This window comes from Accipiter gentilis, chromosome Z (assembly GCF_929443795.1).
Source record: "Accipiter gentilis chromosome Z, bAccGen1.1, whole genome shotgun sequence".
In the NCBI taxonomy this organism is placed as follows: domain Eukaryota; kingdom Metazoa; phylum Chordata; class Aves; order Accipitriformes; family Accipitridae; genus Astur; species Astur gentilis.
Window position 1 is genome coordinate 62,589,736 of NC_064919.1, and position 278,735 is coordinate 62,868,470.

General features: G+C 38.9%; 4 protein-coding genes across 7 annotated transcripts; 2 read left to right on the forward strand and 2 right to left on the reverse strand.

Annotated features, from left to right (window-relative positions):
* Nucleotides 1–26,437: 26,437 nt before the first annotated feature.
* On the reverse strand, nt 26,438–93,921 carry ARSB (arylsulfatase B). 2 transcript variants are annotated; one of them, XM_049794422.1, is made up of 8 exons: nt 93,624–93,921; nt 90,722–90,908; nt 88,082–88,272; nt 87,342–87,549; nt 60,603–60,846; nt 52,402–52,472; nt 27,609–27,737; nt 26,438–27,040 (listed from the first exon to the last, which is right to left on the reverse strand). In XM_049794422.1, the coding sequence occupies exons 1-8, from the start codon at nt 93,906–93,908 to the stop codon at nt 26,775–26,777; spliced, it is 1,581 nt and encodes a 526-aa protein (XP_049650379.1). In that variant the 5' UTR covers nt 93,909–93,921; the 3' UTR covers nt 26,438–26,774. The 2 variants fall into 2 exon arrangements, with proteins under 2 accessions (XP_049650379.1, XP_049650380.1); XM_049794423.1 differs by lacking the exon at nt 93,624–93,921 and adding an exon at nt 91,240–92,082 and having other exon boundaries at nt 26,439–27,040.
* Nucleotides 93,922–98,795: 4,874 nt separating this feature from the next.
* DMGDH (dimethylglycine dehydrogenase) lies at nt 98,796–143,469 on the reverse strand. Its single transcript, XM_049794408.1, has 16 exons — nt 143,348–143,469; nt 141,402–141,567; nt 134,251–134,349; nt 132,833–132,997; nt 132,169–132,373; nt 126,057–126,305; nt 124,591–124,789; nt 119,671–119,840; nt 119,363–119,516; nt 118,435–118,600; nt 115,690–115,820; nt 114,033–114,250; nt 112,969–113,126; nt 111,792–111,851; nt 100,240–100,374; nt 98,796–99,560 (listed from the first exon to the last, which is right to left on the reverse strand). Exons 1-16 carry the CDS (start codon nt 143,467–143,469, stop codon nt 99,345–99,347), a joined length of 2,613 nt encoding a protein of 870 aa, XP_049650365.1. The 3' UTR covers nt 98,796–99,344.
* A 409-nt stretch (nt 143,470–143,878) lies between these two features.
* Nucleotides 143,879–163,681, forward strand: LOC126035668 (betaine--homocysteine S-methyltransferase 1). Its single transcript, XM_049794433.1, has 8 exons — nt 143,879–143,972; nt 148,050–148,182; nt 152,922–153,040; nt 155,034–155,225; nt 155,819–155,966; nt 156,846–157,028; nt 162,004–162,232; nt 162,745–163,681. Exons 1-8 carry the CDS (start codon nt 143,934–143,936, stop codon nt 162,917–162,919), a joined length of 1,218 nt encoding a protein of 405 aa, XP_049650390.1. The 5' UTR covers nt 143,879–143,933; the 3' UTR covers nt 162,920–163,681.
* A 29,875-nt stretch (nt 163,682–193,556) lies between these two features.
* On the forward strand, nt 193,557–266,819 carry JMY (junction mediating and regulatory protein, p53 cofactor). Of its 3 annotated transcripts, XM_049794407.1 has the most exons (11): nt 193,557–194,483; nt 216,862–217,035; nt 232,490–232,640; nt 234,858–235,027; nt 241,581–241,746; nt 245,284–245,471; nt 251,901–251,987; nt 254,577–254,672; nt 255,960–256,512; nt 258,889–259,199; nt 262,571–266,819. In XM_049794407.1, exons 1-10 carry the CDS (start codon nt 193,596–193,598, stop codon nt 259,194–259,196), a joined length of 2,781 nt encoding a protein of 926 aa, XP_049650364.1. In that variant the 5' UTR covers nt 193,557–193,595; the 3' UTR covers nt 259,197–259,199; nt 262,571–266,819. The 3 variants fall into 3 exon arrangements, with proteins under 3 accessions (XP_049650364.1, XP_049650362.1, XP_049650363.1); XM_049794405.1 differs by lacking the exon at nt 262,571–266,819 and having other exon boundaries at nt 193,582–194,483; nt 258,889–259,497; XM_049794406.1 differs by lacking the exons at nt 232,490–232,640; nt 234,858–235,027 and having other exon boundaries at nt 193,582–194,483.
* The last annotated feature ends 11,916 nt before the right edge of the window (nt 266,820–278,735 follow it).

The window sequence follows — 278,735 nt, forward strand, 5'->3', positions numbered from 1 at the left end:
ACCATGCACCGAGGGAGGAGGAATTGGATCCCGGCGAGCGCCGACCCGGCCGCCCCCAGCCGGAGGGAGGGAGCCGCGGCGAGGGGCGGGGAGGGACGGGACGGGACGCGGCGCGGCCGCCCTGCCCTGCCCAGGACCGGCCCCCCTCACACGGACGTCCCCTGCTGCCACACCGGCGGCCGCGATGAGGTGCCCGCGCCCGGGGAGGGGGGCGTCCGGAGCGGGGCCGGGCGGGAGCCGAGCGAGGGGAGGGAGGCCCCGCCCGGGCGGCTCTGGGCCCTACCGGCAGCCGCGGCGGCGGGGCGGGCACCCGGCACCTCGGGCGCGGGCGGCCCGGTGTGCCCCAGGGTCAGTGTCGCAGCCCTGACCCTGCGGGCTGGCCAAGCGGGAGAGTCTCTGGAAACAGTCCAAACGAACGGTGGCCCGCCGTCCCGGCGGTTTAGGCAAGCGGCGGTCCGTCGTCTGCCTCCTCCGACAGGCCCGGCCAAGAACTGGCACCGGCCTGCACGACGGGCAGTGTCAGGCCCGGCAGGAAGAACGGTCGCGCTTCTCGTCACAGTTAATCTGGCCCGTCGGACCCGGTCGTGCAGGATGCACTGAATGCACAGCGGCGATGGTAAACAGCAACTCCCCCCCCCCCCCCCCCGTCTACCCTCCTCCCCCTCCGTTTCCAAACATTCCTCTTAGTCTAGACCTTCTGAAAAAATGCAGCTAATACTTGGACAATTTACATGGCAAGAAAGTATCTTGCGAATTGTCTGCAAAGCTTCTGTTTTCGAACCTATTCCCCTCAGAACAAATAATTTCCCACCAGTGTCCCTTTAAAATCTCAGTTAACACTCTTCCAGTTTCAAAGCAGCACTCTGATGACTCAGGCTTTTCAAGAACTTTGTAATTTTTAAAGTGTCTTAAGATGTCTAATGCTAAGCACATTTGAATCTACTAGCGGCAGTACTCATTTAAAGCATCTGCAGAGAAAATTATGGTTTAGGCTCGGACATGTCTCTTCATGCCTCTGCTATTCCCTGCTGTTGTGCCCTCATGTAATACGCTGATCATTGCAAGTGTATGACAGGTGTCTAACTTCATACAGCTTTTCTCAATGTCAGCTTCACTTGCTAGATTGGAACTGGCTGTTGCAATAGATAAAACCAGCTGCTAAGTGGGTCAATAAAATAAATCACTCTGGGTATCTCAGAGACATAAATGAAGTGCTACACTAGTGCAAATCTTGATTTGCTGCAGCTAAAGCTTTTCTCCTCCTGGGAAAAACTAAGGAGTTCTCTTTTCACAGCTATCAGAATGGTATCTCTCACAAACACTTCTTTTACTTGTAGCCATGACTTGGGGCTGAATTACTCTTTTACTCTGATGTAAATCAGAGGGAAATCAAGAGGGATCAATGCAGGCTGGCCCTGTTGACTGCTTGGGACTCCAAAGTCTTCACCTGTGCAAAGGCACACTCCAACTGACTGGGTCTGGTTGCTGGATCTGTGCCTTTTTAATTAGTGTCTGCTGCTCAGAAAACCAAAAGTCAGTTAATGTTTTCCTATGTATGTACGTTTAGGAGGAAGAAACAAGCACAAAACCCCAAGAATTATGTTCCTGTGGCAGAAACATTAAAAACATACTCAGCTATCCACACTTACTGGAAACAGAGCACATGTGTTCATGTCTGATTATTGTCCAAACTTGTACCCTTATGTTACTTTTCCCCCTTCTTTCTGGACAAGTCATCAGATGAAGCATTCTAAAAAAGTATTATTAGAGACATTTTTGTTTATTCCCATTAAAGTCTCTGAAAATTCATTTTCTACAAAATAAGGGTGTCTTTGTAAAGCTGAACTCTCTGTGACCTCCAAGAGCTGCTACTTATAACATACAATAGGAGACAACTCAAAAGGCCTGTTCAAAAATAAACATCTATTTAAAGAATATTTTAACCCTAGAGACTTCACACAAATAGAGTAGTCACAATGTTACTTGATAATACAAAATTAACGTAATAGACATATTAATTTTCAAAAAGCTATGAGACCTTTTGCATTCCATTTTTGAATGTACTTTGAGCTAGTCTCCATAATAGATGGCTCTGCTACTTTTGGATCAGTGTTTTCCGAAACAGATAAATGCCCCATGCCATTTCAAAAGGATGTGTTAGAATTATCACCATCAATAACCTGAAACTAAAAAGTATAAAACCTGCACTGCAAATATTCTTGTAGCAAAGATCAGTTTTCCCACTGATCATCTACTAATTTGTAAAGCAACAAAGTGCCGATTGATTTAATAAAGCTTACCTAGAATGAAATTAAATAATTATTAATGCATCCCTGCTATATTAATTTATTAAATTTGCTTCTAAACATAGACACCCATGTGTGTCCAAATCACATATAAAGTCTCACTGCAATTAACAGATGGGATAAAGAATGATGTTGTGATAGTTGCTGTGGTGGTGGATACAGTGGCAGCAGCACCCTCTTCTTCCTCCTCCATTAATTGTTTAAAAATTGTTTGCTGTTTAAAAAGACACAGCAGGAACAGTTATGCAGGAACAGCTACACAGTTGTGCTATCAGTTAGCGCTTTTGTGCACCCTTAGCCACTGGATAAAGTAATTACTAATGGGATTGATAACACGGGATAATAAGAAAATGATAACCCACAGAACACTGTGATAATATTTTTGAGAAACTGATTACAGACTCACATTATTGCATGTAATATAAAGGGCAGCCATGGCTTAGAACGTTTTAATTTGGGCTATCGGGTAGTCCGACCCCATCAGGTGCTGCCTGATCCTCAGCACAGATTGTTACAGATACTTTTTACCACACTATCCTGGATGCAGAAACTCAGCGCATCAGGTTGTGGGGCTGAATGAGTATGCAGGTTAGAAAAAGAGTCACGAGCTGGCAGTTTTTACTAGGAGGTAGGAAGCATCACTCTGAAATCCCCTGATTTGGCCCTGAAGGCCAAGGATTGGGACCCAGACAGATCTAAGCAGAGCATATAATTTTCTTAATTTGAAATGCTTATGTATTTGGAATTGGTGTGAGGAACTTGGTATTTCCGTCTATCAAAGCAGTGAGTTTTTAATGCTAACTAATTATGATATTGGCTTTGATGCACAGCTCTAAACATTTTTATTTTGATTATCTGAAACCCAACTACACAAACAAATAACTCATCACCAGAGCTTAGCACATATGTATTATCCAAACAGGAAACGGAGATGTCAAACAAGCACAGTTTGGATTAAGTAATATATGAGATGGAAAAGATGATACAATGGTTTTTCCTCTTGCTCATAGATCATCCCAAGTATTAACTTCAGAGGCCTTCATTTGTTTAGACAGTTTTCCTCCCTAAACATTGGTTTACTTATAACCCCAGATAGTAATACCTGACATCATTTTGATTGATCTATTTAAATTCTCCACGGACTGTTAGAATGAAGGATTATTTTACCCTGAAATTTCCTGAAGTTCACCTGAACAAATACAGCCTTGGATGTGGCCCAAAAAACATTCTCTGAAGGTTATAAGAATAGAATATAGGCAAGGCAGACAAAACAGGATAGCAGAAAGTACAACCAAAGAAGCTACGACATCCAACTAACTAGAAAATAACATATAGGTTGGAAAGCAGAACAGACACTACTTGGCTCAAAATGAAGCTCTTGCTTAGTCTGTGAATAGCCACTGGAAACTATTAAAAATATTGGAGAAGATAGAGAAATGTCTGTATGGTGCCTGCAAAAAAAGCTACAAGTGAACAAAGGGAATATCATGTACGGATACTGCAATTAGAAGTAGTTAGACTAAGCAGCAAATCAATCTCAACTTTGTAAGCTTCAGATATATTCATATTAGATTTGTTCCCTGAATGTATTTACTTTCCTGTTTTGTTTGGGTTTTTGGGGGTGGGGTGGGGTGGGGTGGTTAAGTGGCTGCTGTTCCAAAACCTTCTTACTGTGGAAGATTTAAGTAAATTTCAATATTCTGTTGAAATGAATGGTCTGACTACAGAAACACAAAGGGAAGAATTTTATTGGAGAAAAATAATGTTGGAAAAACAATGCTAAAATTGGAACTTGTCCTAAGAACCCCAATGAAAATGGGAAGAGACAAGTTAAGGAGACAGAAAATGGTGGGAAATACACAAGAGAGAGGACTAAATGCTGGAAGAGTTGGAGGGAATTGAGTGAGGGCATGGGTGTTATTTTATTGTGGTTTGTTCTTCTACCCCAAAGAAAAGTAAGATGTAAAACATCAACTGTGGGAGACCTCCAGGAAAATGTATCTTTCTCATGTAATGCTTGTTTTTGTTTACAGCTTCAGAAATCTCAGTTCCTGTAAGCACTTAGTTATGACATTTAATTTTTCAGACGTTCATTCCTCTAGTGTCAACCAGCATGTGGTGTTACAGAAAAGAATCTGATCCTTCTACTCTGTAGCCAGTGATGATACGGACAAAAAAATAAAAACAACAAAAAAAGACAGATGTGAAGAATGGGGAAACCCATCTGTTACAACTTGTTTTACCATAGCTTGTAGGAACCTTGGTCAAGGGTCATACTCACACTGTACTATAAACACAGAGTAAAATGAGGGCATCCTGGCCAGAAACATCTTACACTCTAAGCAAATCAGACAAACATGCAAATGCCTAGGACAGACAAGCAGAAGGATGCTGAGAACTAAATAAAAATAACAAATACTGATCAGCATTTTTGGCAAAAGTATCATTTAAAACAAAAGCCCCAAATTGATCATCATGGATTTTTTGTAATATAATGGACACTTTGGTAGCAAATAAGAGATAAGATGAGGCTGTTGTTAAGCTGAAAAGGACATTCAAAATTAGAACCTTGTGTTGTAGATAATAAAAAAAATCCCGAGCGGATAACAGCAGTATCATATTGAATCTGTCAAGTTCAGAGAAAAGGAATTTTATAGTTCAGACCCAAAATAAAGTTTATATGAGAGTTTTAGACATGGATAGGCAGAAAACATACTATCTTAAAGTTATTATGTACAGAATCAATGTACAGTATCCAGACTATCTGCATGTGGGGACCTAGGGAGAGATCAGTGCTTAGTGGCAGAAAGCATGGAGATGTCTGCTGAGAGAAAGGAAATGGGAGGAAGGTTTGGAAGGAAAGGCTGGGAGATGTCTTCAACCATACTGAACTTGAATTGATTGCTTAATTCCAAAATATCCAGAGAGATATCTTGAGATTTTCATCTCTACAGAAGAAAGGAGTCTAGGGTGACTCAGGAAAGTTAGTTTAATAACATGCAGATTATTTTGATACTAGGAACAAGTAAAGGAGACAAAGGACAGAGCAGCTTAGAGCTTCCATGGGAAGGTGATGAAGAAAAGAGTCTTCCAGACATTTAGACCAATGCAAGGCAGCAGCATGCATTCATCAAAGTAAAAACAAATGGAAAAAATAAGGTCAGTTAAAACAGAGTATCTCATAGACTGAGACCTTTAAAAAGAAGGCAACATGAGAAGCAACAAAGGCCTTTGATGGGTGTCAAGAGATATCTATTGACAGTGGTTGAGTATTCTGAGGTCTCACAGTCCAGCTCTGAACCAAGCTCAGTGTTTTGGGGACAGTAATTGTTAAACTAATTTGGGACTCAGCCAGTGTGGTACAAGCAGGAATCCACCACTGTATTTTAAGGCAGCTGTAATTGAATGCAGACACTCAGGCTCACTGAAGGGATCCAGATTTATCACTGTGTCTAATCTGTATTTTTGAAACACATATTATTGTAACTAGTATGAAAAAAAGCTGTCTAGCCAAATAATGTTGCCTGACACAACAGCAGTAACAGCTGTTTTATCTCCTTTCCCATAATTTGGGGGTCTAGGACAGAGAATATTTGTAAGTGCACTTTGAGGCAGTAATTCATGGGAATTTAAATTAGCAGTACCCTTTCTACTGAACAAACCGAGACATCCATTAGGTATAAATAATTAAAGAGGCCAGGTTCTAAATATGACATTCATCTATTGAAATTCCCACATTAATACTCAGCTATGCTAATCTATTTCTCCTCTAATGTCTTAGAATTTCTTTTCATGTCCTAAGGAGTGCTAAGAGAAAACATATACAGTCGAATGATTTAATGAGCTTAAGCAGAATACTATGCATATAAAATTTGAAATTACTCTGTCAACTCATATATCCAGTTGAAAAAAGCAACTCCAATACATTCTTCAACTACTAGTTTATTTATCACAAATAAGGCATTTTCTAGGACTTTGCCCAAAATATCCTACAGTTCTACTGGCTGTGTTACAAATTATAAAAGGAAATAGTCTAGTGATATTTCTAGGAATTATATATCTCAAAATTATTTTGTATTTTTCATTCGTCAGTGCTAACGTCATTAGAAATAGGACAATCTCAAAGATTATAACACTGCCAAGTTTTTCAAAGCAATTTAAAACTTCCAGAAATTGCTAAAGAATTGGGAAGAGTCAAACTATCCAAAGAAATTCAGTGAAACAGGCTTCTTACTCCATAATTCCAGTTCTAGAATAACTGCTTGAATCATTTTTCAGAATTAAAATGGGCGTCCCAATGAGCAATCCTGCCTAAGGTATAACTCAACCATGATTACACTAAGGCTTCCAAAGCTCCATGTGGAGTGTCAGTGAGACGCAGAGCAACACAAATAAGCACAGTCACAGACACTGACTACTCCCACTGGCAGTTTGTGCTGCTTTTGAGCTAATTTCCACACATTCCCCACATTCAAGGATGGGAAGTGGATTCCTAGCATGTTTCATGCTTATTTGGAGGCTCAGGATTGTACACACCAACCATGGCATTGCCAGGATGGAAAAGGAGGAAAAAATGATGATGCAGATTGTTTTTTGTTGGATTCCCCTTCTTTGTTTAGTTTGTCCTGTAGACTATTGCATTTCCACACCCTGTACTCTAATAAAACTGTTCTTACAGAAGATATAATGATACCTTCCAGCCCAGAAGTCCATATTAGTAGTCTATCCTCATCTTCTTTACTTGTCAGCCATCTGTCATACAGTACTTCAGGATGTTTTTTAAATCCTTTCCCTTTCGTGTGTCTTGTGTCTCTAGTTTTACTCTATTTTCCTCTCCTGCTTTTATCACAAATGTATTGGAACCCTTCCTACTTCTGAATATGGTTAACAGGAAATTATCGCATCCATCTCCAAAGTGCAATTATATAACAGGCTCACTCTATCAGCTTTTTATTTCCAGACTTTGTAAAAGAAGGATGGAATTCTCATTTACATGTATACAGTTAGCTATACTGTCTTGAATCACACTTTCACCTTGATCTTTGTTTCTCCCTCAGAAGCATTTACTTCTGTTTTGAAGCTTATTGACTGTAAAGCCAAATTGGAAAGCATGCACTCTAGAGATTTTGCCAACACTATCTATTTTGGCTAAACCAGAACTCTGAAAATAAACAAAAAAAAAACCACAAGAAGAGTTGTTCGGTGTTTTAATTTGAGCTTCCTGAGAGGTAACTCTTCTTCCATCTGCTTGGCCCTTGCCACAAACTATACCAATACAATTAAGATTCAAAAAAATCAGCCTTTGGTGGACATACAGTACAAACCATCTTAGTTAAGAAAATTAGTTTTATTTTTCCAGAAGGCAGTTAGCACATAATACATAATTTAAAAAAATTAACAGTTTTAGATGTAAAATACCTGCAACAACCATCAAATATGACTTAAAAATAATATTACAGGTTAGAGCAACTCCTTCAAAAAAAGCCTGCAATAGCATTAATGCATCCTTCACATCCTGTGAGGCTACATCATGTTCATGTTTATGGCCTCACTACAGTACTAATCTGACAAGTGTCAGATTAAAAAGATTCAGATGTCCTAGGCAGCCTAGGGGCACACAACAGCATGTCTCTTCCAAAGAACGAAAGATATGCATAGTACATACTGACATTAATTTGGGGATGATCTTTTAATGTGGAGGATCAAATACAGTCTATATGACTTGGAAGAACCTGGATCTTGCTAAAAGATAAGATTTGTAAACTAATAGGTAAAATGCCTTTTAAGCTTGAATTCTGTATTTTTGTTGTGGCCTGTCTACTGACTCCAGCACTGGCTCACACCAGGAGGCTTTTCCCTGTCAATCACTAATCACAATTAAGTAGTAACAGTTACAATGTAGCAATTGCCTTGTTAACTGTGCTGACTACAGAGTATTACAATATTAGCTTCCTTGGAACACAGCCAGGGTTCTGAATTTTAACAGAAAAAATAATGTAAGAACTACAAAGAGGTTTACGCTTGATACTTTAAAAATTCAAAAGATTTTGAAATGAGATTTCATTGTGCAGTGCAGCATACAACACTAAATTTAAGACAGTCGGCCAAAACATTAGATGCTTTTAAGGGGCATATACTGAATAAACTTGGAAGAGTGAGCAACTGTTTGCTTAAAACTAGCAAAAAAAAACTTGCTAAATTTACATTATTTTGAAGAAAACATATAACCTCAGAAGTTGTTCAGAGAGCTTGACTGAGAGTGTAGGAAAAAAAAAAAAAAAAGCAAAACAAATTTACAGAACATTTACGATTGTTCTGGTACCTAAAGCTGTTAATGACAAACTAATGGAATTCTTTTTTTGCATAATAATGTAAAGCCAAGTGGATGCAATGAACTTTTATTTCTTACATCATAACACAATAAAGTGGTTGTTTTCACACAGAGCACAGTGCTGCTTGAAGCTTCTTTGAAAATATTGTGCCTTTTCATTTAAAAATGACATTTCTGTAAAGTAATACTCTAACTTTGTATTTCAGCTTAATAATAGCTTGTATTTATTATTATGCCACAAAACATTAATTGAGTGTTTTGGTTTAAAATTCCATGTAATTGAGCTTACTGGTTTTTAGCAATAAAATGTTGTGCTGACCAGAATGCCTGCTAAAACAAACTTCAAAAACAAGTTTAGTGACTGAGAAAACCCTGCTGAAGGAGCCTGATAATTAGGATTTATGGCATTTCCCTATAGAGAGCATTGTCCTTCTCCAGTTATTTACTGCAAGCTGAATCTGTCACTTTGTTTGATATGGTATCTCTTTATTGACTTTAAAAGAACATGAAAATCAGCCTCAATATAAATAGATGAGATGTAAATAGGAGCTTTTGCTGGTCTAGAGGTCAAGGATTCTGGACCACAGGCTGCTAAACTCTTTTAGGGATCCAGCGTATGCTAAAATACATATTTCTCACTACCTTTGGCTTTCCTTTAAAATAAAGATAGGCATTTTCGTAACACTTCCTTTCACCTTTTTGCTTATTTACCCCTCAGGTGCATATCTGTGTATGTTAGCATGGGAGATCTGTTGGGATTTTTTAACTGAGGCTTCTTCTTGCCACATTATAAAACATTAATATTTGAATCCTTGTCTTAAAATAGGTTGATGGCTCTCATGGAAAAAAGTCTGGTTTTTCACAGCTCTTAAAATTACCTACACTGTAAACACTACTGCACCACCTCACTACAAGGAATGTAAATGTCTTTTTGAGGCCATTCGTTTGAATTTGTGTATGTTCACTAGTAACCCTGTTGTCATGGTTTAAGCACAGCCAGGAACTAGGCACCACGCAGCTGCTCACTCACTGCACCCCACTCCCAGTGGGATGGGGAGGAGAATCTGAAAAAGAAGGTAAAACTTGTGGGTTTATTAAATTAAATTTAATAATTAATGTAAAATAAAATGTAATACTAACAATAATAATAATAAAATATAATAATAGGATTATAATTTAAATAAATAAAACAAAACAAACAAAAAAACAACCAAGAAAAGACATGTGATGCACAGTGAAATTGCTCACCACCCGCTGACCAATGCCTGAGCAGTGATTGGCCCCTCCCGGCCAACTACTGTCCAGTTTCTATACTGAATATCCCTCTGGCTAGTTCGGGTCAACTGTCCTGGCTGTGTTCCCTCCCAGCTTCTTGTACACCTGCTTGCTGGCAGAGCATGGGAAACTGAAAAATCCTTAACTTAGAATAAGCACTACTTAACAACAACTAAAACATCAGTCTGTTATCAACATTATTCTCACACTAAATCCAAAACACACTGTACCAGCTACTAAGAAGAAAATTAACTTTGCCCTAGTTGAAATGAGGACACCTGTCTTCTGATAAGTCAGTTCCCTCATCTCTGTGAAATAATCACATAATCTTATTCCCATTTTATGGTCAGTTCTGACTGCAGGATATACCTATTTTCTGCAATAGCTATCCTTGTTAAAAACAGTTAATTCATGATCTCTTGGATCACACACTTAAAAGCACTAAAACAGCCTTTTATTGGTCAAAGATTCTCTCACATGCTAAATGAGTGTTGGCAAGTCACACTGCATCTTTTAACTATGTTGTGTGTAAGTAGAAAACTTTAAATTGGATTTTTCTGTTTTTCATCTCTGTAAGAATTAAATTAGCTTTCCAAGAAGTGATGAATGATCTACGTTAAAACACAAATGAAAATGCCTAGCTGGAGATAATATTAATGAAACACTACAGTGATTAGTCCTAGAAATCTGTACTTTCATTATTTGAACAGATAAGATGGAATCAAAATAATAGCTTGGAAACCCAGTACTTCCATTTAGCTGCAGATGGTACTGATATTGCAAGGACACTGTAATTATTGAGAATAATATAGAAAAAGAAAAAAGAAATGAGAATTAAAATACCACAACTGATTAAAAGTAAACATCATTAATGATGATGACTGTAGGGCTAATAAACTCAAAAGGAAAGAGAAAGGAAGAAACTAATTACCGAGAAAAATAAGGCACATATTGACCAAGAGTAAGTTGCATAGTCATTAGTGCATGTTTTTCCCACAGTACCAAAACATCCGTAAAGAGCTGGAGTGAATAAAGAAAATTCTGACATACAAAGCCAAAGTAATAGAAATAGCAGTTTCATTGTATAATGATCTTACTTAGCTATTACCTACACCTTAGGGCATGGCATCATAGCCCAATTCAATAATTATACAGTACATCAGCTGTAGCTCACAAAATAATACCATGCTGGCCACCCCACACTAATAAACCTGGCTAACTATCCCACTGAAACCTTTAAAACACATGTTTTCACTAGGTGAATTAGTTTTAACAAAATGGCAAATTTCAGCTAGTACTTTCCAGCCTTTTCTTATTTGGTAGTTGGGGGATGGTTACACCACAAAGTGGTAGGCACATTTGCAAAGTCACTGAATGACAAGTAAGCAAAAGTCGTACCTTAGCATCAAGACTAATTCAGTTGATGATCTTTCCTGGGAGTCACATTTGGTTATGAGTCGTTGAGACAGCACTTGGAGAAATTCCTCAAAAAGAAAATTCTAAGTATAATTTAGTAAACTAAGAAGAATTAGACCTCTTTGCTCCAATAAAGGGAAGCATCATGTTTTGTCTGGGAATTCACAGTGTGGCAGGGACATGCTCAGTATGCATGGTCATTCTGAGCACTGCAGGAAGACAGGAGATGGTGCAAGGTCATTAAGAAATGGTTCCATGCAGCAGTTTCAGACCAAGTACTACACAGTGAAAATTTGGATAAAAGCCACTATTAGTATACAGAATACATACTCTGGCTTTGGAAGAGCAAACAAAGAAAACCAACCTTGTATGGCAAAGTGTACATGGTTTCCCAATGATGTAACAGCAGCAAAATTAACAAAACCCTAAGCTAAGTGTACAGCAGAAGCATTTATGGATGTCCTCTACTTACTGTGTGTATGCCAGTCTTGTGGACTCATATTTCTGGAACAGTCACCATTTCTAACAAGTTAGATTCTTGTGGTTTTGGCTATCTGATTTCAATTAAAACATCTGACTTGGAGCCAAATCATGGTCTTCCCGAAACTGATTGTAGGCCAAGTAGACTTCAGGAAGCCCAGATAGAGTATATGCAGTAAAACAAATAAGGGTCCTATTCCTCTCTCATCTTTCAAATTAATTAAAGAACTATAATGCCCCTGACCACCCTTTAGTGCTATTATAATCAGAATAAATTAACAAACAGTAAACAGGATTTAATTCTTAACAGTCTGGTCATGGAAAATAAAATCCAATGAATAAATATTTTGCAGCTTATAGGTCTACTAGATTATTTGAATGACAGGCATCTTCCATTTTCTTATGTAAATACAGAGAAAGAAGAATTGTAGAGTAACTCATGAGAATAAAAATCAAGATTTTCTCCCTGTACATGGGGAAACCCTGTTTATTACCAGAGAAATGGATGGTCCGTGCCAGACTTTGAACAAGTGATAATCATGGCTTGAGGCAGAGATCCAAAAACTGAATAAATATGAAGAGGTTACACATTCAGGCATTTTATGAATCATCTGCAATGTCCTTTGCCCCAAAAATAAGTTTACAATGGAATTATTCTGCACTTTGAAACTGTTAAAGAAAAACAACCATATTAGAGTGTTCAGCTAAAATAACTTGTAAACTATTGAATAAGTAAATCAAAGACTTGGGGTAACATGGTTGTACAGTAAGTGGAACTACAATCAGCATCTTTATATTGCTTTATTTTTCTCTTAATGTTCAAATTAATAAAAATGGAAGATGTCTTTTTTAGCCCATTAATACACCATTAAAATTCAGTTTCACCAATTGTAATTCACCATCTATTTTTTTCTCCAGTAATTTTATTTTAGCTATGTAATTAGGATTTCCTGTTGGTTTTTCCGTTCAGTTTTTCTGATTACAGTCTTTCTTTGTTTAAATACAGCAGGCATTTATCTCTCTAACATCTTCCAGAACAGTACCAAAAAAAATCCTATCAGAGACAGCAAAGAATGCATAAATGAGTGACCCTTAGACTCATAAGTCAATAGAGAAAGTTGATATAATCCACCCTCAGCAACAACAGCACATTCTGTCAACTCAGCTAAAGTTGCCAATATAATCACATTTGCGATAGAGATACAATTAAGGCTAGAAGATTCCCACAGCCCTGCCAGATTCCTCAAGGGGATTAGCACTTGTCTGATTGCAGTACACAACAAAGACATTGTTAAAATATCAGTGTATCAATCAGGAGGAATTTGGAGACTTTGAAGTTTAAAAAAATAAAACAACAGTGTAGGAAAAAGAAGCAGTTACAACAGTTAGGGGCAGTTACGTTCATCTGATTTAGTTAAATGACACACTGTGATGAGAGTTTTATTCTTAATTTGTCAGCAACAAACTTAGAAATAATTTTTAAAAATATTCATTAATTAATATCAACAGTTATTTGAAAGTACTTCAGGTTTATGTGATCTTTTCCCAAAAGCAAAATATAAAGGAACATTAATCACCATTAACCATGAGTCTCAGGCTCCTAATTAACAGAATGCAGAGCCCGAGAGTGCATTTCCCTACACTATTGCCAGTGTTCCTTCCTCCCAGCAGCTGATTTCAGAAGGTGGTGTAGAAAGTCTAAGGTGGTGGACCTATTAAGAACAGGGTGTGGTAATTGCCAATACATTCTCTTCTTAATCCCTCTCTGCTTTATAGGCAATACATAAATTTCAGCTGTATAACATGCACTGATAAGAGTGACAATGAACAATACCCACATCATTTCCTATGAGCATAAAGTCGTTGTCCTGGAATTTACTGTTGCGACCTCCTTATAATAAACATACAGAAATGTGCAGGCTTCTATTTTGCTAACTTACGTGAATAGTTTCTGTCACTGTTTGGGTACGGATCCAACTAAATGTCATCTACCAAAGGTGTCAACTATAGGGATGTACTCGAACTCAAGGTGTAAGAATTCACCAAAACCTTGCTAGGATTTCCCAAGAAATTTGTACTAGCTGCAAGAGTGGACTTCTCAGAACTTCTTGTGCAAGTCCAGCAAATATCACAGCTTTAAGAAATGTTCCAAAAATCAATATCTATTTAAAAGCATCTCTAACAGATTAGTCACCGAAGTGACTAAGGATGCATAAATTCAATAAATGTAGATGAAGTGCAGCACATACATTGAAAGCACAGAGAACAGCAACCAGAGATTTCCTAATATTGCTCTCCTTACTACCTTTGTTCTTACTACAAACAAATCTTACGGAAGTTTACACGGTTCCAACTGAGTTTGCAGCTTGTGCCATGCTTGATAATTCTTTCATTGCAAATAATCTGATTTTTTTCAAAGAGCACTGAGGTCTTCCAATGAAGTCAGAGGGCATGCTGACACCAGCATGAACTTGAACAAATCTTAAATGAGAACAAGCAGCCAAAGCAACTGGATAACTTTCTTAGTCCAGAGTCCACAGGCTTTGCAATGACCACTGTAAAAATATATATGCATCATTCATGGTACCACAGAAAGATGAATAAATAGAAATGATAGCAGCAAGTAAAACTGTATGGCAAACTGCTTGCTCTATCCAGTGTGTTACAACCACATTCTACAACCGATGCAACCAGTGGTCATCAGATGAGCAGGCTTATGCGCTGTTAGGACAGAAGTGTGCTTGGATAGACATACTGGGCTCACAAAAAAATTGTCTGTTTTTAAATTGTATAGCTGGCCTTAACCATCACCATGTCATCAGCAGAGAAATAACGAGTCTGTCAGAAAGAAATTACAGACTGACTAGAGTTGAGTTACTCACTCTGAGCATGAAAAGATCCAATTGTTACTGTGACATAAATATGCAGAAGCATGCCACTGCAACATGCATGCTAGAGACCAGAAATAAAAAAAAAAAAGTAGAAAAAAGGGACTAATAACTTTCTAGTAACTGCATAGTACTTATTGGTAAAAACTAGCATACCTCATTTGGCTACAGTAAAGTTATATCAGCCTCAAAACATGAAGATTTTGACTCTTCTATGACTCTTATTATTCCTCAAGAGTTTGGAACAATAGGCCTGAAATCAGAGAAACATAAAAGCATGAATTCTCAGTGAAACATGCATAACTAGATGATGTGATGAGAGCTGGAACTGACAAGAGAGAGGCCAGGTCATGCAGCTTTCAGTTTGTAAATGCCAACAAATCATTAAAGGTGTGTGAGGATTTGCAAATGCTACATGATTTGAAAATCTGTTCTGCCTTTAATTTTTTGGTTTACTGCCTTTGAGATGAGAGGAATGAAGAGTGTCAGATTACAAAGTTGAATTCCTACTGCTGACCAGAAAACATTGGATCTCCTTGTTCGGACCCTAAGGGAAAGAACAGTAAGCACTGTTAGGGCTTTTTGGAACTCGATTTCTAACCAGTAATATAAAGCTAAATGTGGGCCTGTTTTAGAACTATAGAGATCTACCCGATTTACTGGGCTCTCTGTCTGTATGGGCTTATTATGGATCTACCAAAAGCAAATTCTATCCTAAACATATTTTTTCTTTCTAGAGTTTGTGAGCAGAAGGATGAGGAAATGGAGATTATAACATTTTCAAGGCAGTAAATTTTGTTAATGATAGTTCCTAGTATTAGCAGGCCTGTTTTGAAACTGAAGTTCTCTGAATAAATATATGTTTGATACCTTTCTCTGGAGTCATATTTAGCTAACCCTTATTTTAAAGAGAATCACACAATGAAAAAAAGAAAATAACATTAAACAAGAATAGAGAGTTTGTAATATGCATAGATTTAAAAACTGGGAGAGTTATTAACTGAGAGAGTGATTTCTCTTCTTTCACCACTGACATAGGACAACAGTTGTCAGCACATCACATCTTCAGATTACTGTTCAAAATAACCCCATGATTCCACAATAAATATCTTTATCAGTGAACAAGAATCAAAGAGTTTTCCCTGAACTGAGAACATGATGCCAGTTTATATTATAAGCGGGAATCTTTAATTCTGCTGTACAACTGGACTGGGCCAGTTCATAAAATAAGCTGGAACCACGACTGCACTCGGGTTGAGTGACTGATATCCATTTTTTCCAAAAGGCACCATTTTTGGCACAGCCCTGTCTCTATTTCTCACAATATCCTCCCCTCTCCCTCTTGTCATATGGGCAACTAAACCGCAATTAATTAATTAATCATTAATTAATTCAGAATCTTCTGAGAACAACTCATGGGCAAAGATCTTTCATGAACACTGCATTTTCTTGAAGCTGTGGTTTTGAGTGGAATTACTCTGACATTCACTTTGATGGTACAGAGGGATCTATGCAGTAATCAGCTCCTAAGACAGCAGTGGAAGGAAACAACACTTTGAGAGCACTGCAGCTGTGTGTGCATTTTGGGCTGAGAGTTATGGAGCTAAACAATGCCAGATCTCTGCTACATCTAGAGTTTTGACGATTATCAGTGTGTTATTATCACTTACAGCCTGGCTAATGTTTAGGATGAAACCAAGTGTTCTTAAAACATTTTCTTTTATTCTAATGCACATCAGTACTACATTTATGCAAAGCACAATGAAAATAAATTAAAGATAAAACCAGCATTTACATATAAAAAGAGGCCAGCCATTACTTTATTTGAACATGCCATCAAACAAATGTCATTAAATCATATTAAGTAAAAGAATGGATAGTGGCTGCTATTAAAAAGTCAGCTTTTGCTAGCAGCTCATGATGCTTACAAATAGATTCTTATAGGACATGAGAAGAATGGCTCTTAAACGATGTTATAACAGGGTCTCAGCATCATCCCTGTTTCTGAAAAAATAGATGCTAATGCACCGAGTAACTTCATCTTAATATTTAGAAACAGAGACCCAAATTGTGAAATTTAGAAATACAACAATCTTAGATAAAGTAGAAGCTTGCTTTGGTTGGATTTGTGTTTTTGATTGTGTTCATACACATTTTATGTCACAAGTTAAACATAAAATGCATAATTCATTGAACAGTACAAAAATCCTCAATAGTATTTGTGGGTTAATAATTAGACTTGCCTCTTAATGCTACACTCAGTCTTTACAGCCAGAAACATGGCTTCTTGCCATTTTATTTAATTTTAAGTATTGTAAGAAGATGCTCTCCCTTTTCTAGTGGTGGAATAATAATTAAAGAAAATTTTGGTTTTAGCTATTTTTTTACTATACCATGGCCTTTTCTTTATTACAAATACAGAGAAAAGGTGAATTCTAAAAATTTCTCCATGTAAAACAATGTGCATTAAATCCCTGTGTATTGTGGGGAGAAATAATTACCAAAAAATCCTATTGTTAACAAGCAATTGTAACTCAGAGGAATTTCAGACACCTTATACCTGGTGCCTGTAGGAGACAATCTCTCAATCATTCACTTCTGTAAATATTTCTTCAGAGTGGGCTACTTTCTAGGGCAAATATAAACAGAAATGCAATTGTTCTACTCTATTCCCTCCTACGTTTTTCAAAATCCAGCTGGAATATTTTCATAAGTCTTTTATATGATAAATGTGCCTGTTTTTTACTCAGCCAAAGGCTGTGTCATTTCAGCTCTTCGGGATTTTTTTTTTAAGGCTGAATTTACGGCAAAAAAACCCTATCAGCAAATTCTTAGCCAGGCTTCTCCACTTTGTTAGCCTTGGAGCTTTAGCTAGAAGCAGAATAATGGTAGTGTATATATTGCTCTCATCCAGTTGTTTAATATAACATGACCATGCTTTCTTCATTGTAGAGTAAAGCCAAAACAGAACTGAAAGGCAGGAAAATTACTTTGTTTCTGCAACATGTCACTGCTGGGGCAAAGGGGTGTGATCAGACCAGACTCATAGCTATTTTGGGATTATTTCAGACTGTTTTATCAACCAAGTATGACTTGTGGAACAGAATATTTGAAAACAAAGCAAAGGGGACAAGAATTAAAGGGAAAATTCAGTGTATCTATAAAGGCCACCTACAGGGCAGCAGTGTTTGCATGGTTCTTGGGATGGCAGTTATGATTTTCACAGCCTTTTAAAAAGGCTTCTCTTACCACTGATACACAGGGCAGAGTGGAAAAAATGATGATCCTCCAGAAATGTACTGTTCTCAGGGATGACCCCACACTGGTGAGCAACATCAAGAAAACAGTTTGGAGTCACAGAACTGCCATGACTATATCTAGAGAGGAAAAAAAAAAAGGTATTTGTTAAAGTGAGTTAAATAGAGTAAAGCTGGAACTGAGAGTATGTCTGCTAGAAGTGAAGTCAAACCTCTGACTTAATGCTCTCAACATTCATCTTCTCATTGTCCAGAGACACCCATTAAACTTTTTTTCCCAGTGAGGCAGGATAAATGTAAGCGTAACTTAAGGGCTCAGATGTCCTTGAATAAGCCAGTTCAGAGCTTTCTATCCAATAAAAATTGATGACTCCTACTTCATGAGTGTGCTGGGAGAATGTACACAATGAAGAAAGGCTCCAACATCCCTGGTTAATAGGGCCATCAAGTGATGTTCCCGGCAGAATTGCACATCCCATGAAATGATTTGGGCAGGCCACAGATGTCCTGATCAAAGTTTTCCATTCATTACCATGGGCTCTATGCCCAAAACTACTCAACAAGCATTGCTGAATACTGAACACAGCTTACTTTGTTTGTACGTGTATTCACTGCATTCTAACTCCTTGTTTGCTTGAAGAAATCACAAGAATGCATGGCATAAAGCAAGACAGAGCTCTTTTATTTTTATCACTGTCCTGAATGCCAGAATCTGGCAGCCCAGAACTGTGGCTTTGGTGTAGTACCTTGTTGTGGCTTTTGAAGACTCGTCCAAATAAGCACTGCATTCCTCAGATCCAAATCTAGCGATTCTGACTGTACTTTTTTCTAACTATAGTCCTGAAGACAAAATATAGCTGCCTTTGTTGCTATTGAGTTTAGCCAGAATTAGGAGATCAACATCCAATAGCTGCTTTGATGATGGCAGCCAGTAGTCACTTTTTTGAAACTTGGCAGCAGATATATCACCAATCTTTCCAATATCTCTCCACTCCACCCTGCAAAAATAACACTCTCAGGAGGGAACACAACGAGAACTTAATGCACCATCCTCCTTGCCTCTGCTAACCACAGTATGCAATTATCACAAGGGCCGTCACTGAACCCATCCATGGTTGGATGGCTGACTCACTCTGCCTGATCTGTGCCAAAATGTTTTTACTGTTACTTGCAGCAGTTCTGCTCGATGTAGATGAGCTCATACACGCATTGTACGGCACTGGAAGAAGACATGTGAGAGCACAGGAATCAGAAAAAGCAGCTTGGGACCCCAGAGAACTCTCTACACCATATATTGAGCCAGGATCTTCCCATATAACAACCCAACTTGAAACTGAATCAAAACCACTGCCTGCAGCTGACAAAGACAGTATGCTGAAAGAGTTAAAACACTCAGCTGGAAACCTGCTGGCAAAAAATTTGCTCAAACTTAGAATTGGTGGGGGTTTTTTCCCCTTCTCTTAGCAAAAGCACTAGTTTCCTCCATTACCTTGGCTTATTTATAGCTAGAGAGACATGAAACCTATGGGTCCACTTAGGGTGGGGCTGCAAAGGGGCTGCCAAGGGAAGGGCTTGGCTGTAGAAAGGGTCCTCTGACCCCTCCATCATGTCAGAGATAAGGTTAATGTTATGAGAGACACAGCCTCAGGGTCCAGCTGGAGGGGGGCCTGTGGTGGGCTGCCAAAGGAGCAGGTAGGCATGAAAATGAATTCTCCCTTGACAACTGCTACATGTTGGAAATGGTTTGGTGTTTCCAGGCTAAGCACAGCCCACACATGGTTAGATTCTGTATCACCATGTATTGCTTGACATACATTTTTAATTTGTCAAGTTTTCTTTCATTTAGACTGTTTGACTTCTGTGTTTTGTGATTCACTTGCCTATTTCTCATTTGGGTTTCCCTGGCCCTAGGATTACAAACATGGCTACACATACAGACTGCATGTCCTTGTGTGCCAGACTCCATCACACATGCTGTATCAGTGGCTCTGTCACTATGACCCCTTCCATCAGGACTCTTTGGTAAGGGTGGCACAGGTCTAATAGGATTCTCTGTGTAACCTCAAGCTCATTTACTGCTTCTTAAAGAAAACATGGAAGAACTTTGGGAATAACCCCAGTAGCCTTACTACCATTAAACCACTTAGTCAAGTAAGATGAGAGGCAAATTCACAGAGGCCAACAGGGACTGCTAGTGGAGCTTCAAATCCACACAGACTACATGGGTTTAAACCCTGGGTTCTTCTGTTCAGAGATTATGAAGAGGATTAAACTCAGAGTTTCATCCAAGACCCATTTATCAAATTTAGGAAAGTTGGACAACTTATTTTCGGGCTGAATATAGGGCCTTTGACTCAAGAACAGGTCCAGATCTTCTGTTTTGCTTAGAAAATCATCCCTTCCTTGTTTCTGTCCATCTTCTTGTAAATAGGCAATGCAAAATGAGTAGCCAGTGTAAGCATTCTTCCTAAACTTGGTTACTTTTCTGAAGCTTAAATCATTTCTACAATATAAAAATGAAGACTTTTGAATTCAAGATCCTCAGATGTTTGCTAGATTAAGAATGAATCTTAACTTGGAAAGGGATGAAATGAAGTTTTATTTAGAAAGTTCAGAATGCTTGCATTTTTGAATGTTACTCAAATAACCACAAAATATATAAAGAATTCTTTATTTCCCAATTTGAAACAACTGAACAATATACAACTCTTTGCAGATGCCAACCTAAATGTGTCAGCCAGATGGTTTTTTTCCCTAACCCATTTCAATTAAAATATTTTATGAAGGACCACCCATGGAAAATAATTAGGAAGTCAAATAAATAATTATGTGTACTGTAGCTGAGAAAATAATGAATCCTTGGATATTAAAATATAACAAGAGGAAATAGAGGGTGAATTTGATACCTATAGAAGACAGTGACATGCTACAGTCTCTCCCTAGTAGGTGAATTATATGAACTAGAATATCAACAAGATATTAGAGTGCAGATTATAGAACACAGAGAAAAGAGAACATAAAAGCTCTTTTACCTCTGAAATTAAAATTAGACATACCTTAATCTTTTCTAACTTTAGCCAAGGACCTGACATTGATGGGATACTCAAACACATTAATTACTTGAGCTTTTACAAATTAGCTGATGTTTCTTTCTTTTCCATGAAATTGGATATCAGCATAAAAAGACCAGTACCTGTATTAAAAATATCATTAACAAAAGTTCCCACTTTTGTGGGTAAGCTAACACCTTTCCTCATGTAATATGAGTGCTGAATACTAAAAGACAGACAGGAATGTACAGCAGGAATTCCCCCTGCCCCAGAGTCCAGTCCCTTGTTATTGTGGGAACCACATCCTGTAATTGCTACTATAAACTAAAATGTTATATGTGGGTATTGACTGAGAGCAGTTAGATTTCTAGTCTTACGTGTCCGCTTGTGTAGATAGAGTGCTAAATAAATATGTGCTATGAAAAAAACAGCCAACTCTTTCAAGAGCGAGAATAATGTAAATTCATTGGATCTATTTGCCTTATATACTGGTAGATGGCTGTCAACTTCTCCATCTGCATTTTGATTGCAAGAATAAATTCATCAACACAGTCTGAACAAACAAGGAATGGAGTACTAAACATATGGAACCTCTGATATTTGGATGATTTATTTCAAAAAGGCATTTGAAGGCCAACCTGTATCATTAATGCATAACATACATAAATAGTAAATCTAAAAATTGCACAAGGTGATTTGACAGCTTATTCATAGCACTCACATGGCAAGTCCAGGACAAGCAGGGGATCAGGCCCAGTCAGCATGGGTTTACGAAAGGCAGGTCCTGCCTGGCCAACCTGATCTCCTTCTATGACCAGGTGACCCGCCTAGTGGATGAGGGGAAGGCTGTGGATGTTGTCTACCTGGACTTCAGCAAGGCCTTTGACACTGTCTCTCATGGCATACTCCTTGAGAAACTGGCATCTCGTGGCCTGGATAAGTGTACTCTTCACTGGGTGAAAAACTGGCTGGATGGCCGGGCCCAGAGGGTTGTGGTGAATGGGGTGAAATCCAGTTGGCGGCAGGTCACAAGTGGTGTTCCCCAGGGCTCGGTGTTGGGCCCTGTTCTGTTTAATATCTTTATCAATGATTTGGATGAGGGGATCGAGTGCACCCTCAGCAAGTCTGCAGACGACACCAAGTTGGGAGGCAGGGTCGATCTGCTGGAGGGTAGGGAGGCTCTGCAAAGAGATCTGGACAGGCTGTATCGATGGGCTGAGGCCAATTGTATGAGGTTCAACAAGGCCAAGTGCCAGGTCCTGCACTTCGGTCATGGCAACCCCATGCAGTGCTACGGGCTTGGGGAAGAGTGGCTAGAAAGCTGCCCGGCAGAGAAAGACCTGGGTGTGCTGGTCGACAGCCGGCTGAATATGAGCCAGCAGTGTGCCCAGGTGGCCAGGAAGGCTAATGGCATCCTGGCCTGTATCAGAAATAGTGAGGCCAGCAGGAGCAGGGAGGGGATTGTCCCCCTGTACTGGGCACTGGTGAGGCCGCACCTCGAGTCCTGTGTTCAGTTTTGGGCCCCTCACTACAGGAACGACGTTGAGGTGCTGGAGCGTGTCCAGAGAAGGGCAACAAAGCTGGTGAGGGGCCTGGAGCACAAGTCTTGTGAGGAGCGGCTGAGGGAACTGGGGCTGTTTAGTCTGGAGAAAAGGAGGCTGAGGGGAGACCTTATCACTGTCTACAACTGCCTGAAAGGAGGCTGTAGTGAGGTGGGTGTTGGTCTCTTCCGTCAGGTGGCTGGAGACAGGACAAGAGGAAATGGCCTCAAGTTGGGGCAAGGGAGATTTAGGTTAGATATTAGGAAAAATTTTTTTACTGAGAGCGTTGTCAGACATTGGAATAGGCCACCCAGGGAAGTGGTTGAGTCACCATCCCTGGAGGTATTCAAAAAGCAAGTAGACAGGATACTTCAGGACATGGTTTAGTGGGCATGGTTAATGGTTGGACTTGATGATCTTGAAAGACTTTTCCAACCTAAATGATTCTATGATTCTATGATTCTTTCAGAATCCCATATTCCAAACCATATTACTAACTGTACGCTACAGAAAATTAGGATATGAACCTGAAGCTGCAGTAAACAGGTAAGTTATAAACTAGCATAAATCATTTTATTGGTATAAAATAAAGAAACTGCAGTAGTTAGGGAAGGGAACTGCAATAAAGGTTTTTCTAGAGCTACTAAAGGAAGATGTGAGCTTTGCTGAGGTGATGCAATAGCTTGTAAAAAGGTTTTGTTGCTTACATTTTCCATCCCTTGCTGTGGTCAGCAAGTAACAGAGCCTGACCCTCAGTTATCTTAAAGAATCTTCAAACGCAAAAGTGAAATGCTGCTGTGCTCTGAAGCCAAGATTGTCACAGTCCGTTTGGATCTCTCAAATTTACAGGACAACATACTTTGTAAATTATTTTGTGAGCTCATTAGGAAAGAAAACAAACATACACACCAAACAAGGGCTCAATGTCCTTCATGTAGACTAGTCTAACATGTGAATTCACTAATTCATCCTTTAATTCATGAGGTTTCTAACTCACAAGTTGTCTTCATTTGTAACTTGCAACTCAAGCAAAATACTTACCTAGCCAATGATGAGCATGCTCATCCTTTCTCCTCCGTCACCCTGCAGGAATCCCCTGTATCACACTGGGAAGCATGAAAGCCTGAGCAGTCTGGCTGCTGTTGGATACGCTTCAAAAGCCTTTTGAGTAAGGTGATGTATTTATACCTTCCAGCTTGGTAGTCTGGTCTATACCATTTCCATTAAGTTAGTGGATTCTGAAGGAACTGCCAGACAATCAATAGCAAGGATTACGGCTGAGGGAGCCTGCAAGCTGCAGGTGATAACGGCTGTATAATGACCTATAGGCCTTCCTGTGGGCTGCCTACATGTTGCTCTCGCTTTGACTTAACAGCGCTGCTCCCAACACACATCGGGCCTTTACATGAGCTGTGTTAGCTAAAATCTGAGCAGGACTTAAATGAACAGTCACACATGATAGAAAGAAAAGCTTAAATGTGTTTTGTGAAATGGAAGGAGATGTGATCAGGTATCAGTTTGGAGACTACCTTTGCAGAACATATTAATTCTTTTTGATATTTTAAAGATATTGGTTAATATGAAAGGTGCTAAATGTAGTATAGTAACAGTTTCTGTCACAGCATATGTATTTTACCAGTGAAAATACAAATTACCTGGAAGCAGGTCACAAACAAACACATGATTCTTCGCACAGCGTCTAGTTAGGCTGTGGAAACATGCAATTGTGTGAATACCAACAGTTTAGAAGGTATTGTAAGGCTGTGCACTATGCCAAAGGACCCCAATGGAAAGTTTGTGCAACCTCATGGAAGAGAAAAAAAAAATCACTGAAAGCAACTGAACACACAGAAGTTAAATCTCTGAGGCTCTGAGTGATCATTTAGAATGTGAGGGACAATCTGAAGAGCTTATCACATATGCTTGCCCTGGTCATATCCTGCTGCAGCCATCTGCTTTCATCCACTGAGGGATGAATGGAAAAGGATACTGAACTTTGGTCTGAAACAGGGTTCCAGAACATATCCAGCCAAACCACAGAGAATATATGTTTGCCCACTATAAGAGAATTATTTCCTCCCAAACTATTTTCCTTCTTTCCCTACCTTCAAGGCTGATGAGACTGAAAGAAACAGCATAGGTAAAACACTGAAATAAAGGAGCAGAAGTGACAAAGGAGAGAGAGAGAAACAGGAGGCTCTCTGGGAAAAAGACAAACAGCTCAACAGGCTTCTGGAGAGCTTTGGCTTCACTTCCACTTGCACGAAAACGTCAAAGGTGGAAAAGCCAAGCTAGATGTAAGACAATGCAATGGAGAATCAGCTGTATCAGAAAGCAGGAAATTCTGTTAATTTTTATATGCATTTTTAGTTTTCTTAAGTGTCACCTTTTCCATGCTTTATCTTTCTATTTTTAAAAATGCACAAATTCTGTCAAGTCTGTCTCTTCATGCATCTGTTTGCTAACAATTAGCACAAGTCTCCTGAGGGAAAACTGGGAAAAGGTGTGCAAAATTTTAATGCAATTTATAGGAGTTGGTCCTGGAGCCAGAATATAGGCAATAAGATCCCTACTTTCTGGAGAGGATGACAGCTAGAGCTCTGCAGCCTGAGAACTTGGCTAAGGACACTGAGAAGCAATACAAAAACTCTGGCCGGACTCCAGAGGTTTGAGACATTAAGAGAGCTGGTGGGTTGATCTTGCATCAATTTGATGAGTAACCAAGAAATGTTGCTTGGCCCGGTTTCTTCATGGCTCAGAGCCCACTTCAGGATGAAAACCATCACTACTATGGTGTAACAAAACAAAATCTGAGAAGAAAGGGTACTCATCAGGCAGGCAATAAAAGTAAGGTTTTGTTGATCACAGACTCACTGAACAATTCATGCAGAAAGGTCCCTTTGGAGGTCACCTCATTGTTCCTCACAACTCCCACCAAAGCAGCGCCAACTTCAAATTCAATCCAACTTCAGGGACAGATCACATTGCTCAGGGTCTTCTCCAACCATGGACTGAACATCTCCAAGGACAGGGATGCCATAGCCTTGTAGTTCCTATATTTGACTAACTTCACAGTGTGATTTATTTTTTTTTTCTTATGTTGAATTTGAACTCCACATGTTCCCTGTGTGCTTCTCATCTTTGTGCACCTCTGAGAAGTGTCTGCCTTCATCTTCTCTATGCCCTTGCATTAGGTAGCTGAAGATAGTAATTTCCCCTTTCTCTTTCTTCTCTAGCCTAAACTAACCCATTTCTTTAGCTTCCCCATTATCATCTTCATGGTGCTCCACTGGACTCACTCCAATTTGTCAATACTTGTACAGGGAAGGCCCAATGTGATGCTATGCTCCAGTGCTGAATAGAGGGGTATAAACACTTCCCCCGAAGTGCTGGCTACATTCTTGCATATATGGACCAACATGTGGTTGGTCTGCTTCACCAACAGAGCACACAGCAACTCTTGTTCTATTTATTGTCCAGCAAGACATCTAGATTTTTTTTCCCAACAAAAATGCTTTCTATCCAGTCATAGCCCAGTGTGTACTCCTGCACAGGGCTACCCCACCCCAAATGCAGGACTCTGCCTTTGTTGAACTTCATGTAGTCTTTGTTCATTTCTTTAGGCTGTCAAGATCCCTCTGCCTGACAGCCCTGCACTCCAGTTGACCACCACTCTCTACTCCAGTTTGATACATTAACAGTGAACAAGGGTTAGGGATTTTCCTGTATTCTGGGAGGTTTGGGTGTTTTTACTGTGGGAGATTTCTGTCTGTTCCCTTTTCTGGATGGAGATGCATGTTAAAGGCAAAAATTATGCTAACTTGTATTTTGTTGTTGTTATTTACAGATACGTAACAACTTCCAATAGAATTTGTCTTCTGGATAAACACGAAACCAAAAATCAGTTTATTCCACAAGATGGATGCATTCTGGATATCCTTGCTGCCATGATTCAAGGAGGGAGGCAATGTTTTACCTTCTGCATTAAAAGCATATTCTGGACAAAGAATATTTTCACAATAGATTTATAATTTTACCAACATTTCACATAAAATTGTAGGGAAGGGAGGAGTGGGAAAAGACTGAAATAAGATCCCCAACATATTTTCAAGGAATGAGCTCACCATTAGCAATAGTTTAATAAACAAGGTAAGAAATATATGACTAGGACCCTGAGTCCATAAACCAGACTCCACTACAGGATTGTTTTGCAGGATGCAGTGCTGTGCACTATGCCCAAGGACCCCAAGCTCCAGTTGCTGCTGGATCACAGCTGGGATCCTCATCAGGGTAAAACACGGGCACTGAATGTTTATAATAATACTGAAGCCGTGACAGCAGTTTTTCTACCACATGAGGATATTTTTCAGACAAATCATTTTTTTCTTCAGGATCATGAACAATATCAAATAGCCAGAGTCTCTTTGTTGGTGGATCAGATGATTGAATCTCTGACTCATTGAACAAAGATGGTGGAGGGAACCAATGACTGCAGCCTGCAGAAACAGGAATAGTCCAAGGGTTACTTCTCAGACACAGAGCAGCAGTGTGGAAACAAAGAGTTATACTGTAATGGACAAATTCACTAGGTGCCTTGACAAGCCACTGGCCAGTGACTGTTGCTGCATTCCTTAACTCTAGCCCAGCACCAGAGTCTGTCTAGTCCAGGGCTATCTATACAGGAGTCCTATTTATACAAAAAAGCTGCACCACTGGGATTCAAACTTCCCTGTCACTTAATTTCACATAAATTAATTTCATGGATTTTCTTCTTGGATGCAATGATCCTTATGGGTTCCTTTCATCTTGAGATATTCTATGATTCTATGATAGTTTTTCCACTACTGTGAAAGTCATTTGTATACAAAATATTTGCAAAATGAAAGAATATTTGCAAAATGAAAGGGATTTTAGAAGTCCCCCTTCTAGATTTTTGCATGTGATCAAAAACCTGAGAAGTTAGCAAATGACTAAAAGCAATGAAAATACATTAAACAGAATTAAACTGTGTTTGGGGTGGGTGGGAGATACAACACACTGCACAAAAAGGAGTTACTTTGTTACCTGGATATCCAGTTAGTAACTTCCATTTTCCGTGTCGGATTGCTGCATGCATGGATATATTGAAAAGTGTATCATCCCATGGAGAAGAATTGCTCTGTGGTAAAGATGTCCTGTTGTCAATGCCAAGACCTTAATGAAACAGTAAACGAAGTTAGGTACATTGCATATGCATGAAGTAATTTTTAGAATTCTGTTGGAAAGCAGAGTGGTATCATCCATTTATTTTTGTGTCTTCGATGAAGAATTTGTTATATATATGTGCAAAGATCTGTGCTATTGATTCAGTGGATGTATTTAATGCAGAACTTGAACTGCACCCCAAAAAATTACCAGTGGAAAGTGTCACACCTGCGTCCAGATAACTGGACTCATTTTGTATACAGATATATATGTGTATCTCATATACCTATACTAAGAATGATCATGACTGGAATTGCTACATTTGCTCATACAAGTGCCTGTACGTTTTGCCACTTAGGAATATAGGATTGAAAGATCTCCTGAATCAATGCTACTACTGTTAATTCTCTTAGATCACACCAGGGACCAAGTCCCAGGTCCTGACTTGTATCTACATGCAGAGAGCTGTCTCTCTGGACTGAGCTGGCTACATTCACACAGATCCATACCTGGCCAGCAAGGTAGAATAATGGAATCTAGAATTGTTTAGGTTGGAAAAGACCTTTAAGATCTTCGAGTCCAACTGTCAACCCAACACCATCATGCCCACTAAACCATGTCCTGAAGTGCCACGTCTATGCGTTTTTTGAACACCTCCAGGGATAGTGACTCCACCACTTCCCTGGGCAGCCTGTTCCAATGCCTGACAACCCTGTCAGTAAAGAATTTTTTTCTAATATCTTCTGTGGCATGACACAGCGTGAAGCATGTCTTCATGCTGTCTTTGGTAGAGCTGCATATGTGACGTGACCCCATATCCAGATACTGCAGAAAACTCTAAAGTGTCAACTACGTGCAAATTCCCTCTCAAAAGGAAACCTGAAGCTCCTTATAGGAGGGAGCTCAGAAAAAAATTAACATGCTACAAGGGATGATCAGGAGACCAGCTCTTTACCGAAACCAGGAGGGAGTCAGACTGGCACTCCAGGAACAACCAAGCCATCTTGCATATCAGCTTTCACAAACAAGACAGGAATTTAAGACATAAAATCTCAGGGGTTTATATTAACTATATCAGCTGATATCTGTTTACAAAAAGACTACCATAAGGCAACTCAATAAGCAGACTAGGAATAAGACGTCAGAAGTTGGAGACAAACCAGTGTTGATTTCTAGCATCTTTCAGAAGATGACTTTCAATCAATTTAGGGAATTTGAAGGACTCAGCTGACAGATTTTTGCCACTGAAATGAAAAAAAGAATCCACAAGATGTACAATAATCATGTGAGATCCAATACTAGAAGCAGAACTACAGGTTTCTAAAAAGAGTAAATTCTGTACATCGCAGTGGGGCAAATATAGATCTGCTAGAAGTAAGAAACAGAAAGTTTGGAAATGAAATTCTGGGACACAGTTTCTCTACTTTTTATGAAGGTCTTGCTAAGTTTCTGGCTTACTACTGGGCTTCACACTTTGAATCAGCTTTTCTTTAATGAGCACTTTTTGTGCATACCCAAGTTCCCTGTTTACATCAGACCTGTCTAACTTTCCCAGGTAAATAAGCCTATACAAGGGGACTACTTGTTTAGAGTATGCATACACAGGATGAGGGGCCCTCAGCTCATCTTAGATCATGAAGCACTGAAGCTGATGGTAAAAAAAAAAACCCAGACCCCTAGCAGAACAAGGAAAACTTCATAAATACCCCCAGAAGTATCTCTTCTGGAAGATGAATGCCCACAGAGCCATGTGATGTCCGTAGCAGATACGAAACAGTTTAAAGATTAATATTCCTTACTCTTCAACATCATTATGCTATGTATTATCCTGTCATCGTGTTTGCTACTGGGAATACTCATCTTTGCCATCTACTTTCTTAAAGAGCACAATGAAAGACATTCAGCAGATCAAAAACCACAACCATGTTTCTTAAACATTACAACTCAAAATCACAATATTAAGGCTTGGTCTAAAGGAAAAACTATGTGCGTCTGCATTTCTGATTTTAAGGTTTAGCATGGAGAAGATGCTTCTGATTGCTGAGGTACAGTATGTGAAGCCATAGTATTACACAAGATAAATTATTTAAAATACTTCAAATAAACACTATGAAAGATTGTATTTTTAGATATACTTTGCAAAATATTCTTAGAATGCCATGCATGAGACTTAAAATAAGATTCAAGACGATAAAACAATTTTTAAAAACACTTATTTGGTCCAGGTAACAAAACCAAAATCCTAAACAAGAAATGCTTTTACCAGAGCTTGTAGTTGAAGTTGTTTGGTGGAATATTACCTTTCAGCAAAATCTCTTGAAAAGAAAAAGATAAATTCCCTCATGTTGAGCTATTATAAACAGAACTCTGTCAGCTGTGTTAACTCACTCATTGCAAGCACTTGTCTTGTGCCAAAGAACTGTACTGTCTATTATTCAGACAAGTGCATTGCTTCCCAGGCAGTATGGGTCAACTTTTATCAGACATATCAGCCATGGAAAACAGACTGATGCTTGTTTGAATGCTCTCTACACAGGATATTTACAGGGCTACCAGTTTATTACATTATACAAGCACCAGATAAGGAAATAAGATAAATAAAAATATTGCTTGATCTGAGTTCTCTTCTTCCCATGATATAATTTTCACCTTAAGTGCGGATATTCCTCCCCCTGCATTTACCTGACTTTGTCCTTCTCTTCAGTCCAGCTGTTAAGTTTCTACCTCTGTCTTCATCCCTCAGCTTCTGCTAGTGCAGCTGAAATGCAAAATGCCTGGGCAGTCTTCTCCCTTGCTGTATGAATTTTTCAGGGATCCCTTTTCCAATTCAGCAGACTAAAGAAGTCACATTCTTTTTGTTTCCTTTGCAAGATAAAAAGTTCATTCCCACAGCATCTAAGCAGTTTTTCTCTGCATCTGTTCTAAATCATTGGGGGGTTTTTTCTTGTTTTTTTTCCATTATGGTTGACCAGACAGTAACAACAGTCTTGTAGACTAATTCAGCAGTCAGAGGACAGATGCCTTTTATTGATCTGTGCAATCCAGCCTGCCTTCACATGCCTGCATATCCTCCTTATAGACATATATAAAAAATGTGATGCTTTTGCTTGTGCAAAGAGGCTAGACATTTTATTTTTCTGCCATTGGATCACCAGTGTATCAGTAGCTAATGAAATACTAAAACTTTGTTTTCACCTTAAAAGAAAAAACCCACAGCCTTTGCCATGAATTTTCTTATTTTCAAACAGCAGCCACTGTTTCCTAAAGCCGAACTTCGGAGCCTCACCAGCTGCTGTATTTCTTTTTAAGTAGTCTCTTGGGAAATGATACAACTTTTATTAGTTAAGAAAGCAGTGAAATTTCATTCAGATATTTAGTTTCAAATATTTAATGTTACAATGAATTGATCTAAATATTTTACTGTTTTGTTTGGAGTTGTAGGTCACCAAAAAGTATTCCTTTGTATCTCTACAGAAAAAACCAAGTCCTTCAGAAAACGTTGCCCTTGGTAAGTGATTTTGGAGTTTGTATCATATTTCAAGACCATCCTTAGTCTTAACAGCCTGAAAAAATGGTTTCAGGATCAGATTTTAAAGGAATTGCGGTGCCCAACTCCCACTACCTGCAAAAAGCATTTTATTACCTAAATAGTTTAAACGCATGGTCCTTTCCCCCTTATGAAAACTTCAGCTTAGTTCTTTTATTTTCATTATCATACATGGTCTCTATAAACAGATATATAGTCCAAGTTAGGATGTAAAAGCCTAAATAATTTTCAAGAGCTAATTTGTATCTTCAAGAGACCTGATTTTTCAGAAGGCCAATGTCATCAACTTGGAAATATCTAGGTGCTCAGAAAGAACAGTCAAAAAAAGTTAGCTGCATTTGCAAAAATAATTGCTATTTTGATAATCTGAATATTCCATAGCATACTGTTCAGGCAGGACATTGAAAAATTTACTTCTGGATAAGAATATAAACAACATCCTGAATGATGACCAGAGAATATGTGGGACTTTTCTAAAAAGTGAACAATCTTTCAACGCATTAAGCCTTGCTAATGCACAAACATGAGTACAACAAAAGGGAAAGTAATGAACATGGGGGAAAAAAGTCAGTCTTCACTTTGCATACACAAAAGAATGTGCTCTGGACAATGTATTGCTATTTAGGGAAGAGTTTGTGAAGTTGTAATGAACAGGTAATGTCCAGCAGCAGTCAAGAAAAGCAAACCCACTACTAGAAGTGGCAAAGAATGGGACACTGTGCCACCACCTAGGTCCTTGTGCCTCACACGGGATACTGTGCGGTTTTGGTCCCCACATCATAAAATGGACACAGAAAAACTATACGAGCTACAAAAAGATATGACAAGGAAGATTAGAACTATGGAACAGCTTCTGTCTGAAGAATGATGAAATAAATAGGACTCTTCATCCTCAAAAATGGATAACTGATGAGGGATAGGACAGAGGTATATGAAATTGTGTGGCCATGTGTGAGAGACCGAGAGACTGTGAGAGACTGGCAACCATTTTGTCTCAACCAACCAAAGAAGCAGGTAGCTGCAAGCAGCCAAAACAGGAGGTGCCCCGCAGTGGTGGGGCAGTGAACTGTTTCTGGGAGGCTTTCTAGCCGTTGTGCCTCAAAGAGGCTTTCTGGCAATTGTCTTTCTGGCAAGTTTTCTAGCAGTTACACTTCGGATGTTTTGTCACAGGTTTGGAGTTCTGCCACGGGCCCTTTGCCACAGCAGTTGTGTAAACAAGTTAAATGGGATAATGGAGCACAGCAGCAGTCCCCCCCATTCCCTCCTCAAGAACTTTAGAGAAAACCCCACAACACATGCGCAAAGGGCTCTCAGATGAGGGTATAAAGCCGGGGGCGAGGGGGGACGGGACGGGACAGACACACACATGACACACACACCAACCCCCAAGGTGTGCACCCACTGCCTGAGGAATCCAGGCAGCTACTACCGAGACTCTTTCTTCTCTGGATCCAAGGGTGGTGATTCTTACCTCTCCTTTTCTCTCTTTCTTCTCTCTCTCTCTTATCTCTTCTCTTCCTCCTACCTTGATGTTAGGATTACCTTGCTACATCTGTTAGGTGTCAAGTTTTTTATCTGAAATATCTGCTACGCCAAATTTAGCCACACTTGTGCTATAAGCTGACATTAAATAAAATGTATTTTGAGCATTTAGGAGCCATTGTTATGACTCTTGCCGTGGGATTTTCCAAGTGAAATGGGATATTGAAATTCTCCCTGTCGCTCCTGAGTCATTGTTGTGACTCCCGTGTGTGGCAATGAACTATCTAAAAGATCACCTCCCCCGAGCCCACTGAGTGGGACAGGACACCATGACAAGCTGAATAAGGAACAACTGGTCTTTCCAAATAGGGCATCAAATAACTTATAGTATATTCATAACATATATTCACGTATTCAAAATAAACAATATATATACTTCCTTATCACAGACCAAACTCAAGTGTGGAATTCCTTTCCAGGGGATGCTGTGGATGCTAGAAGTTTATGCAGGTTGAGTGATAAAAAGGGTTCACAACGTGGAAGAAAAATCCATCAAGGATTCTTATATCCAAAATCACAACCTAAAGATCAGGAGCTTCATTAGCTGTAGGTTGTGGGGGGCACACAAGAAAAGTCTATTTATGTGCTTGCCCTCATACTCCTTCCTACACAACTGCTACTGTCAGAAGCAGAATAATGCGCTAGTCAGACATACACAAGGCTTGTTACCCAATTACTTTCAGTTCAGGACAAGCCAAATATTTTGTTTACAAAAGAAAATGCTATGTCAATGTAGATTTATGCAACCTCTTTTCTATTAATCTCTGTATGTACTGAACTGAAAGCGTCAAAACTTTCACAAAAGGTAAGTATAGAATCATGGAATATTTCAAGTTGGAAGGGACCCGAAGATCATCAAGTCCAACTGCCTGCTCCTCGCAGGATGACCTAGCACTAAACCATGTGACTAAGAGCGTCGTCCAGATGCTCCTTGACTCTGACAGGGTCAGTGCCATGACCACTTCCCTGGGGAGCCTGTTCCAGTGAGCAACCACCCTCTCAGTGAAGAACCTTTCCCTAAAGTCCAGTCTGAACTTCCCCCGACGCAGCTTCATTCCATCTCCTCGTGTCCTATCGCTGGTCACCAGAGAGGTGGAGATCAGCACCTCCCCCTCCGCTGCCCCCCGTGAGGAGGCTGTAAGCTGCGATGGGGTCAGCCCTCAGCCTTCTCTTCTCCAAGATGAACAAGACAAGTGACCACAGTTGTTCCTCCTAAGGATGTATGTCTGTAAGTATGTACGATTCCGATTCAGGTTTAACTGTAGTTTTACAAATGCATGAACACCATCATTCATTTCTAGCATACATTCTAGTTTACTTTCAGTGCTATTCTTAAAAGAGGCGTAGCATAAAGAAACAAGAATATTACTTTGTATTAGCAATGGCTTCTAATGCACAGATCAGTCCGTATCAGTGCAGACAAATCAGTTACTTGCTTAAGGCTGGTTTTTCACTTATACCAGAACATAACTCAAGAGTAAAGTAATTGAAATAATGGATTCACACCAGATTTATACTACTGTGACTGAGATCAGCATCTGATACCTTCATTATTTCCTGCTTTAGTCATACAATTTTAAATTTAGAAAAAGCCCCTACAATATACAGAAATGTTGCAAGATGACAGGTTTTGCCATACTGAAGAAGTTATCTGGTACATTCAATCCAGCAGTGTGTCCCAAGAAGTAATTAATAACTGATGATTCAAAGTAAAACAGAAAACTGCTTACTTTGCCCAGCAATCTGTTCTTTCACTTCACTTTCTAAGCATAGGGAAGATCATAAAAAATGATGCAATGTGCTTAGCCCTGTTTTTTTTTTTCCTCCCAGGCTTTCAAAAAGCTCTTCTGACCTCATTCAGTATCCAATGTGTACTCCTGATTAAATACATCAGTTAGGTTAGGTGAAAAAAATGGACAGGAAAAAACCTGTCTTCCTATGTATTTTTGTGCATACACTTACAACAGTCTTCTGCTTAACTCATTAGTTCACCTATCCAACTGGGGAATGATTTCTGGAGGTGGAAAATAGGAGGAAACACTTCTTTGCATTTCTTCTCTAGTGATCAATGTGTATGCTTGAGAATTGATCATCTATTCCTTGGCTCATATAATCCTAGTTACCTATCAGAAAATTACCTCAAATAAAAAAATGCTAATGTATCTGACCACCATGAAAAAGACCAAAATGCCTGAAAATCCATTTCTTTTCTGTGTAACTCAAAACCTTTTAAATTCTTCTATTACTGCTGCACACCAAAATAACTTTGTGACCCTTTGATGCCTGCAATGCTACATGGTAATAAAAAAAAAGGAGGGTTGATCCAGTTTTACTACATTTTACAGCTTTAGATGTCTTATCAGAAGCTTTCTACTCCTCTTCCTGTGTGGGGCCTATAAATCCAGCTTGTTTATTTCTCTAAGTCTTATGATGTTCACTGATATTCTCTGCAATGTTTAGTATTCAATCAAGAGCAAATACTAAAAAAAAAAAAGTTTTCCTAATGCAAGCAAAATCAAAAAATAGCAAAGACAACAACAAAAAGCACTGCAACACAGTAATTAGTAGGTACACTGGAAAATTCAGATCTGTCAGCACCTTTGTAAATATTTCCCATGATTTCTTTCAATCTTTTGCTTTCTGCTCTGCAAAGCAAATATTTCAAGCACGATGTAACCATAATTTGTAAAAAAAAGATTTAAGGATAGTCAACAACCATATTGTGTAAATTGGCAAGATCAAAAAAAAAAAAAAAGGTACAATCTGAACTTTTTTTTTTAAAGACAGCCTCATACTTTAGATCACTCTAAAAGATAAATTTGTGGAAACATTTTATTAAATGTAATACATTTCTTAAGAGTATATTCCTTTAACCTTCGCTATCTGATTTTTCATCACAAGAAGAAAGAAGATAAACTGCAAATTTTCAGCTGAGATTTTAAAGCAGGAATATATAGGGGAATACATATTGTGTATCAATATATATATGATATTTGCACAGATCAAATAACTATAGGTCAATTATTCTTCTCATTCCTCTAGCTCTCCTTCTTCTTTCTTTCAATGAGACCAACTCAAGCAATTGGTAGAAACCTAAAATCTGGAGATATAAATAGACAGTACATCTAAAAACAAAATATTCTGCCTTCAGCCTATGATTAAGATGATGAAAATGATCCATGTTGAGAAGAAATTTTCTTGGTTGGTAAGAGATCAAAGAGCACACAGTTCTCTCTAACATGCCATTTAGCAAGGTCCGGACCACAAAATTTAAGGGGTCTAAAACGATATTGCTTGAAGCATGCTATATTTCTGTACACTGTGGTCTACAATACTAGTGTGCAGGGAAGCAATGTTGGGTACTACAGAGCAATTTTGGAAAAAGACAAAAGAACATTAATTTATTATTTATTTGGGAGACAGAGCCCTACCCAAAGAGTTAAAGTAAACAGCCTGAGTAACTGTCAGATTGAGCATGCCTCTACAATTTTCCAGTATCCTATACAGTAACAAAAACATTCTTTTATAAGCAGCTATAAATAATCAGTGCCCTGTAGAACAACATAAGCAAATGAAGCTTCTACCTTTGTTTCTTCATCTGCAGAATGAGGATGTTAGAAGTTATCTACCTTTTGCAGTATATTTCCCAAAAGAGAAAGTGAAAAATATCAGCATTCTCTATACTTAAACTTCTATTTATGATAATATAATGTAGCAGCAGATTCAGGATACGTCAGGAAAAATATAATCACGAAAAGCTCCAAGCTTAATTGCAACCTTCTTGATGAAAAAGACTGAAAAGCATGCATTAAGAAAATCCACAAAACCCAGGGTGAATTAAGATTTAGATAGTTAGCTCTCTTTCCAGTGCAAATTAGAAACACATCTGAAACAAATAATAAACAGGTGCTACTGCTCTGCAGGTGTAAAGTACATTTAAGAGCTTTCAGCCAAAGGAGGAATATCTCCAACATTTCCTGTAACACAAGTGTGTGTGCATATTACACTACCTGGACATCTAAATAGTTTGATACCTTGCAGTTTACAATGTATACTGCACAAAAGGATTCCCTAGATACTGTCTTAGTAATTAAAAATTATCTCTGTAGTTCTCAAGACTTCTATTTCAGTATAAATTTTGTGTGGCTATGCAACACCCCCTATCACTTATTTGGTTACTCCAATCCAATATTTACATAATACATAACAGGATCCACGTAGAACAAAAGTTTACTTCTCATACCTGTTGCGTTAAAGGGTAAAGAAGTTTGGCTGAAAATAAACCCCCTTGTATTCCAGCTTATCCTCAGATGTCAGAGGGGCTGCGGGCAGCTAGGTTTAATTTCTGACTAATGTCCAATTCAGTTCTGTAAGTCCGGTTGTGTTCAATATGCTGAACTATCACGATGACAGATACATTTAATAGTGTACTGCGCTGTCAGCTTAGCCACATTCAATGCACGAGAATTACCAGACTTATGGAGTTTGGTTGTGTTAATGAACTATCACAACTACATTAACGAGCAGAGCAGTTTATTTAAAGCAACAGTACAGGTCCTATTGGGTTGCCGGTGATAAATACTCTGTCTGCAAAGCACATGCAAATAATAACAATACAGTCGACTACAAGCACATTAAATTACAAAAAAACTCTGTTGAGATTTCTAAGTTTTTCAGGGAACGCTCGGTATAACCGTGGGTTCAAATCTCACCCAATAGGCGTCCCTATGGCGGGGAGGGGGAAAGAAAGGTTCAGCCCATTGACTGATCCCAGAAGTCAGCGATGTCCTCCCAACTTGTCTATCATGGTGTCTTCCCTAACAGTCTTCCTCTCTTAAGCCCTTTCATATTTTTTTATTTTTTAGGTGGAGCTTGAGTGACTCTAGTCATACATACCTTTACTTTGATTGGTATAAAGTTCTCTCGCTTTGCATTTAAAGGTACGTGCCCAAAAAAATTCAGAGCGCATGCTCAGTGAGGGGTGGTCACACCTCGGAGGCAGGTAGTTTTTGGGATGGAGGTGTGTTTGGTATTATAAGGAGATCATAATGAGCAAAGTTCACCCAGGGAACATGATTTAGCGTGTCACTACTCCAGAACTGGGTACTTAGGATACAATTCAGAAGTAAGGCAATAGCATTGACAGAACTCCCCTTATTTCACCTCCTTGCTTCACTGGATTCAGTGTAGGGACCTTCCATTCTCGTTCCAGTAATTCCAGCTCCCCATCCCTGCAGCGGCATCACAGAGCCTGGACAGTGTTTCCACTCCACTACACCCTCCGCGTTGTTTCTCTTAAGGTCAGCATACCAAGCTCCCCTGGTGTTGCTAACATCTAAGGTTGCAGGTTATGTTGCTTAGGGAATTATTATGGAACAGATTTCTTGCATATCCACTGCATTCCACCCTGCAGGTCCACCTTCCCTTAAGGGGTGTGTGTGTTGGGGGGGTTCTCATACTACTAAGTCATCTAGGTGTGAGTAGGCATTAAAATAAGCAATGATATTTAACTTAGATACAGGTAAAGTGATGCATGTCCGAAACAACAATCCTAAATTCACATATAAAATGATGGCCTGCATGTCACCCATAATTGTCCAAGACTGAAACCTTGGGATCATGACAGATTGAGCTGATGCTTTTTCAGGATTATGTCAGCATTGGTCAAAAAGAAAACTGAGTGCAAGGAATTATTAGAAAAGTACTCATGAACAAAGAAAAAAGCTCTGTGCAACTGGAAAACAGTAGTACTGGTCTTCCCGTCTCAAAAAGAATACAGTACGACTGAAAAGGTTCAGAAACCACTTACAAAGTTGGGTGACATGCAAACCCTCGTGAATTAAAATCCTCTGCTAGATATACATTCTGCTTAATCAAATTTGTATGTTCTGTGGAACTCCAGGGACCAGGCTGCTTCTATACCCTGTATGACCAAAGGAAGGTTCTTCCCATCTTGTGTGATATTGAGCCAAATGCAATCAAATAATCAAAACCTTACTGTTTTAATTGACCGGGGACATAGCAATGTAACACACAGGCCAAATAGTTTGAGTGCTTACTACTCAGACCTCATGAAGTATCTTGACTGAAACCACATCATCTTGGTAGTTAAGTATATTGAGTGCAACTACAGTCTCTACCTGACCTGACTAGACATTGTCTACAATGCCTAATGGCACTACTACACAGCATGTACCCACAGTGAGAAAAACTCAAACATGCTGAAACACTGGATGAGACATAAATTCTTTACCCAGGAAATTCATCATCTGCTTTTGCCAGTAACAGTCATGCTGCAGCTGGACTAGACTACATTCTCTGAAAAAAAGATAACCTTGGCTACATCCTCAAATTCAGTTACATGCCTTTTTTTTTTTTTTCTATCACTGAAGATGTTTCATGGAAAACCTCCATGTTATTCTATCGCTTTGTAAAATCTTCCTTTAATAGCATCCCCGCTTGTTGGTATCAGAACAGCTAGAACACCTCTCTGAGCTTCTGGTCCCCTGCTATCCTTACCCCCCTGTGATAAATGAGATTTCACTTTGTCAGTAGGCACCACATAAGGCACAATTGCCACTAAGACAGCACTGCAATGAAGTCCTGCCTGTTTGCAAAAACTCATGGGAGGATCATTGGGACCATTCATGGTTTCAAACATATCTCTGCTAATTGAGGCTGGAGAGACACATACAGAGCTATAGGTGTGACAAGAGGGACCCATCATGGGATTCTGTCACATATGCCCTCGGAGCAAGGAACACAGCCCTAACAAGGTTGCATCACATAGCCAGAAGGCAAGAAACTACTGAACCGCAGAAAGTAGTGCTTGCAGTAAGGCAGCTTTAGGGAATGAAGTGGCACGTATGCGTACGTCCAAAAAAAGATACTGCATTTAAAATAATTCAGTCTTGTGCATACAGATTGTTAACTTACTGAAGACTTTCTCTCCAGGAACAGAGGCTTTCAAAAGGTAGTGTCACCTAGCAAGGGTGATAAATTTAAGGGGATAAATTAGATGTCCAATTTTTATTATTTTTTTTTAAATTCTGGTGAGATAATACTCTAAAACATTATGAGTAATTCAAAAAAAGTTTCTTTACTTTGTAAAAATGTTTTCATTAGTGAGGAGTGAACAATTCTGTATGTCATGCAGTAGAATTCTGCTTAAGAGTTGAACCAAACACTGGGAAAAAAAACACTCAGGCTACTTCCACTAGAACTTAAAAGCAACAAACAATAACTGGTGTTATTTTCACAGTAAGGCGATCCCTCCCTGCCTCTTGTGATCTGATTAGTAGTCTATAAAAACCACAGAGGAGATCCCCAGACAGAAGTCTAGAACTGGTGAACCAAAACCCACTTACACATGAAACCCAAACAAAAAGACAGTATTTTCTAGTATGTTCATTATCGTCTTTAAAACCAACATACTACTTTAATCATCCAAGAAATCCTTATTGTATTCTCCAGCTTCTATATATTGTCAGAAAAATGGTAATGGTGTCATTCTCCTACTGCTTCCATTAATACCAATCAAAGGTTTTGCACATCACAGCTTCTGTTCTAACGTAAATCATTTGACTCTATTATCAGTATTTACAACATTTACTTACATGGTACCCATTAAATAGAAAAGAAAGAAAACCCAAGCAGTCAAAAAAATCACAGGTGATTACTTTTCTATCAATAGATACTAGACTCCTTCAAATCACCTTAGCCTGTTTTTGTACTACAATAGCAGAAGCAGTAGGTAAAAAAAATCACAGACTTTGTTAAATATTAGGGAACTCCACCTAAAAATTACCCTCATGAAAGCAGTCTTCAACCTCCTGGAAATCTCACCACATGCATAAACACAAAACCTGCATGATTGGCAGGCTCACTGTCCCTTACTAATGCTCAACTATGGAACAGCAGGAGATCTGTTAGGGCTTGAAAAAACCCACACTGAAATGAATGGGAACCTTTCCATTAATTCCAGTGGGCTTTGGTTCAGACTGGTTAAGCATCAGTAGTAACAAACAAGGAATTTACACCCTACCAACTTCTCTTAATGAGACAAATGAAGCTAAATTCCCCTTTATCCATACAGTTCAGTAGACACAGTATGTTTTCCACGAAACCTTTATATGAAAGGCTTCCCCATTTGTATTCACAACAATCATTTCTGGCAACAACACATACGTTTTAACCACCCCCCCAAATTATACCCAAATTAAAGTGATTCTGAAATCAAAACAAAACAAAATTGCCAATACACTATTTGCCAATTCTCAAAAGAAAATGCTTAAGAAAATAAATAGTAAAAAAACCCAAAAACCACAACCAGTAACAGCACACAATCCCATGAATGTTATCAAAAATTGAGGCTTACAGATGAGCAGAGAAAACCGAATCCCAGGGTCATTTTCCCTGCTGTAAAATCCATGTCACTATGCTCAGAAGTTAAGATCTAGAAACTGTTTACTTAAACATATCGCTTGATCTTCCCTGCAGCACTGAAAGTGCAGAATAAAGGCAGACATCAGGTAACAGCCACTGAAACACGTGATTCTTTATAGGAGCATGCAGCCAGAAAGGGAAACACAAACTTGAGAAATGAACCATAACTTCACTGCAGTAAAACTCAGGAAGCCAGCCTATAACTTTTCTTTGTGGTCAGCACTGCTTCCCACAACCACATCTTCCGAACTTTCCTCCGACAGCATTTTTCCAACCGTCCAATAGTTTCCTCCCTAAAGGAAGAAATTTTCAGGTCACACCAAAAGTCCTAGCCAACTGCATGCTATATAAATTATTGTTTGTCCACTAAAGCAATTAGAAACAGATGCCAATTCAAAGCTGTACATATTTAATTTTCAGTAAACTGGAAATAAAGGCTCACACCAATAAAATGTTTAACTTACACACTTTTTTAATAAAAATAAAATTAAACTGAAAACTAAGGGTTAAATTCACATGAGGATGTACCTGACAAAATGAGAAGTTTTCTCCCCCTTCCAAAAAATCTAGACCAACACTGGGGATATGTTTCTGGGTTTGGGGGACCCAAATTCATGCCCTGAGCTATCCTGATTGTTACAAAGGGTTTTGAACTGTGAACTCCCATTTTTCAGAAGAGATTTCTCCCCAATGGACTGTATGAAACTCTAGGGTGGAGGTTTTCTCCATATTTTCCATTTCACATCATATAATACATACAAATATTTTGAATGACAACACAGAAAATAAGCCTTTAACTTGGTGATGGGCTATCCAGATGGTTTTGGGTAATTTTGATTTCTGCTCATACCAAATTTGTACATAAAACTTTGAACTTGTATAAGAAAGTAAGCAAAATTAGTGGGTACACCATTTGGAACAGATTCTTAACTTTTTACTATCTTCTAAATTTTAATTCAATGATCTATGTGTTTTTCTACCATCCATTGATGCAAACTATTCTGTAGACACAGAGTGGTTTTCATTTGCAAGCAGTCTGGTCTATAGTTTGATTTGCAGGCTGTCTACAAATACATCCAAATTAGGGACTTTATATTACACCATAAAAACCAGAACAGTACGTGAAAAAAAATCCAGATTTCCTTTGGTATTTCCTAGCTTGGAAGTACCTGGATCTGGGGAGAACAGACAGAAGGGTGCGGGAAGTATTAATGTGGGAACATAAGAACATATAAATACCTTTCAGTATATACCGTTTCTACTGAAGGCCATTTTAGCAATTGGAAAGCTGTACTCTTCACATTGTCCAGCTGCACACATAATAAAAGTAGTATGAATCTATGGATTGGGTCAGAAGTGACACTGGATTTCCATTCTATTTGAATTTCTTTATGTTTTTGGATTAAGCATCAACATGCTTTACTTTAACATGAGATTTTTTTTTTTTCCTCCTAAACATCAGGGAATAATATATTGAACATGGTTCAAGTTTTTAATATATACACTAGACCACAGTGGTTATAGCATTGAGTGCAGTGAAAGCACTACATTTTTCATTTCCACCGATGAATATTAAATCAAGTCCCTTCTAAACAGTCTGAAAATTGTGACTGTCTCTAATGTAGTAATATAATTTATACAGTCCCTAAAATCTTAAACCAGTCAGATGAATCAACCACTCACCTGAAAGATAAGAGTAAGGCTACCTTTTCAAAGAAAATTTTGTTGAAAAATAAAAAAGCAAAAGAACAAAAGGCATGGTTGATATTTTTGCAATTAGGAGACACACTTAGATCTTATGTGTCTTCTATTTATAAACATAAGATCTTTTCAAATGCCTCATTTGTTTGTCAACAACATGAAAACACATGGCCATTCTCCATACATTTATAAACAGAATTGGAGGGGAAGAAGGAGTATTTCTCTCCCCTATAGCTACAGAAGCATAAAAATTCTTGGATACAAATAGATGAGGATTCCCCAGGCAAAACTATCACTTGCCCATAAGCAGAAAATTTTGCACTGTGTTTCACATAAATGCATTAGAAATTTTGTAGATGGTGTTGTACTGGAAATTTATTATTAGCATTTTATACAATGGAAGCTTCCTGACAAAAATTACCTATTGCTGGACTTGATTCTGTGAAGCAGACTGTTGTTTAGTTTTCACTGAGAAATATAAAAGACAAAGCAAGCTCCAGCAGGAGTTTGAAGAAATTCTCCCTATTGCTCTGGCAAAGTGCATATTGTTATCTTGGCATGAATGAAACTCATGTTTCTGCTGCAACTGATTCAGCTCTGGGATCCAGTGCACACCAGGCAGTCAAGCGGGGTATAATCAGTTCTGGCAAAAAGTGCTGATCTCACGTTCGATCCTTTGCAAATTGTCTTAAGGTCTTTATTGATAACTGCTGAAGTTGCACACGTGTTTGTAGGCCTGATGCCTTAATTAACGTGAGACTCCATTAAAATGTGCCGGAAGGAAGGACAAACTTGCTATAGTCACTTTGTGAAGCGCAGATGGCTCTGTGGGCTAACAAGGCCTTTGCATATATGTACTTTTAACTGATTACTCTTTTTTTTGAACTCTGATGTACAGAGCAATTATTTCACCTCAACAAGGAAACTCTGGAAATGTCAAGGGCTCTTCCAGCCTATACTGTGACAATGAATTACTGAAGAAATAAGGGGGTTTCCTACTTCACTGAGGACAGACATTTTGTGACCTTTTGCTGCTTTACGTCAATAATGAGTTTTCTACAAAACTCCAAGTCTTTCTGTTATTTTATTAAAATAAAAACATTTGAGGAATAGCCGTGACCTTAACCTTGGAAGAATGAATAGAATACTGATCTTGAAGAAACAGATGAGCCCTGAGACACTATAACTTCCTTCTGTCATGTTGACAAGGCACAGGGCTGTACCGTAGACAAACTCACCCAGCGAAGCTGACCTATCTTAACTGGCTTAGTTGAATGCTGTGAACATATATATCCACTATTATCCCTTCTAATTTCAGTTTTGTCATAGTAATGTTTGATTCCTTTTTTCCAAAGGAAAGATTTACACTACAACATCATCCTCAGTCTCTTACCTTTCAAAACACATACTCTTCTCAATTTCGACAAGATTAAGCATACAAAAACACTCCCATTCTTGCTTCAGAGTATCCACCTTGATTTTTACAATAGATTGTATCTTTACAAAAAACCCATACCACACAATTGAGTAAAATCCAGAATTACTCATGGCAGAAAAAAATCCCTGTGAACATCAACAAAGTGAAGCATTTATCCAGATTACTACATTCTTATACAATTACAGAATAAAAACTTTAAAGTCATTCTAAAGAAGAGCAAACTTACTAAAACAGGCTACAAGGTCAAACATCACAAAATGAGAGTAAAAGGAAATGCTTGATTTTCACTTTTGACAGAAATATAAGAAAAAAGTAAAAATCTTTTTTTTTCCCCAGGAAACAGATTTGAACTGAATGGAATACTATCTATGAATTACTGAAGACATCAAAGATCATGTTGAGATGGTCTTATATGTGAAACACCCAAAGCCCACTTGCATCACTCTAAGGCAGCAGTGTTCAAGGTAAAGAGAACTGAGCAGTAATACCCTGTGCACAAACTTTAAAACTTTACAGGTTTTCAGCTCAGAGATATTTCATTTGAAAAATCTAATCTAACATTTATGTCAAGACCTGCATAAAAATATAAAATGTTAGTGTTATGGTCAAATAGGTAGAGGATATAATGAAGCATAAAAAAGAAGCAGTACTGAGGGATTTCTGAATTCCAGTCATGATAATGGCATTAGACAGTTTATCAAGTGACTTAACATTTCTAAGTTCTAAAAGAAATTATCTACATCCCAAAGGAAACATGGGGACTAGTATTTATGAGGCTCACCAAATGTGCAATCCCCACACACTTAGTACTGAATACTGCAGTGATGGATGGTTCACGCCAAGATGCAGGCGGGCTAAGAACCAAGGCAATGTATAACCACAGGCCAAACTTCCCGACAGCAAGAGCTACACCCCAGAAACTTCATATAGCCAACAGCCGAAAGAAAAACAACACTTATCTCTGATGTGAATGGCAGCAGAGCTGGCTGGAACAGTGGCCTCCCACTAGGGGAGTGGAGCTGAGCTCTGCCCAAAACTGCCAAACCAGCATGAAAAACACCATGTGAAGTGGTTGAGGGCCATGCACAGCTCCAGGGTCACATGTTGGCAACTCCTGCCTTAGAAACTTACAGGCGGTCATCGCAATTTATGATTTTCTTGTAATGAAAAGAGGACAGAGTCCAGATGGTCAGCATGCATATGTGTAACTTTGCAGAGAAATGGAAATTTGGAGAAGGAAATAACATCTGTCTTCTTCCCCATTCCTGACCATTCTCCCATTCCAGCTGTCACTACGTAAGCTCAGTCAGCTAACCATCTGGTTGGTTTTCTGTACATTTTTGAAGCTGAGAGTGGATTCTGGGTCTTAGCCTGGCACAGACATGGAGTACATTTATCCCATTCGAAGCCCACACAGTACACTCATCCATGCTTACCTACATCTTCTGTTGCTACTGAATAACTTCATTACCAGGGATTGTTCCCCCTCGCCCCCCCCCCCCCTTTTTTTTTTTTTTTAATAATTCTAAACCAGCTAGATCATCAGTAATAAAAGTGGGGAAGAAATCACTTCTGGCCTGTAACGTCTCAGGAATCATCTTTCACCTGGGCAAAATAAGTAATAAATGGGGCCTAAAGGAGTCTAGAGTGTCTATTTCTTAATCAAGATTAATCATTTTGATATAGGTATGGATGTAATATTTAATGCTACAGCCATTTTAATGCAATCTTAATGCCCGTGAATGATACATCAGTCTCAGAACTGAAATGGTTTCTCTATTGTAATATATCATCTGTTCATTCTGCATATAGCAGATGTAGCCCCTTATAAGCAACCATTTATTTTGGCAATTAATAGCACAATATATGAGGTAATGCCTTTTTTCAAATGTCAAGGAGAACGATGTAAAGGTTGATTAATTTTGCTCAAGGCAAATAAAAGTTTGGAGAAAAATCACAAAATGTTTTTACAAGTTCTCTGTCTTGGATGTCTGCCTCTATGAATAGATATCTTCAAAATAAATTGGCTACAATTAGTGGCCTACAATTTTATTATGCCTTTGAAGTTTTAGTCTATGGTTAAGTCTGGAATTTTAAATGAAGGTAAAAGTTTTTTCAGCCTAAAACAGCCCCACCCAACAACATATTTATTTTGAATACATCTTTCTAACTTAAAGAAATCCAAATTCTTTTTGAAGAGAAAGTGATGCCACACGTGCAGTCTACAAGATTTTGTGGAATTCACTAAATTCATTAATAAATTTAGCAAGTCAGATTAAAAAATAATACAGTGTGTACTGACAGATTCTGATTAACAATTCTGAATTAAAGGGTACATTTCCTTTCACCGTGTCATTTAGTCCTGATTCTCAAAATAAAATTGCCTTCTGTGGGATATAAAGTTTCAATACTGCCTCAAGACAGACCATCTAGCAATGACTGTGTGGTCAGAAATATGTTTGGTTTAGCAGTTAGGGGAATTTAGACTTAAATCCAGTTCGTTTTTAATTCAGCTGAATCACCAAAACTTGATGAAATGCCATAAGGCTGTCTAAAGGAAAGCAGATCTTTCACAATGGAAGAGCTGACATCACCGCCACAGCTGCCAAACCATCAACAACTTGGCTTTTTTTTTTTTTTTTTTAAAGACAAAGTCACAAAAATGGGGCAAAACAATTTTGTTTCTTTTTCCTTCCAAGACGGGTAAATCAGATTTCTTATTTATGCAACTTTTAAGTTACTTTATGCATGATATTTGTGCTTTCTTAACCTATACATTACAGAGAAAATGATACTCTGTTTCAGCGTAATTTTAGCTTTCTGTTTTTAATTTTCCTATTTTACTACCAAACTCCCGAAACTAACAGAAAATGTGAACGTTTCAGACCCAAACCTGGAAGACAATAGATCTTTCATACCAATGTCCTGCTTTTACGTAATTGCAAACTCTCCAATAAATTACAAGTCTACACTGAGACCCAGCAATTGAGACATATATTCATGACTTTTGAAAATGATCAACAGGGTGATGAGGAAACAGCCAGAAAGACAAAAGCGACGGCCGTTAGCAGGAGGGAGAGGAGCAACCACCTCCGAGGAGCCTGGGTCCAGCTCCATCCGCAGAGCCCACCGGACCGGTTTAGCACAGCCAGGTCCAACCAGAGGGTGTGTGGTTCCCCACTCCTTCCCCCTGGGGCTCTGGCTCCAGGAGCAGCCAGACAACGCTAGGAGGGTTGGCTCTCCCTCTGCCTCCCCACTGCCAACCACGCAGCCCTATTCGTCCCCGCCTTGCGCTGCCTCTGGCATCCGTCGGCCCCTTCAATGCGCAGATTCAACCTACCTGACAGAGGGAAACCAGGCTAGCGAGTTGGATCCGTCCAGGGAGGTTATCTGAGGAGTGCCAGAACTGATGCAAAATAAGCGTCAAGAGCGTGTGACCAAGAATGGGGAGGGGAGGAAGGAAAGCACATCCCCAGCAGAAGCCTGCTGGATCACTTCATCACATATTATGAAACGGAAACCTCAGGGTTTAATTTCAGACCCAACAGAATCAGTCTCACCTGTCCCCTGAATTTCCTTCTAGTCCCATCCTTTGTGCCAAAATGAGCACTTGGCTATCCAACATACGTCCAAAGGAAAAAAAAAAAGGGGGGGGGGGGGTATTAAAACCTGAACCAACACCCTGACCTGGTTCATAGCCTGGCTCTGTGAGTGGTTTTGGTGACCCACGAGAGACGGGAGCGGTGGTGAGGTGCTGTGGGAGGCAGGATTTCCTCTTTGGCAGCAGCAGCAGCGACCTACCCTAGCTTAAACTTCATGAAACTACTGCCTCTGGCTGAGGTTCCCCAGTGGCCTGAGCTGATCTTAGCTGCTGAGTCCTGCGGCCAGTCCTTCCATCTGCCACCAACCACATATTCCTTGCCCCCCCCCGCACTGCTCCCAGTCATACAGCTACAGGGCAAGTTGATTCAGCTGTCTGATGTGGTAGAAACCTTTCCTCCTCTTTCCCTCTGCCACCCAAAATAGTCTGAAGGCTGATTTGGCAGAAGACTCCTCTCGTTGCCATGTGATTTCCAGATCCAACCCAAGGGGAGGAGGAAAGAATGGGAGAAAGGGAGAGGACAGGCTGGCCATCTCAGCAATAGCTCACCACCAGACTGGCTTCACTAAAGACTAAAACCTACCCACCCCCCCCCCGCTCCTAGTTTTTGAAGATCCCACCCTAGGTTTTCACTCCACCGCCTCCTCCATTACATGACCACAATTGTTGTAGGTCTGCATTGCAAATCAGGTCAGTTCATTGAGAGAAAAACATTGTTTTTAACCCCAACCACTCCACTGGGCTGCCACACGTCAGAGGGAGCCTGCAGGCAAAGTCTGAGGTCAGGGACAGGAACTCCTTTATTAGCACTGAAGACAACAAATGAGGAATGACAGTCTAAAACACTGCAATATGTTTCAGACCACTGGAAAGGTTTGTATTTGAGTGAAGAAAGTCTACCCTCTGAGACAGAAGGTGATTACTTGAAAGAGTCAGTGAAATAAGACTTGTCAGCATTTTTTTGTGAAATGGAACTGCAGACAAACTAGTTTACAGTGTCCTCCCTCTTAATGCTGTTTAGTCTTAATAATAGGACCTAAGTACACTACTTTGATACAAGACTACTTATTTACAACTAGGCATCAGCTCCTGAAAAAAAGGTAAGTAGAAGTTGATCAGTAGCTTCATCAGATCTGCTGGAGTAACCCTGGATGGTGCCCGGAGGTTAGAAACCAGTGCTCAGTCTGAGAACTTGGAAAGTTGTATCATGTTACCCCACGAGTGGTGAACACGCAGGTCAAAGTCAGTTCTAACAGACCACAGCAGCAAAGACGTAGTTAGCTCTGTAATTGAGACAGCATGTCCTACCTTTAACTTAACATTCTGTTGAATACTTGGCTGTAACAGCTGAGTTGACACTAAATTCATTAATGTCTTTTGCACAAATTCTTCCCTGAAGGAATGCTTATTTTGGTGTAAAACATCTGACCAGAACAAAGCTCAGTTTTCCTGTTTCAGTCAAAAAAAAAAATAAAAATCAATGAATCACATGAGACATCCCATCAGTCATGCTACTAAAAATATATAGTACCAGTTTATTCAGACAGAGATGAAGATAAATGCATCCATGAAATAAAAATATTATGCTGAAAGAATGTATATATTATGTGCAAAAGCGCTTAAGAGTTCAGGAGCACTGAACCTGCACTGAGTGGAAGTACAGCAATAACTTAATGCCCTATGTGTGCACAACTACAACAGTACAGTGTCTTCCTTAATAATACTGTGATCAGAACTTGCCTGATTATCCATAACATCCTGAAAGTTTTTTGGTTATGTTTAACAGTATCTTGAGATTTGATTTCCTCTTTGGTCTTCCACAGTACTCTGCAAACCCCGAGATTCAGCTAATCTATATCTTCCAGTCACTATTTTACTTACTAATTCAATTTCTACAAAAAGGAAAGTATTAGTATAATATGACTATTTCACCTGACACAAGATGACTTAGGTGACGTTATTTTTTAAGTTGACTAGGACAAGGGCAAGATGGGCATAAAGAAGGCCAAAGACTACACAGGAGGTGAGAAAGAACCCAGCCAAACATACATATATTTTAGCACCATAGACAAAAGAGTACTCTGATGTCAAAACAGTTTGAACAAGGAAACAATAAACAGTCAAGGAAAGAGCAAGACTCCAGAGTGACACACAGTTTAACACCTTGATAACAGGAATTTAGTATAGGCAGTTTATTTTAAGATGCCTTTTTTTATTTTTTTCAACACAAAGAAAGCCATGATTGCTGAAAATATGAAAGTACTTATATATTCCAAGCTTTGTGACTCCCTAATCTATCTGTAATAGAGACACCAACATCATTTATCTGGATCTTAATTCTAAACTTATTACTCAATTTTCCAAATGAAAAACAGACACTAAGTAGAAATCAGCTGACTTACATACAAATACAGTTACTCCTAATAACTTAGATGGCTAAATAGAAATTCTAATCCTTATATGATAAAGCATAATTTCACTAGCTGGGTCAAAAACAGAATCATAAATAATACAATGACTCATCCTGCAAAGCACAAAACCATTCCAACTTCCAGTTAACTTATAAGAAATTGAGCACATTTCAACAATAGATGAAGTACAAAGAAAGCTGGATTTCTTGTCCCCAGCAGTGGACTATAAATTAGCATGCTCTGTTGCATTAGAAACAGTCCATTAATTAGAAGAACAGTGATCTAAAAAAGCAGTTTAATGTATATTTTGTCATGTATAACAGTGATACATCTTGTCAAACCTATCAGAAATACAATTACTTACGCTCAAATCCTGTAAGAATGGTATCATAAAATCAAAACTGGGAAAAATGTAAGGTATATTAATTTGGAGGTCAACTCTACCTGTTGCTGACCAAAACTGCTATTAAGGGAGAAAGTAAAACAGGTGGCACAAAGTAACTTGCCAAAATTATAGGCCTTTGCTGAGAAGAGACTATATGGCGCATAAGGACACATGGGTGAAGAGTTACGTATTTGTTTTTAATTACTCCAGTTTTGAAAGGTACATAAAAACATTGTAAATTTACAGGCATGCATACTGCTTCCTCTGTTTGTGATGCTTAAAAGTCACATCTCAACCAGCATAAAAGTTCCACTTACTACAGCTTTGGTCCACCTGCCCCTGTCCCTGCCCACATGTCACGCAATGCACAGGAAAAGTAAGGACATGCTATATGTAGCAAACTGTGAAGTACCATCAGAGTATGGCATCATGGAAGCAATACTGGGAAGTATTTCCTGAGCTTAGGCTCCTGAAAACCTCCTCTGCTCATTCCCCTTCTATTTACACCAGGAATTTGTCTACCCAAACACCTCTGCTGAGTTCAATCACCACAGTTCCCACAAGGAAGAGATGGTCCCTGAAGTATGCCTGAGAATACCACATCAGGGTATAACATCATACAGGAATGCTATGGCTCACTGAGCATCCTTTGAAGGGAAATTGGAGTAGCTATACCTTAATTCCATCAGTATGTAGGAATTATCTGCAGGCAGTGCTGTCCAGCCAGCGCTAGATAGGCACAATGTTGCTTCTTCTGAGAAAAGCATCACAGAACCAGATGTGCATTGCAGAAGGCCACCTTACCCCTTTCCATCCAGTTACTACAGCACATGTACATCTCTGTCTTACAGGCAACAGATCACTGTGCCCACTGCACTATTGCCTCTGCCGGGATTTACTTCTTTATTTAACGAAATACAGAAATGCTACAAAAACACTGGAAAGGACCTGTTCCAATGTTCTGTATGAAAAAAATCTCTGCTTGAAAAGTGTGTAGCCCTTAGCAAACTAATAATGTTGAATCATAAAACAGATGGTGCTTAAAGAGCTATAGAATTGGTGAACTTACGCTCCAATTCACGTGATTATGGCATTAAAGATCCAACCCATGTGATTATGGAACAACACAATCACAAGGCTTGGAAATTCTCAGCTTCTTGCAAACTCAAGTTTTCCATTTGCAAGGTCATATTATATCGATGTATCAAGATGCGGCAGGGCAAGCACTTCATTGGGAGCTACCTGCCAACGTGGAGCACTGAAGACAGGGTTTGGTAGGGTTTTTTGGCAGTGTGCCTCCCTGTGCACCTCAGGCACATGACTGCTCCTCAACATTTCCATGTCCCAAAGTACTTAATTCATCACTCAGCAGTGCTTCAAAGCTCTCTGAAATAGGAAGCGTGTGTTGGTCATGATTCAGTAAGTACTTAAAGCACCTGGGGGGTGATGTTTCTGTATTTTAAAGCTATTTCCTTAAAAGCAGAAGGCATCCTACTCTATTTTGTTTCACCCAGAAGGAAATACTTCACTTAAAGAAAACAAGGAGTGTTCAGAAGATGAACTGTATGTTTAATAAGTCATAAAAAATCAGTAGCATACTCACATGGGGAGTCATCCACAAACATAGGGTCGATGTTATGTAGCAGTTCCACTCTGGGGGAAGGTCTTCCTTCACTAGGAAAAATTTCAAAAGGAAATGTTAATTTCCTTCCACAGCTCATTAGGATTCTGCATGTTTTATTTTAAGGTTTTTTGTCATCCTAATACAGAATGAGCTTGTAACTATAAACTAATTGCTATCAACTTTAATCTGAATGCTCTTTTCCAGCCTAGTAGCAACAGCTTTTACCCCATCAGCCTTCCCTGACTTCACTGGTGTTTACTGAAATTATTCATAAGTTTACAGAGTACAGAATTGGCCCTAAAGCAGGGGTTTACAATAATCAACTTTAAAAATCAAATTTCGCAGCGTAAGCTGGCATCGCGCTTGCTATGCTCTCTGCATACCTGAATGAGTGCTGAAAGCATTTTGGCTGGGTGCCTTAAAAAACACTAGAGGCACTGGCTACCCCTCAAAAACCCCACATTTGATTTGTAATTGAGGTCACAAGGATGATTTAGATATCCTATACATAGGGATGGTGTGGAATAAGCCTCTGAACTTACCCATAATTTTTCTGAGTTGAGTAAATCCCAGTCCTAAAAAACTGAGTAAAAGGAATTTACTCCTTATAAATGGCAACATGAGTAGGAAGACATAATTAGAAAGAACCTTGGCTACATCATGCCACAACAATATTTTATTATTTGACAGTGAACCTAAACCCACATCTTTTTAGAAACTTCTGAATAACTTAAATTGTTTTCTTTTTGTTAAGGAGCTTCATTTGAGACTCAAAAATTCAAACAGGGCCCCTAAACCAGTCGACATTAAGAATAAAAAAATCAGGTAACAGAAAAGTCAGTGGAAGCCTCAAAAATGTTATTTTAATGTATAAAATATATAATTAAACAATATTTACCTGTAATTTAAAATTTCCTGTAACAACTAATTAAAATGAATATTGTTCTATACCATTTCTAGATGCTAAATATTTTGAATAAGTACAAAATTAACAAGGAGGATTGGATGAAAGATTAAATGTGTTCAGATAATACAGCCTTGGAATTAATATAGAAGAAGTACAACAATGAACGTAGAATGTTAGTAATTCAGTGTATAAAAACTGCCACAAAAATGTTTTTCCCAAAAAGTATGTGAAAGGTTAACTCTCTCCCACCTCCCCCACCCCCTAATACCTCTAATAGTCACACTCGTAACTGAGGAGTGCCTGGCCTTATTTAACCAAATTTTATCTAAGATTTAATAGACTCTTACTGTCTCTAGATGCTCCAATTATAGCTGCGGTCAAGTGTGCCTTCTGCCATCTGTTCACAGGTAACAGTAACATGAACCAGTTAGCACAAGTTAAACTAGGATGCTAATTTATAGCATGTAAAGGACTCTGCAGTAACTGCTTGGGAAGATACTCTTATTTTGCAGTTTCTGAGCTGTATCTATATTTTTCAGTATCCTTTTAAAAGAAAGCAAACACTAGTTATGCTAAGTAATCTAGTACCTTCCACCAGGGTCAAATAAAGAATAAAGAAGTAACTTACTCCCATATGCTTCTCCTGTTTATACGTCCAATATTCATACAGTACCACAGTAGGCAGAATGTCAGAACTGAGGATATTCATGCTGTTCAAGCAGACTAGTACTACTATCATGTCATTACAGGTGACTTCCTTTATGGCTTTTAATCTAGAGGGTGGACACTGTCCACTAAACATGGCTATGAATGTTACTGCACAGCTGGTAGAACACAAACAATAAAGATTACACCTGCAGGAATTTAAGTTTTTCATGCTGCAGTTGTCATTTTTATTGAATCCATTTTTTTCTGGGATAGAAAATTGGTATTAGTAACTTGGAAATGTGATTTATATATAATCATGAGATACACTCCCTGAAGCTGATGGCATTACTGCAGTAAGCTCTGTAGCACTATTAACTGGTATTGAACTGTTCGTTCAGTTTGGGTGTTACTCCAGTAGTTGTGTTGCACACAACATGGAGGTTTATAACCAGCATACATTATTCACAAAACGATAGCCAGAGAAAAGAAGATGGCATTGTACATTGAAAAAAGTGGCTGGCTGACAGAAAAGGACACCAGGAAAACAGAAACAAGGCACTGGGGACAAGAAGTAGAGAATTTATGCTTGTAGCAGAGCTCCCTTTTTCCTGTGCCTAAATCTGTCCTCCTTCCCATTTATGGAGCTCCATCCTGACCTTAGTCCCCTCAAAAGACACATCCTGAACAACAGATTCATCTTTTGCATTAGGAATACGGTCTAGGCAACAGAGCTAGAATAAGAAAGCAGTAAGATTCTCTAGGGAATCCTGCCTTCATAGTTTAGTAGCTTCCAGTGTAACCATATCCTACAATGCTCTATTTTAGACTATTTATTTTTAGACTCCAATATTCTGATACATTGCTCCTCTCCCTAAAAATAAGGAACTTTTTCTTTTGTCTAGCTATTATTCTACCTTGTCTGACTGACTATTTAATTAAGCAGTTAAAAGGTACTTTTTAAAAAAAAGTCCTCTAAGAGCACTTTAATGAAGGCATACAGACTAACTTCAAAGCTGGTATGAGAATCAGCTAGTTTATGCTGAGAATGTTACTCTACCTTCTGCTTTGCAAAGTTTTTAAAACATAAATATCTATTACTCCTTACTCCTTAGTGAACATGAACAAATATCTACATATGATCTTTCACTTTTGTTGTTGTTGTTGTTAAGTAGGCAGAAGGTGTCCTTGGGAAACAATCCAAGGTTTTTCAGGGCAAATATGTTTATCTTGCTCAAAAACATCCTCAGTGTCACTCAGAAAAATCTGAGCCTTTATAACCTTCCCATATATTATATTTCTCTGGGTCATATCTGTACATGCTTTCTTAGAGTAATTATATTTCAGATATGCTGGGAATAAACATTTCTCTCAGCTTTACATTGCTCTTTCTTCAGCATTAATTCATACCACAACAATGAAATTTTTTTTCAAACAGGTGTTTAATTCCTAAAATGAATGTAGCCATTTGGCACACAAGAATTCAAGCTCATCTTGCTTCATTTACTTCACCCAATCAATTCTGATATTTCCAACATTACAAAAATACAAAACTGAAACTTGCCCTGCCCTTCCAGTAAAACTGGAAAGCCTATGTTTGCTAACAAGCTTTTAAGAAATAGTACTTATTTTGACTGCATTTTATGCCGAATCTCTCAGTGCCTACCATACTGCTTCATGTGCTCTATCATTTGGTCTTCCATTTTTCTGCTAATGCAAAATAAACTCCTTTTTCTAAGCATAGACACACCAGATATTCAGTACCGAAAACCAAAATATATCAAAACAATGTATGAACCAGTGCAAGTTTCTACATAGGGAAAATTATTTTGCCTAGTGTCTTGATTTCAATAGAGTAGCAAGCATCTGGAGAACAGATGTTTTTTAGAAACGCAAGTGGCTTTTCAGATACTTGCAGTACAGTTTCGATTCCTTGACTGGTTGCATTTTAGTATTGTTTTTTATCAGTTGTTCTTGGTTTTCTCAATTACTGTTTTTGTAAAACATATTAGTGATATTATCGTGTTTTCAGAAATAATTTCTAATCTGTACATGGTTTTAGAGGTTCCAGCTATACTGTTGTGTTACCCCTGGTAATCTGAAGTATTAGAAAAGTGCAATCTACTATGATTTATGTAGAAGGTTTATAGCTGAGATTGGAACCATCTGATGGATATCCAAAAATGGGTTGGTACAGTGATGCTATCCCAAGTTATTTTCAAAAAAAAGTTACAGACACTAAAGGGAAAGTTAAATTTCATTCCAAAGGTAGGGGAGGCAAATAAGTTTTGGGAACTACTGGTTTAAAGATATGCTGCCACAAAATTTTGCATGCAAAAGCTTTTTTGGCGGCCTACTGTAGAAAACTAGCAGAAAGGCCAAGATTGGTATGAACAGAGGAAGACTGGGAAGGTCTGCGTGTGGAGACAACAGCATGAACACAGAACAGGGAAAGGGCTCTTGTAACGGCCTGGGTTAACAACTCCCAGGTTAGCAGGTCAGCAAGACCCCAACATGTCTTGGTCAGTTTCACAGGTCAGGGACACCTGGGACAAAACAGTGAGGGCACCTGGTGACTCACAGCGGTGGGACAGGACAGAAAAGCAGCACCAAAAGGGTACAAAAGAGGCATAACCAGAACGTGTGCATGGTTACCAACCTAAGAAGAAGAACACAGAGGATGTTAGAAGGACTTCATAGCTGGTGTCCCTGGACCTCTGCACCATCACAACACAATCCTGGGCCTAACATCTGGTCACAAGCATCATGGTGCCTGGCTGCCCAATGGATGGGTTGAGAAGCCCTGCCCTGGTGCCTGGCTGCTGGGCAGACTTCTTAGACACACACCTTTTGGTAAGTGAGAGCGTCAGACTGTGAGAGTGCAAGTAAAACCTGCTTTACTTCAGTTGTCTCTTTTAAATAAAATCACATTCCTCTTCCATTAGGTCTCTCATTGAGACAGTGTTCCAACAGGATTTCCTACACTAGTAGGTCAGCAGATCAATTTGGAAAGAGCAAACAAGCTTTTGAGTTCAAAGTCCCTGTCAAAGAGCTTTTAAGTAGCATGCAAATTTTTACTAAAGAAAAGAAGTTCAAACAAACAGAACATGAACATTGTGTTTCCTCAGTTTCATGCATTGTATGAAAGAAACTTAAAAGTACAGCTAGCGAAAAAGAATGCCAAAGAACATACTTTTGTCCACAAGAAAAATGTGCTCCTGCACTTCAGCTTTTCATGCCATTTGCTCCTGATCATTAACTTTATTCTGGTTATTCAAGTCAAAATTAAGTAGAGGAGGCATGAAAGGAACAGGTGGATACACGTGTGGTTTTCAGCACTTCTATTTACTATGAGAACTTATGTTAATGCAATTCCTAATTTGGACTGCCAATCATCTTAAAATCATGACAGAAGGTTCGTATTGGTCCAGGATTTTAGAATTTATACTTACAATTTCAAAATTTATATCTAACTTCTATATTATTTATATCATTATCTATATTTAAAATTATATATTAATATCTAGTTATTTTCAATATTATATTATTTATATTTATTAAATCAATATCATATTAAGAACATGTCCTTTAAATACTGATCACTTATAGGCAGACACGGGAATGAGTCCAATATTTCTGTAACTTCTGAGAGTATCTGCATTGCCCATATATTCTTCTGAATGTCTAAATCAAGGTTCCAAATTTATAACCTTTTTCCTTTTGATTACAGACATGTGAAACAGTAGGCTCAGGATTAAAGTCCACCCAAAAAAAAAAAAAAAAAACCAAAACAAACAAAAAAAACCAAAACCACAGGAAGCATATGCAGCTATTTGTATTAGACTGGACTGAAAAAAAATACAGATGTAACACAGTGATTGGCTATTAATTTTCCTTTTTCAAATTAGGTAGAATCTTAGCAAATATTAATTTCACTCATTATGAGCCATCTGGTCCAAGAAACGCAACATATTTGAACTTTTCCATCAGATGTCACCAAAAGGGCACGGTGCTTTCATTGTTTGCTATCCAATAATCAAGTGACCTTTTGAGTTATGATTGTGAAATTTAATACACTCATTTCTCCTTATTACATGGGAAAATCATGTGAAATTTGACATTTTGGCTGCAAGGTCAGCCAAAGAGCAGCCTATCATTTCACAAAAACTGACTTTTTTCTTCTCCAGACAGAGGCCCTCCAGTTGGCACAACTTAAAATATTGGAGGTCATCTATTCCCTAGCAGTGCTAGTAAACATTGAATTCAGCCCCTCCACAAAGAGATTAAGACTGAAGTGCCAGTAGTGTGCAGGGGATGCACAGCTGTACCTTATCTTCCCCACATATAATTTTCCTCCTGAAGTAACCTGATCCGAAAAGATCAGTCCATGACAAAGAATACCTGGTTGAAGCTAAGCCTGAGAGTGCCAGGAATTCTGCTGGTAGCTGGAAGAAAAGCCTATGGTTTAGGAGTACCCCAGAATGTTGCTAAGTTTTCCCACAGTAACACTGGCATTTAAAGCATTTTACTTCCTCCGGCTGGACAGGAGTCTCTATTCCTTCCTGGCAGTTAATGGTCCCTGGCCTCAATCAGGCACATCCTTATCTTCTTTCACTTGGAAAAGAGCCATGCAGTACACCTGGGCACGAGGCCATGAGATCTCCACAAACTCCAGCTAGTACAGAAAACTACCCCATAGCTCCTCACAAACAGAGGTAGCACTAAGAAAGAAATCAAGCTTAGCTGTTTCAAAACAGGTAATCCTACTAAAGGTACCAACAAAACAATTCTGAACTCAAGATATGGGGTTTGGTTTTAGGGGCGGGGGGAGGGGTGTTGGGTTTGGTTTTTACTTCAAGGTCTACATAGAGCTAACCAGGGACAGGTAGATGGGTTCAACTGTGCCTGCTTTACCTCTCAATTTCTCATCTCAATCCCTAAGCCAAACAACACTCCTGTTCATGCTTGTTTAGGAGCCAACTCCTGTAATTCACATTCTAGGATGCAAAAACACACAAAAATCAGTGTTTATCATAATGCACTATGTAGAAAATTGCAGCAAATTCAGCAATTGCTACATAAATAGCTACATTTCTCCTGCAAGCTGGGGTGGGAACAGTGAGAAGGGGACAAAAGGTTATAATAGACATAATATTATGTTGTCTGACTGCTGTTAAAACAGAACAAAGACTATCAAAAAACCCCAAACACTAATTCTCAAATGAATGGCATGTAGGAAATAGAATTGCTAGTCTTTTTGTTCTGTTTTAGCAGTATTAAAATTTCCATCCTAAATGACCTAAAACAATATTCAAAGACCTACTAAAATAAATATAACTTCTAAGAACATAGACAATAGGATTTAGCCCCATCAATGAATACATTACATGCAGCACAAAAGACGAATGAACAAAGGAATTTAAACTAATGTCACCATGCGATTTTTGCAAAACTAAGGGTTGGTCACAGAAGTTTAAATTTCTGCAGACATTCAGGTTTTAAAGACACTGTAATCCATTTTAGTAGAATAAAAGAACATTAGAATAAAAGAAAAGCTTTGAAAGATGAAGGACTGACTGAGTGTGTCTTGATTGAAGATATTGCAGAGGAGCAACACCAGAGTTTCTTTTGATAGTTTGTTCCACTGAAAATATCACCTTTACCAGTCAATGCCCATTTCACTTATCCTTACGGTCCAGTAATAAGCACACATTGAGATGTGACCAGAGCCCCCAGTATTCCGCATTTGTGATATCATTTTTACTATTCTTTTCCAGAGGAAAACTGTATGGGATTTAACTCATTTTTTAATGCACTGAAGACTCTCCATTATCTGAACTAATGGGGGGGTCTGGGACATCCCAGTTAATCCAGACAGCATGAGAGGTGCACGGAGTGAGAGAGAGACCACCAGAAGTCATTAGCTTGGTGTCAGTGTCAACCCAACTGGAGCTAAGCTGCCTCTTTTTTCCAGCCATCTAAGCATGTCCACACTGTGCTCCTGAGTGCTCCAGCTTGCTTAAATCAGGCACAAGATCATAACCGCTCAGAAACCAAGTCAGGTCTATTTTTGTACTCAACCTCACCGGCTTTTTGAGACACCGGTCAGCATGATACGGACCTACTCAAATGGTTACACTTAGAGCCAGCCTGATAGGTCCTGGACTGAGCTAACAAATCATCAAAGTGGAATCCATGCTCAGCGAGTTTAATGTCTGCGTAGATTTCCCACATGTCCAATTTGAGATGCACACTGCAGAGACACCCAACTGGGCTCTGTAGAGGGCAAGGCCGGGTCCATAAAGTTTACTAACTTGGACTTCATGCTGCGCAAAATCAGTCAACGTGCTTCTGGATCACAGAGCTTTCTTGAAAAAGTATACCATGCACTGTTGTGTCCACACTGATAAATTCAACGTACCAAGTTAAAGCTATATGGAGGTTTTGCATTTGTGACCAGGGTTAATTTGGATAATTCTCTCATGGATAGTAAGGCACTTATGCACTCCCTTTGTTTAGGGAAAGGAACATGTAATATTTCCCCCCTCCTGTTCCAGCTCTGTTTTCTGGGCTGATTAAATCCTTCTCATACCACAATGCTGACTCTGTGATTTGACATGCAATTTACCTGATAGCTTTCCAAACATCAAAGCCATCCAAAGGCTTAGTGCCATTAGTATGTCCTCCAGCAAGGTGCACCAGCGTTGGTAGCCAGTCAGAGATATGGATAAGTGCGTGACTCTCTACACCTTTTTGTTTCAGCAAAGGACTTGCAACAAAGCCCACTCCTCTCACTCCTCCTTCCCAGAGGGTCCATTTTCTTCCTCTCAGTGGCCAGTTATTCCCACCTGCCAAAGTCTGTCCTCCATTATCTGGAAAATATGTAATTAAAAGGAATTATTGGTATGAAAGAAACAGAACAATCCTCCCCACAATAGTTATTCATCCATTTGAAAACATATTTTCACAATACAGGCATGTCATGCAAGTACTTGCATAGCGCTGTTAAGTGTTCATACAACATGTTGCATGTTCAGAGCACGTAACAAACATACGTTAATTCTTGCCAGAGTCTTACAAATTACTACAACAAAAAGTAACTGCTAGGCAGAAATGATACCATACTACAACCAAGCAATTTCAAAAGACTTCAAGAGCAACGTCGACATTGATTCTACATATCAATAGACATCCAAAGCTTCCAGAATCAAAGACCTTAAAAACTTAGTTCAAACTACTTTACAAACCACAAGAAGAGTTGCTATCAATGCCATCATTAGTACCGAGAATACACTGTTTTCCAAAGCAGTATGGTATACTTAAAACAGAAAACTGTTATTCCAGTGTCAGGACAATACCCATACTCCCAGTTTAGACCTATTTTTTTCCTAGATTTTTAGGCAGCCAGACTGATTTGTAATGTCACACAAAGCAGACAGTTTCTCAGGCAGGAGGAGAGAGCCCTTACAAAATGAGTTGAAGCTAGTTAAAATAGTTGAAGTGATTTGGAAATATACTGAATTTATTGTGTTTGGCGAGAACAACATATAAGATGGTTACAGAAAAGGTTGAAATGTGACTACAGTAACTCAGAAATACTTACATCAACTAGAGATAGCTCATGAAACTCTTTAACTGTCTCTGACCAAGCTTCCACACTCAGAATAAAATCCAGATCCCTGAAGTTAACAGAATTAACGATTCTTTGAAGTTACTTTTAGTACTGCTGTAGAGTTGTTCTTGTTCAAACCCATTGTAATGATCTTGGAAGAGTCATTGGTGGCAATTCTTTTAAGCATAATTTTTCTGTATTTTAATGAGGTTAAAATTACTTCAAATAGCAGTTGTTGAACTGACACTCAGTGTAATTTAATGTATTTATATTGTATTTTCTGAGTAAAAAACAGGAATTTGAGGGAAGAAAAAAGTATACATCCAACACCTTACAGAAGAACTGTAGCCACAATACAACAAAATTATCTTCCTTCCGTTTCATTAATTAGGGATCAGTGTAAACCCCCACTGTGAACACCTTTCTAGTGCACACAGAAGACCCTTTTTTTTTTCTACTAAGGAATAACCTAGTGCATGTCTCTGTGAAGACTTTAAAAGGTGGAAGCCTAAGCTAAATGAAGCACTTGGAAAAAACAGTATGATTTGAAAAGTGTAGGCCCAAATAGCTGACAGTAGGGCTGTTGTGTGTCCAGCACTCTTGGGATAAAAATAAATAAATAAATATTTTTATTGTCTTCAATATGAAATGCAGGCAACCAAATACTATCTACCAATGTTTCTTACAGAACAATATTGAGCACTGAGAACTGAGAATGTAAGCAGTTGCTGGTTACAAAAGAAAAAAAAATAAAAATCAGTTTTAACAATTCCTTCTACTAATACTGTCAACAGGAATTCCTGTCAGGGATACTCACGGGACAGAGCTTTCAGTAGCTTTTAACCTTTGGTGGCCTTAGAATAAAATGTATCTACACTACATTAGAGCACAATTTAGACATACAGTGGGATCAAATCTTAATTATGTTAAATATCATCTTCGTAGCACAGGCTACTTACTGTCCTTATCAGTTTAATACTAGCACATGAAATTTTTGGGGGTCCTGAATATCAGCAACGAAGTAGCAAGGAAATTATATAAGTAGACTGTCTTTTTGAAAAATAGAGAAAAGTGTGGATTTCCTGGGTTACAGTCAAATCTGTATTATACTTACTCCTTCTTTACTTTCTGTAGTTGAGTTGAAGACATTCATATTGTGCCAGTTTCATTATACAATAAATTCCCTGAGACAAGTAGTCCATCTAACAGATACCCTGTAAAAACTTTGTGTGATATAAGCATTCACACATAGTACACTAAGTTTAAAAAAAGGGGGAGAACAAAAGTTCTTGTTTTGATAGCTTATCTGATATGTGAATGAAAAAACCCGATGTATGAAACAAGGTTCATCCCACTCATTTTGACTTCTCATTTTCACGTTGCTAGAACATTACGGTTTCCTCCTCCCTCAGGAACTCATGTTCAAGAGACCCTTTCTGCTTAGTTTCTTGACTATGAAGACAGTGTTGAAGGAGGGAAAACGATGGTTTCTGTTTTGATTACTGAAGTTTGTTTCCATTCTAGGTAGGCAGAACAGAGCTATTGTATCACTGGCAGTTTATACATAAGTGATACCATTTTTCAAAGTCATAGAGAACTACTTCCATATGGTCTGAAATATTATCAAGGACTTCAAATATCAACAATTTGTTAAAGAGGAGCAAGTTACATAATAATGAAAGATCATAATGGAGTCTGTACTGACGAAATATTAAGCCAACCACTAAATAATAAAGGTGGGGGAGGGAATAAACAAGAAGCCGCTGATGCATAAAGTATAGACATGGCAGAAAGGCAGACATGAACAACCACTCCCAGACTGTAAATGGGGTTCCAGTCACTCTAACCTACGAGCGTAAGTCTAGACAGCAAGAGACAGAATGGGTACCTGCTGTGTGTGTGTTCAGATAACTATTCCATAAGATACTGTTGTGGATGTATACAATTGATGTTAAAAGCTTCATGGGTTCAGAAAGCCATGGGAGAAGTTAAAGATGAAAAAATAATTGATAGTTCTTACATGAAAAGACATCACCTCTGTCTCAGTAATTTCTTCAGCCACAAACTGCTGAAGATTTGAAAGTTTTCACAAAATTTTTGGTGAAAGGCACAAACAGTGAGAGTCCCAATACTCTTTCCTAGGCACATGTTACCAGGCATTGCCATAGCCAGGGAATGCTTGGCTAGATGGATCCTTCATCCGTGGAAGTACAGCCATTGTGATGTTCTCCCAAATAAGCTATTCCTTACTAACTCCTCATGCTATTTTAGCAAAGTATCTTGAATATAGAACAAACGCGAAAGTCTATATGGAAACTCCCAGTAGTTTAAAACGCATACATAATATCCACTGGTAAGAGAGAAATAGGATCATTGTTGCTTCATGTTCTACACTGGCTTCATATCCAATTCTAAATCCACTTCAAAACAATATTTCCTGAATTATTTATCATCCTTTTTTGCAATTTTTCTCTCCATGACTCATCCTAATACCTAATCTCAGCAGACAGTCTCCAGAGCAAAGCTTTTGGAATCAAGATACCTACAACTAAAAGCCCTGGTTTGTAACATTTCTTATTAGTGCAGCTTCTGCCTTGCGACTTCAGCTAAAAACACAAGATTCCGCCAAGCATGATACTTCAATTACCTCTTTCCTGGAGACAAACATCAAATATGATTTTCATTAAAAATAATAATGAAGTAGTCTGGAAAACATAGTGAGCATATTTTTCCTATCTGTAAGAATCATTTTTGTAATTACATCTATATAATTTAGACTTCAGTAGTACCCATAACATATTATGTGCATTAGAAAAATCATAAAACAAACCAGCTCTTGTCCCTAAAGAAAGGATGAAAGGGGGAAGAATAAGGCTATACTTAGAAGTTATTGCACTTGGCATGAGAGTTACCTAGCTAATTTATTCAGTTTTATTTGCTTTCTTAAATGGAAGCATCATACATTTTAAAAGAGCTTTGTTGTTTGCTTGGTTTGTCTTGCTTTGATAAATGTTTAGCTACCTTTATTTTCTCACAGTATTTTTATCACTCCCACCATCCGGTGTAATTTTAAGGAGGGGGTTACTGAGACTTTTTTTCCCATTCTGATGGAATTTTCTTCTACAAGCTGAAATTTGTGATAATGAAAGAAAACATTGGGGAGAGACATTCTCACTGATACAAGAATGGGCTGAAAGAGAGTTTGTAGCAGGCATTACCACCAACAACAAAAAAATGCACAGAAGGCATATGCAAGGTAAATGGCAAAATGACAGAATAAAGGAGAGAAACAGAAGCATCCTAGCTACTTTAAAAGGTATTTTCAATCGAAGTTCTGCACCCTTGAATTAACATCAGCTTTGTTGACTATGGAGAAGTCTGTATAATGTAGTAATTGTATCATAAACATCAATGACATGCTGCAGTGGCCTGGGAAGACATGTCATTGCTCCTATGGAAGAAAAAGCAAAAATCCTAAAAGAAAAGGAAGCATGTTGACAGTTGTAAGCACTGGGGAAGGAGCCTGCAATGGTTAGATATGAGGGAACCATGTAATCATAGACAGAACAGTTTCTTAAGGGCAATAAATATTTCTGAGGGTCAGGAACTGGTCAAAAGAGTCCCTAGGTACAAAAGCTAGGCTCATCTCTAATATTATCATACTCTGCCGATTACATGACTCGAGTAGCATAAATCTCTTTTGTATTGTTCTTCAGCATCCAAGGAGTAGGAATCTGATAGGATCTGAATGTCTCCAAAAAAAAAAAAAAAAGCCACATTGAGTAATTTGATCGGAACTGATACTAACAAAATCAGTAGTTCTAAACCCCCCCCAAAACCAATGCAGTGCTTCCAAACCCAAAACACCACCACATTTTATGTTAGTTTCTCCATATGAGTGTATCTGTGAGACGTGCATCCTGATAAAATAGATTGATATAAAGCTCTCCAGATGGAAAAACTTCTGTCTACAAAATAGTCATGCACAGTACCCTAACCCCTTGAATACTTTTAAAAGTGCTGGTAAAGTTGATCCTCAGTAAATACCATGCATTGCTATAGCAAAAATAAAATTTTGAAGCAAGAACTTCTGTCTTCTGTTTTGATTAAAATATCTGCAAAAAAATGAAATGTTTTTCTTCTAACTCCAGCAACTACCCAAATATGGCTTCAAGAAAAAAAATCATTTCTTATAGGACTATTTCTACATTCTTTCACTCCAATACACCTATTTACATCAAATCACTTTCTCACCCATCTCCAAGTCCATACAATGCTGTTCACATTGAGATGCTTTAATGGAGTGAGTTGAAACAACAAAAATCCATAATACCTTCCTCCCAAAAGATTTTGGATGGAAATAGGACACATTTCCCACACAGAAAATCAGAGAATGTAATCTATTTTCAAAAAGAAGGTGACTGTCTTTCAAACTACTGTGGGGTTTTTGTTAACGGTAATGAAGAAAAAGGGTGCTTTTTAAAAATTTATTTAATAAAATAAAAACCTTTCAACATAAGCAAAGTAAAACCAAAGTAAAGATTGTGCTTCTTCAATACACCTTTAAAAATGAAGGTCAATGTTTTCTTCTCACAGACATCTGCTTTTGTAATTAATATTCATTGTCATATACATGAGAAAGTTTAATTTGTTAAATCTGTAATTTGTAAACTGTAAAAGATGTTTTGCAGTTCTTTAAGGAATCAATAAACAAAACTAAACAGAGACGCCCTTCTGTTTCTCCCAAACACTTCTCTGAAGAGTTGCCAGCTGCCAAACATTTTGACTAGGGCAGTATATATATGCAGTGATGTGGGATGTACGTAACTAGTAAACATTTTAATGACTAAAACCTCTTTGAAGAGCAGTTGGATAATAAAAAACAGCATTAAAACAATTCTGAGAGCAATCACTAATGAAGCATGTATGGATTCATGTGTTCAGATGGACTCACTTTTTTACTGACTTACTCTGGAACTGAAGCAACAGTCTGCTTCGTACTATGAAGATAACCCACATCGACAATAGATATTCACAACTATGGGAAAAGCTTCATTTGGGATTTATAACTCATTAGACAAAAGAAAACAAAAAAGGCAGAAGTGATGACTTAAGAATGAACCCTGACAAATGTCCTTCCCAGGATCATAAATATCTCTCGCCTGTGCACATTCCTTGCTAAGACGAGTCCACAGTGGTTACTGAACTCAGGGGCAATATTAATAGCATTAATAGATTTGTCAAAACTTCATGCATCAGAGCTCACTTCTCTGACAAATTCAGTTTAAATTGATCAACGGGCTCAAAAGTTATTGTTGGGAGAAGAAATTAAATGGAAACAAGTCCTGTAATACTCTATAAGGCCAGTTTTCTAAGAAAGTAAGCTTAATGTCCCCCAGTTGTACACACAAGAATCGTTATTGCCTATGTAGTGGAATGAAAAACTTATTTAAAAAGCTATAAAGAGACCTTTGTGTTTTATTTTTGGATGGTGGGAAAAACACTATAAGAAGAGTTTCCAAAAACCACTTAAGCACAGTATGGCCAACATACTAACTTTCTTCACCGTGTGGACAAGTGGCCCAGGCAACTTCCTTTCTGCGACTTATACTACCTGCACACACTAGCTTAGCAACTTCTGCTCATGATGTTGTCTCACATTAATGCTCTAGAATAGAGGTACTATTTTCTCTGCAAATAGGGCAGAAACTGGTCTTCGCTTTAAGGATTTCCCTCAATGCTTTTTTTGCCAGCTCTTACGTAGGACTTAAGTGGGTAAATTAAAAATGGTAAACAATACATAATATGATTTTGCATTTTTTTCAAAAGCAACAGTGTGCCTTGTTCTATAGCTACTTATTTTCTGCTAGCAGACTAGATCTTGTTTCAATTATACTATAGAAAAGTAACTTTTTTTTTTTAAACAGCATCCTATTTTTTTCTCCTCTGTGACAGCTCAGGTTGCTGCATTCTTCTTACGACCACAGTTGAGCTACACTCTGTAGCCCTGTTGACGTGCCTGGCAAATTATTCTAGACAAGCTCCTTGGAGAGGACTTCCTGGAATTTCTCCACAGATTCATCCAGGACTGTATGTGGTGTTGTTATTAACCACCTTTAACTCCAGTATTTCTTTTCAGTCTTCGTATTTTCTTAGTTCAAATAAGGAGCTACTCATAAGTCTCCTTACAAAAAAAAAAAAAAAAAAAAAAAAAAATCACCCTTGCTGACTACATTTACTGTGCAAATTGTGTTAGACAGTGAGAACACCTCATAAAAATATGCAGGGTTTACATAAACTGACCTTAACTTCTATTTATTCTAAACCTTCCATTCTCATAAGATGATAAAACCAGAGTTTAAGTTTGTGATACGTATTATACAACATTGGTTACAATGGCAGAATTGTCATCCTAAGTATGTGTCCTAGTAATCCTAATTATCATGGCAAGTTTAACAACTGTTTTTGGCATCTGTAGAACAAAGAGTGATCCAAGAATACAGAAAAAACTTATAACAATATCTCTGGGAAACACAGCAGTAATTAATTATCTCCTATAAGAAAAATACCAATCTTAACAGAAAATATAAAACCCCACCTCTTTCAGCACAACAATCCAACAGGATAAGTATTTCTGGACTGCTTTGCATTGTATGTCTCACAGCACAACAAATTCTGCATAAATAAATTTTAGCAATAATTAACAAAAGACCAAAACTGCTTGGTATCACAAAAAAATATTTAACATGCAAAATATTTTATGATAGCGAGGTTAATAAATTTAAACGTGTAACTTCTTTTAGATACCTAGGTTTCTAAAAATAGCCATCCAATAGTTTAACACATCTGTATGTATACAACTCATATATCCACAGAGCAAGAAGTAACCAACCAACATTTAAAGGAAGTATTCAATTAGGAATCAGTTAAAAAAAAAAAAAAAAAAAAAAAAAAAAAAGGGAAAGCTCAAGTGCTGTGTGCCGAGAAAGTCTTTGAATACGCAACCACTTTTTTTATCCTGTTCAGAACACAGCACAAAGAAAGCATTTAAAGTAATACATCTGCAAGCGAAAAGTAAGAAGAAAACTTAACTTTAAGCATCTAGGATCATATAAATACAATTAGATATCACAACTCAATTCATTAATCGTTTATCATGTACTGGTGCTTAATAACTTTAACCAGCCATTAGAGTCTGTGAAGATCAAGCCTAACATTTCCGGCTCCTGGCTACAAACGCCTAGGTCTCCTTTTTTCCTGAAAACAGTTACAAAATACTTCCCAAATACTCTTACTGTATCTACAGTACTTTTCAAATCCAACATGGGCATGCTCCAGCTTTTTTTTTTTTCTGTTTTCCACCTGTGCTTAAGCTCCTACTTTTTTGAATTGATGAATTTCTCTGATGCTGCAAGAGAAAACTCCCATACCCTTTAATTTCTCCTCATGGGCCCCTGCAGTAAGCTGATCTAGCACACATCTGTCTCATACATAAACCATGCCAAGCTCTGTTTGAAAGGCTTGTCTAAAGCCACATGGTATTTTTAAAGTGAGTACAGACCAGAAAAAAAACCCAACTCTGATTTATTTTATAATGCAGATCTGGGCATTTCAATACGTTATCAAATTAAATCATCTTCAAAATAATGAGAAAAAGGAACCTTTTAAGCTCCTGTTACTCCTGAAACTAAAGGCTGCCAACATACTAAAGCCATCAACTGCATGTAATCTAGCATGAAATATGTGCATAAAATGTTTGAAGGGGAAATATGGTCAATAATAATTCCTGGTACTTATTCCAGTTTCTTGCTTCTGATTAATAGATTAACTGCTTTATGAAGATGAGAGTGGAAGTAAGGTGGTTTGTCTTTGCTAAAAAGAACAACAGAGTCCCTTCTATATGCTGCCCTTTCCATTTAAAATAAATAAGTATTGTAAATGTAACTCAGAAGAATGTTTAGTTTCCATGTGCATTCCCCCTCTCTCCCTACCAAACAGAGGAGATGTGTCCATATGGTAGACAGACACTCAATAAATGAAGGAATGGGCAAGACTGACAAATGACCACAAGTATGCTGGGAAGCACTGAATTTCAAGCATTAAATTTTCGAAGTGCAGAGAGTGTCCAATAGCTGGCAACATCTAGGTGTTTTTATTCAGTAAAAGCATTCGGAAGTTTATTTTGAACACATTTGGGCTTCTTCCTCTGCTTCTGGAAGCAGCATGACTCTCTTAGAACAAACCTAGTGTCGTTATCCAAACAACATTATGGATCTAATTAGAAGGCATATTTATAGCAGCTTTTGGAGGAAAAAAAGCAGGAAGTCAGGCCACTGTTATTGTGCTTACGTGTATAATCAGCTATCAGCCAAAACTAACGCATCCATACTCCCAGATGTATGGAAAATACCTGACCTCAGGCCTTCTGGTTTTGTACTTTAGGCTGCAGCTATAAGGTAAGAAAAGAGGATACAATTCCAACTACGAGGACAGGAGCCATCAGGAAACTAGTTTTACATCTATTGCTGATCAGGGTAATGTACAAGAAAAGATGTCTCTGACTTCAGATGCAGCAGAAGTGTTAAGGTGCGCATGGCCTGCAGGGAAGGCTGCCAGCCTTAGGGGATCATTACTTCACTTTTCTCCAGTTTTGTCTTTTGAGGGAGAGGGACAAAATGACTACTATGTCCTAACACCTTTTTTTTCCCTTTAAAAAGAAAAGAAAAAAAACTAACCAAAACAACGAACACAAACCAAAAACCACTTCTAGGGATATGAAGCTGCCAAAACTTAGAATTACATGCAAACAGCAGAGACAAATGATCTAATGTACAGGCATTAAAGCCTCAGGGTTGTGCCCAGAACCCACATTTTCCATCCTAATATCCTGTACCCCCCCTCCCCCCCCCCCCTTGGTGTTTACTTGAGGGGGGACTGCTCTGATTGCCTTCTGTCTCTTCTGTGGCACACAATAAACAAAGCAATCTGGAGCTAATTTAAGCGGTTTAGCACATCAGGATGCAGCTGGGAAAGGTTTCGGAAGAAAGGCTGAGGAGGAAGAAGAGGGCTGTGCATGGTCCAGCTGAGCCTGCGCACAGGAAGGCGGCGCAGATGGGCACCTTCCAACGATACCGCCTGCAGCCAGGGAAAGCTGCCCCATGTCGAAAAGCTCCAACCAGGTCAGGAACAGCAGAAACCTCAATGCAGGGAATTAGGAAGTCTGCTTCTAACAGCAGTCGTGGCAGGGCCACCACTCCGTGTCAGCAGTATTTCAGCAGACCGTTGGTCATCCAGCAGTAACCCAACTCCTCCGGTGCGTCTACAACTTTTATATTTCACCCGCTATAAGCCAGATGTCTTTTTTTTCTTCTTAAGTGTAGGCACATGCATTGGCTTTACACAGTGCAAACTATGACTTGATTCCGGCAATTGGACAGATTTACATCTGTTTTTCACATCGCTTTTGTTTGAGAGGACTGACTCGAGTTTTTAATCACTTGGGGCCCTAGCTATACCCAGAATATATTAGCTCAATTCACTAGCAGAAAGAAACATACGTCTGCTGGCATAAAGACATAAAAATGAAAAAAACTCTTTAGTTATTACTTACCACACCGGACATTTGGAAAAAAAAAAAACCAAAAACAAAAACAAAAAGGGCAGCATGCACCTTAGTAAGAACTATCTGTCCCTCAGCTAACTCTCACACCAAGCACACAAACCACAAAAACTGAAATTCCAACTGACAATTCTCTAAACCAAACACATCAATAAAAGAGTAAAGAAAATAATACTCTTTATAACACTAGTCTTAAACTTCAGGGAACACAAAAAAGGTTAATTGCTTTGTGATCTGTTGCAACTATCCCATCTCCTGTAGGCTGTTTCATTCTCCTAGAGATGACAATGAAATGAAACACCCAACTTTATTCAGCATGCATGGACAAGGTGGAAAACGCATCAGTCTTGTATAGGTACATTCAGCAATGACCAAGCCTCTCCCAACAGCTACCTCGGCTTTTGCTAAATGCAATCAAGCTTCCAGGGTAGGAAAGGGATTATTTGATAAGGTAATATGGTGACACAGAAACACAGGTAATGAAGAGAAATGGAAGTTTACGTAAATAATTTTCTTTCCCTTTAATGACCTAAGCCGCATTTTTAACTAGTTTTCATAAATCTGTTTTTCAGCGATGGATTGTTTTCCAGGTGGGGAAATGGCAGAGAACATACTTGCTGAATGAGTATTTTGGAGTCATTTTTTGCTTGTTATTTATTGCTTTAACATCTTTGCTGGGTCACAGGTAACAATGGCTGAATAACACACTGCTGAATCTAAGAAAAAGGATGTTAAGCTCGATAAAACTGAACCTATTTTCTCCAAATAAACAGAAAAAACCCTAGTGTTTACAGTGTGCCTGATATTCTCCTCCTCAATTTTATCACATCAATGCTACATTCAACTGAGTGACAAGAAGGAGCACTTAATTTTTAATTTAAAAATTATTATTTTATTCCAACTTTGCGTTTTATTTTTTTCCCAGCTACATGACAAAACGTGCCCTCTTCTAATTGCTCCCATGCTTGAATCTCTGCAATACGCCTGCAAGACACCATGGTAGTTCAGCAGTTTCCGCTTGGTGAGATCCAACCTTTCTCCAATGCCATCATCCTTGAACTTTCTGCCACTTTTGATCATATTTCCTGAATCCTGAAGTTGTGAAATCTCTCCTCTTGGCAACTACCTACCTTTACAGACCATATTCAGTCCTCAAATATACATATATAACTTAGTAATTTCAAAGGGGAACCGTTCATATGCACAACAGAAACAACTGTAGACTTCAAAAGCATAGTCCGATTGCATATTTTGCTCTTGGTGGGCGTTTTGGTTTTGATGGTTTTGCGCCTAATGATTATTCCTTAGAAAGTTCATCCTGGAAACTGTATGCTTTACAGGTTAACTGGTTTTCTGTTCCATTCCTGACACTGGGAAAGCAGAAAAATCCATAATGCACTAACAGATTCCTCTGCTCAAAGACAGTATTTCACTATAAACAGAGCTTTAGCCCTGGATGGCCAAGTGTTTCCCAGTACACTCATACTTCAGAAATAAGTTAATCCATTCATTTTCAGAAGACATTTTGCCTTTTTTTTCCTCTGCAAATTCCTTATCTAATGTAGTGATATGAAAGTCATAAAGCACATTCACTTCATGGTTCATCCTGTGCTTGCAAAAGGAGTCTGGCCACTATTGCTTGTCATCACTGATGCCACCAACAGCCAGAATTTATCACTTCATTCATATTATTGACCAATCCTCCCTCAGCCTACTCAGTCCAAACTCGTATTAACAAAGACCTACTGTTTCAGTCACATGGGCAGGGTCACCATAAGCAAGGGTGAGACAAGAGGGAATGGTGGCATCCTGTGCAGTGAGCTCCCCCAGCTTCCACAATTACAGCTGCAGTTTTACCTTCCTTCTAAGGACTTCTGCTCTCCTGAGTAACCACGACCTGACCCATACATGTGAGTCCAGAAGTCCCATCTTCCACCTACACCCACTTTGGCAAAGGAGTTACTAATTCTTCAAAAATCCAACTTCCAGTCTCTCTCAGGATTACAGAGTAAGTGACCCATTAAATTAGTCAAGGTCCTCAGGTCCATGCTTTCCCAAAGCCTCACTCCTCATTTGCCTTAGGCTGCAGCAAGATGTGCTTTTTTAGCTCTGACTAAACTAATTTAAAATGTTAAGCTAACTAAAAGCTCTCAGATTACACAAGAGGTCAACAGTCCCTAAAAAAGGCTGGTATAATTGCACATGTGCTTACTCTTAACACAGTTCCATCAAAATTATCTGGATTAATAAACCAAAACCACTGTAACTATTAAAAATGTTCAAGCTACCCAAGGTCACTTGAAGAGACTCACAGGAACCCACATGCAGTCCCTGAACGCAGATGGGAGACCTCAGGGGCAATCGCCTGTGAAGGGAGGCACGTGTGGGCAGAAAAAGCCCCTAACCTTAGTTCCACTCATCAGCATCACTGTCTACACAGCTACTCTTCCTCCTGAGGCATGGGTTTTTTTGTGGGTTTTTTTTTTTTGCATTTGCATTCTTTCTGCTACCTTTGACTTTCTAACGAACTGTAACTGTTGGCTAGCAGTAGTTTATAACTCCTAGTCAATGTGAAACATTTGTGGTCAGTAAAATGTAATTATTAAACTGTTTTAAACAAAGGCTTTGTTTTTTCAATCAATTGAAATAACTGGAATACAGCTTGATGGCAGTGTAATGTGCCATACATTCAAGTAGGGAGGTATGAATTCATGTAATTTGCAGTCTCAACTGCAACTATGTACAACTTTCATGAGAAAAGTAATGGAAGCCAATTTTTTTTTTAACCCCAGGAAAACAGTAATGGAAGAATACTATTGAAAAAATTCTGACTTGACAGAAAAGCATGCACGGGATGCCAGTCTTAAGATCCGCTTGTTACAAATGCTTGTTTGATTGCAAAATGTGTTACAGTGCTGCCGTGCAAACAGAAAGCAGACTTAAAGAGATTTAACTATTAAAACTGACACTAAGTTTTGCGTATTGTGTCAAAATATTCTATTTCATTGTTAATTTGATAAAATATCTTCTTGCAAGATATCAGAAATAGTGCAGTGCTCCAATACATGCAGTTCTCTGCAGTGACCAGTAATAATCTTTTGCATAGCCTAAACATGTAGATCATATATAATACAAAAAGTTAATAATGAAAAACATGCACTGCAGTTGCTGCATTATTTGTTTTTATATGCAGTTGGTTAAAGCTATTTACTCTAAAATATAAGTGAAACTGCTGCTGCAGATTTCTGGTTCTTCCCAACCAAGTCCCAGTAAATTGGAATCTTAATACAGAATTCAGGGTCAGCTCACTTCCATGTACACAAAGCTCTAGCTATATTTTAACTTCAGAAAATGCAATTAGAGGTCAAACCTAAAGCAGGCAGAGGCAGCATTCCACATGGCAGCAGTGCTCAAAGTTCAGATAAAAAGTGCGGGGGTTTCTTCCTGCTTAAAGAGAAATGTAAAGATAGATGCTGTATAGTAAGAGACATATTCCAGTCATAGCAGACACATGAGGGTATCCAGAGATGCAGAGATATGCAAAGGCCATAAAGACAATCAGTAGGAATGTACAGAGAAAGCAGAGGAAAGATTAAGACTGGCACATAAGGAACTGAAAAATACAAACAAGGATCCTTACAAAAGGAGGGGGAAATAGCTTATTAGTTCCAGCATTAGTAAGAAGAGCTGAAGAACCTGCAACGGACACTGCAGTAAGAGCTCTCCAAGCCAATTTCACCAGACAACACATTTATATGATCTGATACACTCACCCTTGGCCAAATCTTAACTTCCACATGTACGCAGCTACTTTCAAGATCACCATGCTCAACTTCACCAGTTCTGAATGATGATGCACATCTTTCCATCTTCTAGCCTTAGCTATTTTACAGATTTTTTTTCCAACATTAAAACCTTCCATTATAGTTCCCAACCCTGTTTCATCTAAAAAAAATCCTTCTTTTCTGCATACACAGGAGATGGGCCCATCTAAGCTTAAATGGCCCATACACAGGCCCATCTAAGCTTAAATCCTTTCTAAATCTTAGAGAAACAGATGATCAGGAAAATCCATAGGCAAGGGCATAAAACTATGATAGAAAACTTCCCTTCCACTTTTAAAGTCAACCAATTTTTAACTGATACAATATCTTACTAAAATCAATTGTAATTTGGAATAACTAACATGCATTTATGGATTTTGGTGTTTCTTTAGGTTTTTGTAACTCAAAAATCTGTAAAATATATGCCTTCCTTGGCATTCAGCACATTTGTATTCTGACACTCTAAGTAAATTCTGCTGGTTATACCCTCCCATTAATTAAGGCAGAGAGGGAAAATCTTACTCCTTTAGTGCATGCTAAAGTGAAATTGTCCACAAATATAGGTCTGTTATATTCTATGCAAGAATAACATGGAATGATGGAAAGTGAGAGAGAAAAGAATACAAAGGCCAGTTGTGCAGAGCTTTTATTTGGAAGCTCTCCATTTCTTCTGAAGAGTTTAGCCTTCACTCACATGTTTATTTGGAGCATACTTGAATTCTGGAATATTCATAAATATACGAAACAGATGTACTCACCAAACCATAGTTCATATGAGCATATAGGTATGAAAAAAATGAAAAAGCAGAGAAGGAAAACAGATCCAGAACATCTCAGCAGGGATTTGAGTAATCTTTTTCAGATACTACTTATTTGACTAAGGCTATCTTACAACACCTGCAGCTTCTTCCAAATTCTTAACCCAGACCAGACAATATTGTATGTTTCTTTCCCAAGTGAATTAATGATAGATTTTCCCTATGCTTCTACATTGATTCATAGAAGCAAGGGCTGTCCATGACTGACAAACTAAGTCTCTCGAAGAAGCAGTATTTCTAAGTAAATATGAAAGCTTTGTGTAAGACAGTTCTGTGTTGCTCCAAACATTAATCAGTTACAAGGGAAATTTAAAAATTTATGTATATAAAATGTCAAACTACAGTCTGCTTGCATTTGTTCTATTAAACAATTACTAAAGAAATAATGAAATACAAAATTATAAAAAACTAAGTATTTCCATTTTGATCAATTTGTACGATCTTCTATAATATAATGCACTGGTGGAGTTTGTCCTGAGGGACATGGGACAGGCAAAGAGTAAAGTCAGAACCCTGAATTTTAGGAAAGCAAAATTCCAGCTGTTCAAGGAGTTAGTCAATAGGATCCCCTGGGAAACTGCCCTCAGGGGCAAGGGAGCATAACAGAGCTGGCAGATATTTATGGCCACTTTCCATGGAGCATGAGAGTTCTCAATCCCCAGGTTTAAGAAATCAGGAAAGGAAGGCAAGAGATGGGCATGGCTGACTCGAGACCTGCTAGTTGAACTAAATGGCAGAAGGAAATGCACAGGCAGTGGAAGCAGGGACAGGTATCCTGGGAAGAGTATAGGGACGCTGCCCAGTTGTGTAGGGACGGGGTCAGGAAGGCCAAGGCACAGCTGGAGCTAAACTTGGCAAGGGACACAAAGAATAGTAAGAAGGGCTTCTACAGGTATGTCAGCCAGAAAAGGAAGGTCAAAGAAAGCGTACCCCCCTGATGAGCAAGACTGGCAAACTGGTAACAACAGATGAGGAGAAGACTGAGGTACTCAACAATTTTTTTGCCTCAGTCTTCACTGGCAACCTCTCTTCCCACACCTCTCGAGTGGATGGACTGCAAGACAGAGACTGGGGGAGCAAAGCGCCTCCCACTGCAAGAGAAGATCAGTTTTGTGACCACCTGAGGAACCAGCGTATGCATAAGTCTATGGGACCTGATGAGATGCATTCCAGAGACCTGAAGGAATTGGCTGATGAAGTCCCTGGTGACCGGAAAAGGGGAAGCATTGCACCCATTTTTAAAAACTGTAAAGGAGGACCCAGGGAACTTCAACCTGTCAGCCTCACCTCTGTGCCTGGGAAGATCATGGAACAGATCCTTCTAGAAGCCATGTGAAGGCTTATGGAGGACAGGCAGGTGATTCCAGCCAGCCAGCTTGGCACCAAGGACAAGCCTTGCCTGACCAACCTAGTGGCCTTCTATGATGGAGTGACTACATCAGTGGACAAGGGAAGAGCTACGGATGTCATCTATCTGGACTTCTGTAAGGCCTTTGACATTGTACCCCACAACACCGTTCTCTCTAAATTGGAGAGATATGGATTTGATGGATGGAGCACTCGGTGGATACAGAATTGGCTGGATGGTCGCATCCAGAGGGTAGTGGTCAACAGCTCAATGTCTGGATGAAGATCAGAGACAAGCGGTGTCCCTCAGGGGTCCATACTGGGACTGGTACTGTTTAATACCTTCCTCAATGATATTGACAGCAGGGTTGAGTGCACCCTCAGGAAGTTTGCAGATGACACCAAGTTGAGTGATGCAGTTGACACACCTGAGGGACAGGATGCCATTCAAAGGGACCTGGACAAGTTTGAGAAATGGGCCCACGTGAACCTCATGAGGTTCAACAAGGCCAAGTGCAAGATCCTGCACCTGGATACCAGGGCAACCCCTGGTATCAATACAGGCTAGGGGGTGAAGGGATTAAGAGCAGCCCTGTGGAGAAAGACTTGGGGGTACTGGGGGATGAAAAGCTGGACATGAGCCGGCAACCAGCTGCATCAAAAGAAGCATGACCAGCAGGTTGATGGAGGTGATTCTGCCCCTCTACTCTGCTCTGGTGAGACCCCACCTGCAGTACTGTGTCCAGCTCTAGGGTCCTCAGTACAGGAAAGACATGGACCTGTTGGACCGGGTCCAGAGGAGGGCCACAAAAACGATCAGAGGGATGAACATCTCTCCTGTGAGGAAAGGCTGAGAGAGTTGGGGTTGTTCAGCCTGGAGAAGAGAAGGCTCCAGGCAGACCTTGTTGTGGCCTTTCAGTACTTAAAGGGGGCTTATAAGAAAGATGGGGACAGACCTTTTACTAGTGCCTGTAGCGACAAGACAAGGGGTAATGCTTTTAAACTAAAAGAAGGTAGATTCAGACTAGATACAAGGAAGAGATATTTTATGGTGACCGTGGTGAAATGTTGGAACAGCCGGCCCAGAGAGGTGGTAGATGCGCCATCCCTGGAAACACTCAGCCAGCTTGGACAGGGCTCTGAGCAACCTGATCTAGTTAAAGATGTCCCTGCTCATTGCAGTGGGTTTGGACTAGATGACCTTTAAAGGTCCCTTCCAACACAAATCATTCTATGATTCTATAAAATCAAGCTACTTAAGAACACATGATAGCAGATATTAAAAACATTAGTGCTCTATGTGACAGATTAGTATATATCCATTCCGCTGAGTGATTCCTAGTGATACTAAAAGCAGTATATTTTCTTTTCCTTGTATATTCAAAGTTCAAAAGTTGGCTATAGAAGAAATCTAGATTCTAAAAGAATAATGGCAATATACAAAAGAGATGTTGTAGCTATCTCCTTTGTTAATGTTGGTTAAGCAACTATTTGATCAGTAAATAGCATATATTTGGCTGTATCTTAACATTTAGTACCTTTAACAGTATTTGGTAACTTAACAGTACCCAATATATATGTAAATTCATGGTGTTTGTCTAAAACCATGTACAGGACAAGAAAGAAATACTAAAAGTCATGCAAGAAAGAGTCGTGAGGAAAAACTGAGAAAGCTGATTTACTCAAAGTTTTTTCTAAGCTTTTTTGGAATCACCTGTGGTTTTACATTATAAGACAGTCTCCCACAGAAAGGAGAAGGTATTTCACCATTTGGATACCTAAGAAGGGCAATCAGGTAAACAGACAGAAACTCATACTCACCAGGTTCTAGTAAAACAAGGAAGGAGCAAATTCTTTCCCTCTCCTCAAGTTTCTGATGTATCTCCACTGTGCAACACCTGAGCTCAGATTGATGAAAGCTTAAAAACAAACTCAAACTCATATGGTTTGGGGACTTTTTTTGCCTTTTCTTGTTGTGCTACTGCATTAGGAGGTTTCACAAGTTGTAAACAGCAACAACAGAAACACACTTCTAATCCTGAATCTCACAGCATCTAAAGTAACCCTACCACTATGCCACCATCAGCCAGGCAGCACAATTCCCTTAACAGAGGATGAATTACAGGGGATCATGAATGAAGACAGATTTTTCAACCACCTTTGTCTCACTGATCCAAAACAGTATGAACCACTAAACTGGATAACAGAAGGTGCTGCCTCTTTCTCTCCTTTGTGTAATTCTGCCTTTGTTTTCCAATATTGAGTTTTTTATTTTTCTCTCTGATATTGTAATATCACATTTTAAAAATCAAATGCAATTTAACCTTGAATACTAGTGACCTTATAGGTCACTTTAATCCACAACAACTAAATAATAATGGGTGTAACAAGTATACAAAAAGATGGCAGAAATAAGATGGCATATCCAATTCATTCACTGTTTAATTCTGTAAACATTTGTTACACGCTATATATCTAGTGTTCCTTTGAAGGGCTGGGGCTTTATAAGCAATTATGCTCTTATACTTAACCAGAACCATATGGAGGTCAGTGTGAAGGTCCATCCAACTGAAGCAGAACTGGAAAGTGCATTAAAAGGTAACTGTGAAATTATTTCATATGTAGCTTACAGAGTTTAAGAAGCCAATTTAACAATGTTAGTGTCTTGGCATTGTTGAAAACAGGGGATGTCAATGAAGTGACTCACACTACCTATGATATTTCTACAAAGCAGATGCCTGAAGTCTGCAACTAAAAATAAATAAAAGGAGTAACATGCACCATGCAAGCAACCTCAGACAAAGACAAACAGAAGATAGAAAATGGGATGAAACCCATATCTCTCTATCTTTCTTGCTGTTGCCTATTTCTGATGGGGAGACTACAGAAAAGCCAAACCCCAGAATTATTGTTTACATGAAGTGCTGACATCTTTTCCATAATGCAAAACTGGGATTTGTATGATTTTGTTTTAAATACTATTGAAATTATTGAGGCAGTCAATAGTTCATAGTAATAAAAAGCAAAGAAGAGGAACTAAAAGCAACACTGACACAATAGTTTAAAACCCTCACAGTTATTTAGCAGGCATGATGCCACTACATACCATTTAATATGTACTTCTTTAAAAATGAAGTGATGGATATAAGCAGGAGACAAGTCTACATACATAATTCTCATGCACAAAAGTTTGGATGTAATAGTACAATCAGTTGCCAATATCAACAAAACAAGCAGGCAGTTAGTTGTTGCTTTTAAAAAAAAAAACCACCCCAACCTTTTTAATTTTCTGTGTGAGTTTCTTATATATGAAAAGTAATTAAAATAGCATTTACCAGTGCCAGACACAATATGAGCAAGCATCAGACAGCTTCAATGCACAACTCTGTAAATGCATCTCATTTTTGACCTCCAACATTCTTGCTGAAAGTCTAGGTCACAGAACAGGACTTCAGAGCCCTTCCTTTGTGTGATTTAAGCTCATGGTTGTGACTCACAGTTAAACAGAAAGCACTGTCGATAATAGTGGTAAAGGATCACATTTGGGGAAAATGTCTCCCCTCTGATCTTCACAGCATAAATAATGCTTATTCTGTATGTGTTCCAAGTGCGGAACTCCCATTGTGGTTTCATTAAAGACAAGAAAAAAAAAGAGTACAGAATACACAGCAGAGATCTACACTGTGGATAAGAGACTCGCAGCATGAATTAGAGAATAACTTTGCCCTTAATTTGAACTCAGGTTCTTCCCTGCTTCTCCATATTGCATCTGAAATACCCGTTTGTTGCTGCATTTTTCAATCACACTGCAAGTGTGAGAGAAATACAAGCACAGTCCTTCTGATGGCTAATACAAAACATGTATTTCCAGTGAAATGAACCAAGATTATTTGGTTAAGATCAGCTGATGAAAAAACATCTGTTGCATACTTCAGTCTAATGCTGTATACTCTCAGTGGAAAGAATAACCTTGAACGTTCAACATAAGCAGCAGATAAGCCAGTCAAAAAAGTGTCTTTAGAGTGCTGATGCATTATTATGTTTTCAGTGCTTAATACAGATTTTTGTGTGTGTGCTGGAAGAACTAGTGAAAGCCTTTCCATTGGAGGGGCAATAGAAACAGAAAATTACACCTTTACTATAAAATTCTGCTAATGTAATTCTTGTTGTGCCTTAAATACACCCATAGAGCTTTTTGGTTTCCATCAAGGGAACATATTGCCCCTCCTGCATGAGAGCGCCATTTGCTGAACAACTTTACTGAGCATTTACAGAGCAACTTTTACTGGTTTGTGCTCAGATAAATCAACCTCTACAGTTTTTTGCAACTCACCAGAACTGTGTCTTTATTCTCCTGACTTTTCTAAAGGCGGGGGGGGGGGGGGGGGGGGGGGGGGGGGGGGTGTTAGGAATTGATCTCATGGAAAAAAAATGCATTCGATGTACACAAGCTTCCAATAGTTACAAATTTAGCCCTACAAAAGCTGCATGAACAATGTCGGGTTTCATCCTATTGGATTCTTTTTTTTCTTTTTCCCCCTCACAACAGCTTTCATGCTAGCAGCAATCCTAGCACAGACAGTTTCAGGCGACTGCTTTCATTGTAAGCAGTCTCAGTAATTAAACAGGTCTCAGTAGTTACAGACCCTGCTGTGTCATGTCTACGATAGCATTCACGATCACTAAACACAAGAGAAACACAGAAGGAAATTTTAACCTAAAAAAAACAGGAGTAACATGACAAACTGTTCATATGTCTGCAGTAAGCAAGTTAAACAAGACACAGTCCAGAAAACTTTGGACTTCTCCCAGTGACAAAGCACTGAACCTGACCACTGATTTGGGTACAGTTTAATAGTAATCATAGTTTAAGACAACCTTTTGAGAGCTGTAGGAAATTATTAAACATTGTTAACATGTAAAATGAGTTGTTTTCAGCATTCATCTCAGTCTGAGAAAAAATTTGCTAGGATAACTATTAGCATGCTTAAGTCAAAGTTTGTACAAAAAAGGCCAGCTTGCAAGTGGGAAAATTAACTTCTGAGTTTCATTTACAAGTGAACTTCACTTTAAGCACTGTCATGTGCTAAAAACAGGAAGAAAAATTCAAGATTCCACTTATGCTGGAATTTTTAAACACAAAGGGAAAAAAGAAGTGAGTGTCTCTGGCACAAGGTCACCCTCTGTTCAGGAACTCAGGTTTGGAGTGTTAGGTTTTGCATGGAAAAAGCACGGTGGATGATGAGGCGTTAATGCTACAAGGAAAGGAAGATAAATAAATGTTTCCTACAAAACATTTTGGGTTTTCACAGGATTTTAAAATGGGGGTTAGGGGGTGGGTAATGAATGGATTAACTATCAGCATCTTCTCAGTTTTCATTTTGAAGTTAATTTCCATTATAAGATAACATTTCCACCCTTAAGAATATATTATCACAAATCAGTCCAGATGTCTCATTACTATTGTCTGCACCATATGAAGAGAAGATAGTATTTTCTTTCTAAAAAATTTATTCTTACCACTTATACTTTAATGTGGAAAAAGCCTAAAAAGAATAAAAGCCACCATTGGCACATAAAACACTAACCACATGCACCTTTCACTATTTATCACTGACATGCAACAATTCTGACCAATGCAAGTTCACTGCTCAGCCGCAACGTTTGCCTGTATCATATCAAGCTTAGACAATCACAAAACAGAAAAGTAGTATTTGAGAATACATAGATTCAAACAACTAGTCTGAATGAAGGTGCTTGCAGCTAAGGCACCTGTGCTTATTTCCTCTTAGGAAGCAGCAGATGCTCAGGCAGTAGATGCCCAGGCATCTTCCTCACTGGCAATGCACTGAACCTCTCAGAACCTCCTGACAAGACCAATTAAAGCAGGTTTTCAGATCTGTAATTGAGCAGGTTTACCAAAAAAAAAAAATCTGACAACACAACCTTCAAAATTAGCACCTCTGACATCACAGCCAGAGAATAACTACCCTAAGCAATCTGTCCTTCAGCTGGCTTGGACAATTTGCAGTTAAAAGTCTCTCCAAAGTCCTTTACCAGCAAAAGAGAAGGAGCAGAAGTTCATTCAGGAACAAAGACATGAGGGAGAAGATAAAAAACTGCCCTTAGGGAAGCACTGAAAGTCAGATCCCTGGTTTCTACCAAAGTAGGAGCAGGAAATAAGCAAAAAAACCACTGACATTTTATTAGACAAATGCTACAATATGCTGGCTGGAATCAAAAAAAAAAAAAAAAAAAGAAAAAAAAAAGAGACTGAGAAAAAGTCTTTATTAGGGTAATAGGAAATTGGGGGGGGGGGGGGGGGGGGAATGTAGGGGTGTAACAGAGAGACTGTATAAATATCAGTAAGTATGTCCAAAACGATCTGTGCTCTTATTAATCATAATTCTAAAATGATAAAGAGACCCTCTTTTGGAGTGAAAACAGTCATCACTGTCACATGCTCCATTATGGAAAGGATTTATGTGGTTTCCTCTTAGCAATGTAAACCAAGGCTTGAAAAGTTTCACGTATTTTACTGTTCAAAGCCCTCTTATGGCAACTACCAGACACTACAGTGCTAATCCACATTTAAGAATTCACAGACATATTGGAAGAAAGAGCAGTAAGGAGTTTAGCTCCAAAATTATTTAGTATATTGAAAAGCTGAAAGTTAAATAAAACAAAGGATAGTAGCTTTAATACAGAACTGAAATTAGAGGTCAGAATCGTTTGCTCTAGTGCTGGCAAGTTTCCACGAAAACTACCTGTAATAGTTGCAGAAGCTATAAACACATAGTATTTACAGCAAATCCCCACTTCTTACCTCAAATCATAGGTCTACATTTGAAGAAAAAATTTGGACTGTAACCCAGTGTTAATAGTGCTGAGGTAAATTTTTACTACTTGAATGCTTTATATGACCTTTATTTATTTTAAATCAAGGCCCTCTTCAGGAAAGTTGGTAGTTATAGACTCTTATGTTTCCTAAAAAGAAAAATAAACCCTACGTCTCATTCTTTTTGATTTCAAGTGGATAAAAGGCTGTGGGTACGCAAAACAGTGCTGCATTCATTTTTATCTGTTTTGCTTGAACAGGCAATGACTTCAATTTCACCACCGATCTCATTAGCATAGACTTAGTTGTATCTGGAGTACAAAAGGTGCACCATAAAAGCAAATTCTATTTCATATCCCACCAGTCAAGACTTTTCAAGCTACTGCTTGATACACAAATATAACACCACATAGCATTGAACTAGCTCATCTTTTTCATATTTACCTGTAGAAATAGCTTGTGTATCTGTTCAAAAAGACACCAGAGATGTTGATTTACACAACATACTGAGGGAGTCAGACTTTGCTAATGACCAGATTACTTCATTTTTGGCCCGATGTCTCCATCAGGCCACTTTAAAGAGGAACTGGAGTTCTTCTACACATTTTACAAGGCCCTTTTAAAATGTGCAGTACTTCCATTTGCCAACTGGCATGTTTTCAAGGCAATCCTGTTTGAGCCATAACATATACAAATAGGAAGAAACAAGAAAGAGTTTAATAAAAAGAAATCTACCATGAGAGCAAAGATTATATTATGTTCTAGATTATTTTAATGAGCACCCACTAAAACCAAATCTTTAATTTTGGGGTCGACACTTCATAGGGAAGGAATCAACTAAAAGACTGTACATTTGTTGCAATGCTACTTGCTATAGCACAAAATAGCAAAAGATCCTTTGTAAATTATTTGGCCGCAGGGGGGCAGAATTTTGAATCATTGGGAAATGCAAACAGCAAAGTGTGAATTTTGGCTGCAACTACACAGAGAATAGTAATGAATCTAGTAAAAATCTACCCTAAGAGTAGGGTCTTCACTTCTTTTTTCTCTACAGGTTTCCAACACTACAGTTATCAAACCACCCAGGTTTATAACAAAACAGAGAGTGCTTTTATGATCCTGTGTCTTTAACTACTATGCTGAGGAGACACATAGATACTGCTCGTTAAAACGACGGATACACTTTATCCTTCGCTAGGTTCTCCCTTGCCATCTTAAATCCTCAAATTAATTCTTAGCCCCACAACATGGGAAGAACTCTCTTGGAGAGAATTCAGGATCATAGAGGAAAACATGTTTCTCTTGCTGCACCAAGCAAGAGGAGGGTCTCCCAGTCCCAGGAGAGCACTTGGGACAGGGAGAGGGGGCACAGCTTCCTCGAGCAGGAATGCCCTCAAAAGCCGAAGGTACTATGATACTATATATACTCATACTATAGCTACCCCTGCACGTTAAGACTCCTCATTGAAAAGGACTTGAAAGCTGTGCAGAGAAGTATCCCATAGCACAACTCTCTGCACAAGATGCTCAATTGCAGACCCTCTTGTGTTTCTTTTCAACCACATTCTAATGCCCATTTTAAAAAACACACCACCTGCAAAAGTGATAAATATAGAAAAGCTGAATAGATTTCACACTTCTTTCTTTTTGCCCTTTTTTTAATGCTTAATGGTTTCAATTTTTTTATTTTATTTTTTTTTGAAACTGGGTCTTTAATGCATGCAATGTTTTATGCCTGTAAAGAATAGCCGTTTGAAGAGAGAACACTGAAAAAACCCGAATCACTGTCTCCTGGCCTGCTTGATCTAGGCCCGATTTCCCTGCACTTCAATCACACTAAATTCCACTCCCAGCAGGTTAAAATGTCAGTTAACTCAAGATAAGTCCCATTAGATAGGACAGACACTGGATTCTCCTGACTGTTCGACTCTCATTGAAATGTACCTATAATTGCTTGAAAGATAACTCCTGTTAAAATCAGGGTATACTGTCATTGGAATATGTTTGGAAAAAAATTGCTTATAAACAAAAAACAAAATTTTTCTTTTTAATTCAGTCATACCCAACTCAGTAATTCCAACTCAGATGTCTTTAGTTTTATTCCACAACATACTGAACAAACATTACTGAAATAACTCTACCAGAACCCCATCAGTAAAGACTGGATTTTTTCCATATGGAATAAATATTGGTATCATTTTCCATATGGCATTGCTTACCTGCAGTTCTAAATATGAAAACATCACAAAGAGAAACAGGCATAGAAGAGATATCAAATCCTGTTAGAGCCAAAACCTGGACACAAATGTAACACCATAAGGCAAACAGGTCTCGACTCAAAACGAAATTCCAAGTGCTATAGGAAGCAGCTTCTAAAATCAAAACACACCACTGCGTTTTCATCAAACCTTGGGGTTTGGGGGTTTTATTGCTGTCATTGGTTTTTAAAGTGTTCACAGAAAATTCATTTGCCATTTTGACAGCCCCAATATGTAAAGCCTGAGCAAAAAAGCAACTGTAAGCATTGAAAGGCTACTTCCCCACTCCCAATCAAAGAAGAAAAACTATGTTCCTGAAACCCAGCCAAGCAGCTGTATTCCAAAAAGGTTCTGTTTCATTCCTAATTTGGAAACAAAGGAGTCTGCTTTGTAATGTATTATTTGCATTACCCTAATAATCTAGAAACCAGATCATGTGCTAGTGCATACAAAAACTTAGCCTGTAACTTGGCGGCCTAAACTGTATCATCATATATTAAGCTTTTTATTAACAGACCTTTGCTTCACGGGAGTAAGGTGCCAGTGAAATATTTCAAGCAAGACAAAAATTAGTTGTTACGTGAAAATAAGGGAATGAAAAAGTTTTATATTCAAACTGCTTGCTGTCTTGCTGTTCATGCTTCATGCAACATGTGGCAACTTATAGACTGAACAGACAACTACCTATAGCTCAGGACAAATGAATTTGGTAGATTGCTCTCTGTAAGGATTCAATCCTGACAGACACTCAGTAACCGGAGTGGCAAGCAAGATGTCTCCAACTTCAGAGCACTCCTTGGCTTTTACAATGCTGTTTTGTATCCCCCATTTGCACAGATGCTTCTTCAGAGTTGTTTTCATCATGCTTGAGAAAGCCATAAGAGTGGGGACAGAAACTGCTCCTTCTGGTATAAAGTCCTGTTTCACTTTCATTGCTCTTCTGTACTTAGAAAACACACGGAGGAAGGACAGAGGGGCCATATGTCTCTGCAGTCAGCTTGTTAGACACTGTATCAAAGTTATTACTGAAAGAATATTTAAATGAACTTACCAGTAGAGAAAACAAGAACTGTGTTGTCCCAAAGACCGTATCTTTTCAGAGCGTCGGTAAGATTTCCTACAGCTTCATCCATAAGAGTCACCATCCCTGCATAATGGCGCCTCTTTACATCTTTAATGGAAGAATATGGTTTCATATATTCTTCAGGAACCTCAAGAGGTTCATGGACAGACTGAAAAGCGAGGTAGAGAAAGAGGGGCTGGGGTGGAAGGGATAGAATGGAAATTAGTTGAACATAAAGTACTAAATGCAAAAGTTACTGCAGCAAGAGCAGCCCTGATTCATCAATAGCTGCAGGCACTGTGTTTTAATTTCTTCCACACTTCTCTCTCCTAATCCCTAAACATAAACTAATAAAACTTTGATAAAGGACTTTCGCGAAGCTGTGGAAGAACATCAGGTGTATCTTTTCTTCATAGCACACTTGTTAACAGTTTCTTTCAATGAAACTTCTCCCACTAAACTTTCCATTCTCTTTTCAGAAGAGCAAACTACGTGCTAAATCATCTATATAAATTCATTACCTATATTATTAAAAAAGAAATGGAGAAGAGCAGCAGGCAGGGCTGTGCAGTCATTGCTGATTCTGACAGCAGACAAGGCAAGTTTTACCAGCACTATGCACCCTGCTGAATAGCCCCGAATGGAGCTCACTCCATTAATATTTCATTAACATTTTTTTAAACATTCTTTAGTGTTGAGGTTATCAGAGTAACAGCTGCTGACTGTACCTTCTCGGTTTTGTGACTGGCTATGAGATCTATAGCTCTTTCTGTGAATAAATTAGTGGAGTACATGTTTTTAAATGCAGTTGCAACTTCTTCTCCATCTCGAAAGTCCAGAGCGCAACGTGTTACATTCTTTGCTTTGATGAGGACACAACGGTCATGAGAATAATAGTCTTCACTCCCCAGAAGATAGCCTAGAACAGGAAAAGATGTCAAATAAACGGACTAGCATCATATCACATAAACAGATACACTGGAGGGAAAAAAGTCAAAAAGAAATGTTAAAATATTGGTGGGTTTGAACTGAAAAACTCATTGAGCTTTTGACCATCTGTAGTGACAGACTCTGACAGGTGTAAGTAGCTCAATATTTAATACTTCATAGACTTTTCATTGCTAATGCAAGCAGTAATTTCAAAACACACAAAACATTTTGAAAGCAGTTCAATGACTTTATATTTATAACTCGATATCAAACACGTTAGCAGTAAACTAATGCACTGATAGCAAAGGCAGCGACCTATCCATGTACTGCTCTGATTTCTAGCTGGTATGACTTTGTACATTTGTATTTTCACATACGACTTCTCTCTGTATTAGAAATTTTTTTATTTATTTATTCAAAACATCCAAGTATGAAGCATTTTTTTGTGTCAGCTGTAAAGGCATTTCTGAGCCACTGCTGACACCAACTGGTGGAAAAAAAAGACACTATTATTTAAAGATACCGAAAAGAAACAAACTATGCAAACATTCTACAGGTATAGATTTGCTCCTATCAAGGGCTATATTGTTAAGCTTGGAGTACCTTTGCTTTTTCTCAATCAGAAACAAAAGCCTTCAAAATCATTTGAATCTCAGTAATTATTACTTTTGCAATTAAGATTACAGATTTATCCCCCCAATACCCTGAAAAAAGAGACCAATCTGCAAAAATATATTCTTGAGTTCTGCAAAACCAAACTAAAACTGGAGACAAAAATCCAAGAGAGAGGAATTTCTATTCAGCAGCTTCAGCTACAGCTACTTATGCAAAAAAGTATGTGCGGAAAGAATGATTTTGTGTTTTAAATACAGTATAAACTTCTAATACATTTTTAGAAAGAAAAAATGGCTTTTCTTTTAAAGCATAAAGACTGATTTTGTGGGCAGACTGCCTACATCAATGTACTCAGAGCCGCAAGTTGCATTTCTCCATTTTGAATGCCTGCTGGGCAAGACACTGCGTCAAGTATGCCAGAGAATCAAATGCCCTAGTTGCAACCAACACCCACTGGAATTACAAGAACATTATAGTATATTAAACCGCTGCATTCTCTGAAAAATAATGTCACACTGAGCACCCAATGACCATACCCAGAGCCAGCCTGCATTAAGGCTCCTGCATGAAAAGGCTGTTCAGTTCCAGGGTGAGAGTTCATGAGTAGCCCCAGCCTACCTACATCTATGCCATCAAAAAGATCCCAAGCTCCTGCAAAGGGATGGGAAGAGGCGTATACGTTTAAGCAACGAGCCATTATATTGTGATCCATATATATATATTAGCTTAATTTAGTTGTGAAACCACAGCCCCAAGCTCCCCCAAAGAGTCAAACGAGACAAACAATCTAAGGGAACAGTTCTTCCCACCTAAAGTTTGGCCACTGCGTATAAAGGGCAAGTAGCACAGCCCGGCTCTTCATTTAAGTACCGAAGGTTAGACAAGGCTACACAGGCTTCTGCTTAAGTTTCTCTGTATCTTACTTTCTCAGCTGCAGAAGTCAGCAGCAGTACTATCAACAGCTTGCAAAGTTATTTTGAAGACAATTAACTGTTTTGAAACTCTCCATTCAATGAAAGTGTCTTAAAAACAACCAAGTGGAGATGAACCACTTTGCATTCGTACCGTGCAGAATGAGATGTATTGCAGACAGCCTGATTCACATAACATCTGTGACATTTGTGCAAAACTAATAAATATCCAATCAATATTGTGTCAGCAGCCTTAGCAAGAGGAAGAATAAACAGCCTGTAGCTACAAGTCGCTTTGTAAGTAACACATTCACACTTGGACAATCTAATTCTGGCATTTTTAATTTTTTTTTGAAGTCTGAGGGTTTGACTTCGTAACTTGTGAGTTCCTGGAGCAGACCTTTTGGATACCTTTTGGATACCTTCACACCAACTTCCTTGCCACAGGCTCTGGAAAACCAATGCTACCCTATTCACAAAGCATGAACACAGTGTGGTATGATATCTGTTTCTCTCTTTAACATATCAGCTTTTAGAAGTGTAACATTATTTGCAGAGCAAGCCACATCTACTGTCTGATCTAATACAAAATGTTCAGATTAAAGAAAAACAAACCGATCACTACCTTAAACCTTCTAACCATCGTGGAACCAAATTAAATGCAGATCATAAGAGAGAAATACTTTCTTTGGAGCCACTCAATAATTACGAAATTTTCTTCAGTAAGTTGTAAGGCTTGGGCATGCATGTAAGACACTATCTTATTTTAAGCAGTGATACTTGGGAAACATGCACGCCCAGGTATTTATTTACTGACACGCTGATAGTAAATCTGCTATTCTTAGAAGAATGGGGCAGTTTCTCATCATTTTTAACCCCACATTTACTGCCCATGTTAAATCTAACCATTACCAAAGTAAGTATCAAATCCTCTGCGGGTTGGAAGGCATTCTTTTCTGTACATCCCTAAATGCCACTTCCCCACCATGTGAGTCACGTATCCTGCCTCTTTAAGTAGCTCTGGGAGGAGTTTCTCATCCAGTGGCACGCAGCTGGGCTGGCACGGCCAAATTATCTGGTGTTGTAAACCTGTGTGGATCTAGCAGAGAAAAAAAAGAATGAGAGGTTAGTTACAAAGCAGCAATGTGTTCCTGTAGGCTACTTTATCAGCAGCTGCAAAAAGAAACACAGCTAAAACAGAGGCCAGCATTCATTTCAGGGGCTCCTGTTTTTACCGATATAGCACCGAGGAAGATGAGGAAGCTGCAGGTGGAGGGCAGGGGTAGCATAGAGGAAGACAAGGAAATAGCACCGCAGGTGTTAACAAGATCTTCCTTCCCAGGCATAGATCAAGTGCAATAAAAAAAAAAACAAACCCAAACCCAAAGTCTTTCGGGCTTTCATCTAAAAATCTCACAGGTAACAATTACCATCATGGTCTGTTTGAAGGCCAGCGACAACGTCTCAACATGGAGTGAGAGATCTCAAAAGGGGCCGATATGGGCAAAACGGCGCATCTGAAACAGGTGAAGCTACCAAGTTTTGCCTGTATCAGAGAACAGCCACCAGAGGAAAGGATGATAAAAGGCAACAAAGCTACTTTTGCATTACTCTTCTAAATGGAAATTATACATACACATTTATATATTTATTTACATACTTAAAATGAGTGCGAGCACTATAAAAAGCAAAGGCATTTGGATACTGGGGATGATACAAGTTTTAGACACTGCCTAGATCTTACCTTTAGTAGTTCCACATAAGTTTCCAGCCTTAACAAGTGGTGAATTTTCTATCTCTTTACAAAAGCATGACAGATAATGATACTCCAAGTAGTACATTTTGCCTGATGCAAGGAACCACTTCAGTTACCATGTACTACAGTACTACAATACACAGTTGCCTTTTGTCAAGTCCCCTACCTCCTCCAGGAAAGAAAAAGTCAGTACCCTAAACCTAGGCCAGCAAACATATACATACAAGTATTCTTGTTTATTTACTAAATATTTCTCGTAATCCGTCTCTGTCAAAGTGCAAAACCTCCAAGACCCCTAGAGCACAAGACAACAGATTTTTTAACTCCATTACCCGCTCTAGTGTGGCAAACTGCATGACTGATTTTTAAAGCACCACTTTAGCAACACTTTGAACTGACTTTTAAACCAAATAAGCACTGATCTTAGGAAAGTAGGTAAGCAGACTCTTACAAAGGGCCTACTAGTTACTAATTTTCTTTGAAACAGGAGCTGGACAAAATTATTTTTTTTTTTTTTTTTTGTAAATGCAGTATTATAAAAGGTTATTAATATAGTGAAAGATACAAGCTAGCAAAGGATTGTAATTTTTTCCACTGTCTCTAGAAAGCAAGAAAAAGGAGAGGAAAACAATAATAATAGAAAAACCGTCAGCTTTCATAAACCTTTGCTCTTCCTTCTTTAAGGACTGGAAAGTGACTATCAAAATTCCAGCTCCACATAGGACGAGATTTGGGTTACTTTCTCAAATCTCCAAGCAATTGTTAATCATGTCAATGGGTAAACCAAAACAAAATCCCACATATTTGCTACATAATTATTTCCCGCAGAGAACGTCTCCTCAGTTTTACAAAATTTCCACTTTAAAGATCGGATGCGGCAATGTCCCGTTAGCCCTGACCCATTTCCAGGTAAGCATGTTCAGAGTATGAACTGTATTCTAGAAACAGTCACAACGGAGAAATGTTTTAGGTTATTTAACAAAACAATTTAAAGTGTTGGTAAAGCGAACATCAGTTACATCTTCCTATTACTATTGATTCTGGGAGTTTCTAGGAACAGAGCAAGTGCTGCTTGGAAAGAGTATCGCCTAGAACAACCTTCCTGCAACAAGAAGAAGTAACATCCACTAATACAGGACAACATTTATTTTCATTCCAAACAGTTTCTTTGACAAACCACTATGGTTAACGTGCATGTGCAGGACTTTTTGAGAGAGACGGGGAAGTTTCTGAAATATGCTTAACCATTTTTTGTGAGTTTCTTCTTTCCGTCCATGCCGTATTCTTCTCCCCGCCCCCCTCCCGTTTTTGCCAAAATTGCAGTAAGGGAGGGAAGGGGGGAAAGTACAGGTATGATAAAGCCCAATTCTTATACCTGTGCCACCGAAAAACAAACAACAAAAAAAAAAAAGGCGGGGGGGGGGGGGGGAAATAATCAAGCCTATGACTACCAGCAGCTGGACACCAGGCTAGGGGTCAGTCTGGACGCGCTCCACCGAGGGGCGCACAGACGTTTCCACCATCGGTACCGTACGAAGCAGAACGTACAGGTGAGGGTGCACCGCAACGCTGCGCTGGAAAAGCTGCTGCACCAGCCGAACTCCTGGTGCCGATTCGCTTCTGGCTGCGCCTCGACCGCCTGCCCGTCCCGTTCAGAAGCACGTTACAGAAGGGGTCTCGGGCGGGGATATTTTTCGCGACCCGCTGCCACGCCTGTTAAATCAGCCGCAGCAGAGAGAGCCCCTCGGCTCTTCCGAAGCGGCGTTAACTTGCACTAAGCCCACGTTTCGCTCGCCCCCGAGCTAGCGCGGTACGCCTGCACACGGAGGCAACCGGCTTTGGTACGGCAGCCTTCTCCCGAGCGCAGCCCCCCACACACGAGATACGAGAAGGCCACGCCACGCAGGGCGCTGCTAACGGCCAGGAGGGCAGGAGCCCGCCGCCACGCCGCGGAGGGACGGGGGGGGCGCCGGGGGCTCTCCCGCCGGCACCGCCGCGCCGCGGCAACAGCTGCGGGACGGCGCGTCCCCGGGGTGCCCCCCGCGACCCGCGCCCTACCTGGTAGCGGCCGCTGAGGAGCTGGCTGCGGGAGGGGGTGCAGAGCGGCTGGGTGTAGTACCGCTCCAGCCGCACGCCGCCCGCCCCCAGCGCGTCCAGCCGCGGCGTGCGGATGGCCGAGCCGTGCCAGCCCACGTCGCCCCAGCCCAGGTCGTCGGCCAGCACCAGCACCAGGTGCGGGGCGGGCGGCCGCGCCGCCGCCAGCCGCGGCGGGCAGAAGGGCAGGCACAAGAGCAGGCAGAGCGGCGGCAGCAGCGGCGGCCGGACGCCCTCCCGCCGCCCCATCCTCGCCACCAGGAACTGGCGCCGCCGAGACCGCCCCGGGGACGGGCCGCGGCGGCGGCGGCGGCGGCGGCGGCGCCCGGCTCCTCCCGCCGGGCGCGGCCCTCCTCCGGCTCCGCCCGCCCCTCCCCTCCCCTCCCCTCCCGCCCGGCGGGGCCGCCGCCGGCTGCGAGCCTGCGCAGCGCGGAGAGCGGGGCGGCGGCGTCCCTGCTGCGGGTGCGAGCGGCGTAGCTGGGGGCCGGTTGGTTTTGAAAGGGGTTGACGACTGAGACGGTGAAGTTGTTGCGGGCGTTAGCAGAGCATCCGGCTCGGTGGTGGTGCTGGAGACCCCTTCTTACTTTTTCTGTCTTTAATTCCTACATTAACCGTCCGTTTTAAACCACCGAGCCGTTCCCAGGGGAACCCGGGAGCTATCTGCAGGCTTGTGGTTCGCGTCAGCCGTGTTTCCACCGAAGTCAGTGCTCGGAGCGCTGTGTGTACTCTTCTGGTACGGGCCACTGGGCCGTCGTTCACTGCTGTCTTCGCGGGTGCGACCACAGCAGCTCATCCAGACGTGGTACTGCCGGCAGAGTTTGTTCCGTGCATAAGCCAAGTGGGGCAGCTGCAACGCAGCCGCGGCCTTGCTGCCTGCCAGCCTGTGCTACGGCACACTGGGAAAAACAAGTTGCCACCGTCACCGAAGATGCAGCTGCGCTGTGTGAGGTGGCAATTACCCCTGCAGGAGAAAGCGCATGGCCTCTCGCCTGCCGTCACCAGCGGCTGCTCTCATCCCTTCCCCTGTCTGCCCCTTCTGCAAAGTCCTAGGCGACCCGAGTGCTTTTTTTCTCTTCATTTTGTCCATATGGGTGGGAAGCCTTTATCTAGGTCTGGCTGTAAGATGGTGCTCGTGACTGTTACGGTGTAGGAAGGAAGTGAGGCAACCCAGAAGCAGAAATAAAAGCTATGTCAACACGGCTGTTACTTCAAACTGTGTAATCTTCTAAAGCAATACTGTAAACGACCACTACCTCTTGATGTAGAATCTAAGACTGTGAAAGGACAGAAGTAACTGTCAACTGTGATCAATTTTGTTCATCCATGGAATGCATATAAATTTCAGTGTTCAGTTAAAGATCAAATAACCATGTGTTTCACATTTAGCTGGAATGGTACATATAAGCATTCCCAAATTTATATAGCCATTTGGTAACAGCTGAAAGAACAATCCACATTAAAAATCATATTTCTTGGTAAGAAAGCCAAACACTGAGTATGCTAGACTCCTACCTGCTTTCTTTTTGATTGATAAGTCTCCGTAGAAATAAAGTTCCTGCTCCTTATCAATGAAGTCTAGTGGAGAGGCCTATGAAGTTACCAGATATTTTTTTTTTATATAAATCCCAAAGGATTCTCTGCTGGTTTGAAAACAGCAGCAACAATGAGTGACGACAATTTTTTTTTCTACAGTAAGAATGTGCTGTAGTCCACAGCTGGTATTGGAACAAGAAGCAACAATACCGTCCTAAAGTCAGTTTTCCCTGAAGTAAATTCCAGGATTGCTGACAAGCTGGTATGTGACAATGAGTTATATTTTCTTTGTTGAGATGTGATTCATACTGTTCAAAAGGCTGCAAAGTTCCGATTTACCTTGGGTTTAGTTCAGATCCCATCACCAGTCACAGTTGTCTCCCTGAACTAATTTCTCCCATGTCCTTGTAGTAGGTAAAGTTCCATTCAGATGTTAGCAGATTCCCACGGAAACCATTCTTGTTCAACTAAAATAATTACTTTGAAAATCTACACCGTGCTGGTGAAATCAGGAAAGTTGGATGCAAATTTTGCAATAACATTCGTAATAGCTATTCACCTGACATGTTTCCAAAGTTATCATGGTGTTCAAGTGCAGCTGAACCCATATTCCCTTCTAGAGGAGGGTCAGGAGATCCTTGCTAGTTATCCTGCTCCACCAGAATTGAATAACCTGGTTGCCTGAGCTGCCAGAGTGAAAACACTAAATTGAACCATCTGAAACATACACAGCAGATATTTCACAGTCAGTCTGGATGTTGCTGCCTGACATATTTTCTCAGTGGTTTGGGTTTTTTTATTACTAGTTGAGGCATTTGGAATCCCAATCAGAAAATACTATTTATATCAGAGAGTATTGTCTTGAATCAAAACAATAAACCCTGGAAATGGTCTGTGTTCAGTCCCCTATGTTTCAGTCTGCCTTTTCTGAATTTGGGTTTGAATAATTTGGATGCTGCTTTGAGGTCAATGATCAATGACGTCATTAGAATGACACACAAGATTATGGTATCTGTGTTGATTTATCATTCCACATGAAGCATGAACATGGCACTTCTTGCCATAGCACATGAGAACTTGGAACAAAAATTCAAATGGTAATAGTAACGTATGTTACATATGTTTGGTACACTGGTATACCAAAACTCTCTGGAGATGGAAGAAGAATAAAGGAAAATGACAAAAAATGTGTCTGAGAAAACCGCCTTTTGACATGTCCTGATCTCTCTGCGCACAGAAGTTCGAGTATTTCAGAAAATTTCCTGGATGACCAACGGTCATTTTTTCATCTCATTACAGAGTTGTCTCCTCTGGAATTGCGGAAGACTCAAAAGATGTCCCTGCTAGTCTTTCTACCCTGGTATTTCTGTTGGATTGTTTAGAAGCCCTCTTAAAACATGGATGTACTACTTAAACATTTTTGCTGCTATTCACTTCCTCTTGCTGTATCTTGAAACCACAAATTTATGCAACACCATATCACAATGTGTAATGAAAAGCAGTGACGGGAAACTACGAAAGCTGCTGATCACTCCCCCCTCCTCATTTCTTCAGGTTTACCATTTTTCTTTATAACCTTGAAAGATTGACTTATGTGTGTGAACATCTCTGTGGGCATGATTTGTAAAGCTTCATCCCCTTACAGTTTAGTTTATCCATGCTACGCAAAGTGCTGCAATCTTAAGCTGTCCTAACAAATACTCAGCTGACTCAGGTATCAGAGCAGTAAAAAAGAAGCTAGGTCAACAAAGAATCCCGGTCAGACATATGGCTATCATAGCTACAGCACTTCTAATACTCAGCTGTGCTTGCTTAAAACTACCTCCGTTATCTCTGCTCCTGAATGCATTGTTAAACAGAAAGCACAACCAGTCTTAAGAGGTAACAGAGTGCAACAAGCTCGCAGATACTCCATTTGTCGTATATATGGTCAGTGATGAACAGGGAGTTGTTTTGGTCTTACAAGTTGGCTGCAGGAAAGAAACTTGACTTTGCATTGCCTTGTGCCAGAAACAGCACGAGGCCTTTTTTGTATGGTTCCCTGAATCTTGAAACGAAATGAAAACTAACTGGCCAAGGCTCAATCCTCGTGAGACGTGGGTGACAACAGCTGTCAAGGAGAAGCCCACAAGGAAATCTGTGTGTCTGTATAATACTACACTGTAAAATGAGATAGGTAGCTGTCTGCATTAGCTACAAGGAGAAATTAGGGGCTGAGAGGTTACAGCCGGAAATGTGGTACAAGTCCATGGAGGGTACAGTTTTTGAGTTCACTTGACTGTAGGAATTACATCTGTGATACATTTTGCTCAGGCCGCAGAAAGCCTGCCCCTTCTGTACAGTCAGACAGATCTGGTTGACATGTTCATGAACAGCACTTCTTTCTTCCAAGCCAGAAAAGGAGTTACAAACCTGATTCTAACTTTCAGATTGGGATGCGGAAGGCATTGTTGAAACAGAATTTTGGCACAGCAAATCTTACTAGGAAAGTATATGTGAGAGCCTTTCTCAGGATAACTGTTAACTGTACACTCCAGCATGTGGCATCTACTAATTTGTATGCTCTTGGGAAATACTGAATTCAAAACTATGCTCCTAAGAATTGTTCTCCTCCTCCATAGCCTAAATAAAACCATATAGCATTGTGTTGTATTTTAGATTTCTTAAATGCTCAAGGAAACGTAGTGGCCAACTGCCTCATTGCAAATAATGTCACCTTTAGAAAAAGTAACATCTCTGATTGGTTCAGCAAAGCAGAATTAATCACCCATGAAAGCATAACAGAGAATAATTTCAAAATGGATCTCTCTCTCAAGATAGTACTACATGCAGACCTGCCAAGCTTGTATATTTTATTTTGACCTGCTTCTTAAAAGATATTCAGAACAGCACAATGTAATGTCAGCTTACTTTAGCAAGAGTAAGTTTCCATTATTCAAATTCTGTTTCTCCTGATATATTCTGTTTATATATTTGCTTCTTTGCTGAAGATTTAGAGGCACCAACTCCTTTGAAGAAAGTACTTTTTGGACATTATTAATATGTACTTCGAAAATGTTTATTTATAGCCTAAAAGGGAGCGTTACTCTTTGTAAGTTGGAAATTGTGACATTGTTATTCAACAGAATTGTTGAGCATATTACAGAATTCAGAAGACTGTTTTAATAATTTAGTGTGTTCCCATCGTATACGTTATCCCAATCCTGCTTATTCAAGTTATCAAATATTTAGCACTGAATAAAGCTCCTCTGCTGTGGATTTTATTGTATTTTTTCATTGTTAATATTTCTGTGTAACAACATATGGCTCTTACTGCTGTTCAATCTATAATTAACAGGAAAAGGAAGAACTGAATTTCTCTGGTATCATTCTAGCGCTTCAGATTTAGAACAGTAAATCCATGATACAGTACTTTAAGTTCTGTTCAGAAATTGAACAATAACATCCTGTGTGTTTTCAAATATTACATGTAATCTACTAGATGATTCATACAAAATAATGAAGAATGGGCTTCCTATAACTGTTTCATTAAGAACTAGATTTTGATCTTCTGTGAGAACTTCTGCCAGATTGACACATTGGGAAAAAATGTTAACAGTTCAGTTTGCCTTTAATATTGCCTTTATTATTTTTACTGGTTGCTGGGATGTATTTCAATTCCTTAGGAAGCATTTCTGTGGAGAACTAGTGAAATTATTTTAATGATGAGTTTGTGCTGTCACATTGTAAGGAGCCAGGATAAGCTACTTTACCCTGAGGGCAGGCAAAGGAGGAACTGTGAGCATCAAGGAAGAGGAAGAATTTGCTATTGGCCAATACCAAGAGCAACTTTCTTCTCTGCCTTAATTTAGATCTGCTAGCCAATGTGGGAGCAAGCTGAATCAGGGATCTACTCATTCCCTGCCATTTTGTGCTTACAAGTGGTACCAAGAAGGGGAATGCATACTTGTTCAAGCAGTCTGCTCAGATCTCTTATGTGAACAGCCCATAGAAGGAAACAAGAGGGTAACACCATTGAATTTCTCAGTGATGTATGGCAATGAGAATATTGTGTTTAGTAATTTGCAAATCTGAGTAGTTTGATTCTCTTAATTTCATGCATATTAATAGAACTACTTCCTCCTGCACAATTTGCTGTACCCTCATCCGTGTTTATACTTGGGGACTTTCACCCTTTCTCTGAAGGCGCATTCTCGTTGGTTCAGTCAATACCAGTGGCTCTTGTATAACAGTTGCTGGATAATTTTTTCCTAACAGTTCAACCTCCAATTTCTGTCCAACTTTGCTGAGTTCTGTGGGAACATATGCAAAAGCCAGACTCTGCTGAACACTGTAACTGAAACTTCCAGATGTGGTGTTGCCAATAACCTGAAAAAAACCACAAACATGTATCTTTATTTTCAAGATGCAGTGAGTTTTTCTTAAACAAAACAATCAACCAAACAACAACCTAAACAACTACACACCTCATACACTTGTTTTGGTTTATACACTTCAGACATCAGGCAAGTTTCAAGTGTGTCATGCAGTTCATAATGTTCTGTACTGTGGGTGACATCATCTTAAAGTGGGAAGATTTTTCTCCTTGTAAAAATAGTCTATTCCTATTGTGTTCAATTAAGTTTTTCACTGGAACATATACTATACACATGCATATGTTTGTTATATACAATAATTTAACTGCTAGTGAGTGTTTCAACACATAACCTGTGCTGAAGTGTGGAGGCACAAACTTTGCTGTTGTTTTGTTTAAGTGAATAGCAAAAGTGTTGTTAGGACACTGGTGAACTTGCAGAAGAGAATGAATGACAATACTTTAGTGTGTTCCAAATCTAGTTTCTGTGACTTGATGGTATTTCACATTTTCTCTGTAGATATTTGGTTAGCCTTTGCTTCCTGCTTGAAGATTAGAAAGTGTTTATCATAGCTTCAAATTGTTCTGTGCCAGTAAAAAAAAGAAAAAAGCTTTCACACTTCAAACACAAAGTTAGATTCTGTTCGTGGAGAATTAACATTATTTTCTTGTACCATGATCTATAGTCCTTACTTTGCCATTATGCCACACACTTTCATTTCCCTCTGGATCAACATTATCTGTTTCCAGGATGAGATACACCAGTCGTCGTTTGAGCCCGTTTTCTTTAATCTGCTTCAGTGCTTGCTTTCCTGTAAAGTCTGCTGGCTGAAAAAAAATAGAAGATAATTATGATGTATGGTTATTTGGATTCTGCAAAAAGTTTAGAGATATAGGAATTTAAACTTATCTTCATTTCTTTTCCTATCACTTAAGTATTCTGTATGAAATATAGATGAAATCAGATCTTTGACACATATTATACATTGTATCTTGGTATTTTTATATTGGTACATTATATCTTGGTAACTTTATTCAGTATATGAGTTTTTCTAGATGTCAGTCCTTTGAATATCTGTAATTCCAAATGCAGTAGGAATATGTATGTAGTGAGATGTGTGTTACAAGACTGTCTGTCCAGTTAAGGTTGTGAGCCAGAAGACTGTATATCATTTCAGTTTCTATTAAAAAAAAGGAACTCCGATACCCAGATCCTGAAGTCCAGGCCTCCCTCTGTGGACCATCAATCATGATAGTAACTTGTTACTATTCCAGTTTGGTGTCTCTGCCAGGCTGCAGAGCTGGCAGTTTACTCCACACTCTTGTTTTAAGGTATGTATGTTTTTTTCCCCATATCTACCATTTTATGGGACAATGCAGCATGTTAGTTAAAGAATACTACTATCATTTGGCGTTTCCTTTTTCAGCTTGCCTAGAAAGGTACAAGCAGATTCTCATATCTCTGGGAGCAGACTGCATAAATGTGTGACAAGTATGGGGGGAGCCATCAGTAAGTCTCTGAATCACCAAGGGTATATAGGACAATATTTATTGTATGTGATGATGTTGAGCTGATTCCACTGAGCTAGCCTGATTCCATGGACAGGTTCACAGATATGAGCTTATTTTGCCTACCACTAGCTGTGAACCTGACTTGTCTAACACTGTTATCTTCTAACTCAGACAACTTCCTCACTTAGTTGGCTGGGTAGTGGATAAATTGGAAAAAGAAACAATAGAAAAAAGAGTTGTTATAAACTTTGTCATCCTGGACAGAATGCCTCAAGAACCAAGAGAAAGCCCCTTTCAAAGATGCTGACAGTTCCAACAGAGGATAAAACAGTAATCAAGCTGGATATTATTATTTCTAATAACTGTGCACTAAATATTAGGAACAGTGGCTTACAAATTCTGCTTATTCATTTTTTTTCTTTAAAGGTATAGATCAGGCAGAACAAAAGATCTGTATTCAACTAATTTGCCAGATCCACATCAGCCTGCCTCATGGGCAAGAAACATAATAGCAGTTACAAGGTCCTCTAGCTTTCCAGCCTTTGCTGAGAAGATGACTAGCAACAAAAGCTATTTTAAGGCAGTTGATCTTAGGCCTGAAGCAGGAATTATATTCATTTGCTGAGTGGTTAAGAGAAAAGAAGGGAAATATTGTTGAAGATGTCAAAAATACTATTTCTGGTAGTGTTCTTTAATTTCTGTAGAGAATTATTGCACTGTTGGAATTACACGCAACACATATTGTACTTATATATGGAATAGATTACTATGCAGTTAGTTCACATGTTCTTATTTCTGTAGTTCTTGTTCTGGTTCACGCATGTCTATGTGTAGGCTCAAAAGAAATTATTAAAGCAGTGAGGATCTTTTGAACTTTGAAAGATTAGACTCTGTAAGCAGTTGTGGAAAACAGCTTATGAACCAGTTAAGGACCAATTAGTCTGAAAATCAAGGCGGACCAACTGAGGATAAAGCAGATACTGCACATAAAGATCACAGATGGTGGCCTTTAGGGAAAGACAGCATGAAATACAGCTCAGATCAGAAAAACAAAGAAAAACAAAGAACTGTGAGGACTCATTTTAGAATATAACTGTCAAGATGCTGCTGGAAAACATAAAGCAAATATCTCAGACGAGACAACAACCAGCTACTGGTAGTTCCCTCTCACTTTTCATAGAATTACATTTCTACTATGCAGGAACATTTATGAAAGGAAATGCCCACAACTAGAGATGCAGATAAAACCGTATACCATAGCACAACACACAGAGTAAAATGCTTTGCGTGACAGAAAGAAATACCAAGGAAGTAAATATTCTACAGGTATGCTTAGCAATGAATTAACTCCTTCCTATACTTGCTAATGTAATATCTGGTATTTAGGTGCAAGGAATGTAACTGTGGAACTAAACACAAGTATTCAAACACTATGTTATATGCCCTAGGGCCTTCTGACTGGCCTCCAGCTGCTGTTCTGGAAGAGGTATGGTCTCCCTTCAGTCCTGTGTCATATTTGCCAACCCAGTGTGGAGGTTAGTGATATGCTACAACATCTAAAATGGCAGTATGAAAGTCTGTAAATTCCCATCTTTAGATCTCATGATAATAAAAGAGTGGCAACAAGAGAGGGCTCTCTCAGAACCAGCTTCCAACACCGTTCTTCTACTGCGTCCTTCTCAGTTGAGCCCCCATCAAGTTTTGCAGAAGTTTGTAATAGGTGACTTGGGAACGTTGTATCATGCAGCACTGATATAGCTACTGTATACTAAAAGCACGGCTCCTTTTTTTCTGGTGCATTCAGATACTTGCAAGCGCATAGACATAGAGAGAGATTAAAGCCTTATAAAACATTTATCATTTTCATGTTTGGGGCTGTTGTGGGTTTTTTTTTAATCCAATATTTCTGGTTACTTTCTACCTCTATTAGTTCCTCATTTAGAAATGGAAGAACAGTTTCCATAAAGGTTAATGCAGCAATCATAATCAGAGCCTTCAGTATGACCTGCTAACAGATGTGTACTTCTTTAATGGGTCACTTCCAGATTAACTGTATAGATGACAGTTAACTCCTGTTAATACACTAATTACTGGAACCTTGAGTTTCACAGCAAAAATAATTTTTACTTCCATTTCTTAATTACCTTTTAGATATGGAAACCATTACAGCAAGCAGCTAGCAGGCTTTAGAATCTATGTATGTCTGGATCATTTTTTGCCTATTGGTTACAGATACAAAATTAAATTCTTACCCAATTAATTTTAACTTGGCCAGGCTTTTAGCTACCTGGACTAAACCACTACATAGTTCTTCTAAGTGGAGATGGATTTGGGGGATTTCATGTAATGCGTTTTTTCTTTGTTATTTTATGTTCCTTGAAGGTTAAAAATATACTTGTCTTTTTAGAATCATGGCTTGGAAAAATAACCAAGAGGTAACCTAGAATTCAAACTCTGCAAAATATACACAAATATATAAATATATATATGTATATATACACACACCCCCCCCCATCTGAAAAATGTTTATATATGTACATGCATAAACACACACATACATAAATGAACACTATATGAACACGGATAAAAATGTATATGTGAAAATATATGTGCATATATAATGTACAACTGCAAAAAAATATGCGTATATATACATTTTTTAAACATTTAAAGCAACTTCTTAAGAAATTCTAAGCATATGAATCTGACTAGTTCAGTCTTGGTTTTACAGTCCTTAGGTATCCATGTCAATTTTATACTAACATATTTCCACCATTACTCATTTTTGATTTATGAGTGTGTGTGCATGATGTCATTCATTCCAATCAAAACAGCGTTTGGAAACTGATTCATTCAACCTCAGTCTGGCTATTCTTGGTAACAACTGCTTCCTGTTTCTAGGAGAAAAATAGTCAGTTTGGGTATTGCTTATATTTGTTTTAGCTTGTTACACTAAATATAATGCAAGAAAAAAATCCCATTCAAAACAGTATAATTCAATAAATTAGTATTTAGAAAACCAAACAAAAACCAACAAACCCAAAACCAGGAGAAAAAGAGCAGAAACAAAGGAAAACCCTGAAAAATTCTAACCCCAAACAAATATCAAATTTAAAGCTACTCTTATTGTCTCTTAGTTTTAAAAAAATAATCACTTGACATGTAGTAACAATGTAAAACTTTTACTAGTTAGAGTAAGGACAGTCCTAATAAGCTAAGCCTAAAATACAGAAGACTTCCATTGTCTTGGCATGAGGTCCCAAAGCATTAAGCTTTGGCAGATGTAATATTTTTCATATAAAATAAAACCATTCCTTAAATACAAGATAAAGACAGTATCTGCTGCTTAACTTCATATTCTTTAATTTGAGTGCAGCTCACAAGATAAAAACAAAAAGATGGGTTGTGCTTTTTACTTGTGTTACCTAACACACACATCATAATGGAAAATAATATCACAAAGACAAATCAGTTAAGTTTTTAAAATAGCAGATAGCTAAAGGGAGCCTATTGATAATCTCATGTATTAACATATCAGACAGATGTATTTGCCTTGCCCTTCTCCTCAACAGACTTTTACCTTGTGCAAGTTACCAAGTGTTTGCTAGCACAAGATAAAAACACTTTTTTTTTTTGAAAAGCATTCAGAAGACAATAACCAATAAGGTGACTTTTTATATACAGTGATGTACCCTGAAAAGTTTAACTTACTGTGTTTCAAGTGTGCTTGGCTTTTAATGGCATGCAGATCCTAATTCTAATCCTCTAAAAATCTTTTGTGGCTTAAGGGAAGCAAAGGAATATAAATTGTCTATAAAACTTGCATTTTATTTTATTTTTTTTATTTTTTTTTTTTTTTTTTTTAGATTCAGTTTAGCAGAATAAATTCTAGGTATCTAGGAAGAAAAATGTCATATCCATTCAACAAGAACTGTCAGCAAAGATATGCAAATCTCTTAATAATGGAATGTTGTCATTTATTTGGTATGCTACTTATGACTGTGGGCATACAGCCAAATTATCTACACAAAGCCACCCAACTGAGTAAGGCAGCACCAACAGCTGCTGTGATCTGCTATAACCATCGTGTTACAACACACTGGAGACAGCATCAATGCAGTATTTTGAAATTAATTATTCTTAGTTGGATGCTCTTCAATAATTTCAGGGTAACACTCCAAATGATATCCCCCTCACCAGGGTGTTAACTGAAGATCATTTTCCTCTGCAGGTAGCAAATGTTTGGCAAGCTTCTTTTTCTGTAGCAAACCAAAGCTACAGTTTACACTGCACAAAACACTTTTCTAAGGGAGATGTGGACAGTCAGTATGTATGACACCTTCATCACTGCATCTTTAATTCAATCTAAGCCCTTCTTGTATGCAAATGGCCAGCTCTAAGAAATTGATATGATACAAACAACTGATGAATTATTGAACTATTTTGGCTCAAAATTCCTAGGTTAGTGGGTATTTATTGCTTTACATGGCCCAGCAAACACTGGGAGTGACCTAGGTGTGCATGTTATACAGATAACAAAATCATTGCAGATTCTTTCCAATGTGTTTCATATTCTGTGTAAATTTATGGAATAATTCCTCTGTTTTATGACCCTCTCAACATCAAATGAAGTAACCATAGAATATGGTTTCACTCCTAAATTTTAATTTGAACAAGGACAAGATTTAGGTGGAAAAGTACACTTCATAAATATGTTATAGGCATAATAAATGGAGATTGAAAGACAGAGGGAAAAAAGCAGTACCCTTCCCCACTCTCAAATACCTAGTACTCTTCCATCATTCCATCCTTTTTCAGATACCTCTGCTTTCCCCCTGGCAACTTATCCCTTCTTCATTAAAGTCTGTGCTCTTTCTTCTCCCTCCTCCTTCCTTTCTTGTGTGGAATAGAGCTGGCACAAAACACATTATACCAGGTTATGGAGTGGGGTCGGTGTCACTACTGCAGTCATTCCTCTCAGAACAGGAGGAATGCAAGTTGGAGAAGTGAAGGAAGGGCAGACAATGGCAATAAGGGGGAGCTGCAGAAACTCTCGAAGGTCAGCCTGTCCAGTATCAAGTTGGAGCACTACTCCCAGCAGAGCTGGACAACAAGTGTCAGGCATTCCACCCACTAAGCCTGCCCTATACTGGATTTTAGAAGTGAGAAGATTAAAATTAATCATTTGCTATAGTCCTGCAGACACAGGTCCCATTTTAAAGTCAGTAATTTTTTAAGGGGGGGGGGGGGTGGGGAAGAAGAAAAAAACCCAACAAATATTTAAGAAGTGGAAAACATAAGCAACCGGCTACAAGTGGTTGTTTTTCTAGTTGCCTCTACTCACTCCTTGCCTCTATGTTGCTGGAAGTATAGGGTGTTACTAGATCAGAACAGTAGCATTTTACGTGCATGATGATATAAATGATTACATATGCTGCAATGCTGCAGAGACCCAGAGCCAGCATGTGCATCTTTTTTTCTGCCACTTTCTCCGTCCTCTCTCTTCACCTAGTGCTGGGTGGTGTTCATGGCCCAAGCCCTGGAGGCCCACAGCAGGACTGATAATTCTGCTAGTGCTTCCTTTTTTGGAAGGCATGCTCTCTGCAGTTGTGCCACTTCAAACTCGTGGTGCTCTTTCTCCAAACTGCACTATAGAATGACAAAAAAAGCCTTTTCTCTAAAAAGATTTACTGGTTTGCACTTTAATAAATCAGGACATATCACTTTAGATCATGCTGACACAATGAGTTGGACTGACATAACTGAGGGGCAGTTCTGGCAGAGTGGCCAGAAGGGAAACAAATGACTGGAAAGAGGAGGGCATGAAACTGTAAGTTTAAATTTGATACCAAAGGAATAAAAGGGTGGAGGAACAGCCTTACAACTGCTCATCCTAGTTTCCTGCGAGATAACAACTTATGTATAGTTACGTTGGAGGTTAGGTAAATACTCGAGGACTGTAGCTTGTCATTCACCCTCTGTGTGAAGCTGCTGGACATGACACAACTTCTATTCCTAATGAAGCAGTTAAATGCTCATGTGTCTAATAGGTGCAATAGTAGAAGCCACCAAATACCAAAATAAGAAAAAGAGGTAGGACTTGCAGTCTATGAGGCATTTTTTGACACTGAAATTCAGGCAGTCACTAAGTAGGGTTAGTGGAGGTGAGACATAAATAGTGCTAAGCAGACAGGGGAAAGAAGCAGGAAACAAAGGAGAAAGGCAAATGGCAAAAAGAAAAAAGGCAAAAAGAAAAAAGGCAAAAAGAAAAAAAGGCAAAAAGAAAAAAAGGCAAAAGAAAAAAGGCAAAAGAAAAGAAAAGGAAAAAGAAGAAAAGGAAAAAGAAGAAAAGGAAAAAGAAAAGAAAAGGAAAAAGAAAAGAAAAGGACAAACAAAAGAAAAGAAAAAAAAAAGAAAAGAAAAAAAAAGAAAAGAAAAGAGCTGGTAGAGTAGACCTAAGAAAAAGCGAGAGATTCTAGGTATTGTAAAATCTGGAAAGAAGCTTGGAGTGGAGAGCAAAGAAACTGCCCCAGCAAATGAACAGGGCTGCAACAAAGAAACACTGCCTCTGAAAACGGTATTTCCTCCTAGTGGAAACAAACACGAAATCTTAGCTAAGCATTCAGATGCTGGCCTGGAAGAGGGCACTAAAGTAGAGTTCCAAAGAGTTTCCATCATCTGCCGCATTCTCCCAAATCGCAGTGAACTGTTGCTGCAGAGGGAGTGACCAGGAGGTGGCAGTCTTGGATATAGCAAAACAAGTCACAAACCTGCAAACAAGTACCGACTTGTGTAGCTGTACGCTTTTGATGCCTGCTGGCACTAGTGAGCTACTCAAATTGACACGAAGGTTTTATTGGGACTTCTGGTCCATTACACTCAGAGAAAAATAGGCTGTTTTAAGAATACTGAATTAAATAAAAATAATCAACCACTTCAGAAGACCAAAAGGACACATGCTAGCAGGTTCTTGAAGATGTAGACAGCTTCTGAAATAAGGAAATATTTTTTTTGCACATCCATAGTGAACATAATAATCAGTCATAAGTTTAAAGTAGCAAGAAAACATTTTCTAACATAAGGATAGCAAATCACCAGAAGAGGCTTCCCAGGGTGACTGTGGGATCTTCAAGACTGAGAGGTCTTTGTAATTTCACATATGAAATTTTTAAACATACAGCAAGGTAAACACAGGTGTAGTTGATTCTGCCATAGAACAAAGGTCTGGAGTAAACTAACATCTGGTGATTGCTTATCTTTTTCTATGTCAGTATCTGAAAAATCCATGAAGTTTAAACAGGGGTTTGAAAAATAAAAAAGCATTCAGAGGTGATATACTATATCTTTGACCACTTGAACCTGAGAAAGTACAAATGTGTGGCAGAACTAAAACAATATTCTGGGATGTGGAGCAAAAAGAATTGCAACTTTTTCTTCTTTAAAGATATTCTGTGAATTTCCTGCCACAAAACTAGGACTCTAGCAAATATTTAGTAGCTTATTCATGAGATGAGGCTATCTAACAACTTATCTAGCTTACTAAATGTAATTGAACAACCAAAAGAAAGACAACAGGTATTAAAAAAAGTCCCACCCCTAAAATGGACAGATTTTGTTGTGACGTTACGAAGACATCGTATACTCTAAATCAGAAATTAATCCTGTTACTGTCCCTCCACTTCAGTTTAATCACAGTCCATCCTGCTCATCTGTGCAAGGAAGCAACTAACATCAGTATTAGAGAAAAAAGGAGTATCAAGCAGAGTCTGGAGGACACCACCTACAGCGATACCATGTCTTCAGCCTTACTGATAAAATGAAAGTTGCCACAGAAATCATGAGGAAACAGGTTTACTTATTGTCATGCTATAGTTTAATAGACTGTGAGGAAAAAAAAAAATCAGCTTAAGCTTTTAAGAGTCTTCCCTGTTACTCATCACAAAAAAATTACTAGTCTGTATGTACCTGAAGAAAATGCGTACACTAAACTTTGTAAACACAGAAAAATATCAGGATTTTATTGGGAATTTATGTATCTTCATACTTATTCCCCAATTATTTGAATGTCCTCTAATGGAAATGAAAATGCTTTTTTACCTTCACTGGCATTTGGTTTTTCATTCACTTTAATTTGTTTAGAAACTGCTCAAATTTTCCATGACATACCACTCAAGGTTTGCTTATGCTGAAGTTTTTTGCCCATTTTGTAAGCTATTTATCATCTGCTTGTTGCACAGTAAGAAGTGCTCTAGTAATTCATTGAACAGAGCATTTTGGTTCTAATTTACACAGAATCAGCACTTGCCCCAGTTGGGGGTGCATGCTTAAAGGAATAATTCTTCTGAGGAACCCAACAGACCAAGATGTCAAAAAGAAATATTTAAGTATCTATTGTTTGTAGTCTTTATCTTGTTTGTACCTTTTGGGAGGAAAGTCTCCTTAACAATAGGAACAGATGGTAACTGAGTATTTTGCTTGTCTTCAGTCACAGTGGCCTATAAGGAATGCTAAGGTCTATCCCACACCAAATGGACAGCAAAACCAGAGGCATGGAATTGGGACTCACAGCCCCAAACTGCCAAGAAGTAGAGTAAATAATCTCACATTGTGCTTCATGCTACAGTGTTTAGACCACTTCCAATATCTGAGTTTGCTCATGCACCTCTGCAGTGTCAACATACAGTCACAACTGCCCTCATTTGAGTCAATAAATAAACATTGATTATTTCCTTTTTCACACCAGTTCAGCAAAACTGGCAAATGTATTAGGCTGACATCATGCATCTATGCTGGAGATCCATTCCACGCTCATTCATCTACAATGTCAGTATCTGCTCCAGAGAACCGTTCCAACCCTGCATTTCAACCATGCAGACAAGTGTGTAGAGCAATAATCAAGCGCTTCATGCACAATAATGGCTTCATATGCTTTGGATGGGCATCTTGGCAAGCAACACTTGCCCTGCTTATGGCTGCTTTCCTGCTTATACTAAAACAAACAAACAAACCAACCCCAAACAACAAACAGATGTATCAAATAGCAGTGGAAAGAAAAACTATTAATAGTAACATTTCCCTGTAATCCCGCTAATGTTCTTCTCAAGATGGGAAAGTCCTTGATGAGTAAATACAAAATAATTCTGTTCTACAAGATTCTGTATTTCCCTTGCATGTGTCACTCACTCTGATTAGGGCAAAATTACACTACCCAATGGAGACATCTGTAACTCTGCTACCTGCAGGAGCTGCCATTGACAACCCTGGGAGCACCTGGCAGCAGCCTCAATCCTGCATAGGTTGAATAACTTTAACATCTAAAGACAGGTTCAATAGTTGGAGAAGAAAAGCATCTTCCTGGGCTTGTTCCTGTTGTGGTGGGTGCAATTTTCTCACTAAGATAAAAGCACCTTTTTTAGGTTTAACATGCCTTCATAATTCTTGCCTACCCAAAATTTAAGATTTGTTGTTTATTTGGAGCTGTAACTTAAAGTTTGGGATTCCTTTTATCAGTTCCACAGTGTCGCCACATAACAGGGCAAAAAATATCAAGGGCCATTTATTATCTGATTTATCACAATTTCAGGTACAATGGGAACATAAATAAGAACAGAGTTTGTCCCTATATATCGCATTACATCATTGTAAAGATAAGATGTTTCACAAACATTAATATCTCTTCTTGACCTCCCTTGTGTAAAAATGTTGGCACTTTATTTTACAGATGAAAAAACTGAGGCAAAAGATTAAGTCAGAAACAGCCCCTCAGTTAGGGCACCTACCAATGTCTAGGACCCGATTTTTTAAATTAGAAACTTCACATCCACTGTGGAGGTAACTGCTCTTCATGTTGATGGGCTAACTGGTAGCAACAGATGGCATTAGAGCTGCGCAGGAAACAATTTCACCAGGTTTCATGGAAAGGTCCTCAATTTGACAAGAGTTTGGACATTTTGTTTGGGATTCATTTGGACCAGAAAAGATAATTACAACCAATTTCTGTATCTATTAGACTATAAAAGAGTTTGATTTGCTAAAATATTAATACATGAAAATGAAGGTGCTAATAAAAGGAGACAGAGTAACATCTTTTCCTTTTTACTGCCCATTTTAATTCAATTAGCCCCATTCTCTAAACTTCAGATCAGGCAGGAACAAGTTATGAGCAGAGAACTTCTTCAGAAATCCTATGAACAACTAATTATTTTTTTAACCAATATATTAATTTAACTTATATATGACATATCTAAGTTGTCAGTCAGCAGTTCTTCTAAAAAATCTATTGTTTTTTTCAGTAATTGCTGTACTAGAGTTGTAGCCAGGGAAAATGACCCTACAGACATCTCCCTTAACAAGAATAAGCAGGTAAAATATTTTCACAATATGAATAGGCTTGTTCAGCTTGTATATAGATACTATATGCTCACAAAGGCAGATTAATCAAATTTCTCTATGAAAATAAATCACAAAGAGTTATTTTTCATGTAGACAACATTCAGTATTTGCAGCTTCCTGATCTAATGTATAATTTTGTTAGCAAGAAACATGCAAAAATACAAAACATTATTTTAAAGAAATCAGTACTTATAAAGTAATTATTCTTATCATTATTCTTATAGTCGCTCAGTTCATTTTCTAAAACTATTTTATTTTACAGATAATCACATTTTTCTTTTCAAACACTGAAATGAATAACCTTGGACATAATAGAACACTTGGAAAATAATAAGACATACCTTGTTTATCTTTACAAAGTATTCCAGTCCAGCTTCCAAGGGATTAGTGTCACAGTTCATCTGTTAAAATATATAAATTCACCATCCGTACTTGATGGACCATCATAGCTTTTGGGTTGGGAGGGGTTATTTATTCCTTCTATGCATCTTTGTATTAAAGTCAGTGTCTTTCATGTTGCATATGTGCAACTTCCATTTGAATACACTGTAAGCTTCCAATATGTGATTTCAAGAGAATATCTACTATTGTGCCTAATATAAATATGTAAAACATTCATCTAAGTTTAGATATGCAAAGTAAACATGCATTTCGGTAAGAAACAGGATTTTTTGTCAAAGCAGAATGGAACCTGCAGAAGATTGAATAACTGGAATATACACATTAATTGCAATACAGCAGAATGTCTTAGCTGGAGAGGAAAACAAAACACAAAGCCAATTTTATTCACTACCTTCCCATTAGTTGTAGGGGGAATGATTTGTTTGGCAGCATTTGAAGCAAGAATGAAAATAATTATCACAGGGCAAACAAAAAGGACCCCTAAATGCCCACCATTTCATCTTCTTGAGTTCTTTCACTTCCAAAGGAATTAGGAAAAATTTCAGGTAAGCAGAAATTATACTGGTTTTCCCCAAATTCTCTAGGCATCCTTAGTAGTTTTTTATTGTAAGTGAGCAAGTTCAGCAGAAACAAGCTAACGGGAAATGAAAAGGTTCCAAATACATTATGAAGCAAGAATAATTGGCCTCTCATGACATAGTTATTACAGAAATAAAACATTCTCAGAATCTCTCAGCCAAACCTTTGATTTCAAAACACTAGAGCTCAGCAAAATCCCATAATTTTGTTATACACAAGAGGGAAAAACATCAGTGAATCAAAATAAGTGTCTCCTTGCCAGCAGCACAATGGGGTATACAAGTCATTTTTATTTAGAAAACACACTGTTCAGAATTATAGCAGGTTTTCCTGCTCAAGGTAAATTTTCTTTTCATGCTAAATTGAGAAACTGGAATAAATACTATCTGTGCTAACTCTGTCTAAAAGTTGTGTAGTCATAATGAAATTTAAAAAAAAACAAAACCAAAAACAACAACAAGAACAAAACCCCCAAAAAAACCCAAAACAACCACAAAACTAACCAGAAACAATAACAAAGAACTTATATTTCCTGACCTCTGCCCCCCAGGCTCGGAAACCCTTTTCCAGCCTTAAAGCATTCAGAGCATATGTTCCAAAGTTGTCAATTCCCTCTTTTTGGCCAGCTTCCATGATTGCACTGTAAAGAGCTACAGAATCTTCTTTTCTATGATAGAGCTCCCAGCCCAATTCACCTGTTATACAGACAAGATTAATGGTTTCATCAGCTCAACAATGAAACAATCCTTATAAATACAGTCCTATCCTTGGTAAAAAGTGGAGATCAGTGCTGTAAGTGTTAATTCACATTATAGGGTCAATTCTGCTATCATATAGCAAGTCTAATTCCCTGCAAGAACCACCAGAGGATCTATGCCCTAGCTCTTAAGCAGTGGTACTATTATTCTAATTTAAACTGTTAACTGAAATCTGGGGGGAGGGGGGGAAGGGGGCGAATCAGAATAACTGATAAGACAAGGTTATGTAATTAAGCTTCATCTCTCATTGGAACTTCAAGGCATTATAAACAGATGACGACTTGGCAAAAGAACAGCAAATGTAACTGAGTGTAAATAAGCATAAAATTAGTGTGTTGTATCATATTTAGTGCAATAGAAAGAGAATATTAATTACAAGGACTTCAGCTGCGTTAGAATGTTCTGAATTCAGTCTATTGCAGTAGAGATGAACATAAAAAGAAATAAAAAGTAACTGAGAAAAACAAATACTCAGCAGTACAGCGTTACATTTTTAAGGCACATGACAAACACTAATATACGGTAATCCAAAAACAATTCTTGACGTTGGTTTTGCAGCAAATACCACAGAGGTTATCAGAACTGGCCTTTTGTTCTGTAAAATAAATATTTACACTATAGGGTATTCTAGAGAAAAAGGTCTTGGAAAACTCAGCACAGACCCATACCATATCACATTTTAAAATCAATGTACTGTGTTTCCTCACACATTTATATATAAAATTTAATGAACCTATTGCTTATGAATACATGATGAGATTTATTTTTCAACATACTTTTAGTTACACTTACTATTTTATTCATTGTCTCTTTCCATAAGAGTCTGTTTTCTCTATTGCTTACCTGTATACGATATCCTAATTGCAGTAACAGTAATATCAGAAAGTTTCAGATGTCTAGACTGGAGAAACTTAAATGAACCATCACTCAGATCCTCATTTGTCAACTTTTGGAGGACCTGTCGTGCATACGGACCCGCTACACCAAGTACTCCCATCTCATCTGTCATGTTTTCTATTTCAACTTTGTATCCACCTCTCATTACCTTGTCTTCTATCCATCTGCACATAAAACACAACATTGATTTTTTTTTAATGAAAAATAACTGATTTACATAAAATTTAAAAAGGAGTAATTTTTTGTTAGTGCTTATCTTCCCAGCAGCTGCCAGTCCCACACCTTCGCAAAACCAATGAATTATGTGCCACATTATATAGTCAAATCCATCATTGAGGCTAAACAGTATTTTCTGATGGGATACTGATATAGGAACACAGGCATCTGGGATTCATCCAGGAAAGGGGAGAATTTAAATGGGTGGAGTAGTATTTGCAAGATAAGAGAAAAAAGTGATCTCGCAGGACTGAACACAGATTTGCCTTTGGATACAGACTGTTAATAAAAAGTCAACATACAGGAAGAGTAAGCAATAAACACAATGACCATAAGAAATCTCCAAATAAATTCTTGTGTCAACAGAAATGTACAACCAGGTTTCTTTCTTCCTGAATACAGTATTTAAAGTATTGGCAGGAAGTTCAGTTTTGATTTAATCAAAACCATCAGCTATGTATTGCCTTTCAGGAAGCTCATAAAATAAATGAAACGAATGTATTTTAAAAATCTTATGAAGTACTACTTTGTTAAGCAGTGTTAAAAGATCTCAGGCACAGGTGAGTACCAAACAGGACTGTACAAATTTTGTAGAAGTAAATGCATTAGATCTGGTTCTGCCATTTGGTTCCCGAATGTGACAATGGTCCTACTGATTCCCATGGGACTATAATAAAACAGTACATTATTCATTGCACATTGGGGTAGCAAATTTCAGTCTTTTATGTGTTGATTCATTCTGAATAACTGATTTGTCAGCAATCTCCAATAATAAAAAATATTTTTCTTAGTATGTATGTACAGCCACTAATAGCACTAGAAATGTCACTTCCAATGCTCATCTATGAAAAGCATTTTAATGAAGTAATCCTGCAACTGCTTCTACTTCCTTTCTTTCCGTTGTTTTGCTTTGCGATGACAGAGCCCAAACCAGAAGACATTATCACAGTGTCAGGAAGAATGCACTACCCATCTGTATTGGCCAGGTCAGTGCCTCTGGGGTCATCCATGTTTAAAGCCAATTTTCTTCTTTGCGCAAGACAAAACACTAGAAAAGAACAACCATGCTGTGTTCCATCATGCAATGCCAAACACAAACAGGTTCAACAACAAAACAGGAACTACCTCCATTAAAGTATATTGCATAACTATCAGTAAATTCTCCATCTCTTTACATCAGCAATAATCCAATATGCAACTGCTTATACTTCAGGATTCAAGTCAACCATGTTTCTAAGAAACCAAAATCAATAAATAAGTAGAATTCGCGTGAACTTAGTGAAAGGTTTGTTGAGTAATAATTAAGAATTTGGCACTTAGTAAAAAGGTTTCTATATTAATGTCACTGTATATCACTATGTACTTACTGTATCAAAAATAAACTAACCTCAGATCATGGAGTTCTGACCCCGAGCCAGTTACAAGCATAAATTCTCTAGGATACAGTTGAGAGACTGTTAGCTCAGCATAAACTTTTCCTCTCGGTGTTAACATATGGCTTATATTTGTGGAACCCACCTACAGAGTAAAATTTGCAATTATTAAGAATGCAAAATAAAACTTTTGAATTCTTAAACTTTAGGAAATGTATGGAAATGTATCTTCACTAGAAAAAAAAAAATGTTTGTTCTGCTGTGCTGTAATAGGAGTGGACAGATACACAATTGGCCAAACTTAAGTTTTTTGTACAAAAAAAATTGAAAATTTCAAAGATAATGTAAATCCAGACCTTTATAAATATTTAATGATGTATTAGACAAGGCATTCTTATGCAACCTTTGATTTAGGAATGCATTTTCAGTGCAAATTCAATCAATTTTAGTTTGTTCTCTGATCATCAGAATAAAAAATTCTACATATGTTATTGACATAAATATGCTTTTTCAATCATGTAAATAAGGCTTTCAGATCCCAAAAGGATAACATATACTTTGCCCCTTACTTTAAGGAAATAAATACCAAGTTGGCTCATGCTTTTGTGGCCCTGATTTATGTATGCTTTTATATTTTATATAGTTGCTAACTATCAATCTACATCTCTGTACCTTTGAATCAGTTTATGTGTAAAAATGTGATCTCTAGAGCCAAAATTTCAAGTAACAGTTACCTAGCTGTAATCATAAAACATATACATGTTCATATAGATATTATCCATAGAAACAGAAGTATGAATGTGCCATAGCTGTTGTGCTGGTCTGGTTCCAGAGGCAGAATTTAGTCTCTCTTATTTCATTCTGCTTTCATAAGAACCTTGTCAATCAGTCCAGATTCCAGACAACGAATGGAAAAAGGACAAATATTGCAAGTATTAACACTCTTTTGCAAGGTCATATTATATTAATATAGTTACTGGCATATTACAGGCACATAGTTGAATTTTCAGGTTCTGAGGCTAGTCACAGTTGACCTGGTTGTGATACAAGTGTATCTCCAGAAACTTCAATGAATTATTTTATAATGCAGACAAGCATGAATGGTACCAAAAATCAGACAGCTTAAATAACCAACTGTTGTGAATGCTGGGTTTTTAAGTGGATTCATAAGCTTTCTTTTTCCCCTTAGCAACACTGATTGAACTCCATAAAGAGCACTCACTTTGTTCTCATAATTTCTTGTTTAATCTTGCTTTTCCTCTACCACATGAATATATATTCAGCAAGTGTTATCCATGCCCCCTAATGACACAGTTACCCCACCTCTACCCCAAGCTAGAAGGAAGACAAACTTTTAATCTATATTGCGATCACAAAAGTAATACAGTAAAAAAAAAAAAAAATTACTACATGGTAATTCAGGTTTTTCTTTCTCCTAAACCAATAGGATACCATTCTTGCATACAGCCTTCCTATTCAGTTGGCTCTGACCTCTGAGAAGTTATTTACCTTCATAACTATAGTGTCAGTGTACTTACTGTTTTCCTATACTCCCTCCCTCTGATGTCTGAAGCAGCTAAAACCATCACCTACAGCAAAAACTTAATGAAAGCCTGTGCTGAAATGAGCAAACCCGGTGTCTGTAGCACTTCAGAACAGAACAATCTGCTTGCTGGAGGTGTATCAATGAAGTTGAAGACACTACATGAGGGTGGTTGATAAAGGAAGATAAAGGGACTCATGGAGCAGTACCATAAACTGAAGACCAAGAATAAGAAATCGGGGGTAGTTTGTCACAGTATGCCATTTTTGAAAACAGGATCATATTCTGAGGATCTGTGAGAAGCCACACATGTGGAGAAAGGACGGGTGTGAGCTGAAAGCTGAATATCCTAATTATTTGAAACCCTGCCTGCTCCAGGCAGCCAGCTGTAAAACAGAGTCATTATGAGGGGGTGGAAAACAAGCATGGGTCACATTTGAAAAAAAAAACAACCCAAAAACAAAACCAAAACAACAACACCTCCCGCAAACCCCCAAATAACCCACCCCACCCCCCTAACAAAAAAACCAACAAAAAAACCCAAACAAACAAACAAAAAAATGTTTCCTTGGGCATCCAGGAAGAATAAAACATCCAGCTATGGTCAGGCAAGAGCACCTTCCACTGTTCTGCTCTGCTGCCTGAACCTGCCACAGTACAGCACAGTTTTAGGCAGGCAGCTGCCAAGCTATTCTACTATTTACTACTGTAAAAGAATTCCAGGTGAGAATCACTTGGGCCTCTTTAGACAAAGATTTGAAACTAAGGAGGTTCTGCCTGAACATAAGAAACACTATTTTTACTGTAGAGGTGGTTAGGCACAGAAACAGGTTGCCCAGAAAGCTGGTGGATTCTCCATCCTTGGAGATACCCAAAAGCCATCTGGACATAGTCCTAGGCAACGAGCTCCAGGTGACCTGCTTGAGCAGGGTGTTGGACAAGATGACCTCCAGAGGTCCCTTCCAACCTCAACCATTCTATGATTCAATGATCTGTGCCAAAAGGTACTTCTGCTTAGAACTGCTTTAATATAAACTCCACTGTTTGTGCTTTTAACCAAGCGAAAAACATCTACTGACACAGCAATTTCTCCAAAGCATCTGAGTGTTTGGTATCTGAAAGATACGGCAATAATATTATGTTTCATTTTCCATTTCTGAAACAGATCTTGTTTGTCTAAATCCTACATTAAAACAGTCATCACTGTCCCATTTACCTTTGGAACAACATTTGCAAATAGATGATCCAGCAGCTTAACAGAATCTGTGCCTTTTACTTTAAACTTGCCAAATGGTGACAGGTCAATCACACCGACTTTTTCCATAACCTGTTTGTACTCACGACCCACAGGGTCAAACCAATTTGTTCGCCGAAAACTGGGTCTGAAACAGAGCATTTACACACATAAAACACAATTTGGAAATTTTGTGCTCTTTTCAGCAAAAGGTAGTCTTCAGTTTCTTCAGTTTAATAATCATTCAAAAGAGATAGACTTTCCTAATTGTAGGTAGCTTACCCAATATTTTCCTTGGTCTAACATAGCTTAATTATTAAAATCCTTTAACAGAGAAAGATATGGGTGATATTTTATCAACCATTTTGTATGATAAACTGTGAACTGTTCAAATGTTAGAAGAAGTAGTAGTCTGTTGTGTAAATTTACAGCATACTTTGTTGCTGAATCATTTATTTGAGTTTAAGGTGTCAAAGGCTTTATTTCTGAAGAGCAAAGTGTGTCTCTATTCCTTTATGAGCCTCATTTAGATTGGGACTCTAGTATCCCTGTAGAAAACATTTATTTGCTGGATGCACCCTGATGCAAGCAAGTAACTAGGTGGGCAGGCACTAAGAAGTAAAAAAAAAAGAAAGGAGGATTGGACTTCTCCTTTCCTGAGAATTATACGGAGAGGAACGAGCTTTTTGAAATGTTTTGAAATGTCTGCATTATCAGAATGAAATGGATTCTAAACTACGGGAAAAAAAAGAATGGAAAATCTACCTAATAGATACCATTAGCCAAAATGAATAACAAATGTATGCTTCTCATTAAATTTAACTCAGCTGTCCCTTGCTATTATGACAATTTCTCTCGGGGCTGGGGCGGGGGGGGGGGGGGGGGAGGAAGGGTGTAATCTTTCATTTACTTGTATCCAGTCTCATCTCCAGGTTTGTAGAACCAATGAGGTTGCTCCCATCCTGCATGAAAGCCCATTGAACATTTTGACTTCAGCAAATGATACAGACCACTGGTTCTTTCTGTTGGTCTCCCAGCAAATCTTTCTTCTTTAGGGTAACCAACTGAAGGGGGAGGAAAAAAAAACAAACCAAAAACTACAGCATAGTAAGGTCATCACCAAGACAGAACACAGGTATATAGACAGAGAAATCTAGAGGCAGGCTTTGCTGGAGTCCATTTTCAGGATATAAACATATTTAAAAAAAACCTTCTTACCAATGTTATTAAAACCATAAGATTCTCTTGCTTTGGCTGCTGTATATTCTGTGGTGGTCCACTTTCCATAGCGGTTGGGATCTAATTCTATCAGGTCAAATGGAGGTTCCCCCTCAAGGATCCAGTCACTGAGGTACTTTCCTATGCCACCAGCATGTATAATGCCATACCTTAAAAACAGGAAAAAGTCCTGCAGTGCCAAGTCTTTTTTTTTTTTTTTTGTTTTAAAATCAGTAGTAGCATATACTACTAACACAACCCCTAAAGTATTTAAAAATTTTCCCTCCATTTTGTTTGTTTGTTCTATTTTCTCTTGTTTTCCAAGTTTACATACTTTATTGACAGATATTTTTACTGTCCCACTGTCAGCAGCAGAACTACATTGCTAACATACAGCATTTTTGATGCTTGAGATTACAGCAAGCTCTTTCTTTCTCTAAAGCTCAGAATTTAACAATCTTTTCCAGGGACATTAGAACTCTCTAACAATTAATACTAAAGAAAGTTCTCAAACATCTGATATCCATTAAATATACTTTCTAGTCATAGAATACCTCTTCTTTTTCAATCAGGTTTGATTAAACCAGACTCAGATTTGAAAACCAGACTGAAATATTCTAGCAACTACAGTAAGTATTTACATTATAGTGACAAGAGCAACAACAGCAAAAGTCAGGAGACAACATGACCAAGATAGCTTTAAAGAAGTTAAATACCAGCAGTACTTTTTATATTGCTCCACAGAAAATCAGGGAATGTAGAGGGACTGGGGACAAAAATAGAAGACTTGTTTGCAGCGGTGTCAGAGTTTGAGAGCTGCCTTTTCTCACCTGATTTACCTTCTCTGTTCTCCACTACAACTACAAAAAGAACTGGTTCCAGAAAGCTTATGCTAACAGAATAAACGTGTAGAGATTTTCTGCTACCACTCTGTAGGAAAAGCCTGTCCTGAGGCTTTTATGTGAGTGTCCACACTCATATAATGAGTGTGTGAAGGATCAGACTGTAGAGAACTCTTGTTAGAAACCTACATTAAAGGAACCACACTAGACAGCAAAAGTAGATGCTTAAAAAAGTTAGAAAGTGATAGATTTAAGGTTTCCTCACTTAAACACTTTGTACATAATTCTAACTTTCAAAATGCTTAACATCTTGACATCCATAGGGAAAAAGCTGTGTGTGAAATGTGCTGCTGTGAGATACCTGAACTGGACAACTGGGGACAAGGAACTCTGTCGTGCCGCCCCATGTGTATGTCGCTACTCAGTCTACATATGACCAAACAGTACAGTGTAATGCTAAATTACAGGCACCTCAGATTTGACACTGAAATGTTTAATGACAATAATTATTAATACCAAATGATTTAAAACTTTTTTTATTTTAATACCTCTGTGAATTAGTTTGCTATATCTAAAAATAAAATAGTGTCAAAATAGGTTTCTTTCTAGGGAGATGTGAAAATAAACTCTTAATTATTTGTTAAATGCTCCAATAAGCACAACAGAAAAATCCTTGAAGAAATAGTGAGTCTGTCCAAAACCAAGTTTAGATTAGCATTCATCAGTTAAGCCAGACACTCACACTGAATAGTGAAGCTAAAAGAAACCTGAATTGCTGCTCATCAGCTTTGCATTCTGAATACTATGTCCTCAATTAAATAGGCAAGGATCTTATGGAAAAAATAATGATGTGATCATTTAATTCTAATGCATATGCATAAGAAGATTTAATTCAGATTACACAGACAACTTAGTTCTGGCACTTGTAGAATGCCTGACTTTGTACTATTCATTAGATTACTTTGATGTAGTGGGGTTTTATCTGTTATTTATTTATTTATTTATTTTATTTATTTAAATAAATTTATTTAAATAAATTTATACATTTATTTAAATAAATGACAGCTGAGTACATGAAGTAATTCTGCCAAACGCACTCCTTTAGGCTGTTCAGCAGAAATCTTCAGACTCTCAGCACAAGCTTCTATTACCACAGCTGATGCAGTAAGGATGAGTGCTTGTACACTGCTACTCTGCAATCACTGCAGAAGATTTAGCCGTTGCTGGTGCTAATTTAACTGGGCAACTCTTGGTTATTCAGAGGTGTAAGTTTTGTGACCATGGCTACAATGCCTTCAAGAACAGCTCCAGAAGTTTTAGCCAGTTTAAGTCTCCCCACACATTCCCTGTAGCCAAAAGCACCCCGAAACACAGCACAGAGACCACTGCATGACTGGGGGTGGCGACAGACCAAATACAATGAGGTTTTTTAGCTTCAGCTGAAGATTGCTGAGCTGATGGCAGGGCAATCCCGGGAGAAAGACAGCCCAGGAGGCCGCCCTGCGATGTGGAGTTGCTACTCCAGGTACAGGACTGCATCTGGGCTGAGTGGTCTCTGCACAGCTTTGCAGCACTGCCTCTGCGCAACCAGTTGATTTTGGTTCTCCTAGCTGGGCCTACATTATCAGAGATTTTAAATCACACAGGGTGCCCAAATCCCTCATTACCTTAGATAATGGGGAACTGACTGTATTAACACATCTACTACAGTTCTGCTATACAAGAATGAAACACATGCTGTGCAGGGATAGGATATTACAAGTAGCTGTAAAGAGTGGTAAATTCAAGAATCTCAGTCTTCATATGACGATTTAGAGAAAAATTTCCTTAATAAACACAAACTGCCCTCCTCTGTTTTAATTCTCTCCTTCCAGTCTTTGCCAGATTATCTTCCCTATTGCCCCTGTCCTATTCTTGTGTCTTACTTGTTTATGAGTCCTTTCTTCTCATTATTTTTTTACCCATTCCATTCCTTTTTCCTAGGAAATCTGAGTCCCTGCACATCATGCTCCCTTTTCTAGTGTCTTTGTCCCAGGTTTAGTCATTTTTCTATCCCATTTCTGCAGGAAAACTCCTGTTCAGTCTCTGGCTGTGGAATACTACTGTAGATAGAATGCAGGAATCCTAGTGCAAGATATAGTGAGTCTCTATTAAGTGTTTATGAGCTGTAACATTTATAAAAGATTGTGACCAGGCCTCAGCGATAGATTTTGTGAAGAATGACAAAACCACATATCTTTGGGAGAAAGTTCACTTCTGCCAAATGTTAAATTCATCCTCAGAAAACAGGGTGATTACAGATTTTCAAAAGAAAGACTTCACCCTAATAAACTTAACACAGCAAAACAACATACCTTCCAATAATCTCATTTGTTGGAGGTGGTTACACTGCTTTGACTTAAACTTTTCTGATTAAAATTCTAGCCTACTCTTGTTAACATTTTCAAAGCAATAAGTAACTGAAAATGGGAAGCATTGAGCAACCTTAATAATAAACAGTGCTACAAGCTCTGCTAACTATACTTGCTAACTTCTTTGCACATTAAAATGCCTAGCAAGCTGCTAACTTTAGATAATAAAAATCCTCTAAACTAACAGCACTAAGTCCTCTGTCACAATGTCCCTACCAGTTGACTATGAGATAAGGATTTGCCAATGCACACAAAAAATTACAACACTGGTGGAAACACTGCAGTGACCCACAAGCATAGAACAGAGAGTCAAAAGTCCCTGAAAAGCAGAAAAAGCAATCCAATGACAGCAACATAATTGCGACCTGTGTCTAAACATTTAGAGTTTAGTCATATTCCTGAAATCAGTTGTTTAAAGAAACTTAAACATATAACACTGGTCTTCAGTTTTTCCTATATGGAACTTTGATGCTACTGCCATTGACACCAGTGAAGGAATACAGGCTCCAAAGCCAGGCAGCAGACTAATGAACTTAAACAGTCTTTTTGGTGAACAAGGACTAGGCAAAACCACTTTTGTAACTAAGTTTTGCAAATATTACTAAAAGATAATTTTTATTTTTTTTTAAATCCAAGCAGCAAAGGTGAATACCTTTCACAATGAATCATTGCAAAATTACCAACCTTTTTATTTTGAGGACCTCGGAAAGCACGTTAGTGATATTGCCTTATCTTATGATCTGAGGGTTTGTTTGGTTTGGATTGAAAGAAAACTGGAAAAAGCTGAGCTGGATTTTGAACAGCAAATTAGGCAATTGGAAAAACAATGTAAACAGAATGTGTTCAATAACATGTGCCTGGAATTGTATTCAGTTCATTCTATCCATCTTGAATAAATGGTCAAACTAAGACAATTAAAGAGAAATCAGTAAGAGTTTTACCACTGACTTCAGTGCAGCCAGAGTATATAAGATGTAAATCACACTCAGAGAAAATACCATAACGGGCAGGAGAATGACACCAATAAAACCCTCATTCCTGTTGTCACACTGCCCTCTTCATTTGCTTTCCTCTAACACCCAGCAATGTAATTTTTCAGCTCAACCTTCAACAGACAGAATCATTACAGTGTTTGTACCCCTAGAGCAGCCAGTCAACCAGTATGTCAGCAAAGCCTTCTGCTTAGTATGCCTTCAACTCTTCACCCAGAAGTTAATACTTCATATTAAAAGTTCTCTCTGTACGACTCATTCATGTCCAACTTCAGTGACACCCGTTTCTGTGTACGCCAAAAAACTGTTGAACACAATGTAATTCAAAGCAATACATAAAATGAACTGCAAAGTGTATTGTAAAACTCAGCACTTTCATGACTCTAACTTGCTGCAGACAGTACCAAGTACTACCCATTTCTGGCTTCATAAACTGACACCAATATTGCCCTCCAGAATAAGAGGAGGATACAAACTAAAAAACAGTGAGAATTATGAAGAAGAACAAGGATTATTTTCTCTTATGTGGGTAGTGGTAATTAAGACTATTCCCAATTACATTTTACATAAAATATGTGCAAAACAACCCTCAAACCCATAAATATGTGCAAAGCTTGAGCTGACTGCCATTTTAACAGTATGACAGACGAAAGCTGTCACGAAGAATTTACTCACCCGAAACCAATAGCTACCCAGTAATTTCTGACACCCTGATGTGGTCCCACCATAGGAAGAATGTCTGGAGAATAGGTGATAGGACCCGCAATTGTGTTTACGATGTCTGCTTTTTTCAGAACAGGGACCATTTCCATAGCAGCCTCAATATGCTCCATTATTCTGTCTAAATCAGACTCAAAAAGTTCTTTTCCAAAACCTGCACAAATATTTGACTCTTATTATATACTCAATTACACTGAAAATACTTACATTTTAAATACAGTTGTGCAATCTACATATATAAAAGTTATATGGAATTCATCAGTGAGTATGTTCAAGCCTTTGCCATCCTATATGACAAAAATGGCGTGCATAAATCCCTAGTTATCTGCAGAATCAAGTTTATTGTCACTGCAGTTATACTGTCCTTTATACATATTTGTTTAACCCCAAGGTCATGCAAATTCAATAATGAAGTAGAAAGGAAGTAGAGAAACACAGGAACTTCCTTCTGTGTTAAATAAGACCCACTTATTTCTCTCAGTATGCCAACAATTTGGGGAGGGGAAGAAAGATATTGCTTGTGTCAGCTTATGATTTCCATGGTGTTTAGTGAATTCCTGGATATATTTCACTCTTCAGTCTGAACCTTAAGCATTATTGAACATCACTCTGTAGAGGGACTTGATTTCACTCTTCAGTCTGAACCTTAAGCATTATTGAACATCATTCTGTAGAGGGACTTGACACTACTGGAGACAGTTAAGTTCAGGAAGCTGTGACAGTGCAATCCAACAACGCTGATTGCTCTTCCTTAGGAAACATGTTGTGTTTTTTTAAAAACAGCAACACTATTGATTTATTATAACCTTCTGTCTAGAAGTGAATGGAAACCTGGAGCCTAGATATAACACAACATTTTTATTTTTTTTTAATAAGCAGCAGCATGACATAGTTAGGATTTTTTTGTACAAGAATTCTATACAAATCACTGACCCTCTTGCACTTATATCCATGCACACCATTTTGTCCAAGACATTCCTCTCCTATACTTGTGTTCCTATTTGACAACCACATTATCTCTGGGGGAACAGCAAAAATCCAGAGCCCCTGTGAGTATGCTGGAAAGAACTGTAGCTTAGAAAAATCCCTATTCAGTTGCAAAAGGCTACATAACACAGATTTGGTGGCTGCATGTAATCACAACACATGGGCATGTGTTCAGAGAGCCGGGTAAGACTATGTTGTAGATGTGCATTTTGTGCCTATTTCAAATAGGCTTTTTCTTATGTTACATTTTTATTTCTATTCACTCATCATTAGAGTTACAACTATTCTTTGAAAAAAAGTTTGTGCATTGCAATAATGCATGGCAAATATTTTCTATTTTTCATCACATAAGGCAGCATGACAGGCTGGGATTTAGACACATAAAAATGTGTGGTAGTGCTTATCAAGTTTAAAGATTTAACGTTCTTGATTACCTGGCGGGACTCCATTTGTTACCCATGAGTCCTGCAGCTTCATCTTCTCCTCGCTTTCATATGGACCAAATAAAAGACCATCCCTTTCTTGCCTTAGATAATATGATCCTTCTAAGTCACGAATCACCGGCAATTCTGTTTTTAGGGCTTTCACTTCAGGAATAGTTGATGTCACAACATACTGATGATGAACAGGTATGAGAGGGTGCTGCAGGCCAATCATCTTACCTATGTCACGGGCCCAGAAGCCTATAGAAGACAAAAAAAAACCAAAACAGAAATATTCGAATGCTAATTTCAGTGAATGGAAAATAACAGTAAAACATTTGCAAGAAGCACTGAGCTTCATGGAATGTGACAAAGAAATTTTTTTGCTCTAAGCAGCTTGGAATATCCCTCAGCCTCACTCTCCTGACTCTGGATCAGGGAGCAGAGGTCTCAGACGTGGGAATGAAGGGGGAAAAAATCTAATGAAGCAGGAGTGTCAGGGGAGTCTGGGAGTGAGGTTTGGGGGAAGGCAAAATGGGAGAGGAGGAAGACATACCAGGGCCTTCCAAATAAAAAGCTGTGTGCCATATGGCACCCAGGGAAAGAAGGGGGGTCAGCCAGGTTCCTGTGTAACCAGCTGACTCCAAACTGTTTATGAAAAGTATCTCCAGCAAGTTTGGCTACCTAACATAGCTGCTCCTTCCCCTGAGACTTACGCTCATGTTGCCCAGCTTAACATAGAACTTTTCTTCCTTTTTGCTGCCTACTAGTCCTACCCAAATGCTCCTACCTCTCTCTTCAACTCCATGCTCTCCAAGATCTGGTCAAAATTTAGCTCTCAGGGCCCTGAGGGCACTAACAGGCATTCATGATCCTGAACAGCCTCACCTGGGACTTCTACCCACACCCCTGCCCACGGGCCCAGGAGTCCCATTTCAGGTCAGTGCAGGGCCTTCAAACCTGCCTGAGCTGGATTGATTGTAGATGTGCCTGTTTACAGCTCTGTCACAACCATGCCTGTGCCTGGCCATGGACCTCATTGATCCAGACCCTGATCCGTGGACTACTTCCCAGATTGACCTCAGGCCAGTCTTGTCTGTACGGTCCTGCCTGTTGATCCGTGGGCAGTATCTGACCCTGGTTACCATCACAAGGCCTCTTCCTGACCTGTGGATCAACTTCTTGGCTTGGCCTCAGCCTAGCTTCATCACTGTGCGTCTGCCTGTGCCTCAAGCCGCAAGCCTGTCTGGAGACCTGGACAGTGGGCTGGCCCCAGCTGCTGGTTCTGGGCCTGCCCTGCTCCCTCCCTTGTGGCCTGCAGGACGGAGCCCTTGCTCAAGGCTTGGCTCCTGCCCTGCCAGCCTTTTTACCAAGCTTGGCTCCCTGTCCTGCGGGGAGCAGGTGGCGTGTGCTGCTTGCTGACACTGACTTGGGAATACATCTTCTCACCTCTGGCATGGCCTAAAGCCAGGGCAATTAGGAAAGCTGAGTTGGGCTGTGCTGGCCTTGTGCCATTCCCCCACACCAGAAGGGCTGTCAGTCTCTTAATACTACCAACCAGCCTTAGGCTCTTAACACCCACAGTTTTTAAAAATGCAGATTTTCCGAGGAAAATGTCTTCAGTGGTGACTCACTTGACAATTGCTGACAGCCAGCTAAAGCAAGGGAGCAGGAAATCCAGGATCATGGTAGAGAGATCTGTTCAGTTAAAAGTCCCTACCCAGTAAATACTAAAACCCAGTATCTGTTGTTCTGCATTTATCGTACATAAGGCTTTTGCTTCTTAACGGCATCCTCACCACTTGAAGACTCACTGACAGAACACTTGTTAAGTCAGTTAAATTGGCTCAGGGAAGTTCATGCCACAGTCATACAGATCCAAAACATCCTTTAAGGCTACTGAAACCTGATTTATGCTTCCTTATACAAAAAAAAAAAAAAAAAAAAAAAAAAAATTCTAATAAAGTTGAATTAGTACAACTTCTGCAAGGGTTTCCTCCATTACACATGGCAAATACAAATGTGGGTTTAAATGGAGGATAACAATCTTCAGGGAACTTCTTTTCATTTGGGCATTTCCATGTCACCTACAAAGAAAACTATTTTAAGGTAAGGTCAGCTAATGATCCACAGAGGAGAAGGAAAGGTGAAGTAGCAGAAAATTCCATCTCTAGCATCATGCACTGTTTTCCTGCCAAAATTGCTTGGACTTAAAGAAATATTTGGAAAAGAAATAATGCTCTGGGAATGTGCTTCTAATAAATTCACTGTTTAGCTTACTCATTAAAACAGAATCAGTGGGAAAATTTAGAAAGCAAGCATATTCAAGCTCTTCAAAGACAATAAAAATGGTGGACTTAATTTTAGGTCTCTGAAACTTAACTTTGTTTCTTTCAAAACAATATTAAATTTCTTAGCCTTTAAGTTTGCAGAAGTACATTACAAACACAGCTGATTTTAAATTGCTTTTGAATTAAAGGCAAATAGTTTAGGTTTGCTCAAAATAAAATCTTAATTAAATATTGTACTTCTAAAAAAAAGTCACACGATAAGTGCTTATTTAATTGCACAGAATAACAACAGCTGACATTCACTAAATGATAAATATTGCAGTTTCTTTGTCTGAAGTTTTTGAACCATGTGCAAAAGCTATTACAAACACAAAAATGGCAAAAGGAAGAATATGTTCTCTGATACAAAATTCTAATTGGAAGCAGATGTCATGTCCTATCACACATCATAGACATAAAAGAAGGAATGAATTGTATCTCCAGATACATTTGTGAAGATTAAATTGTAGAGATTGCAAATATCTGATGCTGAAACATTTAGTGGTGGTTTTACTTAGCATATCTGCTGAACTATGTAATCTATCTCTTGTTTTTAAAAAAGAAAATCTTCCATCACTGCCTATAATGGTTTCATATAGAGTATGTACATGCCTGCCAGTGTGTGCTTATATACATGCACATACTGTATATATAAACTAAATTAACTATTTTTGCAGACTTTAATTAAACATTCCATTATAAATAGGCTGCAAATCACTTCAGCAGGCTCAGCACCAGTTAGTTCATGTCAGGGATTATTTATTAGGCATCTGCTTTCTTCCCAAATGGAAAGCTCACATAAGGAACAGCTAAAGATTGGTTGAAACTAGTTTGTTCCAGTTCTACAGCAGATGTCAGTTGGGGGACAAAGGGGAAAGAGAATGTAGAGAGCCTTCTGATATATTTTCCTCTGATCATATTGCAACATGAGCCTAAAATATGAGCTCTCAATTATACTAGTCATGATCTGTAGTGGAATGAGGCAAGGCTGCGAAGAAGAATGAATGTTAGCTGAGAGAACATTTATAAGAGATATGTGTTTTACAGTATTGATTTCACATCCTTAGCCAGAACGTTAAGCAGTATGTGCTTCAAACATTCATTTTGGCTGAACAGTTAACTACACAAGAGAATTGACTAAATAGATTGTTGGTTTAATAATTTATTAAATAATTAAAAAAGACTTATGAAAATTTCACAAGGGTGCATTCTAATTTTTGCAAATAAACTTTGAAAAGCATTTTATAGAAAACTGCCTAATGTCAACTTGATACATAAGTCAAAGAAAGATAACTACACTACAAACACATAAGGAAATTACTACATCTGTGATACTTCATCCATATGATGCAAAGCCATTAGTTAGGAATAATGAGTGCATAGAAGTTTGCGGCCTAAATAAGAAGCCTGATTGCCAAAAGAGCTGCCTTTCCATTCCATAATCTTGGACCACTTCCAGACCAATATAACCATACTGTGTAACAAATGACATAAGAATCCTATTAGTAAGAGAGCTTGTGATTTGGTAACTGAATGCTGTCCCATAATTAATGCCTGAAAGCCATGAACTCACAGTCCAAAGTCAATCAAATATTGATGCCTCTCATCTTCTAAGTGCTTGACTTTGTGGTCTAAGTAAATTCTTTTAGTTTGGTTTCCCTGTTTGTGTGGTTGTTTGCTTTCTAAAAAACATACTCTTTCTCTCCAAAATGTCATTATGTGGCACTCATGAGCGTGCTTAAAACCTCAAGGTGAACTTTTTCAGATCCCTGCTATTTTAGCTAGGCTAATCACAACAGCAGGTTATCACCTATGTATGGAAGGCATATGATAAGAAAGCACACTTTTCAATGGGTTTGCCAGTTAGTCTTTACTGAAAGTTTGGAACGATCTAACACAGGACTGTCTACATCCCAGACACTGAAAGAAAGGTCACCCAGTAAAGCTCAGCCTCTCAGAGTTCAGCCCCTTTTACCCCATTTCCTCCAAATTTCTCTCTATCCCAATCTTCTCTCTTCCCCATCCCTGTTTGTCCCATACTTGCTCTTCTTTCCTGCTGTCTCAAACTTCTGAGTCCTTACTCAAAAGGTCCTGACATCCTTCTTCAGCTGTTTTGTCTCTGTGTGCAAGTCAGTCTCTCTCATTTGACAAATCCTATGCCATAGAATCATAGAATCAGTTAGGTTGGAAAAGACCTTTAAGATCATTGAGTCCAACCATCCATTACCTCTGCCAGTCTTTCATGCTCAGACAGCTTCAGTTTTCCAGTCTCAGTTTCACACACAACGATTCCTCAAGTATCCTTCTTCATCTTTTTGTCTGAAAAGCTCCATCTCCCATTCCCTTAATGAAATGTTAGATCCCTTTCCACTATCCTTCTCCATGGTGTCATCCCCACTATTGCCATCTCCACAGTCCCTTCCAGGTTTGAGCAAGTCCTCTAGCACCACATAAGTGTTCCACTTGCTGCCAGTCCTCCCAACCCCCCTGAGGAACCTTTCCCAAGCATTTCACTGTCCCAGTCTAGTCCCCTTCCAGTCCAACTAGCTCATAATTCCAATTGTGAGCCATGGTTATTCTACCCACCAAGAAGAGTCCCTGTTTCACTGAACTTCTTCATTTTATCTGCTTTGCACTAGAAATAGATGCTTTTTTCTTTTCCACTGCACAGATGTAGAAAGGAATTTTAAAGACATATATATCCTTGCTCTCAATTCACTTGTCCCATCTGAGCAAGAAGAGAAAGTCCTCTTGAGCCATCACAGCTTCCTACTGAAGCCTGATTTTTCACTGAGATGTGATGTATGAAAGACTCATGCCCTAAAAATGCAGACATGACTCAGTTTGAGACAGAGTCTGAAAAAATTTCATCCACATGGTAAATATTCAGCGTGTTTTCAAACAACTGAAAACTGAAAGTGTTCTACTAGGAAGCAGAAGACGCATTTCATGTAGGAGGTGCCAACAGTTTCACCAGTAATATATTTTTCTATAACTTCTATAAAGCAGCATAAAAATAGTGAAATTTAGATTGAATACAGGTTTTTAGGCCTATCAACTTTTTTAGGAAAACAAACACAAATCCAAGGGACTCTTGGCCAAAAGCTCTTTGAAGCAGAAACATCAGTTCGGTTTCTTTAACACAATGAAGAATAAAATTGCATATGTAAATACAAGCGCCTTTGAGTTAGGTAATTTTTATTACATAAAAAAATGTATTGTTAAGCCAAGTGCATGTTTAAAATACTACTCAAAGGGCAACAAAAATCTTCTGTTTCAAGGATATGTGGATAGAGTTAAATCTTAGGGAAAGATAATACTGAAATAGGCAGGGATATCTTACTTGCTGCAAATCCTCAGTCTCTTTGAAAAAACAGTGAAGACATTTCTACTTCATTTGTACATCCGATCTCCCTTTCTAAGTAGCTTTCATAAGATTTTAGAGGACAATATGCATAGACAGTAGCCTCTCTTCTACTCATCTCAGAACTAACTGTAGATGAGTAAAGGTCTCTTCTACATATGCCCTAGTTCTTCTGTTACTCTGAGTAGTAACTGCTGGAGACAAACCAGAAAGAACTATTTTTAATGCCTAGTCAAGGACAATTAACATAAGAGCTAAATTTTCACAACACTGTAAAGTAATATGTGCAAAGTACATTTTACCACAAATCAGGTGAATGTTCAAAAACATGTATTACTTATTCCTGTAATCCACACAATTCAGTACAGATGCTCCATGTCAGCTAGTTTGTAAATCTGAAGAATATACAAATGCTTATGTTACATCCTACCTGCAGTATTCACAATTCTGTTTGCTTGAATTATTCCAAGTGGAGTTTCAACTTCCCATGTCCCATCTGATCGGGAGTTCAGATTAGTCACTTGGACGGGGTAATTTAATTGGGCACCGTATTTTCTGGCTCCTGCAGCCAAGGCCATAGTGAGAGAATAGGGATCAATATGACCATCTCCAGGGTTATACAGGCCAGCTAAAACCTAAGTGGAGGCAAAATACCACAAAATGAAAGAAAATAAAATTTATCAAAATTAACTAATTTTTTAAAAACCGCTTTATTTCTTGAATTCAGTAAAACTTAAGGAGCCAAATCACAACAAATTTTCAAAACATAATAATAATATCAAGGCTACAGCTATCCAACTTAACAATGGTCTAAGGAAGTAAAATTGCTCAGTTCTCCCATGCAATCAAAGGTTGCTATGCTTTAATATTATAATATTATATCTCTATTATAATTAATACTATGCACACTGGCATATAGTATGCACTAAAATGCATGTGAGTCTGATTTTAGTTTATAATGCATCTTTTTTTCACTGAAAACAAAGAATTTCTAGTACAATTTGTATAAAGGAAACAGATCTTATGTCTACATATCTGATAGACCACTATTTAAATGCAATGGAAGTTATTTCTCATAAAATTAGGTTCTTTACCGTATCCATGTTCAATAAGGGAAATAGCTCTTGTACTTTCTCAGGCGTGATCAGGTACTGCTCTGTTGGGTGCCAACCAGCACGAGTCATTTGGTATTTGAATTCATCCACCCTAGTAGGAGTTGAAGCAATTCTGATGCTGCCAGGCTGATGAAACCCCACAGCCTAAAACAAAGAGCAGAAGTGAATTACTGAAAGAACCTTTACTTTTCTCCATAAATGAATGTTCCTATGCTATGGGAAGTCTACAGAAATTTTTTAACTAACATGACTGAAAAAAGATTCAAATAAGTTAGGTGCCCTTGAAGGAACAGGACTTAGATGTAAACTCCTACAGAAAATAAAATTTAAAAAAAATTTATCAAATTAACTTCCTAGGTTAATACATACTATCTTCAAAACAGTTGTAAAAAGCTTTTATTGAATGTCATTATAATATTATTTTTATTAAGATTTGATTTATATTTGAATTTATGCACTCATACACTTTCAAATATAGAATCAGGTAAATCTCAAAAATATATAATAGTTTATATAAAAGTCTATCACCTGCATAATTTTCTATTGATATACTGCAGAATATATTTAACTTACTAAGCATCTTTATTGACACAATGAATAACCACCCGACTTTTTTTGCCTTTTTAATAAAGAAATCCTTATATAGCTGGACACTGAATGCTCACTTTCTGGTATGCACTATTTATTTCACCTTTTCTGTGTTACCACACAGGATTTTAATATGGCTGAATAAGTCTTTTAGTGGAACTCACAAGGATAATCTGCTGTAGTATTTTATCTGGCTAAGCAGTAGAAAGAAGAAATTACAATTATTAAGTTTGTAGACTAGTACAGTGAGGATCATGCAATTTCTGCTGCAGCATGAAGCAAGCATGAGCTTAGTAAACAAAATCTATATGGCTGAGTGATGCCGGATAAAAAAAGATGACTCCTGTGTTGCTCTGCATACCCATTCCTTAAGTCACTAAATAAAAACACATCTCTGAAAGGGATGAGAAGAATTGCAGCAATCTTCTCAAGATCAGAGAGCATCATATCATATGATTTTTTAAGTGGACATGTTTAAAGCAGGAATGTATCATAATCAATCCGTTCATTCCAGATCCTTGATGCTATTTTAACTCCTATATCAAGCTAATGTTGCAGGATCTCAGTCTGCTGAGCCTCTGAGATGTTTTATGAAAACCATTTTCTTAAACTTTAGAGGCATCTGGGAAACCATCTAAAATATTTAGTAACTAAGCACCAGACTATGCAGGCAGAAGAATATATTTCAATAAAAAGGGAGCCTTATGATGGTCATGAACACACAACTTGTCAACTCCAAATTTTTCTGTAAGACTATTAGTGAGGTTAGTATTGATCTGAATTAATACTTTAAAGGTTAAGGAGATTACCTGTCCAGTCTCTTCTTCCAGCTTTTCATAGAGTTTGATGCTGTAAGAATGGATTTTCTTCAGGTTTATTCCAGGATGAAAATAAGTAGTTAAACCAGCCTCAAATAAGAAATAGGAACAACAACATAGAGATATGATTAGAAATGCAGTGCCTTCTTTCCCTCCTTCCAACTGTCATTCAAAAAGGATCTGTCAAGATACTGTAAAGAAAAGCAACACATGGATAGAGCCAACTGCTACAAAAATAAAAATAAAATCCTTTCCCTACTTACGGCATTCTTTTTCTCTGCACACATGTTTTTCCACCTGCCTTTTCTCATCAAATTTTTCAACCCATGATACTGCTGCAGTTGTTCGCTCCTATCGTTTCCTTTCTTCCTTAAATTATTCAGTTGTCTGTTTCAAATCTTTTCAAAAAGACACACAACTTCATTCCTGATCAACTAAATCAACTGACTAACTATAAATGTCCTGTAGTAGGATCTTCTCCTTCTTGCAAATGGAGATGGGGGAAACCAAACCTTCACAAAGACCAGATCTTAATAAGAGTAACTATTTCTGTGGGGTATGAACAGCAGGGTGGTGGAAGTCAATATTCTTCTATTTTCAACAGTTGTCTCATGTGGCAGTTAAAGAGCAATTGCTATATTTCAGATGTAGGTTAAGAAATTACTACATGTATTTTGCACATAATTTTATCAGGTCTGACTTTAGAAAGCTGTCAAGCCCTTTTGGGTTCATGCAAAGGTAAAATCAAGACTGTTCTATATTTAAGGAAGCTGTTTACCTGCCTACAATAGAGACAGCTGCATCAATCTAATAACAATCATAACTGCAGACATTTAGCACTTTAAAAAAGCAGAATTAAAGCACTACTGAAGTTAAGCATATGTCTTTATATCTCCTGAGTTTTACATCTCACTAATCCTCCATATAAGACAACAGAAATGCAAAATTACCTTAGGCTTTCAAGTAACTACACTGATTTAAATACTTCACATATATATAGTGCATATTTTGCTAACTAAAATAGAACTTATTCATAGATTAAGGTTGCTTCACTTAAGGGAGCTAGACACCAGAGTCCACCTTTGAGTTCACTGCCATTCTGAGAAAAAAACAGCAGGAAATACAGAGGTGAAAATTAACACATATAGTAGAGTTTTGATATTTTCCTTCTAAGATGCCTAGTATGCATATACATTAACTAGTCTTGATTTTAACTTGCCAACTCTGTTCTGTACTACATATTTTAAGGCTTTAACTTGTAAACCTGGTGGAATAAGTGTATACATATGAATAATAAAAGCAAGATTTAGTGGTCTTTAAAGATGTATTTTAATTCAAATTAATTTAATTATGCTAAAAACCTATTAAACATTACACTACTCTATAATTAATAGCAACATATATTGCATGAATTAGATCACACATCCTCATTTTTTTAAACCATTGCCTCTTCTGACCCATCTTTCTTGGTGCAGCTTCACATTTAAGACTGGATATTTTTCTTCAGAAACAATTAGCTTCAAATTGCTCTTAGCAAATGGCTTACACTCAGATATCATTTCCATCAAAAAACATAAATCATACTCACTGACTGAGATAACAGGTACTCAGTATCTTCAGAGCAAGAGTATGGTAACTCTGTAGCATTACTAATTGTATGTCTTTACACTAGCCATGGTATTGAAAGTTTTTCCTACCTTTCTTTGTGAGGATTTTATCTTTCTGATATCTTAAAGTTTATATATGGTATCATAGTGTACCACATGACTGAAATGCCAAAATAAACCTATGGAAAAAAGTGCAAAAGTAATCATTTACCAGTATTATATTTTTCAGTTGTGCCTGTATTTTATTCATAAATTTGGCTCTATTACCCTATGTTTGGTATTGTTCATTACCTCAACAATCTGCATTTAAAAAGTGATCACACAAATCTGTGGGAGGGAGATAAATCTACGAAAGGCCCCATTAAGCACAAAGAAGACATGCTGGATTCAGAAAGTTCCTGGGCCAAATTGATAGTCTGGAAAAATACTGCTTGTCCTTTTCTTATTATCATATCAGATCATCATTATACTGGACACTGCTGGAGACTAGATATTTGACTAATGCATTTTTTATCTCATTTGATACATGTGCTATTATGTTGTTGTGAACATATTTAATTTAATTGCCTCAAACTAAAACCCAGGGCTGTTTCACTGCAAAATTTGTAATTAAAACTTTTTTCTTAAAAAATTATACCTAAGGGACTTTTTTCTGTGTATACAGAACAAAGAATTAAATTAGGCTTTGAAATGTTTACATTTTTGTAGCCATGTATAATAACCTGTGAGTAATTCATTTACTTGTACCTGCAAATTTTGTCATCTGATATTATTTATACTGTCTTCTTTTATTTTTGTAAACATTTTCTGGTGTTCTGTTGTTTTTCCAAATGTAGTAATGTATTTTCCATATGTAGGAAAATTCCATTTTAGTGGTCACTGTTAGTAAAGTCATTTTGAACCAAATGAACCACAAGTCACTGGTAAGTTAGCTATAAAACCATAGATATTCAAGAGCATTTAATGGCAGGAATTAAATCAAAACTTCTCTCTCTGACATTTTTAAGTGAAGAAAAGAATTGTAAATGCATTTGATGCTTTTTGGCTTCAGATAATGAGTGTTTCTGATTTCAGGAGTGCAGCTGAGAGACAACTATAACCTGACTGGACTATATAAAAATTAAGATCATAGAATCATAAAATAATGACAATAAAACAAACAGATTGAATGGGACCTCAGGAGTTCCTTATCCAATGTCATACTCAAAGCAGGGTCAGCTACAAGATCAGACCAGGTTGCTCAAGATTTTCTCCAGCCTGGTCTTGAAAATCTCCAAGGACAAAGACTGCACTACTTCCCTGGTCAAGTATGGAACTTTGCATTTGTCCTTGTTAAATTTCATAAAGTTCCTGTCCTTCCATCCTTCCAGCCTGTCTGGGTCCCTCAGCGTGACAGCCCTGCCCTTGAGTGCATTGACTGGTCCTCCCAGTTTGGTGTCAGCTGCGACCTTGATAAGCATGTACTTCATCACCTACTCCAGATCATTGATAAAGATATCAAACAGGATGGGTCCCAGGACAGACCCCTGCAACTCTGCTTATTTCCAAGCTTTGGGTAGACTATGACCCATTAACCACTACCCTCTGAGCCCAACCATCCAAACAGTCTTTTAACTATCTAATTGTCCAGCGATACAGACCATAACATTTTCAGCTGAATACATGAATATTATGGGAGACAGTGTCTAAAGTCTTGCTAAATCCTTGTCTACAAACTCGGTCATTTTATCATAGAAGGCAATCAGGTTTGGTCAGACATGATTTACACTTGGCAAATCTATGCTGACTGTCCCCAATCACCTTTTTCCTCCTTTATGGACCCAGATCTAAGACTTGCTCCATGATTTTCCCAAGAACCAAAGTATGACTAGCTGGCTTATAGATCCTCTGCTTGTCCCTTTGGCTTTTTGTAAAGATGCATACATATGCCCTTCTCCAAATGTTGGACACTTCCACCAATCTCCGCAGTCTTTCAAAGGTAATACATCTGTGGCCTTGCAATGCCATCAGCAGCATTCTTGGATGCAGCTCATCTGGTCCAATATGTATGCATGAGTCAAGTTCTTCCAGTAATCCCTGGCTTGATCCTCATCCAGTGCTGGTATTCCTCTTCTCCTTGAACCCTGCCCAGAGCACAGAGGCCTGAGAAACCTTGTCAGTGAAAACTCAGGCAAAGAAGGCATTGAGTACTTCAGCCTTATCAGTGTACACTGTGACTAAATCACGCAGCTCATTCAGCAACAGTCCCGCATTTTCCTTGTTCAGCCTTTTACTACTAATGCAGCAGCAGAACCTCTTCTTGTTGCCTTTAATGTTCCTTACAAGTCTTAACACTAGTTGAGCTTTGGCTTTCCTAACACCCACTTCACATGCCAAGGCAATTTTTCTAAATTGCCCCCTTGCAGCCTTTTACTGCTTCTACCTTCCATATATTGTGATTTTGCTCTGGAATTCAGTCATGAGCTCCCTATCTGGCCCAGCTGGCATCCCAGTGTGTCTACTTGTTTTCCTCAGTTTCAGGGTGAACCACTCTTGTGTTTGAAGGAGATTTGCTCTAGGTTTTGCTCTATTTTTGTAAGACAGAGATTTTGTTATTGTAGGGGAACATCTGTAGGTGAACATGAACAAAGAATGACCAATTTGCTATGACAATTGACACAGAGATTTTAAAGCATTTTTATAGTTGAAAGTTTTATATGTTGAAGTGTTTGTGTACCAGTTTTGTTCTATTCCAGCCTGTTTCAGATTTTATACTAATGCCATTATTAAATTAGCATTCTGGAGGAAAATGGTATTAACACTGTTATACCCTATATTCTCTCTTCTTGCAAATTTGACCAAGTTGTAATAAGTTTTTATTTGTCTTGTGCTGTGCTGTCAGGAGCAAAATCAATTGCATGTTGCAAGAAAAATTATCACATAACAGAATGATACGTTAAACATTTTCTCAGAAAACACCTTTTTAAAAAGTAACAACACAAAAAATCTATTTGCTGAGTGAGTTATATCTGTCTTGTTCAGTCCCTAGGGCTTCAGTAAGATTGCAAATGATCTGACCTGCAGAATAGTACAACTTCAAGAGTTCTTAAAGCCTATGCCTTGACCTAATTTATACACGTATAATAACCACTACTTTGTCATGGTTAGATAGGTATAAAAATGAGCAGTACTTGCTCCGGTAGCTACATCTTCTTACTACCAGTAATATAAATGTACACACTTTCTGTGCTGTTTTAGTAACACACATGAAAGTCAGCCAAATTTATCTCAGACCTGAGAATTGGAAGAGTTTTGGCAGCAACACTAGCAGGAATATGATCTATATGAAATGTGATCCTGAGCTCTGGCAGGACTTACTGGACTGTGAAAGAGGGAAAATGTGGTATAGTACAGTAACATCTGAACCAGACTTCGAACATTTGTGGCTGCAGGCACACTATGCACACTATGTGCCATTTCACGTGCTAACTGTGTGTGTAATTTTCATCTGTATCTAGTACTGTACCACTGTGAGAAAACCACTGATGAACATACAGTACCTACTATAACAAAGAACCCACAGTCACAGTTTTGATCTTTCTCATCATCTGAAACAGACTTATCATTAACTTTTTCATCTTCAGGCACAGCACTCTAATACTGAGTTCAATGAAAAGAGATAGTATACCGTGTAGTTTGCCTAATAGCTATCCATTTTAACTTGTTCCATAACTAGGTGTCTTGCTGTGTTAATCGCATCAAATTTTGTTGCAAGAAGTGCCACAAGGCAGCCCTCTCAGTAGTGGTAGTGCAGGCATTTTCTCTGCTGGGCTCCTTGTCCCTCCCTACCTTTGAAACAGAGTTCCTCACTCAGTGCTCCATTACTGCATTCACTAAGAAGTGAGGGCAAAAATACTGAAGGAGAGGTTGCTTTTACATAGCTATGAGCAATAAGCTACAGTGAGCGAGTATAACAACAAGAACAAAGGAAACATTTAGTAACAACCCCCCATTTATGATCTTGGTTTCTTAATCACTTCTTAATTAGGTGATTTTCATTATTTTTTGCACATATATTGTTCTGTATATGCATTGGGTAAATAGAATTCAGTCTGTGCCTCACTCATGCACTTAAGTCAAAGTATTTGTTTGAGCATTTCATAGTTATGATTCAATACACAAGACGCATGATCTGACACTATGCATGGTGTTGCTCTGTTCACTGAACTGCATCAGCTGCAGTATGACTCTAAAACAGACGTAATTACTGAATTTTGTTTTTCCTAACTCCATACAGTGTGTTTTCTTTTGCTTTGTTTGTTGAAAAGCAAGTAAAATGAAGTATAAACCTACTTATACGTTTCAGGCAGTGATTTTTTTAAATTTCATTTTTGAACTACTGTTCTCTCACCAAGGCCCCAAACACACAAAACATCTGCACTGAGATGAAGCATTTCAAACTTCAGACTTCGTCCCCAGGGAGGAGCATGAGGATGCAAATCAAATATAATTCATCTGAGTCATCCTCCTTAACTTGTTCCTGAAAGGCACTCAGATACTATAGTTACAAGTATTACATAAATGCTCTATTGTATTAACAGAGTAGTTCTAGAGACAGCACACTGTTGGGTTTTTACTGTTTTGTATTGCTATACGCAGGGGTAACATTCTCCCAGCTTCAGCTAAGCATAGATGGAAATGAATGGAAAAAGCATCTATTATTGTGGCAAGCTTTATTTCATTTCATTACACTCCCTATTCCTGACATTGACATAGAAAATACGTAATTACATACATGCATGTTGTGCACCAGTATGTCCATGTGATTAGCATTATTACAGGAGGTGTCCCCACCCTGCCATTATTACATGTATGTCTTTTTAGTTCTTTTCCTCAGAGTACAGACATTCAGCCTTAAAAAAACCCCACAGTGTACAGCTGTTAGCTTTGCTCCTCCAAGATTTTGTGTAATGTCAGCAGTGGCAGGAAATAAAGCTCTTGTCTCTAATAAAAACCAGTTTCTGGGACTGTGATATTCTCTGAGAACTGGGCACTGATGCTGCTTCTTGACCACCTCTTTTTCAGGATGGCACATACATAAAAAATAATTACACATACAATAATGCCAGATTTCACATTTCTGGTTTATGCATGCCAGTGCAACCACTTCCAATGATAAAGACTGCAGTATAAATTAGATTACCTTAGAAATAAAACCTTAAATTTAAAAAGTCCAAGTTAAATCAAAGTTTAAAGTCTAAATCCAGTTAATTGCCAAAAATGTATAATAATACTAACAGTTACCTTATAGTGATTTCAAAATGCAGTATTTGTCTCAATTTTTACAAATGAGAAAAGTGTACTATGGATAGCTGAACCAACCTGTCAAAAACTCATACAGCCAATCTATAAAAAACTCAGTGCTAAAGTTTGTATCTATAAAATAACCAAGATAGTTAATCTCTGGAAAGCCAGGGAATATAAAGGTAATGAAACTTCCACCACCGTTAGATACAAAAACTGCTGTTAATGAGAGATTAACAAAACATTTCTTACTGCATGCCAAGTAGATCCTGCAGTGAGCTCAGATTTTTCTAGCAGAACAACATCCTTCAAGCCAGCCTTAGCCAAGTGATAGGCTAGACTCACACCAACGCAACCACCTCCGATGATCACTGTGTCTGCTCTATCTTTCCCTAAGGAAGGTGATGGTGTTTGTTTCCTGGGGAAGAAAAGTATCACAGTTACAAAAAGACAATTGCACATCTGTCCATCTCTTTTGTTTACTACTCCAATCATACTATAACTGGGTGCCTGCTTGGGAGTCTAGACACACCTGGCTTAAAACCTAACCTGTTTGCTCTTCTTTTAAAGTAAATGCCCTTAAAGGGTTATATACATAGGAAGCAGTAATACAAAAAAAAACCAAAGCAAGTTTAGCTTCCACTCACAACATAAAATCTTTGTTATTTGTCCAATATACCCTTATACATAGATACTATTTCTCAATAAGAAACTGTACCCCTGAAATGAGTGTCAAAGCCTGGCTTTTCAAAAGTGCTATAGTATACGCAACACAAAGAGAAAGTCTTCAAAAAATGTCTGCTTAGTAAGGCTCCTAAATACATTTCTAAAGCCAATGTCAGCAGACTACATCTGTGTATGTATTCATGAACAATGAAACAATATCTATTTTCATGTTCTGTCTATTCTGACATGTTCTACTTTGCTGAAGTCAAAACAAAGAAAGAGGTTTTTGTCAATGGCTCACACCTGCTACTGTATCAGGCTGGATTTTCACAACCACTTTAAGCCAGCATAAACCAGCCCAGCTGCCATAGGCAGCCCTGTTCTCCTCTGTCTCATCTGATCCTCCTCTCAACTGCCCCATCCACTGACAGCCAAGCAGCAAGCCAGATCCAAGAATTTATCCCAAATTTAAAAAAAAAAAACCAAGCCATTTTTCTGGATATGAGACAAGGTAGGAACTCTTAGTACAGTAGCAGTAGAGACTACTGTGAAACCACAGTATCTCTCCCTTCAGGACAGTTAATCAATACTCAATTTTATCTCCCGCCTCCTTGTACATTTGGTTTTGCAACTTCTCTGGCAAAAGGCTTTCTAATGTGTAACTAGCCTTCCACCCATCCTCCACTCAGAAATCAAAGCTATTAGTTGTATTATGAATGGAGTTCTTATAAAATAATATGACATTTTAAATGGAAGTGCAGGAGGAATATGGACCATGCTTATTCACTATGTGGCAACGAATGAAAAGTAAAATAAATAGGAACACTGGGCACCACAGGTTTTCTGTATTTGGTGCACCACACACTTGCATGTGTTCTTTTTTGAGATTACATATTAATTTTTGCAAGTTAACAGCAAGCTGTTTAACAGCCAGATGTCAGACACTTACACCAGCTCCTCCACTGAATTTTGAGGCTCGTGGTCATCAAGGTCAAGCGCAGAAGCTTTTCTTGGGCTTCTTTCATGCCACGAACCTGAGATGTACTCACCTGACCTTCAGCTCCTTTCAAACCTTTTCTTTCAAACCCAGGAGCCTGATAAGAATCCGGGGGGTACCTTCCCCGTGAACTGCACGGTTCACCCAGGCGTTTGCTCGTGCCGTGTGAGAGGCCATTTTCGGCTCGTCGATGAGGCCCAGAAGACAACCGGAGGGATCTCTCCACACCGGGCCAGCTGGGTCTGCTCTTTGACGCAGAAATGCGAGGCGCCGGCGGGGGGGGGGGGGGGGGGAAGATGCGCCTCCTGCCCACAGGGAGAGGCCCGGTGACCCCGACCGGCAGCCGGCGGAGCACCGCAGGCCGGCAGAAGGAGCCCGCTCCCCTCACCACCGTCCCCTCACCGCCCCGGCCAGGCACCTTTAGCCTCGGGGGCCGCGCCTTGAGGCGGTGCGGAGGCCACGCGCCGGCGGCCGCGACCGTTAACGGCTCCTTCTGCCCGCGCCTCCCCACCGCCCCTGCCCGGCCCGCACTCACCGCCCCTGGGCGCCCGCGCCGCCGCCGAGGGGCCGCAGGGCAGCCGCGGCCAGGGGGTCGGGCCGGCCGCCGCGGCGGGGGGGCCGCAGCCGCCGCAGGGCTCCCCGCAGCACCCCGCTCATCCCGCACGCAGCCCGCCGGCAGCAGGGATGGAGAGCGCTGGCTGGCTCCGCGCCTCTCTCGACGCCGTCCCGTACCCGTCGCCGCCGAGGCCAGCCCTCGCGGAGGAGGGCGCCGGCCCGCCCCTTGGCTGAGCGGGCAGCCCGGGGGGGCAACCGGGCACCTCCCGGCCTCGAGCCAGGCTGGGAGTGGGGGGGGGAGAAGCGGGCGGGAAAGGGGCGGCAGCGGGCGGCGGCGGCGGCGGCGGCGGCGGGAGGGCGCGGGGCAGCCCCGGGCCGTGCCGGGGCGCAACCCGCGGGGTCAGGGGCCGGGCCGGCTGGGGGTGTCGCCCGCAGCGCTGCCCACCGCGGCCCGCCTCCTCCTCAGGCTATATAAGAGTGCGGCCTGAGCGCTGGGATGTAAGCTTGAGCTTCGCGCCGAGCACGTCGGGGCAGACGCGGGCAGCCGGCGTCCCAGGGCGAGGAAGATGCTGCCGATCGGGAAGACCACGAAAAAGGGCAAAAGGGTAATTCTCCCACCTCCCTCCCCCGCTCAGCCCCGCTCCCCCGTGGGCCCCGTCCCTCTCCGCTGCCCGGCGTGGGGGTATCGGCGGGCGCTGGGAGAGCCCGCGGCGCTGAGGACCCGTCCGAGGCCGGGACGGCCGCCGTCCCCCTCGCCGCCCGCCGCGGCGCGGGCGCTGCCCCGGCGGGACCGGGCGGGAGGGGAGAGGCAGCCCCGCGCCGGTGCCGCGGGGAGCGGCGGGATCCCCGCAGCGGCGCGGGGCGCGGGGCCGGGCCGCGCCCGGCCGCCTCTCCCGCCCCCGCCCCGGGGTCCTGCCCGGAGGCTCTCCTGGGGAGCTGCGGCTAAACGGGCGCAACCCGCGGACCGCGCTTGTTAACCTCCCAGGAATGCCCCCCTCAGTATCTCTGCAGGTAAGGTCATACTGTGAAAAGCTAAAGTAAAGCCGTAGTAACAACAACTGTACCTATCCGCCATCGAGCCGCTACGGACATTTGGATAGCGTTACGAGATGGGTAGGTTAGGTTGAACCTAATGCTGTAGCGGCTCCTCGAACTTTTATTTCCCTGAACGCATAGACTGGAGCCGGCAGAGTTCAGACCCATTTTGCTTAATACTATTTGATATGCAAACTAAGCTGTGTTCGCAACACATTAAAATTGTAAATGTTTTAAGCATAAACTGTCATTGGATGGGATTTCTGTGTCCAGCATCCTGCCAACTCTATTTAAAAGCCCCAAACTGCTCTTCTCTTGATTTATATGATTGAATACCAACAGTGTTTGCAATCTGAGCGCAGTCTCCAATATAAGCATGCCCTTTGCACCCTCATTTAGCTAAAGAAATAAGCCAGTAAAAAAAGTTATCCAGGTATCAGCCGTTCTGGCCATTAAGGCAAACGTATGAGCAATGTCTAAATCAAACTCTGACATATACCCTGCACTGCTGCTTGGGCAGGTCAGTGGAATCACATATTCTGTCTTCTGTTCACAAGGACACTATTATTAACAGGACACTTCTTACTTGGGACTGGTTTTACTGAGTTTTGTGTGTAGCATCTAAGTCCAGAGTAAGAGAACAGAAGGATATGGGAAGAAGTCTGAGAGCCTACTAGGCCTTTCAGGTAGATCAGTTATAAAGGAAGGAGGTGGGGAGGTTTTTGTTCTGCTCTTCATTTTTTTTGGCACATATTCATGCCATGTAACTTAAGACACCTAGCAGAAGGCAATTGCCACAAGTTCCCCCTACAGGCAATGGGCAGAGATAAGCTTCTCTTGAGGACTCACTTAAGATCCGAATAGTTGTTTTGAGATCTTTTTTTCCTCTCCACTGATGAAAAGGTAGGATATAGGTAGACCAGGTGGGCTTTTCACTTACATGGTTCAGTCACATTCCTAAAGGTGGTTGGGAGAGTATCTTCATACAGACATTTGCGCTCTTTCCATGGATAGATGTGTGGACTATGTGGTGCAACTTCATTCATGGTAGCGAAAGTAAAACAGTGAAAAGATGGCTCAAAAAAGCACTGGTTAGCTTTTTACAGGTACTATTTCTTGTTATTTAATACCAGATCTGTGTACTATCAGACCTGAAGGTATAATTTTGATGTGGATTAGACATGAGCATGCAGCTTAGGTCACCAGGGCAGAAAAAAACCAATGTTGACACTGAATTTATGCTAGCTGTATGCTTGTTGAACCAATGGTATTTTACCAGTATAGATAAAGTAAAAATGGTGTGAAGAGATGATATCTGCCCTATAATAAAGTTTGCAAAAAAGTTATTTCCATTTTAAGTCAATCTGAACTGACAAAGTAAGTTTATATTAAGTACTTTGTGCTTTATAGTTATGTCACCTACTATTAGATGCCCCGATGCTAAGTTTAATATATCACAATTTATTATGTGTCAAGATGCTGTGATCTATTCAGCCATGGCTTACGTTGTTTCTGTGAGTCAAAAGTGGAGATTATTGTAAAATGCAGTGTTTAAAAAGCTAGAACTGTGAAGGAGAAATGCTGTTAAATCCTAGAAGTGACTTCATAAAAGAAAGAAATCTGTTAGTTGTAGTGCATTTAAATAGAATATCTATATTTGGTATCAAAGATATATCTATTATTTAATGTTCAGTTAAGAAGCAACGACTGAGGCTGCTTGACAGTTAAACTTTATTTTTTCTCTGCACTCCTGTTCTCTGCATATTTAACTCCTAAAGCAGACTCTGTCTGTAAAAGATTCCTTGGCAGGCAGAGGAAGCAGGGACTCAACCAGTGATCCCTTGGGTGCCTTTCTTTGGCTCCATTTGAGGCATACTGTTACAACTGCAAATTAGCTAATTGCAAACACAATCTTTACAAAGCCTCCTGACATTAACACTTAGAACAGAATTGCCCTAGCAGACAGGCAAGAGTGGTAAACTCGATGAAAATTACTGAGTTTTGGAGATTGAGTATTGCTGATTGAGTTTTACCCTGGTCCTCCTAAAATAAAGATAAAAGCTTGCACACTTTATTAAAGTTACAAAGTTAATCAGGTCAATATTCTGGGAAGTACACAATGTGCAATGGGATGTGATGCAGAGATTTGCAAGCCAACACTTGGCCAAGCACAGCAGCGCTGTACAAAGCAGTTCTGCCACCTTGCTGCCATGTCAGTGCCTGAGCCAAAAATGCCAACCCTCTCAGCCAGGCTTCGTAGCCTCCAAGCAGCCTTACACTGCTATGCTTGGTACTGGAACTGGCATAGTTGGCACAGTGCTCCTTCTTGTTGGAAAGGCATACTCTCATCCCACCTAAAGGGCGGTGCTGAGACATCATAAGTGTTTGTCTTTCCTGGATGTATGATGTGAGATACTTGAATTAATGAAGGAGACATTATCAGGAAAGATAATCTTCTAAAGGTTGGAGGCTAATTGTTAAAAACCCCTTCCTCTCAGCATGAAAACTACATTCAACTCTATGTCCACAAGGGGTTTTTTTCCCACTCCCTCAGATTTCATCTACTGGCATGCTAGTGTGTCATCAAGAAAAGGTAATTGTGGAGGGAAATTTTAGTCTTACCTTTGATTATTTCTTTTCCTGTACCCACTACCTTTGTTAATGTAATGGGTCTGCATTCATCCACTTTCTAATGTAAATAGAATTATGGCTGTAATCCAATTGCAGAAATTAGTCTTCTTTAGTGTGATAGCAAAGTACTTTATGGAAAATTTGAACAAGCCAAAGAAGCAATGAAAGGAATACAAAAAATAATATATATTAGGTGCAACCAATATATGTTCTCATGTTTTTCAAGTTTACAAAAAAAAAATAAAATTACTGCTTTCCTTGCATTTGCATGGAGTTCAAGGCAGAAGCAAGGTTAATCATGGGGTGCTATAAAGTTTGTAATTGGGCATCTTAAAATATTTCAGGCAGGGCTGTGCAAAACAAGCAGGATTTTCTTTCATTTTGTATGTCTAGTTAAGCAAACCTAGGCCAGGAAAAACTCAGAAAGTAATTTTTCTGTCAGAAAATGGAGGCCAGAATTTTGAGATGTGTCTTATTTGGTAGGAAAATGGTACATGGTACCATTTGGTGGTACAATGGTACTTTTCTGTGATGCCTGTTGTGCCATCTTGTGTCACAAGCTACTTGTGCTGAGGGTCTGTCAAGCTGGCATTCATAGCTAAAGAACAAATAAGCTAATAAAAGAGGTCAGTGATACTAGTGTTTCGTTTTAACAAGTTTCTCATATATTTCACAGGAGAATTTGAGATGGTGTTTTACTTTCACAGGATCAGAACTGGACCATTGACTTCTAGTTCTGGGGACTGTATCTCTGGAATACAATCAAGCTGACCAATTAAAAGTCTTACATAATATATACGCACATATTAAAGCCTTATGTTGCAAAACAGACTATCTACTATTCTTTAAAGAGAATTTAAAGAAGGAAATTTATTACTTTATTATGGCAAAGATGTTTCTGGCAACCCACAAATACTCACATCTGCTTTGCAAACATAGGAAATGGCAACAAAGACAAAGGAAGCCCACAAAACTGAAGAACTATAACTGTTAACCTTTCCTCCTGCTTTCTTCAGGGTATTCTAGAGCGCTTAGATGCTGGAGAAATTGTGATTGGAGATGGAGGATTTGTCTTTGCTCTTGAAAAGAGGGGATATGTAAAAGCTGGGCCTTGGACTCCTGAAGCAACGGTAGAACATCCAGAACCAGGTCAGTTTTACCGGGAAACAGAAATCCTGTAGTGAATGTGAACATGGATGGCTAAAAAATAAATATATAGGAACTTGTAGTAGGTTTTTAAATAGAAGAGTTCCCTGACACTGTAAAATTACACTGCTAAGAACAGCCTAAGAATCTATAGACCAAATGCTCATCTTACTCCTTTTTCTTGCTCTGACACTGGCCAAAAGCAGTTGGGTAGCTGTCGTGGTTTAACCCCAGCCGGCAACTAAGCACCATGCAGCTGCTCACTCACTCCCCCCCAACCCAGTGGGATGGGGGAGAAAATTGGAAAAAGAAGTAAAACTTGTGGGTTGAGATAAGAATGGTTTAATAGAACAGAAAAGAAGAAACTAATAATGATAATGATAACACTAATAAAATGACAACAGTAGTAATAAAAGGATTGGAATGTACAAATGATGCGCAGTGCAATTGTCACCACCTGCTGACCAACACCCAGCTAGTCCCCCAGTGGCGATTACCCCAGACCCCCCTTCCCAGTTCCTAAACTAGGTGGGACGTCCCATGGTATGGAATACACCGTTGGCCAGTTTGGGTCAGCTGCCCTGGCTGTGTCCTGTGCCAGCTTCTTGAGCCCCTCCAGCTTTCTCGCTGGCTGGGCATGAGAAGCTGAAAAACCCTTGACTGTAGTCTAAACACTACTTGGCAACAACTGAAAACATCAGTGTTATCAACATTCTTGCATACTGAACTCAAAACATAGCACTGTACCAGCTACTAGCAAGACAGTTAACTCTATCCCAGCTGAAACCAGGACAGCTGTGTAAGAATATGAATAGTGTAAACGCATAGTGATACCTCTCCAGAATGGTCTCCCAGTCTTCAATGATTTGCAGCCCAGGGACTTTTTGACCCAGACATGGTCTCTCTCATGGATTTGTCCAGACTGTCCTTGAGCTGATATAAAGCTTATCATTTAAAACACCTTGTGAGAAAGAATTCTGCAGTTAACTATATGTTTTGTTGTGTTCTAGTCATTCCAGGACTTTTATATTGTTATAAATTATTATAGTTTGTTTATTAATTCTTTCAGGAAAATAGCAGCTTTTAGTAAACAATGGAATGGAAGAGGAGTATTTAATGTATCTGGCTCCACTGTGAAATGGGGAATGATAAACCTCATAAGAACCTAAGAATTGAAATAAACATTTAAGAGAGTAACTCTCTTAAAGTGGATGGACACAAAATAAGTTATCATTCTATGCCTTCCAGCATAAAGATTATAGTGTTTAGCATAAACAGTGCAAAAGCAGATGCTATTATCTATTTATGTACACTTCATTACAAGAAAGCATTTGCACTAGTAATATGATGTGCAGTTAGTCCCACAGCCTAATTCAGAATATTGGGGGGGGGGGGGCGCAGGGAGGATTTCTTTGTTCTTTATTCATTATTTGCCCTTCCAAATTAGTCTTTTTCCTCTATACAGGGGAAGAAGGAAGGGGAGGGGAAGAAGGAGAGAGATCTTAGCCTTCTCTATTACATTGCTTTGTACACCTTACCTATTTATTCACCCTAATCCTTCTCAGCCTTCAAATGTCACTTTATGTGTAGCACACCTAACTTAGGGTCACAGATAGCCTTAGATAATGCAGAGCTCCAGCAAATATTTAAAGGGCAATGAGTGAATTTGCTGACTCTCATCTCCCCAAAAGACATCCCATTGCCTCTCTCTGTTTCTCTCTACCTCTACATCTGTCTGCCCCTATACATTCCACCTTACAAATCATAGCACTTACCCCGTGCTCCTTATTTCCCCTTTGCTTTCTTGTTTTGCACCTCAAAAGCCCTTGATTATCTCCACATGTCATTTTGGGAAGTGCAGGTCTCAGTCCATGGGGAATGCAAGACATTGCCTTACAGCTGTTGCAGACAGCTTGAATTGACTAAATTGGCACACAGGTTTGCTTTAAATAAGTTATCAATAGTCATAAATTAGAATACAGCCTTCTAAGAATTGCTGCTGATTTGCTAGAACATACTGCTCATGTCTGTAACATAGTTATAAAATTTTTATAAGGCCCTTATAGGCTATTTATAAATAAAGCCTTCACTGGAAATGTGTTAATTTCTTTTCATGTAGTATGCTGCCTCCCCTTCATTACAGCTTTTTGCTCCTGCATGCTCAAGGGTCATGTTACTTTGAAAGCAAGTGTAAAGAACAGAAGGAGCAAGTGCCTGAGCCAGCTGGTGTAAAAACCATACAACTACCAGACCTTCTTATCTCCGTAAAGATGGAGATAAAAGGAGGGAGGTTCTGAGAAAAGCAGTGAGGAAGGGAGGGGGGGAGGGGGGAAGCGTGATTTCAAGACCATTACCTGTTACAAGAGAGGCGAAGGTTTCTTGCCAGACTGACAAGTTTAAAAATGAGACCTAAATATTTCTTCTGAGCCAGATCGGGTATTGCTCTGTAGTCACCAATATGCACAGGCACTTACTGACCCCATCTCCTGTTAGCTCAAGTCTGTGTCTTTTGTGAAATGTCTAGCTCATGGTGGATTGAAATGAAAACTCAGTGTTATACATCTGACTCCTAAAATGCATGAGATTGTTAGTAATTGTTTAGCTTCATATGTGGCTGTTATCCCCATTTCCCAAATGCTGGAGGAAAATACAGCTTCAGTAACATGCTGGAAGTCACACAGGAAGTAAATTACAGAGTGGTTTGGGTTTGTGATAGTGCAGGCTGCTGTGGGCTTGATAATAGTAACAGTGTATTCTACTGGTCAAAACGATTTGCTTGGGATTGAAAGAGATTCAGGCTGATACTTGTAACACTATTCTTTCCCTCAAAATGTAGACCCATTTAAGAGTCTCCTGTTCACCTGATAGTTTCGGATATGAAGTTCCTTATTCATATGTGTTAGATTACATTTCATTTGCCTACCTATGTCACCATCCTTACTCACATAAATCCCAGGCATTCTTCTAGGAATAGAAGAACAATATTTAAAAAGCACTAACCATGGGGATAAACAAATCTTGTTTATTATGGACATGTCATAGAGCATTTGTGAAAATATTTTTAGATTCTTTTTTTGCTTTTCCCATTTCCTGACTAGTTTTCATCAACGATTTGTGATGGGGTGAGAATGGGAAAACAAACTACAGAACACTACAAACATACAGAGACGGCCCTTTTAGTTGGGATCAGTAGCCTATTTTAATGCTATAGGAAAAAGAATACTCCCTGCACTAGGAATGTTTTGACTTTGTGTAAAGGCTGCAAGACTGAAATTTGATCCTGGTAGTTCAGGCAGATTCCAGGGACTTTTTGAACTGTAGCTCTGCTACTATCCATGTTCCTGGATGGGTGTTTGTGACTGCTGGTAAAGAAGCACTGTGTTAAATCACAGTGTGGTTACCCAAGGCTGTAATTAGAAGTTAAATACTGTACTAGTAGAGAAAAGCAAGGGACACTACACTGTTCCTTCAATGAAAGCAGACATGCGTGCATGTATGCAGGTTGACTCTAGCAACTTAAACTGCTGTTTGAGCTTCTTCAGCATAGAAGGCTGTCTTTGTTCAAGTTGAAGGGAGTAATTTTATTCTCACAACACATTCACACATTTCCCTAATGATACAGATCATCTATAGACAATGAGGTACAATAAACCAGGACTTCAGGAAAACTTTTCCAAACATCTACCACAGAAACTGCAGTGTTCTTGTGGCTGTGTACGGTATCTAGGGGAATAAATTATTCCTGTATTTGCTATAAGCCATTGGGCATTTTAATTCTGTTTTACATGATCAGTAGTGTTCTACTGATCTATTATAATTCTTGTTCTCTTATAATTATCGTTCTGTGGGTATACATATAAAATCAATTGACAGCTCCTGCTCTGTTCCTACTATGGTGATTGCAGTGTACTGCTTCCAGTGATGAAGGCAGAACTACCATTACAGAGTCTGGTCCCAAAGTCCTAATTTAGGAAATTTGTCCCTTAAAAGTAATGCCAACCTTTCCCTCAAAAGTAGTGTTGGGTCTGTAGTAAAATCATCATGTGCTGACTTATGGGAAGAGTTAAGTCTGTGTTGTGAATCACTTTTCTGGAGCAACAAATCATCTTTTACGAAATAGAGCTTTGGTTTTTGGCTGACTAGACTCAGCTAGGGTTTTGCAGGGTGAGAAAACGAGAAAATACAAAATAGGTAATGGAACGCTGTGTTCTTCCATATAAATATCATCTTGTCCCTTCATTTGTTGCCATGATACTTTCTTCTGTTTTCTTTTTCATAGTCTAGAAGGTAAGAAAATACTGCTTTTGCATTTGATGATCTTTTTGTCTTGTATTCCCTGTTATGCTTTCATGTTCTTTTGTCAGATGTCTGCTTTCCCTTCCTAAACCACTATGGAGTTCTATAAAACGAAATTGGGAGGTCTGAAGTACTGCAGAAAGTAGAAAATAAGCAAGGTGGCATGGAAAACTGAATCTACTGATAAACTAAATAGAAATCTTCCGTCATTCTTAGCAGAAAATAACTAAGGAGAAAGTTTTCTACATAATGTTCTGAGAGTGAGAAGAAAGAAATTCTATTCTTTCTATGGGGTACTGCTTCTACTGTCTTATAATGGCTCTTCTAGAAAGCACAGTATCACTTATTTTACAGTAACATTACTTCAATAAACATTTCATTTGGGGATAATAACAGTAATAACTGTACCAAACATCTCTTCTTTTTCTCTTTTTAATGCTTTGCAGTTCGTCAGCTTCACCGGGAATTCCTCAGAGCTGGATCCAATGTTTTGCAGACATTCACCTTTTATGCCAGTGAGGACAAGCTAGAGAACAGGGGCAATTATGTAGCTGAGAAAATAAGTGTGAGTAAAACTCTGTTTTGGTGGACATATGAAATAAATGGATTAATTTCAACAGATTTAGTAGAGAGATTATCGAGTGCTTTCACAGTTTATCATAACAGTTTTGGCTATATTTGAGGACCAAAGAATCAGATGATGCAATTTCAGAGTTTGGAATAGCAAGAAAGGCAAGGTTAAAGGATAAAAAAATAACAAAATGGGGCAAAGAGGAAAGAGGATGCCCACATCGTGTTTTTCCCATCTGAGGAGATTAGTGTACTAGGGTTTTGATACAAAGAGTACAGGGAGGACTAAATGCACAGAGAGCAAAATCAATGAAAAAAAAGAAATGCTTTAACATCCAAAGGAGCAAATCAACTGAAAAAATGGTGAAGTATCCTAGAAAATAATGAGAAGCTAATGAGAACTGAATGTTTTTTAGAACCATGTCTTTAATAAAGGAACAACTAAAAAATCCATGGTATAACCTGTGGTCAATATTCCCCTTCTCATGCGTAAGGGTAATCTGTTACAGCCACAGAAGCACCATGTTGGTGTTTTCTTAGCCCCTACACAAAGGAGTTGTAGGATATTGGGTGTGTTCACTAGATGCAGGCGCCAGCTCCACTGGGACTTCTGGCACAAACATTTCTAGATAGTTCCTTTGAGACTAGAAAGTTTGCCATTGGGTGTTTTCTCTGATCCTTTCCCCTTTGGTCCTATTGTTTTTTTCAACCTCTGCAAAATAGCAAAGATTCCTCAGGGGGCAGGGAGGAAGGAATACCTTTGTATCTGGAAGATATCCCAAGTCAGAAATTAGAAAAATCTGGACACTAGGGAAACACTTGAGGGTTAATTAAGAGGTCATACAAAACGCCATACAACCAAATCTGTCTGAAATGCTGTATCTTTACATTCAGTAGATGCAACATTGAAATGTCTGAAGTGGTAGTCCCAGAAACACAGTGCCTCTGGAACAAGCCATGTTGTAATTCTTGCTGCCATGCAAAATTATAAGAAGTACCAGGAGACCACCTGGTATTGGGAATGTGTTACAGCAAAGTTTTCAAGATGATTTGCTGCGAGGTCTGGAAGCAGATTCCTCCAGTCTTCAACTGGTTTTTGGCTCCACCTCCCGGAGTTCCCAAACATGTACCTGAGCACAAGTGAAAATGGAAGACAATCTGTCAGCAACAGCCTTAAAAATCAGCCGGGTCTTTTGAAGCAGCCATAAAAAACTTCAGCTGAGAGAAACCTATGTAGATTCCAAGTAGTCCACGGGCTGCAGAGAAACCTGCTCTAATCAGTTCTTGTTATCTATCCCAAATAATAAGTCTTTTCCCAAAATCTTTTTTTCTCATCTTAACCTTTTTTTTTTCACAAGCTGTTCTAGTTATCCTGATTTAGGTATAGAGGGAATGTCTTTCAGTCTAGGTGATTATTTAATCACATATAGTGATAAGTTTCCCCTTACTGTTCTTAAATGGGTAACTTTAACTTTGGATAATTAATGATATCTTTTTAAAAATGCCTTAAATAACTCTGTATGGATATTATATCTTGAATTTTTAAAATTATCAAAATACTAAAATGTATTTTTAAAAAATGAAAAATAAATTGAAATTACTATATAATTTGTTTTCCACCCATAAAATGTCAGCATAAAAGCATACACTTAGGTGTAACTAACTCATTTTCTAGGAGGCAAAGAAAATCCCACTTCACACCAAATATCTGCTTTTTATAGACTATTTGTGTAAGATGTATTAAAGGTAATGTGTTTTTGTAGTATTTGATAATATGACAACTTAGAGGTGGCAAGAGCTTGTTTCCTGATGTTTATTATTTTTTTGAAAGACGCTGATCTTCCTAGTCAGTATATTAAAGAATTCATTTATATTATAAAAATATGAAGAAGCCATTACAGCTTTTGACTCTTATTGTCCTTTTTGTGCTCTGAAAACATATGCATATCTTTGATCAGGTAAAACTGACACAATCTATATTCATACAGTGCCAGAAAGTGAATGAAGCTGCCTGTGACATTGCAAGAGAAGTGGCTAATGAAGGCGATGCTTTAGTGGCTGGAGGAGTCAGTCAAACACCATCATACTTAAGCTGCAAGGATAAAACAGAGGTTAAAGCAGCTTTTCGAAAGCAACTAGATGTCTTTATGAAGAAGAATGTGGACTTCCTAATTGCAGAGGTAAATATGTGAAAAAAGTACATGTGTTCAACTGGCACAGTGTTAACTTTAAGATGTCTAGTCTACTTTAGGGAGCACAAATATATATTCCTTCCTCCTTTAAAATGTCCTGTTATGCTTTTATTCCAGTAGTATCGGTATTTTTCTAAATGCACAGCAGCATTTGCAAGCATCCTAGAATAGGACCTTGAATCCTAAATTTCTACCTCAGTCACGTCAAATTCTGTATTGGCCCAAAGAGGATAGATTAATGTGATCTTAACTAGCTCCTTTTTCCTCCCGTACACCATAAGCAATCAACCTAAGGTGACTTTTCTAGATGAAAATAGTTCTTTGGGGATAAATCCCTGATTAACCTCCTGTAAGGGCATTCTTATTCTGAAACAAGAGTATCATGAATTTTTATTTGCTTTTACTTACTGACTTTTAAAAACCCTTTCTTAACTGTGTGGTCAGTGAACTCAATTGAATTATGTTAGTGTAAATCAGAAAATAATCAAGTCATTTTATTGCTGGTGAATTTGGGGTCTAGATTAATGTGTTTATGCTTCACCTCCAAGAAACAAAACTAGTCCAGTTTTAATTTCTTCCAGTATTTTGAACATGTTGAAGAGGCTGTCTGGGCAGTTGAAGTGCTAAAAGAATCTGGAAAGCCAGTTGCAGCTACGATGTGCATTGGTCCAGAAGGAGACATGCATGGTGTGCCCCCTGGACAATGTGCTGTCCAACTGGTAAAAGCTGGTAAGAATCTGTTTTAATGTGCCATTTAAAAGTATGGAATAAAATCCTTAAGCATTGAGATAAATGGATGTGTATCTCAAGTAGGTAGCTTTGCAATTATATCTGATAAAAGTTTTGACCCTGTAGTAAAGGTGTGTGTACTTTACTAGAGCAGTCTTGTAAAAAACTTACTAAAATGCAGCTATGAAAGCCTTGATAACCAGGATGGTATTGGAAGCAATAGCCACAGGCAGATGATACTGAACAGAGCAAAATCCTAAACCTACTCACATTTGGTTAGAGCCAACCCCAAATGCTAGAAACATAAGCAGAATCCAAAGACACAATTGATTCTCTGCTCATGTTTTTAGAAATGTATGGAGCACTGTTCAAACCCCAGGTGAGAGAATAAGAGGATGAAAAAATTAATCTTTTTGCCTATCAAAGGCTGTGTTTTCCACAGGACAAGGGGAAGGCCAGAAGAAATTAATCAGGGGCATGACGAATGATGATACAGGGGTTCATTATATCTGTTCTGAACTACTCATTTCCCTTGGAGTTAGAGCTGAAATCCAAAGGCAAAACCTGTGTTAGGATCCTGCTAGCTATTTGCATATGTGGCTGTACATAATCAGTCTTCACTGATTAAGCACTGATAAGAAAAGCAACTGTATGAGGGTGGGAGACATCATTCCTCATCAGGAAGGTAAAGAGGAGTGCAACTGAGATGTAAATGGCATGATTAACCTCAGGAGAGTTGAGGCTGGCTCTAACCCAACCGTCTTGTTTTCATAATGCTGGTGTAAAGATAGACTGCTCTGCTTCTGGAGTGCTCTGGCTAAGAACTTTCACCTCTCACTTCCTAGGAAGATGTGACTTGAAGTTATTTTCCTCCTCTAGGTGCTTCTATTGTTGGAGTCAACTGCCATTTTGATCCAGATACTTCCCTAGAAACTGTGAAACTGATGAAAGAGGGCTTGCAGGCTGCTAAACTGAAAGCCCACCTGATGTCCCAACCACTTGCTTTCCATACGCCTGATTGTGGAAAGCAGGGTTTTATTGATCTTCCAGAATTTCCCTTTGGTAAGACAAGGGTATCTTTTCTCTTTTCCTTTTTTTTTTTTAGTTGCCTGTTCACTGTTTTTTTTCCCAGCTTTTAGTAAAGATGAAGCTGCAAGGTGTCCTTCTATACAGTAAGATGAGTCCCAATTATCCTGTCTGGCATTTTCCACAGAGGGATTGCAGTGTAATATTGGATTAAAGATCATCCACATAGTGAGAGTACTTCAGTAGTATCACAGCATGTGACTGAAAGTGAAATTATGGTGAAAACAGTTAAAGTGCCACAGCCTAAAGTCAGTTAAAAAAATGTAGTTCTTCATAGTGCTATAGAACCTTATTCAGGACAGCTATAAACAGTCCAAAGAAATGAACAAGACCAAATAAACAACCCCGGAATTCTGGGTTGTGACATCTATCCCCAAAGCCCTATAACGTTTACCTGCTTAGGGATTTAATGTACAATGCAGATGCAGAACTAGATATAGGTGCATGATTATTACACTCATAACAGTTCAGTCTTGCAAGTGTGTAACTCTAATATAAGTGAGATCAGAGAGAAACCAGAAGAGGGAATATGTTCTTTGATGTTGTTAGCAAATGGATTAGCAGTTTGGAGATGGATTCATCACATGTATGCTCATGAGAAATTCTACAAAGACTGAAGGATTCAGCCAGTTTATGTGTATATAAGGCTTGTGTATTTAGGGTTTGTTTCCACCTGGGATGTAGAAGATCACATACCTTTAAGACAGGAGGACAAAATCAGCCTAAACATTTTAAAATTGGTTAGAAAAATGTTTTCATTTCCAGGTATCATACACTCTATAAAATAAGGTATTAAAACATTCAAAACTGGAATTTGTAGCAAAAAAATTGAGAGATAGATGTGATTTTTCAGGAAGATATTTTTTTTCTTTTAAATTCCTCTCTTTACATAAACAAAGGAAAAAGAATAAAGCATGTGCCTGAGGCATTCATTAAATGATAATAACATATCTGAGTTCTGAAAATATTCTGGGGTGTTTAAAAGTGTTAGGAACTCATTTATCCTATTCATTCCTTCATGTAACTCCTCTGATTGCAAACAAAAAAAGATAGAACAGATGCAGTAAGTAATCAACTGAATTGAAGGATTGACTCTTTGGTTTGTTATGGTTCTTGGCTTGTATGTTATAAGCAATCTGTATGAGATGTCAGCTTTCAGAAATTTCATGAGTCAATTGGAGAAGGCTAGTATTTGTGAATGTTTTCAGTACCCAGGAGCAACTGATTGCTTGATGGCAGATAAGCAGTTTGGTGAAGTATTGTTAAACAGATCCAGTTAACTCTGTTTTTTGTGGAAGGCAGTACGCACAAAGAGGTATTTAGATATTTGAAGTGTACATAACCTCTGCAAGAGGTTGACCTATAGGCCAACAAGATCTCAGTTTCTAGAAAAGTGTTGGCTACGTTGTATTGGCAAACTCCAGCATCTAGATGCCAGCAGTATTTATTTATCTGTAGAACTTTTTCCAGTTTTCTGTGTTTTCCCTTCTGTGTTATTGCAATTGCTCTGAAATGTCACTAGTTAAGCAAGGACAATGTTTTAGAAAGAAATGTCCCGGTCAGTTAAAGCATACCCAATTATCTCAAGAGTATATATATAGAGGGGCTAAATCTAGGAGCAGGTTACAATCTTCTCACTGAAAGTTGATGAAAATTTCAATCTCTTTTTACTACAAATATTAACTTAAAATGTTAAACTATAGACATTTAATTCTGAATAAAGCCAAGAAAAGAAATGTATTGAATGTTAGTGAATTTTGGGAAGGGGAAAATCCCACGAAGCATGATCTATGTGGCAACTTCTTCTCATAGAATACTGCTTGTTTTCAATCACCATGTTTCACCACATGTATGGCTGGTTCTTATAGCGGGGTCTATACCTGTTTCTTCAGAGAGGTTAAGTTGTTTCTGTCCTTATACTCCTGAAGCACAAGGACCAATTCATAGAATGGTTTGGGTTGGAAGGAACCTTAAAAATCATCTAGTTCCAACCCCCTGCCATTGGCAGGGGCACCTTCCACTAGACCAGGTTGCTCAAAGCCCCATCCAACCTGGCCTTGAACACTTCCAGGGAGGGGGCATCCACAACTTCTCTGGGCAACCTGTTCCAGTGCCTCACCACCCTCATCATATAATATTTCTTTCTAAAATCTAAACTAAATCTACCCTCATTCAGTTTAAAACTGTTACCCTTCACTCCATCACTACACTCCCTGATAAAGACTCCATCCCATCTTTCCTCTAGGCTCCCTTGAAGTACTGGAAGGCCACTATAAGATCTCCCTGGAGCCTTCTCTAGGCTAAACAACCCCATGTCTCAGCCTTTCCTCACAGCAGAGGTGTTCCTTCCCTCTGATTGTTTTTGTGCCCCTCCTCTGGACCTGCTCAAGCAGGTCCATGTCTTTCTTATGCTGGGGGCCTCAGAGCTGAACACAGTACTCCAGGTCAGGTCTCACCAGAGCGGAGTAGAGGGGCAGAATCACCTCCCTCAACCTGCTGGCCATGCTTCTTTTGATGTAGCGCAGGATGCTATTGGCTTTCTGAGCTGTGAGTGCACATTGCTGGCTCATACTCAGTTTTTCGTCCACCAATACCCCCAAGTCCTCCACAGGGCTGCTCTCAATCCACTCATCACCCAGCCTGTATTTATGCTTGGGATTGCCCTGACCCATGTGCAGGACCTTGCACTTGGCCTTTTTGAACTTCATGAGGTTTACATGGGCCCACTTCCTGAGATTGTCTAGGTCCCTCTGAATGGCATGCCATCCCTCAGGCATGTCAACCACACGACTGAGCTTGGTGTCATCTGCAAACTTGATGAGGGTTCACTCAATCCTACTGCCTATGTCATCAATGAAGATACTAAACAGTACTGGTCATAATATGGACCCTTGAGGGACACCACTCATCACTGGTCTCCACTTGGACACTGAGCTGTTGACCGCAACTCTTTGATGTGACCATCCAGCCAATTCTTTATCCACTGAGTGCTCAACCTGTCAAATCCATGTCTCTCCAATTTAGAGACAAGGATGTCATGCACGACAGCGTCAAATGCTTTGCACGAGTCCCAGTAGATAACATCAGTTGCTCTTCCCTTATCCGCCAATGCTGTAGCCCCGTCGTAGAAGGCCACCAAATTTTTCAGGCATGATTTGCCCTTAGTGTAGCCATGTTGGCTGTCACCAGTCACTTCCTTATTTCCCATGTGCCTTAGCATAGTTCCCAGAGGATATGCTCCATGATCTTGCTGGGCAGAGGTGAGACTGACCAGCCTGTAGTTCTCTGGGTCTTCCTTTTTTCCCTTTTCAAAAATGGGGGTTATATTTCCCCTTTTCCAGTCAGTGGGAACTTCACCAGTCTGCTCTGACTTTTCAAATACGATGGATAGTGGGTTAGTAACTTCATCTGCCAGTTTCCTCAGGACCCTCAGATGCATCTCATCAGGTCCCATGGATTGTGACAGGGTGGGTGATGGAGAATACAGGGAAACATTCTATACTGTTCTCCTGGAGTTTAGTTGCTTATACAGGTATAAACTGCATGGAAGATGCTGCATTCTTACTGTTGATAATTTTGTATCTATTTTGCATTAGCTTTTCAAGGATATGAGAGAAGGAAATCATGAATTTGTGCTTTTGATGCTTTCTTTCACATCTGCAGGACTGTACAAAAGCTTACTTTTATTCAAAAGGCTTTCCAAGATAGCTTGATCTGTTTTTCCTTCTAATATTAGACCATCTACTTGTCCTTTGTCCAGTCTTTCCCTCCCGGGCCAATAATATTCTGTTTAAGAACATTTCATTCTTTTCTTTCTGCTTTTTATTTTCTGAGTATGTCTCTTAACTACCCATTGGACTTAGAGTAGATCTGCTTTGTACCACCTGCTTGCATGCTAGGCATTTTTTGGAAAGGACATAGGGAGAGAAGAATCCTACCTCTCTGATGTGTTGATGGAGCCTTACTACCTCACTGCATCTTCTTTGCCCAGCGGAGTGTTCAGTGCACAGACATCATGCTGCACTCGCCTAATAACCATTCTCGTTCATCTCCTGCAGATGTGCATAAAGAAGTGGGAAGATTTTTATTCCCTTACTCCTGTGTTTTTATTCCTTAAAGTTTCTTCTTCAGTCCCTGGTCTTTTCTTTCCAGTTGTGCCTCCAGTTCTCTCTGCTCTTATGCCTCTTTCCCTTTGAGGTGTGCTTTTTCCTTGTTCTTTCTATTCCTTTCCTTCCACAAGTCCTTCCTCTCAGCTCTGTTATCCCCTCACTCTGCTCACCGCAACCTGCAACAGGAAGAAGGGTTCAAAATAAAGATTGCATCCTAACTTAATCTACATATAGAACTTTCTACAAAAAACAAAGTGGTTTGAGGCAGCAAGCTGCTTATGGGTGGGATTATAATTAAGTAAGGGATGGGCTAAGAAACAGCTACAGATCCCTGCTGTCAGTGAAACAATTGGCTGCCACAAGCTGATCATGGAAAAAAGTGTAGTAAACATTCCTGAGGAATAATGCGCAGGCTTATTCCTGTTGCAGGTAGGCTGATACCTTCTTCTTTCACAGCTTTCCCAGATATTGATTGTTTATTAGGAACTCTTTGGGAATGCAGGCGTAACATTGAAAATACTCCAAGACTTCAGCTAAGAACTCTGGCAGAATGGCAAGCATATGATTTTGGACTTGATCAGTCTCAGAAGACATGAGGTGCTGTTTTGCAAGGCCAAAAAAGCTTACAACAAGCATACCTCAGGAGAGCACAGCAGAGTCTGAAAGCTAGACTTCTGAAAGTTTGCATCATTAATTCTAGCTCAGATAGTTCAAACACATACATGTACATCTACAACCAGTTTTGCAAACAGTGTGAAAGTATTTCAACAAAGTGGTTTCTTACCAAAAAAACGTGCTGAAATGGAGTATGGTGGCAACTTAAGATATGAATGTCTTTGCAGGTCTGGAGCCAAGAATTGTAACCAGATGGGATATTCAAAAATATGCAAGAAAGGCATATGACTTAGGAATTCGTTACATTGGAGGTTGCTGTGGATTTGAGCCATATCATGTCCGAGCAATAGCTGAGGAGCTGGCTCCTGAAAGAGGATTTTTGCCAGAAGCTTCTGAGAAACATGGTAGCTGGGGTGATAGCCTGAGCATGCATACCAAGCCCTGGGTCAGAGCAAGGTATGTATACCTGACCTGGAAAGCACAGCAGCATACTCCTTGCAAAGGCTTATATTGATCCATGCAGCAGACTGGCTTAACTGATATGGAGGTCTAAATATCACTGTAAACACTCTTTGTGTTAATAATTTTGAAGGAGTAAACCCGACCTGGGAGTAGGGAAAGGGATGAAGGGACAGTAGGAGACCTCCAGGAATTCTCATCTCTCTTTAAAATGAAGATGTGGTTTGAATTACTGTGAAAGTAATTAATTAAAGTTAAGACCAAAAAATGGTCAGATTGCTGTTAAACAGCTCCTAATAGTGAGTAGCTTACAGTGTTCCTTTCAAGGATGAAAAGATACTTTTTAAGTATGTTGCATTTCATTGCATGCTTTCACTAATACTTCTGTATCTAAATATAAAGTCAAGCTGTGCAATTTAGATGACCCTTTGCAATGGTCATTTAAGCCCCATTTGCTTCAGTATTGTGAGGTGCTGGAAAAAACCCTGAATTTCCTTCTCTTTCTTTAGGGCAAGAAAAGAATACTGGGAGAATCTGAAGCCTGCTTCAGGCAGGCCATATTGTCCTTCAATGTCAAAGCCAGATGGCTGGGGAGTGACCAAAGGAGCCAGGGAGCTGATGCAACAGAAAGAAGCTACAAGTGAACAACAGCTGAAGGAGCTCTTCCAGAAACAGAAGTTCTAATCAAATGCAGCTGTGTAAATGTTAGAAAGATTTATCTACAGACCATCTCATGCTTCACATGAAAATCTGTGAAGATGAGTACCCTGTTGATTTACCAGTTAACATGTAGTGAAAAAGACAAAATGCAGAAAGGATGTGCTTACAGATTAAATATGTCAAACTTTGATAATAAAGTCTTTCTCTGGACAAATAGTTTAGAGAATACACAGTCAGAGGCAGGTTTGGATTCTCATAATAATTGAGCTTCTGTTAGCTAGGTGTCATTAATTGTGTAGACACAGAAATACATGGAAAGTAATAATTGGCTCAACTCATCTGTGAAAAGAGAAAAAGTCATCTATAAATTAGGTATCAATGGATTTCCACTCCCGAGTCAGTTTTCAGTTTGGGATTATGTAGGAGCTTTCTTAGACCTCAAGATTTATTGAGGACTGCTTCAGGGACACACAAGCTGCCAATGCTTCAGACACACAGTTATCTATAGTCACTTTCTTGCCTTTAAGAGAATAAAAGTAAACTGGAAAATATATCTTATAATTAAAATCAAAAGATAAAGAGAATTAGATCTTGCAGGAATTTCTTATATGCAGGAGAAAGGTTCAGAGAACTTTTAGGAAAGAAAAATGACAGGTAAATAACTCACTTTTTTTGTCTTGGGGTTCCATGTACACAAGATTTACTCCTCTGGAGACTAAAAGGCTTAAGAGATTATTCTGAAATTTAAAAAAAATAATCAAATAAATTAAAAGTAATACAATGGAATAGTATTGTATTATCTTCACACCTTAAATCATAAGAGCTCAAACAGAATAACATACTTCCAGTAAACAACTAATTTTCAAGTGATTCAGCTGATTTCTGGGTATCTCATTGGAAACACTTGGTTATCTCAAAATAGCACTCAAAAACTGAAACTTCCTAAAATATAATTCCTCTTTATAAGAGTAGTAGAACATTCCATGATTTTTTTTTAACCCAATTCATTCTAGAATCTTAGCTTTAAGAAGATATGGAAAAAAACTGTTAGGAAATAGATTGATCCACCTATGTTAAGAAAACCCACAGACATTTGTACACTGAATTTTTTGAGAAGGGTATCACTACACCTGGAACCCATAAAGGACCCATTTCCATAGTTTATTTTTATGAAATACCACACAACTTGGAGTTCTCTCTAGAATCTCTTTCCCACACCCATTCTACATTAAAGCCAGTACCTTTAGGAAGATGTCATTCTCAGACCTAGTGTTGAATGTTTTTGTTGGACTACTTTTTATGTGTAAGCTTATTTCATTATTTCTATCCATGTTGATATTCTGCAGTTCAGAAAACATTTAAATATGCAACACTTTAATGGAAGCGTCAGGTATTCTTTTCAGACTGTTATTAGCAGACAGATTTTAGAAAAGGCCACCTGCATTCACCAAGCTTGAAACAGATTGGAATAGTTACTACCTGGAAGTTTTGCCTGAAATCCAAAAATAGACAAGAAATCAGTTATTTTAAAATGTAGATTATTTGGAAAGCATCTATGTAAGTACATATACACTACATTAAACTCCCTTCCTTCCTAAACCCTTCTGGACATTACCCCTGAAGAAAGCAGAATAATGGAAAATCTGTAAAACAAAAAGGGCAGATCTTAGATCACCACCAAAATGCATGCAGCATTAAAGACATATGCATGATAAAGTGGCTTAAAATACAAGTTACAGTTGATAAACAAGTCTTTTGAACAATCATTACCAGGTTAGGGACTCCTGTGGCAAAGGATGCAGCTTCACCATCATACTCTATTATAAGCAGCTGGACACATTTTTTTGAAACTGTCCAAACATGCAAAAATTTGTATTGAAGTGAATGAGTTCACAACACAGAATATTGAAGAACCATAGTATTTAAGAAGATGATAAAATATGATTTTAATAATTTCTTTTTAGATACCAGTTTAACAAGGATGAATTTTAAAAGATACTAACAATGATGAGAAATACTTAAAAGGCTATTTGAAGCCATTCAAAATGAGAGCTGACCCAAGGGGAAGCTATACAATCCCTGATTGATTCATATCACAGGCTGGGCTTAGAAAGGAATTGACAGTGGGATGAAAACACGTTCACAGGGTGCTTTATTGATCATTACAGAACTCCAAACAATCAATCCCCCCTCCCTCCAACATTCCCCCCCCCCCCCCCCCCAAAAAAAACCCTGACCAGCAAAGCAAACAAAGCTTTATTTCCCATTTCTTTCTGTGTAACATCTTAGTGAGGAGTAGGGGAACTGTTGATTTGTTAAAGCTTTCTAAGTGTTTAGTACCTGATTTGTTAAGGAAATAGGACAGGCTGACAGCACAATCCTAGGAAATTTGTTTCCTTAGAAAGCCTGTCTGAAAACTTACAATAGGAAGTGAAAGGGGCTTTAGAAGGTCAACCCCTGTATTTAGCACCCTAAGGCAGGATCAGCTATTCATAGGGGAAGACATTTGTTTAACCTGTTTGGAAACAGATCTAATGATGGAGCTTCTGTGCCAACCTCAGGCAGTCTGGTTACTTCACTATTCTTAACAAATTTTTCCTGATTTGAATATTCCTAGGTGAAATTTAAATTCATTATTTCTTTCCAGCTCATTAAAGACATGAAGAATTTATTCCCTTTATCTTTGCTGAAGTCTTTTATACATTTGAAGATTTACATACACTCCTTGTTTCTCTCTCAGTTGAACAGACCCTGTTCATTCATTGTTTCCCTGTGGCCTCTGAGCCTGTGATTCACCATAGACCCAGAGATCACCTCCATCAGATCTTTCCCAGTGCTTCCTACCTCTATAGTTTTTTTTATCTGCAAGCAGAAGTGAAGTGATCTGAACCTTGGAAGTTCAGATCCAGAAGAGAAAATCCAAAGTCTTTGCTATCTCAAGAAGAAGCCTTTACTCACAAGGCTGAGCGTCAGGACAAGAGGGATCTGAACAAACCATAAACTTCAGAAACTGCAAGCTCTCTGTGCTGCACATCAGAAGATGGCTACATTTTTAGTTAGCTCAGAGGTATTCCAGAACCCAGGCAAAAAAGGGCCTAAACCCCTCCTGTTTCAAGGTCAGAAGTTGGCCTGATTTATCTGTAAACTGCAGGAAACCAAGGAGAGTTTTTTTGCAATGAAGGACATTTTGGAGTAAGGTACAAAATCACGGAAAACCCAGATTTTTTTCCCCTGTTCTTTTGAAAGAGAGTTTTCTAGGATTCCTACCAAATCTGAAATCTCCATGTACTACAAATTTCTTCCTAAAGTGGTTTGTAGCTCATGCTTTCTTTTTCAACTCTATACACAAATGCAGTGGCAGGTTCACTGACATTTTTTAACCTAAGCATTAAAAGAAGTGGATTCATACATCTGTCTTGTTCTACTGCATTGACTTTATAAAATCTCGAACATAAACTAATGTCATTTCATCCTGCACAGCATTAAATTATTTTAGGTATAGACACCATTGAAATAGGATAGCCAGAATATTAGCATAAAATATATTATTTCAGCATCTTACTTTATTACAAAAATTCTTCATTACCTTTTCTTTATGTTTCACTTCATTGAAAGAGGTGGTATCTGGCTTAAGTTTTATACGAGATATCAACCTCCACTACATACAATTTCATGGAATTATGATACTAAATTTGGTCAATGGTATATACAGAGGTATATACACAACTCCTGAGACAGACAGCAATCAATTACATCCTAATGTTAGGAATCCAAAGATGGACTTTCTGTATATTTTTAGTCAACTTCACCTCGGAGCTTCTGTGTCCAGTAGCGTAAAGTTGTAAATCTGAAAAGAAAAGCAAATTTGAGTAACAGGACTTGTGCCAATTATAGTGGAGGGTAGTTGCTAAGAAATTAATTTCAAAGCAGACTGAAGAAATGTATGTTTCGAGTAGGGAGAAGAAGCATGATTCTATCTCACGACCAACAAAACAACAGCAAACATGCATCAATCAAAAAAAGCTTTACAAGCATTACCAGTTATGGGTGATTCAAGAGTGTTTTGTAGCATTCATTTCTAAACATTTGCATGTCATCATTTCAGTGTAATTGAAGAAAGATCAAGTGACAACTGAAACACAGGAGGGAAATGGTCAAAAGCAAATAAGCCCTGCTTTGTAATTTACCTGTTTGCAAATCAAAACAGTGCTAGAAAGAGATCAAACCTGTTCAGCCCAGAAGGCTAGTCTTTGCCTTTTGGCGGACAGGGTAACAAGCTTTATAGTAGGTGTTATGCAAAATCCCTTCATTAATATTTATTTCTAATCAAACAAAAAAAATGTAAGGCAGTTCCACCCAAGAAAAAAACAAGAATAAAAGGACTGTACTATTCTTTGGGTCAAGCAGCAGTGTTCTTCTGCCACATTTGGAAGGGAAGTCTTTTCCTGTAACAGGAAAAGCTTGTATGCAGGAAAGTTTGCATGTTCTTTTCAATTATGTCAGCTGTCCTGCTGGAAGATCCTTATGGCTCTTCCTACAAACCTTTCTGTAAAAAGGCATTTCTTAGTAGTATCACAGTACCACAGCTTCATGGAAAATCAAAGATGTGTCCTATTAATGCAAAAGCTTTTTAAAAATATTGTTTCTTACTATATAATTTCTGCTCAGACTTTTTCTATATGAAATCTCATCAAATTGAACTTTAAAGGCTTGTAGCAATGTGTGCAAATACTGTCTCCTGGCGACTCTTTGATGGCCACAGGACAGGCGAAGGTGGAACCTCAAATGGCTTCTCGGTTTTGTATACACAGACAGAAATCAGAAGAGCACTTAATTTGTATTTAATTTCAGAACAGACTTAATTACACCCGTATTTGTTACTTAACAGGGAAGTGTTTTCTTTACAAGAGCTATCAAAGCTAATTAAATCTCCAGTTGTGCAACGTTTCAGTCTTCTTTTACTGCTACAATAAAATGGCTAGAGCAAAGATTTTCTTTGAATATAGCAAGCTCAGCTCTTATTTTAAGAAATCATATGGCATACAATGCAGACAAATATTTTAAATTATAAGGAATAAGACAATGGAGAAAAAAGCTGGAAGGTAGTTAACAAATGTAAAACTTAAAATATATCTAAACACTACCTTCTCCTTGCCTCCCCTCTAACACTACTCTGAAGTCCCGATGTTATTCAAATGCAGAATTTCCAAAGTTTAATTCTTAGTCGTTAAGAAATTTAACCAGACATCCTTAAAGCTGCCCACTTGTAAGTTTGTCCTACACAGTTTGTAATATAGAGGCAAAGAGACACTGTGTGTAATACTACATGCCATACAATGCTGCATCTACCACATAATATTAGAGCAGAACTTAGCTGATCTGACAGGCATGCAGTGCTGCATCCACTGTAGCCACAGCTTTCTCAGCCAGGTTTCTGTCTGCTATACTGGCAAGATTGCCCCGTAACTGAACAGCAAATTGAGGCTATATTCTTTAAACCTTCTACTGCCTTTCCTGATGCTTTTATTCATATGAGAATTCTTGTCTCAGACAAATCATTGTTATTCCACCCTACTTTCATACTGCTACACCTATGTTTAATGTGACTGGTTCTGCTGGTTCTGCTAGGCAGACAAGACTCTTAAAGATAATTAGTATTTGCACCATTGACCTGAAAGACAATTTGCTGCCTTTTTTTTTTTTTTTTCTGGACCTGAAGCCATATGTGCCTCATTCTATTCACACTGATACAGCAGCACAAAGGGACAAAAACTGGATTAGCTATATTAGCCTGGAACTGAAGCAATCTTTGGGTGGCTTAAAGATGATACGTCTGACTCTTACCCACCAGATTCTACCCACATGTGGGTATATGGAATATTGCAAAGATGTGAGACTGTGGCCAAGACAGCTCACAGTCCAGTTGCCTTTGGCTAGAAAATTAAAATAGTTCATCAGTTTTGTCATGTAAGCCTGTGGTAGGAAGGCTGCATAGGAGTACAAAAGTAAAGAATTATGGTCTGTTCGTGCTTTACATTTATGCTGGACAGAATTGTTATGAACTGCCCAAAGTGTAACAGCATAGCAGCTCAGACCTTTGATTTTTACTTGTAATTTTTACCAGAATATTTAGCTTAGAGAACCCTGAGGTGTTACTGAAAAGCTGTGTCAGGAAGTTGTCCTCAGCTGATGACAGAAAGGAGATAGGACTATGTCCAAATGGTAACTGCCAGCACTTTTCAAACTGTATGCAGAAAACTGTTTGGCCAAACAAGGATTTGGCTCTTGGTTCAAAGCTTCATGCATAAACCATCCAGAAATCCTCTGCAAACCTGATTAGCTATTCTGTTCTCACTAATACACTCAGAAAATCATTAATCTGAACCAGTATTCCCTTGGCTCATTAACAGTCGGGCATATCACACAGGTGAGCATTCAAAGCTGACAGACCAAAGCACTTCACTCCAGACCTCTGGGCTGGTGTGCTTCCCTGCAACGTAGCTGAGTAGCCAGGATCAAGGCAAACGCACAGTCACACAGGGTAGCTAACTACAGCAGAGGCACTAGACGTGAGGATGGACTGCATTCACTATTAGGTATGTCTTCACTGTTCATGGCTCGGTTTAACAGTCTGGCTAGAACAGGATCTGTTTTAATAGGGTGTCTGCTTAACAGTTATTTGTCTGAAGCATAAAGAGATTTCTGAGTAATGTAGCCTATTCCTTTACTCAGCTAGCTAGTTGTAGCTAATCAATCAAAGCTCTTCTCACTCTTTTGTCCTAATATCCTGGCCTCATTTCTAAAAGTAGTGCCTAAATGTGTGTTGTGCATGTGATAGACTTACTTATAAATCCAATCCTATGAGTACCCTACAGCTATAAAAGGTGCTTTGCAGACACAGCTGGTAGGACAGTCTTCATTTTTTTTCTACTCAGAGAGAACACATACATCAAGCTTCCATAAACCAGCAAAAATCACATTCACTTACAGGAGCACACAGTGATATTTTTCTTATAATCTTCAGTGAACTGATGCATGGAATTCATTAAAACAATAGAATGTGTGATACTCACAGCTCAAGATTTCCTTACACATGAAAGACAGTAATATTTTCCACTGCTGCCCCTCAGCGGTTTCTAAAGGAAACAACAGAACAATGCCATCAATCACTGAGAACAATAAGGACCTGCTTAGAATCCAGTGCTTTTGGTTAATAACTAAATTAGCAGTTAATTATTTGGTTAATAACTAAGGAACAGCATGATCACAGAATCATAGAATGGTTTGGGCTGGAAGGGCCTTTGAAGGCGGTCTAGTTCCAACCCCCCTGCCATGGGCAGGGACACCTTCCACTGGACTGGGTTTCTCAAAGCCCCATCCAACCTGGCCTTAAACACTTGAAGGGATGGAAATCAAGGATGTCAAGGAATAGTTTGCAAACAGTGAACTGATGATGATGCCAAGTTGGTCTACCTATTTCCTGAGCCTCCTATGTGTACCTCCTTCCATCCAAACAGCGTTTGTTGTAATTTCCCATAGGGTGACAATGAACTTTGAATTAGTTAGTAGCTATAGGTCACAGTGGATCCTGAAAATGTCAAGGCGGCAGATGCTATAGTAAAGAAGTTCTGAAATTCTTCAGAATTCTTCAGAAAACTCTCCCCAGTGTTTAGAAGCATTCAGTGTTTGCAACTACAGATGGAGCCAATGTGACTCGCAAGCAGTTTGCATGACCAAAACAAAATTCTTCACCAAGTAAAGAAAATAAGACTGGGATTCCTCATCTGAAATAACATCTAGTCTCTGCAACCACTAATAGCATGAATAAACAACAAGGTAGCAGAACGTTATGGTCATGAAAGTGCAATTCATCTGAAGAAGCTTATATAACTGGATTACGTTTATATAACCTCCCTTCTTGCAATATCTCAGTGCTTCACAGTCTTTTAAAGTCTTTAATTTTACAGGAACCCAGTGAGGTATGTAACTACTGACCATCTATGTTACAGCTGGGAAGCCAAAGCAAAAGAATGAACAGGGGCTACATTCAGATTGGTTCGTATAAGTTAGCTTCACTATCATAAATACCTCCTCTACTGATGCCACAGGGTCTTCCAGTCTTGTATAAACAATGCTCTGAATTGCTGAGTGGTACACTCTTAAACCTAGATGCCACAGCAGTTGCAAAACCAAAGGTTTGTACTGATAGTAAGTGGTCTGAATATGGCCCTAAAGAGCTTGTCCATAGTCATGCTGAGTTTGAAGTAGAACAGAAAGTTGACATTGGATGCTTCTCAAGTCCCACAGGTCAGGTGGGAAAAATTTGGGGAAAGCAGGATTTCTGAAAGCAATCCTTTACTGTAATGGCTGTTTTAGGTGAGTCAGAGGAAAGCACAGTCCCCTTACCTAGCTTCGTAAGGTCCTGTAGGAGCTTCTGACAGATGTTCACAAACCCACTTTGCCCTGGGATTCCTTTCTTCCCAACAGCCAGTCTGGCTCCCTCTGCTCTCCATGGGGTTTTTCTCCATTTAAGAGACCAAGAGCCTCATTTTCAATTCAACTGAAGATGATTATAATTGATGTGAATTATGCAAAGCCTTTTGTTGCATTTTCCATTCTGGCTCGTTCAAAGCCCTGGATCTGAAACCCCACTCTGTACTGCTGTTCGAGGTCTGAATCTGTAGAGCAATCCCATTTCTAGTTTCAGAAATCTTTGTCTGGTTGATCATATTAGTAATTATGGTTTGTATGAATATAAGTCACTACATTTAAATCTGAGTCAGTGGACAAATGCCATCAGATGAAACTGTCCTTTGCAAGTAAGTCCTTTGCAATCCATAAATAACTCTGCTGAGAGCATAACAAAGGCCCTTTGTGTTATTCCACAGTGGAGCCAAAAAATGTTCTTGAAGCAAAGTTTGTTTTCAATATAATTACATACAGCTCATACATAAAACAGCCTGTCATACTGAAGCCAAAAATATAGTCCTTTAGATTCTATGAACATCTTCACCTACCTGTATTAACAATAGAAACAAACGTATGGTAAGACCATTTATATTTCACCGGTTCCTTTCTTTTATTCTATTTGATATATTACTTCTTGTCTCAGGACAAGTCCTGCAAGAATCTTACTGCTGGCACAAATGTCTGCCTGTACAAACAGCCTCGCAGCACTGGGAGTTCAGTCAGTGAAGTCAGGACTGTTTTGATATCTTTTGGGATAGTGCCTGTTACTGATCCTGACTGAAGATTTAAAAATATTCAGAAAATGTAGCAAATATATTTCCAAATACTGCAAAAAAAGGCTGAAAACAAAGACTTAGATTTTTTTGATTATTTTTTTTAATTGGGTGTGCTAAGAACAGGAGGATGTATTCAAACTTCCCAGTGAAAGCATCCTGTCAGGATGATCCATTTGGAGACTTCTCAACAATTAAATAATCATTCTGTACTTGAAATAATGTAAACAATTTGGATCCCCCAATGTTGGTGGGAGAACCAGACAATATTCCCTACAAGAAAGTACCATAATTCAGGTTGGAAATTTTGTTCCTTAGTCATTTGTTCTCACATCCCGGCATCCTTCCATTCCACAGTATAATGACTGTAGGGCCAGATGCCAATAATATCCTAATTCTCCATTGTGTTCTTGTATTTCAGCATTTAATACCTTTATTTTGAGAACTCTAATGCAAAAGCAAATGATGATAATCCATAATGCTGTCTCATTTGTCAGTAGCATATGTTTCTCTGCCACTACAACAGCACTATGTTTCTCTGCCCACTGGGTTTCTATGGTTCCAGGAAGAATCACTTTTTACAGAAATCATTTTCCCTGTATAGAAATCTATGGTCAATAAAGGGCTGCTACAGTGACCTATCTCATGCTCATCATTACTGCTAGTGAAAGGACAGGAAGGATATGATGCCTATGCCACAGTGAGAGGTGCAACAGACCAAAGGACAGTGATAGCCGAAATACTTCAGAAATACATAAATCCTGCCCTCCTCTGCTGGGGATGAGTCAAATCCCTGGAGGCCTCAGATCAAAGTAGCCAAGATTTGTGCAGAGCACAGTTTACTTTGCTAAGAAAGCATGAACCAGATGCCACCACTGGAAAATTTCTATTACTGTTTGGTAAAGTCCCCTTCCATCTCAGTTTCTGATTTTTTTTTCCCAAGAAGCAAAAGACAGTTCTGACTGACACAACCTACGCTACTGGACCAGTATAGAATCATAGAATCATTTAGGTTGGAAAAGACCTTTAAGATCATCGAGTCCAACCATCAACCCAACACCACCATGCCCACTAAAACATGTCCTGAAGTGTCACATGTACGTGGTTTTTTAACACCTCCAGGGATGGTGACTCCACCACTTCCCTGGGCAGCCTGTTCCAATGCCTGACAACCCTATCAGTAAAGAAATTTTTTCTAATATGTAGCTGTTATTCCCACCAACAGGCTGGGAACCACATCATCAGAGATCCATAGTCCTCTAATTCTTCCTTTTCACTCCCTTGCCCTACTCTGGGAAAGAAAAAGTATTCTTGCAAGCGTGCCACTTCATTGCTACATAGTCTGGCACCTAAGCAGGGTAGAGCTACTGCTCAAGTACTACCTGCCCCACCTCTTTCAGGAGAAGAGCAGCTTGTGATAGTAAGCAGTGGCTGTAGCTTTGTCCCCTCTGCTACGATCACCTCCATCTGCTTATGCTCCATGCTCTACTCACTCTACCGGTAGCAACAACAGGGAGCAAGGAGGGCATCCAAAAACCTTTTGCATCTCCCACACACACAAGTAGGCCAGACCAGTCTTGTCCTAAATCACAATCTACATAAACACAGCCTGGAAATCATAGAATCATAGAATTGTTTACGTTGGAAGAGACCCTTAAGATCATCAAGTCCAACTGTAAAACCAACACTGCCAAGTCTGTCACTAAACCACATCCCTAAGCACCACATCTACGTGTCTTTTAAATACCTCCAGGGACTGTTGACTCAACCACTTCCCTAGGCAGCCTGCTCCAGTCCTTGATAACCTTTTCCTGAAGAAATTTTTCCTAATATCAAATCTAAACCTCATATTGTCATTTTGTCATATTAACATAACAATGACAATGTAAAATTGTGACACAGGGCATGAAACATATCTCTCGGGGGCTCAGAGGCTTCTGGCTTTGACAGCAATAAGCAAAACTTTGGAACACCTTTTTCAGCGGCACTCAAAGATATAACCTAGGAAGAAATAAGATAAAAGAACATATATTACTAAGGCACATCCAACCTAAAAATCAAAAATTGCCTCTTCGTTACTTTGCAGAAAGCTAAAATGTAAATTCTATAAAAATAAGTGAATAAGTACATAAAATACAAGGTCCCCAAACATATTATAGGTAATATCACTGCGTGGGAAGTATAACTTTGCCCGTTTTATGACAAGGAATATCAGAAGGGAACAGATCGTTTTACTGGTATAAATTAAATAGAGCTCTTCATCAAAAAGAAGTAAGACTTGCTCTAAGGATCGATATGCATTTTATATTTATTGCTAAGTCTCTGGAAATAAAATATTTTAAAAGTTTAAATGACTTGTTTGTCTAAGCAGTTTCAAGTTAGATGATAAGTTGCACTGACAAAAATACTTCTTCATTTGAGAGCCAGAGGAAAACATAAACCCAGCCATGAGGAGTGTTCTGTGGAAGGAAAACTCCCTATGTATATTTCAAATGTATGTCACAGATAAAGACTGGCAGCTACAGGATCCAGCAGAGAAGAACCTACAAGACATCCCTTTTAAATTTAAAATTGCAACAGAAAACAAAATTTAAAAATTAACAAAGGAATTTTGGACTCTTGAAACTTTAAACAATGGGAAGAGTCTGCCAAAGCAGGACTACCTGCAGCAAACTTCAAGGTAATGCTGCACTTCACCATACCATAACCATCCATGTATCTCTAGAAACTAACAACACACTGGCAGTTTGGGCTCTAAACTATCTTTATGCACTCTCTGCCTGCACTTCAATAAAACCTTCAGACTTAAATAATGAAAATAATTATCAAATTCACTAGACACCCAATGAGAAAAGAAAAACATGAAATTTTTACTAAAATATGTCATTAAAATATGTGGCATTTAGGCAACCCAGTGCTCACTGAAGAGCAATCCCAGAAGTAGAACTAAACCGCTGTGTTTTACTCACTTTCCTATGATAGAGCCATAAAGAATATTCTGTATTTCTCCATCAGCTAAGTTCCCAGTGAATAAGTCTTTGATCTGTGGGCAATTGTAACACTTCGCTGAAGTTGCTGGCATGATAATTATCTTCCACTCAGCCTATTTCAGGAAACAATTTAGAGGGACCCCTTTGTTCAGCGACAGCTAAAATTGCAGCAAATCACAAGGACTAAGCCACGCTGAGAGTTGGACAACAGCTGAGCTGTAGGGTCCCATGGGTTCTCCCGGAGTGTGGGAAATAGTGCAGAGGTATGGGATTGATTTGAACGTAGAACTCTGTGTGTGTGTGTGTGTGTGTCTGTGTCTGTGTCTGTGTCTGTGTGTCTGTGTAGGCATTCATATGTATGCATGTTTTTAACAAACAGAGCAGTGAAAAGAAGTTCTGCAGATGCAGACAGACCAGTCAGCAAAAAAGCAAGACACAATCAGCAAAGCAGTGGCAGGAACGTGACCATCAACAAAATTAAAGCAGCTTTTGGGCTGTCTGTGCTGAAAAACGCTTGGGACTGAGAACATAAAAACTTGCTCCTATTACTTGAGTTCAAATATACTCAAAGAAATATGCTCACCCTCTCTAAAAGTGCTGGATTGCATCATAAAATACCTAGCTACATCTTCATTTTCTTCTTTTACTGGAAATACCCTGCAATTCCTTCCAAATTGTTGAATTATTAATGCCAAAATGTAGAAACAATATTAAGGTAGAAAATTTGGGAAGCTGTACAGGAACTGGAACTAAAATCTAAGAGATTATCTGGAATGTTTCTGCAACTAGTTTGATTTCTGGGGTTTGGGTGTATGCTTTTGAAATTGAAATAAGGAATGTCTTCAACTACTTGATTTATGAAGCTTGCACAATGCTATGTCTGTACTTTATGTCTATATAAAACCATTGAATAAAAAAACCCCTAGGTTGGAATTCAGTTTTGATGCAAACGGACCTCCTTAGTGCCTTCTCTAGCAGCCAAAGTGCTACCTCCAGAATGCAGACTGCCGTCTTAGTCTCGCCTGCTCCCTCCTCGTCTCGCCTGTCAAGCAGGAAGCAAACTGAATGCACATACTGACAGCATTAGTAAGAACAGTACAAGTTGTTACTGACTGAAATAACTATATTGGAAAAGAAAATATACCACATATATATTACAAATTAACTACACAATTTGCTTGATTTCCTTTAGCCAAAAAAAAAAGAAAAAAAAAAAAAGTTAAAAAGAAGAAACAATGCAGTGATTTAACAGACCCACATATTAGATTGTATTTCAGGGTATCCGTGCTGCTCCAGACACTACTTTGATTGAGGTACAAACCTATGTACTTGCTGGCAGTGGAATATACTAAGAATATTTTTTTCCTCCCTGTTATTATTGCGAGAGCTTACAAGAGGTTGTAAATTATGCCCCCTTCATAGAGATGACTCCATATTGGAATCAAAAGGCTACAAAATGTCTCACAGGAACATGGAATTGTAGCTAGAAATCAGAAATAACCTCTGCAATTGGCAGTGCCAATTGCAAAATGAAAGAAAACAGAAGTAAAAAGTATGCAGAGAAGAGCTGATCAAAGACAAAGGCAGAAAGACCATTGTTTTGATTTTAATTTTAGTGATTTTTGAAGGAAGAAGGTAAGAAAATAAAATATCTTTATCTCTATAATGTATATACTCATAAGCAAAGGACAAAACAACTTGGAACTTTTAAAAATACTATAGGGACAAAATTTCAATACAGTTTTGTCATGCACAAAAAACATTTTAAGTCAAATTACATTGTATAGGGAAAATGTAGTAGAGAAAAATCCCCCTTTTTAACCCAAAATTGTAGTTAGATTTTAATTGGGGCACTCAAAGAAGGCCAAGCAACAAGAATGCAAGTGATGGAATTAGATAGGAAAGAGGAAAACAATAACCAAATTAGGAAGAAAACAAAAGCAGGGAAAGTAGAACAGGAGGAAGGAGTGAAATAAACTGCTTGCCTCTTGCTGCAGTGCTCTGAAAGCTTTCTGTTTCACTTCTCTTTCACACTTACCATGCCTTCCCCAAGGATCTTGGTGTTTCACAACTGTAGAGGTGCATCGTCATGAAAATGCATTTGCATCACAGCGTATGTTACATTTTTTCAACTGTCCTTTTTCTTGACTTGCTTCACACACCTCCACCATTGACTACAGTCCATTAAAATTATTTAGAGTGCATTTCTGAGCCACTGGTCTGTCTTCAGCAAACTCCTCCCTGCAGATTCCCACCCAGCAGTTATCCTGCCCCTCTACAGCTGCACCTTCCATTTCCCTCCAGGCTGCAACTCCTCCCATTGACAGAGTTCACTGGTCGTAAAATACATGCTTGTGGCTAAATTGGAGAAACTGCTTCTTTCAGGGCAGTGGAAGATCTAATTACAGAACAGTCCTTAACCCTTATTCAGGCACCAATTTATTCCTCCTGGGCCTCAAAACCCTTTTGTCTTGTAGGTCAAAGGCACAATAGCTCCCATTGCTTCTTTGCCCTTTACAAGCCATAGTATTCCAGCTAAATAAATCCCAAACTGCTCAATATTTCACAAGGAAAATGTTTATATTATTTAAGAGATTCCCAAAATTTCTTTTTCATAATGAAATAAAAATGTTTCCCTCTGACCTTTGAGAAAGAAAACAAAATTAAAACAATTTTCTTGCAGTTCTATCTAATGTCACTGAAACGGTTTTTATTTCCAGTCAAAGTGAAGAAGAAATGTGAACAAAATTGAAAAAATACTTGGTTTTCTTCAAATCTTTTCATACAAAATCAGCTGGTTTTGCCTACAAGCTCAAGGGAGTGAAGGGGCCTGGCCTCCCACCAAGGCCCTGGCCAGAGGGGCAGCAACAGGTCCCAGGTTGTCCGAAGCAGAAAAGTCCGTCTCAGTCAGTATGAAGAAGATATGCAGTTAATCCAAATTGTGCAGTAAAGATAGGAACTACTAAGCAGACTTTAAGATGGGAATTATCGTTAAAAGAACTTTTTGCTGCTGGCTGAAGAGAAACACAGGGCTTCAGCTCCAGGGTGGAAGCCCAGTCAGACCAACTGTTTTGAACACCAGGCATCAAAGAAAGGTAGAGAGGTCATTCAGTCCTAAAAGAGACGCAGCAAAACAAATATGAAACAGTCTTTCATGACTTTTTTTACAATGAGGCTGGAGAGACACTGGAACTTGTTGCCCAAGAAGTTGTGGATGCCCCATCCCTGGAAGTGTTCAAGGCCAGGCTGGACGGGGCTTTGAGCAACCTGGTCTAGTGAGAGATGTCCCTGCCATGGCAGGGAGGGGTGAACTAGATGATCTCTAAGGTCCCTTCCAACCCAAACCATTCTACAATTGTCTTATAAAATTAGGTTTTCCTCCCAAGATAGGGAAGAAAATGGTCAGTGAGGGCTAGTTGTTGTTTACCCTGTATCCACTCCAGCTTACATAGAAGTGTAATGGTTCTTTAGTCAGTACATGCTACAGTCAGTAGCATGGCAAACCACAGTATTTGAAGAGTTAGGCACAGCTCTCAAACTATAACAGGAACAGCAGTTCAGATTATCTGATTACCCGATATTCAAAGGCACGTGCCCTGAGAGGAGCCCAGAGAGGCAAAAGACAGCCAGAAAACATCAGTGTTCAGCAGAGCTAGCAGGCTGTAAAACAGTATTATCTATACAAGTCAGAGAAGATTAAAGCTAGAAAGGTCTCCAGGTACACATCCAAGGACCATGAAAAGATTGTGTGGCAAACAAGTAGATCCACTGTGACCTCTCTGCGTCTTCTTTCCTCAGTCCTTAGAAACATCCTGACTAGAGCACTGCCTAGAGGGGTGATACTGACTCTTCCTCCAGCTTCAGCAAATGCAGCTGCTGGAAGACAACTTGCGTTTCTGCTGTCACATATTTTCACTTGTGCCCCTTTTCTTCCCCAACATCATCTTCCTTCTGCTCCTTTTCCTAAGCCTTCAGCTTACGTCTTAGCCAGCTAGATCACTCTTTTTGGCAGCACTGATGCAAGTCTAAAACAGGAAGGCAGAGTATAGCAATGCCTTTAAACAACAGCTCAATGCTTGTAAAAGCCAAATTTTGGAGTCACCATGTGTTATGCTCAGTCTCCTCTAGCAACAATGCTGTAAATTAAAGTCAGGAGCAGAAACAGAAGGTGCATTTTCTAACTTGGCTTTTTTTTTTCCCTTTCCCCTTTTGTGTATGGTTCTCTTAATTTATCATTGAGGAGGCAGATTCAGGCTTTTACCACAACAGTAATAACGGCAGCTCTGGGTCATCATCTTAACTTCTTCATCCAGAAAGAACAGTTATTACCATCTTTAATACCACCTAAAAGGCTGCCAAATACAACAGTTTCCCTTATTATAAGATACAAAACAAACCAAACAGCCACTACTGCAGCTACGGAGAATGCAGAAGGAAAGTAAGAGATGTGGTTAAAATCTCCCTGAATCACTTTCCCTGCTTTTTTCTTTTCTTTGTGGCTAATAAAGGTTTAAACTCCTGCTTTGTTTTTTGAGGGGTTTTTAGATGTGGGTGTTTGTTGCAGGACATTTGTGTGTCTCTGAATGGCCAGACTTAAACTATTCATTATTGTACAGTGGGTCATATAAATAAATACCTTTGACCCTCCTGACTAATTCGTTCCAGTGAAACAGGCTTGAAGCTTCTAATTAATACAGGATGCCACTATCCACCCCCCTCAGATGACTCCATAAACACTGTGCCATTGTTCCTTCATTATTTTCTTATTTCTAGTGCTCTTCCTCTCACTGTTTAGCTGTCATTCCTTGGGTATACCTCCCCATCCTTACTGACTTAGGAGCCCCAGCCATCCCTGCTCTCCACAGCAAAGACCTGCTCTTACCCTGATATCCTTTACTGAAGTGAAAAGCAGTCCTTTATGCTAAAACTCAGAGTCTTTACTTTTGGTTACATAAACCTGAGAAAACACAATTCTTCCAATTATGGCAAGGTGAAGCCTGAGTGCCTTTTCATAGTTCAGACCATTCATATTCTTGCCTCCAAGATTTTGGCCTACAACTATGGTATAATTTGTTACCCCATTGCAGCTTACCCCTCCCTTCTGGCCTCAGCAGCCACTGCAGCATGTCCATTTCTTCCCACTGCATCACTCTGCCCTGTCTTCTGTGTAGCCACTTTCCTTGGAAAGACTCTCTAGGCATGCCAGGCTTCTAGGCATCCATCCTCTCCCAATTTATTATTCCCTGCTAATATCACAGCTTCTAGCCAACACAAGGAAACATCTTCCCATCACAAACAAAACTTGGTGGTGCAATAGTTCTCCTAACACGTCTGAGGTATCCCTGTTGTTACACATATCAGAAAATAGATGGCAGGGACATCTGGCAAGAACAGGTAACCTGCAGTAGATTATGTTCTGGGAGAGTGGATGTTCTGCCTGATCTGCTGAGGTCCTTCCCAAACACAGTTCCTGACTGTGTAATAAAAGTAGCTGTATCTGGCTCCACCTAAGCAAGATAATCTTACCCTGAGTTCTGTTCAAGTGGCCACTTAAAAGCTGTGGTCAAATTACACTGAAGCCAGGCTTTTGGTAATTGGTTAACAAAGGAAGTATGTTGCCACCACCTATGGCCCCATTGCAGGTTGCCCTTTTTATACCAGCCTGTTCCCAGATCCCTTCCCCTACTTCTTAGTGCCTGCTCTGACTGCAAACGTCAAGAGAAATAGCTTATGTGGAATATTTGCCATACTACTTGGAGTGGAAGATGTTCCTTTCAAATCAGTGAGACAATTGGGGATAAGAAGTTAAGCACATACATGTCTGTAAAACATTAGTGTAATAACAATGCAGATTTGAGGGACTGTGGAGACTCACATTCAGATAGCTGTAATAAGGAATTACAAATCAACTACACTGACGTTAAACTTTTGATGACTGAAATGGCATTGAAGCTTTTGCAGTCCCACAAATGGTCCTGCAGTAAAAAATAATTTTAATTGTCATATAAAATAGATTTGGTACCACTTGGAATCCTTGAGAAAATTTTTAAAATTAAAATGAAGGGATGCTAAACAAAGGCACCAGATGGGAGTCCCCTGTTATTAATGAGATCACCAGTGAAACATCCATTCCCAAAAGAAAATTATCAGTATCTCACTGGAGCAAAGGTAAGCAAGATATGAGGCGATAGAAATTTTTGATTCAAGATGTTGAACCCCTCTGACACATCCAGTAAAATCAGAATACCTTGCAGCTGACTTGAATTAATTGCAGCAGGTAAAGATCTTCAGTAGATCCATTTCTATCAGCAGACATATTCAAAACTTTGGCTGAAAATGATCAAAAGAGAGAATAAGTTAAAGTCCGTCAAGTCTTACAGAAAACAGGAAGCCACTAAAATAATGCAGTTGTTAATTAGCGAAGAACCAGTGATATCTTAAATAAGCAGAAATAGAGTAATTAATGCACAAACGACTTTTCTGTGTTGGTAAACAAGCAAGTAATTACCAAGCAAAATAAACAGGGACATCTTTCAGTGCTCAACAAATAGAAAATAACATAAACATTAAGAAAACAAAACTTATACTACCAAAAAGGATCCTGTAAACAGTGTAAAGGAAAAAGAATAGAATTAAACAGCTACTGATAGGATCAATTAACAATATTTAAAGAAAAGCATGTTTTTCCCCCAACCATATTGGTCTAGTAAAAGACATCTCTCCCTTATTTTAAACATTGTTAGTCTTATATTTCTTATAACTGTGGTTATGACAACCTGAATATCTCCAAAAGGAGTAAACATACAGAACATAGCTTTGATACAATTAAACAGAAAGGATTTGCCACAGTATGATGACAAGAAATTACCAACAGGAACTTGAATAACAACTCAGAATTCTTTAGATCTTGCATCAACAGCAAAGAATGTTGAGATGCGTTTGTCATATGGTGCAATTCTAGGAATAAAGACCGGCTGGAAAAGGTGTCAGCTGGTAATTAAGGACAAGCACGTGTGAAATCATTAATAAAAACTATTCCTATGGATGCCAAGCTTCTCTGCAAAAGAGGACAAGACCACAGGCTTAAAGCAAATATACAATACCATAATAAAAATTGGTTTGTCTTATGCATGCTGTATTATGTTAAAACCAAATAGGTGATTGTTAAAATATATGATAATAGCTTATAGTGTCATTAGGTTTCATCTTGGTAACGTCAGGTATGGAAAAAATTTGTTGAACAGATGCTGAAAGTAAACCTTGGTCATGGGAGAAGCAGAGCCTGAGCTAGCCACACTGAAGTGACAGTCTCACAGCCCACTGCTGGGTATGCTACACTAGCCTCATATCCTGAGAAACAAGGCTTACACAACCGCCACCCATCAGCCCGTGTCCCTGACACTCCACACCTAACAATTCAATGTGCTGGCCAATTTTTGCACCGAATTGCAAAATAATTCAGGTTGGATGAGTCCAACTGCTGAGGTATCCAAAGGTAAATTAGTTTTAACAGTGTTGAATCACAGAATGAATCAGATTGGATGAGACCTCAAGAGGTCATCTGGTTCAATTGGTAGTCAATGGTTAAATGCATTTTTTACAAGTTTCAAAAAAGTCTGCCATTACCATACACTTATATACAACACTTATGCTTTGTATCAGCTGACCGACCAACTAAGACACACATACCTGTATTAACATAGCTTTAGGTCAGTCATAGCACATGCTGATGCTTACCCAGATGGGGTGGCACCTTGTGGGGGTGCAAGGTGAGTTAGGACACTGAACTGGGGATATAGAACATAAATCTGTAAGAAAATAGTTTTGAATATTCTATTGCTCATACAATAAATTGTTTGCCTGAGTCATAAATGTAAGAACTGAAAACAGTAAGACTTATTAAATGGGATAGAGAAGAGTCGCATAAAATCTGACACAGGTAACATTCTAATTTCAGTTAAAAAGTTTTATTTCTGCCTACAACTTCATAAAGTAATGATATGGACATTGTTTCTTTGTGCAAAGAGTTTGAGACACTGCTAGAGAGGAAAAATATTTATTTCTAAAAATAAAAGCTGTTCTTTTTTTACAAGCCTGATTCATCAGCAATCACGTGACAGTAATAAACAATCAGAGAAACAACCACTATCTACAATTGCTGGACATTATTTGGATACAGAAACATGTATTATTTCTAACACTACGCCTTCTTCCATCCCACATCCTTGAACTTTGCTACTTCATTGCAGAATGCTTACTTAGAGGCTTGCCAAACAGTAATGTCCAGTGAAATCACAAAAAGAAACAAAACTCATCTTCCCTTCATCACTCTCATTTAAACTACAAATTATAGCTCTGTATGATCTCTCTCAGACTTTGCAACTCCTCAAAAATCCTATCATCTGGATTTAAGGAGGGATTTTATCCATCCACTGGGAAGCATGGAGGCCCCTCAACAGAAGATTTGGACTTCTTTTTATCACAACTCCTTCCCTTCCACAGTGCTGTCAGTGGGATCACATGGCAATTCAGCTGAAGATGGAACCAGATGAAGATACCATCTGTTTCTCCTGTACTAAGTAACTGGATCAGACTCAAGTATGTAGCAGCTTTGGGTGTAGCTACATCTACAGACAGCAGCTGATGCTATGCAGTATTTCTCCAGAACAGTTTAATCAGGATGAGAACTTCTTTTGTAAGTGAAGCTAAATGTCAGGCCTTCTACTGACCTGTAGAGGAGAACACCTTAGATATCCTAGATGTAGGGGTCTCATCTTGACACGCTTCAATATGAACTCTCAGGATGAAGGCTTGCCTGTACCTTCAGCAGCGTTATTGTGACCTTTCACTCCATAAGCTGAGTTTGTGCTGTTGTGTGGACTGTTCCTATAGCACTCTGGAGAATTTTGCTGCAAGACTTTCTCACTAGTGTGCATTTCTTTACCCAGCAGGCTGTCCTCTGTCTTGAACTGTCTCCAATCTCATTGGATCCCCAAATGCTGGAACACACATCTGCCAAACTATTGCTGCTATCAGTAGTTATTTCTGCTCAAAAGCTGGTAAGGCTTTAAACTTTGCTCTAGCCTGCTGACTTGCTCTTCAGTAGGAGACAGAATTTCAAAATGCCTATGAAAATACTCTGTGCTTAGTAAACGTCATACAAATCTAATATTTTTTTATGTTCTACAGTTTGTTAATACTGGTGTTAGTCTGCCTTGTGTTTTAGCTTCTGCCCTAACTCTGCCTCTATCTTAGCATAGTCTGTTGCTGTTGTGCCAATCAAAAATTAATTTTCTAAGATGTTGCTCTTCAAAGGCTTTAAGTATGTCTACACTGCAGCCAGAGCTGTGACTGAATCCTGCACAAATGTATACAAGGCAGCTTTAACATAAGCAGGTTGGGTATTTAGAATACTATAGCTGAAATAGCAGGGAAATTACATACAGGCTGGAGATACAGCTAGTTTCTGTGGTGAGGCTAGCAAGTGACTCAAAATGCACTGGGCATCCTTAAGATAGTGAGCGAATAATAACGAAAATTAGTTAAGTATTCATGGGCTTCCCTGACTTGTATGAAAGGGGCAGAATGATAAATATCAGAATAATTTGGTGAAAAGAAAATTATGACAGTGTTCCTGTGATTATAAATCACAGATACTTAATTTGATAATTGATCATGCCTAGAACCTTAAGCAGTACAGAGAAAGCAATGAGGATTAATTGGACAGCAAAAGCCAAATTTCCTGTCACTCCCTGAAGGCGTTGTCTTGACTGGAGATTGAATTCCTTGTCTGGTAAGAGCTTTGAAAGTAACAAACAATACAGACAAATGCTGATGCTTTCTTGGCTGAGTGCAGGTTTTTGTCACCTTAATAGATTAAATTTATCAGATTCGAGTTAAGACCTCTCAAGTATTGGCTAGAAATGGTACATTTACCCCTTAATCATGTAATTGAGTAATTTAGGTCCATTACTTAATCTATTCTTAGCCTTTTAGAGAATGTATTTAGAAATTTTACCATCCAAACTGTGACCGAAGGACAGCATTGGCTGCACTTACAATATAGTCTGTTAGGCTCATCTCAGCCAGTGTATAATGCAATGACATAAGCCCTGCAGAATCTTGCAGGGGTCAGATGGCCTGGAAACATACTGGAAATATGAGTGACTCATCCAGTGTTCAAAGTTTTCCTCTCTCAGACCAAAGAAACAACAGCTGAAGCTTACATGTTTATGGGAAATGCCAGTATCTCACATTAAAAAGATAAATGGTTGCAGTGGGCTGCCCTTGGCTGCCAGGTGCCCACCAAGCCACTCTATCATTGCCCCTCCTCAGCTGGACAAAGGGGGAAGAAAATACAATGAAAGGCTTGTGGGTCTAGATAAAGAAACGGACAGCAATTACCATCACAAGCAAAACAGACTTGGGGAATTAATTTAATTTATTGCCAATCAAATCCGAGTATGGTAAATGAGAAATAGGAACAAAAGAAAGGCACCTTCCCCGCACCCCTCCCTTCTTCGTGGGCTGAACTTCACTTCTGATTTCTCTACGTCCTCTACCAGAATGGTGCAGAGGTGTGGGGAATGGGGGTTGTGGTCAGTCCGTCACAAGTCATCTTTGCCGCTCCTTCCTCCTCATGCTCTTTCCCTGCTCCAGCGTGTGGTCCCTTCCATGGGAGACAGTCCTTCACGGACTGCTTCCATGTGAGTCCTCCCCATGTGCTGCAGTCCTTTGTGAACTGCTCCAACGTGGGTCCCTCCCATGGGCTGCAGTCTTTCAGGAACAGACTGCTACCAGCATGGGTCCTCCACAGGGTCACAAGTCTGTGAGAGACTGAAAGAGTTAATGTCTCAAACGTTGTGGTGGGCCAAGTTCTGCTTAAAGACTAACCCTGCACAGCAAAGAACCCAGGTGAAAAGCCCATCAGCTCAGGCATCAGCAACAGGAGGGGGAGGGTGTGCTGGAGGGTGCGCAGCTCCCTGTTCTGATAAGCTGTTCTGATACAAAGATCAAACAATGGCCGTGTCTGCAGGGAAGGAGAAGTTACTCCACAAATGACCCCCAAGCCCAAAGGCTCACAAACCACTCATTAACCTGATGAGTTTGGGTGCCCACCTGAAGGAGGGGTGTAGGGTTTAGGGATTAATCCGTGCGGGGCCCGGACGACGGAACACCAATGTGATGATTAAAGTCGCCAGTTTATTGAGCTTAGCTAATCATTTTTATACAATTCTCTAAGTTGTTGAGAGACTTTGGCTACTACATGCAAGCACCTGGTGTCCACACGCACAAGCATAAGCGGTGATTGGTTACATCGGTACTGTCCACGCGCACAAACATAAGACATAATTGGTTGTGTTAATTAGAGCATACAAGACTTGTCTTAGTCCAATTGGTCAAGATAAGCCCCTGAATTGAGGTTGTTTGTGCCAAGTTCCCTTTATCGTGGAATGTGCACCTGTGTTTTCCTAATTGGGATCTTTCTTCTTCTATCTTCTTATTTATTCTGTTCAAGGCCTTCTAAAGGCGCCTGGAACAATCTTGTGACCATGAGCTATTTTCAGGTCCAATAACTAACTTCCATATAACTGAACACTACAGAGGGGCAAGGATGATAAAAGGACACAAACTAAAGCTCCAGTTGTGCAAGCCCCCTGGGACTGGACCCCTCGACTGACTGGACCCCTCAGCTGACTGAACCAATGCTGGACCCAGGACTGGTGAAATCTTTCTCTCTTCCTTTTTCTCTCTCTGTCTTCTTCTCTCTTTCCTTTTCCTTTTCCACAATCCCTACACCTCATCCATTTCAAGATACAAAACGTTGACCAAGTCTGAGACTAAGAGTAGATTCAGCCACCCCTGGGCCCTTCTCCGAGGAGGAGTCTGGAAAGCAAGGGGGTCTGCTCTGAACCTCCTGAACCTAGACTGGACAGACCAGGGAATAGTGTTTAATTTGAAATTCCCTGCGGCTAAATTAAGGTGGCAGGACACCAAACGATCAGTTAAAGATTTTATCCATGACAGAAGCAAACTGAACCGGGGAGGTGTGGTAGTAGGTGTCAGGGTTTCTCACAACAGGAATTGGCATAAGACTACTTCTGTAAATGGTGTATCCCAGGGTAACCATATACATCATCAGGTTAATGAGCGGTTTGTGAGCCTTTGGGCTTGGGGGTCATTTGTGGAGTAACTTCTCCTTCCCTGCAGATGTGGTCATTGTTTGTTCTTTGTATCAGAACAGCTTATCAGAACATGGAGCACCCTCCAGCACACTCTCTCCCTTGCTGTGCAGGCTTTGTCTTTAAGCAGAACTTGCCCAGCCACAATGTTTAAGACATTAACTCTTTCAGCCTCTCACACACTGCCCCTCCCCACCCCCCCCACCCCCCCACCCCCCCCCCCCGCCCCTGCTACGAAAACCCACATAAACTCAATACAGTGGTTGAAAGCTAAGTGGTCTTCAACTCACTCTTTTCACCCAAAAGGCAATCCAGATTTCTTCAGATAGATCTTTTTCCATACACTCAAATTATTTTAGTATAGGCCTTGTGTGATCTTGCAGACAGACCAGGATTGTCAGGCTATCAATCTCTCCATCAGTATATCAGGGAAAGAGAGGGTGGAACTCCAAGATTACTTAAAAACATCTGAACTTTTGCTTGTCATATGTTCCACTGACTAGTCAGAAGGCAGTCTGTATTCACTGCCACAGGAACTAGAATTTCCTTTTTTCGATTCATGTAGGTATTTCATCTATTATAACTCCATGCTTGTTCTGTGGTTTGTGGCTTCCCTGCCTAGTTACAAATGTTCTTGATTGAGTTGAACTGTGGATGTGGCTAAACACATTGCTTCCCCTTTCCTTGAATAATATCTTCCAATGCTTCACTACAGTCTTGATATTGCTGCACAGCTCAGTACACTGTACTCAGAGCCAAGCAGCAATCTCCTTTATAGATCTATATTTTGAGGAATCTCAAAATACTATGACTGGAGTTTTTCACTCTTGTCCTCAAAGAAAATATGACTTTTGTGGAATTGTTTGATAAAAATATCTTTGTTTAATTATGAGATATTAAGCATGACAAAAAGTTTTGTGCGGTTTTTTACATTAGAAATAATTCTTGCATTTTTGCACTTACAACAAAAATCAAGTACTTTTAAAACACTTTATATTTCTCAAAGCTACAAATTGTTCTGTCGTCAGCACCATTCTCCTTATTCCCATGTACTTGGGTGGAGCCCATAAGAATATGGTTTCTGTAAACAAACAAGTTGACGAATTGCTTTGTAAACCACTGAAGAGAGCTGCAAGTACCACCGCTCCCAAATCATCCAGCCTGCAAGACAGGACTGTTGCAATTGTCTCTTTTGTTACATACTGTTTTTTATCTACCACAGAGACTACTGCTAACTTACTTTCATGCAATTTAGTAACACTCTTATTAGTTAAACTTAGAACTTTCCCACTACAATGGCAAGTTTAAATTGGAAACTTACTTTTTTTTATTATCTGAGCTTTCAAAGCAGGATTCTTGAGTATTACCAATGTAATTTTTACTCCATTAAGTTCATTCTGCCTTTCACTTAAACAGACAAACTAACTTTGCCAGTCTACTTGTTTGACTAAAAGGGAGAAGACTAACTTTATGAATGATTCCTTTCAAGGAAAGATTGATTTCTATTTAAAATACTGGGTCCTTTCAGCAGTAAGCGAGAGATTACAGTACATGTTCAGTTTATCACACATTTGTAAAGCTTACTACACAGTAATAACGCCACATGTTCTATAACTGCAATAATACTTGGTTGCGGAAAATTCTTCAGTTTAGAGCCAGCATAAATACCCAAAGTACACAGTTTTCCTCTATAAAATGAATGGCCTATCACATGCACTGTAGCTATACTGGTTCTGCTGTACAACACAATTCCTTGTCCTTGGAAACTACCCCAAATCTCTTACATCAAAGCTGTTAAGGGGAGGCATTTCCAGAACTTCAAGTGCAGATATAACTATAACTATTACTAGAAAGCACACTTTTGGGTGGATGTTTCATTGCTACTAAGCCATCACAAAGTCAACAGTGCTTTCACGCAGCCAGATTCTTGACTCACATCACACAAACAGACTTTCGAAAACACTCTTAAAACTTTTGCCAGAAAAACGACTCCCACTAACAACAAACAGACGTTGCTATTTGGCTTGCCCACATTAAAATTTGAATCATACTATCAACAGAAACCTATTAAAAATGCTTGTCCAGCATAGCTGTGTTAAGCACAATACTTATTAGCAATTTCAGGACACCTAAAAATACTCCTGACACTATGGTACTTTGAAGGATGCTATTGAATATCTTCTCCCCTTCATCTTGACTACTGTAAGGAATTGCGCAGCTGGTTAACTGAGAATACAACAGTCTTGCATTTGGACAGAAGTCATCTTGCAACAGCAGTCATTTGGAATTGATCAAACTTTAAGTCAGGGTTCCCAGGCGAGACCTGGTTTTCTCAGAACCTCTTTGTACTAAGCTAGTTTACCCAAGGTGTTCAAAGATTCAGATCCAGAAGGGTGTAATATCAGTTCAGCCTGCAGCGTGCTGTTTGAGTCACATACTTGGTGCTGGAATGTTTATACACTGAGAAGAGTATTTATGTTCTTGTTCACAACATCAGCATGCAGAAGACAATTGAGGCAGCATTGGGTGAGATCACTTTGCAGTGGTTCAGGTTATTCAATCCACAGAGGACCCAACCTTTTACACCCAGCAATTATTAATCCACCTCATGCGTGCAAGTAAGTACATACATGCAGTTCCAAAGGGTTTCATCCCATCATCAGCCCAGTTCTGCATTTATTACGTACAGATCTGCCTAGGCAAAGATACTTTTTGTGCTGAATTTGGATTCTGTAGTTTCCTTGTTCTCCCAACACTGGCCTGAATTGACTTCATGTCTGAGAACCAGCAGATACAGGCTCAGGGAAATGATACAGTAAGGCAGAAAAAGCACAGAGTAACTCCTGGAAGCTTGCAAACCTACTCTTCACTGGCTTACTAATTCAAGATCTTATTAAATATCACTGATTGGAGACTTCCCAAGGATAGCAATGACTCAAAAGTACTCCCTGCCTTAAAAGTTCTGGCACTTGACCCAATTCTTACAAAAAAAAAAAAAAAAAAAAATAGGACATCAATTGAATTCCTAATCTTACATTTCAGCTCACTAGTGACAGGACGCTTGTGGCTCTCAAAAAGCTTTGGCTCTATAAAACGTAGTAATTCAGCTTGTCAGCTGCTACTTCCAACAGCCCTGTTGGTAAGGTTAACTAGGCCTCTCACTTGTGCAACTTACACAACAGCAATGGGATCCTCATGTACTGAAGTGCCATGTCCTCAGCAGCAGCATGGCGGTAGTTCCCTTGTCTCCAGGCAACTTCGGTTTTCTTCAGAGACACTCCCCAGCAGTACTTTCAGTTGCTGCAAACTTGTCACCTTTTTAAAGTGTGGGAATCAACCACAGGTCAGGCTGATTGGGTGCTACCTAACCCACTTCTGCTTAGTGATGAAGAGTACACCCCATCACAAACCCTGTTCAGAAGGTAATTTAGGTCTTTAAGAATGTATTTTTAATATTTTGCTGGTTCATTTGATAGAAATCAGTGATGTATTTCCTTTAACCACCCTTATGAACAATTCACCAACATCTGAAAAGCCTACCCTTTATATTTTTTGAATGATAAGTTATGCTTGTCCCCTAACACAGAAGTCACTATGAAGGCTATTCAGTGCACCTTGATAATGTGATTTTGAAAAACTGCTATCGCCTTGCAGGTTTTTTCTGGAAGGGTACAATTTTGGCAAAATACAACAGCTGATGGCACAGCTTTTCTGCTGCATGAAAAGAGGCCTATCAGAAACTTGATTGTAGCTGAGTGACTTTCAGACTGGTTTTCAGCCAGCTCCCAAATGTTACATTTACCTAATAATCTGCTTTAAATTGTACCAGCTTGCCCCTCTGCTATCTGAGAACAGCCAGGCTAACACTGCTTCAGAGACCTCAGCCTCTACAGTAATGTGCCTGAAATACTAAGACTCTGATCCTTTGAGTAATGATGAGAAATTTTGAATCCACGTTTAATTCTCTTAAGCCTGGAGATGTATATATTGTTGCATCTTCATGGTTTAAATTTTTCTTTCATGCATTACTACAGACAACACTGGATTGCTGCTTACATTCATTTCCTGAGAATTTGTTTCCGAATACTTAACAGAAAGAGTCTATATTTCCTCCACCAATGTATTCTTTGCTTGCTTTCTTGGCCACTTCTACATGGGGTATAATCAAAATTTCCAGATCATTTCAAAGGTGCTTTGATCTGATTCCTAAATTTATGGTAACAGGAAAGAATGCTGCTCTTTGAGATGTACAGCACACGTCACCCTTAGCTTTAGAACACAGATGTGGTCCTTCTTCTGGCTGCTGAGCCATAATTTCCTTTTTTTCTGGCAGCTGTGACTTGGGGTATTCAAGACGTAACCTTGATTCTCCTGCACACATGAGGGTGCTTTGTTAATGACCAGAGAATGTTTGGATCGCCAGAGGCCCTCCTAAAATACTTCAGCCTCCAGGGACAGGATGCTAGTCAATACAGTAACTTCAGAAAAAAGCTGTGACTCACTCTTACTCCTCTGGCAAATGCGAATGAAAACATTTTATTTCCCTAGTGCTTCCTCCAACTTGGAGCAGGACAACGATATCACAGATGGACCAATGCGTATTGTCTACTGATCTCGTTTTTGATGCAAGTATTTTGGGACTGTTATAGTAAGAAATATTTTTTTTCCATTTATACAAGAGGAGAAATGGAATATCCCGAAGGGCACCAGGGAACCGGCCCTTGGCCTTGGAATCACAGGTGATTAACCATTCATTTCAGGCATGCTTATGAGAGTTCTCTGCCCCGGCTTACGGCTTACTGTAACCTACCCGCTCTGCAATACACTTGGAAACCTTGGAGAGCACTGCAGGCACTACCAATTCTCAAGCAGGACTGGCCAACACGAACGTAAAGCACCACGTCTCAGTGCAGTTAACTTCAAGTTATGAAAATACACAATTGCCCAAGACGCCTATTTCAGAGCATGCCCTCGTCTCCAGGTGTCGTGACAAGACGCCACGCTCTTCTGCAGCCTGACCGCAAGCGCAAACCCCTGCTGCGTAGCATGCCGTTAGCGCTCTTGGTAACAGACCTCTGAAGTATTTTGGTTCAATCTCTAGTCAGACTTAAATCACGCGGCTAAAACAGGCTGCTGAAACACCACGTCCTTTCCCGCAACCACGCAGAAAAACCACGTTTCAGGAGAAGCAGAAACAAGTCCTCCGCAGATACCACTTCCCTGCGAGAGGATTTGTTGCTAGGACGGACCTCCACACTTAAAAACCTCCTGCCACCCTGGGGGCAAGGGCCCTGGAAAGCAGCACTGGCTGCAGGCCACCGGGGAGCGAGCAGGGCACCGGGAGCGCAGGACCGCTGAGGCCAGCGTGCCCCACGGCGCTGGCTGGGAGCTTAACAGCGCGGCCAGAGCCGCGGCAGGCCAAGCCAGCGCTGCCTCAGGAGCTGCCCGGAGCGAAGGCCCTTGCCCCCCAGCCCCTCCCCGGGAGCCACGGTGCCGGCACGGCCGAGCTGCCAGACCTCGCCCCAGAGAGCCCGCTGTCCCCGGCCCGGCCCGGCCCCGCCTCGCCCCTGCCCTCCCTTAGCGGCCGCGGGCCGGCACGTGCCCTCCCCAGCATGCAGCGCGGGCAGCCCGAACGGCCTCGTCCTGCGTCCGAGGGAAGGGGCGGGGCACCGCCCTTCCCCCCGCCCACCACGGGGGCGCCAGGCGGGAGGGAGGGAGAGCGCGAGCGTAGCCGGCGGAGAAGGGGCGGGGCGGGGCGCGAGGCTCCGCCCGCCCTCCTCTGCCGGAGGAAGCGGGGCGGCCAGCCGGCGGGGGAAGGCGGTGCGGGGGGGCGGGGCTTCGGGAGGCCGCGGGGCGGGGCCGCGCCGAGTTGCCGCAGCGCCACCGCCGCTTGTAAACAGATCCTGCCCCACGTGACGCGCGTGAAGTACCTGAGCGGGGGCACCGGGCATTGTCCGCCGCGGCGGCGGGTCGGCGGCCAGAGGCGGCGGGTTCCTCGGCGGCGGGTTCCTCGGCGGCGGGCTCCGAGCAGAGAGGAGGTGATTCCTCTCCGTCCTCCCTCCCCACCCCCAGCCTCCCTCGCCGCTCCGGTGGGGATCCCGCGCATCCTGCCCCCTCAGCGCCTTCCCCGTCCCCCCGCCGCTAAGATGGCTGGTGGTGGGCAGTGAGGCGGCGGGCGGGGCTGCGGGGAGCCGTCGCCGGCCGGCGCGCGGCGGGGCAGGCGGGGGCGGCTGACGGGACGGGAGCGGGGAGGGTGGGGGGTGTGTGTGGGAAGCCGCGCGGCGCCATGTCCGCCTTCGCCCTGGAGGAAACGCTGGAGGCCGACTGGGTGGCCGTCAGGCCTCACGCCTTCCAGGAGCGGGAGAAGCACAAGTTCGTCTTCATCGTGGCCTGGAACGAGATCGAGGGCAAGTTCGCCATCACCTGCCACAACCGCACGGCGCAGCGCCAGCGCAGCGGCTCCCGCGAGCTGCGCCGCGGCGGCCCCGCCGGCCCCGAGGCCAGAGCCGCCGCCAAGGCCGGCAGCCCCGCGGCGCGCCGGGACGCCGGCCTGCCGCGGGGCCCCTCGCGTCCCCGCGCCGAGGCGCGGCTGCGGGGCTGCGAGCGGGGCGCGGCGGCCGAGGCGCTGCCGAAGAGCCCGCTGCGCGCCAGGAGCGGCCCGGCCCGGAGGCCGCAGCGGGGCCCGGAGGCGGCAGGTGCGGCCGAAGAGATAGAAGTGCTGGAGCTGGGGAAGGAGGAGGCGGCCGCCGCGCTGTCGCCGCCGCCCTCGCCGCTGCAGGCAGCCGAGCCGGCCGCTCCCGACGCGGAGCCCGCGGGGGAAGAGTGCAGCTGGGCCGGGCTCTTCTCCTTCCAAGACTTGCGGGCTGTGCACCAGCAGCTGTGCTCGGTGAACTCGGAGCTGGAGCCCTACCTGCCTGCCTTCCCCGAGGAGCCCTCGGGCATGTGGACGGTGCTGTTCGGCGCCCCGGAGCTATCCGAGCAGGAGATGGACGCTCTCTGCTACAAACTGCAAGTTTACCTGGTCCACAGCTTGGATACCTGCGGCTGGAAGATCCTTTCGCAGGTGCTCTTCACGGAGACTGACGACCCCGAAGAGTATTATGAGAGCCTGAGTGAGCTGCGACAGAAGGGGTACGAGGAGGTGCTGCAGCGGGCCCGCAGGCGAATCCAGGAGGTGAGGCTACCATCTCCGCCTCGGTGTTGCCTTTTCCTTGCTTTGTGGCAAAGCTTTGAGAATATTCGTGAGAAAATGAGGCTTAACCTCTCCAAGGTCTCTAGGACCAGGATTTAAGAGGGTGCAGATTTCCCTAGTCATCTAACTGTGGCTCAGTACTTTATTCTGTGCAATCAAACGTACGTGTTTGCGGACAAGTAGCTGATGGATTTGGCAAGGTTTCGCTCCCAGATTTTTGTTCTTGCATTGCTTTGCACCAGGACGTGTTGGGGTCTGAATTGTTCTGTTTAGTGGGAGCAGCAACATGTGGTGTTTATTTTGACAGTACAGTTTAGGCACTTGAGGCCAAAATTTTCTAGGTTCCTACAGGCTCTGGGTGCTGAATCTGGTGTTTCAAGTGAGATGATGTTTTCCAGTGAAACTGGAGTAACTACAGCTTTTGTTCAGCTTGTAAGTTCTTAGAGTGGGGACTTTAAAAAGCAAGCTGTCTGGTCCTCGTGAGTATTTACTGCGTTGCCATTGCTGGTGTCTGGCAAGACTTGGATGTTTCAGGACATGCCATCTCTCTTTCTCATACCATACACTGTTTAGACAAAAGTGGTTGAGGTTATTCTGCTAACTGACTTGTAGCATCAGTGTGTGAGAATTTTTTCACATCTTTGTGGACTGAGGTATAGGAGGACGCAGATTTCCCCAGTGAAAAAGGAGAATTTTATGCTTGTTTTTATGTTTTAGTATGTTGGTCCAGAATGTACCACCAGGATCTATCTAGGTGTGACTATGTGTATGATTCAGGTTATGGAATTTTTTATTTTTGGAAACACCACCTAAATTCCGTTGTATGGGTATAGGTCCAGTTTGGCTGCTTCAGCTGCCTGCATATATCTTACCGATGTTGTGTGCGCAAAAACGTGTGGTGGCAAACATTTTTTCCTTGGTGGAGTATGAGCATTATCTGCTTGCTGTCTGTTTGGATGACATAGTATTGAGTCTTTGTAGGATTCAGGCTGAGCTTTTTCTTGGTGACTGGAGTTACAGAGTATGAGAAAATTGTTTTACCAATGATGAAATCACAAGAGCATCCAAGTGTAGTGTTGTCAGGTAAAAGTTTATTTCCAAACTGTTGTGTTAGGTTATATCGTGATTTTTCTTTTTTTTCTTCATGGCTATTTAAAGGGCTGAATTCATCCTCGCTAGTTTTGGTATACAACTGGTAATTAGTCTAATAGTCCTCCTGCAGTAGTTTTAGTCCAGAGCATATGAAAAGTATGTTGCCTTCTGCTTTTTTGTTTGACTGCATGAATGCTTGGGAGCATGTTCTTGGATTGACTTAGCCTTCAGCTCAGCAGTTCTTATAAGGAGCTGAGCATGACAAGAGAAGGTCCTGTTAAACACGTGGAGTTTGGACGTGGTGTTTGTGAGGAAACACTGATTTGGAATTACTGAGCAAGAGCTATTTGTTTCTTGGAGAATCTCAACTTCTATTTAGTTAGCACCAGTACTACTGGCAAAAACCAAAACCAGTTATCAATAGGCAATGCAAGCTTTATCCATCAAGATCTCTAAACTACGTCATCTCGTTCTCTGTTAATGTTCAGAACTTGGTGGAGACAAAATGGCAGAGCCCATGTGTGTATTTGACTACATACAACCTTCCTTTCCCATGGTAACAAATCCACTAGTGTACCTAAAGTCAGTACAGCTGTACTTCTGTCACTGCCAGTTGTGTAAGTTGATCCTTCTTTAATTAAAGGTAGTTCATCTTTAAGAAAAGAAACCAATAGAATGACCTGCTCTTTCCCTCTTGGCTCTCGGATTTCTCTTTTCCTTACCTGTTAGTCGTTTACTTGGTCCACAGGAAATGTCTGTCTTTTAAGCAAATACTGAAATTGTTTGTCATTGCAATTCTAAGGAAATGAAGCAATGGATGATGGGTGCTGCTTGGTATTTCTGAAGTAAAGGTTTTTCGTACTTTAAAGAAAACCTACTGAATCCATGTTTCATCTCACACTTCAGTTTACTTTTCCACTGTGCTTAAAGTCCTCTGGTCAGCTGATTCTGCCTGTTAGCTGATTGCAGGAATGTTGAATGGCTGCAAGTTTAAACAATTTTGGGGAAGAGGGGAAGTGATTGAGCAGCACTGGTAACTGAAATGGTATCTAAGACCATAATGAATATGGAGGGTCTTCATTAATGTAAAACTGTGCAAAAAACAAGTTTAGAACAGTAAGACCTTGGCTTAACATCTTAAAATACACCTCTACAGTTTATAGTATTTCATATCTCTCTTTTTTCCAGGAGAGATTCCTCTGTGTAGTTAGAATACTACTCGAGAAATGCTTGCAGCTTCTGTTGATTAGATTCTTTGGGGTGGAGAAGCAAAGTGAGCAACAAAACCTCTTGTGTTCGTTGTTTCAGCATCCCCTACCTGGCCATCTGTTGCTTTCCATAAGTTACACACAAGCCAGTTTATTTTCACAGCAGTTAATAATTGTTGCTTTTTGTAATAGTCATTTTTATCTCTGTCTCAATTATAAACCTTTAATAAGCCAGAAGAATGTTGCAAGTAGAAACATATCCAAGATGAGGAAGAAAAATAGTTGTAGAGGAACTGTGTGACCTGGAATTAATTTCTTCTGCATAACTTGCAGTTCTGAAATAGCATATCTTCTATTTTTTTCAGATAAAACTATTAATTCTGGAATAGTTTAGGAATTTAGTTTATGTTAACTTATTTTAAAGTAAAAATTGGTATCTACAGGAACAAATACTGTTCTGCCTCATTTTTGAAAACCTTTTAACACTTGTTTGGAGCCCTTGTTCATTAAGTTTATGCCTGTTTAAAAAATTCCTTGGGTGCTCACTTATAGGTCTAAGCTCCCAAATGGAGATGTGATACAGAATCAGTTAATGCCAGCTAAAAAAGATGTTGTTACTTCAACAGAGAAGATATCACTGAAGCCTTATTTGGGATTCCAGCTTCTTGGCCAGTACTTCCAAAATTTCAAACTTTGCTTATAGAAGGCAGAAGTTTACCTCTGTATGCTCACTCCTGCCAGTTTCCTGTCTATGTTCCTCCTATAATATGGAAGGAGTTTTTCTAGGCTAAGTGTACATGCTTATAAATTTTTGTGAGTATAGTAATATCAAAGATGGTGTCTATCTCTTTGTCAGTGCTGTGTTGGCAAAAGGTTGAATGTAGTCACAGTTTTCCTATGATTAAGAGGGTTTGGTGGTTTAGTCATGCCAACAAACATACTCCATTGTACGCTTATCCTTTTACTTGCTCTTGCATAGCGATTTGTGAGGTTGGGAAGCCTAGCTTTACATTGCATGCCTACCTCTGCATCTTTGAATTAATGGCACCTGTGAACCTCCCTGTCCTTTATAGCTCTTAATTGCTATGGCAGTCTGAAATTTGGTGGATGATAGTCTATAGGACCTTGAATGCCAGTCATAAAACTAGTCAGAGGTTTGCTTTTGTTTTCTTGTTGCTCTATAAAATCTATGAATTCTAGTGTCTGCACACAGACTGTTAAAGACCATTTTGCATCTCTGTTCTGTGTGTGTACTTTTCAATTGCTTTGATACAAAAGTTCAGAACCACTTTTTAGTGCACAGTTAAATTCTGAAGAATTCTGTGGCTATCTGTCCTGGTTTCAGCTGGGATAGAGCTGTCTTCCTAGTAGCTGGTACAGTGCTATGTTTTGAGTTCAGCATGCGAAGAATGTTGATAACACTGATGTTTTCAGTTGTTGCTCAGTATTGTTTAGACTATAGTCAAGGATTTTTCAGCTTCTCATGGCCAGCCAGGGCACAAGAAGTTGGCACAGGACACAACCAAGGCACCTGACCCAAACTGGCCAACGGTTTATTCCATACCATGTGATGTCCCATCTAGTTTAGGAACTGGGAAGGGGGGGGGGGCGGGGGCAGGGAATTGCTGCTTGGGGACTGGCGGGGTGTCGGTCGGCGGGTAGTGAGCTATTGCCCTGTGCATCATTTGTACATTCCAATCCTTTTATTACTACTGTTGTCATTTTATTAGTGTTATCATTATCATTATAGTTTCTTCTTTTCTGCTCTATTAAACCGTTCTTATCTCAACCCAGAAGTTTTACCTTTTTTCCCCGATTTCCTCCCCCATCCCACTGGATGGGGGAAGTGAGTGAGCGGCTGCGTGGTGCTTAGTTGCTGGCTGGAGTTAAACCACGACACTATCTTAAGACTGACTTGAGAGTGAGGACCTACTGCTATTTTTAATCTCCTTCCCCTGTATAGTGGAATATTTTACTAAGCACAAGAATAGCCCTGAAGACTTTTGTGTTGGTTGGCTTAATTTTCTTCTGATTCAAAAGCCTAGAAAGGCTAAGGAAAAATAAGAATCTTTTATCTATTTTGTTACAGTAACAAATTATATGAGAAGAAAATGTAGGGTTTTGGCAGAAAGCTGTATGGTCACTTTGTTTTCTTCTCATATCAGTATGGATACAATTTTTTTTAAATTACTTTTGCACAGCTTTAGTAGGCAAGTTTTTTTGTTTTGAATGAATGAAATATGATTGTCACATCACACAAATTGGTAAGGAATTGATTCAGTTATAAATCATGGAATTTTACATTTGTTGCTTTCCAAGGGTGTTATCACGTATTTCTGTTTACAGAAAAAAGCTAAATAATATCTGCAGGTTGTTCTTTGGTTTTGTTGAATCTGTTCTAATATTTTAGTGAAGAATAATATTCCAGGTCATCTTAGTAACTAGGAGAATTTTATTTCCTTGCATTTGGCCATGTGCGTTCACTTCCAAAATAAATGTGTGTATAGTAGGTAGTGGGGCATTGTACCAAAAATACGAGTTTTCCAATGATAAGGTGACCTTTTGCTGTTCAATGTTCTACCTCTAGGCACAATGTGATTTAAAGAGAGATTCAACATCCAACTTGAAAATAATGCAAAAGTAAATAATACAAAACACTACAAAAAAGTATTAAGTGTTCCAGTAACACAAAAAAATGTTAGCAGTAGTGTTTCTATCAAAACCAATGTGACATCTTTCTATACAAGAAGCAAAGAAAACTGAATCCTGTACATTAACTGCAATATATAGATTTAGAAGATACATAAGGTGTCTGGGGAAGGAAGGGAACACTGGTTCAGATTTAACTTTGGGAGCACAGAGGGTTAAAATAAGATATATTGTGGATTTTTTTTCCTGTTGGCATGAACAGAGCCGAGCTAAGACTAATGCTGAGCATTCTGGAAATCCAAGCTATTTTTGTCTGAATGCTGCTTTTTTTAATGTACTCATTATTTGTAGTGTTAACGCTTGTTTCCAGTAAAACTGTTGTGATTCACTTCTGAATACTTTGTAAATAGGCTATTTAAGTACTGAACCAATACTGTAAGTTAGTACTAACCAAAATATAGTGTGTCAGCAGCTGTAGGGCATGGTCTGTAGAACAGGCAAATAGCCTCCAAGTTCTTAGGAGACAACTGCAAGATTGTTAGTACTCTGGCTAGTACTTCTGTTGCTGTCCAGCCAGCCAAAGGGATTTTCTCAGTGTTTATCCTTGTCAGCCATAATCTTTTTATTTATCTAATTTGTAGCAAGTGTTATTAGTGGTTATTTCTGGTTGTTACAAACTAGTCCTAAGTTAATAAATATTTTAAAGGCTTGTCATTTTAGGCATTGTAAGTTCACACCTGACTCATTTTGCAAGCATCAAACCCAATAGTAAGGATACTGTGATACATTTTCATATAAACAGAATTAAATATGGAGTAGTACCCTCATCCCCTTTTCTGAAAAAAAAAAAAAAAAAAAAGAAAAAAAAAATCTAAGTCACACACATATTTTGTTTTCAGTGTTTCAATGAGTTTCTGAATTGTGTTCTTGTGGTGGGTTGACCCTGGCTGAATGCCAGGTGCCCACCAAAGCCCTTCTATCAGTCCCCCCTCCTCAGCTGGACAGGGGAGAGAAAATATAACAAAGAGCTTGTGGGTCGAGATAAGGACAGGAGAGATCACTTACCAATTACCATCACGGGCAAAACAGACTCAGCTTGGGGAAAATTAACTCAATTTATTGCAAATCAACCAGAGCAGGGTAGTGAGAAATAAAACCAAATCTCGGAACACCTTCCCTCCACCCCTCCCTTATTCCCGGGCACAACTTCACTCCCGGATTCTCTACCTACCCCCACCCCAGCAGCACAGGGGGACAGGGAATGGGGTTTATGGTCAGTTCATCACATGTTATTTCTGTAGCTTTATCCTCCTCAGGGGCAGGGCTCATCACACTCTTCCCCTGCTCCAGCGTGGGGTCCCTCCCACAGGAGACAGTCCTCCACGAACTTCTCCAACGTGGGTCTTTCCCACAAGCTGCAGTTCTTCACGAACTGCTCCAGGGTGGGTCCCTTCCATGGGCTGTAGTCCTTCAGGCACAGACTGCTCCAGCGTGGGTTCCCCCCAGGGTCACAAGTCCTGCCAGAAAAACCTGCTCCAGCCTGGGCTCCTCTCTCCAGGGGTCCACAGGTCCTGCCAGGGGCTTGTTCTACTGCAGGCTTCCCACAGGGTCACGACCATCTTCAGGGGCATCCACCTGCTCTGGCGTGGGGTCCTCCACGGGCTGCAGGTGGATATCTGCTCCATGGTGGACCTCCCTGGACTGCAGGGGGACAGCCTGCCTCACCATGGTCTTCACCACAGGCTGCAGGGGAATCTCTGCTCTGGCTCCTGCAGCATCTCCTCCCCCTCCTTCTTCACTGACCTTGGTGTCTGCAGGGTTGTTTCTCTTACCTGTTCTCACTCCTCTCTCCAGCTGCTGTTTCTGTCTGTCCCAGCAACTTTTTTTTCCTTCTTAAATATGTTGTCACAGAGACGTTACCACTATCGCTTGACGGGCTCGGCCTTGGCCGGCAGTGGGTCCATCTTAGAGCTGGCTGGTATGGGCTCTGTCGGACACAGGGGAAGCTTCCAGCAGTTTCCCACAGAAGCCACCCCTGTAACCCCCCCCACTACCAAAACTTTGCTACACAAACCTAATACAATTCTGTATAGGTAAGTCCATGTTAGCAAGTTAAACACTTGATGACATGATACTGCTGGAAGATATGGAAATAAGGTAGAGAGGGCTATGTCACTTGAAATTCTTGGACCCTTATAGCAGCAAGGATAATTAAATATGCAACAGCTTAATCTTATGGTGGACTCACAGTTGCTGAAAGTCTTAAGATGTGATTACATACCATTTTAAAATACATGCTTTAAAATGGCTTCTAGGAGTCCAGTATTTAAAGGACATTATACCGTAGTATTTGCATCTCTCTTTAGTGTGTGTATTAAAACCTTCTAAGTCCTAAGCAAAATAACTATTCACCTTTTAACTGGAAATATTTTATCTTTTATCCTTCTTCCAATTTGATATCTTCTTGAGTAAGTGTTTAATTTTTTCTGCTGCCTTTCCCTTTTACTTCTGTTTCATAGGTAGCAGCGAATTGTTTCAGAGATTTATGGACTTCTGATTGTAGGTTAATTAGATTTTTGGGGTTTTTTTGTCAACCTTTTTGTGTTGTCTCTTTTCCAGTCCTAGTATGATGCTTGTTTCAAATTTGAAGTAATTTTTTTTTTCTTCCCCCCCCCCCCCCCTTTCTACAGTGCAGTTATGGCATATACATGTAGATAGACCTCATGCATTGCTTTATTAATGCCTTGTTAGTTTGACAAGAGCTAGCTGTATATGATAAATACTACGGCTGTATCTGAAACCTGTAGAATGCTTAAAATAACATATGTTTCTTCAAAATATGGACAAATTATATATGTACAAAGAAAAGGACATCTGCTGGAAAAACTAGGTCTTCTTTAACGGAACTTAAGTCTTACATGAAAAGTAAAAGTACATTCTGTAGAACATAGCAATACTGCTCAGGATGACCCTTAGTTAGTAAGTTTAAACTTAATTTTTAGAAACTGAAGACAGCAGTTTGCCAGTCTCATAGTTCAATTCCTTATCCAAATACTTGGGAGAAGAAAAAAGGAAATAAAATGCAATATAAGCTCTGTTTAACTGCCTAAACTGGAATTGGGGAGCCATTTCTGTCTTGTAGTTGGGGGAGTATTCTGCTGATGAGAGTATTTTATTTGATATTCCCCTTCAAAATTCAAATTGTTTCGTTTCCCTAGATGTATGGGTAGACTTTCCTCTGTTTTTTGTTTAAAGTTGTGCTAGTTGGTACACAGCTGCAGCATTTTCATATGCCAGCATATTTTGAAGAGGTGTGAACAACCTATGTAATAAACACTCGTAATCCATTGTGCTCCTCAGGATTCACAGCACGCTTAATTTCTTGGCTTTTAGAGATGGTGCTGACTTGCCTTTTCTTTGTGTTTACCTTTGTTGTCTTGCATATTTTTTCTCAATTTTTTCCAGCATTATTTTCTTTCTCTTCAACTGAATGTCTTACCTTCAAATCAATGCCTTTTAAAACTGCTTTCTTAATCCAGTAACGTTTTTTTCCTCTCCGTTTCTGGCTGAGATAGTGTTACCCCGGCAGGTTTAGAATTTCAAAGCAGATTCATTCTAGTAATTTCATGTTTTTACATTTCTTTCTATGATACAACAAGACACTGCTTACAGATGATCACTGAGGTTTACGTTCTTTATATGTTTATTGCATATACATATGCAATATGTATACTGCTGCCACAGAGCTGAAGAAGGCACTGAAAAGCAGAGGTTTTCAGAAGTGGCTGCACCTACGTTTCTTCCTCTTTGAGGAGGTGCTTTTAATACTCCTTTTTTAATATTAGTAGAAACGTACCATTGCAGCGCACCAGGATATTGCTGTTACTGGAGAGAACTTCAGTCAAAGTGAGGACTCATATCTGATATATCTGCAAAATCTTTTTCTCTTCTCAAGACATGAAAACTTAGCCATAAGGAATATGGTAGAGAGAGAAGGAAGATAGGGTAGGAGGAGAGTGAAGAAGAATTATGATATTCCTAACATATATATTGACTAAGTGATGTTATGTATCTATATCTGAGCTGTTGCTCAAGACTGCTGTCTGCTAAATAGGCAGAGTGAGGTGGGATTGTGGGATCTTGAGCCTGTTGCTTTAGTGGTTGAGTGTCTTCTAAATAGGTTCAATCCTTTTCCTCCTTTATTTTCTCCAGAGAAGAATCAATGACTAATATCTGGTGATACTATAATTTTACTCAGAGTTATTCTATAATGCCACATTGTATTTTTTTTAGTTTTATACAAAAGCAAGAGAAGCAAATGAACATGTATTGGACTCAGTAGAGGAACCTGCACCTAGAACCTGTTTTGTGATTTTGGGCAACTGGAGTACTCAGGAGTTGCCAGTAGTATAACAGTTATATTGTTTCTTCTCTCTTTTCCAGAAAACAAACAAGCAAAATAACCCCTAGTTAAAATAAATTAACTTTATTTTTAAAATACATCACAAGTTACTGTTAATTTGCTATGTAGTAAAAGCTTGTAAATAAGAGACTCTGCTGTTGTAAATGTTTTACTGTGTTAAAAATTGAGTGTCCGGAAGTTTTGTCCTGCTACTAGTATTCACCATGATATAGCGCTTTAGGGAAGGGGCGTATGAGGCTGATGACAACTGTAGGTTTAATCATGTAATGTATACTTATCTAGATTAGAAGATTGAGAGTTTTTGAGGAAGGGAGCCCAAGTTAATATGTATTGGAACAATTTATTTGAATTACTCATACATCTTGCATAGTACTACCATCACTGTAACCATTCAGAACAAAGATCTTGGATAGTTCACTGAAAATCCCTTCTTTAAGTGCAGTGCTGTTTAATAGCAAACATACAGGAATGTTTTAAGAATGATGAACAAAGAATTGTTGCGCCCTTACAGGAAGTAATAGTATGATCTCATCAGAAGTCTCATAGTGATATTTGCTAGAATATGAGTTAGTCTTCAAGAATAATTGTTGGAGCCCTTGCATAACTTGAAACAGGATTATAAAAATAAAGAAAATAGTCCAAATTTGTTGGGCAGGAGATTGGATGATCTCATAGTATCTTCCAGTCATAAGCTGTATAAATTAATAAGGGAAATGTGTTTTTGTTTTAATTAGTTTGTTGTTGAAACTTGCCCTGTTTCCATTTTCTGAAGAATTTAGGCCTGAATTGTAAACCAAACCATTATTAGTTTGTCTGAAAACTTCACAGAGAATTTTAACACACAGTAGTAGATGTTAACTTGAAACAAACATCTCCACAAATGTCTCCTTCACTATCTCTTGCTTGTCAACTGTGTCCATTATTATGAGTAACCTCTTATTAGAGGATTATTTGTGCAGTTTGGATTTTACTTTTGGATTAACTCTTTCAGTTGTAGGCAGAAAGGTGTTTTCGTGTGAAGACAGCTTCACTGCCAAGCTAGTTTTTAAAACCATCAACTGGAGCTGTTCAGAGTAAATGTAAATAGAACGCTGGTGGTGTATCTGCCTATGACTCCACTCACCAGTTGCAAACATTGTGGCAGAGGTTGTTTTCAGTTAAAAACCTCTTACTGGTAAGACCCTATCTCTGGGTTTGCTTTCTATCTATTCTTTTCTGTTTGTGCTATTTGTATAGTAAAAGTTATCAAATGTATGGATTTTTTGTTGTTGTTGTTACATATGGGGCAGACAAACATTACCCATTCAGAAAAATTTGAATGTTTAGTGGACTTTTTTTGTCAATGAGTTGCTCCTGGAAAGGTGTTATAAAACACTTCGAGTCATTCAACAATGTTTTTTATTTTTTCTGGAGTAAATTGAGTATCTCTGCTTTCTTAAATGATAATGGAAAATTTTGTTTGTTTTATGCTACTTTTACAGTACTTTACAAAATGTGTTAGTAGACAAATGTTTATATGACCTTTTGGAAAAAATGCTATGATACTGGTGGGAGGGAACTGGATGGCTGGTTTTTTTCCGTTGAAAAATGTTGTTTAAATAATCAATTAGCATTTGTTTGTGATGACTTACAGACAATTTATGTGGGTCATCTAAAATTAGTAGTAGCACAACTTTTCACATAACAGCATTGCGTCATGACTTGTGTTTTGAGCTACTTTAGGGAGAGAGTATTGTAAAGGATTTTTCAATAACTTAGAATCATAGATTATTATGTTAGAAGGAACCTCTGTGGGTTTTCTAGTTGAACCCCATGCTTAAAATAGAACTAATTTTGATTAGGGCTTTTTTTTGGAAAAAAACCCAACAACAAACCAAACATTAAATAACATTGCTTTATATCTGTTTTAAGGAAATTTTAAAAAAATAAAAAGAAACAAATACATTAATTCAGTTGTGAAACTTTTGACGGAGAAAATCTGTAGATCAGTTTTCAAAGTTTACCATTTTTCTACAAATAGCACTGTGGCTTCTGAGCCCAAGTTTTTCAGCCTTCAGTAATGTGATATTTGCTTATAATCATCAGTTGTCAGATTTTTAAATTGTACCATTTTGTCACTTCAGAGTAGTATAATTCAGCAAAAATTCCCAAACTACTTGCAATATTGAATTAATAGGTAAATGGTATGTATTATTTCAAGTTTGTTTTATCATGCTGCTTTATCATGCATGGATTTTATTTCTCCATAACATTTAAACTGTGTATCCTTTCCCCTTCATTTCTCCATGAAAACAGGAACAGAACCAACCCAAACAGGTGACACCACAGAATACAAGTCTGTGTTCATCTGACACTAATATAAATTGCTTTTGTCTGAAATGTTGTGCTGTTATGAACGTGATTTAATAGCTTGTTATTTGCATGATATTTGCTGTTAGAGGAAAAATAGTGTGCATGATATGGGATTTCAGGAGTTGATATCTTGTTTAGCCTTTTGTTAGTGGGCTTGTAAATGCATTCTTTCTTTTGGGCTTTTTTTGGATGTTGTATTGAACTTTTAAATAAAAAACCTCATTATTTTAGCTTAGAAACTTTAAAAAATTGCATTTAGTCGTGTAAAATGCTGTTTCCTTCTTAGACCTGCGTTTCCGTGATTTCACCATTGTCTAAGATGCTGTAGAGTTTGAAAGAGTGTCGAACTATACCAGACTTGAGAAATCACACAGGGGGCTGTTTGAGTTATCTGTCAGCTGTCATCCAAGTTTTAAAGGTGGTTTGTCAGCCATGTTGTTGAAGGGAGCTGAAGAACTGGATCATCAGCTTGCTAGTGCTGAAAGGGGGATCCTATTGCTTTCTGTGCTCCCCCCTTCAGCTCTGTGTTCCTTCCTGTTGTGCTTCTCTGTCCTTGCGGTGTGCTGATTCCACTCAGTAAACCTCAGTAAATTAATCCAAGAGAAACTTACAGAAACAGCTTTCTGCCAGATGCTCAGTTAGTTTGTTGAAGGGTCTGAGAAATACCAAAGCCAGTGCAGTGGAGGAAGAGGGCTCCTGAGTGCAGAAGGAAAAAGGAATGGGGTGGAGTTGGGAGAAGGAAAAGGGGGTGGGAAGTAGGATCTCCTTTGATAGGAGCAAGCCATTAGCTCAGCTTACCTTTAAAAAGTAAATTCACCCATACCAGTGGTTTGAATCTGGTATTGTCACAATGCTTCACCTGCTTTGAATTAGATTTAAAAAGCCTAACATAAGATTTATCAGACATTTGAGAATATCTGCTACCATGCCAAATGCATTGTAAAGCTGGTAAGAGTAACTAATTCAGTTATGATTCCCATGAGCTGACTTCAGAGTCACAATGATTATACCTCTTAAATTTTGTTTGTTTCTTCCCATCAAAATGTTCACCTTTGTTTTCATGAGAGAACATTTGCTCTCTAGCATAGTGGGTATTTGGCTAGGCCTATATCCTGACATTGCAAACCTTACACAGAGAAGGGTTTTAAGAGTAGTATTGTAATACCTGCTAAGTAAATGTATTTATCGTATGCAAATATTAGTTTGTTTAGACAGTTGTGAGTTTTGAGGCTCTTGAATATGTTTTCCTGACTAATAAAGCATAGTTCAGAAGCACAGAAGAGGGTCTGTGGACAAAAAGTTAATATATTTTATGGCACAGCATGAACACTTATGTAATGTATGTTCTGAGTCTTCTGGCTTTGGGGTTTTTTTGAATTGGTCTCCTGCAGAAAAAAAAGACTTAGAACTCATTAGGACATGCGTAGAATAAGATCTTTGCCAAGCCTTCAGGGTGAGGTGTTGCCTAGAAGTCTTTTTATTCAGAGTTACCATGTGCCAACTGATCAGTGATTCATTAGTGACTTTATCTTTTAGTTATTTTGCCCCTTTCAAAGGGAAGGAGTCCCAGAGTGCCATAACAACTTTGAAATACAGTAAAGAGATCTAGTTTATTTGTCAAATTACATTACAATGTAAGTACTTATTCCTTTGTTACTAACAGCAGAAAAAAGCCTAGCACTCCTGTACAATGAGCACTCCTATGCAATTAGCCCATGTTTGCTGTGATTTCTGTAGCTGACTTGTGGCGTGCTATTCTAAGTAATATACTAAATTCAAACAAGTACATGGTTTTTATAGGCAGTCATTTGGCATGATAGTGTAACTCAGGAGTGGCACAGCCACATCACACAGTAAGGTAAGGTGATCAGACAAGTACCATCTTAAAATAAAAGCAACTTTACCATGATGTTACATGTATGTTAGTCTTGTTTACAGAAAAGGAGATACATAATTTTTAATTGATGTCTCCCCCTCTTTAGCTTTCAGAAGAGGTCTGGTGTGCCATACGTTGTTGTCAGAGTTGGCAGCGTTAAGCCTGAGCCTTATATATGAGCCTATATTCCAGCAAGTTTATATATATCTACATACAGTTCTGCTGAGATTTCTATTTAGAATTTCGGGTGGGAGGAGAGAATTTGCATTGTTCAGTAATGATGCATACATGGAAATAATGTTTTGACTCACTTGGCTACATTAAAATACTACTTCAATTTTTCTTAGTTCAAAAAGAACTTTTTCTACAGACTTTTATTACAGGTGGTATATTGAAATGAGGTGCATGTTGGTAGGCAGTGTAAATTAACTTAACAAAAATAATTGTTACTGTCCTAAGAGCTGTTAACCTAAGTACAAAGATAACCGATTGTTTTGGGTTTGTGTGCTGGGGTTTTGGTAGCAGGGGAGGGGCTGCAGTGGTGGCTCCTGTGAGAAGCTGCTAGAAGGTTCCCTGGCTCCAAATCGGACCTGCCTCTGGCCAAGGCCAACCCAAACATATTTAAGAAGGGGAAACCTGCAGCAGGGGAAGAGATTGGAATGTGAGAGAAGCCCTCTGCTGACAGTGAGGTCAGTGAGGAAGGAGGGAAGGAGGAGCGGGGCAGGAGGGGATGCCCCTGCAGCCTGTGGTGAGACGTCAGGCTGTCCCCCCCCAGCCCATGGAGGGGAGCAGGGGAGCAGATGGTGAGGACCCCATGCTGGAGCAGGGGGACGCCCCCCAAGATGGCCGTGACTCTGTGGGAAAGCCCACGCTGGAGCAGTCTGTGACTGAAGGACTGCAGCCCGTGGAAAGGACCCACGCTGGAGCAGTTTGTGAAGCGCTGCAGCCTGTGGGAATAACCCATGCCAGAGAAGTTCGTGAAAGTCAGACTGTCTCCTGTGGGAGGGACCCCACGGTGGAGCAGGGGCAGAGTGAGGAGTCCTCCCCCAGAGGAGGAAGGAGCGGCAGAGACAACGTGTGATGAACTGACCCCAACCCCATTCCTCGTCCCCCTGTGCTGCTGGGACGAGAAGGGGGAGAAAATTGGGAATGAGGTTGAGCTAGGAAGGAGGGAGAGCAGGGGGAAGGTGTTTTAAGATTTGTTTTTACTTCTCATTATCCTTGTTTTGCTTTCATTGGTAGTGAATGAAATTGATTTTGTTTTTTCCCCAAGTTGAGGCTGTCTTTTGCCCATGACCATAACTGGTGAGTGATCCCTTCCTGTCCTTGTCTTGACCTATGAGTGTTTCTTTATATTTCTCCTCCTTCTCCCCACTCCAGTCCCAGTGGGATGAGTGAGCGAGCAGCTTCATGGTGCTTTCTTGCCTGCTGGGCTTAAACCATGACACTGATTTGAGTGAAAAGAGGCCAGGCAATCTGCAGTGTGCTGGTCTTAGCCTTCTGGTGTGCTCCTTCATAGTGGATTGTCCTTGGCCACCAGGTGCCCACCAAGCCACTCCGTGACTCCCCCTCAGCTGGACAGGGTGAGAAAATATGATGAAAGGCTCATGGGTTGAGATAAGGAAAGGGTGATCACTCAGCAGTTACTGTCACAGGCAAAACGCCACAAGCTGCAGGGGAATCTCTGTTACAGCGCCTGGAGTACCTCTTCCTCCTCCTTCACCGGCCTTGGTGTCTGCACGGTTGTTTCACTCACATATTCTCACTCCTCTCTCCCAGCTACTGTTGTGCAGCAGGTTTTTTTCCCTTTCTTAAATGTGTTCTCCCAGAAGCACTACCACCGTTGCTGATGGGCTCGGCCTTGGCCAGCAGCGGGTCCATCTCGGAGCCGGCTGGCATTGGCTTTGTCGGACATGGGGGAAGGTTCTGGCAGCTTCTCAAAGATGCCACCCCTGTAGATCCCCGCTAGCAAAACCTTGCCACCTTCACCAAATACATCTTTGCACACATGTAGTGAGGTACATGGGGTCTCTGCAAGGAGGTAAAAGACTGTTTTAAACAGGGTTTAAAAGGAATAATGTGGCTCACTTGAGATGAACAGCTCTTTAGAGGCCTAGAAGATACATCTTATGGAATTGTTCCTTTTTAATTCTTCTGTGTTAAACACCCTGTGTTTACTTTCCAGTATCTTCTGGGCGGTTTGTTTTGTGTGATGTGTGTTTGCTGTTGTTTCTTAAAATAACTGCGAACTTTGAACTTGTTTGTTATGTGTGTTTTATGTGTGCATTTGGTTTGATTATTTTAATTAGCTTAGTCCTTCTGTAAACAGCCATTTAGAAAATCCCCCCCAAATCCAGACAATAACCTTTGCAGTGCATCAGCATACACTTCCAATTACCTATCTTCAGAAGCCTGGTTGAAAAAATTGGACATTTTTGTGCACTCAGTAGGTGGTTGATTGCTTTATGTACCACTTATAAACTGTGTGGTTTCCAAATAATTTTAATGTGGAATTCACTCATTTGTATCTTTTAATCTTAAGGGGTTAGACAGATCTAGTGCTGGTTCCAGCACTTCTCATGCTGGGCAGTATTACCTTAATTTGTTTATGCTATCCCAACTGTGTATCTATCTTTTGTATTCTTTTAGATGATTTCTGCCCCAACAGTAAAATATATATTAGGTCTTTATTGAAGAGTCAGGCATTGGCCCCTTACTGGGGCATTCACCTGCTACAATACTGCAAATGGTCTTTTTATGCTGCAAATGTAAGGATTGTTGATGGCAATGTAATCATGCAAGCAGAAAGCTAAATATCCTGGCAAGGTTTGATCTTTTAACCACAACAGGTGACATGTAAATACAGGACCATGCATGTATGAGAGAGAAAAGCAGTTTGCCTGTAGTACAGATTTCATGGAGTTTAGACTGCTGCTCATTACTGGGATGTGTGGGAGTGTGGTTGCTACCAACAAGATTTTTTGCTTGTTTGTTTGATTAAAGATAGCTTAAAAAGAGAGAGAGAGAGAATAGAAACAATTTTAAGCACATTCTGATATAAGAAATTGCAGTCCAAGTTCAGTTGCTAAAATTTTGCATACAAATTTTATGTACTCTGGAGCTTTACTTCTTTGGAACTCATTGTCTTGAGCTCATTGCAGACTGTTGCAAGTGTATCAGCAGTGGGGTTGGTATTTTACTCTTAGGACTGCTGTTCAGTGGAAAGGATGGAGTATCTAAAAACTATCTGCAGTACTGTACTTCTCTCTAAAAACAACTATCCTTAGTTTTACCTGTGCTATTAAATATGCTGCTTCAATTAAAAATCTTTAGAGTTCTTCCTGGAAATGGCAAGTAATACTGACAGGCTTCCGGGAATATAAGTCCATAGGAAAATAGGGTATTCTGTAATTACTGTTATTCCAAAAATATGAAGAAGCTTAGGAAGAAACTGAAAAATATCTTTATGTCCTGTTTTAGCTAAAAATGAGTATGTGTCATGTTGCAATGTTTTCATAAAATACACAAAATAAAATAGGAATCACAGGGACAGTTTTGGGAGGAATAGCAAAGGAAATGTAAGATTTGACTCTTTAATGATTAAATCAAGCTTTGGATTATGGTCCCAACTGAGATCAACCTGCACATATTTACACTGTCTGCTGTAATGCTTTTCAAGCTTTATGAGCAAAATATTTTTTGAAAAAATACTGAAGACAGAAATAATCTTTGTTATATGGCTCAAATATATGTGCTGTTAAATTGAAAAAAATGTATTTCCTGCTGGTGAGAGTCTGTGTGCATAATAGTTGCCTAAAATATATGGATTCATTTGGTTTTGAACAATGTAACATCTGTGAAACATGATTCTTAAAATAAATGCAGTATTCAATGGGTATAGCGCTAGTCAGGCCTTTACAGGATGTTACTCTACTCTCCTCCACCCACTTCTTTAAATAATATAATTAAAAAATTGTGAAAGTCAAAAAGTCATACTGAGACTGTTGAAGTAAATGAACAGTAACACTGAATGTCTGTGCTGAGAATTAATCATGAGTGGGGCATAAAACATGGCACAAAACCTGTTAATGTATATTATGCTAACACCTTGAAAATGGCGTAGTTTTAAGATACCAAGTTGGTTTAGGCATTCGGCCAGCTTAACCAGTGTCTCCATCTTAGAAAAGGTTACTAGCTGAACTCTCATGTTTCTAATACAGTGTATTGTCTAGGTACTGCCTGTGTGAAAATTGGAACATACACAGTTAAACTACCTGTGAGTCTATGGAGGGCCTGGTTTGCCTTTTGACATTATTAATTCAGTGGATTCTGTGCTAGACCCAGTGTTATTGTTATCCGATAGTCTGAATACTGTCTGGATGGCAGCCAGCTAAAAAAATGCTTCAGCTGACTTTGATGCAAAACAGGAAAGCTTCCATTGGACTGCTTTATAGAGCAAAGTGGGATAAGTCCTCTATTCAGCCAGCTTAGTATCATCTGTCTCCTATGTCAGTGCCCCTTTAAGGTTGGTGGCAATAAAGCAGCCTGGACTTTTCATTAGGCTTACAAGGCTCTGTCTGGAAGCAGAATCAAAGCTCTCAGTCTTCTGTTCATACCACAGTGTATTGGTGAAGACTTGGTGATTGGTAATCACATCAGTTGCAAAAAGTGCGAGAGAATAGTCTGACCCTTCTGTATTCCTTTAACCATGTATATAGAATCATAGAATCATTTAGGTTGAAAGAGACCCTTGAGATCATCACGTCCAACCGTTTACCTAACACTGCCAAGTCAGTCACTAAACCATGTCCCTAAGCACCACACCTACCTCCAGGGATGGTGACTCCACCACTTCCTGGGCAGCCTGTTCTAGTGCTTGATAACCCTTTCAGTGAAGAAATTTTTCCTAATGTCCAATCTAAACCTCCCCTGGTGCAACTTGAGGCCCTTTCCTCTTGTCCTGTCAGTTGTTACTTGAGAGAAGAGACCGACCCCCACCTTGCTACAACCCCCTTTCAGGTGGTTGTACAGAGCGATAAGGTCTCCCCTCAGCCTCCTTTTTCTGCAGGCTAAACAGCCCCAGCTCCCTCAGCTGCTTCTCATAAGACTTGTGCTCCAGGCCCTTCAGCAACTTGGTTGCCCTTCTCTGGACGTGCTCCGGCACCTCAACGTCTTTCGCATAGTGAGGGGCCCAAAACTGGACACAGTACTTGAAGTTCGGCCTCACCAGTGCCCAGTACAGGGGGATGATCACCTCCCTGCTCCTGCTGGCCACACTATTTCTGATACAGGCCAGGATGCCATTAGCCTTCTTGGCCACCTGGGCACATAACTATAATTTCAAATACATGCCATAATTTCTCTGTGCTGTTTTTCTTTTTCAAAACTGGATTTTTTTCACACTTCTTCAGTTTCTTCTTCCTGTCACGTAACTTTCAACCCAAGTGAAATTTGAGGCAGCACTTTTATGGTGTTGATCTGACAGGACAAAATAATTTCAGTGTGCTTTGAGCTGGTTTGCAGCCTTTGTAGAAAAGGTTAAAGTTCATATGTTTTTCATCAAAACACTGTCTGAATAAACTGTAGAAGAACGTGTTAATAGATGGATGGGTGTAATGAAGCTGTATGTAACCAGTGCTGGCAGGCTGGTAGCCTTCCTGCCTGTTTTGAAGAATATCTCTATTCAGTAGCTCTTTGGTCTTTGCTGCAAACCAGGTGAGGTGATGCTCTTTGGTTTCCAAATCAGTTTTTGTGTTTTGTTGTGTCTTTTCTGGCAACTGCAGTTTAAATGAAATTTCGTCACCATTTTCATTCAGAAAGTTCTTCACTGGGCACAGGAAGTGGATTATGTGTGCATCATTGCCTTAGGAAGGAAGAATAATTGCCTACCTTGTGTTAATTATTTAAGAATATATATATTCTGTATGAATAACCCGCCCTCACTTGTATTTTTTTATTGAGGGTTTGGTATTTCTGAAGGAGTTGAGGATTAAGCTGAAGATTGGGGTAACCCCAGCAGCAGACCAAATAGAACTGGACATGAACAAGACCTTGAAATGATGCCCATTTACTTATCTTCTGTATGTGCAGGAATGTGGTGATAATTCATTACTTTATCCATACTGTTTCCAGTGATGGACATGATTTTCACTGAACAACCGGTTATATGCAGATACTTGCTTTTAGTGTCCTTAACATGTCTTTGTACTATACCGATGGTCATAAAATTGAAATGGTCGTTTCCCGGCACTTTCACTCCAACTTCTGCAAAGTTGTGGCTTTCTTCCAGAGCATCAGAACTATTAAGTAGGCCTTAAGAATGGTCTGTAAATGAAAAAAAAAAAAGCCCTGCATTGCATTGTTCTGTTCCTGGAATAAGATCACTTAAGATTCTCCTTTAAACGGTGATAAGTTTTCTCTAATTTTTGTCATTTTTTTGTTGCCCTCTAGGATTTGTATCTTAGTAGAATAGTAGGGTTTCACGATGAAACAAAGGTGTCAATTTATTTAATGAGAAGATACTAACAGCCTAAGCAACTACAAGGAAATTAACATTACAGTGTGCTGTAGAACTGCTGCTAATAATAGAGACCCTGCTTGTACTGGATGGCTTGAGAAGAAAGGTTTGATTTTTCAGTACCTTGACAGAGGGATTATTACAGCTTTGGGACTGCAAGAGGGTTTTCTGATAGTGCCAGGGGGAAGTTGTAGGAGAAGGCCTGAGTATGGCAACTCTGTTTTTAGGCACTAGCAACAAGAAAGAGGAGATGAGGAAGAAGGTGGCTTTATAGGGTACGTGGTTAAAACAGCTAGTGGGCTGGAATAATGCTTGAAATCCATAGGGATTTAGGACTCAAACCCAAGAGCATTGGGGATGACTTCTGTCCCTATAATTGCAGGTTACATTATGTGTGTTTAACCCTGAAAGTTCATAAAATGTCAGTTTTATAGACTGCAAGCCACAAACTACTAGCCAGTACTCTGTGAGAACTCAAATGCCACAAAATATTACATGCTGCTGGAAAAGAGCAGATGGACAGAGCAAATGACCTTGCAATAGGAACAATTTCCTAGGTGAAATTGTTTAGATAACGTAACAAATGGCTTCATGCTGCTGAGGAACGTCGCATCTGTTCTACACCATCTCTCCCAGACCTTTCATCTGTGCTAAGCCTTGCTGAAGGAAAGCTCTTCCGAGCTTGTCATCTGACCATTATCTTAATGCTGAACATGTAAATAAAGCTACTATGAGGCTCTCTGCGTTCTGCGCTGCATCCTTTCTCTAACCTTGGCCAATCTTTAGTGCTTCAAAGGAAGCCCAGGTGGGGTTACAGGGATCTTCAGAATCAAATTTTATGTTGTGAAGAAAGAAAATTTTTCTTACCCAGCCAGGTAACTGAAACACAGCATAGTGATATAAATGTAATGGAGCAAACCAAGTAGACAGTATGGTAATCAAGAATTCTCTTGACTGTCCTGGGATATAAATGAAGCAGACACCAAAGGACTGTTGACCAAAGCTTCAATTTCTAATCTGCAGTTCCCTCTATTTTATCTTCCGGTTACAATACTTGATGCAGTTGAATATCCTGAGAATATTTCATGTAGGCTTGGCATCCAACTTGAATGAACAGCTAGAAGATACGATGTGCTTGTTCCATAGTGTTCTTAATTTATGTTAAGTTTAAATAAACTTGAACTGTGAATATATGTTTTTGAGATGATAATAACAGGACAAGACACTTTGACTTTGAAAACTACCTAAGAGGGGAATTAATTTCAGATAATCTTGTCTTTGTAAATATATAAAGCACTCCGTATGTCTGTGTGAGATTAGTTTTTGTTAAACAGTTGAATATTTTTTTAGAAATGGTAAAAGATTTCCAGCAGCTTATGAGGTCTGCCGAGGCAAATGCCCAAAATAAGTGCAAAAGAGACATATAAATTAAAAGCGTAGGTTGTAGCAAATTTGTACAGAGAGATGGATTTCATGAGAAATAAAGGAAGGAATGGATGGACTTTGATGTTGTGTTCTCTTACATGAATTAAAACATAAATTATTTTGAGTATTCTTTTAAAGCTTATAATACTTAAATAATATCCTTTTAAAAAAATATCTAATGGGAACTTCATGTGTTTGAAATTTCATACCTAACCTCTCTCGGCTAAAATCATAAACCAGAAGGCAAAATCATCAGAAACGCAGATCACTGTTTTGTTTCATACAGATTGTTCTCTGTATCTGGAGCTGCACTTATATAATGGTACTGTGTGAGTCCAAAATACAGACAGGCAAAACCAAAAACCCCAAACACCAAAAAAAACCCCCAAAGGTTAGAAAAATCAAAATGTGACTTCTCTTTTGTCTCCTTTCCTATCATTCCTTCCTGACACCTGAAAGTGAGAAATGTGTGAAGTAGCATATCTGATTACTATGTTATGGATTTCTTGTACTAAGCTGCTTTTTGTGCTGTCTTTGTGGTCATATTTGTTACCTTCCAGGATTTTTTGAAAGAAAAAATCAACGGCAGTGCTGTACACTTTGAATTAAGGTTATCAGAGACATGCTTATACTTGACTGGCTAAATTCAAGATGTGGGTGGGGATTAAGATTTTTTGTTTATTTGTTTGTTTGAGGGATTATTTTGTGGGAGAGGGAAGATAATACAAGAGGATAGGCTAAAAAATGCTTTTTGAATGACTGTTGCTTTTAGCAGGAATGTTTCAATCTGTTTACTAAAATTGGCACTTTTTCTACAGCTTCTGGAAAAACATAAGAACACGGAAAGCATGGTAGAACTGCTTGAACTGTATCAAATGGAAGATGAAGCCTACAGTAGCCTTGCAGAAGCTACCATGGAGCTCTACCAGTACTTACTACAGCCATTCCGAGATATGAGGGAACTTGCAATGCTTAGAAGACAGCAGATAAAGGTATGGTAAAGGTAACTAAACTTCTTATTAATGGGGAAATCATGCTTTTTTAGCTGGTGTTTACTCTTTAGTACTTTTATTATGCAGTATATGCAGTGATGGTTTCTCCACTAGAAGTTGACCCTATTTTTCTGGTTTCTCCACTCAGAGGAGTGCTTTTGAAGAGTGAGAACATCTCTGACCTATATAGCTAACCATTACCTGCTTAACTTACTGTGTAAGACTGTTCAAATTCTTGTTGAATTTAATAGGTGAAGCTTAGAATTTTGTGATTTCTGGGAATACCGACTAATATATAAAATATGAAGAGACACACTTACAGTATCTATACTAGTGTTAATTCGTTTAAAAGATTAGGCAGGAAGTTACTTTTTCTTTTAGTTTTCTGAGATAATCTAATAAACCATGAGAAGTCAGTAGCTTTTCATCTAATGATGTGAAACACTTAAGCATGAAAGTGTATTAGAAGTATACAATTTGTTGTATAAGTATGTAATTTGTAACACTTTAACAGTACATTTTCCTAAGAGCTAAAAAAGTACAGCCAGCTGAAGAATACTACATTTTGGTAAAACTGTTTTATAATAAGTAAGTTTGTTTTATTTAAAAGTAATTCTAATTTTAAATACTTAACCAAAAATAACAAATTTACCTTTATTGCATATCAGAAGTACTTTTGATAAAATGATTAGTTCTTATGCAAATTATAAAGACTGTAACCTTCTGATTCTTCTTGTAACATAGAAGCTAAAATGGGTTTCATTTCATCTGTATTCCAAATGTCAATTTATCTCAGCTTGGTTGTTCAGTTAGCCAACATTGGTTTTACTGGTTTCAATTTAAAAATATAGTGCTTTTCTTTGGTTTTGAGTATAGAAAGAGGGAGAGAGGCAAGAGAATTTATGATTCCAAAACTGGTTTTATTTTGAGCTATTGCTGTGTCCCTAAAGTAATTTTTCAGAAAATTCAGCGATCTGAAACTGACTTGTTGAAATAATGTGATATTTGAACTAAAAGTGCCTTTTTTCCCCAGATGATAAATTTTGCTGCATAGAGAATTGTGATGAATATTTTCTTCAGATGTATTATATGGCTGAAGATTAGGAACACTACATTTAATAAAAGGCCTTCTTCAAAGCATGATGAAATAGTTCCAACTTTATTTGAATTTATAGCAGAGGAAAAGATTTTTTTTGTTCTTTTGTCAAACAGGCAAAGGTAAATGTCATATAGAGTAGGAAATACAAATTAAGAGTTGTGTTTTGGTTTGGGTTTTGGGTTTTTTTAACCTGAATGATCTTGTGAATTCCAGTTTTAAAATACCTTATTTTCTATTTTTCCTGAAAAAATAATCTTGGTAAACTTCAGAGGCATGTTCTGTGGTTGGTTATTCTAGTTGTACATAGTTGCATCTAATGCACATTAAGTTCTCTTCCTAACTTGGCAATTTTTGCATTATAAAACTTGGTCATCTGTACTGTGTGGTAGAGAAAGATGCCATCTCTTGTTTTTCATGTTATTGTTTGAAAGAAAGCAGTACTTGTATCTATGATGACAAAACATATATTACGCTGAGTAGCTAGGGTAGAAGAATTGCTTTATAAATAGAACTTGGGCATGAAATGGTTCGTGTTAACTTGCTGCATATGTTTTTCTGGCAGGCTTAACGGAACAAAGATCCTTAGGTTTCAATAAAGCCTTAAGGCTGGAGTTAGCTCCATTTTTGTGCATAACATAAGTATTTCTGATGTTTACTACCTCAGTGAAATGGAAGCTGTGAACATGTAATAGTGTTTACATACAACGAGTGACAAGGAGGAAGATAAAGTTTGGATGTAGGACAGGGTAAGGAAGGAATAACCTGCAGAATTTGTTACTAAAATGAGAAAATAAGTTACAAGCATAATTAAGCTTGAATACAAATACCAGTATTTAGTCAAGATTGCATATGCCTTCTGAAATTACTTTATTTAATGTTTTTAGACCTTTTCTCTATTAGATGTCTCTTTTTGATTTGTGGAGAAGTTGTTTTAGTTTGTTCTTTAAGAATTTGGGATTTTTAATAAGTATTTTGATCAGTTTCATTTTGTCAGTTTTCAGAATGAATTTAGGAGGAAATTAATTGCTTTGCCTATGATATTTGGGAAGAATGTTTAGTGTCTTGTCCTTTTGAAGCAAGGCATAAAAATTGGAAGATATATCACCTGGGTGTTAAATTTCTGTTGCTGCTGTGAAACTTTTAGCAAGAGACGAGCCTATAGGACGGACGGGAGAAACATGAAATTCTGTCTGCTCAGTGGAGGCTTATTAGAGTAGGACAGCTGTATTCTTTGCAGATTCCTTCTTCAGAAAAAAAAAACAAACACAAAAAACCAAACAACACCCCACCCCCCCAAAAAACCCAAACCAGCCCAGAACAGAAGTTCATCTAGAAGCTTAAAAATGCAGATTAGTGTTGTCTGTGATAGAACTAGTCTTTTTTTTCTTTTTTTCTTTTTTTCCTTCTTTTTTTTAAAAAAAATATTTTATCTTGATTGTATGCTAGTTTTTCAGATGTATTCTCATGTAGTGTGAAGGATGGATCATTTAGTAGGGGTGAGGAGTCAAAGGTGTAGTGTGAAGGATGGATCATTTAGTAGGGGTGAGGAGTCAAAGTTGTATTGTGAAGCACTTAAATACTTCTTTGGAAAACATAATGAAAAAGGTAGAAGATTATGGAAGGAGAAAAGGATGGCTTATTGTGAAATGAAATGTCACTCTGGAAAACTGACTTCTGCCAAAATTTCTACTTAATTGTAGACTAGTCAGCTGACTGTAGAACAATGGTTTCAGTAGTAATATATTTCTGATTTTTTGGGCAACCAGCTTCAGAAACCTGGTTTTGTTTGTATAAATGATTAATATTCTTAAGTGCTGCTCAAATCCATGGGGACCTCCCTGTAAGCATGGCAAAATCCTTACCAGATACCGTGCATTCTTGAAAAAAGTTGGATGCTGCAAGCACAGTAGTATTTGGGGCTTAAATTTTATATATACATATATATATATATATATATGATAGGGGAGTAATCCTGCTTGCCCCAAGGCCTTTATGGGTGGGACACAAATATAAGCCAATTTACATATTCTATGTGTCTAGTATGACAAGTGTGAAAAGTTGTATTGATGAGCCAGCCAAACAGTCAGAACTATAATTATGTCCACTGAATACTGGTGAAGTTATAATAAAGGAGTTGAAGACAGCATTGTAATTTATATACACATAAAAGCTGTGCTGAATTTGTATAGGTGTTTATAAATTCCATTATTTCTGGACTGTTGCTGATTGAGATGTAATAATATGTAAAGGCATTCAACCAGTGAGTTTTAGCATCTTAATTTCACTGTTAGGGTTACTGGTCCATTTCTTCTGCTTTCAGACTCTCAGATGAAGCTTGATATTCAAATGCTGTATTACATGTTTTGGGCTCTTTGTATATTTTTCCAAAAATCTGGAAGAAAAGTATGAACTTAAAACCACAGGGCAAACAATACTTCTAGATTATTTTATCTAGCATCAATTTTGAATTCTAAATGGATTTTAAGATGCTTTTTTTGCTAGAAATCAGACTTCCAGTGAACTAAAAAAAGCTGTACTATTTTTGATCCTAAAAACGTTTCACATTTATACCCACAAATTTTTCATTTATCAAAATGGATCATTTACCTGTGAAAATTTCGCAATTTTTTTCTGTATGTTAAGTATACACATTGCCATGCAGAAAAGTGGGAAGTAGTAGGCATCAGTAGCTGGAAACTGAAGGTGAAATAGTTCTTCCAAAATTTCAAAGAAGCAGAGTAGATGCCTGTGCTCTGGTGCCTTTGATTTCAGATAGTTAAATCCTAATTTTGTCAGATCGTCCACATACAGTGCAGTCTTCTTCTGAAAGTATGGAGGAGAGGGACCAGTTAGTGGTTGATATTTGGCTATATAACTTACTGACAGACTAGTATGATCAAGCTTTAAGCCCTTTAAGACTGAGATACAAAGTGTTCTTTGATACAGGATACCAAATCTGGTTATTTAAAAAAAGTCAAAAGAAAAAAAAAATCTTTCAAAAGAATAACTTCATGGGCAAAGCCCCAAAGCCTTTCATGTATGTACAGTTGTGTCCACCAGCCTTCGTAGAGGGAAAGAAACTACCTTGCTACTTTGAATTTTTATGGTCTTATAATTGTGGACAGTACTTCAGTCATGTTGAGTAGGCACTGTGTTTGATTAAACCCCAGGTGAAATCAGTGGGAAGCTTTCTTTTTTCATGCTTTTTTTTTTTTGCCTTTTTTTTTTAAATGTGCTTGGTATTAGACTACAGATAAAATGTAAGGTAAATTGTTTCATAACCTACATGTAGATGTCTGCAAAACTTTGACACAAACATACTTGAAGGTCTGAGTTGAACTGGATTTGCTTAACTGAGAACTGGTAATATCTTGATACAGGTGAGAGACTACAGTCATCATTACACCTCAGTTCATCTCTGGGAAATGAGAACATTAAAATGTTACTATATATTAAATATATTTAACAGCACTTTTAGCTTCATTGCATACATATTCATTGTTTTCACTGACATGTTAATTCGCTTGATTGTGAGGATTTTTTAAGGACTTTACACTAATGTAGAGGTCTAGCACTGGAAATACAAGATTAGAGTAGCATATGTCTTGATAATTCATCAAATTCAGGTTTTTTTCAAACTGTAGGACACTTTAGTGTATGTTGTGCTTCCCTTTGAGGCTGCTTTAAGCAGGTGCTGATATAGTTGAAAATACAGCTCTGGCTTAACCATATGTGGATTTATTTGTTGGTTTAATACTTGATGGTGATTGCAGTAGTGAACCTTGTAACTAATTCGACTTTAATTCGTGTAAAATGAAATACTTAGAAATAAGTTATGTTGCATTAAACATTTTAACTTTTGGTTAAATACTTTCACAAAGCATGAAACAAGTTCAAAGGAGAAGACAAATTTAGTGATGAGGATAGCTAGCAAAATAGAATTACTTAAAAAAATACTTAAAGAGAGATTACTTCAAAAAAAAAAGTCTCACAGTCAACTGAAGATGTTTTAGGGAAGGGAGTGGATGTCAGTGCTTCACACTGTCAATTTGTAGTGTTGCTCCCCTACATCAAATGGATGAGTTCTGTATTACTAAGTCCATGTTTGTATCATTGGCTCTAGAATAACTGATGTCTTAGTGAGCTGGTTTTTGAACTGTGCCTTTTTATTTTTTTTAAGCCTCATGTAATATTTTTGAGTGCATGGTGGTCTTGCAGTGGAAAATGGGAAAACAAAGCTACACAAGGCACATTGGAGGACACTAAACCAGCACTGATTAAAATGTATAGATTACTTGCATGGCAATCAGCTCAATTTCATTCCTCTCACTTTTGCAGGTAGTTACAGGCTAGTGACTTACTGACAACAAGTTGATGAAAAACATCTAGTAAAAAAAGCTAAGGCTATACTCACTGGAGAAACTGAAACACAAGAATTCTGAAGTCTCTTTCAGTGTATCTGTAGTTGAAGATGTGTCATCATATCATCAGAATCATAGTGAAACAAATTTGGCTTTTGAAAAACCTGTAGAGTAGGGAAGAAATGGTAATATAAGTTTATGCAAAATCGTTGGATTTGCAAATTAAGGTCGTAAACTGTGTTGAAACTATTGAATTCTTGTTTAAGAAACTGGTGTAATATGCTGAATTATGCTGTGATAGTCTTTATAGTCTCAAAGTCTGTTTCAGAATGGTTGTATGTCAGTGTCTGTTTACACTCTGAACTAGAAATCCTCTAGACTATTGCGTGAACTCATAGCAAAACATTTTGCTGACTTAAAATCAGGGGTTTATGGGCTTTCTGAAAAAATAATGCTCTCAACAGGAGATCTGATGGAAGGCAGGCTGGTAGTCTGAATCAGTGAGGGAACTGAACTCTTTGTATGAGGTTGCTGACTACAAAACTGTGGCGTGTATCTGATCATTTAAATCTGCCTGTCTGCAAAGTAAATACGAGTACAAAACTGCGCAACTGTAGAACTGATTAATAAGACTTGCAGAAAAATCTGATTGTGTTTGAATGCCAAAAGGTTTTGGTTCTGTTTTTTTTTTTTTAAAGTTCCCTTACGAAAGGCTGAGCTAGATAATAAAATATAGGTGAAATTGTCAATAAATAAAAAGTAATGCGTGTGCAGGAGGGCAATGACAACCTCCAAAAGTATACATGCACGTTTGTATGCACTTAATTAACTGTTACTCCTGAGGAAGAAGGTATGAGAATTATCTTGAGGAGTTCTCCAAAAATAGCTTGCCATTCAGCATTTTGAAAGAGGAAAGAAGGGTTTTGAATTATGGGGAGGGGACAACACCAAAACAAAATAGAAAACATCACACCTTTGTATATATCAATGGTATACTTGCATCTTGAATGCTGCAGTTTTTAGTGTTTCCCTCTCAAAAACATACTGTAGGATCAGAGTAGTTACAGGATGGCAGAGTATAGTAAGGGTATTTCCCTGCAAACAGCCTCAGTGCAAGGACAGAGTAAATGAATCAGATTGCCTTAGTTTGGAAAGCATGTAATTCATGTAAGATAAGAAAGAGATCTATAAATCATGAATTATGAGGGGAAGAAAATATTGAATGATTTCTTTTAGTCTTTCTCATATTAAAAAAATAAATAGGGGGTTCTCAATGAACTTGTGGTGCTTTAAAACAGCCTGCAAATAAAGGAAAAACAATTGAATTCTTACTGAACACACCTTACATGCTCTATGGCAATAATTTCGACAGTTTACTATGGACACTAAGTATATATGTGTTCCAGAAAAAGACAGACCCATCAGTGGCTTTTAAGAATGATTTAGATTAGCCATCAACTCAGGAAGCCTCTAAACCATTTGGTAACAGAAGTTGGGAGTTATCAATGTATCCATACCTTGGGTCTTAATGTTTTTTTTTCCTCCAACTGCTAGTAGTAATTACAGTTGGAAGCGAGGGCCACGACAGCCTTGGATCTGATTTAAGATTAGGGTATTGGGGGAAGTGGTGCGAAAAGATGCAGAGTCAGAGCGTCCATTCAAAAAGGCATCTCGACAAAACTCTGAAAGGATGTTAAACATACAGAAAATAATACATTGTGTGTCCTTGCAAGGATCAGAGTAAAGGAAGGTGAAAACTGGGGATGCATGATTTTTTTCTTTTGCAGTGTTGGAGATAGGGAGGGAGAAGGAAAGAAGGAAGAGACTTTGATGTAATGTTGTGCAGGCTGTGAAGGGCAAGGAGGGGGACTTAAGGTCCTCACAGATAGAAAAACTTCATCATGAGAGTGTAAATTTTGCAAGTCTGTGTTTACCTAAATCTGTAAATAGTTTGAATTCTAGTACTTTTTTCCTTAGTGCTCTGAAAAAAATTTCGTAAGCTTTCATATTTGTTGACTTTATACTATATTTGTCTAATACTTGTGTCCTTATTATTTTCCTTTTTTCAGTGTATCTGTGTATAAAAATTGTCAACCATATGTTGATGAATTCTTGATGGACGCACTTAAAATTTTGTCTATTGTATATATTAAGGGTTTTTTTATCCTTCAAATCCTTTTCATCCATAAGCAGAATCTAGAATGTCCGGAAACACTCAAGCCCATTTGCTTTAACACTCGAGCTCACTTGCTTAAACAAAGTTTTCAAAAAAACTAGTAGAATATGTCATATTAAAAAAATATATTTTTTTAAAAAATGAAGCTTTCTTATTGAAGGTGAATTTTTTTTGTGGCCTGAAGCTGAGTCCATGAAGCTGAAATGTAAATAAAGCTTTTATGATATACACATGGATAAATAACGAAGGCATAAGTCAGGGTGCACAATTTAGCCTTCATTCTGTCAATTACCAGTATAAAATACCTTAACTTAGTAGTTTTAATGCTCCTTTATATACACTTCTATGTGTCTGAGGAAGAAGACAGTTGAATAATCCCAGTCATTCCTCTTACTCTTGCCATAACCTTAAACTTCTATGATTTTCCTCTTCTGAATACCTACGTTTTCAGCATTATCCATAGTTCTGGAAAAAACATTTACCACTGCACTTTGTAGTACAATGCCATTATTGTTCAGTCTTCTTTCTGTATGTCCTAACATCTTGTTTGCTTTTTAGTTTGTTACTTTGTTTGCAGTCTTTATCTTTATTGAATTGTTGTTCTCCTGTATTTTGATTAAGATAATCAAAACCCCTGTAGTTTGTATTACTAGTCCCAGGCTCCAGATATTTTAAGGAATCTAGACCACCCAATCTCAGTTAGTTTGTATGTATTAACATTAAAGCCCATGTCAGTATTCATTAGTGTAAAACCAGTAAAACTGTAAAGCCCTTTTTACAGCTGAGTGCTTTCACTTAATGTATTTGGGGCTGTACATACGGGATTATAATTTATTTTGGGAAGTAGTGCTGGGTTTGTGTTACCAGCTGGGAGCATAGGTAAATTAAAACCTGTAAGACTAACTTTGAGAAAACCCTGAATGGATGATGAAGCTGGAATGCATGCTGTCTGCCTACTATACCCAGCAGGCTGTGGTTGGAATTGGTTGTTTGGCCTCTTGGAATGTGTCAGAAGTAGGGTAGCTGTATGTTTGAGCTGAAACACTCCTTTATGTATGAAGCTGCTTCCTTTCTGTATATTGCCTCTGCAATCTGTAGTGCTACCTCAACTTACTTTTTTTTGTTGTTTTAATTAACCGACCTACTGTTGTTACATCTCATGGTTTTCTCCTTTCCTGCCTATTACAAGACTGTCTAGGGGAAGGATAACAAGGGGAAGGATAACAAAGGGAGCTGGACAGATGTGACAGATCCCTGCCTAAGCTATAATGTGACCTGCCCAAGTCTATTTCTGTCAGTCTTGTCCATTCTTGTCCCAGTTGTCTTCAGAAAGAACCTGGAAAGTATTAAAGACCCTTGAGGTCTATTTATTTAGATGTATACTACATACAACTTAAGAAAATCCTGTAGTTGCAGGCCTGTTTCTCATATCTTCTCACAATAAACTTACTTTACTCCTTCAAAGCTCAACAACAATCTGTGAACTTTTGCAGAAGAATGTTTCCAGTAGAAGAGTCTTGCTTCTCTGATTGATTCTTACTTGCTTGCAGGCTATATTAGGGACCTCCTTTCAGTTCTGTGTCCTCTGAAGAACTAATTTGTTTTCCTTCAGAAACATATCCATATGGTGTAAAAATGTGTTCTTTTATGTTTTGTTACTCTGAAGAAGTAGCTGATGGAAATAGATGTTTACATGTTGTGTTGAAGTTAATGGCTTCTGCTGTTTCTTCCTCTTCTTGTTTGCTTTCTGACAACCACTTTTATGAAAGCTGTCATAATTTTCTTATTTTGAAGCATTATCTGAAATAAACCTTGCAAAACATGAAAGTCTTCAAAAGCGAGTTTCATTGTCAGGGGGGAAAAAAAATCTTAGCTGGTTTGGCCATGAGGCTTGGATTCTTCTGAAAGAGGATATAGGTTTTTTAGTAACACTAGCTGGAATGTTTTTTTTTGAGAAAGTGATTACTAGAAGAGAAACTATAGATTTGGCTGTGTGATCTGGCTGAGAGATGAGAGGTTTTTCTGTTAGACCACACTTGTTCTGCAGAACATTGAGTCCAAATGAGGAACTTCCAGATGAGAAAGTGAGTTTGAGAAAGTGTTAGGGAACTGAAAAGCCTTTTAGGCTCAATTATATAGAGTTTCTTAATTTTTAACTAAACTAAATTTTTACTGAATCAAAAAATAGATGCATATGTTTAAAAGAAGTGTCAATTAGATGACAGCAGTTCTTAGTTTTTCTTTCCTCACTGTCCATTTCAATTCTTTGGTGCTTTCTCTTAGTCATATCTGACATGGACATCAGTAATTTAAAAAATATGTTTCTATTTAGTCTATAAAATGACCTGTGCTCTTTTATGGACTATAAAAACAAAAGATGCTCGCATCAGAAAGGTGTGCCGTGAGCAAAATGAAGCATAAACATGTTATGCATGCATTGCAAACAGTAATGGAATGCAGAAGCACGTAAGAGCTTCCTTTAATTCTGTAATGAGAGTTACTGTTCTAGATCAAGTTGAGTAATTAGTGAAGAGAATATAGAAAAAAAAGTCTTCAAAACTCATGAGCCTCTTCATGTTGCTAGTTAATGGTCCACATGCGTTTCCCTTTTCCTTTTTAAATTCTTAGCTAAGGTAAATGGAGAGAGTGGTCACTTCCACCATGAAGGTGGTGTAGGTGAGAAGGAAAGCTGTTGTATATTCTTCATAAGCTGCGACCTCCAGAGGCAGGTTCCCTGTCTTTCTTCCCCAGCTCTTCTCCCTATTACAGCTGTGGTCTTCCCTTAGTTAAACTACCATTTTTTTTCATGGGCTTACATTCTGGTTCCTATGGTAACATTGTTGTGGTTTAACCCTAGCCAGCAACTAATAGATAAAGACAGCTTAATAGGTAAAGCAAAAGCCATGCACGCAAGCAAAGCAAAACAAGGACTTCACTCACCACTTCCCATTGGCAGGCATGTGTTCAGCCATCTTCAGGAAAGCAGGGCTCCATCACACATAACGATTACTTGGGAAGACAAATGCCAACACTCTGAACATTCCCACCTTCCTTCTCCTTCCCCCAGCTTTATATAATGAGCATGATGTCATATGGCATGGAATATCCCTGTGGTCAGTTGGGGTCAGCTGTCCCAGCTGTGTTTCCTCCCAAATTCTTGTGCCTCCCCAGCCTGCTCGCTGGTGGGGTGGTGTGAGAAGCAGAAAAGGCCTTGACTCTGTGTAAGCACTGGTCAGCAGTAACTGAAACCTCATCAAATTATCAACACTGTTTTCATCACAGATCCAAAATGTAGTACTATCCCAGCTACTATGTAGAAAATTAACTCTATCCCAGCCAAAACCAGCACAAACATTAAAGATTTTGTATTTTCTATGTAAATGCACCCAAATTATATTACTTATATGAAATCATAACATTCAGTTTATGTTTGTATGTATTTGCTGTACTGGCACTTTACTGGACTGGGACGTAGTGCTCAGACAACCATTTGTCAAAGGGGACCATGTGTATTTTACCAGCGTGTCTCAGTTCTTCATCCCTGTTTTTCTCTGGTGGTTGTCTGTCCTGCTCTGAAAGGATGACAAGCTTAGATTTCATTAATAAGTGGGAGATTATAATAATTTTCTAGGTAGATTGCACTTGAAAACTGATAATTCTTCTCAAGTGACTGGTGATTGTCAGTATTTACAATCACAGTATGCCTATCTTTTCCATGTTTCCGCAGAGTGTGCCAGGTACATGGCCAAAAGTGGCTGTTTGCATGGACTCTGTCTTTTAGTTTGTCACAGCTATTTGGCCTTGATTGTAAAGAATGACAGTAATTACTTTTGGAAATGTTGCTAGCAGTATCTTCTTTTACACGGTTTTGGTTTGTTTTTTTAATAACTCCATTTTTCTTTGTTACATTTCTTGATGGAGAAATTGAATCAGGTGGAGTGCACTGACTGGATGGGAAAAGATTGCTTTTTCCACAGGGAGCACTGGAGGACATTCAGGTCAATGGAGAGGCTCTCAGAGGCCACAGGGTGTGTGTCAGGCAAGCCCAGGAAAGTAAGCTTGGGCAGAAACACTGCAAGCCTGCTGGGAGAAGCAGAAAGCAGCAGACAGCTAGACCCCAGAGGCTGCAACTTCCAAGGTACTAAAGGGGACTTAAAGTTTGCTGCCACACAGAAAGTCATTGACCTAATAGAAACAAAGCTGGGAAGCAAGCACCTGTCTTCAAGGATGCAGTGCAGACTGGGTTTATTGAATACCTTTCTGGAGTCTCCTTCTGACAAGTCTGCTTTGCCCAAAATTAGATCCTCTCATGAAGTGAAATATTAGAGCAACTCGATTGCTTTCCTTCTCCCTTACATGAGAATATCTCTGGCTGCTCTAGGTAAAAGACTACCTATGTAATACACAATGCCAAGCATGCTGATAGACAGTTAACTTCCCTGTGTTTTTTTTTGATCCATTTGACACCTACTGCCCCATGAATGTTCTGAGATGCCTTCTGCTGGCAGTAAGTGGCAGTAAGTGGTCACACTGTGTTATCCTGAACTTAACTAGACTATCCAAAGAGTTACAAAGACCTCTGTGGCTAAGGACTGTTACTCCAGGAATCAGCCTGGGAACCTGGATCTTCTGAGCATTTGCAGCTCTTTCTTGTTTTTGTACTTTCTCATTCTGAATTTGTCACCTTGAACCTCAGTTGCCTCTGGCTGGCATAGCTGTTAAATGGTTGTTGGAACAAGCAATGTTCTCTGGTCCAACAGCTTCGAATGTGAAGGGAACAAGCTTTTCAGTTTAAGGTTCATCCTCAGGTTATAGCTAGCCACCTTTCTTAAGGAAGCAGCTGGAGTTTTTCACCTGTCAAAGACTGTTCCCCACTGGCACCAAGATTCTCTCTTCACCTGTTGAATGGACGTTCCCTTTGAAACAATGAGAGCCTTCTCCCTTGTGGTTTAATTCCAGCTGGCAACTGAGCACTCCCCAACTGCTTGCTTAATCCCCCTCAGTGGAATGGGGAGAGAACCAGACGGCTAAAGGTGAGAAAACTCATGGGTTGAGTTAAAGGCAGTCTGATAGGTAAAGCAAAAGCCATGCACGCAAGCAAAACAAAATAAGGAATTCATTCACCACTTCCCATCGGCAGGCAGGTATTCAGCCATCTCCAGGAAAGCAGTGCTCCATCACACATAATGATTACGTGGGAAGACAAATGTTATTGCTCCGAATGTCACCCCTTCCTTCTTCTTCCCCCTGCTTTTATTGCTGAGCATGATGTCATATAGTATGGAACATCCCTTTGGTCAGTTGGGGTCAGATGTCCCAGCCATGTCCTCTCCAAACTTCTTGTGCCCCCCCAGCCTGCTAGCTGGTGGGTTGGTGTGAGAAACAGAAAAGGCCTTGAGTCTGTGTAAGCACTGCTTAATAATAGCTAAACCATCCCTGAATTATCAACACTGTTTTCAGCACGGATTCAAAACTAGCCAAAACCAGCACATCCCTCCATCATTTCACGGCTTCAGAGCCAGCAAGTTAACATAGTGTGCGTGTCCCTTATCCAAGCTGCAGAAAGCAGAGTTCAAACATGAACATTAGCTGTACCTTGGTCTTTTGATTGTACTACAAGGCGCTTCAAGAAGAATCTTCATCTATTCATGTTTATGGTCAATAATTCTAAGGGTTCGACTGTCTTGCTAGATAATGAAGCTGTGTAGGTATAGGCTATAAGACTGCTAAGCATCAGGGCAGGTCAGCTCAAGCAGCATTAGGCAATTGCTTCAGTCCTGTGTATCTTTCTGGGGCTCCTTTCAGACCTTTGTTAAGCCTGCCACTGTTGCTGCATGCCACTGTTTCTGCAGCCTTAAGGCATGGTCTTGGTCTGTTCTTGTTCGCGCAGCTACTTGAGGACCTTCTTCCAGACAGTAGACATTTGTGGAGTATGCTGCTTGCAGATGCGTAAAGGGAAGGGGAAGGTATGCATCGGTAACTGTACCAGGTTGAACTGGTCCATCCTCATAGATGTTCACAATCCCATCTTCTTCCTTGTTCCCCCAGTTTCTAAAGCTTTGCAGGTTCATGACCATCTGCTTATGGTTGCACATACTATGCATACTTGTATGGGTATTGCTAAAGCAAAGTCGTCTTGGGTTTTCTGTGCCTTGCTGTATGAATACCCTCAGTGTCAGTGATGGCACGGATGACATACTTGGGATTGCAGTTAATGAAAAAGTGCTTCCCTTTTTTGTTACTTGTAAATACTTGCTCCGGGGAACAAAGATACAATTGTATTATCCCGTCATAAATCTCTTTAGCTTGCACCATATGTGAATAATGTTTTGGCAGGCAGTAACAGAAATGTTACTTCGAGGCTTCTTACTCTCTTAGAAATGATGCCTAACAAGAATGTTACTCACATTACTCAGTGATCCTGTGTAAATTCCAGTATCAAATTACCTCATCTTTACCAAGGAATAGAAAAGGAAGACTTTTAACTGTATTGGTTTTTATCCTGCTTCTCAAAGGAACTTGCTGTTTCAGAGTTCTGCATAAGTGGAAAGCATTAACTTCGCCAGTCATCATTCACTGGTATATACATACAGTTTGACATTTATTTGGAAACTGTTGTCTGTCCACTCATAAGTGTTCCCTGCTGGGAATCATGGTACATATGTGCTCCATTGAATTACATGTTATAACCTATCTAGTGAAATTATTACTCTTATCATTTGTCCACATTTTTATTTTGCCTGTTGCCTTTCTAAGGGTTTTAGAAATATATAAGTATATTAAAATACCTTATTAAACTAGTTTATACATTTCTCAAGAAATGCACAATTACTTAGAGGGCATCTATATATTTTTACTTATAAAAATCATCCTTCTAAGAGATGGGATGAGTGGATATGCAGAGGTAGATCCTGAACAGTCACTTAAAAACCTATTGTTTCCAGTTCAACTATAGAGTTTCAGACCAAATTGAAGCTTTGTGAAATCAAGATTAATATCTGAGCCATTAGAACTTCAGGTTAAAATATCTGGGGACATATAAGATTACAAGCACTTTTGGTTTGGGGGGTTTTGTCTATACCAGTGAGGTTTCTTCTTGACTGAGGTAAATGAAAAATATTCAGAATTAAGGCTTTGGTGTTACAGGAGCAGGCTTAAATATTTAATTACTTAGACATATAGTCTGTTGTGTATAGTGGGACTTAAAGAGTGTAAAAATTTTGAGTTTTGGGAAAGCATACTATATTTTTATTAATTTTTAAAAGAAACTCCAAATCTTTTATTTGCTTCAGATAGTTGTCACTTAAAATAAAATTACCTTGATCTTGGCAATGAAAAGAAATTTGAACTCCCAGGCACTAGGAAAATATGTTTTTAAAAGTCATCAAGAAAAAACTACTAAAATGGTGGTGATCACTTACCACTACCCCAAGACATCCCTGTTTCTAGCTTTGTTCTGACTGATGAGCATTCATTTACTTCAAAATGAAATATTTCAGGCTGGAAGAAAGCCTGGATGAAGCATGCTTGTTATCTGAAGGTGATAGTATATTTAACAAAAACATACTGAGAAATCAAATTTACATTTCAGTTTTTTGTGCTTCCAGAAAGAATAGTAATGAAACCATGGATGTACTTTTTCAACAGAAGGGAGCCCTTCAATGAGTTTTTTTCTTTTGAATGGAAGCCATGGTGATTTGCTGGTAGTTTTCTCTCCTTTTTGTTTTTCTTTCTTTCTTAACCACCCTGAAACTCGTTGCTGTTGGCAAAATAGCAACAATTAATTTTGTTGTTAATTATGGGCTGATTTATTTTCAGATCTCGATAGAGAATGACTACCTAGGCCCCAGAAGAATTGAGAGTCTGCAAAAAGAAGATGCTGATTGGCAGAGAAAAGCCCACATGGCTGTGCTTTCCATTCAAGATCTTACAGTTAAATACTTTGAAATAACAGCTAAAACACAGAAAGGTAGTTATTTTCTACTATCCTATCCATCAAATAAAAGATCTTTAAAAATTTATTTAATGTTTGCCATGTTCTGTATTGTACTGTTACTTATTTTTTTCATCAGTTCTCCATGCAGAAAATGCAGTTGTCATTCCCATTTTTTTTCTTCTGTGTCTGTTCGAATCTTTCACCAATAAGCTTTTTCAGAACATCGACAGAAGTGAGCAGAATAGAAAGTTTAGATAAAAGTTTCACAATGACTTTCTCAATGTGACTGTGTTAGCTGCACTGTACATTTGCAAAGGATTTAGGAAGCATAGAGTCTGTGATGGATTCTGACTTCTGTACTGGATATGGCAGACCACCATAGTAAGTGTTTATTACCTTTCAATTAATTTCCTTTTCCTGTCTCCCCTGCGTTTCAGGGATTTTTTTTTTTTTTCATAGCTCTAAATATTAAGCAACAGCTCAGTTTGACTACTTAGTGAAAGCTGCTCTGTATCAGAAATCTTCATGGATATAACCTTGGCATTTCTATGCTTGAAGAATGCAACAGTTTTACTAAAGAGTTGGTGCAGTAAAACCAGGTCATATGACTTGCCATGTACATCTGCACTCTCATCCTTGTACCGTTTTAACTTAAATAATCAGTTTATTAGGCCAAACACACCCGAGGATGTGGGTTCATGTCACTTCATTTCGTTTGACTGTGGGCTACTACTGACAGGGTTTATGTCCCACTGTCTTCCCTGCTTGGCTGCGGGTTGCTGTTTCTTTCTTTGCCTTGGTGATAGTGATTGTGCAACCAGATAAATGAGCAATACCCCTGGGAGAAAATATTTTTGGATGGGTAAGTTTCTTGTCATCTCCCTGTATGACTGCTAGATCTGCCTCAAGAGAAGCAGTCACTGCAAAATGATTCCTTTCGGTGACAACCCATGTTAAGGATAACATGAAACTCCACCATTTTTAAAAAGTGACTAAACCAGTCAAGCATGTTGGAATGAATTTAATTAGAGCAAATTCTAAATGTATTTAATCAGTTTGGTTCCTTTTCCAGTATGACAAAGGCAGCTAATAAAATACCCAGTTAGTTGATGAAGAATGTGTATTTACAGTTACTTACTTTTGTTTTGTTCACATGCTTTTTTTTATGTACAGCAGTTAAGATTGTGGGGAAAAACACTGAGAAATGAAATGCCTGGAGAGTGTTTACAACCATAGAACTTTGGTAGACAGGTTGCTTGCCTGTTTTGTTATGTTTTGGAGTTTTTTGGCCTCCTGCTGATCACAGTGTGGTCTTACATACCAAAACACTAACAGATGGCAGAGGAAAAACACATGAGAACATATATTTTTTTATTACCTAACAACTGCATGTAATATCTTTTAGCACCTGGGGACTGAATGCCTCCCCTTTGATTGTGTGGCCTCTCTGGTTTTTGCATTGCAAAGCTAAGTGTACAGTATCATGTGATTGTTCTATATATTAAAAATGGTGAAAATCTCATGTGTGTCAGCTTAGATGTTGCCTGGAGCTCAAGAACAGAAAATCTGAATCAGGCAAGGGACTTGTGCTACTCTGAAGTCTTCCTGAAAAGATTCTCATTCGCCTCTGTATATTAAGATCAGATTATAATTTGTTTACTTATTTTGAAGTGATTTGTGAAGCAACCAGCATTTTGAGTGAAAAGATAGATGTTATTTAATTCAGTATTCTTACAGAATTGTACTTGAGAACAAGCTGAAATTTTTGTTTTAAATTGTAATTTTTTTCAATCTGCAGATTTGTGTAAACTTATGACTGCACTATAGAAGTTATTAAAGGAAACTGGAGACTTTAGTAGCTACTAATTTGTGCTTTCAGAAGCAGGGAAAATTTGGGATGCAGTTTAAGACCACGTGGTAGCATTAATGAGATATTTTTATTAAGTCAGGAATTCTGAACCAGTGGTTCAACTGGTCAAGTACTGTGTATTCAGAATGGTCCTTTTGTGGATAACAAAAATTGGAATTAAAATGATAAAACCATCAACAAATACCTAATTGCATACCTAAATGAATTCTAAGAGTACTTACATCCTAGATTTGAACCTTAGTACTCTGTAGAATGACTGCTCCCTGCTAAGAGAACTTTGTATGCTTTTGGGTACAAATGTGTGCATTGTCTCAGCAGAAGAATCACTAGTGACCTGAAGAGTAGATGGTAAGCTATCTGCCTTTTCTTCCCTTCTGTAGCTGTGTACGATCGAATGCGAGCAGACCAGAAAAAATTTGGTAAGGCAGCATGGGCAGCAGCAGTGGAACGTATGGAAAAGCTTCAGTATGCAGTTTCTAAGGAGACTTTGCAGTTGATGCGTGCTAAAGAAATCTGTCTGGAGCAGAAGAAACATGCGCTGAAAGAGGAGGTAATTTTTCATACCAATAAGTAGAAAAATAAACCATGCAGAAAAAAAGCAAACCTTAAAGAGTGTTGATGTACTTAAAACAAAAAAAACCCAGACTTGAAAGTGATTCTTTTTCAGCTTTTAATAATAAAAGTCTGTATTTAAACTTTTATTACACTCTACCGTGTTAGTCAAATGGAGTTGCAATGTAGGTGTGGTGTTTTTTCTGCCACTTATGTTTTCTGTTCACCTCTTCCTGGTTAGTTAATCAGGGTGATAGTTTTTACTGTTAATGTTTACAGCTATCCAGTGAGGTGACTAAAATGAAGAGCAGGGATAGGACAGAAATCTGCTGCTATGTAATCTCCACACTTAAGGCCTCAGAGGCATGACCACCTTTTCAGAGTAGCTCTGATATTCCAGATGGAAGGTGTCTGAACATTAGTAAATATACAGTTACTAGCTTGTTGTACTGTACTGTCTTTGTCTCTGCTTACCCTAATTATTAAGGCAGTCTTCCAGAGAGGGTTGTGCTAGCTACAGCTTTCCTGAGTAAAGAGTGCATGCATTAAACTGTGTTTAAATGTCTTAGTAGAAAAACCCCACATTTATTGGGTTTTATGATACCTCCTCAAGAGCAAAAATGCTACAAATACTCTTTTAAAATTTGCTATCATACAGATACTTGGTGCTAAGAACTTTCTGTCATACTAATGTTAATTTACATTCTATCCAACCAGTTGCTTGTTTTTAGAGTGCTTTTGAAATGTTTCAGCAAAATTCGACTAAACCAGTGGCTCTTTTATGAAAAGGTTATTCAGAGAATTCATGACTTCAGCACTGTATAGATTGGTGGTTCATAACCCTGACAGACTATGTGCCTATTTTAGGAGCTTCTGTAGAAGACAGCTTGATCTGCAAGGAAGACATAGTACATGCAAGACCCAGAGCAAGAAAATAAAAAGTTTGCTCCATTTCAATGCTTTTTAGATTTAGAAAGCCAAGAGTTATCTGGAAACCTGAGTTTATCAGGCTATTGCTATCCTTAGCTAAGAGTTGATGAGAGAATCCAGCAGTACTAGTTGGAAATATATATTGATTATGTTCACTTATTTAGAGCAGCTACACATTGTCTTTTCTGTAACACATCTTATTTTTCTCCCAGTGGAGACTTTCCATGAATTTTTGTTGAATGACCTCTCTGTCTGGTAAATAAGTGATTGTTTTGATGTGCAAAAACATTAGGGGCTGCATAGGAAAAGGAGAGGTTTGTTGCAGTGTATAGGGGGACGAAAGGCTCTGAACGAGTTTGGGGCTTTTGGGAACAGAGAAATGAGAAACATCTGATGGACATCATGGACATAGTGCTTTGGGATGGTGTATTACAATGTAGGGCTCTGGGTCAAAACATGGTGATGGGGAGATATGAGGACCAACTTCTTTTTGAAACATCTTTTTTTTTTTGCTTTGAGAATGTAAAAGCTTTAAGTATGCAAAGTTGGATGTGGCAAATCCCATACTGGAGAAGAAGGGTTGCAGTCTTACCATAAAGAAGATACTTGCAGAACTGAAATACCTTCTCTGGCAAACCATTTAGCTACTGTTTTCTAGGCACAGAAGATGAAAACAGGATGTTCCTTTGAAAAAGACTAAAATGCTCAAGAAACTAGTTTATCAGGGTTTGAGTTGAGGATAAAGACAGAAGGAATGACAATTCAGAGCAAAGACCAGATCTGACCGTTTATGAGGACACTGTTGGTGTTCAGCAGGTTGTCTATAGATTTTTGAACATTTAGTCCTGGAAAAGAAAAAAGTTTATAAAACCATTGGCACACCCTTTTCAAGGGGAAAAGATGTTTGTTTTAGTGTCTGAAATTTTTCTGATTGCCCAGGATACTAATTGTGAGTGATCATCTTAACTTCTTTTTTTTTTTTTTTAATAATATTGTATCCTCTAGTATCATGGCCTGACTATAATTGATTCCTGATACTTAATTGGTTGGAGTAGTTCTTTTGTTCCACAAATTGCTAGTTATGAGTGAAAGCTTGCCTTTTATCAGTGGTGAGAGTGCTCTGTGTTTCCCTTAAAATAATTTATAAATTCTTTAAAATTATTTTCTGTTGGTTTTGAGGATGAGCTTCCATATTCACACTTAAAGACCTGAGTTTTTTTCTGAATTTTACTCCCTCCTTCTGAGGCTTCTCAGACAGCAACAGTGACGTGTTAAAATAATACTTGAACTAGAGAACAGTCAGGATTCACATGGGGTGGATTGAAACATGGCTTTGTATTCTATCTGAGCAGTAACAGATTACTTAAAAGGCTGGATAATAGAAAATTTAATAATAGCTATTCATATACATAGCTGTGGAAAAGTAATACAATTTTTTACTGTGAACTGCAGGTTAATTACTTTGTAAATCACAGCAGATGAGAATGACTTTATAACCTTGTAGCAACGTGATTGAGCCACCAATGCAACAGGGTGGTACAGCAGCAGATGCTCTCCAGTCTGTCAGATCAGTTATTTCCAGCAAAGGGAGAAGTGTTAGTCTTGCTGTACATCGAGTTGTGAGATTTATTCTACACCTTTCTTACACACATTTCTGATCACCCAATAAAGATTAGTTCTAACTGGAGTAGTTAGAGGGAGGACTACCACAACAATGCCAGGAATGGCGAGTCTGTTCTACAAGAGGAGTTGAAGTTGTTTTGACAAATAAAACAAAGGCTCAGATGATACAAAATTGCTCTCTACGAAAGTACTAAAGGGAATAAATATTAGGCAAGAGCAGTGCGTGTTGCAGTTCAGTACTGGCCCAAGAACAAATGGTATTATCTGATCACGAATACATTGGAAATATGGAAGAAGTTTCCTGGCAATTAGGAGGGAGTATCTGGAACAGACTTCCAATGGGAGTAACACATACAGAGTTTTGTGGAAACTTTTTGTTTTAGTTTTTACAAAAGCAGAATAAGAACAACAATAACAACATGGAAATTATTTTAAGAATTCAGTTTATGAAAGCAGTTCATTTTAGATTTGTCTGAAAGCATTCCATGGTGGTGGAAAGCTGGATTTGATGGCCCTCACTTCTGTATTCCATGTTTGCCTATTTTTCTATTAATTTTGTCATCTGTCCCTTTGGTATGTGTGTTCATAGTTCTTGTCAGAGGCTTTCTGTTTTAACCCATTAATATCTTTATTAACAATGTGTGGGTTTACAGGTGATACATTTCTCCCTTAGAACTATTAAGAAACCTAAGTTCCTGCTTAAGTTCTGCACTTTGTATCAGTGAGACAACAAAGAACATAAGGGCCAGAGAGAGTTAGCTTGAGTTAACACAAGAGGTTGTGGCATAGCAGGAAATCGAACTCAGATCTCCTCAGTTCTAATTCTTTGTCCAGGTGCAACATGTTTCTTTCCCGTAACATAATTGTGTTAAAGTTCTTCGTGTTTCTTTCACTGTGTTGATCAGCCTGAGATCTACCAAGGATGCAGCAAATTACTAGTAGGGATTGGATAGCAACTTGTAATATTAGGAATTGAACCACTCCTTAAATTGTTAACAAAAAATACTGAAATTTTCCCAAGAGCGATGACACTGTTTTGAGTTATCACACATGTATCATATCTCTCATAAAGTTTTAACATAAATGGTTGAAATTAAAGGTCCCCACTTTTCTTTTTCATGAGGGTCTATTATGTAGCTAGGATACCTGCCTGAGAACCATCTAACAATATTAATTTCCCATTTGTGTTGCACCTGAAAACTGAATGTAGTGGTGTTGTACCCCTAAAACAGACCAGGTAGCTGGCAGCATCTGTAATGTATGCTTGTAGAGCTATGATTCAGTTGTAAGACAGATCGCTTATCAGGCAGACACCAGTGCAGCTGATTGAAGTACTGAGCTGCTATAACTTGATAAGCTGATGCTTTTGAAGATGGCCTGAAGATGTCTCTATGCAGTCTTTATACAAAGGCTGTGGACTTAAATTTGGGAACATCTTTTTTTTTTTTTTTGGAAGAAAAAACAAAGCGTAAGTTTCAGTGAATTTCACAGACAAAGCAAAAGTTCTTAATTGTGGTAGAATTTTGAATGACATATCCTTAATGAAAACAAACAAACCCCAAAAGAGACCCCCCCCCCCCCCCCCAAAAAAAAAACCCCAACCCACCACGTTTTGTTGCGATGATATATGTTTTTACAATGACAAAATCCTTTAGAAATGCCAAAACCCCAGGTACCCTGCCTGACCAATGAACATTATCCCTCTTATATAGAAGAACTGGAAGGTTCAAGAGGATCAGTCCTCTTGTCTTGAAAACTAGCCTCTAATTCACTCCAAATATACCATTATTATGTCATTTACTGTTCTGGTCACAATTAGTAACTTAATATGGATGCAGAGTAACAGAATAGCATAACAAGACTTTCTGGTATCACACTGGACCGAAACATATAAATTATACGTTATTGATTGTAACATTTATGATACTCACTTAAGGACTTATTGAGCCTTTCAAGCTAACAGCTGATAAACAAAAAATGCATTCAGTAATTATACAATATAATAGAAGAAATTTTTAAAATAGATGTTACAAGAATTGATTCACAGGTCTTCTCTCAATCTTAAATGGAAAGAAGCGTATTGTACAGGACTGTTTTCTTAGTGGTTAATTGAGCTGTGACATCCCTGACAGTGGATAATGATGCAGGTGCTAAAAGCGTACATGCTATAAAAAAAGGGATAGGACAAATTTGTGAAGTAAAATCCAGTAAGTCTTATTTTGTATAAAGGGTAGCACTGTGGCTTAAGCTGTGCTGCAAGCTGCACTAGAGGCTGGTGAAGCATTTTAGGGAGGTATCACCGTGCTGCCTATGATGTTTCATGTTCCTGAGTATTTGCAGTTAACCTTTGTCTGAAACAGTGTATTTATTTAGTAAGATGGATCTTTGGTTTAATTCAGTACAGATATCTTTCTGTTTTAGTATAGTTATATTTAAACATGTGTGATAAATAAAACTGAGGAAACCCTAAATCTGGCTATTAATTACAGATACAGTTTTACACCTTGAAGAAACCACCGTAATGTAAAATCATACTAGCAAATATTTTTAAAAATGTATAGTTTGCTAGGTCCTGTATTTTTGTCTGGTAGACATCCCTTTTTAACGATAGAAGGTCTGTGTCGTGGTTTCAGCCCGGCCGGTAACAAAGGACCACGCAGCCCCTCGCTCACTCCTCCGCCCCCTCCGGTGGGATGGGGAGGAGAATCAGAAAGGAGAAAAGGGGGGAAAAAAGGGAACGCCGTGGGTTGAGATAAGGACACTTTACTGGGACAACACAAAAAGAGAAGTTACAACAACAGCAACGGTACTAATGAAAGAGTATACAAAACGAGTGATGCACAGTGGCACTGCTCACCACCCGGGACCCGACCCTCCGGCACTTCCCCCACCGAAAGCCGAGAGAGCTCCCCCCAGCCCGCTCCCCAGTTATATACTGTCACACGGTATGGAATATCCCCTTGGCTAGTTCAGGTCAGCTGTCCCGGCTGTGCCCCCTCCCAGGTTCCTGTGACAGTTAACTCTATCCCAGCTGAACCCAGGACAGTCTGTAACACAGAAACTGAACCGTGTTTCATCAGAACGGCAAGGTAGATAGATCACAAGTCTCCAGTGAAATTTACAATTACTTTTATCCATTGTCTGAGAGAAACTAGCAGAGATAATTTTTTTTTTTTTTGCGCTGGTAGAGAACTTGGATGTGGCCCTAACTCTTCTGCATGCAGGTTGTAGAGCTGCATGGCTTTGAATTCCTTCCAAAGTGGGACAACACATAATATCCCCTTATATGTCAGTATTTTTAAAATATGATCTGAATGGCTAACTGTATTGAGCAGTTAAATCTTGTTTGGCTGAATGAAAGAGGATGGTTTGAGTTCACTTTGGTTGTGTTGTGTCAGTTTGCTATGTCAAACGTATAACACAAATAAGCACTAAAATATATATAAATATTTTAATGTAGATCTTTTATTCTCCTGTGAAGGACTCCAGAAACAGTGAAACTCCTCAGTTAAGCTTTCAATACAGAGGGTCAGTGCATGTAATTATCCCTGTTTTCACCATCTTTCACTTTTTCCTCAGTTCAGCTTTAATGACAGTTTTAACTGTAGCTTTCTAGATGCCCTTAGCAAAACAACTTTTAGACTTTTTGGACTGAAGATAATGAAGTAACTAATTTCATTATGTATCTTCAGGGAATCAAGTAGTAGAGTAGAAGACCTGTAGGGATGTTTCACAATATGACTTGTCACTTTGACAGTCACAAAGTGTAATCTAATGCCATGGGTTTTTTTTTTGCCATTGGAAAAAATGTCAGGTATTAAAGATGTCTGAAAGTGTGTGGCTGATCAAAACCTATCTTACCCTATTGATGTGTTCAATTTTAACATGTTACATTTAGTGTACCAGACCATATCGAGCTGCAATCGTAAAGTCTGTGGTTTTGTTCTTCTCGTTATCTTGCAGTGATGTTTTTGGGTTTTTTTCCTCTTTTCATTTAGATGCAGAGCCTGAAAGGTGGTACAGAAGCCATAGCCCATTTGGACCAGTTAGAAGCTGATTATTACGATCTACAGCTTCAATTGTATGAAGTGCAGTTTGAGATCTTGAAATGTGAAGAGCTGCTGCTGACAGCACAACTTGAAAGCATCAGAAGACTGATGTCAGGTGCTTTACACATTTTAATTAAGATGTAATCTGTAAAAGATAATTCTTTTTCTAAGAGTCTAGTAAAGCCTGTGGGAATGAAATGAACAGATTTCTTCACCATGTGAAGAGCTGGATCTTCTAATATAAGTACTGTTAAATTAAAATTTACACCTGTTCATAAGGCCTACACATACACATACAGAAGTTTTGGTCTGGTTCTCATTGCCTGTGTTTGGAAATAAGCGTATAAGATACTATGCAAGTTTTGGAAAGCTAAATTTAGGGAGGAAGAAATGTCTTAATTACTGGACTTGTCTCACTAAAAATTTGCATTGGTATTATTCATTTATTTGAAGTGATTGGTTTTCCAAAGGTATTCCTGCAAATTGGAGTCCTTCAGCTAAACTTTGAAGCATGTTGTGTTGGCCATCTGACTAATTTAAAGCAGTGATGGAAACCTTATGTTTCCAGAATCTCCTATACCTTGCATGTGTACAAACTCTGGAAATGGTGAAGGTAAATCATAAAGTATTTTTGAATCCATTTCTGTCCTTTAGATCTTTCTATGGTTAGTGGTTTTATTCACACAAGCTCTGTTTCGTTGTTTAGTGCATAGAGCTTGTGTAGCAAATTTTGTTATAGATAGAAAAGTGACTTAAGAAGAGAGATTTGAAGCTGGATTGTACTGTGAGTTGCCTCTGGAAAAAGAGAAAACATAGGTATCACGGATTCTTCTCACTGCTATGTGAATCTCCTCCTTTTAGGCTTGTGATGGCAACACCTGTAACTGCATGTATGGAAGATGAGGGTTGAAAACTCTGTAAATTACTTTAAAAAAAGTGGTGGCTTTGACTGGGTGTCTCTGTGGAGAGCTTTGTGCTTTGGAGATAGATAGTTTTTGTACTTGGGAAATCGGACATTTAATTTTGGTACTGAAGACACAGTATGGTTTGCTTACCTGCAGACCGAAGAAAATCCCTTGAACAGGAGGCTGAGAAGGAATGTGTATCAAAATCCTTTCTCTTTGATGTAGTGACAGGAAAACCTAAGGGTCCTCAGAGGTTAAGACTGCTGTAAAAACATCACAGGTCATTAGGGCTTGTCATTAATGTTTTCTCCAGAAATCTCAAAAAAAAACCCCAACCCCACAACCTGATCTAAAATAAAAAAAACCCAACCACTTGGCTAACAACCAACCCTCTCCTTCCCCCATGACAACAAAAATAGTTCACTGTTCTGGCTTTTGCTGTTTTAAATTTGTAAAGTTTTCCTTAATAATAAATCCAAAACTTGGTTTTTTTTCCTGTTAAAGATAGCTGTCTATGTTAGAAGGAATTACTCTTTTTCAACAACTCTCAGTTAATATCCCTTAGGAAAGAAAATGAAAAAAACAGTTCTTAAATGTGTGGGAATTTGCTCAAAGGATGAAATTACCTCTTCAGACTTTACTTACGTTGAGGGGATAGAGCAATTAATGTGAAGAATGGGACAGAGAAGTGGCTACATCTCTTCAAAACTGTTCAGCATCAAATCTGAATGAAAGCATCTAAAACATATGATGGTCTTTTAGTATGTGCTGTTTCTTGTGCTGTCAAAGAGAAAAGAATGGTCTGTTGCATCTTCTGTTACACTTCCTTTTTAAAGTATACTTATAGTTAGTAAAGTAATAGCCTTTTAATTATGCACATCTGTATGGTTTGAAATACGTGTGTATTAGTGACTTGTAGAGGCTGTTGCTATTCTTTACTCGTTGATGGTATTGGCTCTGCAGAGATATTTCAGAGAGTTTGGGATTCTGTTTTGAGTTGAGGGACATCAGCAGTACTGCTAATGAATTCCCAACAGATTTCTTTGAGAGTGTGATTTGATTTGACTGCCAGTTGGTTCTAAGCTAGCAGAAAAACATTTTCTTTTGCAAATTCAGCACATTGGATCTGAAAAGTATCAAATGATAATAGATTGTCATATTATAAAAAACAGTAGTAGTTTTTTACTGTCATTAAGCAAAGACCTGCACTGAAATTCACAAAATGTGAATTTATTACGTTAGAATTGTAAAGGCTCTTATCCTATCCATACAAACTATTTGTACATCCTTGTAAGATGGTTTTGTGATGCAGGCACGTGTAAATTCCTGTCTTTAACTCTGCATGAAAGTGTTCTAAAGCAAAATTTGCATGTAAATTCTCCCATTTTATAAGTGCATGGCAAAATATAATTGTTGTAAGCCATGACTCTTATTTTTACTCTCTGATGTCTCAGCGTGGGTTCTAGTAACTTGGCAGTTTTACATATGGATGAAACTTTATGTTGGTTTGTTTTTGTTTTTTTTTTCTAACTGAAGTAATGAATCTAGTAGGTCTGGTTTTGTTACATTTTATTTTAAGGTTATGCAGTGCTCTGCTTTCTTTTCTGGTCCTGCTATGACTTCTGCTGAGCTGAAATTAGCATGACACTCAAAATTTTGGTTGCAGCAGAAAATGTGCAAACAAGTAACATGAAGTGACAACAGCTTTTAAAATGGACACTGTACTGAAGAAAACCCTGCCCCTCTCTCCAAACAATTTAGCAGCAGAAGTAAGAGGAAGTCACGGTCTTGCTCAAAGTAGTTGATGAAGTTGGAATGAGAAGGTTTAGTGGTGCTACAGAGTAGACACTTCACAGTCATGCCAGCTGTATCTGCCTGTTTCAGCCAGCAGTAATGCATATCCCTCTTGGTATATTACAAAAGTATCCTATTTTGTATGCCAGTGAAATAAGGAACAAGAGGCCTTTGCTGCTTCTTCATCCCAACATTCTGCAAGGATTTATAATCCTCACTCTTTTCTTCTTGGCAAGAGATGAGAAGGCAGCATTCAGAGATGAGCTCAATGTTATACTGAATGCTTCACTCAAGAGGCTAAAAATCATTAGTGTTGATAAAACTATTAGTAATGACCTCCTTTTCAGGACTGTAATGCTCTGAAGGACTGCCTTGAAGTTACCCTTCCTCTGCTGCCTCTGAGCAGAAGCAGTGTCTGGGAGGTCAGAAACGTCCTAAGAGACGATTTTTGGTGTTTTGTTGTCTGATTCCCCTTTCATGAAATTAATAGTTGGTTGTGGCAGAAGAATCTCATGCCAAAGATTTCAGAAAGAGTCTGTGTATCCTGAACTTCGTAGTGAATACCAGAGGATTTTACTGCACATTGTGGCTCCCTTGTGTTAGTTCAGAGACCCAAAGGCATGCATGAACACGGTGATCAAGTTAGGCTACAGGCACAGGTGTACATTTACAGTTGCATTGGTTTTTTAATGCTCTGAGCTTACTTGAATACCAGTCTGTGCTTCATTGGTATTGATTTCTGTTCTTCATATAATGTTTAAAGCCCTACAGTGTTTTGCTGTTTAGTGCTTTTTCTCTGACCTTTTGATTTTCGCTAGTCCTCTGAAGGGACTATAGCATTCTTCTACATTAAATCTTGCAACTCAGTGGGAGGGTTGTTGTTGGCAAAACAAAATGTTAATCAAATACAAACTATTGATTTGACTTTTTCATTGCTGACATTTTTAAAACAGAGAAGAGAGATGAAGTGGTATATTATGACACTTATGAAAGTATGGAAGCCATGCTTGAAAAAGAGGATATGGCAACATCTATACAGTTGCAAAAAGAGGAGCTGCAAAAGTTACAACAAAAAATCCGCCAGCTGGAAGCAAGGCGTGGACGTATTTCAGCCAAGAAAGCCTACCTCAGAAATAAGAAGGTATTATGAAATTGCAAATTTCTAGCATAATTAGCAAATTTAATAAAACTTCAAAAGGTTTCATTTCAGATACAACTTCCAAGTCTCACAGAATTCTTGTGGATTGTATTTACTACTTACTAAAAGTTGTTTTACAAAGTACCAAATACAATAGCATGTATTACTAAATTGATATGTTTAAGATTCCATTTACCTTTTAGCTTTAAAGGAACCTTTAATTATTTTGAAGTCAACAAATAAACTTGTTTCTATTAACTAATCAGAATACTTTAATGTGGAGAGTAAATGCTAGAATGCATGTTCTTACAGAGAGTAATTTTATATATATTTGCAGAAGAGAATTTTCAAAGGTGTTTTCTCCTAATGAGATTTATTTTCATTCTCTTACTTCATCCGTTTAAACTTATGTCATGTCATTGGTACTCTATTCAGCAGATATATATGAAATTCAGTATATATTCTTAATTTGTAAAACTAGGCATGCTATTTAGGGCCACTTTCCTTTTTCATTCATTACATGCGAATGCTGTGCAGAAAATTGTTTTAATATAGCTAATGTTTTGAAATTGTGTATCAAGTCTATGTAAGTATGTTCCTTTTTCCCAGAATGACTTGTTTATTGTTCCCTAGCAGTTTGTGGTTACATCAATATGCATTATTAATGAGCAAGATAGCTTAATGAGTAGAATAGATCAAAGTTTTGAGAAAGCATTGTAATATTTGTTATAAAATAGGTTTCTACCCCATACTATATACTGTAAGGCTGTGCAGAAGTGTCAGTTGAGACCTCATTCTAGAGTGGGATCAGGGGTTGGTGTGGTTGTATGTTCCCAGTCATGTCCCTTGATGTGGGAGATGACCCCTTTACATAAACAATTCCAGTAGATTGAGAGTAAAGCCTTCAGGTCTTGCCTCCCCTTCATAACTAAGGTATCTATTTCTGTACCTGAATCTGAAGCATAACACAGCAAACAAAACAGTAGTGCATACATTTTATATTTTGGATTTTTTGTGTTTCTTCAGATATTGTCCTGTCTCTGATTAACACAATATGGAGAAGACTGTAAATAAATTATTATGAAAGAAATGTCTCTTGTTAGCCAGTTACGGGAAGTCATTTGCTCAGAGTTATGCAGTTTCTTTTATGTGACTTTGTAAAAAGAAAAAGTATCAAGAAGCTGGGCTTTTTAGTACTTTAAGGAATAGATCACATCTGTCATGGTGTGCTAATTAACATAGGCTACATTATAATAGTTACACTACTTTCTCCTGAATATGAAAAGACACTTTGGGCATCTTACAGAATAGACAAACCTGTTCAAAAGTGACAGGCTGCTTGCTGTTTCTTACTCAACTTATGGGAGTTAACAAGTTGAAAAGCAACACTGAAGCAGGAGTAGAGATTTTTTAGCATGCCTTCTCACCTGTATAAAGAGCTAGTCACCTTCAGTTGGCTCATTTGTTTCAAGGTAATGCTATGATAAAATACCTTGTTTAAGCTGGAAGAATTAGTTCTAGGCTGCAGCACTAGTTGCAGCATGCCTACTTGTGCAATGAGACATGATGCAGAGTTGTGTGTGGCAGTATTGCTCATCTGGGTCTGCATGTGGGAGTAAGTAATATAGTCATGTCTACTCAACATTGTGCTGGACGAACATGGTTATACTGCTTTCAGGACCTGAGGTAATGTCTCCACGTGGAACTTCAGTGCTGGACATAACAGCACTCTCAGAACTAGTTCCAGCTCTTTACTGATTTCATTGCCCAGTGTGGCATTATCTGCAGTTGAGTGCTGCATTGAGATACTTAGCTTTCAGCTTCTAAAGAAATCACAGATTAGAATAATGTGTATTTAAACTCGGAGGGGGAAACAAAAGATCTTCATCTGAGCAAAAAGAATAGGCAGAATCTGTTGTGTGCTATTTTGCAGCATTCCGGCAGAAAAGAACGTAGCTGTTCTGAGGGATATATATGTCAGCGGTATTTACTGTAGCTGCTCTTATTACTCCTGAGTAATGCAGAGCCTTACTAAGCTTACTGGTAATACCTGAAAATCAAGACTCTTGTGACTTTGATTCAAACATAAACAAGCTTTGTATCTTGAGTGACAATTCTAGAGATACTGCAAAACATTGTTAATGAACACTATTTATAGTGCCTGGTGAGGGTTGTTGTACTTTACAAAACAGGGAGGAAAAAAGGGTTCTGGCTCTTCAGAGTTTGCAATTTAAGTTAAGCATGCAGAACAAAGATACAGATGGGATGCAAAAGCAGACTCTAGATGGTGAAAATGAGTGTAGTGATGACTGAACGTTAAGTGGAGAAAAGAATTGAGTTTTTGAGCGTGCATTTGGAACGCGCATGTACTATGCTGTAAATATCTTTCTCAAAGTCTGTTTGTCTCTTTCAATTAAGAAACATTTATTGTTGAACTGAGATGAGAGTCTGCTTAATGCTTTTCAGATGAAACGCTTGTTTCAGCAAAGTATCTTAAAACAGACCTGTAAACAAGTGCTCTGTTTTGGAGTGGGTTGGTGAGGTTTTGGTGGTTTTTTTTTTCCTTTTTTGTATTTTCTTTTTTAACCTTGTCCTGTAGTTGAAAACAAAAAGCAAGCTGTGCATTAAGTGGTGTATATCACAGTCCTGTGATACAGTTAGAAATTACAATCCTTGCTCATTTATTAGGTTTTTGGCAGCTGAAGTTTCCCTTAGGAGAATGCCTCCTTTCTAGCAGCAGATACCATGATTAAGAAAAGAATAGGAAATTATTCTCTAGCATTAGTTTTTATTTTTCAGAGGAGGTTGTTTCATCATCTGGGTATTTGAAAATCTTTTCTGTTAAGGGAATCAATTACTCTGTGTAGAATAAGACTATATGTAATAAAAAATTTGATTACTATAGTCTCCATTTATTTTTCAGAAATTCCTTCCCTGTTTTTGCAGTTGAAGCTTTTATTTTTTAATGATGTTGTCAAATAATTCTACCAAACCTTTATTTAGAAACTTGTGTTAAAAATTTTGTTACAAACCTCATTTTTTGATTCTGAATAACTGAGCCAGCATTTTTAAAATTCTTGGTTTTACAGAGGTTGATGTTCTTTTGCTGTACTACCATGAGTATAAACTATTTATTCTCCTATTTTTTTTTTTATACAAACCTATTTGCCTTTGTTAAGCAGTCATTTCCTGATGTTCCTTTTTGTTGATGACAGTGAGTTAGTTATTAAAAAATAAGATTGTAATAGCATTCTCACTATTTTTTTTACTTCTTGAAAGCTAGTTTCAAAGATTTTCCATGCAGGGTACCCCTATTGTTATCCCAGTCTACCCCCTGCTGGCTGCACAGTAGTATTAATTAGGTTATCATGTGGGACAGCAGCTGTTTTATTAGGGAACTAGATTTACAGCAAAGAGTCAAGGTAAAAAAGATGGTGAAGAAGGTGTCTAGAAAAATATCTTTGGAAAAGTAGAGTTGTGAAGAACTGAATTATTTTACATCCAGGAAGGGTATTCCTTATCATGAGCAGACTGGGAGAAGCAACTAATTGGTGAAGCTGTTCAGGGTATGTTCCTAATGTGTGCTTTGATCTGGGAAGCTTCCTCACGTGCTGTTGTGTCTATTTAATAGGGCACCTTTTCTACTTTGCAAACCCACAGTTTAAAGCGTAGCCCATGCCAAAGCAGGTGTTATATAGATGCAGTGACAGCTGCCATAGGGTTACTTGGTATGCTTTCATATTATTATTGTTGTTGTTATTATTAATGTTATTGTTATATGCTTTCATACTATTATTATTACAACAACAACAACAACATAAGAGCATAACTACAAAGAACACTTACAGTAAAATATGGTTTCTGCGCATACTGAGCTTACTAAATGAGAAGCTAACCTTTTAATTGGGATGCTTTTCAATCTGAAAGCAAGGCCCACTGGAACTAGTTAAATATAATACTAATGCACATCTCTTTTACGTATATTACATGTTACTAGTCTTAAACATGGTAGTTTATCCAGTTACGAGGGTGGAAAGGGTTCCTCAGCTCTCCCTTTTTGTCACTTTAGTAGAAGTACAGTTTGATACTGTGAAATCAGCCGGGTGATTAAAAGACATGAACATTACTCCTTGATGCTCTCTCAATTCTATACAGTTGGTCAACATCTGTCTTGAAGGGTGGGTCTCACTGGACATCATGATCCTGCTTTCCCAGTGCTGAGAAGGAAGGACTACCTCACATGTGCAGCAGGCTGTATTCCTGCTCATACACACAATTACAATGTTTTCTTTTTTTGCCAGAGTTTGTTGGTTTATGTTCAACTTGTCATCTGCCATAATCACCAGATAATTTTCTTTAATGCTGCTACCTGGGTGGTTTTTTTCTTCATCCTTTGTTTGCAGCTACTTAATCTTGTCTACAAGTAGAACCCTGCATTTGTCCCTATGAAATTGCAACCTTTTTTAATTTTTTTTAACCATTTCTGTAATTAGTTAAGATGACTCAGATTTCTAATCCTATGCTGCAACATGTTTTCAGCCCCTCCTAGTCTTTTATTATTTCAAGTCACAGAGATGTAATTGCATTAAAGTAGGTTGTTTATTAGTGCAAAGTCAGCACCAAATATGTTTTGGTCTGGTTTGTCCCCTTTACATCCTTAAAATATCGTTCATTATTACTCTTTATCAGAAAGATTTAAATACTGATGCTAAAGAGAAAGTGTTTCATAAAAGACATGTCAAAAAACCCAAACCAAACTTAACATACGTTTTCTCATTATTTTATAGTACTTTTTTATATCTTGTAACATACATTACTCGTTATTTTAGAAGACTTTTAATCAAACTTAACACACAGAGAATAAAGTACAAAGGTACCTCAGTAGTAGTATTACAACAAAACTTTCAGATTCTCTAATAATGTTCTGAAGCTATTGCTGTGTCTTTTAAATGCAGAAATGAGGTGCATTTTGCATTTACATTTTGCAGTTACAAATTAAATGAGTTAACTTTTCCAGCTGTATTAAAAACTCTTTTCATCAGGGAAAAAATCGCCACAAACAAACAATAAAACCTAGCAGTGTTTAGCTATATATATAAGCTTCTGTTGAAGCTGGGACACTATTTCCACAGAAACTTGCGCTCTTGTCGGTTACCTGTATAAGGCACGAACGTTGATGGTTTTACTATTTAGAAACATAAAAGACAGCATGGTTTTCTGTCCTATACAGGAACACTGGCTACCTTTTTATGTGATCACCGTATGTCCATAGTCAGCTTGTAGGAGAAAGTAACTTTATCTGCATTTCCAACTGTCCAAAACTGTGGGCTTCTTTTATGCCTCCCCTCTTTGTTTTTGTGTCTTTCTGCCACTGCTGTAGTATCTTACTTGGTGGCTGGTAACTCCGTCAGCTGCCCCAAGCAATGCCTCCAGTGGCAGAGCTCCTGGCTGGCTCTACCCAGGAAGTCAAGCTGACTGATGCCCGAGAAGCCCCCTGCTTCGGTGTTACAGCTAAAGTCACGCTGCGAACTACTTCCTAACACCGCCGCCTCTTACACAGCCTAAGATCTGTTTCTAACTACATACACATCTGACGGTTCTGGTTCTTGTGGTGCTTGTACCAAGCCTAATTTGATTGCCCATACTGCCTGGTTTCCTGGCCCTCAGTATTGTCCGATGAACTTGTCTGTCTTGTTGCTACTCTTAAATTCCTGCACATGCCTTTTCTTTGTAACTGATACTGAATTCAATTCTTTTTATATTATCTACCTGAAGTTTGAGTGTCGTCCTGTTTCTTGTCATCTGTTTATTGTAACATGGCCTGTTTATTTTGTGGGGTTTTTTTTAACCTGTTCTTATTTGCAGGCAACGTGATAAAAGCTTGTTTTTAAACCAGACGTTACAGACGTGAACTTGGTACAATAAATGAACCTGCTTGTGCATGCATAAAACTGTAACAACTTTATTAATGTTTGTGCTTGCAGATTGTACGTGCAAAAGATGAACTGACACTTGTAAATGGGAAGCTGTCTAGTTGCATAAACAGGAATATGTAGTATATCTGAGAGTTAGTTATTATCCGTTTATACAAATACATGGAGTTACACAAGGGTTTTATGAAGTATTTGACAAATTGGTGTTTGTTGTCACTTCTGTACTGGTATTGTAGAACAGACTTTTCAAGCAGCTGTTACTTGTGTATATTCTTTTGACAGTTAAAAGTAATAGATTTGGGTTTGTCTGGCTTGGTTTTGTTTTCATTTTATGGTTTTACTGTAAGTTAAATTAGCTTGGTTAAATTAGCTTGTCTGAGATAGGCTTTGTAATTCTTATTTTTCTAATTCTTAGTGCTATTTGCTAAATATGACATTATACCCTGTAAATAGATAATAGAAATACATATTTTAAAGATAACATTTTATGTCTCTACAGGAGATCTGTATTGCAAAGCATAATGAAAAGATCCAGCAGCGTCACCAGAGTGAGGAGGAATATAAAATGCACCATACTGTTCAGCTAGTAAGTTTGAGTTTTCTGCTGTTGAGTTTAGTGTTTAGTTAATAGCTTGCATTCCTCATTATACATTAATTAGGAGAGTATTCAGAGTGATAGCTGTTTTAGAAAAGATGGTATGTATCCCTGACCTTTGCACCATGGATTTCTGTATCAATAATATTACGCTGGTAAGGGGGAGTATATAGCTGTGTTAGGATGACATTGAACACAAGCAAATAAAACAATTCTTTAATGTTAGGTTCACAGTCTAAGTGATTACTGCTAGGGTTAGGCTGCATGCGGTCTGTTATCAGGTGCATGTAGATGATTCTGGACATCTTCAAGTACAGTGTCAGATATGCTGAGATGAGTGAGGAAACCATACACATTTATTCTTGAATCTTAATAAGCTTGTTTGTTATTTTCTTCTTCCTACAAAAGAAATCACTTGAATTGTGTTGTATAAAGATGTAGTTTCAGTTGTGTGCTCCACAATTCTCTGCACAGTCTCATTGCAGAGAATAGGCTAGCTAGTCTAACTCTTGTGCTGAACATAATAGACTTTATCTTAAAGAATATTCAAATTCTGGGATAGGTCTCGGAAGCTGATATAGTATCAATATTTAATAAAGATCACTGACAAAGATGCATTGAAATCCAAGTCTCTTCAATTCAGGCTTCAATTAGATTAGTGAAAGTGATTCTATTTCATCCTTATACATTTTTAACATTGATACATTTGTCCAGGAAGTCAGCTGCATAATTTATTTTATGAAAAGGCTACTTGTGAAAGACAGTACTTATTGGCATACTCTTTAAGCAACTTAGAAAACCTCCCCCCCCCCCCCCCCCCCCCCCAGTTTTTACAATAAGGCAAAGGAATTTGCTGTGTGGATTGTAGTCCCTTTATCATTCTTAAAAATAAGACTTGACAAAGCTGAAGGACTTTCTTGTCTCCCTAACATTACAGGGCTTTTTAGTTATTTATTTCATAGTTGCCCACTTGCCTTATGTAAAGAACCTTAAGCTAATTTTTTTTTTTTATGTTCATAATGTGACTGAAAACTTGTACTGTTATTGTAAAATAGGTTTTCTGCCACTCTTTTTCATAAAGAATTTTGAAAAGATAACCTCAAGGTTGTCCAAACCTGAAATCAAATAACAATTGCATTTTCACTATTCTTATTTTTTAAAAAACCCAAACCAAACAAAACAGCAAACAAACAAAAAAACCCCTTGAGTCTGAGACTGTTTCATGAAAATTTTGATCTGATTGCATATGTAACATGCAAGTGTGGTGGTAGGTAGAACCTTCCTTTCTTCCTGCTGTAATCTTTTCTATATGCTTCTGTTTTAATTTCTTTGCTGCATTGCTCTGTTATTTTCTTTTCTTTTCACCATGTGCTTCTATTACTCTTCACCTTTTCCTGTTTCCTGTCCTTAATTTTTCAGACATGTTCTCCTCTTCCTCTCCCTAATGCATCTATACTTACTTACTTCCGAATCACAGGAGTTGGCTCTTTTTGAAGGACACCAGGCCACTAGCTGACTTCTGAAAATGACAGGCAGGCAGACACTACTTCTGTGTTGACCGAATGACAATAAAAGTTCACAGAAGTGATCAGAATTTTTAATTATGATGATGAAGATGAGATCTTAAAAGTCATACTAAATGCTGTGAGTCATTTATGAATGAAAGCTGCTGTTTCTGCTCAAGGTTTTTTCCTTATAGTCACCTGTTCTGTCACTTTTCCTGATAACTTCTGAACTTGCATACAATGACTTCTGCCATCTGGTAACTAGCATCCACTTTCAATAAATTTGACTGAAGAGTAGTGTTTTTTTTCAAAGATGTAGTAACTTTGCTGAAGTTTTGTGAAAATGGATGACTAGTTAAAGGAGGTGGATCCAAATGTGTGTTTTCACGGAGGTAAGATCTCTAAACAAGAAAAAAATACAACTGTCTTAGTTGCAAGGAAGAACTTCAAACCTTTATTGAAGTAAGATTACAGAAAATCAAGCTGGATTGAATAATGACAGCATAAGTTAATTAAACAGAAAACTTTCATTTACTGTTGTAAATTATAATGAAAATGTTGATGTAATTTGCTCAATATTAGATCGATACTGGGTGGCACTGAGTTCCATGATTTCTTGCACTGTGAAAATACTATTATGACTTGTTTTAAATGGGCAACCTTGCAATTTGGACTGATATTTTGTTCTTGGAATGAGAGAAAATGGATACTGGTTTGCTGTCTGGCTAATTTGTACTGTTTATAATCTAAGGGGGCATTTTTCAGTATAATATTCTGTCACATCTCTAGTTCTTTCTCATCTTCCAAGGTAACAAGTCAAGTGTTCCAATTCCAGATTGAAATCTTTCTTTACTGAGCTTTGCATTTCTTTGAGATTATAAAAAATGAAATGTATAATTTTTTTTAAGGGGAAGACAAAGGCCAAGTTTTGAAGTTCAGAAATGAGTTTATTTGAGAAGTAGATTGTTAGGTAATCCTTAAGAATTAGCAGAAGAGTTATTTTAATTCAGTTTTTCTAATAATGCTAAACATAGCATTGGATGTAATATTTACATGTTTCTATATATTTTCTCAGAAGCGAGATCAATTACAAGATGAAGAGGAAAGAAAGAGCTCCTGGGTTAGTCAGGAACGACAGAAAACACTGGACAGACTTCGCACATTTAAACAGGTAACAGAGGAAAAGTTGTTCTTTTCTACCAGTTTCTTTTGCAAAAGACATTTTCACCCATTGCAGGGCTAGACTATCCTATTAGCTATTGTCTTTCATTGTGCAGTTAACTGTTCTTTGGAAAATTTACAACAAACTACAGTATTGGCGGTAACGAATTCCTCTGGCCATTGCATTCCCAGTGCCATAATAAACTTCTTTTCACTCTTACATCTACACCTTGTGACAAGACACTTAGCAAATATTATTAAAAGAAGTAAAATCTAAATGGTATTTCCCACAAAGAGCATTACCATCTGACACACCCCCATTACTACTGGTTGCTGGAACACCTGCCAGTACCTGCCCCTTCCTATTACAATGGAAGTATCAGAAAATGGATAGAAGGTGGAATGAAGGGGAGAGAGTTAGTAAAGAGGTGAAAGTATGAGAAAACAGAGACTGTATTAATTGGCGAAGACTTTTTTTTGTTTTGCTGAATACATAAAAAAATAAAGGTATCAGAAGTTTATTTACTGGAAAGCTGTCTTGCTCAGCAGTACACTGCTTATCATATCTTCGTTGTGCAAGGCTTTTGAATTGCATAGCTTCTGTAAATTAAAGCAAATTTTCTTACTTTAACCAGCAACTCTTAATGAACTAACTTTATGTATAGGCATGTTTATATTGTTATAAAGTCTTGCTCTAGGCCTACCACATTTGTATAAAATGTATTAGACCTGTCTTTCAGAAGCGGTTTAAATTTTTGCATAAAAATGGCTACAGATCAAAGTAATATGAAAAGACAGATATTGAGGCAGCAAATTTAAGAACTAAATAAAAAGTACTTTGGAAAGTCTCAGAATACTTGATGTTTTCAAGAGATATGTTTTTAAGCAGTATGATTCACATCTAAGGCCAGTGTATTAGGTCAGAGAGGATGGGAGCCATTGACCACTTTTAGAAAAGGAAAGCAAGAGCGAATTTCAAATTTTAATTTCCAGAAAAAACAGTTTTGAATGTACAATCTGGTTCTTAGTGAAATCCTAATTCTAACCCATGTATATCACTGACTAGACCAATCACGTGTAAATTGCTGCTTAACCAAGAATAAAAATTAAGAAAACTGATCATTTTTTGCATAAAGGTGAGGATATATTTGTTTTGTTTTTACATCCAGAGCAAAATGAATGAAAATAGCAGATGAATTCTGCTTGTCAGAAAGGCAAACCCCAATGACAGGTACTTAGAATCTAGAATAGTGTGTTGCATGTACATATCTAATTGTCAATAACTTATTCACTTTAGCGGTACCCCGGGCAAGTAATACTTAAATCAACCAGACTGCGGCTGACTCACGCCAGAAGAAAATGTGCAGCCAGCTCAGTGTCCTGTGTCAATCAGCCTCAATCTTTGCCAGCAACCATACAAATTCAAGAGAAAAGTGAAGAGGTAGAATTGGAAAATGCAGTTCAGCCTTTGAAAGTGCAGGAATCTACAAGCTTAGAACAACTTCAAGATATCTCGTTACCTCCCAATGGTGTTACCTCTGAACTGCCTCATGTTAGTACTTGTTCACTCAGCAGTAATGAGCTTCAACCAGAGACTGTTACTGTAGTACCGCTTCCACCCCCTTTGCCTCCACCACTTCCACCTCCGCCTCCACCTTTGCCCTCCAAGGAAGATGCCACGAAATCCTTGGAGAAAAGCGACAGCTTTGTTAAACGTCAGAGTGAGGAGAAGGGAGTCCAGCACTCTTCCGGTATCCCGCCAGCACATCTGTTTGACAGCAGTCAGTTAGTCAGTGCCAAGAAGAAGCTTAAGAAGACCGGTGATCTAGAGGGTTTACAGAGGAGGAAAGGTAATGTTTTCATTTCTGTGCATTTAATTGTAATGCACATCAGTTCCTCTTTTGAATTGCTCTATAGAAAAGTGTATGCTGTGATGATTCATTTATAATTATTAATGGGAAAGTTGTTAAATCCTTTTCAGCTGACAAACGTTGTGGTTTCAATTTTTAGGACCTATACAATAGCATGTGCTATACTTGTTCAGTTAGACAGAAAACACTTGTGAAACTGTATCTAAGATATACCACGTTAGACTAGCTAGAAAATGGAGCTAAATGTTGTCTAAAAGAATATTTTCCTACCTAGTTTACAGCCAGCACTGCAAATACTACATGCTTTACCTGAGGGTGTGGTGTTTTTTTAATAACAGAATTTTACATAATTTCTGACCTAGTAGAATTAGAACTTGTCTTGGGACATAGGAAACCTTGAGAATGCTTTCTTCAAGGTTTCTTCAAATTTTAATACAAAAATCCACAAACCTTCGAGTACCCTTCAGAGCTGAGTAAGAATATGTAAGTTTAACTGTAACTGGAAATTAAATCTGTAATAATTCAGCAAAGCGTGTTAATAAATAGTTGAAAGATCAAAAACTTCTTTGGAAACTGAAGAGAATGAATAGAGCACAGGGCTAAGCTGGGGGATCTGTTACAACTTGTTGATTCTGTGCTACTCGTTCTTGACTGTTTATCCTTTATCCCATATGCAAAATGGGGAGAATGGCAGCAATGATTGAACAAAGTAATCCTGGTGTTTCGGTGAAACATGCTATATTGGAGCAAAGGTTTTATTTGAAAATCAGAGATGAGATTTTCGGAAGTGCTCAGCTGAGCTATTTTCCTGGAAGTTACTGAGAAAAAGTACCTTGAGTTGGGCCTTGATTCACTCTGCTGTAATATGGCTGTAATATTTTATTAAAAATTCTATGTGGCTCTGTCAATTACAGCTGCAGAAAACATCCCTCCATTGACATTTTCCCTCATCTAGATAAAATCAAAATTAGAACTGTCTTCATCAATCAGACAGAAACAAGAGTGTTTCCTCTAGAATTGTCTTTAAATGACTGAAAACCTTTGAAGCAACTGAATAGTTAGAGAATTCTTAAGCTCCTATGAATCCTGCAGGTCACAGGTAAAGTGTCTTAAGTTCATTATCAATTTTGATGCTGCTGTGCTCCATTTTTGGTTTTCTGTAGTCCTATTGTTTAGTTTTTTGATACCCATTTTATCTTGCAATTTTATATAAAGCACATATTGTGTGTGCAATTTGATATACATCACAAAATGACAAACTCAAATTCCATCCTCCCTCTTTAGAGTATTGTTAATGTCTGCAGCAGCACTCTACCTGCTGCTCTGCATTCCCCAAGATGTTCCAAGTCTCCAAGTGGCTTCAGAAATTTGTCTCTGTATGACAGATGAGTGTCTTACAATCCTTCCTCCTTAAAATGTGCAGTCCTGTATTATTCTTTTATTTCTCTCTTTGTGTCTATTCCAACTGTCTGGGCCATTAGTCTGATGGACAAAGCTGACTCTTAAATGCAAACCAGGTTTTTAAAATGTATTCTACAATATACAAAAAAGAACTGGAGATACTCAACTGTTGATTGATACGTGCTAGTGTATGCAAGCTATTTCAAACTGTTGTACTTTTATTATGACGCATTCTCTGGGATAGAGATCTTACCTGCTTGTAGCTCTTCAAAGAGCCAAAGCCTGATTTTTATTTCTGCAGAGAAGTAGTTTCAAATTGGTGATAAAGGAAGGATTTTGTGATAAAGTATTAACTCTTACTTCTCTGTTTTCATTAATTATAAAGGAAGGGAATTTATATAGGCATGCTGTGACTAGGTGCTACTACATACATGAATCCAGAGAAGCAGGAAAGTGCATGCTGTTGCAGTTGACTATACTGCTGCTTCCCTCACTGACATGTAGTAATAGTCATATAGTAGGTATAATCAGCCACAAAATGCAAGTGCTGATAATGGATTGCACAGTCCAATACTTAAGATACATACTCACTACCTGAGTTTCAAAGTCAAGAAAGATAATGTAATAAACACTTTCATTGTGTCAGATTCATTGCAGCTATTTTGATTTTTCTGACTGCAAACAGGAAAGCCATCTTGTTCAAAGAGTTTTACTACCTGCCTGATAGGAGGTTAAGTGGTTTCAGAAATTATAATTGTCTGTATAAACCAGTTTTGACCTGGTAATAGGGAAGATAAACTTGGAGACTGAAACAGTATTGGAGCTACCACTATACTTATGGTATGGGACTGTCACATTAATAGTATGCGGCTACTTTTTGGTCTGTAGGAAATATAAATGAAGACTGATAAAATTTAGTAAAAATAATGTTGAAGGTCTTTTGATTTACTGCAGTGAGTTCCCCGATGGATGAAGTGCTGGCTTCCTTGAAACGTGGCAGCTTTCACTTAAGGAAAGTTGAGCAGAGAAGTCTCCCTCCTTTTCCTGATGAAGACGATAGCAATAACATCTTGGCACAGATCAGGAAAGGGGTGAAACTGAAGAAAGTGCAGAAAGATGTTTTGAGAGAATCATTTACAATTCTGCCTGATACTGACCCTCTGACAAGGAGCATCCATGAAGCATTGCGACGAATTAAGGAAGCATCACCTGAATCTGAGGATGAAGAGGAGAGTTTGCCTTGCACAGACTGGGAAAATTAACCTGTAATTAACCCAAATTTTTAAAAAAAATATTTCTTCAACACTTTTCTTATAAAAATAGCAGCTAAGCCTCAGGTTGTGCGTTCTAGGAGACTTAGTATGAATGTTACTAAACTGTCTTGAAATCCAATGTGGTAAAACATGCACATATGAATTTAGTATTACTGACTTTTCCAAGAATTAAGGTTTATAGTAAGGAAAACTTTTTTTAGGCAACATCTTAGCCTTTTATTGTTTGAATACTTTTGCTGAATATTGACAGGACTACTCCTATAAAAAGCTCTTATTTTATTTAGTAAATTTGAAGGTACCGTTCGCAGCTTACCAAAAAGCTTTAAAAAGCTTTTCAGTGATAAAGCAGCACAATCACTCTTGGACACATTTTGTACTTATTTTCTAATAACTCCTGACCTTGCAAAAATTTAGCACATTTATCATTTCAGACTGAATAGCTTCAAGTGAAGGGCAGTTAGATTTGACTGCTGAACACATTGAAATCTCATTGGTTACCCTGTGTGACTGACTCTTTGATAGCTTGTTTTCAATCTGTAAACTCTCTGACTTAATTGAATTTCCAGACTGTAAACAGTAAATATACAAATATAATTTATACTTCTGCTACTCCTATGAATCCCATGAACTTCCATTATATTAAGCTACAGTGCCTGAAAGTGCAGATACTAGACTTCAGCTGATTAAATTAATGATTTCAGGACAAAGCAGAAATTGGCAAGAGATTAGTTTTCAAAATTATGGCTGCATCAGTAGCACAAATGGATTCTTGATTACAACAACAGCATACAGCACTATTCTTCTGTGGTGGTATTTTTCTGCTACTGGCATGTGGATGAACTTAAGTCACAGTTACAGTTCCCACTGAACTTAAAATTTGGAGAAAAGAGAGGTATGACAATCTGTAAAGACTTTAAAAATCTGTTTAGAAATCAAAACCTATTTCAAGAATACAGAAGATAAGTATTTATAATCCTTGCAACACAGCTAGCAGTAGAAAAAAGATAACCGTTTTGGGTGTTTACAATCAGGCATTTCTACCCTGGCTAGTTATTACCGTAGCTGGAGAGTGGCTATTGATAAAAGTGCTACAGCCGTTTAAAAAAGCGATGGTGACTTAGCCCATCACCTGCTGAATGTTGTTGTGATTATGAAATACTGTGTCTCAAACTGTTCCATTGTTATGCTATTTTATTATTATAATAACAACAATAATAATAATTATTATTGATTTTAAAAAGGAATATAAATGTTGCCTTTATTTCCTGTGAACTAGCCATTGGCCACACTAATGATTTAATAATGTTTAATTATGGCATGCTCCTTCTATTCCATACCAAATGTACTGCTAGTTTTGGAGTTGAAAATCCAGGAGTGGATTTTCTTGCTGAAACTCAAAGTGAAGATAATTTCTTTCGGATGTACCTTTTTTCTATACTTGCATACTGAAAACTTCCACTACCACAGCCCTTTAGAAATCAAGTGACAGCTATAAGAAAAGACATGTCTTGGAATTGACTTGGCTTTCTCAGTGCAATTATTCTCATTTCCTAGATAACTGAGCAAATTTAACCTTTGTGATTTCATTTGTGTAACTTAGTCTTTGGGATCTTGTTTGCAATTTTTAGCAAGAATACACTTTAATACTATGGGTCATTTAAAAAAAAAAAAAAAAAAAAAAAAAAGGGAAGGAATTTTCCAAGAGTAACTTCAAATTTTTTTTAACCTAGTTGGTGGGCCTTCTAAACATTTTCCACTGGCAGGGTATCCTCTTAGAAGTCTTACATGTACATTGCCATGCAATATAAATACACGTTTTCCTCTGCTATCTTTTGCAGCTCCATAGAAGCAGTTCAGAGTGCAGGTTGAAAATCACTGCCATGCAGTACCTGTAGTGCACTGGCTGTTGTCCCCTTTTTATAAGTCTACAATGATGGCATCTTCCCCTTTTAGGGATGCACGCCTGTCAAATGCTGAGGTTCCATGAAATCACTTGGACTTAAAGTAGGATGCAGCATCAGAGTTCTGAGTGTGTGCTCCTTGGAGTTCTTCACATATCTGGGACCTGCTTTCTCTTACCAATGTCATATTTTGTTATGAAAAAAACATGGCTTTACGAGATGAGACTATTTAACTGGTAGTACAGAGTTGACTGAAAAACAGTTGTACAAAATAGCTAACAGCTCAGAAAGGAAAAACGGGCCCCTGCTATGGAACTGTGTGAAATAATTTTGGAGAACAGAGATTGAGACAAAGCCCTTGTGAAATTCAGTTGAATAAATACTTTTTCATGTAGATGAGTGTGCTTGCTTGAACATATAGACTGGTTACCCAGAATTTATTACGAGTCAAATCTGCTTAAAGTCTATTGTAGAAATTGCAGAATAGTATTTTTTATTATAAGGTTATCCATTTAATACCATGCTTTAAGATTGACCTACCGATTTTTAACTGTAAGCTCTACACATACAAAAACCAGTTGCATAGAGATTTTAGGTTGAAAACAGTTATACAAAAGTATATTGGCACGTATGTTACAAGCTATGCTTAATACATGTACATCTTTACAGGCTAAATGTAATGCAATCATTTGCCCTTAGGACTGAAGGCTAAATCTGATACAACGATGTTTTTCAAGTGCCAAAAAGTGTCTTAATGTATGTGCAAGGAGTATTAACAATGTCTACTGAAGTGGTTTTATTAATTACTGAAGTTTGAAGACAAACTAATAGTAAATAATTCCTGCAGGAGATCTAGTCATCTCTTGTATTACCTGCTTTATGAGTTAACTTCTACATAGTTATGACTAACTTCTGTAAGAGCAGTTCCTTCCTTATGGACAATCTAAACCACGTACAAAAATGTTGAGGCTTTCTATGGATTCTATGGATTGGAAGTACAGCTGAACAAGCAGTACACAGAGGCAGTAACTTCTGTATGAAAAATCAGAAGATTACCGGTTATCAGAAGTATGCCAAGCTTTATTTATGTGTGTGCACACATAAATCACTTGTAGTACATTAAGAGTACTATAAGTAACGTGAAACCTGGGTTCCTGGGACTGGTGGACAAAGTAACAGATAAGAAGCTAGCTTTTGGTCTCTGTATTTAATCTAGTATTTTGGGACTCTTCCAAGTATGTGTTTACTGCCAGCAATACCAGAAGGCAAAAAAAGACCTGGTCATACTCTGTGTCCTGGCTCCAGACTTAGTGTGTCATTAGCCTGGGAACAAAGAGAATAAGGGCTTTTGAAGAGGCTGCTCAGTATTGCATGTTGGAATTGGCTGATAACGTTGATCATGGAGTATTTGTACAGCTGTTTAGCTTTTCAGATGTTCCTTTTTCTTTTTTTCCCAAACAGGTGATTCACAGCCACTGATGTGAGAAAAGAAACCCCAGTTGAAGATTACTTTTCCTCTTCATTTCTGAATATTCAGAGCCAGCAGTTATGACCATCAATTCCACAGGAGGCTTTCTTTGGCAAATGATTCAGTACATGGAAAAAATGGCCTGAAATGTTAATTTTTGGGTCACTTTTTTCTTTAATTTGTTCAAAAAATTCTGGTTTGGGCAGAAAGCCAATTTGTTTAGATGTGCATTTTATATAATCAAGAATGCCCGATTCTTAAGCACTTTTTATATTTGCGTTAGTAATATGTGGCCAGTTAAGTGAGGGGGGCATTTTGAGTTGGGAGAATACTTGCTGTTAGAGTAACTTTGGGATTCAGCCAAGATATCAAACCAGCTATAAAATGTCCTCTTCACTGCACTGAATATATCAGCTGCTTGAAAATCCAACTAAATAGCTCCTTGCAGAGAAGCTTGCTGTGTAGCAGTGTGATATTCCAGAGAGCAGAATTCCTAGTTGCACTACAGTAGCTGAAATTCAGTAACATGCAACTAAGACTTTTTTTCTTCTTAGTTTGAAGAAGTATATGTCAGCATGAAGAGCAACAGGTGACCACAGCACAATGAGAAGTAGGAATTCAGTACATATTCAAGAATGTGTTTGTTTCCAACATGGTACATTTAGCAAGACATACTGCACACCTTTTTAGAAGGTCATTTGTAGTCTGACACCTTTTTAAAGTACACATTTTCATGCTTTTTAAAAATCATATTTAGCTATGCTGAACCAAGTTAGTTATACTTTTATCATGTTACAAGAAGCAGTATTTTGAAATTTCATACTTAAATTTATTTTTCTCTTTTGGATTAAAATGGCTTTTGATTACTCTAAGCAGCCTTCTTTAAAAAAGATCAAAGCACTTATACTGGTAATTCAGTTGTGAAAATCGTGCTTCCTTTGCTGGTTTTCATTATTCCCTTTAGTGGCTGCAAAAATGTTTTTATTTCATACCCAAAAGCCTACTGGCTGGGAAAAAACTTCCCTTTTGATCCTGACTATTTGTTTTTTTAAAGGAGAGTTACAGCTTCCTCTGCTTTGAATACTTAGAAGTAATCCTGAACTTCATGACTCATGGCTGCAGGCAGCTACTCTTACAATACCGTAGTACTAAGAGGTGTGTCAGTACAGAGATAGAAGTAGCCTTGTACCGTCTGGAAACTCCATGTGATATTAAAGTCAGCCCATTACAATTCTAGGAAAACTGAATTTTCACTAGCCTTTTATTTTTACTACCATGACATACTACAGAATGACATGTGTTTGAGAAATACACAGTCGCTGTCATTTGTGCAGTGTGGTCCATTCACTGTTGCTCTTGTGACGGACAAACTACTATGGGGATTTAGTTTTTTTAAGTGGAGTTATGCATTGCTGTCATGTAATGGAACACGTACTGTGTTAACGTTTATAACAGGAGATTTCACGTCTTGCCATTTACTTATATAAAGAGGAACAGGAGAACTTACCTTAGCAATAGGCTACATAACCTAAAGGAACGTCAGCTCTTGGACCCTTCAGTTGTTTTGCTGTGGCTGTTCTGAATTTAAAGCTCTGTCAAACATCTTGAAAGGATGTCACTTTACCCTTGCTATCAACAGGCATTTCCTTAACTTTGTTGCCTTATTTATAAAGTTAGTGAACATTCTTTTTCAAAGCACCTGTAAGCAGTGTTACTGTGGAGTTGTACTGATTTTGCTTTATTAGTCTTCAGGTCTGTATTTTTCTGTCCCAAGATCAGGTCTATGAAATACATGGCACTGGCTTTCTAAGGACCTAAAACTACACAGTATTTTTTTCTTAAACTGCTTCTCTGAATCCTGAATTACATGGTGTGGTTGCAAGCTGTCTAATACTGTGTTCATGCAGCAATAACAGCAATTTCAAAGTTTATCATAATCATTTGACATTGCCTATACCATAAGCTGTGTGGTTTTTTACTCTACCTTTGTCTATACTACCAGTCACACCACATTAAAAGCGAGGTAATCAAATAAATTTTTGGCTGTAGCACAAAACAGAACTGTGACATAGAATGGTAATTCAGATTATACAGTTCATCTGAAACTTAGTGCTAAATTAACAGTGGTGATGGAGCAACTTTTATGTCCATTTTTTCTATTTTCCAGCCTGCAGTTTTATTCCTTAGATTATGCATATGGGACACTTGGAATTTTCCAAGCCGAGGAAAAATAGTGTAATTTAAAGTAGAGGTGCAGTGGTCCCCTTGCACACATTTGTGTGTACAGTTTACCACTGTGTTGTGATTTATCTAAATAGCTCCATGCTGTACTGTACTACAGTTTTCAGATTTGTTTGCCAGATGATCTGTCATCTTTGCCTTGAAAAACGCGTGCATGATTGAGAAAAATTACTGTCCTTAATCTGTTTTCTATTTAGCCAAAATCTTAGCTTCCTGTAATAGTTTAGGTTATAGAAATGGAGTTCTCATACAAAATTGTATTTTATATGCACGCAAAAAATAGTTGTTATGCTGAGCGTAGCGGTTTATATCAGTTCAAAACTGCCATCTTCAATGTGGAAAGTGCATGGGTTTTTTCCACACACTGCTAAAAAAAACATTCCTCGATTTTAATTCTCCATGAGTCACTAGATGTCACAATTTCACATAATTCTGCACTTCGATATAAAAACTGTGCATATTAATGTACAGGCTAATGCATAAAACTTCCCATCCTCTGTAGTGTGGAATTTTGCTGTGGGATGGCTACAGCAGCAAATGGGGAAGGTTTAAGTATATTTACAAGAAACTTACAGAAATTATGACAGTCCTGCATTGAGATTGGTTCCTCCGTAGCTGGGAAAAGCTGTGATGATTGTGTTGGTCCTTGAGAAATCTTAGCAAGCATCACTACAGAAAAACACGCAAACATATGCAAGGAAAGAGAGCCTCCATAAAAAGACGTTTCTGCCTATTGGTATTTTTCATTTGTGTCTGGGCTTCATTGTTGTTGCTGCATTTTTCTGTTGCTTATCATTTATCGTAAGCAGTTTATTAGCTTTCAGGCTTTTTCCACTTTTAGAAACTTCTTTCTTCTGATTAGAACTGTTTTAGTATAGTATAACTGATCCAGGTGAAGAGTTGGAAAGCGTAATGTTATTGTACAAATGCTTATGTGAGGACTGAAAAATCTTTCATGAGTGGGAACAAGAAATGAAATACTCAATTTCTACTAAAATAACCAAAATGTAAGGTAAACAGCAATAGTCTTTTGATCAGAAATGGAATTTGCATCAACATGATTTCATGCTCTCATTCACAGATGTTCCAGATCCTTTCCAAATGACCAATAGTCTTATTTTATTCACTTCACTATGTTTTCATATGTTAGTTAAGTTACCTGTCTAGGGTAGGTGAAAGCTTTTTTATTTTTCTTAAATATCACTTTTAAGGTTTGGGCTGGTTTGTTGGGGTTTTTTTTTTGTTTTTTTTTTTTTAAATCTGACAGTTTGCATCCTACACCAGACACCTGTAAAATAAATTAGTATGATTATATATTGTGTTCTTTTGTGGCTGCATCAGGGATAGAACTCAACATACTTCACTACATTATTTGTAAAGAATCATTTTGAATATAAGCACTACATATTAAAGTAATGACAGGTGCATTTTTGAAGGTGCAACTTAGTAAGGAGGCAGAAACTTCTATTGGTTAATGTTACCCCTGCTCCATTTGTTGCACTGAATTTCAGGAGCGTAATTTGTAAATCAAGTTTGCTCACATGTGTGTAATCAGATTTTATTTTCATTGTAATGCTTATGTAATTAAATTATCTGGATATATTTCTGGTAATGATTCCATAAGCATGGACCATATGTTGTTATGTTTAGCACTATGGAATTAATGTTAAGAACAAGCAAAGTTTCTGGCAAAGAAAAGGAGTAAACAGGAGCACCTTACTGGGAGAGCACATTGCATGATTTCAGTGCTACTGGAGCTGACAGACAGTAGGTCATCCTAAACTTGACTGCAGATTGCTCTTTGGTGTACTAGCACATTGACATACTGCTATCAGTGCTGTAAAAACTACAGCCATGGCTATTTTTAACCTATAAATATACTGTAATTTAAATTTTTCCTAAAAAGTGAATTTATATTTAATTGCTGCCTAATACATAAATAATTAAAATTAGGATTTTTAGAAGGGTCAAGGGTGGGTGGGCATGCCAGTATATTTTTGGGAGGGGTTGTTGTATATACAGTTCTTTGCACTTCCCATTCACTTTGACTGTTAATCCGAAACTCCCAGCTCTGACTGTGGTGAATCTGCAACCTGACATTTACGTATTTTTATTGTGATTCAGGTCTTCTATATTCTGTGGCACAGAGCTTCAGAATTTGACAGAAAAGGTCATCTTTCCATTCTCAAATGTGAATGCTCTGATGTACCTCTAATATGGAAAATGACCAAGCAATGAATTTTACTCTGCTGACTTTGTAATATTGATGTAGAGTATTATCTAAAGCTGATATCTAAGACTATTAACCAGTAGTGTGTCTGTTTGGAACAAGTAAAAAGGATGATGACTGTTTTGGTGAGTATAGTCCAAATTCTGCAGAGATTTTATTCCAGAGACTGTCACCTATTCAATAATTAGTTTGCCATAGACAGGTGCAATTTTCAGATTTAGAAAAGTATTTTTGATTTCTGAATTGGGAAATAGGTGTTGGGGATTAGGGACACTGACTTAACATCTCCCAGTGTGTTACTGTGGTTGCTATATGTTTTAAATTTCATCTTAAATACATACAAATACATCATCATAAGGTGAAAGCTTAAGAAATACAGATTGCTGCAGGTTGTCTTGCATGAGTGAAGCCAGTGAAGTTTAATGAAACTAACTTCTTTGTTAAGCCTATGTTGAATAAATAAGAATAATCAAAAGAAAACCAATTTGCCATTCACTAGCTTTGTGCAATATTATCGGTAGACTCAAACACTACTAGGACATTGTGCTTGGCTTTAAGGTTCTTTAACTCCATTATATGCAAAAGGACATATTAAATACATTTTTTTATTGTAAACGACTCTGCAGATTTACTATGCCTAAAAATGCTCCATGTTATAAAGTAACAAGTATGTTTAAAAAAAAAAAAAAGGTAAACTAAACGAACATTTCTAGCAATACCTAAAACTAAAAAAAGTTTTAACTGTCTGCTTTTTGCTTTTTTTCTTTAGTGCACCTTTTCTGCAATGCAAGTTTACTGCTGTGTATTTCCTGTTTTTTATTATCATGAGTCAGAAATTTAAACCTGTACACAAAAGTACTGCACTCACCTTCTTGTCCATGCGATGTAACATCATACTCACAGTTTTGGTGCTTTAAAATGATTCCTTTTTTTCTTTATTAAAGGATATTTATTTGACCACTGTCTGGTTTTGAGTATGTACCAACATTAAAAAAATATTTTTAGTACAGGTTGTTTCCCACCAAAAAAAAAAATTATTATCTAGTTCATTCAGGTTTCCAGCATTACTCCTCTCAAGCTGCTTGTCATTGCTTAATGACAGATGGCTGTGCCTAAGCTATGTTGCAGCGGGAAATAATTATATCGAGGTAACATCTTTGTAAACTAAATCACATAAACAGTTTAGGTATTACAGAAGAATCTTGCTCTCAAGTAATGCAGGATAGTTGTGCTTAAATACAAATCACACACATTTCCATCTCTTAATCAAAAGACAAAAACACTCTATGAAGAAGGGTAAAAATTTAAACCCAGAAATATTAAGAGCTTAGCTCCCTTATTACACTCTTCTACCCTTTTAGAGCCAGCTAGTAGCAATGCCATTACATGGAGGGAGCAAGCCTCCACCTGCAATCACTTAAAAGACAGGTAATGATAATGGAAAAGCTCAAATCAAAAATGTGACTTCTCCATTATCTGCTTTTTTGGTATATGAACAATATAATATTTCAGAAGCAGACTAGATTGTATATGAAGAACTTGGATACTTTAGAAGTACCTTTATGAGTGTTCTGAAGAGTTTTAACTTTTTTTTTTTTTCTGGGGGAGGAGAAATATCCCCAAATAGATGACTGATCATGTCCCAGACTAGAGTTGCCAGCTGTTTGGGTTTTTTTTTTTCTCCTTTAGCTATTTTATGTTATTATCTATCTTGACATAAATCTTACGAAAGAGATGTGTTTGTATTGTGTATCTTTTTCCTTTCACTCCTGTGTTTCTGGTACAAGAACTACAGTGCCTGTTAAGTTAGCACAGGCAGAGAGAAAAAAAAAAGTGTATTTCTGGTACAGGAACTTTTTAGTGCAATTACAATCCCGAGAAAACATGAAAAATGTATGACATTTCCACCAACAAAGTGAAACAAAGGTTGCATTTGCAGTACAGATCTACACTGCAAAATGTCTTAACCAAAATCCGAGGCCCATCTGGCTCAGGTTTTCTAGTGGTGTTTTTCACTTCTGGTGATAATGGCATACGCTGTTAATTTTGGGTTGTGGCAGAACATGTAGAACAAGTAGGAGGTGTATTTTGAAATAAGCAAGTCCTTTGATCATCACTGACTCTTCTTATAAAGAAGGTTGTATTTGCAGCCAAGGTCTGTTCCCAATGCTCTTGCCGTGCCTTCGGCAGTGAGGGTGACCCTGGTGAGTGGGTGCCTTTGCACGTTCTGCTCTGCAGGACAAACTTCTGTTTAAGAGTATTTGCTACCATCAACTGTGTCTGCTTTGGCATTGGTTTCAGTAGATTAGTGGCTGCTTTTTTATGACTCTTACGTGTATTCCTACAGGTTGGAAGTATAGTTGATGCATGTATCAGAACTGCAAATGGGTGAATGTATCCGTAGGCACGCTTGGAAGGCAGTGGTATGCTACTCAGAATAAGGCCTAAATGTTTGTACCACACATAGAAAATGGGCAGAACCATCTTTTTTTTTTTTTTTTTTTGGTTACACGTTACATGGAACGGAAAGGTACACTGTAAATAAATATTCACTGGGCCACAGTCCATCTCAAACTTCTAGCAATAAACCACCGCCTCTGGTATACGTGAGGTTGGTTGTTACACCACTTAGTACTTAGCAGTGGGAATTGGGAGAAGGGAGAGAAGTAAAAATGGAAAGTAAGTTTGTCAGATTTCTTTTTCCAAAACGTATGAACTGTTCCTTTTCTCAGCAGTTCTTACTGCTGCTGCCCATCATAGGGAGAAACCCATTTTACAGGCTTTGTTCTTCCTGCCGTAGAAGGGAGCTCACGAATCCTGGACTTTCACAATATCTCTCAAACACCAAACCACCAGTGTGTCACTGCCACCACCAAAGCCTGAGCTTTATGCTCACATCACAGATTACTTACCTAGGTCGAGTGCTAGACCTGTGTTTTGCCACTGTGTTTTTACCTTTTAGGAGGAGGATGTAATTAACCTAATGATAAAACAGCCTCTGTAAACTTTAGATGTAGTATGTCAGCCATATAACTGTTAGGACTTTGCTGACACAAACTGCACTACAGCAGGAAACAATTCCGGAGGTTTTACCAGGAAGCTATAGCAGCATTGCCACATAACCTGCCTTGCTCACAGAAGTGCCGCAAGTTTCTGTCGAACTCTCCATCCTGCGGAACTGCAGACCTGACTTGTTCCCACAGAGGTGCCTTCCTGCCCTGTGCCCGTTTGCACTGAGGCTTTCTGTCTCCTACTTTCTCTAAACTTTACGCAAATGTTGACCACTGTCATGCTGACTGTCCAGACTTCCATCGGCTCAAAGAAGGCAAGTCTCCCTTGAAATGTTGCCTGAACAGGAAGGGCTGGTTGATAAAAACAGGCAGGGATTCTTATCGGTGCTGTTACAGCTGCTGCCTGTCTGCGTTAGTGCTGGGGTTCACTCTCACCTCATTAATCAACCAGAACTCTGGGAAAAAAACCCCAAACCAAACAAAAAATTACATTCAAGATCACTCCCTGTATCTTCTGCCTTATCCCTTTGTTCCTACTATACTTGTGTGCTGCCTGTGGGATGTTTGTTGGAGACACTTGTGCCACAGACAAATCACCTGTATTACCTTCTTTTCACTCTTTCTCCTCAAGAGGAAGAGAGTAGACTTGGCTTCTCTGAAACATCATCTCACTATACTAACCAAGCACATTCATGGTCTTTCAAACAAAATTCACTGTTTACTTCATTCTTTTATCTTAAACAACTTCTCTATTTTGCATCACACTCCCTCTGTATATTACTGTTTAAAAGTCACAGGAATAAGAAAAATTGAAGAACCATGCAATTCATACAAAGCATTATATTAACTATACTTTTTCTTCCTCAGTACTTTATTTTAATCCCATTAAATTTCAGTAAGAATGTAACTGAGCTCTTAGCATACAAAATCATCAATGCATGCTTAAACTGCCATGCATGTTAACTGCACAATTCGAACAACACAACAGAAGTTTTAAGAATCAACTTCATTTGAAGCATCATAAAGTGATGGCCACTTTGCCCCCCACGCTTGCTGTGAATAAAATGACTGTTGGAGTGGACAGAGTCCTGCAAAAACAATTTGACAAAGAAGCTGTTGCACACTGCTCTTGGTTTCTAATGACATGTTAAAAAAAAATTCTTGAATTGGCATTAAAAATAAAATTAATAATAATATAAAAAAAAATAAATCACACATCCTGTCCTTCTAGATAGATGTTGCTAGAGCACATATACCTGTGTCATGCTCATAATAGTTTCCCGGAGGTTTCTACTGATGGAAGGTCCCAGCCTCTCCAAGCGATCCATTGCAGTGCCTATTGGTTGAAGGCTTCTCTTAATATCAAACTAAGCTGAAACATAAGGTCATTACTTCTCCTGCCCACTACCACAGTATGAACAAATTACTTCCACCCACTCTGCAACAGCATTTTATGTGTCCCATCATCCCCCACCCCACCTTGCTCTGTCACTCCGCTTTAAATTAAACCACACGCGGTGTGTCAGCCTGGTGGCCTTTGCGAGGTCCGGCTGTTCATGGGCCACTCCTCTGGTGCCCAAGGCCAGCAGAAAGGATCAAGCTGCATGCTAGCAAGTGCCACTTGGAGCATCTCTACTGTCATTTAATCCATTCCAGGAAAAGATGGGAGGAGTGCAGGACTCGTCCTCTGTCAAAGGTAGCTTTTGCTAACCGTGCTTGATTGATGGAGCACATTTCTGTTCAGGAGATGAAGTTTGTCACTTCTTTTAAAGAAAAAAAAAAAAAGAGGTGTCTACTCAGGCTATGTTTTCAGGGAGAATATGAGCTGCAGATTGCTGTCACTTCTTTCAAAGAAAAAAAAAAAAAAAAGAGGTGTCTACTCAGGCTATGTTTTCAGGGAGAATATGAGCTACAGATTGCCTATCAGGACATCCTTTGCTTAGATTTGTATACAAGCTAACATATATTACATCTGAAACACGTTTTATCAAAAGTGGTTACAGTTCTAAGTCAATGCTATGTCCCATTTCACAGAACACACCCCCCACCACCACCACCTTCAAGTCTTCAGCTTTCAATCTCAATTTGCAATAAACTTCAAACAGAAACTCTGTGGCCCAACCAGGATTTGTCAAGGCTGCGCTATCAGCCATCTGGGATAAACCTGGGTCTTGCTCCCAGCCATCACCTGCCCAACAGCTCTAAAGTCTTCCTACCTTTCAAGGCCCAGATACACAAATCTGCTGCAGTCCTTAGTGGATACTTGAAGTTGCAGGGATGCTTCTGAACAAGAAAGTGATTGGTACTGTCAGTACCAGCTTGGTAAAGTGAAGGAATGCAAAATTTAGGTCCTGCTCGCTTCGGAGCTCACCCAGTGGAAGGTGCCTAGCTGCTTCCCAAGAGGACACTGTCTTCTGTTAGCCCATCAGCACATCATTGCAATAGCAAGCCATGGGGTTTCCTTAAAAAAAGATTCTGATATAGTAAAATACTGTAAATAAGAATTTCTTCACTTCTATCTGTAAAGACCTTCCCGCCAATGAAGGCCTGGTCCCTTGACACACCACTGTCACCAGCTAACTATTTTCCAAGTAGCTACACCCCAGCTTTTACCCTAGACAAGACGCAGAGCTATGCTTATGGGGGTCGTGGAGGCCAGTTTGCAACTTCCTCAAGTAGTGGCTCCGTTTTCTTGTGCATCACATCGGAAGAGTGACTTAAAATATCACGGCCAATTCCACAGCCACCTAGTAGCTACTCCCAAGCTGTAAAACCAGCCTCAATGGCTGGTTAATCTGTTTGGTTTTATCCTGTAAGCAAGCCCTCCTCTCTGCCAGGGTTACAGAGGTGACTGCATGTTTGGACACACCGAGAGTCCCCGGTGTGGTTGCCTGCTCAGCACTCTGTGAGCTCTTCTGCATTTTATTTTTAGATACGTATATCCTTGTTACAGTGTCACAATTCCCTTAAAAACCCTTGAACCTACAGCACTGTTTGCTACCCACCAGTCCAGACAAAGTCTTGTAGCTGGACTTCCCAGTCTGACTCAGGCACATTGCAGCAGTTGCATGGAGATCTGCTCTCATCTCTGTGCCGGTTCTCTCAGGAAAGTTTCCAAATGTTGCTTTAATTCCTTTGCAAAAGATCTGTCTCCTATCCTCGCCGATAACAGAATTCCTCTGGCTTCACAGGAATTTTTGCTGCTTGGTATATGATCCCTTTGTTTTAGCAGGAAATAGCTCAGTTTCTTCTGAAAACAGCCTGCCAATCCTGACACATCACTGTATTTTCACTTGAGGAGTTACATACACCCTACAGGAATTTTCTACTTCTGCAATGCAGTCATCATCAACAAAGAGCATGCCAACTCCTGTCTTCTGAAAATACTTGCATTGCTCCCTCTTTTAGCCAGCTTTGATTCAAAATACTCATGGCATGCTTCTTTAACGCTTGTTGAGAACATACCCAATGCTTCCTCACTGCCTCTTCTCTTGGCTTCTTTGGCTGGCCAACTCCTTTACTGAGGCTAAGATGTCCATGCACAAAAGACGGGACCCCACAGCTAAAGATATCTTTTGTGTGGTTTTCGGGGTTTTTTTTTGTTGTTGGTTTTTTTTTTTTTTTTTGGTCTGGGTTGCCAATGCATGTGCCTGGTGAGCAGGACACTGGATGTTTATGCATCTCATCCCATAAGCAGTTTAGGGCTTTCTTACATTTATTGTAAACATGTGCTTGGCTGCCCCACATTACAGAGAAAAGAACATAGACAGAACAAAGGAAAAATACAAGAAATACAGGATAAAAAAGTTTTGCCTTGTGGGTTCAAATGATAACAATAACCACCCCAACTAAAGCTTTTATAATTTATTTTTCTTTCAAAGAGGTGGGGAAAAGGTGCTTATTATCAAACCAGCACATCGCTTCTTTAAGATCTGCAGAATGAAATTTCCCCTCTGTTTTCTTCCCCTGCAAGCAAATCTCCGAATGTGCAGAATGCTCTGGAGCAAAAGGGCTCGACTCCTAATGATGGGGCTACAGTTCAAACCAGCAACGTCTGAAAAAGGACAACAAACTCTCCGGGGTTGCTTCTGGGACAGACAGCAAGTGCAGCGAGTGCAGCCACGTTTGGGCCAGCTGCCACCCTGCTGGCAGGGGGTAGCTGTGAGGCTGAGCGCTGGGGATTCGGTGCAGGATGCTCACACTAGATACTACGTGAGTCGCTCAACAACATGTTACTATCAAGGCTCCTCTCACTAAGGGAAAGTCAAAGAGCGAGCTGTGCCTTTCACTGATAGACTTCTGGTTCCTGTTGCTGCAGACTCCTGAGAAACAATACTGCTGGAACTATAAAAATAACAGTATATTCAGATGCAGAGAAAGTAGATTTAATTTCTCCATTTCCATCCACAGGTAAGGGCTGTGATGTCTTTCTTGCAGTGAAGTACAAGATCATTTTGCTTCCCATTTCTTTGGTTTTGTTTAGAGAAAATCCCCGTCACATTTAACAAAATACAACCCGGACTCAGAGAATTTCAAAGGTCTTGTTCCCTCTCTGCAGATCTTAAGCTTGCAAATATCTGCATGACTGTATTTAACTCAAAAGGGGGAAATCCACATACACAGATTAAACATACCTTGTCAGTGTAGCTCTTCCTCTCCCCTTAGCACCTGGATGTATTTATTGTTGGTGAAGATCCTAGGCTCTGCCTCCTTCTTGATCTACTGGGAAAAAAATTCTTGCTCTCCAAGAATTACCACAGTCACAGAAATGCAACTTCTCTTCCAAGAAAACTTCTAGATTGCTATTCTCAATCTAGTGGAAGCAAAAGCCGCTGACACACTGCTGGATCCATGCAGTGAGATGAGACTTAGCTGAGAGCAGATGAGAATCCCCAGAGCAAAGATGGACAAGTTTCTTCGAAGTTAAAAGAAAGAAAAACCACGAAACTCAGCTCAGAACTTTGTTACACAAACACCACAGGTGATAGGAACTGATGGCAGGAAAAAATAGGGAGTGTCGTCAACCACTACTGACGATGAATACCGTACCAAACCTCTCAAGTTGCTAAGATAAAAGACTGGAAGGACATGGGCGTCTGCAGACAGTCAGGACTTCGGCTGTGTTCATGAAAACACACACCTAATGCTGACCTTGAAAAGCCTACAGCAATCAGAGCAGAATTTTGGGGCAAGCCAGCTATGCTCAACATTAGCATGGTAAGAACACCTTAGCAAAACAAGATCCTTTCTAATGAACTTTTTGTCGATGGTCTGCCCTTCGTTGTGGAAACCATTCTCACCTGTTTTGTAAGGGAATCTTTTTGACAGCTCTGCATCTGCCCCCCCACCTCCCCGCCCCAGATCTGAAACATCTTTGATGGTTACTCCTCCTTCCCATGCCTGTATCTGAAAATGACGCAAACTGCCAGACATATTGCTGCAGCTGAGCTTTGCTTGTGCAAGACCCAGCAATGAGGGAGAAACTGGTATAAATTACGCTTGTGTTTCTTTGGTCCTAGGATGAGCTGCCAGCAGTGCAGAGGCAGCACTGGCAGCTACAGGTCCCTGAGAGGTTGTGGCAGCCAAGCTACAAGACCCCATATGGTGTGAAAACCCCCTTTTATCTATAGTATCTAGAGGTATTGTGATATAAACACTTGCACCTGCTTTCTGGCTATGTTGCACAGCCAGAAGAGTGGACATGAGCTGAACTGACTCCAGGATCTAACACAAATCTCTGTTCATTGTTCCCAAACACTTAACATAATGGGGAAAACTAATCTTACTTGCCTGAAGTAAGTGAGTGGAGTAAAACAAGGAATTAATGCTACTAAGCAAAAACAGAGATTTTAAAAAATATTTGTTATTCTGTGATATGTTCTCTGCTTAGCACCATTCAGAGGTAGTGCACATATGCAGCATTACTAAGAAAATGTAAACAAGACAATTTGAACATTGCTTTGCAGAGTCAGGTCCATTGCCTGAAAAAAATCAAGTGTGTAGCTGTGCACTTCACTGGCATGTCCAGTTACCGAGACTGAACTACATGCATTTGGATGGAGTTTCTTCATGGTCCTTTTTTTTTTAATTGTCTTTTGACCTCCAGACCTAATCTCTAATCAGATTTATCTTGGGCCTCAAGATCCAAGATTTCTGCAATCAACCAAATTAAATGCTTTTACTGACATCCACAGTTCTGCAGAGAATTAAGGTCTGCAACAGTTTTCCATTCCCCTCTCCATGTGGTATTTCTAAAAAATGTTTTGATTTTGACTTCTGAACGTGGTGTTCACAGGGTGCTGTTCAGTAGCCACTTCAGTACAGAATATAAAAGATGATGGAACAAATTGAGGTTTAGCCTCTTATTGAAGGTAAACCTGAAGTTAATCCCTAACTGGTAGAAAAATGAGCAGAAATCAGAAACCTTTCACAACTGACAACTGAAAAGACACATCCCAAAATATTCATCTTTCATTGACACATTGTTCATTCTTGCAGGGTTTTCTTTCAAGGAATTATCCTGGGAATGCCACCAATAGCATTAAATGATACTTACTTGTGTTATATCTGGTTTAGCCCTTTATTTATTTATATTTTACCTGAAAATGTATTTTCTTAGAGACCTTATAACAGCATTTCTGCATTATCAGTTCATTTTGTTCTCCTCTTTCCTGGATATATTAGCCAGGAAAAGGAATTCCCAGTCTGTAACAGACAGATTAATTCACACATTTTACTTTGTCCACATAGAAAAATGCAATTTCTGGATCATTGAGGCATATGGATTATGAACAAGACACTCCAAAAACTAACTATCCAGACGGGAATATACTTACAAAAATCTTTTATGTCAAAGTCAGGATTTCACAACATAACACTCTAATGCAAAATCCAGTAGCACCTGAAAGATTAAGGTAGCTGCTGCTATCACTTGCACATACTTGAAAAAGATTTAAGAAAAAAAAAGAAAAGTACATTCCCCAGAGAACAGCAAGTGTATTTAAAATAAAAAAATGTGGGTTCGATTGTTCTTTTTTTCTTGCTTTTTTTTTTCCTTTTTCTTTTTTCTTGTTGTTGTTGTTGTTGTTGTGTATTTCTGTTAGGCTTTTGGTAATTCTTTTTGCCCCCTTTTTTTTTTACAAGACTGTAGTTGCCATATAACAAGTTATACGCGATGTGACGCTCTCCCCTCCGGTGCAAGTTCATGGTCATGTTTTCAGGCTATAGTACTCAACACCGTTTTCTCCTACATAATCCCATAGTTGGTCAAAGATAGATACAAGGTGTCATACCTGTCTCTGGGAAAGTAATGTTTCAAACAGGCAAACTTTTATCTTAAAACAGAAGTGGAGAGGCTACAGTAGGTATAACCACCTACGTATGAACTTTAGGTCACAATTTCTAAACACTCACCTACTGTACATATACATTATAAATACTCTTAGCAATAGGATTTTATTTATATGTGCACGTATATCCACCTTATCCCACATTTATGTTTGGCAACTATTTGGGAATTCAAAGGTGCAGCCCTCAATAATTTTATTATTTAAAAAAAAGAAATTAAGTGTATCTACTCTATGAGAAAAGAAATTCTCAAATATCAATTTCCAATTTTAAATTTAATTTCAATAGGAAAATATTAAAAATGTGCACATCTAAATTTTTCCACGTTCTTTATATACATATGTGTGTGTACGTATACATAGAAATACTCATGTACCACACATATTCACAAAATTTAAGTGGAAATATTTCTGTCCACTATTTTCCCACATGTAAATGACATCATATCTTTAAAAATGTCAATAATAATATCATTAAAAAAAAATATTACATTTATTCCATCATTAACTTTCTGTGTTTTTATTCTTTCTTCATCCTTATTATGTCCACTGAGCATTAACAGGCCAGATTCTCCTTGTACTTCCACAGATGTTATGCCAACTGGATGTTGCTGACATAACATAAAGGACACATCTGGTTTACAGCAGCTCAAGTGACAGGAGAATCAGGCCCAAACATCCCCAAGTAAATTAAAAACTGGTCATATCTGCTCATCTGGACCTGATGAAGATAGACACACCACCATCTAAAATCCACTAAATGAAAAACATGTAGCTTACCACAAAGTTTTCAACCAGTAGCACGCTGAACCAAGCTCCCCCCACCCCTTTAATAAATAAAATGAGTGAGAGAATACTCTAAAAATATGGAGAAAATGTAAACATTGTGTACATGTACATAATGTATAATACATGATGGTTTAGCATTTGACCTAAACCGTTTTCCTGACTAGTCAGGGGAGACCTGATAAATCACTGGTAAAGAAAAAAACCAGTATTTTAGAAATAAAGCATGTATTTCTAATATAAATGAGAACCTGTGTGTATTATATGATATATACACACAGTACACACAAGAAAACAAACTTATCTTCTCTAGTTTTGAATAGCAGTCTCTAAGTGGAGAAAATCGTGTTGTACAAATTTAATAAGCAGCTAAATTTCATGTTTAACATTCAAATTAATTTGGGGAGCAAACAAAGGTCCGTGCATCTTTTGACTCTGAAGTCTGACACTCATTCATACATTTTAAAAAAGCCCTCTTCAACATTACAAGCAATTTATGGCAAGAATGTACTTTGATGCAAGACACATGACACTTGGCTTACCT

What these genes read in the sequence shown, in the direction of transcription:
- JMY (XM_049794407.1), top strand. Translation starts at nt 193,596, where the DNA reads ATGTCCGCCTTCGCCCTGGAGGAAACGCTGGAGGCCGACTGGGTGGCC. An exon ending in CCCGCAGGCGAATCCAGGAG is followed by an intron (nt 194,484 to 216,861) that starts GTGAGGCTACCA and finishes CTTTTTCTACAG; the next exon opens with CTTCTGGAAAAACATAAGAA. An exon ending in GGGTTTACAGAGGAGGAAAG is followed by an intron (nt 256,513 to 258,888) that starts GTAATGTTTTCA and finishes GATTTACTGCAG; the next exon opens with TGAGTTCCCCGATGGATGAA.
- ARSB (XM_049794422.1), bottom strand. Translation starts at nt 93,908, where the DNA reads ATGGGGCGGCGGGAGGGCGTCCGGCCGCCGCTGCTGCCGCCGCTCTGC. An exon ending in AGTTCTTGTTTTCTCTACTG is followed by an intron (nt 60,847 to 87,341) that starts GTAAGTTCATTT and finishes CATATTTTCCAG; the next exon opens with ATAATGGAGGACAGACTTTG. An exon ending in GTTTGTGGATGACTCCCCAT is followed by an intron (nt 27,738 to 52,401) that starts GTGAGTATGCTA and finishes TGTTTCATTAAG; the next exon opens with GTCTTGGCATTGACAACAGG.
- LOC126035668 (XM_049794433.1), top strand. Translation starts at nt 143,934, where the DNA reads ATGCTGCCGATCGGGAAGACCACGAAAAAGGGCAAAAGG. An exon ending in CCACGAAAAAGGGCAAAAGG is followed by an intron (nt 143,973 to 148,049) that starts GTAATTCTCCCA and finishes TGCTTTCTTCAG; the next exon opens with GGTATTCTAGAGCGCTTAGA. An exon ending in ATGTAGCTGAGAAAATAAGT is followed by an intron (nt 153,041 to 155,033) that starts GTGAGTAAAACT and finishes ATATTCATACAG; the next exon opens with TGCCAGAAAGTGAATGAAGC.
- DMGDH (XM_049794408.1), bottom strand. Translation starts at nt 143,469, where the DNA reads ATGAGCGGGGTGCTGCGGGGAGCCCTGCGGCGGCTGCGGCCCCCCCGC. An exon ending in CAGAATTGTGAATACTGCAG is followed by an intron (nt 126,306 to 132,168) that starts GTAGGATGTAAC and finishes TGTCTTCTATAG; the next exon opens with GCTTCTGGGCCCGTGACATA. An exon ending in TTATGGTTTTAATAACATTG is followed by an intron (nt 119,517 to 119,670) that starts GTAAGAAGGTTT and finishes CTCCCCCTTCAG; the next exon opens with TTGGTTACCCTAAAGAAGAA.